We start from the raw sequence: 282,541 nt of genomic DNA, 5'->3' as shown, positions 1-282,541 counted from the left end.
AATGACAGCAAGACATAGAGAATATACTCTGGTTAGCACTGGGGAAGGCTTTCAGTTCACTCCCAGCTCTATTTATTCATTTAGGCTAAATGGAGTTATTAAAGGTCATGACTTCATTTCCAAAGTACCAAGTGAAAATACTTCCCAGTGTGACAAATAGAGGACGCCACTTGCAATAAAATTAAGTACTGTCTATCAGCTCCTTTGATTTTAAAAGACACTTCCTCAAAGTTTTACTTTTATGAACTCAGTGCAGGTGGGGCCTGGAGAAGTGAATTATTGTGCTTAGTGCCCACAGGAGAGGAGTGGATGCTAGTAATGAATTCGGGGACTTTGGGTTTTCAGCAAAGGGCAACAAGATTTCCTCAGCCCTGAGTGACAGGGAAAACCTGGAGCACAGAGCCCCTGTGCAGAGGGCTTTCACAGGGAGGTGTGATTCATTCCTGCTCTGAGATTTCCCTCTGAGACATCCCTGAGGGAAACCCCCTGTGCCCTTCACCTCCCTCAGGAGGCTCTGCCCTGGCTGCCCTTCCTGTGGTGTCCCTGCCAGGGCTGGGCATGGGGCACTGCAGTGCAGGGCACACTCACAGGGATGGTAAAGTGTGATCCAGGCTGTGCAGGGCACACTCACAGTGATGGTAAAGTGTGATCCAGGCTGTGCAGGGCACACTCACAGTGATGGTAAAGTGTGATCCAGGCTGTGCAGGGCACACTCACAGGGATGGTAAAGTGTGATCCAGGCTGTGCAGGGCACACTCACACAGTGCTGGTAAAGTGTGATCCAGGCTGTTCAGGGCACACTCACAGGGATGGTAAAGTGTGATCCAGGCTGTTCAGGGCACACTCACAGGGATGGTAAAGTGTGATCCAGGCTGTGCAGGGCACACTCACAGGGATGGTAAAGTCTGATCCAGGCTGTGCAGGGCACACTCACAGGGATGGTAAAGTGTGATCCAGGCTGTTCAGGGCACACTCACAGGGATGGGAAAGTGTGATCCAGGCTGTGCAGGGCACACTCACAGGGATGGTAAAGTCTGATCCAGGCTGTTCAGGGCACACTCACAGGGATGGTAAAGTCTGATCCAAGCTGTTTTCCCCCAGCAGGAGCCCGGGAAGCCATCTGCAGCCCTGACTGCTGCCAGAGCAGGGGTCACCTCTGCTGGCCTGAACTGAGCTCCCAGCACCTGAATGAATCCCTAAATACAGCCAGAGTGGTGCTGCTGCTCTGGGGAAGATCCCAGCACCCAAATGAATCCCTAAATCCAGCCAGAGTGGTGCTGCTGCCCTGGGGAAGATCCCAGCCTCCCTTCCACAGCTCAGGAGGGTCCTGCCTGGTGCCAGGACTCCCAAAAAGAGATGGAGCAAGAACAGGGGGTTGGTGTGCTGACCTTTCCAGGAGAGATCTGGCCCAGGTGCGGACGATCCGCAGGAGGAAATAAACCCCTGTGCCCAGGAGGAGATGGAACAGCTGCAGAAGGATCCTGGCAGGACTGAGCTCATGGATTTTACAGGATCCCTGAGGGATGACAGATGATGTGCTTCCAGCTGTAATCAGACATTCAGGTAGGATTGATCTTAGTCCTGTTTTTAGTGCTGAAAAGTGCATGATAAGAACAGAAAAAGCTCCTGGGTCACAGCTGGGTGAGGGTCACTCCTTGCAGGCACCTTGGAGGGCTGGGTGAGCAGCCCAGGCTGGCAGAAACAGCATTCCAAGGTGGCCACGTGCTGCACTGCCCACAGGCTCCCAAGGGCATCCCTGGGATGAATATCCCTGCCAGCCTGACCCAGCACAGCCCCAGGATCCCCCCTCTGCTGCTGTGAAAGTTCCAAACGTTCTCTAAGAGTTGTGCTGGGGTTGTGTGAGAAAACTTTGGATCCCCCAAAGGGAATGTGGGAGAATTCTGGCTTAACTCCAGTTCCTGCCCTGCTCAGGCAGGGTGCAGGTGGGGCAGGTGGGACTGCAGGGTCCCCACCCCCAGGCAGGGCAGGCTCCTCCTGGGGGCACAGGGCTCACCCCCTGCTCTCGGAGCTGCACAGCAAAAGTTCCTGTGAAAAACTGCTCTGAGAACATCCAGGCGTGTGGGCAGAGCCAGATGTTGTGTGTGCTGCATCAGATTGGGATAAAAGGGTGCTTCAGACAGAAAATAGGTCTGAGATGAGCAGAATGCCAGGATAACACAAAGGCCCCTTTGTGAGCCTTTATCCAGCAGTCTGGAGCTCTGTGCACCTTCATTGTGTGTGAGCAGTGTGCCTAGTTCTCCAAACAGTGCAATACAGAAATCAAGCTGTAATCAACCAGATCATCTTCCTGTAGCTGCTGTTCCCCATGGGGCATCCTCAGTTACTGAAGCAAGGAATTAATTTGGGAAGGAGGCCGAGGTCTTGGGCCGTGCCTGGGCACCACGGGCGCCTCGATGGCAAACAAAGCCTCTTTCCTGCAGGGTGCAGTGCAAGGATGCTGCAAACGGCACGGGAGGGTGGAGATGGGACTGAGCCAGAGCTGCTGGCCAGGGGAGGTGGCTCAGGGCAGCACATCTGGTGGCTGGCCTGGCACATCTGCCCTCTTGGCTTGCTGTGTGTGGCTGGGCAGGGGCAGGAGGCTGTCCCTGCTCTGCGTCTCTGGGGGCTGTGCAGACAGAGATTGCAGATCTCCTCTCTCCCTGCTGCTCTGGCTGCTGGGCAGCAACGGCCTGCTGAGCCCCAGCTCACCCTGGCAATTTAGAATGGAAATTGCAGCTTCCAGCTGGGGCCTGGAGAACAGCAGGATAATGAGAGGCACTGTGGAGGAGGTGGGGCTGTGTCCCGGCTCCCTGCAGGGCTGCCCCAAACCATCCCTGAGCCTGGGCCAGCCTGGGCAGTGCCTGGTTCATGATGTCTCTGCTCTCTTTGGAGGGGACGGGGCCACTCCTGGTCCCAGGGATGCTGCTTGTGCAGGAGCAGGGAGAGAGGCTGTGCCTGGTGCTCTGCAGGTCCCTCTCAGGGCCAAGCCCAGCCCTGGGGCTGTGGGCAGGGGCAGACACCCACGGGGGACCCATCCTGCTACAACAAACCCATGCAAAGATAATTTCCTGGATTTTTCTCCAGACAGTGGGATGCTACAAATGCTTTGTATTTCCTGTGTACCCAAATCACAACAATATTTTCATTGGGCAAAGCTGGTGAAAACCAAAAGCCTTGCAAGGGTGTCCTGCTAACAATGTCCTACCCACTGCTGGCAAAACCAAGCTCCCTCTCTTAGGAGTGATGAGTTTAAATCCAGTAATATCTAGATGTTTACCTGGAAATAAGGATGAAAGTGAAAAGGGAGGAGTAATGAATGTGTGGGGTTTTTTAATAATTTCTCTGGCACAATAGGCAGTAACATGTAAGGGAAAATGAGCTGAAAAGAAAATCCAGGGTAATTAATTTTTACACCAGAAAAAGTAGGGGCTGCTATTTCTAGGGAAAAGCATAAAAGTTCAGGCTGAGCTTGGCATTTTGAGATTTTTTGTTCTATGTGAGACTTTGAGGAGTAATTATTGCAAAGGCAGTGGTGGCATTAATCCACCCACTGCTCCGAGGTCAAAATGCTTCATCAGATTAAGGGATTGCAGGACTTCCAGAAGATTGGTCAGGGTCATGTCAAAGTTTTAGTGATTGGATTTTATTTCAGGGATGGCTAGAACGACCCAACAGGTGCTTGTGCTGCTGCCCAGGGCAGCACTGGGCCGGGGCCGTGGGGCTGCACAAATCCCACCCTGGGGTCCCCCGGAGCCAGGGTGGTGCTCAGGAGCCAGGGGGCAGCCGGGGATGACGGGGGCTGGCAGGGAGGGGGCACAGCCGGGACCCCTGGGGACCCCTGCTCCGTCCAAGGGCAAGGGGGGTGGCACACACCCGAGGGGTGAGAGGGGAGAGCCCCGCAGGGAACTGGCTTCTCCTCATTCGGGGATTACGCTCTAATTCCTGCTTTCACATTCGGCCACGTAGTCCCTAATTAAAGTCAATAAGTGCATGAAAGACGTGTTGAAAAGCGTCTGTGCGGCTGCCAAGGGGATGTGCGAGATTACGGGCAGCAGGAGCGCTGTGCTGGGAGTTCCCCGGCCGGCTGTGATCTCAGCGAGCTCCCCTGTGACCAGACTGGTTCGTGCACTTCGGGAAGGAAACCACGGGAACATCCCGAGAGGGGCCGGGAGGCTGGAAACCCCAGCGGGGCCAGGAGCTGCGCTGGGCTGTGCTGCGTGCCCCGGGAGCCCGGCCCGGGGGCTGCGAGCTGCAGCGCAGGGCAGGCAGAGCTGCAGAACAATGCAGCAGGGCAGGCAGGCAGAGGTGCAGCAGAGGTGCAGTGTGGCGCAGCGAGGTGCAGAACAATGCAGCAGAGGTGCAGTGAGGTGCAGAGCCCTGCAGGCAGAAGTGCAGTGAGGTGCAGTGAGGTGCAGAACAATGCAGCAGAGGTGCAGTGAGGTGCAGTGAGGTGCAGAACAATGCAGCAGAGGTGCAGTGTGGCGCAGCGAGGTGCAGAACAATGCAGCAGAGGTGCAGTGAGGTGCAGAGCCCTGCAGGCAGAAGTGCAGTGAGGTGCAGTGAGGTGCAGAACAATGCAGCAGAGGTGCAGTGAGGTGCAGAGCCCTGCAGGCAGAGGTGCAGTGAGGCGCAGTGCAGTGCCAGCGCGGGTGCTGGCTGTGCCCAGCTGTGCCCAGCTGTGCCCAGCTGTGCAGGACAGGTGTGCCCCACTGGGGCTGCAGGAGCGCTGCCTGCCCTGCAGGACTGTGCCAGGCCCAGGGCAGGGCTGGTGGCTCCTCCAGGAGCTGCAGCGCCCGTGTCCAGCCTGACCCTCCTCAGGGTCTGCATCCCCCAAATCAGCAGCTGGGAACTGCCCTGCTCAGAAACTGCCCTGCAGAACACGGATGCTGTAGAATATTGACTTTGCAAGTCCAGGGATCTAAATAATTGATTTGAATGCTGTTTGCACATCTTTTTTTCTTTTTTTCTTTTCAACATGAAAATGAAAAGCTGCCGACCTCCTGGGTAATTGGCTCCACAAATTTTTGCTGGACAAGTCGATGACCCAGAGATTTGTTTCGCTGCTGGTGTGTGAGTCGACAGGAGTCAGAGTGGTTTTAAATCCTTGGCAGACGTGTAAAGTTGCCAGAACTAAAGGTTTTCCTCATGTTTTCCTTGCCATTTCACCTTCTTTTTCACTTTAGTTTGATTTTCTTGATATCTATATCCATATACAAATATCTATAAGGGAGTCAGGGGGGACTCAGCTAATAACATGGAGTGAAAGAAATTTGGGGTTCTCCGAGTTCTACTATTCCCCATATGCCCCTGTTGAAAGTAAGCTGAGAATGACAGACATCTGGAGTCTAAACTAGAAGAAAAATGAGCAAGGGAAAGGTAAATAAGAGAGAAGGGTTTGGAAAGGGGGATGAGCTGGAAGTTGGGTGAGGTGCGGGGATCAGGAGTGTGAAGGGGCCGGGGAGGTGGACACGGATCAGGGGCTAACACCTGATTTACAGGTAATTTACGGGGTTTGGACAGAGCCCAGAGAGGAAGGAAAGGGCCCTTGGGACTGAAACGGCAAGGCAACAGGAAGGAGTGGATGTCTGAGGCTGAAAGCTCCGTGCCTGATCTGCAGAGAAATGAGCCCTGACCCGTGTCAGTGAATCACTGCCCGCGCCCAAGGGAGCCGAGCCTAGAGCCGGGCAGGAGGGACTCTGAGCTGAGCCTAGAGCCGGGCAGGAGGGACAATGAGCTGAGCCTAGAGCCGGGCAGGAGGGACTCTGAGCTGAGCCTAGAGCCAGGCAGGAAGGACAATGAGCTGAGCCTAGAGCCCGGCAGGAAGGACAATGAGCTGAGCCTAGAGCCCGGCAGGAAGGACACTGAGCTGAGCCTAGAGCCGGGCAGGAGGGACACTGAGCTGAGCCTAGAGCCGGCCAGGAAGGACAATGAGCTGAGCCTAGAGCCCGGCAGGAGGGACACTGAGCTGAGCCCAGTCGTGGCTCCGTAAGGAGGGACTGAGCCGAGCCCAGTCCCAGCTCTGTAAGGGGACCTCTGGGCCGAGCCCAGTCCCAGATCTGTAAGGAGGGATTCTGAGCCGAGCCCAGTCCCGGCTCTGTAAGGGGGGACTCTGAGCCGAGCCCAGTCCCAGCTCTGTAAGGGGACCTCTGGGCCGAGCCCAGTCCCAGCTCTGTAAGGAGGGATGCTGGGCCGAGCCCAGTCCCGGCTCTGTAAGGAGGGACTCTGGGCCCAGCCCAGTCCCGGCTCTGTAAGGAGGGATGCTGGGCCGAGCCCAGTCCCGGCTCTGTAAGGACGGACTCTGGGCCCAGCCCAGTCCCAGCTCTGTAAGGAGGGATGCTGGGCCGAGCCCAGTCCCAGCTCTGTAAGGGGATCTCTGAGCCGAGCCCAGTCGCGGCTCTGTAAGGAGGGACTCTGAGCCGAGCCCAGTTGCGCCCCGCAGGCGCAGAGGGGCCGTGGCCCCGAGAGAGGCACCGGAGCTGTGTCTGCAGGGCCAGAGCTCCCAGACCTTTCTCCCCGGTGGTTTCTGTTGAGCTCCTCGGCTGCCGGGCTGGGGAGCAGTTCAGGCTTGGCAGATCCCAGGAGCTGTCATCTCATTTTCAAGTGCTTCAGCGCTTTGTAATCTTGGCAAAAGGAAGGTGCTGAAGGGGGTCTGTTCTTGAGTTTCCAATTCCTGCCTTTCCAGTGTCAATTAAACAAGAAAATCTCCTGCAAGCCTCTTCTTGTTGGATTCTTCAGTCCTATTTCGAGATCAAATAGGCTTTAAAACAGGTCTGGATAAGCTCACAGACTTAATCTGCTCGGAAGGAACAGATTGGGCAAGAGGCCGACGTGACAGTGCCTCCTGCAGATCACAGGTGCCTCTGCCTGGAAGGGCCTCCTGCTCCTCCTGGACACCCCAGGGCTGGCCTGGCACAGCCCTGCTCCTCCTGGACATCCTGGGACTGGCCTGGGACAGCCCTGCTCCTCCTGGACATCCTGGGACTGGCCTGGGACAGCCCTGCTCCTCCTGGACATCCTGGGACTGGCCTGGGACAGCCCTGCTCCTCCTGGACATCCTGGGGCTGGCCCGGCACAGCCCTGCTCCTCCTGCTCCTCCTGGACATCCCGGGGCTGGCCAGGACAGCCCTGCTCTGGCTGGAGCCCTGCCCAGCTCCTGCCCCCTGAAGGCAGCTCTTTCATGAAACACTTTGGTTTTCTCCGCTAATACTTGAGAGGGATCAACGTTATTGAGGCTAATTAGAATTCAGAGAGAACTGATTGTTCACCAGAGAGGGGGAAAATGTTCCGTGGAGCCCTGGGTTTGGTGGAACTATTTCACATAATTAAGCAATTCCACATCTTGGCATTTTATTGCTCTTGTTATCGTTGCACTTTGTTAATAAGTTTTTAATTGCAAATCATCTCTGTGACACAAATTACGCTGTGTTTACTGATCAGCAGAAATGCCGTGAAAAGCAGCCTGGGGCCAAGCCTTGCAGGGGCTTCTGCCAGGCCTCTCTCTTACATGCTTTGGCACCAGAGTCTCCCCAGGTCACCTAAAAGAAATCGATTTCCAGTTCAGGTGTCGTGAGCAGCTCAGCCCCTCGGCTGAGGCCCTGGAGCAGGGAAGGAAAGGCTCCCGAGGCCAGGAGGAGTTTGTTTGTGCGCTGTAGGGGTTTATCTGTGTCCTCCAGATGTTCTGTTTATATCCTGCCCTGCTGTGTGTGTCTCAGCCTGGGGAAAGGTGGCTCTTCGTGCCATTATTTAGGAGTTAAAGTCACAATTGCCTGTGCAGAATTCATGTCATCCTGAGCAACTGCCATGTATCCTAAAATCGATATTATTTGTTTGTCTTCAATGGAGTGTCCAGGCTGAACTGCTGAAAAGCATCTGCTTTGTGCTGACAAGGAAAGGACTCCAAAAGCTGAAGTGGGAAAGATCCTTCCTTGCTCTGAAAATCCCCAGCTATCCCCCTCCAGGACAAAGGGACAAGCCTGGATTCATTGCTGAACTGATTTCTTCTATAATATGTGAAGGAAACATGTGAATATCTATTAAATCTCAGGTGGGAAGTTTCGATTCAAGAGAATAAAACCCGTTTGGGACTTAAGCTAGCAATTATTTTCATTTTTAAAAAAGGGGGATAAAACTTTCAGAAAACCACAATGAGGCTTGTGTTTGTTTTAGAGAGGGATTTAGCTTTTGAGATTTAAGAAAAAAAACGCAGATATCTATTTGGAAGTGGTTTATTTTCAGAGTTTATATGGATTTAGCCTATCAATCAGCACCTGCACTGAAAAAGAATTCCAACGTCTGATGTCAAATGAAGTATTTAATTCAAATTAAGGTAAAATCCCTTACCCAGCAGTGGTGAGAATTGCAGAGTCAGGAGGGCAGAGGAGCCCCTGTGTGTGACTGCCCAGCTGGGGGGTCCCTGGGGTGTCCCTGCCCTGTGCAGCCGGAGCAGCACAGCCCCAGGTGCCCGGGTTAATTGGCAGCAGCTCGTTAGCTGGGAGCAGCCAGCCCCGCTCCAGCAGCCCGGGCTGGGATCTCTCTGATCCCGGGGCTGACAGTGCGAGCCGGGAGACCTGGATCTCTGTCCCGAGCTGTTGACTTTTCCGTGAGATCTGGAGCAAACATTTATCCCTCCTGGTTAAGTGACTGCAGCTGTAAAATGTTAAACATCGCTCCAGGAGCCACGGACAGGAGTTGAGGGCTCTTCTCCAGGTTCAGCTTCCTCTCCTGCTGGTGCCTTGGATAATGGGGCACCCTCTGACACCTCCCCTTCAGCTTGTACCTCGCCATTTCCCAAAGCTGTGTGCGTGCAAACTGAGCACAGATTGTTCCAAAATATAATTGTAATCTATTGAGCAGCAAGGGCAACAAAATGAACACAGATACAGTCCCACCTCACTTGAAAATAAATAATGTCTCTGGGTCCCCAGGCTGGAATTATTCCTCATGGGTAATTCCTTTGAAATCCAGGTTTTGAAATCCCAACCACAGCCTGGGAGAAGAGCTCCATGGCAGGTACAGACAGCCAGCTTAACATTCCTAGAAGGCAAAATAACTGAAAAGTACAGCTGCAGGCTTTGAGGTCCGTTTAACTGGGGGTGTTAATCGGACCAGCCATGAGAACAGGGGCTGCAGTGTGGGGTGTTGGAGGAGGGAGAGCTCCCCAGGCCATCCCCACTGCCCACGAGGGACCCTGGGCAGTGTGAGGGACACACCAGGCACTGCTGCTCAGAAATTGGGCTTGCAGGAGAGGCAGCTGTCCATGACCCATCTGAGAGCACAGCCTTGGCCTCTGTGCTTGGGGAGAGCAGAGCAAAGCAAAGGGAATAAAACAGTGAAAACCCTCAGAGAGCCAACACTGGGGAACGTGGCTGCTCATAGAAATCTTGTATTCATGCAGAATTCATGAATGGAGAGGAGAGGAGAGGAGAGGAGAGGAGAGGAGAGGAGAGGAGAGGAGAGGAGAGGAGAGGAGAGGAGAGGAGAGGAGAGGAGAGGAGAGGAGAGGAGAGGAGAGGAGAGGAGAGGAGAGGAGAGGAGAGGAGAGGAGAGGAGAGGAGAGGAGAGGAGAGGAGAGGAGAGGAGAGGAGAGGAGAGGAGAGGAGAGGAGAGGAGAGGAGAGGAGAGGAGAGGAGAGGAGAGGAGAGGAGAGGAGAGGAGAGGAGAGGAGAGGAGAGGAGAGGAGAGGAGAGGAGAGGAGAGGAGAGGAGAGGAGAGGAGAGGAGAGGAGAGGAGAGGATCAGTGTCTTTCCCTGGGGCTGTGTTGTAGCCCTGGAGCACAAATGACTCCTGCAAACGTATCTCCTTGCACTGGTAGCTCAACTGAAAACCAGTGTAGCAGAAAAAGCTTCTGCAAGGCTCCTCTCCTTGGGGAAGGCCAAAGTCTGCATTTCCCAGCATGAATGGCAGCGTTATTTGCCTGTGTTAACAGAGACAGCAATTATTGTTGGCACGGGGCTTGTTGTAGTTCCTGCAGGATTTTCCTCGCTGCCCTTGATGGATTGTCAGCTGGGAGCAGCGAACAGAACAGACACTTGAGCACAAAGCTTGGCAGCAGAGGTGCAAGGAGTGGAGCTCCTGGAGCAGATTTTGGGGCTGCTCAGTGCTCAGAGAGCTTTCTGTCCGTAGTTCTGTGCAGGGACCCCCTGGCCCCGGGGCTGGACGAGCTCCCCGAGGGCTGGAGGTGTCCCAGCTCCCCACAGGCAGCGAGTTTCTCCTGGAGTCAGGGGAAAGTTCCCACTTTGGCTGCAGATGCTGTATTTTCTCTGGATCGATTGGCTTGCCAAGGCATGGAAATTTCAGAATGTTTCACCACGATGCAAAGGAAAACGTTTTCTGCCTGCTCGGGCACAAGGATACAGGTACAGGCTGTTTCTTCAAGGAATGTTCTGGACTGAAATATTGAGGGAGTACAGGCTCCCAGAGACTTCCAGTGCTCAGGCTCTTGATTTTTTTGAATCTGCAGAATTTTTCTGCCCAGTCCAACTGCGAATGGAGCAGCACAAACAGATGGTTCTGTGTGTGAATCGGGGCTGTTGCAATGCAAAATCTTGCTCCATGCAGAGAGGAGAAGAGCTAACTTCAAATGGAAGTTAATAGCAAGGAAATGTGGAAAGAATTTATTAGTTGGTATTTAATGATGCATTAGTATTTATTTAAAATTTTGCGCAGGGATTGTAACCATAAACTGGAGCTTTAAATAACTGTGCTGTAACGAGAAGTGGAAGAAAAGCAGCAGCAGAGAGATTAAAAAATTAATGCCGTGCAAAAGGAAATGAGTTCACCTGAGAAAGTCTCTTCAATAAAATATTTTCTGTTATTTTTCATGCACTGGCACCTTATCTCCATCCAGGGCATGCAGTCATTCTGATAATGAAGGCTGCTGCCGTTTATCCGTGAGAACCACGGGAGCCGCGCTCCTGTTCCTGCTCTTCCTGAGAGAGCAGAGTGGGGAGAAAGCCCAGGGCCTGTTCCAGCTCGGAGTGCACTCTCAGCTTGGTTTCCTCCTTGATTTCCCTGCTCATTTCACTCCGCTTGTTTAAGCATTAAACACCTTGGGATGCCCTCGGGTTCTCTCCCCCCAGTCCCTCTTTCCCTGAGGTTGAGAGGACCCCCCTGCAGGGCCACCCACTCAGGAATATCCCTGATCTCCAGTGCAGGGGCACCAGGAGCTGCTCACCAGAGGCTGGGAACACTCTGCTCAAACCCAGCCTTAGCATGAAATGCAAAATCTTCATTAATTTTCAAAGGAGTGAAACAATTTTTTCCAACTTCTCTCATAAAAAGATGAGGCTCCAGCTTCAAAGGCAGTTCCTGGAGCTGGATGGTGCCGTGCAGGATTCAGTGAGAATGAGATGCAGATGCACCTCGTGCTCCCCACAGGCTGCTGCTCTGAGAGCTTGCCAGGGGAGGTGACAAACCCCGGCCAGAGCCCTGCTGGCACTGTCCCTTGTCCCCCCAGCACTGTGCCTGTCCCACGGGGTGGATGCTCCTCTGCGCCCCTCTGCACCCAAGGCAAGGGTGAGGAACCCTGCAGGGGATGGAGGGAGGGCTTTGGGTGCTTTAAATGGAGCTGCACCACGTGGGGCTGCACAGAGCAGCGCATTAGCTCATCCCTCCTTCTGCAAAATTGATGCTGTGCCCATTTATCACCTCCTACATTCACACTCAGCTCATTCCATTTGCCTTTTCTTATTCTTCAGATGTGCATTTTGCACCATTCAAGAGACACAGCGCTGGGGAAGATGAATAAACATTTCAGTAAATCCCAAGGGTTCAGCTGACAGCCCTGAGCCCAGGGGATGAGAGAGGAGCAGGAGAAGGGGGCTCAGACCCTCTGGCTGTGGGAATTGACATCTCTGGAGTTGGACTTGCTCCGTTTTCCTCCTGCCTGAGAGTGCAGGGATTTCTCTGCAGAAACCAATGGAGCTTGGTGAAAGTAAAAATGGAAACAGCCTGTCTGAGTTATAAATGGCACTTGCTGCCAGGAGGATAGAAATCATGAGGAATGAAGCTCCTGCCGTGGGGAGCCAGGAGAGAGGAGCCTGTGAAGTGAGAATGGGGAGCAGCACGGCTCTGCCACGGCACAGACCTGACCTGTGGGATGTTTACTGAACAATAATGCATTTCTGATCGTTTCCTAAACCCCAGCAGGGTTTTATGGAGAAGCCCCTTTCCAGCCCTGGCACATCTGCAGTGCAGAGCTGCTCCAAGGGGCCCTGGTGCCAGCCCTGGTGCCAGCCCTGGTGCCAGCCCGGGGAGTGGCTGTGCCCCAGCAGGGCACAGGGTCCCTGAGCCCTGAAATCCACCTGGGCAGGGGCTGGGGAGGTCACCCAGACCTGCAGGCAGCTGAGAAACCTCTCCAGCCTTGAGTGGAGCTGGGATGGAAGAACTTCCCTGGAAAGTGAAGGGTGTGCCATGGGGCAGGCTGGAAAGCCCAGAGAGAGAGGGGACAATGGACACAGGGCAGGGGCAGGGCAGGGGACACTCCAGGGGTGCCTTGGGCAGCTGAGCCTGGCCCGGGGGGATTCCTGGCGCTGCAGATCAGGGCAGAGGCTGGGTGCCCTCTCACAGGACTGGCACCGTGGTGTGCAGGGCTGTAGGACAGGTCCCAGGGCTCCAGGGCAGCAGGACCTGGCTGCTCCTCTCCCTCCTCTTCCTCCTCCTCCTGCCACTGCCTGGGGTCTGCAGGGGGAATAATCAGCTCTCTGGAAGATCTAAGGGCTGCCCTAACTGCTTTCAGAGAAGGGAGCAGCGCCTTTCCAGGAGGTGGGAATGGCTCCTTGTGCCTGCTCCAAGAGGAAATCTGCACGAGCTGGCACTGAGGGGGTTTTAGGGAAGAAATGCATTTGGAAAAGACAAGTTCTGACTTTGATAGGGCTTCAAGGTAACAAAAAAATACCTGTTTACTTTTTTTTCAAAGGAAAGCCTGTTTAATTTGTGCTTCAATTATCTCCCCTCCTGTGAGCATGCACAATTAGGATCCTACAGTCCATATCCTACCACACTGCTTAATTATGGATGGAAGGTGTTAAGCTAATTAAAGAATGATTGGAGTTACCTGCCAGATCTGCCTCAGCAGCTGAACGTGTCCTGCTCCTTCAGCATGGCCTGGGCAGGGCAGGGCAGGGCAGGGCAGGGCAGGGCAGGTGGCCCTGGTGGCCCTGGGGACCCTGGTCACTGTGGTGGCCTTGGGGACCCTGGGGACCCTGGTGACCCTGGTGACCCTGGTGGCCCTGGTGGCCCTGGTGGCCCTGGTGGCCGGGGTTGTGCAGGCGCTGGCCCTACAGAGCCCCCTGTCCCAGGCCCCCATGCCCTGTGCCCCGAGCCCTGTGCCCTGGCTGCTCTGGCACTCAGACAGGGCAGGGCTGTCCCTGCCTGTGCTCAGGAGTGGCATTTCACCTGCCAGGTGGCACCCAGGCTGGTCAGAGCCCGGCCCTGCTCCCCACGTGTCCCACCCCAGCCCTCTGCCCCTGGGGGTGTCCCCACACCCTGGCACACTCAGGCAATGCCACCTTCACCCAGACCTGCCTCTTTTGACCCCAAAAGCAGCTGCTCAGAGGGGGATCCTGCTCCAGGGTCACCACAAACGTCAGCGAGGGCTCTGAGGGTGAAATAACTGGGGTGGCAGCTCTGTTTTGTTCTGTTCCCCCTCCTAATGAGTTGTTATTTTTAATTTTGCCATCAGTGTCTCTCAAACTAGAGTGAGTATCAGGAAAAGAGTGGGTTTTGTTTTGTCTGAGTGAAACAACGCCAGTCCCGTTCCCGTTCCTCACCTGGAGGCAGGTGAGCTCCTGCTCTGACAGGTCCCAGTGCTCCTCCAAGGGCTTGTGGTTTTGCTGCTCCCCTGGATAATTTCCCTGGGTGCCTCCCAGCTCTGCTTCCACAGCATTCCCAGCCTGGAAACCTCTCCCTGCTGCCCTGGGACTGTGCCTGCCCTCCCAGGCAGGGAAAACCCCAGCGCTGGGGCCAAGCCACAAACAGGGGCATCAGTGGGGAAATGAGTGTGTGAAAGGCACCTCCACGCTGCTGAAGCCACAATGCAGTGAACAGGACTCAACAAAATGCATTTCCTGAAAGGATTCCCGGTAATTTTGACTTTTGCAGTGAGTGCTCAGAGCTGGAGGGCCGTAATGGGCACAGCCCACCCTGCCAGAGGTGACTGTGTTGAAGGTTTGCCTGTTTTATTGCTGGATCCTTGCGTTGGAAAGGAACTTTCTGAAGGTGTTTTTGATGCTTTGGGAAGAGGGGAAGGGAATTTGGTGTTCCTGTGGAGCAGGCAGGGAGGAGGCTGTAACTCACTTCCAAAAACTCTTTAACTGCAAGATTTCCACCCTTCAGGCTCTTGAGCACGTGTCTGGTGTTCATTAGTCCCAAATAAATGAAAAAGTGGAATTCCTGGGGCTGTTGGAAAGCTGCAGCCTCCGGGGGTCTGGACCCCCCTGGGATGCTCTGGGTCCCAGGCCAGGGGTGCCATACTGAACCCCAATGCCCAGCAAACAGAGAGCTGTGACCGCTGCAGGAAGGAGCATTCTGCTGTAATGTACCTAAGAAAAGGTTTGAGGGAGGGGAATGAGGTGGTCTTCAAGGCCCCCTCCAACCCAAACCCTTTGGGGTTCCCTGGGGAGCCCCTGGGGAGGGGGTGCAGGGATGGTCCTGTCCCCAGCGAGGTCCCAGCTGGGGCTGGAGCCTTGCTGGGCTGCACTGGTGGGACTGGAGTGAAGGAGGCTTGGAGTCCTGCTCCTGTGAGACGTGAGGGAGCCTCTGCTGCAGGAGCAGCTCTTAGCAACAGCCTCTGCAGGAGGGTTTATTTGAAGTTCTAGAGGTGGTTATGTGTACCCACACGAGGGGCAGTGATGCTGGTATATTTGTATCCATGTGGGATGGCTCCTGCTTTAAAAAATGCTGACATTTCCATGGCTCCAGAACGCTCCGTGGGAATGGAAACTCCATTTCCAGGGCTGATGGAATTAGTACCAGGCTGTGACCAGGCATTTGCCTGCTACAAAAGCACGTTTTGCCCAGCCTGCAATGAAAGCCCTTCCAAATGGCCCAGATATGGTTATCAGGCATGAAAACAGAGCAAGAAGTTGCTAAGATAAAATCGACCTCAGGGGGCCCACAAAGCTGTTCTGTTTGGGGAAAAAAACCACCATTTAATCATCCCGTGGCAGTAAAAGTGGCATTTTTCAGTAACAGCTCTGAGCTGTGGTCTCCCTCCTCTGAAGGGAGGCAGAGCCTGCCCAGTGTGAGCCTGCCTGCAGAACCCCACACAGTGGTTGTTCAGAGCTCTGGTTAATGCAGAGCTGTTAATTGTCTGACCATTAAATTACTTGGCTTCTACTTAGTCCCCACTGGGGACTAATTTTAAATTCAATTAGCACAGAATTTAAGGGATATAGTTGAGGGATTCCAGAAAGCTGTGGAGATATGAAATCGTGTTTGATAAGATGCAGCCGGGAAAGGGAAGCTTTTAATCTCCATTTCAAGCTTTTAAACCAGGAGAAACTCCAAAAGAGAAATTAAATTCTCTTTGAATACACGTGCACAAGTGAGATTCCTTTATGTTAACGTGCTGTAATTTCTACTTATTTTGTTCTTTCTGTCCAACTATTGATCAGCCAGAATGTGAACAACCAAGAAAGCCTTTGGGAGCTGCAGTCACAGGGGAGTGTTTGTGAGCTCACACGTTGTTGGATCCTTTAGGTACTGGCTGAGACTTCAAAGTGTCAAACACCATGCCATTCTTTTCACTCCATCAAAATCAAGAGGGATGAGAAATCCCACTTGGTGCTTGGATGTCTGTGGGGCTGTGGGATCTGTGTACTCCATGGGGCTGTGGGATCTGTGCTGCCCATGGGGCTGTGGGATCTGTGTTCTCCATGGGGCTGTGGGATCAGTGCACTCCATGGGGCTGTGGGTGCCCCATGCTCCCCATGGGGCTGTGGGATCTGTGCACTCCATGGGGCTGTGGGATCTGTGCTCCCCATGGGGCTGTGGGATCAGTGCTCCCCATGGGGCTGTGGGATCAGTGCTCCCCATGGGGCTGTGGGTGCCCTGTGCTCCCCATGGGGCTGTGGGATCTGTGCTCCCCATGGGGCTGTGGGTGCCCTGTGCTCCCCATGGGGCTGTGGGATCTGTGCTCCCCATGGGGCTGTGGGTGCCCTGTGCTCCCCATGGGGCTGTGGGATCTGTGCTCTCCATGGGGCTGTGGGATCTGTGCTCCCCATGGGGCTGTGGGATCTGTGCTCTCCATGGGGCTGTGGGATCTGTGCTCCCCATGGGGCTGTGGGATCTGTGCTCCCCATGGGGCTGTGGGATCTGTGCTCCCCAAGGGGCTGTGGGATCTGTGCTGCCCATGGGGCTGTGGGTGCCCCGTGCTCCCCATGGGGCTGTGGGATCTGTGCTCCCCATGGGGCTGTGGGTGCCCTGTGCTCCCCATGGGGCTGTGGGTGCCCTGTGCTCCCCATGGGGCTGTGGGATCTGTGCTCCCCATGGGGCTGTGGGATCTGTGCTCCCCAAGGGGCTGTGGGTGCCCTGTGCTCCCCAAGGGGCTGTGGGTGCCCTGTGCTCCCCATGGGGCTGTGGGTGCCCTGTGCTCCCCATGGGGCTGTGGGATCTGTGCTCCCCAAGGGGCTGTGGGATCTGTGCTCCCCAAGGGGCTGTGGGTTCCCCGTGCTCCCCATGGGGCAGTAGGGCAGCAGGGACCCCACCCCACCCAGCCCATGGACTCGGTCCCTGCCCTGCTGCTCCTGCAGGACCCAAAAATTCACATTTTAGGGTAAATGTTGGCACTGCTGGGAATGGTGTGGTGGGAGCCCGTGGCTTTGTGGGATGCAGCCTGTGCCCGGTGCAGCTCCCAGCCCTGGGCAAACAGCAGGGACAGGTCCCTGCCCTGCCCTGCCCTGTGCCAGGGCCAGCTCCTCAGGGATGGGGCTGATTCTCATGCCTTTATTCTCCTTAACTCCTCTCCATTCCATTTTACTTGTGCTGTCCACTTTCTTTTCTATTTTGATGTCTGCGTATATTTTTGGGAATAGAGCCCTATATAAAAATAGTTTCAATAAATAAAATAGTTTTTAATAGTACATTTTAAAAAAATCAAAAAGCAAGCCGCAGAATAATTACAATTCAATTTAAAACTTTTTAAAGGATGGCAAGTTTATTTTTCTTCACTTTTCTGGCACAAATCCATTCGGAAACAGAGCCTGACAACCCATCTTAATTTTGGATAATTACATTTTTGCGATTTCTAATTTGCTAATCTATAGTAATTCTCCTGTGATTTTTAAAAGGCAGAAGGGGGAGTATGGAAAGCTGATTTCTGATCAGAGTTCTCCCTGCTATAATTAACTCCATCTAAAAAACCATAATTGATGCCTATATAGCTCCCCAATAGCATCTCTTGGATGGGAACACGCTGCATTGTAAACTGTGCCTGCTGCTCTGCAGAGATTGATTTGCAGCCACTACCAATCTGTTGCTAAGCACTGGGTGACGGCACACGCCGAAGTCCTCAAGGACAATACAGAACAGCCAGAATGTTTTTCTCAGTATCAAACCATTTTCCCCCCGTCTCCTGAAATATTGCATCAGTTGCTCCTTAATCAAAGCATAAAAAATGTTGCCAAGGCGATGCCAGAGCCGGGCCGGGAGCGGCACATTCGGGGATTTGGGGCTCTCGGCCGAGCAGGGCAGGGGGTGCTGGCTCTGGAGCCTGGGCTCAGCTCAGGGACGTGGGCATGGGCTGGGCCTGGGGGCTGCACTGCTTCGGCTGAGGGGCAGAGCAAGGGCAGGAGAGCCAGGCTGGCTCCTTGGGATGCCAGGCAGGTTCCTTGGGAAGCCAGGCAGGCTCCTTGGGAAGGAACAGGCAGGCTCCTTGGGAAGGAACAGGCAGGCTCCTTGGGAAGGAACAGGCAGGCTCCTTGGGAAGGAACAGGCAGGCTCCTTGGGAAGCCAGGCAGGCTCCTTGGGAAGGAACAGGCAGGCTCCTTGGGAAGGAACAGGCAGGCTCCTTGGGAAGGAACAGGCAGGCTCCTTGGGAAGGAACTGGCAGGCTCCTTGGGAAGGAACAGGCAGGCTCCTTGGGATGCCAGGCAGGCTCCTTGGGAAGGAACAGGCAGGCTCCTTGGGAAGGAACAGGCAGGTTCCTTGGGAAGCCAGGCAGGCTCCTTGGGAAGGAACAGGCAGGTTCCTTGGGAAGGAACAGGCAGGCTCCTTGGGAAGGAACAGGCAGGTTCCTTGGGAAGGAACTGGCAGGCTCCTTGGGAAGGAACAGGCAGGCTCCTTGGGAAGCCAGGCAGGCTCCTTGGGAAGGAACAGGCAGGTTCCTTGGGAAGCCAGGCAGGCTCCTTGGGAAGGAACAGGCAGGTTCCTTGGGAAGGAACAGGCAGGCTCCTTGGGAAGGAACAGGCAGGTTCCTTGGGAAGGAACAGGCAGGCTCCTTGGGAAGGAACAGGCAGATTCCTTGGGAAGGAACAGGCAGGCTCCTTGGGAAGGAACAGGCAGATTCCTTGGGAAGGAACAGGCAGGCTCCTTGGGAAGCCAGGCAGGCTCCTTGGGAAGGAACAGGCAGGCTCCTTGGGAAGCCAGGCAGGCTCCTTGGGAAGGAACTGGCAGGCTCCTTGGGAAGCCAGGCAGGCTCCTTGGGAAGGAACAGGCAGGCTCCTTGGGAAGGAACTGGCAGGCTCCTTGGGAAGCCAGGCAGGCTCCTTGGGAAGGAACTGGCAGGCTCCTTGGGAAGGAACAGGCAGGCTCCTTGGGAAGGAACAGGCAGGCTCCTTGGGAAGGAACAGGCAGATTCCTTGGGAAGCCAGGCAGGCTCCTTGGGAAGGAACAGGCAGGCTCCTTGGGAAGCCAGGCAGGTTCCTTTGGCAGGAGTGTCTGTGCTCAGCAGCAATATCCATTCCAAACATCCCAGAAACAGAGAATTCTTCCCCAATCCTGCTGTTCCTTTGGGACCACGGGAGAGAGACAGTGGGAATGTGCATCTGCAGCAGAGATGTGATTCTTGCACACCAAAAAACCCAAATAAAGCCCCAAACCAAATCACTGTGCCCATCCATCTGTGCATTTTCTTTATGTACAGATGCCAATTGAAAACCCATCCTTAAAAAGAGATCCTAAACCATCAGGTCAGGAAAGGCTCCGAGTGCTGAACTCTCTGCTTGCCTGTTCTACTTTGTTATGAGATTGTAATAAAAAGGCAGAGAAGAATGCCAGCTGAGCTGGCACAGCTGACATTTTGATAACCTCGTCAATAAAAGTTATTTTATTTTAAGCAGCTGCAGAACTTTGCCTTATTGTTTAGCTGTCTGTTCATTCTATTCCTGTCTTGTTGATAACAGTAAAAGGATGATGAGTAACGGTGGCAATCAATAGAAAGGCATGTTTCTTCCTCTATGACCATGAACCCAACTCTTCAAATTGCATCTTCAGATTCCAGGGTCTCTATTTCATCATAAACAGATACACAGGGGGGAAAAAACATCTGAGTTTCTAGATGGTTTTATGGATGTTTGTTCCCAGGTTTTCACTCTTCTGCACCAACTTGAATTCTTTCAAAAGCAAAGCACAATATTTGTTCCAAGTGGCAGACAAGCTTTTAAGCTGCATGGCAAACACCTGATGGACAGGTGAGCACTGAGTGACCTTCCAGCAGTGCTGCACCCCCAGCCAGGCCCGGGAGAGTTGAGGGTGAATCTGTGGTGAAATCTATTATGGCTGCAAAGGTCAAAACGAAGCTAAATGCTGCTCTCATCAACACTGCATTGAAGTCTGGGTGTTGAGGGTGTGAAACTGCAGCTGGGAGCACAGAAATGGGGGTTCCTGAGCCACCAGCAGATCCCAGCTTGGAGCAGCTCTTCCCTGGTTATGCATGGTTAGTTGTATTTCATGGAATACACATGGAATGTAACACACCAGAACAACATTTCAATTGTTGGCTTAAAGTATTACCTTCTGCCATCTGAAAACAATTTTAGTACAGTTTAAAGCCCCAGCAGCAGCATCAGGGCTAGATAAATACAGCCCTGGGGCTGCTCTGGGGGCAGCTCTCAGCTCCTGGGGTGGCAGAGGGGCTCCAGCACCACCATGGGCTCTCCTTTAACCCAGCTCTTCCCTTCAGGGGACCAAACTTCCCCGTGGGCCACTGACAAGGAGGGATTCTGAGAAGAGATGATCACAGTGCACAGGAACATAATCTTTCAGCTCATCCTTGGGGCAATTTTTTGTCCCTGTTTGTGTGTAATTAGAAACTGAAAACACAGGCAGAAGGCTTGTTGTACATAAATTGACGTGCTCGGCTTCAGGAGCACATCGGAGTAGAACAAAAGGCACTGAAAAGGCCAGACACCATTCACCTTGTGGATGTGGAATAAGAGCAGAATGTACTCGAGGGGAGGGAGAACCAACCAAACCAATGGGAAAGAAACCAACTGTTCCAACCTACACTGCTGGGCCCTTTGGAATTTAACAATCTGGAAAGTGTCTTCTAGAATTAACCTGTGGAACTTGATCTCTGTTGCTCTAATTTTTCCAATTTACTCTATTTTCCTCCTCCTGTAATACCAGGATAATATTTTTTCCCTATTTTGATTTCCTTGAGTTAATTCTGAGTATTTTTCCGTGGTTATTTAATATTTGCTATTCAGACTGTGACAGGTCTGCCTGTAGTTGAAAAAACTCATGTTGTGTTGCCAAAAGCAGCAAGAGAAGCCAGGCTGCTTGTGTTAATATTTGCATTTGAAAGTGCAAAACTGAATTTTCTCTAGCACCAGACACTTCTCTTCTGGTAAAAGTGCTGGAGAAAAACATTTGCTGGGTAGAGAGAAAGATGCAAAAAATACTTATGGAAAATAGCACTTATTGAATGATATTTTCAAAATACAGAGTCCTTGGAAATGTCAGCAATCTGTGGAGCAGCAGAAGTAGTTATGTTGTGATTCTATGCCCCAGAACAGTTTCCTATTTGCCTTTAATGGCACATTCAGCTCTCAGGAGGGAAATCCCAGCTCCATCGTGGCTCTGGGGTTTGTTGGGTTTGGGTTTCTGTTTCCAGCCTTGCTGAGGGACGGTGAGATTGGATGTTCTGGCTGCCTGTCTTTGGTGTGATTGTGGCAGAGGGGCCCCTCAGCACAGAGCCCTGCCAGTCCCTCTCCTGTGCCACCAGCCCTGGCTGTCCCTGCAGGGGACACGGCACACGTGGGCTTGTTCTGGCTTTCCCCAAGAACAACACAGGTTTCACTCTGCATTTAAATGTTCCCCTGGCTGTGTCTGTGCCCCCTGGCTGTGCCTGTGTCACTCTGGCTGTGTCTGTGTCACTCTGGCTGTGTCTGTGCCACCCTGGCTGTGCCAGTGTCACTCTGGCTGTGTCTGTGCCACCCTGGCTGTGTCTGTGCCACCTTGGCTGTGCCAGTGTCACCCTGGCTGTGTCTGTGCCACCCTGGCTGTGCCAGTGTCACCCTGGCTGTGACTGTGCCACCCTGGCTGTGCCAGTGTCACTCTGGCTGTGTCTGTGCCACCCTGGCTGTGTCTGTGCCACCTTGGCTGTGCCAGTGTCACTCTGGCTGTGTCTGTGCCACCCTGGCTGTGCCAGTGTCACTCTGGCTGTGTGTGTGCCACAGTAGCTGTGTCTGTGCCACCCTGGCTGTGTCTATGTCACCCTGGCTGTGCCAGTGCCTTCCTGGCTGTGTCTGTGCCACCCTGGCTGTGTCTGTGCCACCCTGGCTGTGCCAGTGTCACCCTGGCTGTGACTGTGCCACCCTGGCTGTGCCAGTGTCACCCTGGCTGTGTCTGTGCCACCCTGGCTGTGTCTGTGCCACTCTGGCTGTGCCAGTGTCACCCTGGCTGTGTCTGTGCCACCCTGGCTGTGTCTGTGCCACTCTGGCTGTGCCAGTGCCACCCTGGCTGTGCCAGTGCCACCCTGGCTGTCCCTGTGTCACCGCAGGGTTCCCTTGCCCACCTCCAGCCCCTCAGTGGCCTCTCCACCCCATCTCACCGCTGGCAAAGGGGCTCTGCTGGCCTGCTCAGGGCCCAGACGTCCCCCTGAGGCTGGCCAGTGTGTCCCCTGCTGCTTGGGCCGCTCCTCCTGCTCTGGGGGATCCCTGCACAGCGAGGGACCTGCCACAAAGAGGAGCCCAGGGAGCTGGGCAGTGTCTGATGGAGAGCTCCAGATGCTCCCCAGCCTGCCTCCAAATCCATCACAATTGGCCCCGAGTGTTTCTCATTGGGACTGGTAACATAATAATTGTTGCATGATTTGCTGAAATCCATGTTCTTTTTTAAAAATGTCATTTATTTGACAAATGCTTCTTTGCACGCTGTCACAATAACGAGAAGGAGAGACTTGCAGGGTGAAACTCTGCTCTGAGCAGCATTGATTTAGTGATTAGTGTCATGTTCGTCTTGGATTTTGTAATTCAGACTCATTAACCTGAAAATATTCTTGCAATTTTCTTCTCCTAGACTGGTTTGAAAGTACAAAAGCAGCCTCTATTCATTTCCAAGGAATCCAAGAGCAACTGTCTCTTGCAAAGCACTGAACAAGGAGGGGGCAGGCTGAGAGTCACAAAATGGTATTAAAAGCATTACTTTTATCGCTTGTTTCGAAGCTTGATCAAAATAGTATTTATCTGCTTTGCCTCAGCAGTTTGAGCAGTGAGCCTGACTCGTGTGTTTTTGGGAGCCCAGCCCTGCAGCCCCCTGCCCTCGGGGCTGTCCCAGTCCCCCTGGCTGGGAGGAACCTGCTCTGTGCTGCACAGGGCTCTGGGGCAGAAATTCCAGCTCCCTTTGCTCTCCCATCCCAAGCCCCTCTTTCGGGGCCAGGTTACAGGCCTGTCTGTCCAAAGAGCGCCCCGGAACATTCCAGAATGTGGGATGGAGCCCTTCCGGGTGTCACTTGTAGGCAAAGCAGCAGTTTGGCTGCCTGGACGCCCTCAGCTCAGTCCTGGCATCAGTGGTGCCGCTCCCTGGGTCTGCACTGAGCAGCTGCGAACACTTTTCCTGATGGAACAGTTTCCTACCAATGAAATCTGTATTTGAGTATGCAGATCCCTCTTAATATAATCAGAGTCTTTCTTCAAGAGAGCAGATCTGATGAAACATCCCATTTCAGCGAGGGCAGTTTAGGCCAGACATCAGGAAAACCTTGCTAATGATTAAAATGGTGAGGCACGGCCTGGGCTGCCAGCAGAGCTTAAGGAAACTCCATCATGGGAAGTCTTTAAGAATAATTTTGGCAGTTATTATCAGGAATGATTTAACTATAATTGATCTTGACTTGGAGCAAGAGAATGGACTGCATGACTTCTCCTTTCTTGTTTTGCATGATTTCCAAGAAATTCTCAAAAAATAGAGTTGCATTTAGATGGTTCAGTATTTCCAAATGTTCCTTCCCCTCTTTCTAAGGGAATTTTTTACTACATTTCAACTGAGCGTGCAAATAGTTGGACACAATTTGTAATTTTGCACATGTCAAGGTCTGAACCTCTTGGGGATGAAGCTGCACCTCTCTAAACATTTAAATATTTAAACACTTTTCCTTCTCCTGTGGCTTGGTGGGTTTGTTGTGCTGCAGAGTGGCCCAGAGTTGGTGTTTCCCCAGAGAAGCCCGGGGTGGAAGGAAGAGCTGCAGCCACAGTGCAGAGCCAGGCTGAGCCAGACCCTCCAGCTCCACAAATAAGAATGAGAACAGAGAGGGCTTTAAGCAAATACTGCTTGGGTGAAGTTAAGGGAAGAGCTGAGCATTCAGAAAATGACTCAGTGAGCAGCGAGGAGGGGGCTCTCCTCGAGCTCTTGTCTCAGGGCTGTTCATTAACTCCTGGGGTGGAGTGACTAACAGCACAACGGGTGCACAGTGCTGGGAGTGTGCCTGACCTTAAAAACCTCCATGAAACCTATCATTTGCTCATTTTCTAATTTAACAAAGCAGTTATATTAGTCACTCTTTGCATCTGCTTCTCCAGGCTCCATGGAGATAGATAGATAGATAGATAGATAGATAGATAGATAGATAGATATAGATATAGACATAGATGATATAGATATAGATATAAATGTAGATGTAGATGTAGATGTAGATGTAGATGTAGATGTAGATGTAGATGTAGATGTAGATGTAGATGTAGATGAAGATATAGATATAAATGTAGATGTAGATGTAGATGTAGATGAAGATATAGATATAGATATAGATATAGATATAGATGTAGACGTAGATATAGATATAGATATAGGTATAGATGATATAGATATAGATATATAGATATAGATATAGATATAGGTGTAGATATAGATGTAGATATAGATGTAGATATAAATATAGATATAGATGTAGATATAGATGTAGATATAGATATAGATATAGATATAGATATAGATATAGATATAGATGATATAGGCATAGATTAGATACAGATGTAGATATAGATGTCACACTTCCTATGTTCGGAATGGGCGTTTCAGCCCTGGGGATGAAGGTGCCTCCACAGAAGGTGTTGCAGGCTGCTGGGCTGCTCCCCTGTGTCTGACTGCAGGATGGCAGAGCAGACCCAGCAGTCTGGAGCAGCTCCCCACGCCCAAAGCCCACAGGCACAGGCACTGGAGGGGTGGCAGCGACCCAAAACCCTCAGATCACAGCGGCGTGCGGTCTCTCAAACACTCTGTGACGCCTTTCAGACACTGCACTTCATTCAAGCTGCAATATTGCAGTGACAGAAATCTGCAGCCCTGACAGCAGATACCCAGCTCATATTCCCTGACAGAGGTGGGCCAAAGCTGGAGTTACTTTCCAAATCCCCGTGACTTTGCAAGTTGGAATTAGAATATTTAGGCAAACCACACAAGTGATTTTGGCTTCGAGACGTGCAAAACTTGCCTGGTGAGCTTTAGCCAAATAAAACCACTCTGGGTTTTATTTCCCGGCAGCTTTTCCAGGCGAGGATGCTTTTCAGAAAATGAAACCCACTGACCCAGGCCAGGCTGAGCAGAGAGGGAAGAGTGTGTGAGGGTTATAAGCAGTAACACTGCAAGGGTTCTGCTGCTCCCCTCTGAGGTCCCACTGAGTCCAGCAGAACCCAGCCCTGGGCACTCGTCAGCCTGCAGCCAGGAGCACCTGAGAGCTCATTCCCACCTCAGGCTGCCTCAGTCCTGACAGGCTGTGAAACACCTGCACGAGGTAAAATGTTCTGTACAAAACCATTTTGTCCTTTTTTAGTGAAGGGCTGTGACCAGTTATTGCCACCCCTGGGCTGCCCCAGGGAGCAGGACCAGGCTGGTCCTTACAAGTCAGAGGTGCAAAGATGTTCATTGTCCATGGAGCTCTGTGGTTATCCAGGCAGAGCCAGGTTGGACACTGGGCTGGGAGCCCCTGGGGCAGGGGAAGGTGTCCCTGCCATGGCAGGGAGGGGAACAAGGAGCATTTTAGGGTCCCTTCCCACCCAAACCACTCTGGGATTCTGGGATTTGCTGTATTCACTTCACAACCCAGGTTAGGCATGGGGAAACAGCTGATGAGGAGGCAGCTCTGCCCATGTCTGATTGGGGGGTTTAATTCAGTATTTCTGGCCGAATCAACCTGGTTTTGGCACTCAAGTGCCCCAGCCCCTCCTCCCCCAGTTTCAGAGCCTCGGAGAGTCCATCTTTGGGGAAAGCCAAAGAGTTGGCATCTCCTACTGTTTCTAATTTATTATTTGCACACAGGTGCCCCTTCCCCAGCTGCTCTGGGAGTGTCTGTGTCCTGGCTGGAGGAGCTGAGCTCTGGAGGCACAGGGCATTGCCTGGTCCCTCCTCTGCAGGCCTGTGCTCTCTGTGAGCAGGGCTGGGCTGGTTCTGCACGTGGGAGCCCTGCAGGAGGGGTCTGTGGCAGGGTCCCTCAGGGCTCCTGCCTTGGCAGAGGAGCTGGGGTCACTCTGGAGAGCTCTGCTCCCAGGCACTGCATTTGCAGAACGAGGCTTCTCCACTCCTTCTCCTTGCAGCTGCACACAACTCAAACATGTCAGAAAAGCTTTACGTCCCTTTCCTTCTTTTTAGACTGAACCCAGACAGGAAAGGGGGACTGGACATTTCAGCTCCCTTTCCCACTGTCAGGTGGAAGGAGCAGGGGTGACCCAAGGCCAGGTCAGTGCCCTGCCTCTCCTGAGATGGGCTCTGGCATCCCAGCAGAGCTCAGGCACTCAGACAGGGGCAGAGAAACGGTGGAAGCAGCTGGGGGGGAATTGAAACCTCTTCTGACTCACACTGTTGATGGATTTGTCGGCCCTGGTGTCCCAGCACTGTGTTTCCCTCCTGGAATCCATCATGCTCCGTGTGTGTGACCTCAGCTCCCAGCTGTGGCAGTGACTGTGCTCCCTGGACCCGTGGCTTTGGGTGAGGAATGGGCCACAGGAACAGAGAAAGCATGAAAGGGCAGGTTTCTGTGCCCATTCACTGGTCAGTGCAGAGGGAAAGGAGTGACACCCCGCAGAATCATGGACTGAGCTCGGCTGGGAGGGACCTCCTGAGGGCCCTGGTCCATCCTGCTCAGCAGGATCAGCTCCTGCAGGGTTTTCCCAAAGTCCTGCCCTGCAGGGTCTGTCCAGCAGCTCTTGGGACCCTGAGCTGCAGGGGACAGAAGGGAGGCTGTGGAGAAGTGCTGAGCTATTCCTCCCCCCTCCTGGGCTCAGAACTGCCCAGGCAGGCAGCATCCTGCAGGAATGCTCTCTTATATGGCTGAGCTTGGCTGAAAACTTCACGAGCCTGAGCGGAGTTTGGGTTTGTGATCATATCCAAAGTGGGAGATGTTTTGCCAGGGGGTTGCTATGAAAATTGCTCCCAGCTCCATTGACTGCCTGGGCTGCCTCTGCAGCATCAATTCTATCCCTGGCTGACACCTTGGATTTTGGAATTGTCTCCATTTTCCAGAGAAAAGTATGTACATCAGCTATTTTTGGATGGCGTATATTTAATCTCCTGCAAGAAATGGAGCAAGTCTCTTGTTCCTTATTTCCAGGGCCATTACATTTCTCTTGGTGACAGCTCCAAGGAGCAGAAATCCTTATCTTGTCTAATGTCTTCGTTTGGGTGATCCAAAGGCGCTAAAGCAAAGATTCCCTTCTGTGCCGCTGTGGGGTAAATCCTGTGCAGCACCACCAGGTAAGGCAGCTCCTCCCTCAGCCTGGAGAAAGGGAGTGCTCAAAAGGAGCCGGGCTCTGGATGGTTCTTGTGTCTGCCTGGGAGCCAATTTCAAATGCTCCGGGCTGTTCATCATCTCCTCTGGCCATTCTTTTCCTTTGTGCCTAGAGAGGATAAGCTGTGGTCTTTGCACCATGTAAAGTGTGTTTGGACTCTTTGCTGGAGTGAAAAATGAGCTGTTATCTGTGCCAGTACTGAGGAGAGAGGGAGAAATCTGGGACAGTCACAGGGCTGCCAACGGAAACAGGCTGTGGAAGATGTGACTGCTTTAATAGCAAACACAGAGAGAGGCACTCGCCGAGAGCTGCTCCTGGGGAACAGTGCCCAAAAGCTCCAGAGGGGCTGGGGGGTTCTGGCCCTGGGGGGTTCTCTGGGCTGTCCCAGCCTTGTTCTGTTCCTGTGTGACAGGGGAGCTGGGCTGAGGAAATCATGGAAGGGTCAGTGCTGCCCAGGGCAGGAGGGATCCCACAGCCCCCAAAGCTTTGCTCTGCCCGTGCTGCCCCTCCTGCTGGCCTGGCACAGGGAGAGGGGAATCCTCACACGTGGACACGTGGAAAGGGCACCCAGCAATGGGACAGTGCTGCCTGGGAGTTTTGACATTGATTCTTTTTTTCTTCTCACTGGCACCAGCAGCCAAAGGATGGAAAAGCATGCCAAGGAACGTGGCATCCCTAAGGAATGCCATCACCTGTCCAGAGCTGTGTTCTGATGGGGAGTCACAGGAGGAGACACCAGCACTGGAATGAGGAGGGGTTGGATAAACATCTAAATTGCTAAATCCAGCCCAGCTGGCAGAGGGGAAATTGCTGACAAAATAGATTTCTCTTTCTGACAGGACGGGTGATCCTGCAAGGAACGTGGAGCTGGATTCAATGATCCTTATGGGTCCCTTTCAACTCCAGAAATCCATTACTTTACTTTCTGCCTGGTCTCCAGTTGACTCTAAGTGCACCTGATTGGATAAAAGCTCCCAAAATCCAGCAAGCTGCCTTTTCCCTGGCGTTTTGCAGCCCAGGTGGGACAGCTCCCTGAGCCCAGGCCGGCCCATGTTCTGTCTGTGTGAGCAGCAGCCGCTGGGGAAACACGAGCAGAGCGTTCTCTGTGCTTGCCCACAACACAGAGCTGGGGGATGAAACCCTAGAGGAACAATTGGTGACCTCAGAGTCCCAGCAAACACAGCAGGGCTCTTCCAGCCAGCAAACCCTCACCCTGAGCACTCACCTGCCTCTGCCTTTGGGCTGTGCCACCCCCTGCTCCTCCCGCAGCCTCCCGAGCCCAGCTGTCCCTCTCCTGTCTCAGCCCTCCCTCCAAGGCTGCCCCCTTCCCTCCCTGCCCAGGGCTCTTGGCTCCTTCGGGCTCCTGCTTTGGATCCATTTGCCCCCTGGCAAAGCACTGCCAAACATTTCTGATGCCCGAGGCTCCAACGGCTTTGCCCTTGGGGACGAAGCAGATTCCAGACCTGGGGAGAGCCAGGATTTTCCAGCTGGTGCATTCAGAACCCACCAGAGCGGGTGCTGCCCTCCCCTGTCCCACGTGCAGGTGACAAATCCGTGTCTGCAGGAGCTGCAGGAGCTGCAGGAGCTGCAGGAGCTGCAGGAGCTGCAGGAGCTGCCCTCGGCTCAGACTGGCTCTGCAGTGTCCCATGGCACATCTCCCTGTGCCAGTGTCCCATGGCACATCTCCCTGTGCCAGTGTCCCAGGGCACAGCTCCCTGTGCCAGTGTCCCATGGCACATCTCCCTGTGCCAGTGTCCCATGGCACATCTCCCTGTGCCAGTGTCCCATGGCACAGCTCCCTGTGCCAGTGTCCCAGGGCACAGCTCCCTGTGCCAGTGTCCCAGGGCACAGCTCCCTGTGCCAGTGTCCTATGGCACATCTCCCAGTGCCAGTGTCCCATGGCACAGCTCCCTGTGCCAGGGTCCCATGGCACATCTCCCTGTGCCAGTGTCCCATGGCACAGCTCCTGTGCCAGTGTCCCAGGTCACAGCTCCCTGTGCCAGTGTCCCATGGCACAGCTCCTGTGCCAGTGTCCCATGGCACAGCTCCCTGTGCCAGTGTCCCAGGGCACATCTCCCTGTGCCAGTGTCCCATGGCACAGCTCCTGTGCCCAGCCCAGCTCCTGGCTGCCACTCCAGCTCTGCTCGCTGGCACCTCCCGTGTGCTCTGAGGGCAGAAGTTCAGGGCTTTGACCAGGACAGCTTTGCCCACTGTGCTGCTGGGGTTATTCACCTCTCACCTTCCAGCCTGCCAGTGCTGGGCCAGGAGCCTTGCCAGGCCCTAGGACAGGGTGGGATTTATGCCCAAATGTCAGCCCTGGTTTGCAGTGGCTGGACTCTCTTCTCTAGGATTTCTGTCACTGAAACGTAATGCAAGGCACAAAAAAATTTATTTGGTGCCAAGAGATGATTCCGAAATTTCAGAGGAGCAAAAGTTAATGGTCTGAACTTGTAGTTTCCTCTCATCTAAAAAGCTACAGCTCATATGAACAATTTATATCAAAAGGAGAAAAGCATCACACACGAACTCTTATAAAAGACCCAGAACACCCAGAACTCGGACCTGAGTAAATTTTTGCTGATTTTACTCACATAACTTCTCCTGCAGCAGTACCAAAGTGGTGGTGTTGAGGCTGGAGCAGATCCTGCTCAGAGAATCAATCAGATCACAGCCACTTTAATTGTTGCCTTGTTGAAGGGCCATGGAAGAGTTTCACGGCCAGTCTGATCTTCAAGTGAAGAATTCTGGCCCAGTAATGAATGTTAAGTAGGAGAAAAGGCTGGCTCTGGAACAGGGATCATCTCCACAGGAAGGGAGGTCTGACCCTGCTTGGCTCGTGCCTCAGACAGTGAATTCTGGGGATGCAGAGGAGCCCAGCCCAGCACGGGGGAAATCCCTGTATGGCCAGGGGCTGCAGGGAGCTGGGGGAATTAATCCCTGCATGGCCAGGGGCTGCAGGGAGCTGGGGACTGAAATCCCTGCATGGCCAGGGGCTGCAGGGAGCTGGGGGAATTAATCCCTGTATGGCCAGGGGCTGCAGGGAGCTGGGGACTGAAATCCCTGCATGGCCAGGGCTGCAGGGAGCTGGGGGAATTAATCCCTGCATGGCCAGGGCTGCAGGGAGCTGGGGACTGAAATCCCTGCATGGCCAGGGGCTGCAGGGAGCTGGGGGAATTAATCCCTGCATGGCCAGGGCTGCAGGGCAGTGGGAGCAGCAGCTGCCTGCATTGCCCTGCTGGGCTGGCAGGGATGGGGCTGCTCCTCCTGGTGCACAGAGGGGTTTGTCCAGGGCAGCACCTGGAACGTGTGGCCACGGTTCCATCCTCTGGAACTGCTGCAATTCACACACAAAGGTCAAATTAACAGCACCAACACCTCCCAGCCTCTGCTTTTACTTAATTAAAAAGAATCAGATACTAATTAGCATTCTTAATTGGGCTTGTCAATCCCGAATGAGCCCAATGGAAACCAATAAAATCTCAGTTCTGGCCTTCATTACCAGAATGAGAAGCTGTTTATTTTTCTTACAAAATAAAGCAGCTACTCATAATTTCCATCTGCCTTTGCTGGAAGGAAGAGCTGTCTGTGAATCTCCCTGATGGTTTTGGGAGCTTTCAGGTGTTTTTTTCCTCAAGAGTCTGAACTGGCACATTTGGGTGGTTTTGGGGTTTGCTTTCCCATCCTATTTTATTAGCAAATACATTTTTCATATCTTTGCTGAAAAATTACTTCACAAGTTACCTCCTTGTCATTTTTGACATTGGATAACATTTATTTTTCAGGAAAAGCTGTTCTGCTTGTCCAGACAATGTTCAGGGTTCTTAAACAGATGTTTTATTCCCAAATAAACGCTTCTACCTGTTCTTGTGTGGCATAGCAGAAGCTGTGCTATTACAGGACAGAGGTTCCCTTGTGTAACTATAATCTTTAGTTATGACAAATGCCTTTTGTGACAGCAAAGCCAAACCCCGAGCCAGCTCTCTGTGTCCTAAGCACCACTGGCCACTCGTGCTCAGGTGTGTCCTGGGGCAGCTGGAAAACACCTCCCCTGGGTTCCCTGAGGAGACAAAGCTCTGGCTCAGCCATTTGTCTCTGGGTGTTGCAGTCCTACAGGGCAAGAAGCCACAGCTGGGGATGGATCTGGGGTGCTGTGCAGCTGGATCTGGGGTGATGTGCAGCTGGATCTGGGGTGATGTGCAGCTGGATCTAAGGTGCTGTGCAGCTGGATCTGGGGTGCTGTGCAGCTGGATCTGGGGTGATGTGCAGCTGGATCTGGGGTGATGTGCAGCTGGATCTGGGGTGATGTGCAGCTGGATCTGGGATGATGTGCAGCTCCTTGGCTTGGTCTGGTTCGCAAGGGCCATACAAGTGCTCCCAAAGGAGAGCTGTGCTCTGTGCATGGGGCATTGCTGTCTGTGAGCAGCCCACGGGTCCCCTCCCCTCCCTGCCAGCAGCCCCCCGTCCCCCTGAGCCCCAGGCCAGGGGCAGCAGGACAGAGATGCCCCTCTCTGTGCCAGGGCAGGGCTGTAGCCTTGGGAAGAACCCAGAGATGTCCAGAGGAGGAAAAGGAGTGCACCCTGAGCACCCTGTCAGTGGGCATCGACTGCCAGAGCTCAGGGACACAGCCAAGGTGCACAGCTGGCCTAGCAGGAGCAGGGGGTTTGAAAATATGGAAGAAGAAATTGACTTTTATTTTCATTGGAATCCTCTAAGTGTCTTTGACAACCGTGACCATAATGCTGTTTATACAAGCAGAGGTACCAACAGATGAAGGATGGAAACATTGCCACAGTGTAAACACAGGGCTGGGCTGGGCTGAGATCCTCTCCAGCATCCATGGGATGCTGCCATCCTCCTGACATATGGTAATGCTTTCTCCCAATCATCTCTGGCAGAAGGAGTCGTGGGCCAACCACTCATACGTTCAAATTCCATAAAATATATAGAGTTCATAAAGTTATTAGAACAGAAATGGCTTTGGAGCTCTCGTTTCATTGTACAGTGTGCAGCTTCAGCAGAAGAAATCTGTAAACAGCTATTTTAGCTGACTACAAAACTCTCTTTAATATTTACTCTGACAATCTTAGTGGTGGACCTCAGCCAATGTGTTTATGCAGCTCCATGCCTGAAAGTTCCTGCTCCAGCTTTACAGCTGAATGTTTTCCTGTGTGATGGACAAGGATTCCAAACTGCTGCCCTCCCCAGCCCTCAAATCCAAGACAGTTTTTGTGGCAAGCTGTAATTTCAGCGTAGAGGCAGATTCCATGTGGATTTCATGTCCGTGTTTGTATATGAAGAGCAGAGCTTGGAGGTTCCCTCTGTAAAAGTGACAGAAGAACAGAGTCAGGTCCTCCAGGGTTCAGTTAAAGAGTAATAAATAACATTGATGTGCATCCTCGAAATAATTATGTTTGCTAAAACAAACTGAAACCCCATGCCAGAATCTCTATGGCAGTTAAAATTCAACATTAAAATTGCTTTTTACAGTTGTTGCCTGGACACCCAGCACTGGATCAAGCCTGGGTAAAAGTCAAATGAAAGCAGCTTTGTTTGGTCTGAGCGCTTGTTCCTGTCTCCCAAACCCAAGGATGCTTCAGGAGAGAGACACAAACAATCCCCAGTAACTGGCTCGTCGATGCAGAGCTAATCAATGCAATTAGCTGAACTTGGCTGAGCGATTGGCCTCAGCTTTGAGCAGAGCCCTGTCACAGGCTGTGTCTGCAGCCCTCTGCCATCAGCAAAGTCCTAACACCCACAGCTCTTGCCCATCCTTTGATGCCTGTATTAAATTACCTCCTCTTCCATCTGCACGAGCCAGGCTGCCATGAAATGATGTGAGAAGTGTGCAAAGAAGTAGGTTTTTAAAGGTAATTTAAAGAGAGTACCCTGTGAAAGGCCTAAGGAAATGCTACAGAGCACTGGGGAGCAGTGGTGTGATAATGGAATAGAGGCAAACTCATGGAAATTGCTGTTCATCGAGCATTTGTTCTGAATATAACCCAGCACTCTGCCCATCTGCAGGAGGTGCAAAGCAGAGCTCAGAATGGCTGGGGCACCTGCACTGCTCTGGTTGCTTTAGTGACTGATGGTGAATTTATACTGAGGCTGGAATTTCAAAAGGGCTCTCTTCCATTTGCTTGTTTATATTTAGTGTATGTCTAAATGGAGAAGCAATCAAATGGTGAGATTAACACAAATTTTGGTGAACTTTTACTGATTGCCACTGTATGACCTTCTAATTATTCTGTGCCTCCAGCTTAGGCACCCTGAAAAATCCGTGATTGTATGAATGGGGATCCTCCTCCTTTCAGAACATCATTCCCTGAGCTCCTCCCCAGCTCCCTCCCAGTTCTGAGCCCTTGGGGCTCAGTGCTAATAAAGGTGACAAGAGTGCCAGCAAGGGCACTGCATGAGCAACGATGGCCTGGGGACGAGGACCCTCAGGGAAGTCACACATGCCCCTGTGCAGAGCCTGTAGAAATCAGGAGGGAATAAAAACCCCCAATTATATCACGAATTCTCAGCCCTGCAACTCAAATGTCAGCAGCTGCACTTTGACTGTAAACACCAAAGTGCCCTAGGTGGAGGCTTTGCCTCCATGCTGTTGTAGGGCAGCTGTAATTTTGGGCATTTGGACTCGACAAATGAAGGGCTCAGGTGAGCCCAGGTGGTCCTGGTACCTGGGCTGGCCCAGGGGGTGGCACAGAGCTGAGGGCTTGGGGAAGGTGTCAGGAAAATGGGGCGCCAGGGGGTTTGTCCCTGGCATGGCTGAATACAGTTCATGTTCAGTGAATATCTTCACGTGTTTTATCCCAGCCTCTGTAACCAAACCTCAACACGACCTTGCCCAAGAACATGTATTTTGGTTTGGTTCCTAATTTTAACTTCTAGATAAAACTGAAGAGGTTTGGCTTTTACCATCGCTCCTCATTCCGAGCTGGCATCTGACCTCAGGGAATGAGAACAGCCTGGCTGCTCTCCAGGAGCTCACTGATCTGGGCCAAGCTGAAACATCTGATTATTATTATGTGGCCTTATTGACACACTGCTTAGAGAGCCCCTGAACTGAATTGGAAGAGACAGTTTTAATATCCTCTGCAGGAGAATTTTCCAGGAACAGAGGTGTGTGTTGGGTCCAGGGAGGGCTCTGCACATCCCCCTGCAGGAGGCACCCAGGTGGGCAGCCCTTGCTGAGGGCAGGGCTCCATCACCCTGGCCTTAACCCTGGGGCAGATGTGGGCTCCTGCCAGGGCTGGCACGGGCACAGCAGCTCCCCTGCCCAGCAGCTCCCCTGCCCAGCAGCCCAGGTCCTGCTCCCTCACCGGTCTGTGTCCCCCTCTGGCCCTGGCACGAGGCTGGGGGCACCAGCAGCCTGTCCTGTGTGCCATGTGAAACACAGCTCGTGGTTCCAGACATCTGAGCTGGAAATGGATTAACTTATGGGATTCTGGCTTTCATAAGTCTGAGGGTTTCTGATGTTTTGGGACTGTTGTCATCTTGATTTATTTTCTGGGCTTGAAAGGCTTGAACTTGGATATCCATCTTTAGGTCTGTGCCTGTCTGCTCAGCACTTCCCTGAGTTGCTCTGGTATTTCATCTTCCTAGAAGATTACTCTGCTGGAGTAAATGTAAGGATGGCAAAACCCTCTGGAGGCAGTTTGGGCTGGTTTATTTAGAAAGAAAAATGTGGTAGATTTTCAAAAACGCTGCCGTGGGAAAGAAGGGAAGAGCGTCTGCTTTGGCAATCTCTGCTCAGGTGATCTGAGGGACGTGATCAATACCCTGTTCCCATGCTGTCCTGCTCCCACTGGCACCTGCCCTGCTGACACCTGGGTGTGGGAAATCAGGCCCTGGAAGTGAGCTGGTTTGCACAGCAGGAGAGATGCCTGCAGAGATCCCATTTCCACAGGATTTGATCTGGAAACGGGGCAGGGAGGGGGCACGAGGGGGGCACGGCCCCGCTGGGGCAGGGTCTGCACCTGGGCACGGCCCTCAGCCAGCCCCAGCTCAGCCCTCCCAGCCCTGCTCCGGGCAGACAGAAGGTTCTGGAAGCTCTGGCCATGGCAGACAGAAGGTTCTGGAAGCTCTGGCCATGAGGGCTGACCCAGCAGGGCTGGCCTGTGGCTGCCGTCACTCGCAGGGCAAGTTTTAAATCCAGACTTTGGGACCTGGTTTGAATTTTTTGCAACTGTCAGATTTGTTTTAATCCCCGTCTTCTTTGACCAATGAAGACTGTAGAGAAAAATTTATTTCCTTGTCTTTTTTTCCGCCATCTGTTTGATGCTGCTCCAGTACCAAGTGATTCAGACAGCCCAGGCTGGGGAAGGGAAGGTGCCAGATCTCCTTCTTGTCTTTGCAAAAGCATTTCGGGGTCAGTTCTTCAGCTTTGCAAAAATGCAGCGCAGGAACACTGCCGGGCTTGCTGTGCCAGGAGAGCTTTGTGGCAGTCACTTCAGAGAGCTGAGGGAACTTTTTTCTGAGATAAATCACCACCACGGCTTTGACAGCAAATATCCATCTTCAGCCCAGAGCACTTAATGGCCATGAGCTAATCTTCATCATAAATACCAGTTCCAATTTTGCTTCAAACAGGTGGAATGTCAAATGGTGAGTGTTGGCCAGCTGAAATTAGTTTGATCTTGATCAGAACTACAGTGGGAGCTCTGGCTCTGAGGGCAAACACAAAGATTAAGTGTCACCCTGCAGAAAAATGATGGATTTGCTGCAGGGGAAGAAAGAAACCGAACTCCTCATTTCCAAGACCCCTCGTTGGAATTATTCCAAGTAGACTTTGCCTGCTCTGCGCTCAAAGGTTCTGAGCATATGAAGCAGAGATGTGAATTTTAGACAGATGAGAGAGGGATTTGCAGCTCCAGGGAGGCAGACTGGTGCCCAGCTCCTCACCCAGCCCCTGGTGCTGCCCCTGGCTCTCTGGGCACGGGCACTGCCGGGGGGTCAGTGCCACCAAGGGCCACCCCTGCTCCCCCCCAGCAGGGACACAGCGCTCCTGCCTGCCCCCCAGGCAGCCCCTGGGCTGCTGCCTCAGTGTCCCAGCTGTGCCAGCAGCACGAGGAGGTTGGGGCAGCTCTGCACGGGTCCAGCTCTGGGGCGGAGGGAGCAGAGGTGCCCGTGGTGCCCACGGGGGACAGTGGGAGTGCCCAGAGCTGTGCTGGGCACAGGCAGCTCTGCCACGGGGACACAAATTCCCAGTGCCCAGCCCCGTGCTGCCCTGCCTGTCACGAGTGTGCCCTGCAAGTGTGGAGCTGCTGCAGCTCCTCCAGCCCAGCCCAGCTTGATGCCGTTGCATTTTTTATAACCTTTCCCCAGTTCCCTGTGAACTCCCCCGAAATTAACTGGCTCTGTGCTTCCTGGCCTTTCACCAGCTATCAGAATGGCTATCTTTGATTGCTAAAAAACACTTCTGAGCTTCCCGAACACCATCATGCACAAGAAGCACAAAGGAAGGCGCAGGCTGTGCTAGGGGGACTTCACAGGCTGATGTCTTTGTACCAGTGAGCGGCTGTGAATCGAGCTGCAATTGAGCAGTGACTAACACTGAGTGCAGAGATTTCTTCTCTTATTTAGATCTCGTGCATCACTTTTATAATCGTGCTGAATAATATCACCAGTACTGTATTGTGCCTTCTCCAAGGATTTCAGTTTGTTTATTGAAATTGCTGCACCAGTCTGCAGGGGCTCTTAGGAAGGCAGGATGCTTTGGGAGATCCAGCATTCGGATCAGGATTGAACAATTAAAGGGAGAGCTGGCAGGAGAGAGGGACAGAGGGACAGTGGGACAGAGAGACAGCGGGACAGAGAGACAGCGGTACAGAGGGACATAGGGACAGCGGGACAGAGGGATAGAGGAACAGCGAGACAGAAGGACATAGGGACAGAGGGACAGAGGGATGCTGCCCGAACAGGCAGCTGCGCCCCTCCCCTGCCTGCTGTGCCCAGGGGTGCACCCCCAGCACCCGGGCAAGCCCCCGGGCCCCTGGGAAGGGAAGGGGAGCAGGGGGACAGAGCCATTCCCAGGCACGGCCGCCGGGTCCCGCTCCCATCCCCGAACAGGGTGGGAGAGGAGGGCAGCGGGCACCAGAGACCTCCCTGAGCAGAGCGAGGGGCTCTGCTTCCCGCAGATGTGTTGTTTATAAATACGTGCTGTACTTAGGAAAGTGCCGTTCAATTTCCCAATAACGCTGGATTTATTTTTCCCAGTTGTCTCCCGTCTCCAAGCCGGAGCTGCGCAGCCGATTGGCTGCCTGCGCTGGTTTCTCAGGAAACTGGCAATTAAGGAGCAGGAAAAACGTCTGTGAGTCACAGATACTTATAAACAAGGCGAGGGGATTGATTGGGCTGCTCGGGAGCCATCGGGCAGTGCCGGCTCCCGTCCCCAGCGCTGGCAGTGCCACGGCGGGCTCCGGGCACCGCTGGCACCGCGGGCACCGCTGGCACCGCTGGCTGCGAGCAGCGGCCGCTCGCCGGTGCCGCTCGCCGGTGCCGCTCCCCGGTGCCGCTCGGGGTTCTCCGGCGGTGCTTTGGTCCATCCGCGCTCCTGGTGTGTCCGCTCCGGCTGTGCCCGGCAGCGGAGCCCTGTGTGCCCTGTGCGTGCCCTGCACGGAGCTGGCACCGGCTGGCTGCTGCTGCTCGCACGGCAGCGAGGGGACACGGGGACATTCAGGTCCCTTGGCCATGGAGCTGCAGGCAGGGCTGGGCTCTGGGGCTGCCCTGGCACACCTGCTGCGGGAGCACTGGGGACGGGAGCTGACCCGAGGAACCTCGTGTCTCTCCTCTCTCCGGGCCTGGGACCCCTCCCGCCTCAGCGCTCGGAACTTCATTTTTTGGGGCTGGCCTGAGCTCGCTCTGTGCTCCTGCAGCCTCTTTGTCCCAGCTCTGGAGGTTCTGCCCGTGGGGTGCCCCCAGCTCCCAGCACCCTCCCCACAGCCCTGGCAGAGCATCCCTTGCTCCAGCCGTGCCTTCTGCTCCCTCCACCCCTGCTCCTGCTCCAGGAGGTGCCAGGAGGGCATGAGCAAAGCCAGGGGCCTCGCAGAGTCACCCAAACCAGCGAACCCAAAAGGAGAGAGAAAACACAGATGTGGGGCCTGTGCGGAGCCCGCCAGGGGCAGGGGCCATCGTGGGCAGCCCCACCTCCAGGCTGGCATTGTCACCTGGCAGGGCTGGTGTTGGCACCCTCTGGGCAGGACGTTTGGCACCGTTGGCGGTGGCCACCGGAGCCATCGGGGGGGCCACCAGCCCCTCGTGGTGCTGTGCTGGGCCAGGGGCGCCCTGCATGCGGTGAGGCACTGCCGAGGGTGAGACAGGAAACAGCAAGGCCTCCTCAGCAGCTCTTTTCTATTTATTCCGTATCCATTGGAAAAGCGATTGTGTCCTGAAATAATTCCTCCGCTGTCATACGGGGAGTTGATGATAGAACCAGAAATAGCTTCCCCCACGGTAATGCCTCGTGCTGTGCTGCTCTGGGCGCTGCTGCCGACACAGCCCTGCTCTCTTTTCTCCTCTCTTACCCCCCAGTTCGACAGAAATATTCAGGAATTTGGGGAAATTTCTCCTTTTCCTTCGGAACCCGTCTCTCAGAGCCGCACAGAACTGAACTCCTGTCAGCACTCCCGTTATCGGTTTTGTACGTTCTGACGTACATTAGTCTGGAATATAAAAATCTTCCTTCATATTAAAGCTAATCTAGAGTTTTGATTTAATAAATTGGATCATGCTCAAGGAAATCAGAGTGAAATATCAGCTTGTTAAGTTTCATATCACCAGCTCTCTGATAGGTATAATACGGCAATTTCTGGTGAATAAATTATCAAAAAGTTTTATGTGCTGTGTCTAATCTCAATTTCCATCAGATAGAAATTACCACCTACCTCCCAAAGGATTTTTTATTATTATTCTTCTGTACAACAGCAAAATTAATTATGCTGTTTGGGGTGGGAGTTTATGAAAAAGACACAGAGGGTGGTTCTTAGGGAATTATCTTATTAATGTTACTTCAGCCATCCAAATAAACATGAGGGATTCACTTGAGAGGGAGGCAGAGTCATCAACTGCTTTGATTCAGTGGATCAACTCTGTCCCACTTCAAAGTCTCATCTTCATTATTTGGCACCAGCACTCAGCTTTATCAGTTTTTTAAATGCCCTCCTCTGCTCAGCACTTTGGAGATATTTTCCTGAGCGGGTTGTTTTTTCCACTGGCCCTGGTTGAGCTGCATCATTATTCCACATCTTAACGGCGCTCTAATCTTCCTCCTAATTACACGTAATGAGTATTTTGGAGTTGACAGAAGTACATCAAGACATAATAATAAAGAAAATTACTAAATTGAGTCTTCCAATTACATTCTATTAGCTCAGATGGTTGGCATCCAGTAGAAATAAAAATAGGCATTATTAAAATCCTTCCATTTTCCCTTGGTATTTTATCCTGGCCCCACATGGTGCTTCCACTGTCACATCAACAACAGGTTCTGTGTCCAAGCCAGAGCCTTGCAGAGCCGGAGCAGAGCAGGGTCCTGGCTGTGCTGGAGGGCCCAGAACACACCTGGCTGCCCTGGGAGCAGCTCTGTCCCTCACCTGGGAAGCCCTGGACCCACTAAATGCCCCAAAATGTGTGAGGGTGCTAAAAATGGTGACCCTCAGCGCTGGAGGAGAGGGCACTCTTTGGATAAGCTCCACTCTTTTCCTGTTGCTTATTGAAGGAAGCAAATTTTGTTCATTCTCAGGCTGAAGGGTGGAGGCTTTGCTCTTGTTTTCTCACCACATCTTGTATTATTTATGGCCTCTTTCCACAGTGCTGATCTTAGTATAAATAGAGGGAAGGTCTTAATTAGCACAGCTCTTCCATCCATGGAGTCCTTCCAAGTTTTCTCACCTGGTGATGCAGCCATGGGTCAGTGCAGGGTGAGCACTGCAGCATCTGCCCCTGGGACCTGGACAAACCCTGCAGCATCTTCATCCCATAACCTTGATCTGATGCTGAGCCCAAGCCACAACATCTGCACCCAAACTCTCTCAGGGTCAGTGGTTTGTGTTGGAGCTCCTGTGGCTTTGGGATCTAAATGCAAGCCCTAGGGTTTGTGCCACCCCAGGGTTACCTTGTCCTCACCTTTGTCACAGCCTTTTGCTTCTCTTCATGTGCATCCCACTACAGAGGGGTTGAAATTTTGGGAAAGCCCTTCCCAAGAGAGAGAGAACAGCTAGAGAAGAAGATTTAAACATTTGATCATGTCCACAAGTGTCTTTGCGTCTTCAGGACAGTCTCAGGGCCTCTAGTCCCTTCCTAGCCAGGGGAAAGTCCTGCCAGGCTGCTTTCCCTGCTCCCCCCTCAGCGTGGCCTCAGCTCCGGTTTGGAACGGATTTGTTAAAGTCAGAATTAAACACGAGTCAGGCTGCAGCTCTCTGTGTGTTATGGTCCAGAAAACCACGCAGACATGAGGAGCTCTGACCCCCTCAGCTGCCTCCACTGCTCCCACCAGGAGCTGGCAGATGAGCAGCTGAGCCCACGTTGTTTTCCAGCTGTTGGCTCGCTCTCCCCCACAAAGAGCCCAAGACTGTGCTCCCCTCCCTCCGGAGTGCCAGCCCTGACACTCACACTCATCCCGCAGCCCTCGCCTGCCTCCGAGTCATTTCCACGCACGGGCTGGAGGAACATGCTGGAATGGAGGGGCTCCCTGGTGCAGTGCCATTTGGAGCAGGAGTGTGATCAGACTGAGGGATTGCCCATTAAGTGCTCGAGTGGTGGAAATGAAACCTGTGAACAGCTCGGCTGTTCCTCCGCTGAACGGCCCCGCTGCGGCTCAGCCCAGCTGATCTTTCCTAAAGACAATTACAGCATGCAAATATTTATAAATCACCCTTTTCTTTTTTGCCCCTTGATATGTTAAACACAACCTCTGTGTTTCAAGTAAGGCCTGAACAAACTCTGCCCCTTATCCATCGCTCCTGAGCAGGGACACAGGTGCTGCTGGGGCCTCAGGTGTGTCCTGGGCTGCCTGGGGCAGCCAGGATCACATTCCCCCATCCCCACATCCCCACATCCCCACATCCCACATCCCCACATCCCCACATCCCCACATCCCCACATCCCCATCCTGCTCAGCCTATGGGATGGGGGCTGCAATGCCCCCTCTGTCTTTCAGAGGAGCAGGATGACATCCTCCTAAAATTTTCTATGATGCACTGGGAAAATGGAACTGATAAAAAGAAAAAATGTCCCTTCAGAGCTGCAGGTGTTGAAATGCAATGGAATCAGAGGCATTTGCCACTTCCCAGTGCCACCAGTGCCACCCCCCCCCCCCCTGCCCACCCAGCACTGACCCTGTCCCCCAGCCCCTTTTTGCTGTGGTTTCAGCCACCTCTCAGCCTGGACTGTGACCTTAGGGGATGGGGTGGCTTTGCCTCTCCCTGCAGGGCAGGGCAGAAGCTGTGAAATGTCACCATTTGTGGTGATTGCCAGGAGTCGGGTGTGAGAGCCAGACCTGCAGCGGCAGTGTGTGACCCTGCTGCTGGTGCTGCAGAAAGCCATGGCCCATGCTGAGAGCCCCAGAGCCATCCCTGGCCTTGGGCAATGACCGTCCCCTCCCTCCTCCTCCCCAGCCCAGCTCCCTGCCTCGGGGCCCGCAGCCGGGCCAGGGCTGGGGCTCAGCCTCGAGCTGGCCACATCAGACACGCTGTGATTTATACATCCTGTCCCAAGTAATGGCTCCAGCAGAAGAAAAGCACCGATTGCAATTGCTGCTGTCACTTGTGCTTCCTGTTTATGAGGCAGGATTGGGTTACACAGATGTCAGCGGTGGCACCGCGAGCGCCGCATCTGCCCTGGCTCAGGTACGGAGCAAATGAGGGAACATGAGCTCTCAAATCACATTTTGGTGCCAATATCTTCCTTAGCAATAAGGCAAAGAAGAAAAACAATTTCAGGAAAAGGCAGTATATAAGGCACGGTGGCTCCTGAAGCAGAACAATTATTGCTGCCATAAAGGAACCTGTGATGCATCATCTGCTCCTTAACAACCCCTGCGAGAGAGGAGGGTGAGAGGGGGACTCGGGGGGCGAATCTCTAACCCCAGCCTTTAATAAAGAGCTGGAAAGAAGTCAGGAAATTATACACTTGTAGGGTTGATCTCAATGGTAAATGCGAGTCTACAGAAATTAATAAAGGATGAGGTCACCCAACAGCTGGAGGAGTTCGTGTTGGATTGAGAAAAATACTCCAGATGGCTTTTCTAATTTATTTTTTAAAGGAATAAGGCCTTACCTGACAAAGCTGTAAGAAGGTTCTCAGCAGCTGACAGAGGAAACAAGGTGAGATGGGCAGTGACAGCGCCTGGATGCAAAGATGCCCCAGTACTCCTGTGGGCGAGGGCAGAGGGCAGAGGGGCATCCCCACGGAGGGGGCACGGCCCGGAGCCACAGTGCCCTCCAAGCACTGCCACGGAGCTTTAACCAGCCAGGGGCCACCTACACAGGGGCCAGCCCCCCTGCTCTGGTGACCACGAGACAAAGCCCCTCAGCCATCCTTTTGGGGAGAAAACCCTCATTGCTGTCCCCAGCCCTGCCCCCTGGCAGCCAGCCCAGGCCGTGGTGGGCACCCCCAGCCCTCTGCAGAGCTGGCCAGTCCTTTGCTGGACTCTCAGAGGTGTGTGCAAGGCCAGGGGACCCGAGGGGCTGCCCAGCCGTGGTGAGGAGCTCCTGGCTGGCTCTCAGCGGGTGCTGGGCTCTCACAGCCCATCCTCCTCACTGACCCAGCACGGGCTGCCCTTTGAGGCTGGAGCCAGCTGGGCTGGGCTGGGCTGGGCTGCTTCCACCAGGGCTGGGAGCAGCAGCAGCCCCGAGCTCAGAGCACCAAGAGAAACCAGTGCAGAAAGCAGTGCTGGGGCTGAGCTCAGAGCTCTGCCTGCCTCTGGGGAGCACGGGGACCCCGAGTGGGTGCGGGCTGCTCCGAGGCTCCCGGGCAGCCCTGAGCTGCTGTTGGGGGCACGTTAGAGGGGCACGGGGCTGGGCTGGGGCTTGGGAGAGACAGGAGGCTGCCTGGGACCTGCCTGGAACCCTCAAAGTCACTGCTGAATTCGGAGAACCGAGAGGAGAGAAAATGCTGAAATGGAAGCGCCTGACCACATGGTTTTATTCCCTGTGATATCTCCTGGGATGTTCAACAGGGAAAGAGGACTCTCAGCATGCAGGAACCGGATCTGTCCCATGGGAGAGGCCCCTCTGAGTGCAGAGCTCAGCCCTGGGGACGTGGGTCTGAGCAGGGACGGTGCCTGCAGCCGGGGAATGGTTTGGCAGCAAGGTGCACCTCTGTTCTCCAGCCTGACACTGACCACACTTGGCCTGGGGATGGCCAGCCCGGGAGATTTTATCAGGAATTTCATGGCAGTGTTTCCTTAGCTGACAAGACTTTCCTCAGCTCTGCTGCCAAGACTCATGCAATACGCGGATTTATTTTGGTTTTACTACAACGTACCATTTTAACCTATTACTTCAGCCCTTAAATTGCAGTAAAACCCCTGCGAGTGGGAAATGCACAGAAAAGAACCTGTGGGAAGTTTGCCCAGCTGGGTGGTCTGTCTGTCACTCCTGCAGCTCCCACATTTTCCACAGAGACCTTCTGGTGAACTTTTAGCACTGAGCTAATCCTGAGCTGGTGTGAGCAAGCTCTGTGCATGAGAAGAAGGTTTTACAAGCCAGGGATTCTCGCACAGCAGTCTGCTGACCTTTCTCTGCTGAAGGGCCATCTGACTGTTCAGGAGACAAAAAGTGGGTCACCCTCAGCCTCCTTCTTGCTCAGCTATTGAAGGAGATGTGATAAGTAAATAAACATTTCGGCATTGAGTGAACAAGATGTCTCTGTGCTGAGGAATCATAGCAGCCCTGTGGTAACTGCAGGGGCTGTAATTAGTCAGCAGGAACCGCTGGAAACCAGCACCTGACCCTCTGTGTGCAGGCCCTGACACGCTTCTGCCCACCCAGCTCTGCTGCTTTTGGAAAAAATATGTTGTTTTTCAGCTGGTTTCTAATGCCTTCTCAACTTCTGCATCACTGTGATGTGTGGGGAATGGCCTTTCTCCTCTGTTTGTCTGACTGGGGCGAGCTCTGAGCCACCAGCCCCACGCACTGACAGATTTCCTGGGCCCTCTGCACCAGCTAATCTGTTTACTAATTCATTCTCCAACACATTTGCTAATATATTTACTAATTTATTAACTAGATATTAGTAAATATTCAGACTGATTAGCTGGAAACTCCTTCTGCTGGGCTCTTTAGAGCTGCACGTGGGTGACAGCCAGAGCTGGGAACCACCAGCCCAGGCGCCACCCAGGCCTGGGACACTTTGGTGTCCTTGTCACCCTTCCTGGACAAGACTGCAGACTGTGTCCATGTTATGTTTTGTAATCAAAACCTTAATTTTGCTCTTTCTTTTGGTCTTTGGCTCCTAATGCCTGGTAATGGATACATGGGCTGGAAAAAGGAGAAAACCTCAGCATTTGACCAGTCCCAGAGATTTCAAATCAGGGCAACTCCGGCACTTATAGAAAGAAACTGATTTAAGATTTTTATCATTTTCATTTCCACTAAAAAGCTGACACGCAGGTGCATGTCTAAGTCTACCCATTGTCACCTTTCATGTCTTGGCTCTTTTTTATTTCCCTTTTATTTTTACCCCTGCTTTTATTCTTTCTCTCTTTTTTCCAACAGTGACAACTCAAACCACCTTTTTTTGAAACGCATTGCCAGGTCAGTAAATCACAATACACACTTTTAAAAGTTAGGCTGCAATGTGCACGGCCATAAACAGCCAATAAATAAATTTATTGGCATCTAAAGGTGTCCTCTCCCAACAGACTTTCTTACAGTCATTTCCTAATTTTCCTGCTGACTGACTTACCAAAGTCGTTCTTTCCGTCCTTAGGAGGAAAAGAAGAAATACTAAAGAATCATTTCTTTCCAGTGGCATCATCTATTTCTGCTAAATCAGTAGCAGGTCACGTTGGCTCAGGAAGAGCTCTCCTCATCCTTCCAGCCAAAATGAACCTTGGCTATGAAAAGCAGCATGGTTACCGTGTGATTTGGGAATGCTGTTAAAAATAAACAGGGATCAGGGCAAGGTGGAGCCAGAGATGTGGCTCATCCCCCTTCGTGTGCCTGCAAATGCCTTTTTATCTACCATTCTGGAGAAGATGGAACAAGGCAGGAATTATTACAGTAATGTCCCTGTCACTCTGAATAAAACATGAACAAAATTAGTTACTTTTGCCTCAGATTGAAGCAATTATTTCATGTCTCCTTGCACGAGGCCATGTGTGAGCGATTGCCAGGCGCTGCAGACGAGGCTGTAAAGGATGGAGAAATAACAGCTGGGACTAATTGGAATCGTGGAGGCTTGATTCACTCCATTTATTTATTTATTTGTGAGTGTGCAGGGACGGGAGGGAAGTTTCCCTCGGCGTGCAGAATATTTAAAGGGAAAAGAGCCGTGGCAGGTCTGCCGGTGAGCTTGGCTGGTTTAATTAACCTTTCCACACAAGCTCCAGCTTATCACCTCGTTAACACTCGCTCTGTGCCCTGTCTGTCCTGCCCACCCCTACAGCCGGCTGGCACTGCCAGCTTGTCCCCACACCTGCTGGGATGGGCACACGGGGCAGCTTCCAGCTGGCACCCACGGGGCTGTTTGCAGGGAAAACCTGTTCCTGGGCAAAGGGAACCTCCTGCACTCCTCATCCTTCCGTGTCTGATTATTCATGGGCACGAGGAGGCGGCTCTGAGAACGTTCAGGTAGCTCAGGCTGAAAATTCCGGGTGCCTTGGTGCAGCCCCATGCCCAGCCAGGCTTTGGGAGGTTTGGGGGATCCCATTCCTGGGGGAGCTCAGGAGAGAGGGCAAATGGCTGAGGGGCTTGTGGAAAATGTCTCAAACCCAGCAGGTTCCTCCAGCCTGTTTGGGTTCTGACCCAGTGATGATTTCAGCCCAGACTGTGCTGTTTGTCTGCAGCCCCCAGCCCCGGGAGCCACGAGGGCCACTCTGGGCCCATCACGGGGGGGACCTGGGGGCTCTGGGTGTCTGTCTGGGGGCTCTGGGGGCTCTGGGGTGTCTGTCTGGGGGCTCTGGGGTGTCTGTCTGGGGGCTCTGGGGGCTCTGGGGGCTCTGGGGTGTCTGTCTGGGGTCTTGGGGGGCTCTGGGAATCACTCCCCATAGTCTGAAAACAGCAAAATGGTACCTAGGAGCACTGGGGGAGTGCAGAGATGGAACGTTTGCAGGATGTTTCAGAAGTGCTGTAGCCTCCTGGCTATAGATAGGCACAGAACCCACCGAGGCCGTTGGGAGCAGAGCACAGCTCGTTTTGGGACATTGTGGGTTAATCTAGTGGTTTTTCTGCCCTACTTTTTTTTTTTTTTCTTAAGATGTGGCAGGAGGCTGAAAATGTGTAACTCAAATGTGTAACTGGAAAGAAACCTGTGAGTTGCAGTGAATAAATGCAGAGCAGGGAGTATAAAATATATGTGTTTTTTAATATTTATTCATAGATTAAAAAGCCAATATGGTGGCTGAGATGAATGCTAAAAACTTTAATTAAAACCAAAACAACAATGCTTTATTCCAGTTACCGTGGCAGCAGAGAAAATGTAGGTAAACATCCTTCTTTCTGAAAAATGATCCTGTTCCTAGCAAACCCCAGCACCTCCCTTCCCAACAGGAATGTATCATCCTGCTGAACTGAACCATGAAATGACACCGTGCAAAGCCCTCGGAAGTCAACGGGAGGCTTTCTGCTGATCTTGCTGGATGCTAGATCAGGAGGTGGAAAATTATCTCATTTCATTAATTAGTTGGGAGAAAATGAATCATCTTCTGGTGCATGAAATGTTGAATGCTGATTTCCCCTCTCCTGGGCTGTCTGTGCCAGGGTTTGGGGAGCTGTGGCTGCCTAGGGCCAAGCTCAGCTCAGCCTTTTCCAGGGGGCTGAGGGTGGGACCCAGCCTGGGCCTGCAGAGAGCAGAACTTTAACCCTGGCGTGTTCCACGAGCCCATGGAACCAGGGCACGCTGAATCCTTCTTACAAAAACTACATTTCACCAAACTGCAACACCATGAGCATTAATAAGGCAGTTCAAGATGGGGATAAGCATTGTCTGCTCACTTGGGTTCCATTCCTGGGGGGCTTCTCCCACTGCCCAGGTCCATCTCCCACCACAGAGCAGGGATAAGAGGCCCTAGTGAGGGGAGGGAGGGATGGAGGGATGGATGGATGGATGGATGGATGGATGGATGGATGGATGGATGGGTGGATGGATGGATGATGGATGGATGGATGGATGGATGGATGGATGGATGGATGGATGGATGGATGGAGGGATGGAAAGATGGATGGATGGATGGATGGATGGATGGATGGATGGATGGATGGATGGATGGATGGATGGATGATGGATGGATGGATGGATGGATGGATGGGTGGATGGATGGATGGATGATGGATGGATGGATGGATGATGGATGAATGGATGGATGGATGGATGGATGGATGCAGGGATGGATGGATGGATGGATGGATGGATGGATGGATGGATGGATGGATGGATGGATGCAGGGATGCAGGGATACAGGGATGGATGGAGCTCCCTGCAGAGCTGACACCCAGCCCAGCAAGTGCCCCTGGCTGCCCTTCTCCCAGTTGTCCCCACTTTGGACACGTGCAGGGATGCACAGGATGCACACAGCTTCTTTGGGCAGCTGGTGCCAGTATCCAAAACAAGAACTCCACTAAAACTTTTACCAGCCTGTCCAGTGTCTTCAGGCCTGGCATGGGCACGGTGAGCCCTCCCCACCCCGAGGGTGCAGAGAGTAACTCACACCTGGGTTGAAAGATGCTTTATGAGCTGTGGGAGAGACCTGAGCTCCTGCATGTCAGAATTAGAAACCATTACTGCAGAGTTTGACAAAAATCAACTCAACCTTGACTGTTCATAAACATGGCCTGACATTTCCCTTGCTGCCTGTACACACTGGGCAGGCTTTTAAAGAGTCCAACCCTATATAAAGGCTCACTGTTATGAAAAATAATTTACATTGGTTCCTTTCCCAAATACATCAATTACAACCTCAATAAGAGCACATGGTGTTTGCATTTCCACTTCCCACCACGTGTTCCTGTGAGAGTGCACTGGAATAGCTGGAGCACTTTATTCCATCAACAGACCTCGATAATCCAAGGTGCACAGGGCCCTCCTTATGGAAAAATCAGTTTCAAAATCAGTTTTCCTTCCCAAGAGGAGACAATACAAATAAAATAGTTTATAAAATGCTAATGTCACCCAGGATGCTGGCAACTAGAATGGAATAACAGAGCCACAGAATGGTAAGGGACCTTAAAGTTCATCCAGTGCCACCCCTGCCATGGCAGGGACACCTCCCACTGTCCCAGGCTGCTCCCAGCTCCAGTGTCCAGCCTGGCCTTGGACACTGCCAGGGATCCAGGGGCATCCACAGCTGCTCTGGGTGATATGATATGATCTGACATGACATGACATATAACATAACATAACATAACATAACATAACATAACATAACATAACATAACATAACAATGTAATAATTTAACTTTAGATTGCATTAAAAATCAGTAGGTGAAATACCTATTTGCTCATTTTACCTTCAAGTCATGAAGAAATGAGCACTTAATTTACTTTCTTCATTTACTTGTCAGCTCTATTCATTATAGATGCACATTTTCTAAGTTAAGTATCCAGATTTCATGTCTATATTATAATCAGGACTGGGAAAATGTAATGGGCACAGGTATCATTTAGCCCTCCTATTCAAATGACTCCTATTTTCAGCCAGTGTTTCAGGAGGGGCATTTCCAGGAGGATCCAAGTTGCTGCATTTTCCTGCATCCCCTGTAATGATGCTAAAAGACATTTGGCCTTCTGTCTTCTATGGGCAACAGAAACTTGGCTGGCTAAAGCAAAAAACCCTTTTGGGCTCAGGTTTGTGTCCTGCTCTGTGAAATGGGAGGAGCTGGGGCTGCTGGAGCTGTGACCTCAAGGAGTAACCCCCAAATAGTCATGGTGGAGGTGACAGTGTGGAGGTGGAGGTGACAGAGTCATGATGGAGGTGACAGTGTGGAGGTGGAGGTGGCACTGTGGAGGTGGCACAGATGAGTGAGGTGATGTTCAGGTGGGTGAGATGGTGTTCAGGTGGGTCAGATGATGCTCACATGGGTGAGAAGATGCTCAGGTGGGTGAGGTGCCGTTCAGGTGAGTGTTTGGGTGGAACAGGTTTGCTGCTGTTGCTCCATGGGCTGCCTGAGGAGTTGCTCGTGCAGCCAAGCACGGTGCTGGTGGTGTTTGAGGGGAGGTGGGAGCACTCCCAATGCAGCCTGGCTGAGGGGTGACTGTGGTTTAAGCTGTGTGTGGCACAAGCACCAGCTCTGCTGCCCCTCCCTGCCCAGCAGCACCTTTGCTTTATATCAAAGTCTTGCACGCAGCTCAATTACCACAAATGGTCCTGATAGGAATAAGGAATATCAAAGGAAAAACAGGATAATAGCCCTGAAATTATGTAAATAACTGATTGAGGAGTGTGGTAAAGATGAACTTTTTCCATTTGGGTATATTGAGTATTTTATTGTGTGTGTTGCTGCAGAATCGCAGCCTCTCCTGGGGCTTTTCTAATGCTGTGGTTTGTATGTGCTACACTCTAGCCTAACCAGCTGTCTGCATGCCAGGGACATTTTTTTTCCCATTATAAATGACAAGATTTTGATTTCACACCACAGTTATATCAAAATTCCAGGCTCCCAAGAGCCTCTAAATGCGATGACAATCGCAATATTAGTTCAGGCTGTTAATCCCAGGGCTCCTGTATTTCAGCATCTCCCCAATCTCATCAGAGTTATATTCTTTCAAGAATATATTGTTGTGTTTATCTTCATATGTATCCCATAAATAATGCTGATGAGCATCCAAGCCTTAGCCAGAAGTTTCCAGGGAAGTGTGAGGAGCTGTATGTGGTACATTGGCACCCTGCATCCATCCAGGACAGGCTGTTTCACAGGCCTCCCCTGCTCTGCTTCTCCATGTGGATTACTGTTCTTTTACTTTTACACAGAGGAATTGCTTGGTGTTCTTTGCAGTCTCCAGAGGGAGCCTGAGGGGAAAATCCTCCCTGTGCTGCAGCCCCTCAGGTGGGAATGGTTTGGCTACCTCCCTGAGAATTCCTGGGCAAAGCAAAAGCATCCTGGTGCTATAAAACATGGGAGTTCCTTTGGTGCTGTGCTTGTTGTGGTTTGGGGCTTCTTCCAAAAAGTGCTTTCTGTGAATACTTTGTATAATTTTGAGTCTGCTCAAGGTGCTGGCTGAGGCTGAGCCTGGAGAGGCTGAGTGCAAGGCTTTCCTGCCTGGTTGCTGTATTTCTTTCTCACAGGAATAGCTGTGATTTTATCATTAACCAGATAAGGTGGTGTTGCCTGAAGCTTTATGAATAATCTCACCTACCTTGCAGTGCCTTCTTGTCTGGTATTTAATTAGCCTGATTTTTTTATGCTTCAGGCAGAGTACAGATCTGGCTGTAACTTCAGGAATACTGTGTGTAACCCCAGGAATAACACTGCTGAGTCTGTTATGAGATGGTGCTGTGCCACAGTTCCTCTGTGCTTCTGGGAATTTCACCTCGACCTCATGAATTAGGCAATAGGTTGAGGGAAGGTAGAGTAGATATTGCAGCATGTTGGCAAATCTGAACCAACACACACAGTTGTCAGTTCATGCTGTCTTCATTTTCTGGCTTCAAATAACTTACTTGTCACTTAGCAGAAAAGAGGGAATGTTCCCAGGAGGAGCAAGGTGGGCAGGAGCTGCACAGCTCTCTCACAGCCTCATGTCCTGCTGCCCCCCTGCAGCAGCCCAGGGAAGCACAAAGCCACTCACCTGGACAGACCCTGCCTCAGGGCTTCATTGTGTCTGTCAAGAGCAGCAGTGCTTCCTAAAGGGTCTGCTCTTCCTGCTGGTATGGCCTTGCAGAGCTGGAAACAACTTTATAAACACACACACACACACACACACACACACATATATATATATGTTTAAAGAAGACTAAAAAACTTCTCCCACACTCCTGCCTAAGTCTGTCAGAAACTCAAAATATTAACCATGCCCAGGGCAAGTGGAGCCTCCAGGGCTTCCTCAGCTGGATGTGGCAGGCAGCCTGGGTTCCCTCTCCTGGGCAGGAATTTCACTGTATTTACAGCTCTGCACTGGGAAACAGGCTCTGGATGCACCATTCTGCGCCCATGCATAGGAAGTGGCTCCCATTCCGTGTCTTTGCACAGAATAAAAGCTGCAGACTCCTGCTCAGGCTGGAGTCTCCAGCACAGAACTACATCTCTTTAGTTTAGAAAAAGGGATTGATGCCTCCACCAGACCGGTGATGCAGTAAAGCCTTTTGTCTGCAGAAAACCCTACAGAAATACTTGCAAAGCTCTTCAGAAATTCTGCAAGTGGCCCAGAGCTTGCTTTGTCAAAGAATTTAAACATGTAGTCCTGACATGTAAATATTTCCAGAAATATTTCCTGAATAAATAAGATTCCTTCCAAGATGACCTCAGCCCTTGGCAGCAGCGAGAGCTGTACTGTACATCTTCCAGAAGGATTCATCTGCTGTGCTGCGCCGTGGAGCCCCGGAGCTGCTGCCAGGAGCTTGGCATCTCTGCTGGGATGGGGCACGGGAGTCTGGAGTGTGTCACCCCTGCCGAGCCCTCGGCTCCAAAGTCTCCTTTTCTCTCCTAATCCCATCCTCCTCCCAGGTCTGCAGCACCTCTGATCCCCACCATGTATAGTCAAATGTGGGGAGGCAGAACTGAGCATCCCTGGGCTTTATGGACCATAAATCATTTGGGTTTTATAGCTTCCATAACTCATCTTGCATTCCAGATAAGCAGAGCTGGCAGTTGGTTTCCCTCCAGTTTCTGGGGCAGGTTACTGGGGGCCCTGCAGAGCTGTTCCCACTGATCTGACCTTCCAAACCCCATGTGGGCTTTTCTCCGTGTTATTTTTGGAGCTTTCCCTCAGGGTGAGCACCTGTCCCTGCAGCCTGTGCCAGCTCCCACCTGGTGTGCTCACAGATCCCTGAGGGACAGGGAGAGGGTTCCCCTCCAAACCCGGTGGGGATGTGGGGACACAGCAGACAATAAACAAATAACTAAATGTTCATCACAGGCCCCTCTTAGTGCTTAGAGCTATTTCCCACTTCTGTGTCTGGGAATTTCCCCTGCCCCTTCCTTCTGCCGGCCCATCTCCTCCCCAGTGCTGGGATTTCCTCACGCCCTGGCGTGTGGCTCCACCTCACCTCTCTCCTTGTCTCCATATCTGTGACCTGCAGCCAATTTCTTGCTGAGCTGAGCAAAGCACAAACTATTCCTGCCAATTCAATCTTTATCCAATGATCTTCAGTTACTTTTCAGTTGCCCAGAGAGCTGCAAACTCTCAGTTCCCCCTCCTGTGGGAAGGCTGGTGAAGGAGCTCTGAGGGGAGCAGTTCTGCCTCATAAAACACTGGTTTTTCTCTCTGCTTGTCTAAAGTTATAAAAGTGATAAAAAACTCCGCTCATTTCTTCAAGTTCGAGGAGACCATAAAGAGTTTCCCAAAGGGCATCTCTACAGAAAGGGGGATTTTAAAATCAGTTTCATTTCTTGGCCAATTTGTTGCTCAGCCCTCACTGTGTTATCAAAATACTGAATTTGCAGAAGTGAGCAGGGCTGGCTGGAACACAAGAATGTCATTTTTTGGAAAGCTCTTAGACTGAAATTTGTTTGCAATGCACGTTGAACACAACCAAATGCTTTTTTGGGGGGGAAAAGGAAAATATGGAAGCTGTGCCTCCTGGATGGGCACAGGCATCCCAAACAGCAGCGGTTTGTGCTGCTCTGCCCTGGCCTTCGAGCTGCTGAGTGAGAGCCGCTGGCTCCTCGGCCCAGCCCGCGGCCAGGGTGGCTCTGTGGTGTCCCAGGGACTGGGTGACTTCACATCTGGGGACACAAAGCCCCTGGGCAGGAGCTGGGGGAGCCCTGCAGGGCGGTGGCACTGTCCAGGCTGGGCTGGGACCCCGGGGACGTTGGGAGGGGACCCTGCCCTGCCCTGAGCCCCTGCTCACCCTCAGCGACTCCACACATGGACCTAATCATGTCTGAGTCCATCCATACGTGAGTAGTTCCTGAGATATTGCTGCTGATCCCTGAAATTCTGCCTGGTGCTCCTGCTGAGCACGAGCAGGGCTGGCCCCTCCAAGGACATGGGCTCTGACGTTTGTTTTCCACCTATGGCTCCGTGGCTTTTTCCCCTCTTGGCTAATTATTGCAGTTCTTTTTAAATGATGCATTTGGTATTGAACTATGGATTTTAAAAAGTTTTTATGCTTGTCTTAGCTGGAAATATGTTCTGGCCTGACTTGTAATTCCCTCTGCAGCCTTGTTGGAGTCAGGTAATATACCTCAAATATGAAGTCAATAAAATTGTACTGTAAGTCACTGCAGATTTAAAGATTCTTTTTTTTTCCTTTTAATGAACAAGAATCCCAGGCAGACAGAAATAATTTCAAAAAATTCCAAGCTCTAATTAAAAAAAATCATTAAAGAATATCTTGGGATTTAAATATATGCCAAGGGCTTTGCCTGCACAGGGCTGTGATGGGCAGGGGGCTGAGCACAGGGGCTCTGGCCCCTCGTCCTGCTGGGGTGGGAGTGGAAGGGAGGGCAGTGCTGAAACTGCTCTGGGCAGAGGTAACTGGGTGCAGTGGAGTTTCCTGCCAGCAGGAAAGCAGAGGAGGAACATCCATCCCTGTGCCTGGGAGCTGGAGCACAGCCTCCCTGTGCCTGTCATGGCTGGAGCCACGTTCTGAGCTCCCCGTGGCCTTTGGGACGCTGGGCAGGCATCACCAAACCTGCAGCCAAATGAGAAAAGTGCTGGGAACAGCACCACAAGTGCGGCCCAGAGCAGCTCCCACCTCAGTGTGCAGCTGGGTTTCCTGTGATGGTGAAAGCTTCCCACTGAGCACCCAAATGTTCTGTTCTCCAGCTGCCAGTAAAGGGTTGCAGCAAACCTGTGAGCCCTGTGAGCCCTGGGTGACTCCTGTGAGCTCTGGGTGACCCCTGTGAGCCCTGGGTGCCCCGGGGTGGGAGAGGCCCAGGGAGCACTGAGAGCTCACCCTGAAATCCAAGGGATATCTTCATTTCCTTCCCCAAACACAGCATGGTCCTCAGAGGCTCGGGGAGCAGGGGGACAGGGGGCTCCATCCCAAAGGGAATCTGGGGTGTCCCCTTGGGCACACAGTGAGGACTCCAGCTCAGCCAGCAAAGGGCAGCTGCCACTCCTGCCGGGGCTCAGGTGACCCTGCTTCAGTGACATCTCTGGAACTCACCTGCTCTCAGGTGTTGCCTCCATCCTTGGCTTGCCCCAGTTCCTCCTGCTGGTCGTGGCTGCAGGCACAGAGAGCACATTCCCCATCCCGTGGGAGCAGCTCCTCTGGGAGCACCTCAGCGTTGGCCTCGCAGGGTTTAGGGGATGGGAGCAAACCCAGCTCGGGGTGTCCGTGTGTCAGCCAACGCCTTTGTGCTGGGGAGGAAACCAGGGGTGTTTCAGGGCTCTGACCCCTCCAGGGGCTTTCCCCCTGGGAATGTTCTGCAGGTAACACCACAGGAGGGTCGCTTGCAGCCACCTCCAAGTGTGGTTATTCATACAGCCAAAAAACAGAGATCCAGACTAGTGTGTATAGATTTGTCTTGTTTGCGGTTTTATTCCAATGGCCTTTTTTGGCCGCTTCTCCCAGCTCAGGGACACCTGAAAACAGCATTCCTCTGGGGATGCACCTTCCTGAAAAACCATGGTGGAACACTTTAGAAATAACATTTGTGTTTAATGATTAATTCCACCTAATTCAGAGTTCCACTGACCTCAAGCACAGGTAAAGCCTTCCTAAGGAATGGAAGACATTGGCTGTGGTTGGAAGCATCTCTTGTGCTATGTTTAACCTGGAAGTATTTAATTTTGGAGATAATTTGAAATCATATATTTTGCTTTAGAGATAACTTGGAAAGAATAATTCCAGTAAAAGGATCTGTGGTTACAGCACCAGGCTTGTTTCTTCAGAGCTGATGATACTGATGGAGTCAAAGCTTATGCACTCTCATAAAGCAAATGAGTGATTCACAGGCTCCATCTCTGCACAGCGACTCTATTTATACGATCCCAGAAATTATATAAATACTGTGTTAATCATACATCTGCATTCGCTTTGATGGCAAGGCAATTATTTCTCCCCAGCACAGTCCCGTTCAGCGACTTCCTAATGCTCCAGAGATTATTTATTTCAGAAAAAAATGCCAAATACACTTTAAATGGTCAACACCGTATTGCCCATGCCGTCCCTGTCACACCCCAGGCAGGAACAGGTGTGTCCCTGCCAAGGGCTGGCACCTCCACGTTCTGCCAGCTTCAGGGACAGCAGGGTGCCAGCACTGGGCTCACACTGAGGGCTGCACCTGGGCAGGACAAAGGGCAGCCATGGCCACACCTGGAGTTCATTCTCCTCTGTTCTGCTTCCCCTGTCACCTGAAAGCCCAAACACCGATTTAATGCCCCGTTTTCCTTCCAGGCAAGGTTCTCACTGCAGTCTGGGCTGGCAAAGCCCCGCACCCTGAGCAGCTGGGCACTGAAGCCCTGGCAGGGACACCGCTGCTGTCATGGCCCAGCTGCTGTCACAGCCATTGTCACTGCCACTCCTGCAGCTGCTCCTGAGCCCTGTCCCAGCACGGCTCCTCCTCTCCCTGCCCAGCAGCGCTGTGTGCAGCCAGAGCACCCCGGGGTGCTCCTGCCTCCCCTGTGCCGCAGGTGCTGCCAGCGCTGAGCTGCCTGCACGGCTCCATCACCCCCACACACGGGCCCTTTTCCCCTAAAGATGAAAAGAGCAGCTTCTTTAGAAGTTTCTTATTAAATGCATAATCTTGTTGAGCAAAACCATCTTGCTTTTAACTCGTTTTAAGGTCCTTTCATCGCATATTTGTTCATGCTTGATCTACAAAGTGCTTTAACTTTTGCAGAATTCCGTGGGTGTCGAGGGTTATTTTCTCAGGATTTTGTCTTGGGGAGATTGGAATGGGAATTATTGCAAAGACAAAGCAAAGGTCCCAGTGCCAGGCAGGTTCTTCAGGCGTTTGTGGCCTCAGACTTTGCTGTGTTACCTCCTCGCAGTGGGTCAGGGCAATCCCCAAAATCCAGGGTACAGATGGGACCCCACCCATGCTGGACTCTGGGCAGAGAGAAGGACTGAGAGTTTCAGGCTGTGTTTTATTGTAAACTGAAATGTAGGACCTGGAAAATTGTGGCTCCCAAGCAGTGAGGATTGCTCCCACCTCCCCAGGGCCCCTTCAGGGAGCACTCCTTCCCCAGCTGAGGGCAAACCCCATTCCCCTGCTGTCCCTGGGCTGGCACATTCCTGAGCTAATTGCACAGCAATTAAACAGTGCCCTGTCCATGAGATGTTGCAGTTGCAGTTCTGCCTCTTCTCATTCACTGTGCAGGGCTCTTGCCCATTGCCAGGATTCATCCCAACTCCATTTCTTGGAAAAGATCTCTGCAGGAGTGGGAGCCATGCACCAAGGCAGGCTCAGGCTCCCCATCACGGGTGATTTACTGACAGCACCCTGCTTTGGCAAACAAGAATTTCAGTCACTGTAGCTCCTTAAAGGAAAAACAGAGCTGACACCTAGATCAAATATCTCGACTCTATCAAATATTAAGGTTGTTCAGGTACTAGTTTAAATTACTTAATCTTTATTTCTTCTTTAAATTTTTTCCCAGCAGTAATTAATATCTCCCTAAACCCTTGGAATTCATACAATTTCATATCTATTTTAGCCAGGCAAAAGCCTTTAAAAATATTCTCCTGCTATGTTAGGGAAGAAAAAAAAAAGAAAAAGAAAAAAAGAAGAAAAGCAATCTACCAAAGGAAGGCTGTCGTTAGATTACTTCTACAGCCAGAGACCATCTTGCTCTTAAAATATATCAAATACCCCTCAAATGCCCCTCTCAGTGAGCTGTGTACATTCTGTCCCCAAAGATCTCAGAGCAGCAGTGACCTCAGAGGGTCTCTGGAAGAGAAGCCCTTTATGTCTGAATGGGTGTCCTGACATGTGATGAAGAGATTGCCATGGCAAATCTGCATTTCTTGCTGTAATCAGAGAAAATAAGTGAATAAACCACATAAGTCTGAGTCATAGTTACTGCTGCTTAAGGCTGTAGTAAGCCCTCGCTCCTGTTGCGTGGCCAGAGCTTTTCTAATTTAAAAAAATAATAATAATAGATTGTTAAATTCAAATAAGGCCATTTAAATCCAGTTGTGCTCCCTTTGCCTTGCAGGTTTAGAAATGCTCAATTATAGCACAAAGGAGCCCAACCCCAAGACGCTGCTCCTGCAGCTCCCAGCACACACAGAGCAGCAGCCACGATGGGCCCCTGGTGCTGAATCCCCTTCCCAGGGGGGGCAATCCCCTTTGTGCTGAGCCCCCTTTTTCCAGGGGGAGCAATCCCCTTTGTGCTGAACCTCCTTTCCCAATCCCCTTTGTGCTGAACCTCTTTTCCAGGGGGAGCAATCCCCTTTGTGCTGAACCTCTTTTCCCAATCCCCTTTGTGCTGAGCCCCCTTTTTCCAGGGGGAGCAATCCCCTTTTGGCCCTTTGTGCTGAGCCCCCTTTCCCAATCCCCCTTGTGCTGAGCCCCCTTTCCAGGAGGAGCAATCCCCTCTCAGGATGAGAACAGCCAGGGAGCACTTTGCCTTTGGCTCTGGTGTGTGATGGTACCCACAGCAATCTCCTGCTGGTGTCCCTGGGGGTGTCCTACCTGCACGGTACAGCTTGCTTGCAGCAATTTGTCCCCTCTGGGATGAGCCCCCCGCAGAGCTGCTGAAAACTGGTTAACCCTTGGAACCCTGGGGCACCTCATGGTTTTATCTAAAATGTTGGAGTTTTATTCCATTCTAATGGTCCAGTCCCAGGAAATATTAAATCCAATACCCAGCTCAGGATCTTCCACGATTCTGTGGTTCCAAGTGCTGCACAGCAGGGAAGGCACCGCTGTTCCCCCCTGCCCTCAGAGCTGCCCCCAGTTCTGGCTGTCCCTCCCATCCTGGGGCTGCTGGGTGTCCCTGATTTCCCTGTGCACCGGGATCCTGCAGGATCCAGCTGCAGATTTCAGCTTCACCCTTCCCCCGGATGGTTGCAGTGGAAGTGCAGAGCTCTGCTCTCCACTGGGGAGGGACTGAGGGATGGGGACGTGGGCAGGGAGCGGGCGAGCTCTGCCAGGCCAGAGGAGCAGTCTGACCATCCAGGAGCTGGGAAGGTCTCAGAGGGTACAAACATTCCCCAGCTAACAGGCAAAAGTCAACCCAGCAGAATGACTGGAAGGCTCTGGGTAGTGGCAGATTGTTTCTGGAAGCGGAGAAGTGGCAGTGTAATGGGAACGGCAGGTTTTCCTGGAATTCTGGATGTTGTACAAAAACAGCTCCTTTCAGACCCAGCAGACAGAAGCAGAATAAAATAGGGGTTTTGAGTGGAAAACTGCCAATTATTCCAGATTGTTGTGATAGTTTAGTGATTCACACAAGACTTTGGTAGACTGCTAGAGAGAACTCCTTCTCCAAATGCTCTTCAGGCTACAGAGCCTGTTTGGGAATAATGCACATTTGGAAGGAACTCTTCCATGCAGTTTTTGTGCTTCCTGAGGGCTTTCATTGCATCAGCAGGGTGGGCAGGGGATGGTGACCAGCTCTGTGGGTAACCCCAGGGGACAGGACCAAGGTGAGTTTGTGGACAGCCCAGGTGTGCTACCAAGGCAGGGTGGGAAGAATTTTACCTGCAGCTCTGTGGATAAATGAAGGTAGTAGCAAGAAAAGAAGCACGATATTGACTCATTTTTACCTTACCTAAACTTTCACTAAAATATGTGAGTGATAGAATGTGCATGTGGCATCAATTCTGTTATAAATGCCAAAAAAATTCTATACAGTTTATAAAAACCACAACAGACCTTTAAAACAAATGATTTTGGTGTTTTTTCTTTACAATTTTGCAGTGTTGGCAGTTTAAGGAATCTGAAAATTGAATCCATCCATCTGGCATTGGGAAAACAAACAACATATTTGTCTCTGTTCTCTCTTCACTCCAGAGCTTAAAGATGTGAAACACAACCATGTAAATGTGACACGGGAGGGGAAGGGAGGGCTGAAATCCCTTACCCCTCAGGCTGTTAGCTTGAACAGGTTCTAAAGACAAGATTTGACTCATTTACCAAAATTCCTCCTTGCAACTGAGACATTTCAGAAGTTATAGAAGATCTGAGAAGTGCAGAGAGTGTAAAATCCCAGGAGCTGATCCGACAGTGCCGGGCTCAGAGCTGTCCTCTCAAAGCAGGGCTGTGCTCCCTGGCACGGAGCCACAGGGGACACATGCACCCACCCTGGCTCCCTTTGGCTCCATGGAGGCTTTTCCAAGCAGGGCAAACAGCAGCAGTGCTGCTCCCAGGCAATTATGTGGGACCAGGAACTGCTGGCTGAGGTGTCCTGGGTGCTCCACAGCGATGCTCTCACCTGCAGCATTCAGCACTCTCCTCCACCACACTCCTCAGCCATCTCAGGGGCTGATGGAGAGGTTCTACCATCACTCTTTCTCCGTCTGGACATGGGAGAGATGACAGGAGTAGAGTGATGGTGTCTCACCAGTGAGTCCAACTGGTCCCTCCATGAGTTGTGCTTATCAGGAAAATGCAACAAGCCACAGATTCTCTTCTTCCCTGTGCAGAATGAAACAGTTCCAGAAATTCAGCTCCCCATGAAGTGACAGTTCCCAGATTGCCTCAGGGCTTTGTGCACTTGGCTGTCCCTGCTTCCAGAGGTGATTTCTTTAATTTTTCTGTTCTGGGCTCTAACAGTTTAAGTCCATCAGGAAAGCTTTGGCTGTGGAGAGTAGGTCCTGGGGCTTTGTTTGCCCTGAGCCTGTGAGCTGGAAATCTCATGGACTGGGCTGAAGATGTCGCATCCTCTCAGGGTGAAGGATAGCCCCGATACTGTTTCCCTCTGGGAAGGTGTTCTGGCCTTCCACAGAAGGAATCACATCCTTCAGAGCCTGATTACATTCCGAGGACAGCAGGCGGAAACTGAGGCTGTCAATTTTCCTTCCTGAGTTCAGGTCAGTCGGGAATGGATCACTGGGCACTTGCTAAATAAGAGAAACTGCAAAGAGTTAATCTTTATCAGAAAAGCATAAGCACACTTAAGCACACATAATGGCCACATTATTTCCATTAAATTCCCTCCTCCCATCTATAACCTTGGTCACATAATCAGGAATGAAAAGCATTATCTATTTCATTCACATCTGTTAGTAATTTTTTTGAAACCTCCTTTTAATCTGATTAGAACATCTCCTCTAAACCAAACAAATTCTAAACTCAAGGCTAAAATATCAGGTTAGCTTAGTAATCCACGTAATATTTTCATTTTCTCTTCCTAATTGAATTTGTACATTGATCCACGTTACTGTTCTCCCGGCCATTGTTATCAGCTGTTTCCAAAGGCCAGAGGTGTGTGATGCTCTGGGAACACACTGACAGCACACTGCTTTTCCAGTCCCTGCATCCCTGTCCCTGCCCAGGCCATGCCCTGTGCCTGCCCCGCTCTGCCACCCCTCAGCTCTCGGGAGGATTCTTCTCTGTACCCCCTGGGAACCTTGTCTGAGGTGAGCTCTTGGGGTGAGCCTGGCTCAGGGTGTGGAGGGACACCCCATCCCTGACTGAGCCTCTGAAGGGACACCCCATCCCTGGCTGAGCCTCTGAAGGGACACCCCATCCCTGGCTGAGCCTGTGAAGGGACACCCCATCCCTGGCTGAGCCTTTGAAGGGACACCCCATCCCTGGCTGAGCCTGTGAAGGGACACCCCATCTTTGGCAGTGCCCAAAGCCAGGATGGACAAGGTTTGGGCCACCCTGGGACAGTGGCAGGTGCCCGTGGCAGGAGTGGGACAGGATGGGCTTTAAGGTCCCTCCAACACACCATGCTGGGTTCTCTGGTTCTAACTTTGGGAATGCCCTGCCTGGCAGTGCCAGTGCCGGTAGAAAGAGAAGGCAGTCCGGGGCATTGCCTTCCCCTCCTCCTGGGCGTCCCCAGCTCTGCAGGGCCTCAGGCTCAGCAGGCAGCAGGACACTGGGAAGGAGTGGGCAGGGGGACCGTCCATCCCCTCTGCAGGGCTGCGGTTTCCTGTTTTCTCGGTCGGCTGTTCAGAGAGGTCTCTCTCAATAAAAACAGCCAGCGGTCCCTCTGGGGCCGCTCCCGGCCAGCCTCGCGCCCCGGCAGGGCAGGGCCGGGCCGGGCCGGGGGCCGCGGGGCCCGGGCTGCCGTACCAGGGCCCGAGGGCACGGCCAGGATCCACCTGAGTTTCACTTTCGTTCTGCCGAGGAGAGCGGACGCTGCCCGGCGGTTTCGCTTTGTAGAAATATCCCTCAGTGAAGCGGCTGGCAGGGCCGGTGGGAGCTGCTGCAGCCCTCGGGGCGGCGGGCAGAGCCCCGCGGCTCCCAGGCCGGCAGGGCGCCGCAGTTTGCTCTCATCTCATCATTTCTTGCCTCTCTCAGCCCTTCGGGGGCTGCAGGCATAGCAGAGTTTTGGCAAGGAGACCACGCTGTAAAGCTTTTATTTGCGTTTTGCAGTTGTTTCAGGTCCTGTTCCTTGTTAAGCAGTAATGGGAGAAGTCAAACACTGACCTTTCGTGTAAGCGCAAAAGAGCCTTTTGGGGCACTGTAACAACCTCTGAGGACTCCTGTAGTTCTTCACAAGTCTATAAAGTTACTGTTCGTTATCTGCTTTTTTCTTCCTCTCTGATGATGACCGAGTTATTTTAAATTAGTATTTATTGGTTTATTAGTAAATATTTCTCAGTCCCATCCATTCATTGGGGAGTATCCTCTGACACTGCTCATTTAAGGTGCCGGTGTCCTTGCCCATGGCAGGGGGTTGGATCAAAATCCTCATTACTGGCCCTCGCAGCCCAAACCAGTCTGGGATTCCCTCATTTTCCAGACATTCCCTTTGGCTTTCCCAGAAAGAAATGCACGCTGTGGGCACTCAGAATGCCCTGAGGAGGCTGTGCCCGTGGGTGCAGGGCCATGGCAGGGATGCTGGCACACCACAAACCCCGTGTGATGGCAGACCCTCTCCTGCAGACAAACGATGCTGCAAGGCTCGATACTGGACTGCTCACAGCACCCAGGGAGCTTCAGCTCCTGAGAGACGTGAGAAACTTTTGTAATAATTCCCAGCGAGTGCTGAGCCTCGAGTTCTCTTCATCTCTGCTAAACCCTATAAATCATCACACCTGCAGGACTTCTGCCATCACGCAGCCCCTTCGGCTGTGACAGCAGGGGTGTGGTTGGCTCTTACCTGCAAATTAATGAGGAGTTCCACACCATACCTGAAAAACCAGAGAAGACTTGTTTCACAGGAGAAACTTTTTTTTAAGAAGTTTTGCATTGATACAGGAGAGTCCAAACCTGCAGCTTTATTAGTGCCTCTAAGCCAATTAACCTCGCTCGTGTTCTCCTGGGGAGAAGTTTGCAGACTGAGGACTTTAAATCCTGCCAGAGAGTCTGCTTGGGCAAAAGCCCTGGCTCCTCCTCGCTGCTGCAGCTGAGGGTTTCTGTCTGCAGGGTGAGTCAGGCTCTTGCTCCTCTCAGCAGGAATCTCTGATTTCCTTGTGCTGACACCCACAGCAGAGCTGGGCCTTCGGCTCCCTTTGCTGGGTTTTAATAAAAGGTCAGGCTCCTTCTCTGCTTTCTCGCCCCTTCAAGACAGCTTTTATGTCAGACAAATTGAGCTGCCCAGAGAAACAGAGAGGATCCTTTAAAGGGTCAAAAAGTGGTTGAAATGTGGAAGCAAAAGGTAGGAAGAAATAGATCATTTCACAGCTAAGTGGAGTCCCACAGAGATCTCTGCCTTTCCAAATACTCATAAATGACTTGGAAAAGGAGAGGAGGTGGCAGGAGGTGGCAGGAAGTGACAAAGATGTCTGCTGAAAATAAATTATTATTCAAACCCAAAATCTAACTGTAAAGAGCTGCAGAGGTAGCTGACCAGTGTCTGACCTGAGAGTGAACAGGTGATCAAATGCCAGGCTGAATTTATAATGCACTAAAAATTATAAGGCACACAAGGAAAAGCAAGAAAAACAAATGAGTGTATGCCATGACATGCTGTAAATTAGATATTGCCACTGGATATATGGAGTTCCTCTGAGACAAACTCCCCTCTGGCTTTCAGAAAAATCAGCTGGAATGTTCAGAATGATGAGGGAAGGAAGAGAAAAGAGCTTTGTGTGACCATGTCTTGTGTGACCATGTCTTGTGCAGTGTGTGTGCTTCTGGCTGCCCCTCTCAGCAAGTATATCCTAGAATTAAAGGTGTACAAAAGATCATGTAATAGGATTAGGGCAAAACAGCAGCTTTGGAGAGCACACACTCCTGCTGGATTCTGTGGTGCTGGAGCCAGGGCTGAGGCTCCTGTCGCTGTGCATCTGCCCCTGGGGAGCTCTGTGACACGAGGTGTGACGAGGGACACATCCCCTCTGCTCCCACATCCTGCAGAGAGCTGAGCCCAGCCCCAGCGAGGGCTGCAGGGGAGAACAGGAGCTCCAGGGGGCTGGCCCCAGGCTATTTCTGAACAAAAAGTGGGAGAGGCCCTGCTCCTTGAAATATTTTAAGTGAGGCTGTTTCTGACAGAGCTGCTGCTTATTTACGCTGTCGTGCTTCAGAGCCACTCACAAGTCTGGGTTTCAATGCTGCTGGCAACACAGAAACTCTCAGGTGGCAAAATAACCACCTGTTCTGGAGAGCTTTGTGTTTCCAGAATGTTTAGGCTGTCTCTAAACTCATCTTTAAATAAGATAAGACAATATGATTTTCTTTTTATTTGTTTTCTCTTTTCAGCTCCAATTTCTGTGATGTCAATCTGATGACAAGCACAATCCCACAGAGGAAATACCTTAGTAAGTATTTTGGTTTTTTATAAGATCTCCCAACTAAATCACAGAAAATGCCTGCTTAAAACAGCAGTGCTTTGAAAGTTATATCCATGTAAATATTGGAACAACAAAACACAGGGAGTAAAGAGGATGGAGCTCAAAGGATAAGGACACTTAAGCACTTTTTCCATAAGAAATTAAAAGATCAAGATGTTGCATTCAATTAATTTCTACCATATTCCCTTCTTGTCTCCAGAAAAAGCATTTTAATTTTTTATGTCCCAGCTCCTTACCTAGCTCCCTTTGAATTCTCCCATTTTGGGTTTGTGATATCTGGGAAAAGGTCTAAAAATCTTTTATTCATATGGCACTCATATTGCAAGTCCAAGAATCCTTCCCCTTGGCCCCTGGGATTGCCTCAGGCTCTGATTTAGGAGCCATCCAGGGTACTAAACATGGCAGAGTTTGGAATTATGGGTTCAGTTTGAAGAGGTACTATATCTCTTGCTGTAAAGGCAGGTGTTTTGAAAGGCAAGTGGCGTTCCATAAAACACGCTTTAAGTGGTAACGTTTTTGTTTTGTTCATACCTTTACTTACATATTTCACTCCTGAGTCCAAGCTGAAAACTCTGCCAGTGTCACAGCTGAATTTGTTTCATTAGTGAACCCAGCTGCACGTAACTCTGCTTTATTGCTGACAAGCCCTGGATTTATGGAACGTGCTTTGAAATCACCGGCATGGGGAAGTAGGACTTGCTTTAAAACAAAAGAGATGTCAGCCTGCTGTGTGGTGCACTTCTGCAATGGATCTGCCATGGTGGAGTCACGTGGGAATGCAGTTCCAGAGTCCCTGGGAATAACAGCTGTGCCCACGCTGGTTCCAGCACTGCCTTGGCACTGCTGTTAAGCTGCCCCTTTGCAGCAGCAGCAGCAGCACTACAACATTCCAAAACAAACAAACAAAGGAGCTCCCAACACTGTTGTTCATTGTTTCTGCTTGCCTGGCTCCCTGCAGGTGGCAATTCATGGAACTGCTGAGCTGGGTCAGGCCCTCATTGATTCACCTGTCCAGGTAACTTCTCCCTGTCCCCGAGGACGGCTGAGCCAAGGTGACCCCAGGAGATGCCATCGGGTCTCCGTGACACAGGGAGCCCCTGCAACCCCTCTGCCCATGGAGGGGCTGCCTTGGCAATGCCACAGAGCCCGGGCTCCACTCAAATCTGTGTGCCACTGGCTACTGGATTTCAGCAGGCATTGTGCTGCAGGAAAAAATACGGCTGCAATCAAAGGTGGTTCTCTTCTTGCAGGCATCCTGTAATTAGCTCAAGTTTTCTTTTTTTCATAGAGAAGTCTTGATGCATAAACCAAAGGTTTCCTTTTCCTTGCATGTTGTTGCCAGATGTTTCTGCAAAGAATCAGAACAACAAAGTTGTTTGTGTGTACTTGCATATGACTCCAGCCCAAGCCTGTCACAAAGTGCTCCTCCTCCTCCTCATCAATTAACCCAATTAATTCCTCTCCCATTCTCCCCTCCATTTCTGACCGCTGCATTTCACTGTCTGTCTGTCGCAGCCCTTTGGACTTTCAGCCCTTTGTCACAGATCCCACAGGAATGGGTTGAGCTTCAAGGTCCTTTCCAAGGCCATTCCATGATGCTTTAGGGGAAGGAACAAAGGGATTCAGGATGAAGCAGATCAATACATGAAAAGAGGAAAGAGCTGTGAAGGAGAATGTCACAGAGGGAGAACTACAGAGTGGTTCATGTAGAAGTGAAGGACCTGGTGGGAAATCAAAGCACAAAATAGGCCACAGCAGACCAAGGGCTACCTTGGGAAATACAGGAAAAAACATGGTAAAAATAGGAAAAATACCAGGAGTCATTAATGCGAGGAGGAGTTAGGAAGGCATGGCCCAGCCCCTCTGTGCCTTACTCTGTGTCTGACCACAACTAATGGCAAAAGCACACTTGGAGTGAGCTCAGAGCCAGGAGCCTCCCCTGACAAGGACGTGGAGGATGCTGTGATGTCCTGCTGGTAAAGCAGCAGCTCCTGAGCTGTGGGAGCCACAGCTGGGGAACATCCTTATCCCATTCTGGCTTCCCTGCAGAGCTATTGACAGGCTGCAGGCACTGGCTGAGCGACTTTGATGTATGTTCAAGAATTAAACAGAATTACTCTCAAGCTGATAGGAAACAAAACGCAGCTCCTTACAAGGCAACCAAGATCTTAAAAGATTTCAGCTTGGGAAGAGCCTTAGACACTGGGCATGTCATTGCCCTTTTGGGAGAGAGCAGATTGCAGAGGGAGGAGCAGTATGAAACTATAAAACTCTGCTTTACATGAGCTGTCTGAGGCACAGCTACAGAGCTGGCATTTCATAGGAAAAGGCAACACAACCCTTCCTTTTGGAAGTACTTCTAAGTGGCTTAAGGATTTTAGGAGTTGTTATGAGTGGAGTCCATACAGCCTTCATTCCGTAAGTGCAAACTGTGATCTATCCCCGTGTGACTCCACACTGAGATGCTTCCTGTGGCCCACGTTCTGCACACTCCCTTCTGTCAGATGTGACAGGATCTGCTTATCTCCAGCAGAGATTGCCCCCATTGTCCATGCTGACCCCAGGCAGATTTATGTCAGCATCTGGCAGCCATAGGAGTTCCCTTCAGATGTTCTTTCTGACCTTTGGAACGCTCCACACAAAGCTCCAAGTGGCTCCTGCTTCCATGAATTGCCTGATCTCCTCAATGAAAGCCATAATTATGTTTTAATGATTTAATAATATTCTCCACTTCTGTATTTTAAAGTCTATATTTAGTGTTTTTTAAGGTCAAGGCTCATTATCTCTGCAGTATTATTACATTGTGGCGTAGGAATGTGCAGCCATTTATAGAGTTTTGAAATCTGTAGTATGACAATTGGCACCACCGTCCCTGCGGCTCCCCAAAATTCCTGGAGCTCTGGGCTCCCACCAGACCTGCACTTACTTGAAAAAAAAAAAACCACGAGTTTTTTAAAGTCTAACTTACTCCATCCATTCGTATAAACTAGCAAAGATGAGTTGTATTTAACTCTGACCATCATCACATAACACATTGGAAGTTGCTCTGTATTGGATACACGTTAATGTGGTAAACCAGCCAGAGCACACAGCTTATCAGCTTTTACATTACATTATTTTTACAGTGTAGGAGTGTCCTAGGGAACACTTGTGTCCGAAGGAGAGCGAGGGGAGGCGGTTTGTTGGGTGGTTGAGCCCCAGAGGGCTGTGTGAGAAAGGTTTGTGCAGCTCCAGGGGAGCCTCGGACACAGGAGCATCCCCCGTCACTGCCCCGCGGGACGCTCCGGGCTGCCCCCGCCCGGGGAGCACCTGGAGAAGGGCGAGTCTGTAACATTCTTTTCCCAGTTTTATAGAGGCAGAAAACATCTGACATTTTTTATCTGCTCCATTCAATAGAAACCTTTTAAAGGGACTTGATCTCAGGGACAGAATCCGGCGCAGACCCGGCGCGGCTGCCGCGCCGGGCGGAGCGCGGCCGGAGCTGCGGGGACACAGCGGGAGTGTCACCAAAAGGGCTGGCACTGAGCGCTGCTGCAGCCAGCACCGAAGAGAAACATCTCGGGAGAGGGGGACGCTGTGGCCCGGGCAGAGCGCCCCTGCACACAGCCCCTGCCCCAGTTCCCGCAGCGAGAATTGAGCTGGACGTGCCCGCTGCCGCCAGTGCCGCGCTGAGCTCCGGGCTGCGTGAATTCACAGAATCACAGCACGGCTCGGGCTGGAAAGGACTTAATAGTCACCTCATTCCACCCTCTGCCATGGCAGGGACACCTTTCCCTGTCCCAGGCTGCTCCAGCCCCAGCGTCCAGCCTGGCCTTGGGCACTGCCAGGGATCCAGGGGCAGCCTCAGCTGCTCTGGGCACCTGTGCCAGGGCCTGCCCACCCTGCCAGGCTACAGTGAAATTCTGTGTAATAACTAAAATCGGGTTCTTTTGGATCAAAGGTGACATTAAGATAAAGAATTATTCATTAGAGAAGGAGTGTTCTCCCCATTACTGTACAAACCCAGCTGTAATTAAGCATCTGAACGGGTGTTTATAAACAGATGTTCTCATCTAAATGTCTTAGAAATAAACAGCTTCGTTATTCCACTTTCCCCAGACTACAGAAGGAGCTACAGCTCTCCTCCAGGCTGATGTTCTCCCACATGTACCCTAATATTTGAGTTCCCCAAATTGCAGGGGTAAGAGGTGTCCCTAAATGCAGGACAGTTTCTGCAGCAGAACATTCACAGAGCAATAGTGTAAATTTCCCAGGTGTAGTCCCAGCAGCACTTCGGGATTTCATGCTTTAAGAGAGATCATTGCCTTTATTGAACAGCCAGGACCTCTGCAACAGCTCTGCACTGGTGACAGAGGTTTTACCATCTCTGTGAACACTCTGACTTCTGCTATTCCAGTTCCCTTGCATGGGAAGAAGCGTTTCCTGAGAGCTGTAAATCCATTGCATCATTCAAAATGCACCGCAAGACAATTTTGAGGGCTTCTTTAAACACATCTTTCAAAAATGGGGAAGAGCTACAATTTTTAGAACCATTTTTCATAACTTGTGGGGGAAAAAATAATGTTAATGTAACATTTTGTGCATGTGCTTTGCATTTTAACAGTAAAACAACAGCTTCCAAAACTCAATGTAGCCTGAAAAAAACTTATAATTAAAAAAAAAAAAAAACAAACAGGAGGGCATATAATTGTGCTGTAAAATCTCAATCTTGTCTAAGCCTCTGCCAAGGCAGGATCACCTGGAGGTGACACAGGAACGTGTCCAGGTGGGTTTGGGATGCCTTTAGGGAGGGAAAGTCCAGCCCGTCCCTGGGCAGCCCTTCCAGTGCCTGCCACCCTCCATGGGAGGAAGCTCTTCTTCACGCTGAGGTGGAACTCGTTGTGTTTGAGTTTATTGCTCCCGTCACTGGCACCACTGAGCAGGGTCTGGCACCATCCTCTGCCAGCCCTTGGAGATGTTTGTATGGATTAAGGGGATCCTCTCAGTTTTCTCTGGACCAGCCCAGCCCAGCTCCCACAGTCCCTCCTCGACCAGAAAGATGCTCCAGACCCCTCAACATTTTCATGACCCTCTCCAGTAGCTCCTTGTCTCGCCCATAGAGCAGAGCCCAGAGCACGCCAGGGCCAAGCGGGAGCATCTGCCCCTGTCCTGCTCTGCCCTGTCCACTCTGCCCGTCCTGCCCTGTCTATTCTGCCCTGTCCATTCTGCCCCGCCCTGCCCACTCTGCCCGTCCTGCCCTGTCCATTCTGCCCTGTCCTGCCCCGCGCTGCCCGCTCCGCTGTGCCCGCTCGGGCCCGGGCCCGGCTGCACTTTCCCGTCTCGGCCAACAGGTCGCACCGTTCGCCCTCGGCTGGGGCTGCCCCGGAGTCGGGGGGCGGCGGCGGGGCCGGAGCCGGGCTGGGCACGGCGCAGCAGAGCCGAGGCGAGGCGCGGCGCGGAGCAGCTTCGGCCGCGGCCGCCCCTCGCCGAGCCGGCCGTCTCCACTCCCTCTCCACGTCGGGGAGGCGGAGGGAGGGAGAGAGGGAGGGGAAGGGGAGGAGGCGGCCGCCGCCGTCCTCCATTTTGTGGCGGGGGCAGAACCGCCGAGCGCGGCGCTGCCCGGCGGAGGGACGGGGCGGGGAGCGCGGGGGGCGAGGTCCGCGGAGGCAATTAGCGCTAATTAACGGAGGGGGCGCCGCGGTGGCGGGCGGGGACGCGTCAGGGTCTGGGGCCCGTGGAAGGAGCAGCGGCAGCGGCCGGAGCAGTACCGGCGGGGGGAGCGGTGCTGCCGCCGCCGCGGCCCCGAGGGGCGGCTGTTGACCCCCCCAGCCGGCTGCCGCCCCCGCCGCGGGGCGCCATGGCCGTGGGCGGCTGAAGGAGCCCCAGCGCCCTCCCCCGGACGAGGTAAGGGCGGCGGGGGTCCCGCGGGGGCTGCGCTTCCCCCCGGGAACTTGTCGGGGGGGGTGCGGCGGTCCCCGCAGGAATGCCCGGGGCGGCGGGGAACCGAGCCGAGCCGCCCCCGGAGGAGGCCGGGGCGGGAGCGGCGGCGGGGCCGCCCCGGCGGGGCGCGGGGACCCCTGGGCCGGGCCCCCGGTGTTCGTGTCCCGGGGGAGCGGGGGGCGCGGGCGGGGAGCGCGGCCGAGCCCCGCGCGGGGCTGCTTCTGCTGAAGTGGGTGTGCCAGGAGACGGCTCAACAGGTCCCGACACATTTCTCTGAAAACTGTACTTTGCGAAGGCGATTTTATTGCAATCCGGCGGTTTTAAGTATTTGCAGCGTTTTCCGCCCTTGGGCAGACTCTCGCAGCTGATTTTTGACACGTTTCCTACGTTGGATGATTCGCTGCCTTGTTTTTTTTGGGCGTTGGGGGAATTGTCAAATGAAATAAGTACCTTTTCCCTCCCCTTCATGTAAAAAAGGAAGAAGGCAGCGCTGGAGGTATTCTTGTGTTTTCTGTATTTTTTCCGGTCGCTGTCGCGTGTCCACCTTAAGCAGCGCAGCGCTTCGGGGTGCTCCGCGCTCCGGGCTGCGGCTCCTGGGGCTCCGCTGCCCCGGGCGGCGCGGACGGGACCCCGCAGCCCCGCTGCCGAGAGCTCCTGGCGCTCCGCCGCTCCCGCCCGGGACGAGCTCGCCCGGGCCACCTTAAGGTTTTACACGTGGGACCTTTTTGCCGCTCGCAGCCTTAACTTTGCTCACAGAAATAGCGGCGGGGCCGGGGCTGCGGGGCTGTGGCGGTGTCCCCGTGCCCGGCGGGAGGGACAGGCTGGCAGTGCCCCCCGGACTGCGGCAGTGCGGGCTGGGCTGCCGGGGGAAGGCCGGACACCGTGTCGGAAGTTTGCCGAAGAATTTACAGTATTTCTCCAAATATTTATGCTCTCCGCTGGAAAAAAAGAAAAAAAAAAAAAACCCATGTAGCAAATACAAACATCTGAAACTTACGAGGTTTGTTTTCAGTATGGGGTGTGTTTGGAGAGTAGCCGTGAGCGGGTAGAGTGCTGGAAGCTAATAAAAATCCTGCTTTATTTTTAGCTAGATTTTATTTATAAATTTGAGATGTATTTAAAGAATTATGCGGGGTTTACTGCGAGATGGGTGGGTTGAATTTTAAGACTGAGCCCGTACAAAGGTGGCAAACGCTGTCTTTTGTGGTGGGGAGGTCGAGTCCTGGGGAATGCCAAACCTCGGAGGTGCCGCCTCTGGGAGCTCCAGACCTCCTCTGCAAGGGAAGGGCTGACTTGGAAAGGTGGCAAACGTCCTTTTCCCCTGCTCAAGGTGTAGTTAAATTCCAGAGAAATTTACCTTGCAAAATTTGTAAACTGGGTCCTTTAACTGTTCTTACATTTCCTTCGTGCAGGGATAGGTGACAGAGCTGGAGAGTGTGTGCACAGATGTCACGTGCTGTAGCTTGATTCCGAGTTGCGTGCTGGCAGACTTACCCCTTCCTCCAGGTTTAGCAAAGCTTTAAAATACATAGTTCCTCCTCACTAGACAGAAACCAAAACCTAAAACCCCCTGAAAACAAGTGCAGTGTGTCTGAGAGACGTGGCACGTGTCAGCCCAGAGCGTGGTGTGCCGTGCCTTCGCTCTCAGAGCAGCTGAGCCAGGTTTGCCAGGCGAAGGATTTAGACTTTTCATTTTAAAGCTTTTATTAACGTGTCCTTGCTGTGCTGACTTTGACTGCTTCTCATCTTTTTATAGTTAATGGTAAAGTAATGGATTCCAAAGAATTGCTTAACCCGTTGGATCAAGATGAAACCAGGAAAAATGCACTCATCAGTACCAAAGGAGGGATCGTGATGGACTTCCATCCACCCTTCAGGGGTGGAGCTACTGTCCAAGCCCCTGTGTCTGCATCTCCTCTCCCTGCATCTTCTCAGTCAGATTCCAGTCAGCAACCTGCTTTGGCTGACTTTCCAAAAGGATTAGGAAACAATGTGCCTCAGCCAGACCTTTCCAAGGCAGTGTCGCTCTCGATGGGACTGTACATGGGTGAAACAGACACAAAAGTGATGGGAAACGACCTTGGATTTTCGCACCAGGGCCAAATCGCCATCTCTTCTGGAGACACGGACTTCAGGCTCCTGGAGGAAAGTATTGCGAGCTTGAACAAGTCCTCAAGCCTGGCCGAGGACGCCAAGGGAACCGCGTCTTCTGAGGTGTCGCTGGAGCCGGATTTCCCAGGCATGGCCGGGCACAGCGTCCCCGCGGAGTCGGGAGCTGCGGTCCAAGGCCAGGTGGGCTCGAATGGTGGCAACTTGAAGTTGTTCTCTGAAGACCAAAGCACCCTGGATATCCTCCAGGATTTGGAATTGCCACCGGTGTCACCGGGCAAGGAGCCCAACGGGAGCCCGTGGCGGCTGGACCCGTTGCTCGATGACGGCGGCTTGCTCTCCCCCATATCCGCGGACGACGCCTTCGTCCTGGAAGGAAGTCTTGGCGAAGACTGCAAGCCTCCTCTTTTATCCGACACTAAACCTAAAATTAATGACCGTGGTGACCTTTTACCCAGTTCCAAAATGCCAATGCCTCAAGTGAAAACAGAAAAGGAAGACTTCATTGAACTGTGTACTCCTGGCATCAAGCAGGAAAACATGGGCCCGCTTTACTGCCAGGCCAACTTCTCCGGGTCGAACCTGCTGGGTACGAAAGTCTCGGCCATCTCCATCCACGGTGTCAGCACCTCTGGGGGACAGATGTACCACTATGATTTAAATACTGCGTCGCTCTCTCAGCAGCAGGATCAGAAACCAATTTTTAATATCATTCCATCTCTTCCTGCCGGGTCAGAAAATTGGAATAGGTGCCAGGGATCGGGGGACGAGGCATTGGCTCCGCTGGGAACGCTCAACCTCTCTGGCAGACCTGCTTTCTCTAATGGCTATTCAAGGTAATTAGTTTGTGTTGCTGTTTATTAAAACGCTACAAGTGTGTTTAGCACAGCTCCATGCATGCTGGTTTGTTGCTTGGGCTTTTTTTCCTTTTTTTTTTTCTTTTCCATTTGATATGTGTAGATGATCAGGCATCACTGGGGAGTGTTTATCCCACAGTAAAACATCAGCTTTAAGCAACTACTCAATTATTGGTATTACAGGGAAGAAAACTGGAGGGGAGCTGTCATGGTCTAAAAAGTAAGTAAATAAACATAAAGCTTCCAAGATACAGCGTAGAGGGAAAATCGAGTATGTGGTAGCAGGATCCATACACAGGCAGTATGGGAGGAAGTATTTAAATGTATACAAAAGCTCCTTCGTTCCCAGGGGTTAAAGGATCAATCACTGTGGGCTTTTTTTCCTTCCTAGCATTACTTAAATGTTATGCACAAAAATAACTTGGTTGCTGGGTGAATTTCTAGAATTACATTTAAGCCTAACTCAAGTTTTCGCTGTGCTCGGTATCGCATTTACCTTACATGGACAAGAAGATTCCGAGTGGGAAATACTCAGCAGCTTGTTCAATAACTGCCTTGAAAGAGATAAGACTATTTGCAGTCAGAGTTAAACATACCTGGAATTTAACTCCAAGTAGAACGGCAGAAGGGGGTGTGGGGAGCTGGTTCCTACCTGTGGCCAGTGCCTTCGTGGTTGCTTCCTGGAGTAATGCAGAGGTGCAGCTGTTGCAGGGAAGTGCTGCTGGAGGAGCAGCTCTGGGACAGTTTTGGGACAGCTCTGGGATAGGTGTGCTCGGCTGTGCTGCTGGAAATGGTTCTGGTTCCAGGGGAACACCCAGCTCTGTGCCTCCCTGAGCTGCTCTGTGGTCAACAACTCCTTGCACGAGCAGCGTGTGGCCTCCACAGAAGAGGGGGATTTGTGGAGTCTGTTAGAAAATGGCCCTGCAAGTGCCTATACAGAAACCTGGCATTTATAGGCTTTTAATGAAGGATCTGGTTTAACATTCTGGGTTTTACTGCTCTGCTGACAATTGGATCCCCAGGGTGTTCCCACCAGTCCCGCGGCTCTCCCTGCACGATATTTGCTCCATTTTCCCATGGCTGGAATGAAGTGTGTGAGGATTCCTTCTTTGTTTCAGGAAGACAACTTTTAGCTTGCTTTCGTTCTCACTTTCTTTCGTAGATTTTGATTTCTGTTGTAAACGTTTTTGTTTTTTTTCCTTTGAAGTGTTTAAAGCAACTTTTAATGTAAGAGATCCAGAAAAAAAAATCAAAAGCTGTGGCTAGACTCCACCTTGATGCGTGAATATTGAGCGCGTCTCACCATTTATTTCAACAGACTAGAAATGCTTTGTGCTAACCTTTTGCATAATTTGTCCAATTCCGTGTTGTGTTCAGTTTGTTTCGTGGGCGTTTTTTTGAGTTTGTTTCCTCTGTTCTCACTGTATCTTTAATGATAATCATAAACTTTGTGTCAAAGCAAGAAATGTCTCTGCATTGGGGAGGAGGCTTTCAGGGACAGTTTAAATAAGCAGATTCCCCCGGAGTAATGGAAATGTCACATTTGAGGGTAATTCCGAGGAGGTGCTGCCCCGGCTGTGCTGTGCAGAGCTGTGTAGGCAGAGCCCCATGCACTCGGGGTGGGTGGCATGTCCTGTGCGTGATCCTGGAGGGATGGGCAGCTGCTCTGGGCTGTGATCGTGGCAGAGCTGTCCTGGAGGGAGAGGGTGAGCAGGGGGAGATGCTTTGGGCTGTGTGGAGCAGTTTGGGGCAGGGCTGGCAGTGCTTGGGACAGCACAGGGACTGTCCCGGAGCATCCCAGCGCCAGCTGCCTCCTCCTCTGCCCAGGGTTATCCATGCTGGGGCTTCAGCATTGACATTCTTGCTTCCTGCAAGGTCATCTTACATTTTATTGCTTCCTTTTTGCCGTAAGATAATGCAATTTTTTTTTCTTTCTGGAATGTGTAAAGAATTTCGAGGTGGCTCCTAGCTGAGCTTTGCATAAAAATGCATTATTCATGAGTTTGTGGAAGCTGTTCTTACTTCCCAAGGATTTTTATACACTTCAACTACACAGTCCAGTTCTAAAAACAGCATTGTTTGGGTTTTCTTAATTATTTTTGTTCTATAACATTCAGGCAAGTCTATCTTCCTTTTACAGTGTTTGAGGTATTAATGAACCCTGGGTTTGAAGCAGGAAATTTTTTTCTTCTTGAACCTCGCCAGAAATATTTGGTCTAAACTGGGTTAGTTTAAGGTGATGTATTGTGGATTTGTTTGTTTTTCTTGCAGAAGACTTAACAAAATTGGCATTTGTTTTAGAAACAAAGGAAGGACTCGCTTGCCAGGTTCCCGTGGTCTGTTTTTTTTTTAGGTACTAAATGTGAGAGGTGGAGCTGGGATTTTGAGAAGCTTCAGTTTCCAGGGGGAAATACTTTTTGGTGTTTGTAGAATTATTTGTCTACTAATAACATATTAATTGTGGACTGAACATAGGGGAAGAAAAGCTGCAGTTCAGCCCTGGTGTTCAGGTTGTATTTAATCTGCCTGTTCAATGGGAAACCTGGAATGTCCCTTTCTATCCAGGCTGGAATTGATGTCATGCCATTTCTGAGTGGTTTTGCTCCTCCAGGTAGCCCAGCATGCTGGCTTTAATGAGACAAGTGATGATCAGGCCCAAGAAAAACCAATCAATTGCAGTGAACTGCAGGAGGGATCCGGAAGTTAACGAGCAGAATGCAAACTTCAGGAATTTGATTAATGGGAATGGATTGGCAATAACCAATAAGCTGCTGTCGGTGGAACAGCTAGCTGGGGCTTGTGCTGAGCTGCTGGAGCTCTGAGCTGCAGCTCCTCTGACTCCAGCTCTGAGCAGCGGGGAGGCTCTGGCCGGCAGGACGGCTTTGCCTGGGGTGGCTCGGGGTCTCCCCTCTGAGCGAGTGCAGTCCGTGAAGAAGGTGGACAGAATAAAAGGGAGGAAGAAGGAGACTAGCAGACATTTTACCTTAGATTGTCCTTAATGGCAGTGAGACAGCAGCTGGAAGAGGAGCGAACCGTGCTGCAGTGCTTCGCTGAAGAGCTGGAGGGTTTGCTGGCGTCGGTCTGCGAGGGGATGTTGCTGTGATTTATTACACAAACCCAGGGAAAACCGTTCCATTTCAAGGAAATGGTTTTAGCAACACACACTCGTGGGGCTCTTGCATGGTATATACATTAAATCCTTCGCTCAGCTCCTATTGCTCTGACTTCCTGGAGATGTGGCTTGTTGTGGGGGGAGTGAAGGATGCTGAGAACCAGCCCAGCAATGCGGGGTTTGCTCCCACAGCCAGAATTCACAGAAACTGGGCCCCACTGGCAGTGTTATGGCTTCTCTTATTACAGTTGAAATCATTCCTAGTACTTAAGCTTGTGGGGGATAAGGATCATTAAGGAAGTTTAAGAAAGGGCAAGAGCTGAGAGAAGCCATTAAAGAGGAGGAGAGTCTGGAAGGAGGAAAAGTTTTGCTGGTCGGTCCCTGTCCAAAGCCTTGCTTCCAAAAGTTACCCTTCTGCCCTTCTACCCCGACTCTTTAACTGGGATTCTTCTTGGGCTCAGGTGCTGTGAGAAGGAAGGGGAAGGAAGGGCTTGTTTGCCAGCAGTGGTAAAGGTCAGTTGTCCGTTTGTCTTGCCGCTTTGTTTCCCTCGGCTGCTGGCCAAGGCCGGTGGCTTGGCAGGGCTGGCTGCAGAGCTCTCAGTGCTGCCTGACTCAGCAGAGGATAATGTATGGGACATCCGCAATCGGGGCTTTTTTAATCATTCTGCTTTGATAGAAAACCCAGGCGTGGTATTTGGAGTGCTCAGGGTTCCAGCAGGCTGTGTTGTGATTTGTCAGCTTAATGTAATACTGTACTTGGGGGTTTGACTCTGGAAGTACATGGCAGAAAATCCAGTTGTTTTGGCAGAAAGGGGTGAATCAGGAATGTCCTGCAGAATGTGCTCTAAGGTGCTGTGAAAAGGTAACCAGAAAAATGCGAGGTCATGTAAGATGTAATCCATTTTTCCCAGTTTTGGCTGATCCTTCATTGTGTTCATAGCCAAGGAGGTGGCTCTTAAGTCCGGTCCAAATGGTTAACTCCTGCAAATTTATTTCTCCTGACAATGATCTCTCTTTTAAACTTAATTCTGGCTTATAAAGCAACCTTATTTTTGTTGTCCATACAATTTTTTTTACATTTATCTCCATGGTAAACTCCTTGTACTCTGCTGCTGCCAGTGAAGGCAAAGCTTTGGTCGAATGAGTCCTACTCACGAATCTTCCCAGAAATGTGAAATACAGGTATTATCCAACTCCTACATTGTATATTTACCATGCTAAGGATTACTTTTACAGTGAGAGCAATTTATCTTGGGGAAGCAAATTTCCCTTCTTCCCTTATTGCTGCTCGTTCTGGAAATGAACAAGTAGTGCATATTCTGTGTGTGTATGTAACTGCAAACTGGAATGATTTCTGCCCTGTGAAAGGTTCCCAAGTCCTCTTTGGACTGGCATTCATTTTTGGGGTTGAAGCCAGCCCGAGCTGCTGTCCTACCCCAAGGTGCTGCTGTAGTGTCATGTGTGCATTCTGCTAACAGTCCCCATGGCATCAGTCTGGGGGAAAACAACATCCCAATAAAATCCTGTTGTCAGTCCAAGTTCCAGGCAATAGGAAAGGCTTTGTAGAGCCGTTGTTGCCATTACCTTGGGTTTGTGCTGTTAAAATAACTGTGAGCATCACCTCTGGTGTAGAGAAAGGAACCTGGAAGTGCCTTTGTGAAGTGATCAGCTTGCAGCTCAGGAGCACAGAACACGTGTGTGCAGCAGGGTGGTTTCTGGGCAGAACACTTGGATGTGCCGAGTGCTGTGCACCAGACCCAGGGAGTTTGGGTTAAGCTCTCTTTGGTTTCCCAGCCTTTGTCTCCCAGAGTCTCAAGCATACACAGATTTTAATCTTATTTACTGAAGAATTAATGTGTGGCACTGTTGCGTGTACAGATGATTGTTCTCGTCCCGGGGATTTTCCGGCTGATTCAGTGCAGTGTGAGATCCATTGATAACCATTTGTAACAGCCCCTGGAGTGTGAGATCCATTGATGCCCTTCTCTAGCACTGCCTTTGCTGCAATAGCCCAGGCCCTCGCAGAGCAGGAGTTAATGCTGTTCTCAGTGCTGGGTTCTGGAAATACTGGTCAGATGCTGTCAGTGGATGGCCTCGTCCCCCTGGGACAGGAGTGAACCAGTACAGCTGGAATAGATGACACACGCAAAAAAAGAATAATTTCATCTCATTGTCTTGGCTGTGACTCCAGAGCAGCTCTTTTGAGCTATCTGTGGGAAAAAAACAAAACACAAAATCCACGGTTTCTTTGCCCCTTTGTGAGGGTGTGACCAGTTGTGGCTGTGGCATTGCTGTCACCTGCAGAGCAATGTCAGCAGAGGGTCACCTGCACAGAGCGAGCTCCATCCTTGGGCTGGAGCACTTGGTACCACAGACTGGGGGCAGCTGGAAGGCTCTGGCCGTGCAGCTCTTGCTGCCTGTGGGCAGGAGAAGCAGCAGGTGTGGGTTGTCCCCATGTGTAACCAGTCCAGCACCTGGGTCCTTCCTGGGGTAGCTGTGGGTAACTGTGTCCCCAGAAGTGCAGGGTTGGGCTGGGGGGACAATTCAGCACAGTCACTGTGTCTCTCCTGGGGGTTTTCCTCCTTACCTCACCTTCACTCCAAGGAAGGTGTTGTGCCTGTGCCTCCCATGTCCTGGCCTGACTCAGCTGCCCCAAACCTCTGCCGTGATGTTTCCTGCTGGGATTCCATCCCCGGATGAGGCAGTGTCTCCCTGTGCTCAAGCCACGCCTGTATTGCTTGAAATAGAACTACAAAACACCTGAGAGGATTTTGCTCCCTCTCCCATGGCCTGGCCTGCTGGCTGTGTCACCTCCGTGTCCCAGAGGTGTCTGGCAGGAGCAGGAGGAGCAGCTGCAGCTCCTGTGGCTCAGGGAGCCTGGAGCTGGGCTCTGGAATGCAGGGGATGGAGATGAGGTCAGGTTTTCTCCCTGCTGTAGACTCCAGGACACGGTGTTACTTACCCAGGATATCATGTAGAGTTCCATAATCTTGGTGCCTTAAATCAATAATCACCACAATTGTCTGGGTTTCTGGAGGAAATTGTGCTCTTCAGAAGTCATCCTGACATGGTGTGTGGAGAATGTTTGTGTACCAGCCCACTGCTTTTCAATCCAGCCGGTGCCAGTGGGTCACCATTAAACCTCCAGGTTCCAGCTCTACCTGTGGAGCTCCCAGTCCATGCTAAATCTTCCTAGAAAATGACAATCCTGATGTATTTTGGAAACTAATATCCCACAGACTGCTGATACTTTCCTGTGGGGATGCAATATCATACACAAGTTCCCCTTTTTGATCAAATATCTCGGGTTTTTGTGACGTTGCAAATGCAAAAGTACTGTTGGAGAAGGAATTCTAAAATAATGGTTATGTCTTTCTTGAATTCAGTTCACTGCTACTGTAATTTACTAAAGAAAACGAGTTTCATATTGGATTTTACAGTAATACATTCTTCATACTATTTGTAATATGTTTGTACAGTTACTGTGTGTCAGAAAGCAGCTGGAGATCATCAAATTTCTGCACCACGGTCACACAAGATTTAATATGAAACTTGTGAGCAGCAGGGCGCCATTTACTCGTCTTGCTTTATTCAGACACTTCTTATTTCTCATTACTTTTATTTGTGTAGCTGAGTTTTAAGCTAGCAAGTATTGCTCAGGATGGGACTTTTTATAAGGAAATGAGGGCACAAATGAGTAGTTTGCCTCAAAATACTACTTGAGAAACTCAGAAATGTGCTGTAGAGTCAAGGAGGAGTAAATCATGAAGTATCATTGAAGTGTGTCATCTATTCTAGAAGCAAATAATGGAAGTGATTTCATAGCTCCCTGGCTTGGTTTTCTTTTTTCCAAGAAACCTGGAAAAGGTCCTGTCATTGTCCTTACCTAGAAGATCCCTTGTGGTGCACTTCTGGGTGCAGCAGGGATTTGAGTCTTTTCTTACTAGAAACTTTGCAGGCAGGGGTGATTTGGGGGGGTTTTGGTGTGTGTGGCTGTCCCTGAATGTTTGAATCCCTGTTCCTGCTGGCAGTTCTCACGGAGAAGAGGGGCTGGAAGGTGGGTGACCTCTTTGCTGACAAGTGGGCAGCGGCTTGGCTGCCTCTCACTGGTGAGAGGGGTGTGAAAACAGGATCTCTGGGGTTAGACGTTCTGTGAGATTATTACAACGTGAGGTTCTGGTCTTAGATGAGAACCCTCCAGGCATTGCCCAGCTCCTTTCCAGCTGTGTGAATTGGGTGTGACGGGGAGGGTTTCCATGGATCTTTTCCTTCCCAGCTGGCTTTGGGAAGGACAGGGCTGCTTGTGGCGTGTGTGCACCTGGTCTTGCTTTAGGCTTCAGCCTTCCCCTGCCCTCACAGCCTGCTTTGAGAGCACCACTTGGGCTTTGGGGGTTCTCAGGGACTTTTATTGCCAAGCCCCAGCAGGTCCACTCTGCCCTGAGCCAGGAGTCTGGAATCCGTGACAGAAACCAGCAGCTGATGCGGTTTATTTTTGCTGTCAGGGCTCGGAGAAGCTGCTCCGAGGTGTGGTGGTGTGCAGGGATGTAGTACAGGGTCTGGGAGGGCTCAGGGTGCCCGGGGAGCTGTGCCAGGGCCAGGCTGCCGGAGCGCCTCCGACACCGCGGTGCCACCGGGCTGGGCTGGGCACGGCCGGGACGGAGGGGGCTGGGGAGCCCTGGGGGGGCTGGGGAGCCTTGGGGCATCTGGGCTGGATGGGCAGGGGTATCTGGGCTGGATGGGCAGGGGCATCTGGGCTGGGGAGCCTTGGGGCATCTGGGCTGGATGGGCAGGGGCATCTGGGCTGGGGAGCCTTGGGGCATCTGGGCTGGCTGGGCAGGGGGATCTGGGCTGGCTGGGCTGGGCTCAGGGCTCTGTGCTGAGCTCCTCCCTCATGCCCACAGCCTCAGAGCAGAGCTCAGCTGCTGCCTGGCTGTGCAGGAGGGGCCCTGTTCCGATGGATGCGCTGCCAGGAAAGGGCTGGGGGATCTCCCCCATCACTCAAAAATGGGGGGGTGGGGGGTGAGTACAACTGTGATGTATTAAACTTGACATTTTATTTGGGATTTCAGCAGCTTTTCAGTTGGTCAGATGCTGTAAATTCAGAATGATGTATTTTAAACCAGCACACCTATCTACCGGCACGCTGTCCATTGCTGTGTACCCATATATTTTTTCCTCTTGCTTATTTTTTTCCCTCCCTTAAGAGTTTCTGTTACCTTTCTGAAGCAATAACTTCCTAAAGCCATTAGCAAGGTTTTGAATAAATCCATGCTGAAAACGTGTGCGTTCTGAATGCACGTGTGTGGATTTGTTGTGCAAGAATGCAGTTCAGCTTTGTTAACTTCATAAACAAAAACCAAAACTAAATAAAGAAAAGAGCTGGCAGATTTGATAGTTTCATGTAGATTTCAGTTTGCCTGTCGATTTCAGTTTCCTACTACCCCCCTGTTGTTTTCTCTCTTGCATTTTTTTTCTGTGGGTTACTTTTGCTACCAGGGCCTTTGATGGTTTATTTTGCCTGTTGAATTTCTGTTAATCTTGTGTTCTGTATGAATTGCTCTCAAATCAATTGTGCTGTCCCCATATGAGGGCGATGTAGGTATAATTAGACTTTTTTTTATAAAGGACTCTGCATGTTGGTTCTCTTAAAACATGGAGTAGATTAAGTAGATTAGACATTAGCCAATATAAGAAAAACAGTCATATCTGAAAACAGACTTTTAAAACAGCTTCAACAATTAGAAATTGTAAACTTCGTATGCAGAATAGTTCTTGGATGCTGAAGATGTGTGGAATTTAATTTCACTTCACACCTTACTTTTAGTAAGATAATACACATTTATCACATGTTCATTGAAATAATAGCATACTGGGGATGGACTGCCTGTTGGTAAGGATTGGCAGTGACCCCAGTGACAGCACTGGAGTCACCTTTGGGGTTTCCCAGACCTGGCTTTTATTAAAAAGTCATTTCCAAGCAGAATAATTTTGGTTGTAAAAGCCCATCTGGGCCATTGAGTCCAAGCTGTGCCCAGTCCTCCCTTGTCACCAGCCCAGAGCACTGAGTGCCATGTCCAGGTTGTTTTCTGTGCCTTGCTGGGGTTTCCAGACATGAATTAAAATTGGTTTGTAGGGAATGATTTTACATCTTTGCCTTTCGATTAAAAATTATGTAATCCCACTTGGGGGAAAAGTAAGACTTGGGATGCTTTTGGGGTTATTTGCTTTGACCAAACAATCTTGATAAGCTTCAGGTTTAAAAGAAGACAGAAGGTTAAGTTAATGCTCTGTTTGAAGCAGCACAAAGCATCGCCATGGTCCTGGATCACAGATAGGCTCTCCCAGCTGGAATAGCGCTGCTGCTTTAATCCATACTTCAGCAAAGGCTTTTCCTCTGACCGACTTTGGCCCAGCCCAGGCTTTTGAGAGGTGCCTTGGCCACCCTGGCTGTGGGGGAAGCTCTCTGCTGTGGGCTCCGAGTCCTGCTCTGCTGTGAGTTCCCTTGGTTTCATTTTCATGTCGCTGTACCAATTCTGCCCTTCCTGGTGTTTCTGCTAAGCCCTGCACATCTGCCATTTTCTGAACTGAAAAGGAAGCTTCTCTGACACCTTCTTTTTTAACAAAACCCATCTAACAAGTTCTGTGCTGACTTGGTTTCCGTAGCTGGAGAAGACAAGTCTGTTCTCATGCAGTGCCAGGCGATTTGCAAGTTCTGTGCATGATTTGATGAAAAATCTAGTGCTGAAACTCCCTCATCTGAAATGTAAGTGTTGTAAGAACCTGAGTGCTTGGAATTCTGTATTATGAGTAGCAGAGCATTCCTTTTCCAGCTCTTATTGAAGGGAGCAGTTAATATTAGGATGCCTGCACGACAACATCCTGAGTCATCGAGATACTTGACAGCTACTTTCCAACCAGAGCAACTGGTTTGACAAATGAGCTTGGACTTATTTTATCACTTTAAAGATAAATCTTTAAAGACTCATTTAACACGTTAAAGGTTGGGACATCTGATATTTTATTAAATAACAATCTAGAGGTTTCTGAGTCCACTTATTTTAGTGGCTGAGCTTGTTCTGTGTGGCAGATCAAAGCCCGGCTGAGGCTCAGGCATACCAGTGGGGAGGAGGAAGTGACTGGGTTTCTATTCCTGGCTGACCCCAGCCTCGGAACCGAGGAAGAGCTTTAAAGGAAATGCAGCATTCAGCTCTCTGAATCTTTCCAAGTATTCATAAGTGCTACCAGCACTGGCTTCCTGCGTGCGGCGTTTCAAGGCGTGGACATCTTAAAACTGTCCTAATTTCAAAATGAAACAGGGGTAACAAGGGAAGCCCTAAAATGAATGGAAATAGCAAAAGCTGCCATTCCAGATTTTATCAAAAACATCCAAACCATCCTATTTTTACCTGGCAGGCAGCTCTGCAAGCCCAGGCAGGGTGGGAGGTGGTGGAAGGAGGTGGGTGGGAAGGGATGGCCGAAGCCCAGTGGGGCTGCTGGCACAGGGTCAGCCTGGGCAGGGAGAGCTCGTGGGATCAGTGCAGTGCCAGCCATCCCCTGGACTGGGTGCTTTGCCCAGCAGGCCTGGAGGAGCTGCCAGCCCTCAGAGATGTTGTCTGCAGTGAACCAGCGCCTGCAGTTGCCCCGGAGCTCGAGCACTGTGTGTCGGAGCCCAGCTCTGGCCCTTGGCACAGGGGGAGGCTGTAAACCTGTAAGGTCACTGAGCACGTGGGGGCTCTTGCGAAAGAGCTGTCCTTGCTCCTGGAAGGAAAACATCGTTTCTGATCCTGGGATATTCACATCAGTGTCCTGGGCTCCTCTCAGGGTGCCGATGGGCTGGATGTCCAGTCCACCTGAATCAACTGGAATTGCTTTTTCTCTTCTTGAAGACTTTGACACGGTTCCTTGCCAGAGGCCGTTTCAAAAGAAAGAACCAACCCAACAACCCCCCCAGGCTCTCGTGGAACTGGAAGAGCAGTTCTTTATGGGCTGGAGAGCTGGGCAGGATTTGGGGTGCCTGGTGAGGCTGCTGGTTCCCTGTGGGTCAGCGCTGGGCTGGGGAGGGAGCGTGCACAGAGGGGCCTGGGCTGGCTGATCCCGAGCTGGTCTGGGTGCTGGGTGCCAGGCTGGACAGCTCTGTGAGCAAAGCTGAGCAGAGGGAGCTGCAGCTGGAAATGCAGGGCTGGGAGCCTCGGGAATATTATCTGTGCATTGCTTGGATAGCACAGGATGGAGCTGGGAGCTGGCAGTAGGGAAGGTTTGGGTTGTCACTGATCCTCTGGGGACACCCTTAGCTCAGCCTGCAGGTGGATGAGGGTGTTTGTCACCAGGGAGCATGGAGGAGCAGCTGTGGCTGTGCTCCCATCGCAGCCCTGCCCCTTCCCTCCTGCCTGGCTCCCAGAGCACTTCTCTGGATGGGTTTGGCTCCAGTGCTATAGAAATTGTCCACAGATGCCACCAGATAAGCAGCCAGAATGGAGGGAGGACAGTGGCAAATCCAGGGTGGTTGTGGTGATGTCTTCCTGCACAACGCTTTTTCCTTTCCTCGTTTCTGGTACTGGGATATTCACATGTTTGTGTATTCTCCCCAGCCCATGTGTTAAATTCCATACTTCATTTTGTCTTTAAAACTTCAAATAAATCAAGGTGATTATAGGAAACAGCCTCTGCCAGATGCTGCCTGGGAAAATTCTTAAGGGCTTGAAAGCCATCCTTCACTTCTTCCGTGCTGTAGTCATCATTCCAGAGACATCTAGGGAATTAAAATCTTCTATTATAAAGGTGGGTTACTCTGTCACACATATTACCGTCAGTAGTTTCCCTGGCTGTCCCTGTCGTCCCCACACGCTTTGGGTTGCTGTACCAGCTCTGAGGAATGTTCTTTTCACTCCTGTGCTGCTGCCACGGATGTGCCACCAAAAGCAGCCGGACCCCAGTTTGGCAAAAATCAATTTTTTCACTAGTTTAACTGCAGGGAGATTGTAGTGAATAGGATGAATATCAATTTAATAGAATTAATACAAATTTGTAACTGAAATGTAAACTTTTGAAGTATTTTCTACAAACACAGCAAGAAATAACTTTAATTGTTCAAGGAAAACGAGAACTTGACCATGTTCTAGCCATTCCAGTAGTTTATTTTTCTTTATTTTCTGACTGCCAAGGATAGAACCCTCTCTAATCCTTCTTTCCCAGGGAAGGTGATTATGTGTGGTTGCTGTGTTAACAATGTGCTGTGGTACGTCAGACTCCTCCTTTGAGGGTGCATTAAATCCGGGGGGTTTCCAAGGTGAGAAGTGGGGCTGCTGGGAGGAGCTGCCTCGGCTTTGGCTGTGTCGGGAGCAGGCTGAGCCTGGGGTCTGCAGGGCAGGGCTGGGGGATGCCGGGGCGCAGATCCCTCCTCAGACGCTCCGTGTGTGCAGTACATTGTGTTTCTGCTGTACATTTCCCAGGGTGATGATGAATCTCAACAGTTTTCCCAGAATTGTAGTTTCAGTGAATAAAGCTGTTCTCGATGCTGGAGTGGGGAATGGCGTTGGGAATCCTTTGCGTTTTTCTGCCCTGAGGGGGGTTCTAATTATTTCCAGTAGAAAGTCATCGTGCAGATACTGCAGAGCATTAATTGCTTGGACTGAGCCTCGCACAACATGTGAAAATTAACAGTAATACAAACAAGCTGGCAGTGAGACGCTGCCCTGGGAGGCGTTGTGTTAAAACGACAATCACTGGCTTCTCCAGCCTGTGTTTTGAAGACCTTTCTGAGCCCATGAGTGAGACCAGGCTGGGAGCAGCTAATGGCTCCATCCTCCATGGCTGCTGCTCTGCTCCCGGGCACGTTGCTTTGCTCTTGTTTCTGGAGCTCAGTCAGGCTTTCAGATCACCGCCAAAGCAGTATTGTTTTGGTTTAAGTCAGTCTTTGGGCAGTGGTGTCCCTGCTGTAGGATGCCACAGTTTGTGCCCCGAAGTGGAAGAGCAGAGCTGTGTCACTGCACACTGGAGCAGTTTCTCAAGGAAGAGCTGTTGCGCTGTTCTCGCTGCCCTGGACTGCCTGAGATGCTCCTTCTCACAGCCTGTCTCTTGGCCTGAGCACTTGCATTTCTTTGGACTCTTTGGACCTGTTCTAACCAAACCTGTTGGCTTGTTGCTGTTATTTTCCGTTCACGGCAGATCTGCAGAGCGTTATTCCTTTCCTCTTCCTGCAGGTGTCTGAGCTGCCACCTGCCTTTATTAATGCCTTTGCAGCATCACGCTCATCAAGCTGCTGCTGTCTGGGGAGAGGCTGTGTCTGTTACCATCCTTCATCTCAAAAAGTGGAGTCAAATATTTGATGATAATTTTGTAGCACTCCAGCACTAACACATTCACCTTTTAGTTTGGACCCCTGAGTTGGTGAAGTCTCAACTTTCTTTTTTTTATTGTTGCCGGCACAGTGAAAACAGGATCATAGAATGGCTCGGGTTGGAAAGGACCTTAAAGCCCATCCAGTGCCACCCCTGCCATGGCAGGGACACCTTCCACTGCTCCAGGCTGCTCCCAGCCCCAGTGTCCAGCCTGGCCTTGGGCTCTTCCAGGGGCAGTCACAGCTGCTCTGGGCACCTTGTGCCAGGGCCTCACCCAAAATCCCATCTAACCCTTCCCTCTGTCAGTTTAAAGCCTTTTCCCAGGCCTGTGTAAAAAAGGAAAGCGCCTTTTGTCTCATTCTAAGTAACCTTTTGCCAGTCCAAATTTCAATTTCAGGCCACCTAGTCTGGGTTTTGCAATTGCCTTTGATAAATAAGCAGTGTCTGGGTTTGCATTTGCCAGGACAGGCATGTTGGAATTCACTTGGTGAAGCCTTTTGCCCAATGAAAACTGTTTCTTTACCCTAGTGATGCCTTTTTCTGCTAAATCACCAGCTGTGATTATATCTCTTACCATATGCAAATTTTAAGTTTTCTGTTATGAAACTTGTATTTACTTAGATATCTACTTAGGTATCTACTTAGATTAGAAGGCACATGCAGAAGGTCTATATTTGATGTTTTATATTTTTAGAGAAGTAGCGTTCCGGTTTTGTCTCGGGGTAGACATGCAAATGTCAGACAAACACTCTGAGTCACAGGTCTGAAGGCTGTTGGTCAGTCCCAGCCTGTGGGACGAGATTAGAGCGTCTGGCTGTGAGAGATGGTCGAGGACCGAGTCTTTTCCTTAACAAACCACGGGTTTTGTAACTGTCCACGTAAAGTCAGGGGAGAGCTCAGCCACCATCCCCTGCCGGCTCCTTATCAGCCCTGCTGCAGCCTGTGCCTCTGGAATCACGGAGCAGGATTAGCTGGGGCTGACGTGCAGCTGCAGATGCAGCCCAGCAGCACCTGGCTCAGGCACCCTCTCCCTGTGTGGGATCAGGCACCTTCTCCCCAACTGGGATCAGACACCTCTCCCTGTCCCCGCACATGCACTGAGCCCTTCAGGCTGGCCAGCAGCAGGATCTGTGTGCTGGCCAGGCTCCTGGAGCCCGGGCTGGGGCTGTGCAGTGAGCTGATGTTCAGCTCAGCCTGCCAGGGTGGGTGCTGGTGGCAGAGCCCCTGCTGTCCAGGCAGCTCCCAGGGCTGCTGCTCAGGGTGGGATTGGCAGCAGCCGCTCCCGCGGTGCTCGGGGTCAGCAAGGGGCTCAGCCCAAAGCTTCCTGCTCTCTATGACTGCAAGGGAGGAGAACATGCTTGGAAAAGCCACTGCTCTCTGTTTGTGAGGGTCAGAGGCACTTGCCAAAGCCATGCCAAGGCTCCAGCTCCCCTGGCATGTGGCTGGTGAGGCTGGGACCTGGCCACCAGGACTGTGACTCCCAAATGAGGGTGCTGTGGCAGTGTTTTGTGTACACTTCAGGACTTGGCTTGTGGAATGTTTGCCAGCGCCCATCAGCAGGGTTTTTCACTTGAATCACAAGATGAAGCTTTCTCTTAAATAGCTGAGAGCTCTTGGAAGGAAGCGGACATCTGTGTGGTGTGTCTGCTTCAGGTGTGCATGTGCTCTGAACACAGCAGCATTATTTCTCTATAGTAATAGAATTCCTGCTTGTATCTAAATGCTCTTGCTGGTTTGATACATAGGAGTGTTAATTTGACACTGGATTCTTTATCACTGTATATATTCAGAAGTGAGTGTAGTAGCCATCAGCAGTGAATATTTTTATTGTTGTCTGCTTTGTTCTTCCTTCTTCTCTGAGCAGAAAACTTGGTTCTCTTTTGGATTCATGGATGCACTCTGGAGTTATCAGTGGTTAGACAACAAGTAAACACGTACTGTACATGGGCTGCTGGCCAGCTGGCCCTGGCAGCCGGCAGCTCGGGACTTGCTTTCAGCCCCAGAAGAATGCCTGTTTGCTTGGTCATTTCCTTTCCTTTCAAATACAAAAAATAAAACTTTTTTCCTCCAATTAAATTTCTTTCCTGGCCTAAATATTGAAATTAGGGAGAAAGCTCCTCAGATATTGGGGCTCGGGCAGTTTGCGGGGAAACTTTTGAGTTTGTACAGAAACACTGACTGGGATGGGAAGTGACCAGGCTTGAAATTCATCTCTTTTTTCCCCTTTCTTTGTGAGGCAGTTCAACACTGACTTTCTCTCCCTGGCTCAGGCCTGCATTTTCTGTGGCAGCTGTGCTTGCCCCCAGGGAGGTGTTGGGGCACACAGAGCCCTCGAGGGACAGTGCCCTGACCACGGGCTGTGTCCTTGAGGCTGAGATTTTCCTCTGCTTGGAAAATCCCCTTCCACAAGGGTGTTTTCTGCATGTTTTGAACTCCAGGATGGAGAAGGCAACTCATAACGCACCCTGGGACATACCTGGCCCCAGTACCCTGCTGTTTTGCACCACTGTGACCAGTTTTCATCTGATATTTGAGTGATCACATTTCTGTCATGTGGAGTTAAAAATGTCTATGCTGTAAGCTGGAAAATAATTAGACTGAATGCATGCCTGTAATTGATCTTTTTGCTGGTTATTATACTAAAGACCTGCCAGGAAATTCGCCTCCTTTCCCGCATCACTTTCCTTCTCCCCTCAAAGTGTGCTCAGAGACTCCAAAACAAAATCCCTCTGCTGGGAAAGCCTGGGCATGTGAATCGAGGCTCCTGGTTGTGGCTCCTTCTTTGACCCAGAGAGGGTTTTTTCAAGGGCACCAACACAATGTGTGCATTATTCCCTCCAGCTCATGGGTTCTTCAGCCTGGGATAATGTCTGGGCAGGTTTGGAAGGGGCTGCCCAGGGAGGGTTGGAGTGCCCATCCCTGGAGGTGCCCCAGGAAGGGCTGGAGGTGGCACTCAGTGCTCTGAGCTGGGGCCAGGGTGGGCGTTGGAGGTCTTCTCCAGTTTAAATGATTCTGTGATTTTGATGGCATCCTTTCAGCAGTTACATGACATGTACCAAGGAGTTATCATTGGGTATTGGAGTAAATCTGCTTTTGCAGGGAGCTTCACAGTAATTGTTTCTTACACAGCACTCTTAGGGATCATCTCTCTCCTTGGCTCCAGTTTGAGGTGAAAAAGAACTCAGAGGGTGCCTTGGCAATGGGATTGAAACAGCAGCACAGGTGATCTTGAGGTTAATTTACTTATTCCACAGAACCCTCTTCCCAACTTAATTTTATCTCTTCTTCTGATCTGGTGTCTCTGTCCATGTAATGCTGTTTTGCAATAGCAGTTGCATTTCTGGCAACTCCTGGGCTGGTTTTGCCTCCTTGGGGTGACAGAGCTGCCCCCACACAGCCACAGCTGCCCCTGCTGGTGGTGCAGTGCTCAGGGGGAGTCTGGGCTGGAATATATGGATGTGTCCTCTGAGCTTCTGGAGAGGCTGGAGAAAGTCTAAGGAGAGACCCAGCATTCTGTGTCTTGGGAAATCAGAATAGCAGAGACTTTCAGTAGAGTGAAGGCTGATGATAGGAGCTGCCTTCTTTTCCAGCTGCCTCCAATAAATGTCAAGTAAAATGCTTATTTAACACACCAAGGCTGTGAGGGAGTTTGCCCTTAAAAAATGTGTAAAAACTTTCTTTTCATATTGTAATTCAGGACTGAATTTAAAGGCTGGTTTTGAAATCAATAATACTTAGTGGAAACTGGTTTTGAGTATTTTGAATAGTTTTCTTCATTATTAATTTCCATTTGAGCACTTTGAAGCTATCAAGTCCATTTCCCGTCTCCATGATCACATTGAGATTACTTGGTGGTTTCTCTGATCTTCTCGAGGCCTTGCTTTCTGTAAATGACAGTCCCTGTGGTATTTATAAAACTGTTTTTTACTTGGTGGTGTTATTAGAAAATGCCGAGCAGAAAAAGCGAATCTGGGAGGAATGAATTTGGTTATTTCTGACTTTGCAGCACTCTTGGGTGGCTCTTGCTGGGGGAAGGAGGAGGCTGGTTCTGAGCAGGAGAGCAGTAACCGTGGGTTTATTCTGAGTCTTGGGAGCACATGGCTGGCTGCAGTTAAGGCTGTAAGGAGCCCTCTGCCAGGCTGCCATGTGCAGTCCGTGCAGGGCTTCAGGCATCTGAACACGCTACATTCCCATAATACACTGAATTTCTGGAAAAAACCTGCTTGTACCTGTAGGGCTGTGAACACAGCCACAGATACTCCCCTTGGGGCTGGTCCTGATCCTCCTGCCCCCTGGGAGCAGTGGGCTGCATATGGAGCTGGGATTTGGCACCTGCTGTTACCATTGAGCTGTGGAATTTGGTCCTTGCTTCATCAAAGCCCCTAAAATATCTCAAGTTTTTCTTACAAAGCTTAAAAACAGTACCAGGTCGTGGTTTGAGGCTCGCCTTGATAATGAGATTTAGTTGGTAATTTCCTTTAAAATATAAAAAGTAAAACTTTTTTCCTCCAATTAAATTGCTTTCCTGCCCTAAATATTAAAATTAGGGAAAGAGTTCCTCAGATATTGGGGCTTGGGAATTTGGAAGGAAGCTTTTGAGGTCTTTGAGAAAAGGTTGTGCAGATGGCAGAATCCCAGAATCACTGAGGTGAGGGAGGACTCCCAACACCAGCGAGTCCCGGCTGTGCCCCATCCCCACCTTGTCCCCAGCCCAGAGCCCCGAGTGCCACCTCCAGCCCTTCCTGGGACACCCCAGGGATGGGCACTCCCAACCTGCCCATACCTTATCCCAGGCTGAAGAATCCCTGAGCTGGGAGCAATAATGGTTTCTTTTTCTTTTCTTTGTGCAGCAGTTTAAGCCCATTTTCTCTCCCTGGTTGAAATCAGAAGTGCTGCTTTGTTCTTTAGCTCTTCTGCACATACATTTCTCAGCCCAGAACTGATTTTCTGAGAAAAGACAGATTCTCTTAATTGTCAGCCCTTAAATGAAGCTGAAGGAGAAGTGCCAGATGCTGCAGGATTTGTGATGAAAGTTGCAAGAATAATCAGCCCAGGGAAACACTCATCATTGTCTCCCTGGAAAGGCCGACCTGCTTATCTCTAGTGAGGTGAGGAGCCGCATCCTTTTGCCTGGATCTGGTATTTCCTTGTGCATTGTTGCAGGGCAAAATGGGGTTACCCTGACTTTTCCAAGCTTTTTGAAGCACCACAGCTTCCAAAGTACTGAGAAGTAGAGCAGTGATGGAAGGTGGTGGGTCTGCTCTTGTCGTGGTGTCATTTACTGTATTTCTCTCATGGTGCTTCCTGGGTTTTTCTTCAGGACCAGCTGTAGGTTCCACATACAGAATAGGGTAAGAGGAAGATCTGTGTCACAGGTAGGAAGAGCTGTAGATAATGATGGCGTGTTCAGCATCATGAATAAGAAAATACAAAACTTAAAGCATTCCTTCCTGTCACTTTGATGAGAGTTTATATTCAGGCGTTGGTTAATCTCATCTAAATTCAGACGTGCTGAGGACTCAAATTTAAGAACATAATTATCCAGAGTTCAGTTTTCTCCATAAGGCAGTGGGGAGGAGAAACAGGCTTGGATTGTTCTTGGCTGTTCAGTTTTTCTCTGTATTGCCAGGTGAGTGTTCATTATAGCCATACTTCTAAAATTAGTACCTCTTTTGGTTCCTGAAGTGAGATGAAATTAATTTGGGGGGAAAAACTGACCCTAGATTTTTTTTAAATATTTTGTTCTTAGGATGTGTTGTAGTTCTTTTATTTTTCATTTTCTGTGGTGGTGGTTTATTTGTTGATAATCTTAATTATACTTTACAGATTGAACATTGAGACACTGAAATGTTATGACTGTATCCATCCTGCATGATCCAGATGTTGTCTTAACTTTTAACCTGGTTTGGCTCTCAGCCACATCCTTTATTACCTTGCCATGAGTAGATTGGATAGTGGAAACTTCCCTATGCAGGGTGGAAAGGAAAACCCCATGTGTGGTGGGGTGACTCCATAAAAGCCAGGAGCTCCTGTTCTCCTGGAATCAGTGGGATGGCTCCATAAAAACCAGGGGCTCCTGTTCCCCTGGAATCAGTGGGATGGCTCCATAAAAGCCAGGAGTTCCTGTTCTCCTGGAATCAGTGGGATGGCTCCATGGCACCAGGAGCTCCTGTTCTCCTGGAATCAGTGGGATGGCTCCATAAAAGCCAGGGGCTCCTGTTCTCCTGGAATCAGTGGGATGGCTCCATAAAAACCAGGGGCTCCTGTTCTCCTGGAATCGGTGGGATGGCTCCATAAAAGCCAGGAGTTCCTGTTCTCCTGGAATCAGTGGGATGGCTCCATAAAAACCAGGAGCTCCTGTTCTCCTGGAATCAGTGGGATGGCTCCATGGCACCAGGAGTTCCTGTTCTCCTGGAATCAGTGGGATGGCTCCATAAAAACCAGGAGCTCCTGTTCTCCTGGAATCAGTGGGATGGCTCCATGGCACCAGGAGTTCCTGTTCTCCTGGAATCAGTGGGATGGCTCCATGGCACCAGGAGCTCCTTCTCTCCAGGAAGGGCCAGCTCAGCTGATCCATCTGACACCCCGCGGGTCCTGCGGGCTGCCCTGCACCTGCAGCCACCAACCTGTGCCTGTGAGTCCCTGTCCAAGGAAGGCTTTATCTGCAGGTCCAGGCAGAGCCCTCTCCTCATAAAGAGTTAAGTGTGCAGTCAGAGCTGGGTTTGCTCCTGTTGCAGACGTGTTTGCCAGCGTGACCTTTGTTTAATGTTTCTCAGACAGAACATGTAAGTGACATGAGAGCGGTCAGACACTGTCGGAGGGATTTTAGCCTGGAAATGCAGCGAGGCTTTGGTCATACATGTATTTATTGCACCTAGCAAATACTCCTGGGGTAGCTGCACCTTCTGGGGGCTGTTGGGAGCCTGCCTGTGCTGGGGAGCCAGGCTGGTCCCAGCCTCTGCTCTCGGCACCCCGGCTGTGCTGACGTGTCCGGAGCCTCACGTGCTGCTTCGCCCTGAGCCACTGTTAAAAACAAGGGAAGATTAACCACTCTGCTGGTTCCTAAAGGTGGTTTGTTTTGGGGTTAATTCCTCTGAAACCCCATGAATCTCAGAGAAGCTTAGGTAGAAAAGCTGTTTTTCTGAGGGAGCCTCATCCCAGCATTGGAGTTGGCTGAGCCGCTGGATCAGTGTCTCTGAAGGATGCAGTAACAGTTGAAGTTATTGTATGGTTAAAGCAATACAGAAATGCTTGTTGAAACCAGGATGTTGTGTTTTAGATAAAAGCACCTCCATGTGCTTTTCATTTGAAAACTTAAGGCTTTGTGAATGTCAGCATCCCCTGTTATTTGGAGTTAAAAGCTTTATTGGTGTGTGTGATTGCGCCTGTATGGGGTCTGCACCCTGGGAGTTTCAATGCTGCTTTGGTTTGTTTCTCTGGTACTTGCTGCTGAAAAGCTGATTATAAAGCTGAGACTGAGGTAAATGAAGTTGTACCCCAGTGAGGTCTTCTCAGTAATGTTTGATTGAAATGGATCTTTTTTTTCTCCTTTGCTTTATGTTAATGTTTTTTAAAGGTGGGACTGTTGAATTGACTGATCATCTGGTGGGTTTAAGGAGATGATGGCTGATGAACTTTCGTTTTTTCCTACCCTCTTCTGCATCTAGCTTTGTCAGATTTTGTCTCTGACACACTCTTTTCAGGTGCCCATAGTTTTGAAACCTTTACTGGCTGTGGCTCAAAAAGCATTTTTTGATATTTTTATATTGCTCAATTTCATCAATAATATGGGAAACTGATTGCCATACCTGTTCTCTCACCTCCTGTGTAATTATGCTTATGTAAGGATATAAGGACTTAGGGACTAATACACAGTCTTAAAACTGAATTAAGCACCTGTTTTCTTCTAGAGTGAGCTCACCTCCCAAACCCAGCATGCAGTGAATTCTGCCTTTCCCACATTTCAGTAGGAAATTACACCCAGTAATTTTTCAGTGAGGAATACTACGGCTGTCCAACTGGAACCGTCTTCAGATGTCTTCAAAACCTGTTGCAGCTGTGAATGCAATATATACTCCATTGAGTAAATCTTGAGTAATGACCGCAGTTAAAATGTTTGGTCTGAGCTATTGTGACATGTTCTAATTCAGGAAAAGAAAAGAGTTTCCCAGCAGGAAAGTTTTTAATACTTTTCAGGAGGAATGTTGGGGTTGCTGCTGTTGGAGAGCTGCAGTAAGCTCAGCCCCAAGGACGCAGGAGGTGCTCTCCGAGCAGAGGGATGGTGGGGAGGACTCGGGATCTGTCTGTCCCTGTCGTGGCGACTGTGTGAGAGAGGTAAACAGCCCATTAATGAAGTTTACAGATGGAGTTTAATTGGGAGGGGTTGCCAGCGCTGCTCAGGAAGAGAAAATACACAAAGAGGCAGAGACGAACAATGTGGCCAGGAAGCAGCGCGAGGTTCAGCGAGGAAGGAATAGAGCTTCCTTCAGCTGGCAGGGAGGGGAGAGGAGCAGGAAAGTGCATAAAAAATACCAGAAGCCCTGGAGAGGGAGAGAAGGCAAGAGCTAAAAGTACCATGGGGGGTAAAAAGCGCACCACAAAGGAGCCCAAAGCCCCAAGGTGAGAATTGCCTGCAAGGGCGGGGTGTGGGCAACAGGAGGGATGTGGTGAAACATCTTTATAGTCTTGTGTGACATGGTTGCCAAGTGGAAATAAAAGCAGGTAATAACCTACTGTGTGTGCATGTTATAGCAGAAATTGTATCTGTAATTGCTTAACAGTGTTGACAAAAGTAATTACAGCACTCTTCTGGATTATTCAATAAAGTTGACTTAAAATGCCTTGGAAATGACATACAATATACACGTCATACAGGTCTGGGGTGCTACTCTTTGCTTGGCCTTTTGAGAATATTACACAAGTTTCTGTGGCTGATTTCGTGTCAATAAACAGACTTAGGACGTGCTTTTCTTCCTGTTCATGCAGGGAAGAGTGGTTTCGTATTTGTTCTTTGCATCCCCTGTGTCAGGGGCCAGTTAAAGTGAAGTGAAATTGTGTTCTGAAGGGTGGTAAAAGTGTTTGTAAGAGTTTGGGAAATGGTTCTTAAACAGATTCACTCCGTTTTAAGCTCTGTTATGTCGACACACAGATCTGGATATGAAAGATAAAATGCACCAAGAACTAAAAGTGAAACAGGAAAGAAAAGCTTTTGTAGGGTTTGGGGGGAGACCTCGGCCTCTCCCTCAGGGCCCTGAGCCATCACCGTGCTCGTCCGTCAGCAGCTCTCTGATTTTCAAGTCACCAGTAATTTTGAATTTGCTCCTTGTCTTTCTTGCAAGAATTCCTGTTCCCTCTGTAAGATGGTAAAAAGGAATCTCTGCCCTTCCGAGTGACGTTGGTGCTCATGACTAAACGGGAGCGCAATCCACACGAGCTGGCGCTGCACCTCGGCTCGGGCCCGTGGCACTGACAGCAGCTGCAGGCGTCATCCTTGTGACTAAGATCTCAAAATCATCACCAGTACTTTTGTCTTCCAGCAAAGTACCCAGGATATGATGTTTTTATTGGGTTTTGTTTGTTTTTCATGCTCTTGGAAGCTGTCACAAAAGCTGATTCCGTCCTGGCGGGTTTATCGTAGCACAGCCCGGTCTCCCTTCCCACTGCTCGTCTCATTAAAGCCAGCTCAAGCTCCTCCTCGGCTGTTGCTTTAGCTGATGATGAAAATAAGTGGATATAACAATGAATTTCCCTCTCAGGGGATCAGAACATACTGAATACATACCTGAAATCAGAGTGGAAACGCAGTGAGTTTAGTAAACAGTTTGAAAACAACAGGCACTAACCTTCCGTACAGATTCCTGTTGGTGAATACAGATTATCTGTGGAACGAGTTCATTTCATGTCGCATCCATGTAGAAACAAACCACTGCAGTTGATGGGCACCTCTTCTGCCAAACAGAAGGGTGTCTTCAGTACTGAAGCAGTAACTTCTGGGGGTTAAATCTTTTCATTGTCAGTTGTAGGCTGAGCACTGGCTGAAGCAAATGACTCGTGTGCCCATTGTCCATCTACAATTTCAGGAATATTCTACTGTTAAAAATACAGTTCTCAATCACCAGCTGATTTATTTTGGGGGAAAAGTTTGCTTTCCTGCCTACAGATATTGGGAATATAACAGACACGTTTTAAACCACGAGGTGGATTTTGATTTTTCAGTAGTTTCTGCTAATAGCAAATGTCATTTGAGAGTATTTTTCTTGCTTACATGCCTTGTTTAAACTCTGTTTTGGCCGCTTTCTTTTTGGTCCACTGGTGTTTTTTGAGCTTCTGGACTCCTGTTCAAAGTTTAAAGAACAATAACCAGTCAAATGTAAAATAATGTCAATTGAACCAACCGATGACTCAACAGTCAACCAAGTCATCCTGGCCCTGCACCAAATGGAGCGAGGCCAAAACCTGGAGTTGGCACGGTCCCCATCCCTCCTCATGGATCTGCACTGAGGCAGAGCCCAGGGTGCAGCACTGGTTAATATTCCATAATGAATGCTGCACGTGTGAGTGTGTGCCTCCCATGGAGGGAGCCCGTGCAGGGGAGGACCTGGAGTCTGCAGGGCTCCCTCCAGAGGGACAGGGAAACAGGAAAACAGGGAAATGGGGTTTGTGCTCCAAAGAATTCAGCAGCCTCACTTGCTTCAGTAGCACTTCCCCTCTGAACAGAGCTTCCTGGAAGGGCTGGAGAAGGAATGAAGGGAAAAAACCATTCCTTTCTGCTTCTCTTGCCCTCTCTTCATTTTTCTCTTTTCCTCTTCTCTTCTTCCTGCTCAGAGTTAAGGTGTTATTTCTGCTCTGTTATTTGTGTTTGAGTTACATTACTTCTAGTTTCTTTTTTTGTATTTCTCCTGATTTTTGTTGTTGTAAAGCAGGAATTAGCTCTGCAGTGCAGCTAAAAGCATGAGCTGGTGAATAAGTCTGTGTGTCCACCTTGATACAACTCCAGGTCCAGACCACTGTTCCACTGGCAGCAGGAGAGTCTTAATGTTATTGTGTTTTTTCAGAAGAGAAGAAATGGACTTCCTAATTACAGGTCTAAACTTATCTATGTCTTGATGGTTATTTGACTGTGGAAAGACTATACTGCAGCTTTGAGGCTTTTCAGCCTGGAGGAGAGAAGGCTCCAAGGGACCTTGAAACCCCTTCCAGTGCCTAAAGGGGCTCCAAGAGAGCTGGAGAGGGGCTTTGGACAAGGGGGAATGGCTTCCCTGCCAGGGAGCAGGGCTGGATGGGATCCTGAGGGTGGGCAGGCCCTGGCACAGGTGCCCAGAGCAGCTGGGGCTGCCCTGGATCCCTGGAAATGCCCAAGGCCAGGCTGGACAGAGCTTGGAGCAGCCTGGGAGGGTGGGAGGTGTCCCTGCCGTGGCAGGGGATCTTTAAGATCCTTTCCAATCCAGACCATTCTGGGATTCTATGATTCTGCTGCAGTTTACTTTAATCTTTTGCTGCCTTTCTTTCTGTATCATTACTATTTTTCCATGTATGTTAGAATCAGCTTTCCAGATGTGTCTCTCCTTTCCTAGCAGCATCGTTTTGGCAGCCTGCACAGTCCTGTGATTGACACGAGCGCTGGACACCGCTCATGCTGAGGTCATTAATGGAACAAGTCCTGTTAAATATTTTAAGTTCAGTTCCTCTGGTACAACATTAATGTGTGCTGGAATAAGGGGTCAGATCCGATCTATGCTGAGTGTGGAGGAAGAGCCAAAATGCTGCGGCTGCTCTGAGCTCATGAATCTCTTGTGATCACCACAGAATGTCTCAGTGCAGTTCTGCTGTTGAATTCCAAGTGCTGGCCCATGGAACTGGTGTGTTAAAGGGTCAGTGTTAAGACAGTACATTTTTGGGCAGTTAGTTTGGCTCTTGGTTAGTTTGCAGGGTTCAGAAAACTAAAAACCTGCTTTCAAGAAAGGTAAAGCAGCTCTGAGGCTGCTGAGATCTGAAATAGAACCAGAAGCTGGAAGATACTTTTAATGTTATTGAGTCCCGGCTGTGCCCCATCCCCACCTTGTCCCCAGCCCAGAGCCCCGAGTGCCACCTCCAGCCCTTCCTGGGACACTCCAGGGATGGGGATCCAACCCTCCCTGGGCAGTTCCAGTGCCTGAGCTCCCTTTCCATGGGGAAATTCCTGCTGTGCCCACCCTGAGCCTGCCCTGGCCCAGCCTGGGGCCGTTCCCTCTGCTCCTGTCCCTGTTCCCTGGAGCACAGCCTGACCCCCCGGCTGTCCCCTCCTGGCAGGAGCTGTGCAGAGCCACAAGGGCCCCCTGAGCCTCCTTTGCTCCAGGCTGAGACATCTCTTGGGATGCGCTGAAAATTTAAAAAATACCTAATTCTACTCAGACTTTTGCACTCTGTTGTAAAGTGCAATATTTTGCAGCTGTCCTGGTCCTGGCTCGCCTCAGTCTGTGAGCACAGAACGTGTCCCTGTACCTGCAGGTTTGAGATGATCCACAGGCTGTAAATACAGGTAGATCAAATGGCTATTTTGTCATCCAGCAAAGCTTAAAGAATTGGTATGGCCCAGGATAATGTGATTCCATATTTTTATGCAAAGTTTGTATTTGAGTATAGAGGTACTGGCTTCTGTCTGGGTCTCTTTTTTTGCTGCCTCTTTATTTAGGGAAGGAAGGGTGAACAATGAAATTTAAAAAGCAGCACGAAGCTTTGGAAAAGTATGCCTAAATTGATTCATATAGAAATGAGTTCTACCCTTGAAGGTAAGACTTTCTGGCCGCTTTACTGGAGCACTGTAATAAATATAAAAGTTTAGAACATATAATTTAATTATCATATTCTGGCCATAAATGCTTTAGGTCTGTAGTACATTTGAAATCCCAAGAGCTCTGGCTGAGGTTGCAGCTGCAACATCAATTACCATTTATCCATTCCAAGAAAGCTTTGCCTGTGCCCTTGAAGCCTTCACGTTCTGGAGAGGCTCCAGCGGGAGCGCGGCCGCCGCTCGGCGCTGCCGGGGATGCCGAGAGGGGAGCGGGCGCCATTTCACAGCGGGGCCAGGGCCGGTGCCCGGGGGGCTGCCAGCCCCTCCTCGGGGCTCCCGGGGATCTGGGGGGCCCTGGCAGGCTGGGTGGGTGCGGGCCGGAGGCGCCACTGGGAGCCCTGGCCGTGGGTCATGTTGGCAAGCTGCAGTTCGTGCCCTGCTTCCCTGCTGCTTGGCTGGCTGTGCAAACCCACAGATCCAGCCTCAGTGGTATGAAGGGATGGTAAAGGTGTGTTCTGCGGGTGGGGGACGATCCTGAGGCTTTGCTGCTTGAGGGGTCTCTCGTATTTTGAATTTTTCTGTTGGAACCGTGGCATCCCCCGGCAGCGTTTGCTGTGGCAGGGTGGGTCAGCAGGAGGGACAGCTGTGTCCCCTCTGAGCGCGCGCCCGGAGCTGCTCTGCCGTGAGGTCCTGGCCCTGGCAGCGAGGGAGTTCGGCCGTGGCCTCAGGAGTGCCGCATCCCTCACGGTGCCGTTATCTTGGCCGTGTCGCAGACGTGCTGCACAAAACGAGAGCGTTAGTTCAGAATCTGATTTCCTGGCTTATCAGGGGCTTTTTAATACAGCGTTTATCTGGGTGTGCGATAAAGGAAACCGTGGTAATCGTCCTGGTTCTCAGAGCAGCTGGAAACCAGAAATGCTGGGGGCTTTTGTTTACAGCCTTTGGTCAAATACTCCAGAGCAGATTTTTCATTTCTTACAGCATCATTGAGGACATGCTTGTCGTCAAGACCTGCACTCCTACCAAAACCATCCAGGCCTCCATTTTAAACAGAAAATAGGAAAGAGTGCTGAAGAATGGGTGGGTCTGTAGGGAAGTTACATGGAGGGAAGATTTGTGGCTTTCTGAGCAGTCAGCACCCCTGGACCCCTTGGCTTGGGGTCTGTCCCCATGGCAGTTTGTGCCTCTGCAGTGGCTCTGTGCCCCCTCTGTGTCACGCGGCCAGCCAGGGCTGGCTCTGTGTCTGCAGAGCTCGGGCAGCCTGGGAGGAAAACCTGGGCTCTTACCAATTTTCAGTCTCTTCAGAATGAAGTGAAAACATTTCAGGAGACAGAAGAAGCCAATGGTTCAGGTTCTCAGCAAAATGCCTTTCTGGAATTATTTCCAATTGGCAAACACACTTCTATTTTAATAGTCATGACAAGTCTAGTGTCAACAGCCTTGGATTGAAATTTCTTCCTGCTTGAACTCAAAACTACTTCCCTGCCTAAGAGGATATAAAAATAATTATTAGTTTCTCTAGTTAATGAAGAAATAAATAAGCAATTCAAAAAATGTAATCAGGCAGTGTCCACAGCCTGGTGTTTACATTGTTCTCATTGCTGGAAGATAAGGAGGAGGCCCAGATGGCAATGACATTGAAAATGGTTTCTTTACTCTTAGTTTGGTGATACCACTTACACCAATAAGTAACTTGCTTTTAGGAATCCATTCCCAGGGGTTGGTTCAGTTGAGCTGCAGGGCCAGGATGTGTGGTGGGCCATGCTTTGGTGTCTGGGGGTGTGAGGAGCGACCTCCTGTTTGGACAGAGTGTGATCCAGGCTGACCATCCCTTTCACTGGTGAAAAGGGGTGCAGGCTGTAGGGGAAATGGTCAGTAACTTCGGTTCCTGAAAGTGTTCCCCTTGCCATTGTCTCACTAGAGTTGTTTTCCATAGGATCAGAGAATCATGCAGTGGTTTGGGTTGGAAGGGACCTTGAGGGTCATCCTGTCCCACGCTGCCATGGCAGGGACACCTCCCAGTGTCCCAGGTGATCCCAGCCCCAGTGTCCAGCCTGGTCTGGGACACTGCCAGGGATCCACTCTGGGCGCCTGTGCCAGGGCCTCACACCCGCACAGGGAGAATCTTCCCAATGTCTAAGCTAAACCTACTCTTGAAAATTCAATACTTCTGTGATTTTCATTTAATAATGCAAAGTAACAGGAGGGCGGTGTATTTTTAAAAGCTATCACAGTGTTAGAGGGTTCAGCACGTGGGGCTGTGCCCCTGCTGTGTTGGGGTTTCTGTTCTTCACCCTAAAGAGGAACAGAGCCCAGCAGGTGCCCTCCTCAGCAGCGCCTGCCCTGGAGGAGGGGAGTGGGGAATCCCTCCTCCCTGCCTCTGCTCCCTGTCCTGGCTGCTGGCAGGGCCAGAGCCCGCTGCCCCCTGTCCGTGTGTCCCTGTCCGTGTGTCCCTGTCCATGTCCGTGTCTGTGTGTCCCTGTCTGTGTGTCTGTGTGTGTCCATGTCCATGTGTCCCTGTGTCTGTGTCCCCCTGTCCGTGTGTCCCTGTCTGTGTGTCCCTGTCCATGTCCGTGTGTCCCTATCCGTGTGTCTGTGTGTGTCCATGTCCATGTGTTGCTGTGTGTCCCTGTGTCCGTGTCCCCCTGTCCGTGTGTCCCTGTCCATGTCCGTGTGTCCCTATCCATGTGTCTGTGTGTGTCCATGTCCGTGTGTCGCTGTGTGTCCGTGTGTCCGTGTCCCCCTGTCCGTGTGTCCCTATCCGTGTGTCTGTGTGTGTCCATGTCCATGTGTCGCTGTGTGTCTCTGTGTCCCCCTGTCCGTGTGTCCCTGTCTGTGTGTCTGTGTGTGTCCATGTCCATGTGTCGCTGTGTGTGTCTGTGTCTGTGTCCCCCTGTCCGTGTGTCCGTGTCCCCCTGTCCGTGTGTCCGTATGTCCCACTGCCCAGGCTGTGGCAGTCCATCCTGCAGCAGGAGCCCGGGTCAGGAGCCCTCCCCAGCCGTTGCCACGCCCGCCTGCTGCAGGTGCCCCTTGAGCCGGGGTTGAAGTCCCTGGTGAATGATTAACCCTGCAATGGCTTTAATTAAGCACCTTGATTTCTGCACAGCTCGTTACCGCGGCGCCATCTTCGTTGAGCCTTTCCATGTTCCCACATCATTAAAATTGCCCATTTCACCCCCCTCATTAAGGTTTCCCATTTTGCCCCTGTATGTTCTATTGAGTGGAAATGATAAACACATCTATACAAATAAATAAAATCAGATTATATATGAATAATTTCTGAAAAATACATCGGAGTGTACTAAGTTTAGTACCCCATACCAATACCTTGCCTCCCAAAATGAAATTCAATCCAAGTTTTTACAGATTTGGAACCCCTGAAAATTGGGAGGTTTTTTCCTCTCTCGTCTATGCCGCTTCATTTTTTTCTTTCATCTAGATAGGACGCATAGTTTATTAGGGTTTGTTGAGTTGAAAGCAATTTCTGTAAATACTGAAAGGTATTCCCTCATTATATTATCTCAGAGTGTAATTTCCCTGCCTTACCTCTTCCTTGGGAAGTGGTCATTTGCCTTTTCCTGTGTATGACAGCATAGGTGAGAGATTTGTGCTGGATGTGGCTCCTCAGGAGCCCTGCAGTCCCTCCTGGTGCTGCTCCACCAGCGGGGCTGTCTGGCAGCTCTCCACACGGTCAGTAAATATTGCCCTTATCTGATACAGCCAGGCTGGGAAGATATGCCTGCAGCCCGGATTAGATTGCTGGCTACTGCTGTATTAATCAATGTAATCATTTATTTTTAGTTTTAGAAGTCATATCATCTGTTTTCTTTCTCATATTACATTTTCTGTGGGGCTGGTACAGAAAATGAGCCCTGTTTAAAAATTAAAGGTGACTGAAAAGTTTCAGTGGAATATGTTTGGCACTGTCATGGTTTCCCTGACAGCTGATGAATGTTTCCTTAAAAATGCTTTTGTCAGAAGTTTGAGAGGTATAAAGAGTTTTATTTTTGTATCTAAATTAGCTGTCTTCAAAACTATACATAGAAAGATGTTTCCATCTTTTTAATAATTTTAATGAAGCAAAGTTCTCAAGTTCTATATTCCTTATTTAAACTCACAGCTCCTAGCCTTCAGTGTTTAATATGAGATTTTTATTATTAGAAAAGGAGCTATTGGGCCTAAAATTTAGAGAAAATAAGGCATCTTAAAGCAGCCAGACAGTGACTGCTGCTTGTTGAATGGTATTCTTGGTTCTGAGGTAAGTGTTGGGGTTTTTATTTGGGGTTTTTTGCATATGGTAGTCTAAAAGTAGAGAAACAAATTTCTTTTTCCAAACGTATCAGTAAGCTGGGGAGAGAAGAAAAAAAAATGAAAGAAGAAAGTAATATGTGCATCACATGAAAGGAAGCAAAGCTTTGAGGTCAAAATGACTTGTCTGATGATCAGACAGGAAAGCTGTGAGAGAGCAAAGAACCAAGGGTGGCTCTCAGGCCTGAGGTTCTCCTCTTATCTCTGGACTCCTTCTGGGATCCCCTGGAGCAGCAGAGCTGGCCAGAGCCAGCAGAGCAGGAATAGATGTGGATCCTCAGCTTCCTTCCCAGGAGGTGTGAGCTCCTGCAGCCCCCACCGCCAGCTGCAGCGGGGACGGGGCAGTGCCCCTGCATCCCTGCAGAGCTGTTCTGGAGCTCTGTGCCCTTGAGGAAGGCAGGCCTGGGGGCAGGGACAGGGACAGGGACAGGGTGAGCCTGCCATTAAAGATGCACAGTCAGTGGGGCTGGCTTGGATTGCGTTCTGCTGTGCCTCGGGTGCCGCGGGGTGCGTTGTGCAACCAGAGGGGTTCATCAAAGCTCTTTAAAAGAGGAGTAGTTAATGGGAAGAGCCAGGAAAGCCGTGCCATGGCTGGTGGGCAGGGATGCAGTCCATCAGTGAGCCCTGCCCCAGCTGACAGACACGTAGTGGGGGCTGGCAGCCCGTGGCAGAGCACGGAGGAGATGTGTTGAACATTCCAGAGATGCTTCTGAACGCAGAGCAGCGATGTGACAGATTTGAGTTCTTTTCCAAGTTCTGGAAAGAAGCATTCTTCCCTTTGGGAAAAGAGGGGCCTTTTTCTTCCCTTTTTCCTCCAGTTTGACTCATTCTCCTCCATTCCTGCTGCCAGCCTTTCCTGCTGAGGGCTTTGCACCACCCTTGTTCTGGTCTTACTCTGCCCTCCTCTTCCCACTGCTCTTGCAGCACGTCGAAGCTGTTGCTGTCTGGTGTTTTCTCTTCTGCTCAGCCCTCTCTGCTCTGAGACACAGCTCAGCTTCTCCCTAGCTCAGACACCGGTTTTAGGGGGTCTGCACATCCCTTAGGTCTTTGCCTGCCTGTGCTGTCTCTTTTTTTTCTCCCTAACGCAAGTAATTTTCACTTCTCCCTGCCTTCTGGTTCCATTTTTGTTGAAGTGAGAACTTCATTGACACATTTATTGTGGTTTGACTTTGATCCCTCCATGTTTGAGTGGGAGGATCCTGCTCCTTGTCTTTTGATTGCCTCGATCCCTGTAGGAAAGGACAAGCACAATGGCAGAGTCCTTTGGATCACTGGATGGGCTGTTTCCCAGGTGCTCCCTGGGCATGGGACATATGGACCTGTGCTAAAGCAGAGCTCCCAGGTGTTGGAATATCTTAATTTGGGGTGGAATTTTAAGGCTTGCGTGAGCGTGTTGGAGCTGTGGGTTTTTTTAAATGTGTGACCAAATCTGGTCAGACTTCCTTGAGGAGGGGAAAAGGAATTTTCCATGCAAAAGCCATCCCACATACAAATGCTAAACCCACATCAGGGAACGTGGATGGTCTGGAGAGTTTCCAAGGCGAGGCACCAAAACCTTAAATAAAAGTGTCATTTTTCTAGCTTCATCTGGAGAGTGGCTGGAACCCTGGTGAACAGGATTTTCTGTGAAAATCAGTTTCAAGTGAAGCAGGCAGCACAGAAATCATGTTTTAGGCGTTTCAGACTTACTTGGGAATCACAGAATGGCTGGGGCTGGAAGGGACCTCTGGAGGTCATCCAGTGCAACCTGCTGCCAAGGCAGGGTCACCCGGAGCAGGGGACACAGGAACGTGTCCAGGTGGGTTTGGGATGTGTCCAGAGAGGGACACTCCATGACCTCCTGGGCAGCTGTTCCAGTGCCTGCCACCCTCCGTGGGAGGAAGTTCTTCCTCCTGTGGAGGTGGATGAACTCAACCTCTGGGCCTCTGCAGGGCTGTGGGGCAGGGGTCTGTAGGATCAGGGCTGGTCTGTGAGATCATGGTTGGTCTGTAGGGGTGCCGTGCAGCTCTCTTCAGACCAGAGAAGATAAGCCACCATAAGAGCAGCCCCTGAGCTCTAGCCCAGCACTGCTGGGTCAGCCCTGAGGATTAGGAGCAGCTCCAAGGTGATTAGGATGGATTGTTTGTTGTTCTAAGAGGGATTTGGGTTTTTTCCTTAACAAACCAATCCTTCGTTTGTAGCTGGGCTGCGTGTTTACATCCAGATCCTGAAATGAGGGATATTCCTCACTCTTCTCCCGAACTGCTGGGGTGAAATGATCACTTGTTACTGTGAATATTTGTTGCTATATGGCCCAGTTTGCACAGCTTCTTGCATAACAGCATCCCAGTGGAGCAGCCGGTGGTGGTGCTGGGAAGGGAGCCCTTGTGCAGACTGCAGGGAATGTGGCAGTAATGGAAACAATATGGAGTAAGAGCATGTTTAAAGAGTCAATTTTAAAGGCTGGGATAATTGTGCAAGAAACTTGGCTTCAGAAACGTGTAAGGGAAGGAATCTTGATGCAGCCAAATAGGCCGTGAAAAATCCATACAGCTTTTCTGGGGTTTTACAGAAGTCCTTGTTTAACTGTTTCTGGTGCTCTCTGTGTGCAGAACTGCCCCACCAAGCTGCTCCTGGCAGATACCAGCCCTGTGCTCGCCTCTATCCCAACTAAAGGTATTTCTCTGCTTTGTTTCAGCCCTGGAATGAGATCAGATGTAAGCTCTTCTCCATCCACAACCTCAGCAACTACGGGACCACCTCCCAAGCTCTGCCTGGTGTGCTCCGACGAGGCCTCGGGCTGCCACTACGGTGTCCTGACGTGTGGCAGCTGCAAAGTCTTCTTCAAAAGGGCAGTGGAAGGTAGGACCTGCTGGGATGAGCTAGCTGCTTATAAATATGAGATCCCCACACACATCGTCCGTTTTCAAACCCAGCATCCATGGTATTGCCAGAATCCTACTGAACAACCCATCCCTTAGATCACTGATCTTGTCATGGTAAATCACATTGATAATGGTGCATTATCCAAAGCATGGATTCCATTCACATTGATAAAATGCTCCCTTTCACTCAGTGTAAAAGAATTTATTGTTGTTTTGGCTTTTGTCTCTTTCGTTTTCTTTCACTGTTGTTTTTGTTTGTTTGTCCCATTTTTATACAAATATTTGTCTGTGTGCAATAGGCTTGTAAAGTTTGTGATTTTTCAATTTAAGGTTAGTTGTTTTATGTAGAAAACTTACGTGGAACTCAGTAAATGTGTTGTGTGTGAGGGTATTGTAGCTCTCCTGCAAACAATATAGGTTGAATTGCATCCATGTCCCTGGGTGTTACTTGCAGGGACACTGAGTACCAGGGACGTGTGTGGGATTGGATCACTGAGATTTCTGTCCAGTTGTGATTAGAGAAAACCATTCTGGAAAACAGAGATGATGGAAAACTAATGTGAATAAGGGCTGTGTGGTTTTTGGTGCCTCAGTAGCCATTTGTGAGGGACGAGGTTGTACCTCAAGATCTGACTGTGCTTCAGTATCACATGCAGAAAAACTGGAGCATATTCCCAGTGTCTCTGGGAAGATGGTGATTCCTCATGTCTGAAGAACATCATTCCTAGTTCTGGCCCCCAGGGTTTCCTGTCTTGTGCCTTCCTCGTGCAGCCCTCTCTGAACCAGGCTCTTTCTGCTGACATTTGTGCAAGCTGGGGTCCCTGCAGGGGGGGAAGGCTCTTTGACAAAGACAAGCCACCATTCAGTCCTCACAGCAGCACTTTCCCCCAGTTCCTGGCTCAGCAGGTGCCGTGGGGAGCTCCATGGAGGGGCAGAGCCCCTCAGGGGGATCAGCAAAGTCAAGTTCATGTGGTGCTTTCTGCTGGTCACAGAGGGGTGTTGGCTCTGTGGCAGCTGAGGTATAACAAGGCAGTATGAGCTCAGGTGCAGAGCAGCCTGAGCTCATACTGATAATCATCTGTACCTTTGATTAAAACATGGTCACCAGAGATCCTTCAGAAGACAATTTATAGGGCAGCTGGGCAGGTGCCATAGCCATGGGTTTGCCTGTTCTCAAGCTTAAATAAATCACAAAAGTATTGATACAGGGAGGAATCACCCCAGTGATTCCTTTTGGGTTTGACACACCATAAATCAACTGTCTTGATATTAAAAATGTAAACAGGCTTGTGGCAATAGTTCCTTGAGGCTCACCTCTGCTTCCACTTTGACTGTGTCACAAATTATCTCACTTCTCAGAGAATCCCAGAACCATTAAGGTTGGAAAAGACCTCCAGGTTGATCAAGTTGAGCCTTTGATGGATCACCCCTGTGTCAGCTGGGCCACAGCTCCAAGGACTGACCCTAAACCCTTCCATTCCATGACATGGGTGTTTGCAGGACTGCTTCCAGCATCCGTTAGTCCTAGTCCTCACTTTAAGGAACAAATAATTTGGTTTTGTCTTTTATAGGCATTTTTCTTATTAGGAACACATGTAAAAAGAATTTGTTTCTGCAATATCCTTTTTATTAGTGGCTGCCAGGCACCTGTTAGTGCTCAGATCAAGCTGACTCTGCACACTCATTACCCGGCCTTTAGCCAAAGCCCTTTTTTCCACCTTTGCCTCCAGGCCTGTGTACTGTGGCAGAAATAGTCACAGAAACTGGAAGTGTCAGTGTCTAGGAAGTCAATATAAAGTGCATTTTTTCAGCAAAGAGTAGAACCAGAGAAGAGGAACGGTGAAGGTGGGGCAGCAGCTGTCGATTTATGTGCAGGCAGACAGGCCTTTCTTCAGGAGCCCAGGCTGGCCAGAGATAGCTTTTTCTAGTTGTGTTTTCATGGTGTTTCGGAGCCCAGAGCCCTCGAGGCTGAGTTTCTCCATCCCCAACCCCACTCAGCACCCAGTGTACCAACCTGGATCCTCCCCAGCTCCTCACACCTCCCTCCCTGCAGGCTCCCCAGCACCTCTCCCTCCTGCTCTGCTCCAGATCAGCCTTCTTTGTCAGCAGTTTCCATTCCATCTTCCAAAGTCCTTTGTTTGCAATTCCCAGCCTTTTTTAGGCTGCTGTGCTGAAATGGGCGCAGAGCTGTTGGTGCCAGGGGGGCGGTGGGCAGGATGGGGATGGGATGGGGATGGGGATGGGGATGGGGATGGGGATGGGGATGGGGATGGGGATGGGATGGGGATGGGATTGGCCAGCCTCCAAAAAATGCCCCTGTGTGCCCCAGATTCCCCTGGAAACTCCTGCCTTGGCTCACTCCTGGTTTTTAGCAGAGTATTTGTGGAGTGCCTGGGTTTGAGCAGCAGAGAGAAGTGGAGCATGTTCCTTTGGCTGCTGGCACAGCCCTGGGCAGCAGGAGGGCGTGGAGCACCAGCTTCCCTTCATTCTCCCCCAAAATGGTCCTGGCACAAGAGGCTTTGATATAATGTAGTACAAATAGTGCAGCTTGGTCCTGGAAAAGGCAAGAATAGGTGAGCAGTAAATCCAAGAAACCAAGCATTCGTGGAGAGGAAGCTTTGTTAGGGATAGAATGGAGCAGCTCAGGAGCAGCCTCACCTGAGTGCCTGTGTTGGTGTGTGAGGCTGTGGTCTCATCAGACAGGAGGGACAGGGAGCTGTTGTCTCTGCTGCACTGCAGGGCTGGCACACGCATCAGTTCATGTTCTGTGTGTGTTTCTGTGTGTTAGGATGCTAATGGCAACCAGAATGGTGAGTGGAGGATCTGTTGTCTGAATTAATTAAACACAAAGCTGGCACAAGGGTCAGGAAGGCTCCTCTTCCCTGAGTGGAAGAGGTGGGGCAGTCATTCAGAAAAACATTCCCTGGAATATCAACTTGAGACGCTTCACAGGAGAAGTTTGGCCAAAGCCATAGGAATGAACTGTGCATGCCCATAATTTTCACAGCTGACTTGTAAGAAATTCCTTCTCCAAGCTGTTTTCCTGTGAGAAAACTCTTGGACTCTGTGGTTAATAATTCAGTATTTGGAAAATCTGTTTGTTTCTCACAATTCTCACAATATTGTACTGTCAGTACTTTGCAATACAGAGTAAAAGCCCAGGCTGCAGCTTTCTACCCTCTGGAAAAACATGCTCCTTGACCCCTGTCTGGGAGAAGGATCTATTCTTTGGTAATACCTTTCCCTAAATAAGTTACATTCAGACATTCATTCACATAACTCATATAATTAAGAATAGATACTTCTGTTGCCCTGCCCTAAGCAGCTAAGAAATACAGTTATTTTCATTTATCTACTTCAATTTGTCATGTTTTCAGGGCCAGTTTTGCTCTGAATCTGTGAATCCATAAAAATGTCAGAGAGTTTGGTTTGTCCAGGTCAGGCTGTAAGTTCCAGGAAGGTTTCATGGCTGTCCAGCTAATGAAGCTGTGTCTATGCTCTGTAGAAATGTTTACAAGTGTTTTCTCAGAATGTGTTTGTGCAGATTATTTATGTCTCTTGTCAAACTATTTAGAGAAATGGGAAACCTGCTGGAGAAGGCGGCTTTGGTAAATGCAGGGGGAAATAGTTTTAAAAATAGAAGTTGCCTGGTGTTAACAAATAGAAAATAATGTTTTTACCTAAATGTATTGGCTTTGAGATCTAAACACGAGAACTGGCTTTGGATATGTGAAGTCAGGCGGGTACCGGTGTTTTTGCAAGGCAGGCGGTGCAGCAGGGGAAGGTTTCTGTGCTCCTTACTGTCACAGGGCAGGCTGAGCGGGTCTGTGCACGGGGAGCTGATGTCTGTCTGTGTTTGTGCCAGGGCAGCACAACTACCTGTGTGCCGGCAGGAACGACTGCATCATCGACAAGATCCGCAGGAAGAACTGCCCCGCGTGCCGCTACCGCAAGTGTCTGCAGGCGGGCATGAACCTGGAAGGTAAGCCTGTCTGCTGGGCTGGCCAGGGCAACTGCTGGGCTGGCCAGGGCAACTGCTGGGCTGGCCAGGGCAACTGCTGGGCTGGCCAGGGCAGCTGCTGGGCTGGCCAGGGCAACTGCTGGGCTGGCCAGGGCAACTGCTGGGCTGGCCAGGGCAGCTGCTGGGCTGGCCAGGGCAACTGCTGGGCTGGCCAGGGCAGCTGCTGGGGCAGCTGGTGGGGAAATGCTGGGGAGCTGCTGGGGAAATGCTGGGGCAGCTACTGGGGAACTGCTGGGGCAGCTGGTGGGGAACTGCTGGGGAACTGCTGGGGAACTGCTGGGCAACTGCTGGGGCAACTGCTGGGGCAGCTGCCCGGGAAATTGCTGGGGCAGCTGCTGGGGGCAATTTCAGTCCGTGCTGCATTCTCTGGGCATTGTAACGAGGCACAGCAGGGCTTGTGCTGAACCTTCTCCTGTCTGTGCTCACTTGCTGGCTCTGTGTGTCCAGCTCAAGTGAGGCACGTACACAAACGGGGGTTGTTCTTCATTCCTCTCAGCACGTCCGTCTCATGGCTTTTTCCTGGAATGTGGGACGGCAGAACTCTTGGAGAACACCTGGAGGGAGGTGTAACACCTGTGGGAGGGTGTGCTGAGTGACCTGACACAGACCATGGAAGACAGGGGTGGGAGTGGGGATTACATCTTCCAGCTGAGGAAAATTGAAGTACTTTTGTTCATGCTCTGGATACTTCTTAAATATCTGACAAAATTTCTCTAGAAAGTGTTGGTTAAATTTGACATACCACCACATCATTGTTCTCTGCTGAGTCCTGAATGACTCCTGAGAATCTGAAGGCCACATCAACCAGAGATTTAGCAGCACTTGTAAAATGGCATAAAACACTTTTATTAGTGTCAGCTTCGTTTTATGTTTGCTATTTTTCCCTGAGCAGCAGAGATTAACGCAGCACTTACTGGTGCAGTTATCCTGGTGGTACGTGTATAATCAAAATTGTCAGATAAAATAAAAATGTCAAAGATGTATTTGTCAGCTCCAAGGATGAACAGAATTTCATTTCAGTCAGTGCTAACATCCTTGGTGAGGTGTAAGTGATAAGTTAAAGAGATCAATGAGGCACAGGCTGGTGTCTGTGGTAGAACATCCTTCCTCTTGTGCTCCCAGCTCCCTCAGGAGGACACAGCACCATTTCTGCTGGGCTGCAGGGGCTGGACCTGCCCTTCCAGCACATCCCCTCCTCAGGGATGCTGCTGCTGCCTTTAATGAGCTCCTGTCATGATCTGTGTGCAGGAGGGGAGGCTGCAGCCACAGCTACAGTAGTGGGTTCTGAAATAAATCCCTAAAGGCCGTGGATGGTCAGTGAGTGTCTCCCAGGAGCTGGATTTGGGTTTTGGACACTCCCAGCGGGCTCATCCTTCAGAGGTCGGGGCAGGACAGGCCTTTTGCCTACTCCTGGTGTTTGTGGGAGAGGTCATTGCCCTGCCAGTGGCTGGGAGCAAGGACACCCAACAGCAGAGCCTAAAGGCAGCTTAAATATTGCCAAACCCCACAGGTTTGGTTTTGAGGTGGGAAAGAATGTGTTTTGGTTAAGGTTGATTTTTATTTTTTCTCTTCATAGTTGTTTTCAAAATACATTTTTGTTACTCATGTATTTATCTATGTGGAAAAGTGCTCTCATAGTAAGGAGCAGTTCTCTAACAGGTTTAGTACTCCCATTGTGAGCTTTTCCTTCCTGCATCACTGCAGCCTGGCCCAGGTGACCCCCCCAGGTGGCTCAGGTGACCCCCCCAGGTGGCCCCAGGTGAGCCCAGGGCTGGGCAGCCTGGCCCATGTGCAGCACAGAAGGTGCAGGGTGGTGACACTGGGCTCTTGTCACTTCTCCACGGGCAGGTTGGAGCCCTTCCAGTGGGGTTTGTCCGAATTCTGACACTGAGAATCCTAGGGAGGTTTTGGAGGGTGGATTTTGTTATATAAGTTGTTGGAGAAGGTGGGGAGAGGGAAGCTTTTATGGCTGAGAGGGAAAGGGAATCTAGAAACTCAGGACCACAAAATGGAAGAACCCAGAGTAGTGTGAAAGGGTGAAAAATGCCCTGAAAATAAGGATTTTTGGGACAGATCTGAACAGATGGAGAAGTGGTCATGCAGAAAAGCAAACTGGGAGGCAGCAAAAGGTGCAGAACAGACTAAAATCCAGTTTATTTTGTCTATTTTAGGGTCACAGTTTAGGAATGACTGTTGTTCAGAGAATTAAATTTGCATGTTTTTTAGACAGTAATTTCTTTTTGAAAAGTCCCCAGCTGCATCCTCAGTGCATAAACCATGGCTGTAGCAAACCAGTGAGTGGTCAGAGGAGACCCCAGTGTCCAGCCCATAGTCCTGGGGCCCTTGCACTCTCCTGTCTTCCTGCTGGACTTTTTCCTGGAGCCTGCCCTGTTTTGGGTTTCTCTCAGTTTCTGGTACCTACAGTGGATCTCACTGTTAGGTATTGGGTAGAAAATCAATTTATTTTTGAATTAATTAGTTCATTCATTCATTCATTCATTCTATCGTGCAATATTTTAATTGACCTGTTCTGTCCTGAGTTCAAAGTGGCTCTTTCTAGTCACTTGATAATTTTCTGTTGGCCTTCTTTACCATAAAAACATTAAGGTTGGAAAAGACCTCAGGTCCATCAGTCATCCTTTTGGCCCTGCATATCATCCTTTTCTGGAACTTTCTTTTTTCTATTGCATGTTTTTTGGGGCGTAGGAGACTGGAAAAACATCAAACTGTCAAGCTGCAGGTACCAGAGATTTGCAGAGCACAAAGATGATATTTTGTACTCCAGCCTTTATTTCCTTGAGTTCTCATTTCCGCTCCCACCGTTAATTGGTGTTCCTTGGCACCCTCTCTCTTTGTGATGTGCTGGAAGAAAAGATTTATTGTTAAGTTTTATGCCTGTAAAAAAAATGGTCTCATAATTTTTTTGGCTTTTCATGCTGCATTTTACAGTTAAACTTGGCAATTAATTAGTTTTTTCTGCAGTCTTCACTTGGAATTTATTTCAATTTTTTGAGGAATTTTTATTTTTTTCCCAATCCTTTGCCCTGCTCTGCCTGCAGTGGGCTGGTTCTGGCTGGTGCTTGAGGAGGGCAGTGCCTGGTGGCCGTGGGGGTGGTGGCAGGTCCCTCACCCACCTGGCTCAGGTGCAGGGGCCATCTGCCCCCAGGCAGGGAGGAGGAAGCCTCTGCAGCCTGGTGGATGCCAGACTGCAGGAGGCTGGGGCTTGGGGGGTTTTGTTTGTTTTGAACAGAAAATCTTGGATGCTTTTCTCTCCATGCTGAGTTTATCTGTGGGGGTTATCTCCTGTAGGGTGCCCTGAGGAGCTGGCTTTAAATTAGTGGTCGTTTTATTATTTGAAAATTAATTGCAAAGAAATACATTATCTCAACCTTTTTTCTTTTTTTTTTTTTTTTTTTTTTTTGGTGAGGTACAGCTTTATATCTAAGTCAGGACTGGTAACAGCCTGATAAAAATTCTTACATAACAGTTTGTCTTATCAGATCTGTTTATTTTGATTATAATTTAATCAGGCTTTCTGGGCTGGAAATACTCCATCCAGGTGTCTGCAGGAAGCTGAAGGCATGTGCTTCTAAATTTAAGTCAAAGCAGTTCATTTGCTCTTCAGAACACGGATAATGGGGCAAAAAATGCCAGAATATGAAAGGATTTTGATGCAGCCATTTCAAAATTGAGACGAGAATAACAAGAAGCTCTTTGCTCCAAGGAAACAACTCTTGCTATTCCCTCATGGCAGGCTTGGCACATGTGGCCAGTCTACAAAACCTTGGGAAATTGCCGTTTGTCCAAGGTCTGTAGAGGATTCCTGGTCTTTGGCAGTTGGTTTCTGGAGGCTCTGCTGCAGCAGAGGGAGGAGGGGTCCAGGAGGGGCTCTGGGTGCTGCCACTCAGCCTTGGTGCATTTTGGCTGCTCAGGGATTCTGAACAGCTCAGGAGGGACTTGGAATGCACGACCACATTCCGTGATGCTTTTAGGGGCTACAGGTTTATCTGGGAAGCTCCAGAGCAGAAATCAGTTAATGAGCTGAGGCACCCAGGGAGGGAGCTGGGCTCGCCCGCTCCGTCCAACAGCGAGCTCCTTCCGTGTGGCCGCCTGCGTCCAGGAGAGCCAGAGCCAAGCAGGAGACTCCATTAGGGACAAGATGCTAATAAAATTGTTGCTCCAACTTTTTGTAGTTTATAGTTAACATCTCTGTGTGATGTTTTATTTATTTGGCGAATGAGTTTTATGGTTTAATTGCGCAGCAGTGATTTATATGCAAGAGAGCTGGCAGGAGAAAAAGCTCCTCCTGCCCAGCATTTTAGAAAAAAAACATTTTCCCTGGCTCGAGAGATCCAGTAACTTCTTACCCATTAAATATTTTTTTTTCCTTTCTTTTGCCTAGTTTCTGTGTTTGCTATTTAAAGGAACTTTTAAAGTGTGCAGTCCTGCAGATATTTCCAGTGGTGGGATTGAGCCTTTTATTCCTTTTATTTTAGGGTCAGCCTTGCATTTTAGGGTCAGTCTCATAAGGTACCTGCAGACATAACTAGACATTTTGAAGCATTGGAATAATGTGACTTTTACTAAAATGTCAGGTATTACTTTCACTGGAAGTTTGCTTGGGACGAGTGTGAAATTCCTGACTTGGCGAAGCGATGCCGCGCGGGTTCCGCTGCCCTGCTGCCGGCCGTGGGGGGAGGAGAGCAGCGTTTCCTCTGCTGTGTTTATCTCTGTGTGGCCATTCCCAGCCCTCACCTGTGGCTTCCCCACCCTTTGCAGCCCGCAAGACCAAGAAGAAGATCAAGGGGCTGCAGCAGGGCGGCGCGGCGGGCGCGCGCGAGGCTCCGGAGGCGTCTGGCAGCAAGAGCATCGTGCCCGCCTCGCTGCCGCAGCTGACACCCACCCTGGTGTCCCTGCTCGAGGTCATCGAGCCCGAGGTGCTCTACTCAGGCTACGACAGCTCCCTGCCCGACTCCAGCTGGAGGATCCTCTCCACCCTCAACATGCTGGGCGGCCGCCAGGTGGTCGCTGCGGTCAAGTGGGCAAAGGCGATCCCAGGTGAGGCACAGGCACAGGGGGTGCTGCCTGCAGGCTTCCTGCTGCACCTAAATCTGCCCTTCTGCCTTCAAAGCTGTGCACGTGACTGTTGGTACTATCAGGGCTTCTTCGTGGCTCAGGTAGTTCTGAGCAGAAAAGCAGAAAAAATTGCAGGTGCAAACATTTATTTGCCACAAGCTAGGTCATTTTACTTGAACACTTTGACCATTCAATATTGAAATTCTTATTTAAATGGGTATTTGTTGTAAAAGTATTACAGAGAACTGTTTGTATTAGCTCTGTCTCCACCTCAGATTCACAGAATGCCAAAATGGTTTGGGTTGGAAGAACCTAAAAGCCCACCCAGAGCCACCCCTGCCATGGCAGGGACACCTCCCACTGTCCCAGGCTGCTCCCAGCCCCAGTGTCCAGCCTGGCCTTGGGCACTGCCAGGGATCCAGGGGCAGCCACAGTTTCTCTGGACAGTAAAAAATTATTTCTTGAATACTTTTAGCAATGAGGTTCTCTTGACTTCTGCAGCCCAGCATCGCTGTGCTGGCTCAGTGGCTCTGTGTTCATGGGTGGGTCTTCCCCATCTCCCCCTCACTGTCCAGCTCCAGGGTGGGAGTCAAGGTGTTGTTTTCTCTCCAGCTCTGCTCAAACTGACTCTTACCTGGGCAAAAGAGGGAGGTTTGCTGCTGTTCTGGCTCCCACCTAAAGACACAGTGAGACTCAGAAGAAGTGATGTCAGATCTCAGCCTTGGATGTGACATGTGGCCTCTGTCAGAAAGGCCAGGGCCAAGGGGAGCTGAAGATGTTTGTTCCTACAGAACAATGCCCAGTGTTTATCTCCCTCTCACCCCTGTCAGTGCTGTTCACTACCTGTTCTCAAAATCCGTGGCAAAAACACCTCCATGACGCATAGGTTGCCCAAAAATAACATCACAGAACAGGTCTGCCAAAAAAAAAAGTCTGATAATGAGATTTATGAGTCATAACTGTGTCTCTTTGAGCAGGGGAAATAAATTAACAGTGGGAAAGAAAGGCTGGAAAACTCAAATACATCTGTGTCCAGCAGAGATGTGACTGGAGAGTTGTGTGGGGTCTGGTTGACAAGGTGGGGCAGGTTGGACCAGGTGGATTCAGTGATCTTGGGGGACTTTTTCAACCTCAGTGATTCTGGCATTCTGTGTCAGGGCTGTTTGCACTGGGCACTTGTGCTGAATTAGCTCAGTCTGCTCGAGGAGAGGCTCACATGCACACACTTCCTTCTGGGACAGGTTTTTGGGAGACCATCTGGTATTCCCAGATCCAGATTTAGATTCCATTTTATAAAACACTTCTCTGTTCATCATTTCTGCTGAGCAGAGGTGTTTGTAATTAGCCAAACCCTTCAGGTTAGAGCTTATGCTCTCAATGAAAATGCCAATCTTCTCTTTAATAGCTACATTAATAGCAACTATTCTTATCATTTTTATCTCCTTTCTTTTGTTTGCTGAGGTGGTTCCTCATGAGTGTTTAATTTGTATATCCTGCTCCTGTTGTAGCCCATCAGCCATGCTGACAGCACGCCAGCATTCCTTGCCAAACCCTTTAGCTGGGATTTCAAAATAACCTTTTCCTGGGGAGGGTTTGAGCGCACATTTCAAGGTTTGACCCAGAAAGACTGGAATCACTTTGAAACCCTTTCTTTGTAATTTAGAGGCAGAAGCTGGTCATTGCTGGTGGCTCCAAAGCCAGGGGCTGTGTTTAGACCCACCAAGTTAGTTACACGTTCATCCACTGGCTCTGTCTGTTGGCACGGCTTCAGGAAGCAGCTCTTCAGATGTTATGAGCTCTTTAGATGTCAGATGCTTAATAAAAATAGATAAAATCAACTTGCATTCAGGCTCTAATAATGGCTCCGTATGGCACGATGGTTTCTTGGTAAGTGTAGGCTGGATCTGATATGAGCTGGTGCTGCAAATCCAAAGCTGGTGGCATTTTCAGACTCTTTGAGGAACCAGTTGCCAGGTTTTACTCATTTCCTCCCTGTTCAGTTGGCTCTGTTCATGCTACATGTGAGATTAGAAGCAGTTCATGCTGGTAACTAGTGCAGGACTTATTTTGTAGGTTCAGTGTGCAATTGATGTTGAATGAGAACAACATTTGATATTAAATCATTTATTGTCTAGCAGGCTGCTCTTGTGAAAAGGAGCTAGGCCTGTTATTTTTGGAAGGCAGCCCAGTGAATTACAGTGTATGTGAACTATAATTGCTGCCTTTTATGATGTATCTGACTGGCCATCAGCTCCAGATAACCACACACACATCTACTGTGACTTTTTTAATATTACATCTCTTTTACTCCCTGTAGTACCTGCGCACTGATAACACAGCAGTTGGGCTGCTCACAACCCCGCTCCTTTTCCAAGCCATGCAACTTTTTTGTCCTTTGTTGCTTTTTTGCAGCTGACACCCTGATCCCCCCTCCATTTGTATTTCTCCAGGTTTCCGAAATTTGCACCTGGATGACCAAATGACCCTCCTGCAGTACTCCTGGATGTTCCTGATGGCTTTTGCTTTAGGCTGGAGATCCTACAAGCAGTCCAATGGCAACCTGCTGTGCTTTGCTCCAGACCTGATCATTAACGAGTGAGTAGGAGCTGCAGGGCTGGGCTGTGCCCGGGCTGCCTGGGGCTGCTCAGCGCTCCCAGACATCCCCAGCTCCCTTCCTTCCCCACCTGCTTCTCTCCAGCAGCTTGCTTAGCATTTCCCACTAAGTCAAACGGAAGGTAATTGAGATATTAAGTGTATTTATATCCAGAAGTTTTTGTGGGAGGTGTTTGTGCTTTAACATCCCATATTGTGACTGTTCCTGCACCATTCACTAGAATCATTCATTTTATCAGAGCCAACACAGTCACAGCTAAAAATATGCCTGGGATGGAGAGAAAAGTTTGGCAAATTGCATAATGTTCTGTCTGTTTAGTGTATCAAAGTGGCAATATGGCCCTAGGAGTTTGCCAGAGGGAAACATTTCTGTCTGATCTGATGAAATTAGGGCTGAAAAGACAAGGTTAAAGATGGAACAACCTGCCTGGTTCATATTTTCTTGTTGAACTTTGTTGTTGGCTTTCAAGCAAAGCTGAATTTGGTGGACTGTTTTGAACATCTATTTTCTTGCACCACACATCATTTTCCTTGTATTTTTCCAGGTTTGGGTTGTGCAGTAATTCTGTGCTGTAGAAGAGGGGAAGAGGGAATTTGAGATTGTTGAGGTGGTTGGATCTTATTTGTGTGTCTCTTTTCTGGTTTTGATATGGGGGCAATACTTTAAGCCTGCTTTGGCACAGTTTAATATTTTTGGTCCTGTTTCACTTCAAAATCAGATCTCCCAAATATTTTCTGTATTTAAAGAAAAATAATAATTGTTACATTTTAAATGGGATCAGTGATTTATAGTTCTTGTTTATTTATTCCCTTGCGCTTTTTTATTGTAAATATTTATCCAGGCTTTTATAAACTGTAATCATTGCCTCATAATAATAATTTTTTTTTAAAGGCTGAGAAGGAGATGGCAGGTGAGGGGCCATCTGTGTCCTTGTGTTTATTAAAGTGCTAAGAATGTGTCCCTGGAGTAGAATAGTCTCTATATGGTGGAATTGAAATAATTGATGTTGTCACCAAGTGCAATAACATCTAATTTGCTGTAAGTCAGAGGCCTCCTGCTGTTTTATCAGTGGGTCAGAACCACAAAGCTTCACTGCTAGGTGTTGGAACTCTTGAAAACCCCCAGAAATGACAGGGTAATGCTGTTACAGCAAAGAGTCATTCCCAAATTCCTTCCAGCTACAGTTTGGTGAATCGTAGATCAGAGTGACATTTGTTTTCAATAAAACACTGAGCTGACTGAGAGCACTGCAGCTCCTTCCAGTGAGCTACAGGTTCTCCATAAAACTCTTTGGTCGTAACTTTTTATGTCCTATCCCTCAATAAAACAGAGCCACCTCGGGGTAGAACCTGACAGACACCAAGGGAGACGTGAGAGCCCTGCAGGAGGGACCTTGTGGGCAGGCAGACAAAAATAAATCCCTGGGGTTTGGGTTTGTGCCCACGTGGGGAGGTGAGCTGGGGCTGCAGCTGCTGCCGCTGGGGCAGCTACTCCTGCCCAGTTCCCTTGAGCTGTCACAGGGGGGTTAGAAACCATTTATTCTGTTCCTGAGCTTTCAGGATTTACCCTCAGGTTCAGTGCAGTTCAGTGTCTTCAGCTTCACAAAGGGAAACTCCAACTCTCCAGGACTTGGTGGTTCAGTTGGACATAACTGCAGTTACTGATTGATTTCTTGATGGGATTAATAGACTTTCTTTAGCCTCATGTATCTGCTCAAGCATCTGCGCAGCATCAGTCCTTCATGCATTTATGCTTGTGCCAGCCCTGTCCAGTGTGTTCCTGTGTATTTACAGCTACTTACATGGAATAGCAGCATCCAGTAGCTCAGAGTCTGTGGCAGGAAAGAGGATTAAATTCTCTTCTTATGTTTTATACTGGCATATTAGTCATTTGCTCAGTCTTCTAAAAATTTAATATTTATTGAATATTCTACTTTTATGTCTGTACTCCTATAATTTATTTATTTTTTATGGAGGTATGTCTATACTAGCTGGCAATTTTATATATGTTATACGTGTTTTTATACACATACACATGAAACTTGATTCAAGCTGTTGAAAAGTTTGGCAGCTGAATAAATCTTAGGCTTTAGGCCATTATTTAGTACTTGGAAAGGGTTTAAACCTGTGATTTTGCAGTATTGTATAACTGTTTCCCCAGTTTGTGATTGAAAACATGCCTGCTGGACCTGGCACTGCTTCTGTCTCAGCTTTCGTCCTCTGGGTATGTCGCAGGGTGCCCAAAATTACAGTGAGCACAGTGACAGTGCACAGTGGTGTTCTTCGAGTAGCAGATGCCATTTAATTGCTGTCCAGCTGGAGACAGAAGTTCCTGGAAGTCCTGGGCCCCAGGATTTTGTCTCTGGTCCCATGCTCGTCACTGTGGCTCCTTGCTGGGAGGAGTGAGGTCACGCGTTTGTCCTCCTGCTCTCATGTGCCATGCAGGGTGGCTGTGCTGCTGGCTGGGAGTAGCCAAACAACGAGTGAGGGCAGTTTTGTAAGCAGTGCTTTGTCAGTTCCCTTTTTCCCCGAAGTTTTTCCCCAGAATTCTTTTGTAACTCCTTCTGTGGAGTCGCTGCCATCTGGTTTTCAGAACAGCAGCATCTTGTTTGCTGGGGTTTGGTGCTGTGCAGCTCTGCTGAGCTGGGAAACTCAGAGCAGTGCAAAATCCCTGCCGTGCTTCCCTCGCCCGTGTGCCCATCCCTGTGCCCATCCCCATGCCCATCCCCATGTCCATCCCCCTGTGTCCATCCCCCTGTGTCCATCCCCCTGTGTCCATCCCTGTGTCCATCCCCCCATGCCCATCCCTGTGCCCATCCCCATGCCCATCCCCATGCCCATCCCCATGTCCATCCCCCCGTGTCCATCCCCCCGTGTCCATCCCCCCGTGTCCATCCCCCCGTGTCCATCCCCCTGTCCATCCCAGGGCTGGGCACAGGGGTGGGCACTGAGGGGACAAGGAGGGGGTCACCTGGAGCAGCCTGCTCAGTGGGGGTGCCCTGGGGAGGCAGGTGTGTGCTGTCCTCCCGAGCACTGTGTCTGCTCCGTGAGCCGAGTGTAGCACCCCTGAAGGGATCCATGCTGTGTGTGGGGGTGAGTGGGTCCGTGGGGCTGGTGAGTGCCCTGTGCAGGGAGGGCCCTGGGCCCTGCCCTTGTCCTGCCTGTGTCCCCAGGACAGCTCCCTGTGCCAGCTGAGATCATCTGATGTGCCCTGGCCAGGATGGGGCTGGCTGGGAGCTGTTCCCAGAGCTGTGCCAGCGCTGGGACCTGGGGCAGGCTGGTGAATCACCTCCTTGTGCTCTGTCACTGGGCACGGGGCAGAGCCTGGCTGGGCACAGGGGCCGTGGCTGCTCCGTGCCTTCCTCTGCATCCTCAGCCTCCTGCATGGGGCTGCATTCCCAGCGGGCAGAAACAAACAACAGGCTGACCCCTTTCATAATGGTGATTTTAACCTTCTGCCCAGAAGTGCACAGTTTTACATGAGGAAAACTGCTGAGCCCTGGCAGAGAATGGGTTTAAATTACTCAATTTGAAATGTGTGAGATGCCCTTTGGTACAGCCCAGAGGGGCCAGGACAGCGTTTGCCACCTGGCCAAGCGGTGGCTTTGTGCCAAGTGCCCTGAGAAATGTCCCACAGCCCAGCAGGGCCCTGCCTCTGTGTCACGCAGCATCCCCTTGTGTGCTCTCGGTGCTCCTTGGTGGTGGGACCCAAGGGGAGGCCGGGGTGTCTGGGCTGCTCTCAGTGCCCACAGCTGCAGCTGCAGGCGTGGGGCAGTGCCACGCCTGGCAGTTCCCTGGGGAGGGAATTGTCCAACAGCTGCGTTTGGAAATGGGGTTTTACCCTGGCGCTTGGTCTGCTTTAGTGCAGTTTCAGCACTTTGTGTTTCTGTCTTTCCAAAGCCATCAGGATTCCCCCTGGTTTTTGCACCTTGAGAATGGGCTGTTCCCTGTTTCCACTCAGGGTTTCCCGGGATGATTGTATAATCCTCCTGAAGGTCTGAGGGAGAGAGAATGGAAAAGGGATCAACTTTGGAGGAATTGTTGTTTCTTAACCGAATCTTACTCGTAACTCCCACAGGGATCCCATTTTGTCTCTGTGCAGATTATAATGCTGTATAGGTGATACCAAGGAAAGGTGACACGTTATTGACAAAAAATGAGGTGCTGGCATCACTGCAGAGAGATTGTGTACTCATTGCATGGAGTTATTTTGCTTTTCTTTTTCTCTACAAAAGCAAACCTATGGAAAATCATAAATCTGTCTTACACTCTTCAGAATTAGTCTGTTCTTCATTTCCCACTCAAAACTAATTCTGCAATATTCACAGTAACCAGCTGTAAGAGCATAGATAAGCAAGATTGCTATGTCAGATGAGATATTAGATAAAAGCAGTTCCTGTCTTGATGCAAGGCTTCATTGAAATAGGGAAAAAAAAATATACCAAAACATAATGTTTGTTATTCTGATTCCAAGATTTGCCTTTGCTTGTCAACATGACTTTCCATTTATGGTTAGAAACAAGTTTATTACAGTACAGAGATAATGAAGTTTAATTGCAGTGCTGGTCATTGCTTCAGGAACACAGATGGGCACAAATATAAAGTCACTTTGAAAACGGAGGAGTTACAGGAAGATACTCCTAAATATATAAATATGCATTAATTAGGTGCACTTCTCAAAGGCACTGAAAGAATTAGAGAAATCCCAGCTCTAGTGTGACACTTCATCATGTTTCCCTGGGGACACGAGAGACTCTGGGACCACCAGGCTTGGGGAGCTCGGGCTGAGCTTGGTTTCTGTGTCACGTTGGTGCTGGGGCTGCTGAGAGCAGAGCTTGCTGCTGAGTCCTTGGTGCAGACAGGCTCCCTTTGTAAAGGCCCTGGCCTCAGGGTGTCACAGGGCTCCTCCTGCCCTCGGGGCCAGCCTTGCCGTGTGCCACCAAGGCGGTCACCTCAGGGGCACACTGGGAGTGGGGCCCCCCTTGCTGTGCCATGGCTCACGTACAGCTCCTCATCTGCAGCGTGGAAAAACAGACCCAGGGCGTGCAGGTAGCCAGACATTGCCCTAATTCCTGTGCTTTTGTTCCTCAGGCAGAGGATGAATCTCCCATGTATGTATGAACAATGCAAACACATGCTCATGGTGGCCCGAGAGCTGTCCCGCCTCCAAGTCTCCTACGAGGAGTATCTCTGCATGAAGACCTTGCTTCTCCTCTCTACAAGTAGGTGAACAGCTCAAGACCAAGCTCTTTGCTTCTGTAGAAGTATGTGGTGGATTTGCAGTAGGTATTGTGAGATAGATTTATACAATATGCTACATGCTGGTGTTCTCTTTAGGTAGGAGATGCTGGAGTCAAACAAGTCACAGCTTAGTAAATTCTGTCTACTGCATGAAAGCTCAAAGTGCAGTGTCAGAAATAGTCCTTTTAAAATACACAGAAACAAACTAGCCTAATAGAAGTGATTATGTGTAAATACCTTTCACAGTGTTGTTTTTCCCCTCTGTTGATATCAGTGGTAGCCAGTGACTTCGTTCTCCCCTGCCTCATGGGGCTGGAGCTCCCTGAGGGTCTGAGCTCAGCCCAGGCTCGGCTGCAATCCAGGGACTCACAGAGCAGAGAGAGAAAGAGTGTGTGAGTGTGTGTGAGCATGCTGGGGTGGGTGTGAGCTGGGCACCTCGTTCCAGCACAGCCTCTGTGTCCTGGGAAATCCCATCCTCTGTCCCATCCCACGCTCACAGGATCCCCAGGGAGCTGCTCAGGCAGACGTGTTCCTGCTCCTGCCTGGCGCGAGGGCTTTGCTTCAGAGCAGTGACAGAGGTGCCAAAGGGTTTGAAAGGCAGCAGCAGCACAAGTGGAGATTTGTCAACAGACTTTGGTACTTGTGTATCATCCTCATCAGGTGCCTTGGCTTGGAAGGGACCTGAAATGGGATGAAAAGTAAATATTGTAAAGTTTATTACACTGAAGTTGTAAACATTCCTTGTCTTTAATTTTTCCAGTGAATAATAGCATTGATTCTCATACAGAAAGGAGAATTAGTTCACCTTGGGCTTTTTCTGGATAGGAGCAGGAGGACTGGGAACCCCAGCACTGCTCCCATGTCAGGGCAGGGGTGATGGGTGTGGGCAGCATGGGGCTGCCATGGCCAGTTCCCCCAGTGCTCCACCAGCCTGGCAGTGCCCAGCACTGCCTCGCTGCCAAGCCCAGAACTGGGACAAGGGCTCTTTTCAGAGGAAGCTTTCAGCCTCTCACGGCCGTGGGCTTCGTAGGAACTTAAAACTTCCCTGAAACTGCAGATTTCAAACAGTTCCTGTTTGGTTCTGAAATCTCTCCCAAAAATTCCTCAAGTGTTTCGGGTGTGGTGTAGGCCAGCTTTCCTCACAGGAGCTGGAAATTTCCATGGAGAAATTTCCATGGCAGAAGTGGTGAGGAGGCAGCACTGGCAGGACTCAGCCCCTCCAGCAGCGGGGCTGGGCAGGGGCTGGCACTGCCCAAAGAGGCCTCTCCACTCCATTTCCAGTGGGAGACAATTTATCTTCATTTTGCCAAGTACATGCATTGTGTGAGTGGTACATCAGGGAGCTTCTGCAATTGCATAGCTGAGATTTCTATAGCTCTTTAATCCACGACTTGACAATTTGAATTTGTTTATTGTGTTTCTGTGTTAAGTTTTCCACGAGAAGAGGAGGAGTAAAACAGGAATCCCACACAGGTCTAGTCTTGTAGCTCACGCACAGACGTAGCTCAGAGACCTTCTCCATGTGAAGTATTGAAACAGTTGACAGGTTTTATCTCCTGTGTAGGCAAGACAGACAGGAGACTTCATTCCAGAATCTCTCAGATGCTGACAGTGCAGGGAATGTTGGATTTCCTAAGGAAGGGAATGTGTTCTGTGGCCTCTGTCCTCCTGTTGTGCTTTCTGTCACCTTTGTCTCAGCTCTTTCTCTTCTCTGTCTTCAACTCGTTGACTTCCCCAAGGTGATCAGAGGCCTCAAGGGAAGCACCTTAAGGACCTCTGGAGTCCCCTCTGGTGTGCTCCATTAGTCCAGGTTGGTCCCACAGGAGGAGATAGGCACAGGGACTTCACCTGGGTTTGAATCCCCAGGCCCTGGCTTTCTGTCCCCAGCTCCTGCCCTGCCCAGCCCTGTCCCAAGCAAGCTGTGTCCATGCCCAGTTTCCCATGGCTGGTGCAGTCTGTTTGTTGTCCAGTCTGTCACTGCCTTGCCTCGTTACTTGATGTCATGGTTTGACCCGGAAGAGAGTTTTTTTTTGGAAAGTTATGGTCAAACCAATCAGTGGCCAGATGTGAAATTGGCATTTGGTGTGGCCACTGAGGATTTGGGTACGCCTCCGAGAACACACTCAGTGGGTTAAAAAGCAGAGGATTTAGAGAAGACCTTCCTCTTTGGAGTCCGGCCGGTGAGTTGCTCTGACCTCTCCCCTGCCCAGCGGCGTCTGGGCGGGGGAGGGGAGGCCATGCGGCCTGGGAAGGGAGGCCGGAGCCCCGGCAAGGTGCAGGGGTGGAGGAGGCCTGGGATGGTTTGGGCAGCCCCCCCTGGGAGAGAGAATGACAGAGACTGTGCAGGCTGGAAATTTGTTATCTGGTGCCGGGAGCACAGCCAGGAGGAGAAAGTGGGGGGGGGGCAAGGTGCCCAGCCGTCAGCAGACCAGGCCGAGCTTGTAACCTTTTTGAACCTTTGGAAGCTTTAAAAACACTGATCCTCCCCAGCTGAGGAGTGAGAGGAGAAAGAGGATGGGAAAGAAGAAGAAGTTTGACTAGGTGAAGAAATGCTTGTAGATGAGAGTGCCCTAGGTGGAGGAGATGAGTGGAGTGGCTTTGGCTGGACTTTTCTCTTACACAGCCACGGGCGAAACCAAGTTCTTCTGATAATACAGAGACTGCTCCTTGGGGGAGGCGGTTGGCTAGAAGCCAGGAGTGACAAGGCCGCGAGGAGAAGCGGAGAGAACAGAGACTGAGGGGGAGGGTGTGGTGGAGCCCTCTGCCTCCAGCGAAGGATCTCTGTTCCTGAGAGCCCCAGGCCCCAGGGGAAATAATATGGGGGGGACAGGTGTCCCAAATGGTGAGAGGCGGCCACTTCTTGGAACTAGGCAAAGCATTCTTAAAAGGACCTAAGGAGCAGTTTGGATCCATGGACAGTGGTGAGAGCGCTGGACATGGAAGGAAGAATGGTCACCGCTACAGATTTTCTTCGGGCGGCTGCAGTGTGTGACGTGGAAGCACTGGGGACTTTGCAGTGTTTTCCTGGGGAGGCCCATGGTGTGAGAGGAAGACTCCTCTCTCCTGATGAACTGGGGAGAGTGTGTGTGAAGGAGGGTATTGGAATTGAGAATTGATGTGTTAGAGGGGATTTGTTTGTTGGAGAGGTGGGGGGAGGAGAAGTGTTTTTGAAGATGTTCTATTGTGGATTGTTGTGTGTAGTTTTTTCCTTTTCCCTTTTGTGTCTATGTAGATTAATAAAATGTTGTGTTTTTTTTTCCTCCATTCCCAAGTTGGAGCCTGTTTTGTTCTGTTCCTGGGTCACATCTCACGGTAACCATTTTGGAAAATCCACCTTTCATGGGGGCGCTGGCACTGTGCCAGGGTCAACCCATGACATTATTGGTTCCCTGACCGGGAATCGAACCCGGAGAAGATGGAAACTGTGAGATGGATCAAAAGGAATAAGAGCAAAGCATGTAAATAGATTGATTATAAAATGTAGGGATGGAGGTTTGGTGTATGTCACTGTTGTAAGCAGAAATGTCTTGGATGTAGTTTTGTTAATATGTTGGAGTGAAATGTGTGTTCTCGGAGGCGAGAGGTGGATTGTCATGGTTTGACCCGGAAGAGAGTTTTTTTTTGGAAAGTTATGGTCAAACCAATCAGTGGCCAGATGTGAAATTGGCATTTGGTGTGGCCACTGAGGATTTGGGTACGCCTCCGAGAACACACTCAGTGGGTTAAAAAGCAGAGGATTTAGAGAAGACCTTCCTCTTTGGAGTCCGGCCGGTGAGTTGCTCTGACCTCTCCCCTGCCCAGCGGCGTCTGGGCGGGGGAGGGGAGGCCATGCGGCCTGGGAAGGGAGGCCGGAGCCCCGGCAAGGTGCAGGGGTGGAGGAGGCCTGGGATGGTTTGGGCAGCCCCCCCTGGGAGAGAGAATGACAGAGACTGTGCAGGCTGGAAATTTGTTATCTGGTGCCGGGAGCACAGCCAGGAGGAGAAAGTGGGGGGGGGGCAAGGTGCCCAGCCGTCAGCAGACCAGGCCGAGCTTGTAACCTTTTTGAACCTTTGGAAGCTTTAAAAACACTGATCCTCCCCAGCTGAGGAGTGAGAGGAGAAAGAGGATGGGAAAGAAGAAGAAGTTTGACTAGGTGAAGAAATGCTTGTAGATGAGAGTGCCCTAGGTGGAGGAGATGAGTGGAGTGGCTTTGGCTGGACTTTTCTCTTACACAGCCACGGGCGAAACCAAGTTCTTCTGATAATACAGAGACTGCTCCTTGGGGGAGGCGGTTGGCTAGAAGCCAGGAGTGACAAGGCCGCGAGGAGAAGCGGAGAGAACAGAGACTGAGGGGGAGGGTGTGGTGGAGCCCTCTGCCTCCAGCGAAGGATCTCTGTTCCTGAGAGCCCCAGGCCCCAGGGGAAATAATATGGGGGGGACAGGTGTCCCAAATGGTGAGAGGCGGCCACTTCTTGGAACTAGGCAAAGCATTCTTAAAAGGACCTAAGGAGCAGTTTGGATCCATGGACAGTGGTGAGAGCGCTGGACATGGAAGGAAGAATGGTCACCGCTACAGATTTTCTTCGGGCGGCTGCAGTGTGTGACGTGGAAGCACTGGGGACTTTGCAGTGTTTTCCTGGGGAGGCCCATGGTGTGAGAGGAAGACTCCTCTCTCCTGATGAACTGGGGAGAGTGTGTGTGAAGGAGGGTATTGGAATTGAGAATTGATGTGTTAGAGGGGATTTGTTTGTTGGAGAGGTGGGGGGAGGAGAAGTGTTTTTGAAGATGTTCTATTGTGGATTGTTGTGTGTAGTTTTTTCCTTTTCCCTTTTGTGTCTATGTAGATTAATAAAATGTTGTGTTTTTTTTTCCTCCATTCCCAAGTTGGAGCCTGTTTTGTTCTGTTCCTGGGTCACATCTCACGGTAACCATTTTGGAAAATCCACCTTTCATGGGGGCGCTGGCACTGTGCCAGGGTCAACCCATGACACTTGATCCATGTCAGGAGGCTCAGAACCAGATGATCTTTCAAGATCCTTTCCAAGCCAAGCCATCCTGTGATCCTGCCCTTGCTCTTCCCTGGGCACGCAGAATTTTTAAGGAACCTTCCTAATGTCACATTTCCCCAGGGCTGGAGAATACAGGAGCTCAGCCCTGGTGCTTCTCCATCAAGGTGCTTCCAGGGCTGGGTGTTGTTGCCTCCATGTTCCAGTTCCCCTTCTGCTGTTTTTCGGTGGAATACCTTTGGAGGTTATTTTGTATTTTGCAGCAGGCCTGTGCTTTGTGTTCAGCTGGTCACTGTCCCATCCTGCTCTTTCCTTGTCTCTCTGCTGTCATTTCAGTCTGTCCAAGTTCTTTTCCTTTTCCTTATTTTCACAGAATCGCTGAATAGTTTGGGTTGGAAGGGACCTTAAAACTCATCTTATTCCATCCTGGCCTTAAACATTTCCAGGGATCCAGGGACAGCCACAGCTTCTCTGAGCACCCTGTGCCAGGGCCTCCCCACCCTCACAGGGAAGAATTCCCTATTTTACCCTAAATTTCCCCTCTTGCTCCTTGTCCCGTCACTCCAGCTCCTGATGAAGATCCCCTCTCCGTGTAACTAATGTAAGAGAACTTAAACCATGTCCCAGGTCAGTTTGGCAGTGCTTAAAGGTGGGTGTCCATGTTGCAGTTCCCAAGGAGGGCCTGAAGAGCCAGTCCCTGTTTGAGGAGATCCGCATGACGTACATCAAGGAGCTGGGCAAGGCCATCGTCAAGAGGGAAGGGAACTCCAGCCAGAACTGGCAGCGATTTTATCAACTGACTAAACTGCTGGACTCTATGCATGATGTAAGTCCTGACAGGAATGCTGCAGGCATTCCAGAGAAATACGTTTGGGGCGGGGAGAGCCAGCTCCTCCAGCTCTTTTTATTTAAAAGGACAAATATGGGGGAGGAGGGGGAGGAGGAGGAGGTCATGCTCCTCTGCTGTCTCACGAAAGGCAAATTGAGAGCCTTGAACATTGAGGTCCTCTCAGGCTGCCTCTGCTGTGCAATCCCTAGCAATTAATTGTATAATTAATCTCATTTTCAGTCTCTGCAGTTTTTAAAAATTGTGTTGCTTTAAAAAGGAGGAGCTCAGGAACTGTAACTGACTTTGCAGTAGAAGCAGAAATGTGGCATTTAAAAGCAGTCTTATCTCAGATCCCAAGAAGTAAAGAGTTTATGGAATAGTTTGAAATTCTGTTAAAACAATGCCTCAGCAGTATGTGTGGTGTTAGCAGTGATCTAATTTTGTAGGAATTTCCAATTCAGACCGTCTCCTTTGGCAGTTTAATTCTAATTACACATGTAGCACAAAGCAGTGTTTAAGACAAGGGTAACTTTGAGACCTCAAAATTGCTGTTTTTTTCTTGTAACTGTACCAAGCACCTGGAAAGATCTCATTTATCTTATCCATGTGTGTGTTATTTATCTGCTGGAATGGGAATTGGTACCGAATCTCCTCGGCGTTTGTAAAGCCTTGCACAGTCTGGTTGGTTGGTTTGTATCAGAGTGCCATGGACAGTAATTAATGAGCTAAATGAGGATTCCTGTGCACATCTTGCCTGAGCCCCATCCTGTGGGCAGGAGCTGGGGAGGAGGGTGGTGGATGTTCTCTGAGCGTCTTCATCTGCAAGTAATTCTTTGTCTTGTCACTCGTAGGTGGTTGAAAATCTTCTGAGCTTTTGCTTCCAGACATTTTTGGATAAATCCATGAGTATTGAGTTCCCAGAAATGTTGGCAGAAATCATCAGCAATCAGATACCAAAATATTCCAATGGAAATATCAAGAAGCTCTTGTTTCATCAGAAGTGACTGCCTTAACACAAAGGGTTGCCTTAAGAAACCGTCACACGATAGCTTTGTTTTGTAAAGAGAAAACCTACAGAACTTGTTCCTTTTGTCCTCGCAGGTGTTTCTTTTGTAATTATGCACTACATGTGGTTTACAGAGGGCCAAGAGTTAGGCTGGAGAAGCAGCGGATTTCTCGCGTTGGGGAAAGGACTGGGGAGAAAGGAAAGGAAAAGAAATCGTGGTTTTGGCAGAAATTTTCTCTCTCCCCTCGTGCACCATCCCTGGATGCATCAAACCACCAGTGACAAGCTCTGAGGCTGTTACGAACATTCTGCTAATTAATTAATTAATTGCTGCAGTTGGCTGGAGACAATTTTTTAGGCTTTTTTTTTTTTTATTTTAGTAAAGTGTTTTGGATTTTTTTTTTTAAAGTTAAGGTAGTATTTTGGTTTATGCATGTAACCTGAAGAAAGTTTACAAGTGTATATCAGAAAAGGGAAGTTGTGCCTTTTATAGCTATTACTGTCTGGTTTTAGCAATTTCCTTTAACTTTATATACCGTGAACTCGGCTTGTTCATTTTTTCTTACATAATTTTTTTGTAATACTTCAAGATGCCTATTGTACAGCTGGTTTTTTAAGGTGGGGCAGCTCGTAGCTTTCCTAAATGACCTCTAGACAGTAAATACTCTAGTAGATTCATGTGAAACTGGGTTGGGCTTTTCTAACCTAATGCTTTCAACCGGCAAAGTGGCCATCAAAATTGGGTTTTTTCTAAGGGCCCGGGTGGGTGGGAGAAGACTCTCAAATCTCATTTCAGTAGATCCAGATGAAACAAATCCTTTTGGTACATTGCAAAAGTGTTGGATATGCAGATTCATAGAAAATTAACCCAGTCCTAACTGGATGTAAGTGAGCAGGTTATTTTGTATATTGAAAAAAAAAAAGAAGCCTGATTTTTGCATATGATGCAACAGCCATAACGCAAAGAGTCACGGGCTGCATTGATGCCAAGAAGATCAGTCCTGACTGCCCATCAGGAAATTTTCAGGAAAATATGCATAGCTTCAGAAAAGTTTACTTCTGTGTGGAGAAACTCCGTTTTCTATACACTTAAAGCTGCCATCACACAAGTATTTCTGGAGCCCCCAGAGACAGGGGAGGACGTGCGAGTGCACCCAGCGGCTGGGGTTGTTCTCCTGTAGGATTCCAGGATCCTCCTCTCCGGGGACTTGTCCACGCAGCTGGGATGGATCTCCCAGCTCCGAACTCACCTGGTTAGAGACCCAATTCCACATCTCCACCCTTCACTGACTGCTCCATCCTCTTTCCTGGAGAGCAGGAGAGCTCCGCTACTGAGTTTGTGGTCTTAGAATTGTCCGTCAAACTTTCTGTCTTTGTAAGGCTGCAGCCCTTCACACTGAATTCCTGGCGTGCCATAAATTCCCATAGGCCTTGTGGATTTCTCCTTGTTGCCATTGATGAGGATATTTTCGACATTTAGAAGCTGTAGTAGCCTTTTCTACGTGCACCTTAACAATTTTCTGTATCTCAAAACTGAAATATTTACTATGCCACTCTAAAATTTGATTTTTACTCGAAGTGGCCAGATTGTTTGTGTAATAGAAATGAGAAAGATCGTCTGAGAAAATACAAAAGCTAATATATTTTTATATTTAGTTATAGTTTCAAATATGTATAATCGGTATATTCGCTGATCCAAGAAAAAAAGGGAAGGGCTACTGCAGCTTTAAAAGCAATTTATTAAATGATTGTAAAATAGCTTGTATAGTGTATAATAAGGATGATTTTTAGATGACAGATTGCTTTATCATGATACATGTAATTATATTTTTTGTAGGGGTCACAGATATGCTGAGTGGAAACCGTCGCGCGTGGTTTGGCCGGAGGCAGCACCGGGGCTGTCGGTGTTGGTATCCAAAGAAGTGCTCTGTTCAGAGGGGAAACCTGTGCTCCTGGGTGTTTGTAGGGTTGGGTTGTGTTCATGGAATCACTGTGTACAATTCCCGTTGGTTTGGGGGGGATACTCCTATCTGTATGGTCGGGAGCCGCTCCCGAGGCACGGCTGAACCAGACCCCGCTGCAAAAACTGTCACAGCTCTGACAGCAAAAACAGCTTAGAAATTGGGCAATAATCCACATCCAGGTGCCAGCAATATGTAAATACAGAGCGTGGGGTGTTCACAGCACATTTCTACATTGAGCAGACCTTGGTTTCCAACTGAAATAGGAAACTCAATTCTCATCCTTTCTTAAAGCTCTTTTTGAATGTTATACCTATTAAAAAAGATCCTATATTCAGTACTTTGGAGTAAAATAGCATCTTTAATAAAAGAAAATAATCATTCTCTTCTTTGATCTGTAAGGAATATCTACATTTTGTAATAGGTAAAGGTCAGGATTTTAATTACAACTTCCAGCCCAAGTCATTGGGAATCGTCCAGCGACCGTTTGCGATACAGATAGGAGTTTGTACTGGTGGGGCTGGGGGGTCGTGGGGAGGGGAAACCTGCTCTTTCTTTGGAGAATGTTTTATAAACTTGCATCCCCAGAGCCCTCGGTCAGAGCCTGGGGACAGCGTGTGCGGGTCGGGGTGCAGGGACCCCAAATTGTCATTTTTGCCAGCAAAAGCAACTGCAGTGAACTCCAACAGGTGGTGGAGTCGGGGGTTGGAACCGGATGAGCTTTAAGATCCCTTCCAACCCAAATTCTGGGGTTCTGTAATCCCCCTGTGAGAGAACCGGTCACATAGGAGGAGAGGCTCTCTGCCCCTTGTGTCTGTTTGCCTGTATATTCATTTTTAGTCTCTGGATTTAAGGAGAAACAGAGGAAACTGTGATGTTCGAGGAAGAATTGTCCTGTACATGCTGTTCAGTTTAAACTTCACCAGTGAGAGTCCGTAGTGCTGTAGCCAGCAGTGAGAAGTCCGTGTCCTGTTATCCGTGGTCCGTGTAGCAGTGGGGAGTCCCTGCACTCTGGATAAAGCAGGGAGAACTCGGCCTTGGCCCTTCAGTGCCTTATCACAAAGTGCACGGATCCGCCCGCACGGCGGGGGCAGCTCAGGACTCGCAATGGCCTTAGGGGGACACCGGGACGGGGACAGGGACAGGGACGCGGGGGGGGCGGGGGGGCTGGGGACCGGTGCCAATCGATGCCGAAAAATGACCTCGCCATTTCCACAGGAAAAGGTAGGGAAGGAGGAAGTGCCTGGATGAACACGGGCTGTGGGAAACACCCTGCGGCCAAACTCCAGAGAGGGAGGACTTCAGGGACATGACTTAGAGTGAGGTTTTATAAAGATTGTATTCTTATATCCCTGCAAGTGTTCGAGGCCTGCGTGGATGGGGCTTGGAGCAGCCTGGTCTGGTGGAAGGGGTCCCTGCCCTTGGCAGGGGGAATAGATGAGTTTTAGGTCCCTTCCGAGCCAGTCCAGGCTGGGATTCAGGGTCACGGACCAGGCACGCCCTGCCCCATCCCAGTCTGCAGCCGGGGCTTGCTGAGCCATCGATGTCTCATAGGAACCAAATTTTCCGTGAAGGTCGAGGGCCTCTCCAGCCAGAGGCCTCGTGTCCGAGGGAAGGCTGGGAGTGTGTGGGAACGCCCCACCTCCAACCCCCTGCCCGCAGCAGAGGCAGCGATGGGTCATTACTCTATTTTGTATATTAAACAAAAAGATATATACTGGGGACAAATCCTATATCATACCAGTGTATGGCATTATTAAAAAAATCATTATTTTTATCACAGCAATTTTAAACAGCATTAAAAAAAAAATTAAACCAGTGACTCCTGTTTAAAAATAAAAGTTGTAGTTTTTTATTCATGCTGAATAATTCTGTAGTAACAAGTCTGTAGTTTTCACCTACTCAGTGAAATGTTGGACTGTAAAAGCTTGTGTGGAATTGTTGAACATTTATTTTTTCATTTAAATTTGCTGTTCTGGTAATACAAAGCCACACATCTGTACAGAAGTTGCAGTAAATGTGAGCCATTTACAGCAATGCCGAATAATGGACAGAAACCATATAATAAAATTCTGCTTTTTTTCATTAAATGGCTCCATAATGCTTTTGTGGAGTTTTTGTTGTCGTCTTGGAGAGGGTTGGGTCTGACGTGGCAGGAGAGGAGCTCTGTGAGTTTATGGTCTCTTCCAACCTCAATCCCTCTTTAATTCTGTGATTTTAAATGTATTTTGTCACTGCAATGGTTCCCAACTGTCTGATACTCATCAGAATGTGATAAAGCTCCCTCCCAAGGCAGGTGCCAGCTGCCAAACATTAGTGATAGAGGGAAATAAAATGCACTGAAAAGCCTCTGGGCTCCCCAGGTGTGGGTAGGGACAGAGGCCCTGGGCAGGGGATGGGTGGTGGGGGCTGAGCTCCCCGGGGATCCTGTGCAGAGACAGAACTGAACCCAGCAAAAAGGGAAGAGGACTTGGTAAATCCGCAGGGCTGAAAGGAGCCTCTCTGGCTGGGAAGATGCTGCTCGGTTCAGAAGGTCTCAGCCCTGGAGCAGAAGATGCTGCCATGGAGCTCCTTCCCTGCCCTGTTGGAGTTTCCGACGTTTCCAGCCCCTCCAACCGCCGCGGTTTTCCCCCAGCACAGCTCAGCCTTTCCCCCGAGCCACAGAGCGAGGCCTGCTGTAATAAAATCTCATTTAACTGCAGCAGAAAAGGCCGAGTTCCCAGCAGGGAACGATTTCTTTGAATTGTTTGCAATTAAAACAAAGCTTACATAAATTTCCCTTCGGTAATTCCCAAGCTGGATAGCTGCGGATGGGGGTCAGAGGCAAGGCAAGGATGGGATTTATGATAACCACATTTATTCGGGCCACAGTTATGGAAAGATGCTTTAAGGAGAGCCATCAGACACTCAGATAAAGAGCTGCTCAGTGCCTCACGGGCTCCAGCCTCGTGGTAAGTGCATCAAGGCCTCAGTGTGGTCACATTCCACCCGACATTGCCTTTGTCCCATTCCATTTACAAAAGCATTGATAGCAGAAGCCTCTGTGGCCAGGATCCGATTCCCTGTGGGATTTCTGCCCCTTCCCTCTGCACCCTCCTGTGCTCCATGGACCTGGGGGGGGGGGTGGGACAGGGCTGCTGCCCTCCCTCACCTGCCGCCTTGTTCTGCTGTTGTTTGCTCTCTTGGGCTCTAGCCTCAGCTTCCAAGAAATTCGGGTGAAGCCCAGCATGTGATTGCAATTCATGATTTCTGCTGTGTTCACATTATCCCAGTAAAATGATGGCATTTCAGACTGGTTAGGAGAAGATGCCATTAAATGCCATTTTTACAACTCTGACATTTCAGATTTGAGCTTTTGAGTTTCTGTTTGCCCCAGGATGGTCCCCAGGGGGCTGGTTTGTCCCTGGCTGTGTCCCCTCTGCAGCGTGAGCTCGTGTCGAGCTCTGGGCACACAGAGCTGTTCCATGTCAGGCACAAATTCTGGGGTTTTACAGAATAAAAGACTCCTTGCTGTATGGTACTGCTTATGCCAAAGGGGCTCCCGGATGCTCTCGGTGCTCTTGCCAAGCTCCTGCCGGGGTCCAGCAAGTTTGGTGCATTTCCTTACCAGGGTTACTGATAACCTGAAAATATGCTATATATTATATATAGTACATGTACATTTCAAATTTAAAAAGTATAAATATTGAACTTGTCAAAGTCTGGCTGGAGGGGCAGCATGGAGAGGAACCATCAGAAGGGAGTGTACTGATGTCCAGTGCCTGAGCCTGTGGGTCAGCTGATAAAATCCAATCTGGAGAAGGAGGTGGCAGTAAATAGCCTTATCCAATCCATCACAGGCCTGGCACAGCTCCAGAGCATAATGAAGGATATTCTCTGAGGTCACAATGGGGAACCTTAGGTTAAAAAAAATAACAAGTGGAATAAATAATAATAATAATAATAATAATAATAATAATAATAATAATAATAATAATAATAATAATAATAATAATAGGAATACTTCTAATTATGGAATCTGTTGATTTGCGATCAAACCACATTAAAAGGTTGGGGCAAAACTGCTGAGGCAGCATCAGATGTGGGCACTATTTGTGCTCCTGATGCAGGAGATGGGGTGACACTTCCTGCTGAGGAAGGTGACCTGGTGTGCACAGGGGGGATGTGTCCCCAAGGAGCAGAGCATGGAGGGGAAATAATCTCCTGGGACTGGACACGGGGAGCTGCATCCCTGAGGAGCTGAGAGGGGACAGGCAGTGACACAGGTCAGGGGGCTGTTCCTGCCATCCTGGGCTCCTGCCCTGGCCCCAGCACACGCCTATCTGGGCTCCTGCAACAACAAATCCAGAATTAAAACCCAGCATTTTTAATTCCTCATTTCTCTCCTACCCTTTTCCTTTTTACCCTTTTTGGCTCGCAGGCAGAGTTCCTCCAGCTGGCTGCAGCCAAGCTGCACGTGTTTCTACCCCAAACAAACACAGCGCTGGCCTGCCAGGCTCAAACACAGCAATTACTAAAAATAATTTTTAAAAATCCGCCCAGCCCAACCCAAGCCTTGGCGAGTCCAAGGGAACCCGAGGGATGTGGCTGCCACAGCCTCCCCTCCTGCAGCCCCTGCCCGGGGCAAGGACAGGTCGGGGGTCCCTGCTGGGGTCCCGGGGGGCTCCTGCTGCCCCTCGGCCACTGCTCACTGCTGGGTTTGCTGAGCAGAATGGGGCTGAAACAGCTCAAAGCTGTCGAGCTAAATATATCCCCGTTGCTGGGGAAATAAATAATAAACAGCAATGTGATGGGGATGTCATTGGTTCTGCTGGGGCTGCAGCGCTCTGGGTACCACACAGGGCAACAAAACTCAACAAAAACTGGGCAAAACCAACAACAACAGTGGCTGAAAAAATAGCCCAGCCAAACCCAAACTTGGCCAAAAACAACCAGCAGTAAAAGAGAGGCAAAAGCAGCACGTGCATCTCCCAGACTCACAAATATTAATTATAACGTCAGCAGCAAAATTAATAAGCTTTAAAAAGGAACGAAGCATCTCCAGGATCTCTGGGAGTGGGAAAAGGAGGGCAGCTGGGTACGGGGCAGATGGGGCTGCCCCATCCTTGTCCTCATTCAGGGGGCCAGCAGAGGTGGCACTGTCCCAGCCCGGTACCACTGAGGTGTCACTGCAGTGCCACGGGCAGGGCTGTGGCTGGCTGAGGTACCCAGCCAGAACGAGCTTGTTTGCTCCAGAGCTGGGGCAGCCTTGGGAAAAGCTCCCTGCTGGCTGCCAGGACAGCAGGGACACGGTGCCATCGGCTGGAAATGAGCACTTAGCTCTGTGTGACCAGGGAGAAGAGCTTGGGACAAGGGCCTGGAGGGACGGGACCCAGGGAATGGCTCCCACTGCCAGAGGGCAGGGATGGATGGGATCTTGGGAATTGGGAATTGTTCCCTGGCAGCTGGGGCTGCCCCTGGATCCCTGGCAGTGCCCAAGGCCAGGCTGGACAGGGCTTGGAGCAGCCTGGGACAGTGGGAGGTGTCTCTGCCATGGCAGGGGTGGCACTGGATGGGATTTAAGCCCTTTCCAGCCCCCTGTGCCAGGGAGATGCTCACCCCAGTGGTACCTTCACTGTCAGCCCCGTTCCAGCCCTTCTGGGGCTCATCCCCAGAGCACTCCCATCCCCTGTCCCTCCTACTCTGCTCTTCACCCACAGCTGGCTGTGAGCAAAAGCTCTGAGCAATCTGCAGATATTTAATAATTTGATTGCTAGGCTAAGCTGGGTCCTGGGGCAGGGCAGGCCTGGGGGAGCCGCTGATGGGGGCTGTGGGGGGCTCCCAGAGGGATGGCAGGGACACAGCAGGAACACAGCAATCCCCCTGCAGAGATGGGATTGCTCCAGCTCCCCCACTCCCAGCTCCAGACCCTGCTCTGCCATCCCCACCTAATCCAAGCCAGGCTGGTCTCCGGGGCACCCGGCTCCTGCAGACTTTTTCCCTTCCTGCATGCGTCAGTGAGTTTAGAGCCCAGGTGTGATTTTCTAGACCCTTTTGTCTGAGGTTTGGAAGCAAAATAAGCTTCATTAGCAGAAGGGAGGATTTACAATAATAGGTAGGTGCTACCTTGTGAGCTGTCAGCCTCGTGCTAAATTACCTGCAAACAATCAGCTCCTCACCCAGAGAACAGAGCTTTAGATGGCTATTCCTCTAAAAACCTCTGCTTTTAATCATTATTTCCCAAAAGCTAAAAATCTGAATTAGCCCAAATGTACAAACTGTAATTGCTTTGAGGTTTCTGGTTCGTTAGGAGTATTAAACCACCTCACACTCACTAACATGTCTCTCCAGCCTCAGGCTCTGTGCAGATCTGCCCAGATCCATCCCTGTGCTCTGCTGGTGCCCATGAACCAGGGCTGTGGCCTCTTCTCCAGGCAACAAGGAATGGGACAGGAGGAGATGGCCTCAAGCACCCCAGCCAACCCCAGTCCAACTGCAAACCAAACCCAACCCAATCCAACCACAACCCAACACCAAACCCAACCCAACTAATCCAACAACCCAACACCAAACCCAACCAAACCAATCCAACAACCAAACCCACTCCCAGCCCAAACCCACATCCAGCCACAACCCGACACCAAACCCAGCCCAACACCAAACCCAGCCCAAACCCAAATCCAGCCACAACCCGACACCAAACCCAGCCCAGCCCAATTAATCCAACTGCCACCAAACCCAGCCCAAACTCACGGCGTGTTTGTGAAACATCAGCCATTGACTGAAACACAGCAGGGCTGCACCAAGAGACTCTTCTGATGTCAGCTCCAACAGCCATCATTGCACCTTCTCTTTTTTTTTTGTGACTGACCAGGGGCCACAGGAGAGGCTCTGCCCACTGGCAGTGTCACCACCCAGCTTTTGTTTCGTTTTGACTGATTTCTTTAATATTAACCATCAAATGCTGTGTCAGGCTGGTTTAAAAAATATTTCCTACCTTTAATTTCTCTTGGAATAAACCAATGTTTACTACAGTATTAAAGCTGGCCCAAAATGGGAACATTTAGTAAGTGTTCCAGACAAGATTTTCTTTTTGGAAAATTTTAATTTAAAAAAAAAATTCCACTGGCTCTCCTGTAAGAGCAATAACTTCTGCCTCAGTTTGATTTTCTTTCCTCCAGGAGACATCTTGTGAATACATGTGTGTGGGACTTTTGTTCCCAGAAGCTCTCTAGGTAGCACATCCAAGAGCTCCCAAGTGCCTCTGAAAAGGAATTTATTCTGGTCTCAGAGTAACTGGAGTATCCAGGAGCCGGAGGGGGACCCTGCATGGAAAGGTTTTGTGGGGACACGGCGGGAGCAGCGTGGTGCTGGTGCTCACACAGCATTGCTAAGCAGGTCCCCAAACACCCTGTCCCCAAATAATGCCTTTTGGAGGGCTCTTGGCAAGTTTGCAATCCCCATCCATCCCCAGCACTCGCTCTGCTCCAGCAGCATCCCGGCAAGGCAGGACAGAGCTCGGCACAGGACAGTCACAAACACAAACAAATAGTGCTGACAGATGAAGTATGAAGGGTTTTTTAAAATCCTTCCCATCAGCCCTCCCCATCCCTCTCCCAGCCCCAGGGAGGGGCTCTCACACCACCCCAGGCAGCCCCGAGGTCCCAGCACCAGCCCCAGCCACGGAGCGATGCTGGGGCTGGATAAAGCCTGGCCTCAGCCTAAGCCAAGGCTGGATCCAGCCCAGCCCCTTCTGATGCCAGGGCTGGATAAAGCCTGGCCTCATCCTTGGCCTCAGGAAAGCCAAGAAATAGCACAAAAGTTGGCTATAAAATCCAAGGATGGAGAGGAACCAGCAACGTGCTAGGGAAACACCGGATTTTATGCCCACAAACCCCTGGCCCTCTTCATCAACACCTCAGGGCAAAGACCACGAGGCAGTTTGGGAACTCACCCCTGCCCAAACCATACCAGCCACCTGAGAGTGCTCCCCGAAGGGTCAGAGTGCTATGGAGAGGGGGTGATCCCATGGGAATGAGCTGTGCTGCCCACCCTGGAAAGCAGGAAAAAAATTACTGCTGTTTTCCTCTTTTTTTCCCCAAGACAAAAGCCCAGGAAGTTTAATTACTGTGGACAAAAACGTGAAGAAGGCTGAAATTTCAGCTGCCTTCTCTCTAAGTGACACCATGGAGTAAAGGAAGCAGCAGCTCCAGGCTGGGGGTCGGGGGCTTTAGAGCCTCTTGGCGACCAGTCTCAAATGTCCTTTGCTTCTCCCCTTACAGCTCTTCTAAAAATATCAAATATAGATCTTTTCCTCATAATATTTTAAGATACTCTATTTATACATTAATCCTTTCAAAAATAAAAAGTGACACATAGAGCAATTCAGTCACTCAGAGTCTTTAAAACTGTTACAAAAAGCCACGACATCCATCCCCAGCACCACGGCCTGGGGGTTGAGACTTTCTTTTTATAAAATATGATTCCAGCTCTCAAAATCCCGGCTCTGCAGCCAAACAGGGCTCCTTCTCCCACCCTCCCCCTTCAGAATGACCTGGAACGATGGGGGTTTGGCCCTGCCCGGCCCTCGTGGCGCGTCCATGGAGGCAGGAGCTGGGCTGGGGCAGCCAAAGGGCTCCTCCTGGCTCTGCACAGCCCCATCCTGGCCACACCAACAGCAAGGATGGAAATAATTCACCTGGCACAACCGGCACTGCACAGACTTGGCACGGACGAGGCTGCAAGCAAGGGGAGGCCTGGGAAACAACGCTGGAGAGAGGCAGAGGCAGCTCCAGCAGGGCCTGGGCGCTGGTGGGAGCACGGAGGTGTCTGTACAGTGGGATTTGGGAAGGGCAGGTACCAAACAGCCAAACAGGAGTGGGGCTTGTCTGGGGCTGCAGCAGGAGGGCAGCAGGGGCTGCTCACCTCACACAGACTGAGGGCTACCCCACAGAATCAAAATCCTGGAAATAAAAAAGAGGAGTTTGAGAGGTTGGTCCAAAGCATCCTCTCTGCACCGAGCAGGTACCTGCTGAGCCCTGCCAGCCCTGGGCCCTGCACCCGGGGCTCGCTCTCGCCCGCAAGAGCCGGCACTGTGGTGGCACAAGGAGGGGACACCGGCCAGGGCCACCACGGGCGCTCAGCCCCCAGCCCTTCCCCTGCCCCAGAACCCCCTGGCAGCACCAAGAGCTGTGCCTGGGGCACCAGGGAAGCACGGGGAGCGCAGGACTCCTCCTCGGTGGGACCCTGCTGGGTGGGGGCCCTGGGCTCCCTGGCAATGTCCCCCTGCAGGGACCCCCCCTTCGGGGCAGCTCCGGCCATCCCCAGTCTTCAGCTCGGCCCCTTGGAGCACTTGGCTGTCCCTGGGCTGGTTTTCCATCGCTGGGATCTGCATTGAAGCACCCCCCTCGGGGCTGGGGGAGTCTCTCCATCTGCCCAGGAGCGCTGCCTGCGGCCCAGCAGGACGAGAGGCGGCGTCTGATGCACACAGAGATCCAGCAGCGGGCACAGGGGCGTCCTCCCCCGGTCACACGGTGGCACAGGGCACAGGAGCCTGCAGGACTCGCCATGGATACCATGGAATGCTCAGCAGTGGCTCTGTGCACCCCACAGTTATAGGAACTCCACGTAGTTCTCGGGGATCAGTCCTGTCTTGCCGTTGAGGGTCCCTTCCAGCCAGCCGGGCTCCTGGGACGGGTGGACTGCAGAGACAGGGAAGGGCAGCTCAGACCTTGCATCTGTGCTCATTTTTAAGAAAGGGAACTAGCAGACTTAAAGATGATCTTCAAGGTCCCTTCCAACCCAAACCATTCCATGATTCTGTGAAGACACCAAGGGAGGTGAAGCGCTCTGTCCCCGCCTGCTCCCCGTGGGACTCCCTGGCCTTTCCTTCAGCAAGTGAGCTGCATGCTCCAAATACTGCCCAGGGCTGCTGGGCTGAGGGAAGTATTTAGGATAAAAAAAGGGGCTCAAAACTTCCCCTGGATTTGAGCTAAGATCTCGTGGAAGTTGAAGAGAACATGGTTAGCTCCATCACATGGTAACTCTGCACATCCCGCCTTGGCCTGGGCCCAGGCTGGGAGGGAAATTGCATTAGGGAACAATCCCAGTGGGAAAGCAAACCCTGCAACCTGATTGTGTGCAACCAGAAACCTGATCAGTCCTCAAAAGCCTTTCTTTATTCAATCAACCCCCAAAAATTTGCTGATTTTGCAGGAGGCAGGCCAGGGTTACGCCCGCAGGCAGAGGAACACCCCCTCCCACAGTCATGGTGGGAAGCCCGTGCTCCAGAGCTCCTGGAGCTCCCTGGGCTGCTGCGACTGCAGGCCTGGCCTCACTCCCTCACTCGTGTCTGGGTCAGTGAACTGGAGCTCTCCAAGTGCCACCGTGCCCTGTGGGCAGCAGCAGCCCCCAGCCCCGGCTGGGCTGGGATCAAGCTGCTGCTCAGCCACGTGCAGCCTCACAGCAGCTCAAAGTCAAACTGGAACCTGGCTCCAAGTACTGCCAAGGCCCCTTTGCCTTTGCTGGGGTTGGAAAAGGCCCTTCATCACAGCGAGAGTCCCACCAAGCCAGGCTGGTTCTACCTCACGTCCCCCAGCCAACGTGAGCCCTGGCTGTGCTGCTGAGTGACTGGAACACGCTGTGTTCTTTTTCCCTTGAATAATCCATTGATTTTTATCAGCAAACATAATGTATTTAATTCAAACTTGTTCCCCTCCTAGCTGCTCTGATTCCCACGGGCCCTCAGAGGGGAGACCATGTTTATTTATAAGATGACTATGGAGCTGCTTCGGAGAAGGATTGTCTTTAATTCACATGTATTCATTCTCCTCCCCTTTCTGCTGCGTTCGCCTCTATATCCCTGGGCAAAAACAGTGCATGTGGTAGCAGCTTCCCAAATGACAATGCTTAACATTTAAAAGCCAAGAATGACTTGGAAAGGAGTAAAAAAATCTTTTCGTTACACTGGGATTATAACTAAGCCAGAGCTGCTCAGCTCCATGGGGCACAAACTCTTGGTGCAGGAAACACCAAATCTGAGTTCATTAGCATGGTCTGAGTGAGCAAAGCCCACCTGCTCCAGTGCTCCTATCCTGAGGGAAAAACCACACGTGGCTTTCCCATCTCCTGCACAAAACATTGCAGCAGCTACCCCGAGTATTTCTGGTGCTGATGTCTGGAATCTCATCTCCCCTGCACAGAACAGCTCTGGGAATGGCAAACACCGGGGCAGGCACAGCTCACCAGGGTCTGGCTTGAGCTTAGAGGAGGGGTTGGGAGCCACGGCAGGGTTTGGAGCCCAGGGGGTGTGCGGGGCTGTGGCATGGGCTGGGAGCAGGGCTGGCCGTGCCTGGAGGAGCCCAGGGGGTGTGCGGGGCCATGGCACAGGCTGGGAGCAGGGCTGGCTGTGGGCAGGCTGGGAGCAGGGCCGGCCGTGCCGGAGGGCCCAGGGGGTGTGCAGGGCCCATGGGACAGGCTGGGAGCAGGGCCGGCCGTGCCGGAGGGCCCAGCACTCACCGTTGTCGAACACGGTGCCGGCCGTGAAGGAGAGCTCGGAGTCGTGCTCGGCTTTGCAGGCGTAGAGCGCGCGGGCCTTGCGCAGAGGGGAGCTGCAAGACAGGCACCGGTGGGCACGGGGCCACCCACAGCCCTCACAGCGCTGTGCCCTCTGCTGGGGCTGCTGCCCTGCTGGGCTACCCTGCCCCAGAGGGAGGGAGGGAGGGAGACACCAGCAGAGGCTGAAGGCTCTCGGGGATGAGCCCCATTTCACCACAATGCAAATCCCAGTCTGAGCCCAGCTGGACCGGAGCCCACACTGGTGCCCAAACAGCACCAGCCCAACCCAGGGGTCCTCTCATCTCCTCTAGGCTGGAGCTGCAATGTTCTGTATCTGAGGGGCCATCACTGACCAGAGGTTGGCACAGAGCAAAGGTGGCAGCAGGTGCTGGCACTGACCCACTGCCCCTGGCCCCGCTCTGCCAAACCCATCCAAGTGCAGCTGCAACCACAAGGAAAATTTCACAAGGAAGAATTAGCACTTGGTTAGGTTATTTCAAAGCTGAAAGACAAGCAGGTCCATGAAGGATTTGCTGCACTTCTTTAGAGCCTGTACCTAAAGGTAAAAAAGATTTAACAGCCATTAGATTTTGCTGGTAGTGTCAGCATGCCCACGCTGCAGGGGAGGGAATCGGAGCAGGGAGAGCCAGGAATGGAGCAACTGCTGGCAGAGAGAGGAAAATGAGGGACCTCAGGGCTCCTCAGGCACAGCACCGGCACACAGAGCTGTCCCTGCACCTGGAATCCCCACCCATCCTTCCCAGCTTTGGGCTGGAGCAGGGCTGGTGGAAAGCTGGGACACTGCCAGGCTGCAGTGACAATGACAGTGACAGTGCCAGCCCAGCCAGGCCCGGGCCATTCGAGCAGCCAGACACATCCAGCACTCCTGCTCAGCTGTGACATGGCCAAGGGAAGCGATGAAGTGCCCCAGGAGCTGCTGGGGTGGGGAACAAGGCGTCACCATTCTCAGATCAGTGGTTTTACCAATTTTTATCTTTACAAGAACTTGAAGTTCCTGAGCTCCTCGGATGAGCCCAGGGAAGCAGCGAGGCAAAAGCAGCTCCCCTTCACACCAAAGTCCAAACTCAGGAACTGGGAATGGTTTTGGCTCTGCTGCAAAGAGAGCCCCGAAATTGAGATCTCTCTTCTTCAAATTCCAGCTGCCTGACACGAGCAGCTCCCAAACACTTAAAAACCAGGATGGGCAAACAATCCTCCCACTCCAGAGGGTCCTTCACTGCCAAGGAGGCACCACTCACACGGAGTGCTTGAGACCATCAGGTGGAAAACAAAAGGGATTTCCAGGCTCACGGTGCACTCAGGGCACAATGGCATGGCTGGTGCCAAGGGCACAGGACCCCGGGCAGCACCTGCTCTGGTGCCACCCCAGGGCACAGGGGGACCCCACGGGGCTGGCACACAGCTCAGCCTGACCCACTGCTCTGGGACTTGCTGGGAATCCTGCCCTGGTTCCTCTGCAGCTTCCAGGAAGGGTTTGCCCCAGTGATGCCCAAGGACCTTTATCCTGGGAGCAGCCTGTGCTACCCTGTCGCCGTCACCCTCTTAGGATCCCAGGCATGGCCATGGCCAGAAAACCAGGGGTGGCAGAGCTTTCCAAAGGCACTTTACTCCTCACAGCACACTTCTTACCTGTTGCAGAGCAGAGCAAAGCCAGCGCAGCACTGAGCTGAGCTGGGCCCAGCAGTGACAGCGAGCACAGCTCCCGCTCCCCTCACCCGGGGCTGTGGGCTCCAGCCTGGCTCGGAGTGCTCCAAGGGGCTCTCCTGGGGCAGGAGGGTTTGAAAGCTCCCCTCTTGCTGAGTGCAGACAGCTGCTTGGGAGGGCTCGAGCAGGATGCCAGGGAAAGGGAAGTGAAGTGGGGGAAACCGGGGAAATTCAACAGAAACAGCAAAAGCAACAAAAAGCCAAGCGAATTGTGCAACAGACCTGATGGGGGATGAGTCGCTGGACGTAGAGGAGGTGGGCATAGGACTTGATGGCGCAGAGAACATGGGCCAGGACGGTGAGAGGGGTGACGTTGGGCTTGGATTCTGAGGGCTGCAAGACATAACCAGAGACCTTATCAACGTGCAAGCACAGCAACAAACAGCAACCGAGAGACACACAGACGGCAGCCGACGATAGCGAGTGCCTTGGGAGCATTCGGAGCGTGAGACACAGCTACAGAAGGGAGTGCCAAGACCTTGGGGAGTGTTTCAAGGCTGGGCCTGCATTTGTCTGGACAACAAGAGCTGGATCTTCCAGTCAAGCCCCACTCCATTGCCCCGTCCATGGCACCTGGCACCCTGTGTGCCAAGGGTCTGTGCTGCAGCTAAGCCACTTACCTGCCTGTGCTTCCTGCAGAGCTCCCAGAAAGAACTGCTGGTATTTCTGGACGGTAATGATGCCTGTAAGCAGCCTCCACCCCCTCTGTCACTTGTGGTGCTCATACATTCAGTGTATAAAAATGTCATTGATTTTGTTTTCCACGTTTTACATCCCTTTTTCCCCTCGTGCTGATTCCTGAAGCTACAGCTGTCAACTGGAGCTGAATCGAGTTACTGAACTGGTAATTGCACACAGAAGTTTTTGGGTCCTTCCAAACTGTTCAATTCAGGTCATTCTCAAGTTCACCAAAAAGCAATTATTGTACTAAAATACCAGGTTGATTAATTTACTGCTTCTCTGCTTAGCACTCATTGGTATTCCCTATCCAATTCAGATTAGAAACTCCATCCCTGATAAAACACCAGAAATCTCTCTCCACACTGCAAGTGCCTCTGTAAAAACAAGAAGTTTTGTAAAAGCGTCATGACTAATGTTTTCTCCTTGAGAGAGGGACAGTACCTCTGATCACACAGGTCTGTGATGATGTGGGGACAGGGCACAAACCCCAGAATTCTGTCCTTATCCCTCAGCTGGGGCCTCCTGGGGTAGAGGGAAGGGATTCAGGGAATGGTGGCTCCAGAACACGTGGAGAACCTCAGCCCTGCCGGAGTTCAGAGCAACATTTAACCTTCCCCAGTGTCCTTTGGCTGCCACCACAGGGGGATATTTATGACATGGATGCTTTCCCCTTGGAAACTGGACCATCTCTGCTTAAGGCCAAACTCTTGGCTGGACTCCTTGCAGAAGCTGTGTCACTGGATTCAACAGACACTGATTAGTTCCCTCTGAAATTATAGGCAACACCTTTATTATGTCAGAAGATTACATAGAGAAATGGATACAACAGTGAGTGCAGCATGACTTCACCAGAGGCTGGAAAACAGGGAATGCTGTCAGGCAGGCTATCAACGAGATCCTCCAAATGTTCTGCTAATAATCATCACTATTTAAAAACAATCCTTTAGCATTTCTGTCATTAAAACTGTCCATCTTTTGAAAAATGAGTTTTCCTTGGTCTTTACCAAACCTGACAGCCATTGGTACTTACCAGATACTCCATCTATCCTCACCTCCTAATGGGAGGTGCCACCAAGGTCACCAAGTCATCCCAAACTGCCAAAATTACCCCTTTAAGCACCACTTCTTTCAAAGAGATGGCCTAGCAACTCCCTTCTCAAATAGGAGCCTGGCCAAGGTGGGACTTGGAGGGGCCATGAGCTGGTGACCAAAATGTGGCTAAGCTTGTCCTGCTGAGAGTGGCCACCAACACCCACCAGCCCTCCCAGCACTGTGGCTGTGGGCAGCTGGCTCGAGGTGCAAGAGGCCATGGCACTGGTGTGCCAGCATGGAATGGCCACCGTGTCTGCCACCAGCCCTGGTCCTCTCCACTGCACAAAGGAAGGAAAATCCAGTGACAGAGGGCTCCAGGACTGGAAATTGCTACTGTACTTTTTGAGATGAAATCATGGCAAAAGAATGCAGCTCTCATTTCTCCTCAAGGCGCTGTCATCGCTCCACAACTGTGCCCGCTCCGCCCATGACAGTGGGGAATTCAACCAGCAGGATCTCAGAGTTATCAGGGAAAAAAACCTGAAAGAACCAACACTTGGGCTGGCCTCTGCCTAAGAAATTATCACTAATTTGGAGCAGGATTTTGGTGTCTTTGGATCCTTGGTGTCACAGAAAACACTCTGTGCCCAGCAAACCCACGGAGAGAGCAGGTCGCAATTCCAGCATGTGCATTGGGGTGTGCAGAGCACCCTGTGCCCATCAGGTGCTCACAGAGGAGATGAACATGGTCCTAAGCTGCTCTGCAAGTCCTTCCAGAACATTTCCTCAAGAAGAACACATGGATAGCTCAGGATTCACCGGAGCAGCTGCCCACGACCGACAGACCCTGGGGTATGATGGGTATGAAGGGTTCACCTCCCTCCCATGAAATACAGGTATTTATTTCCAAGCTACTGCTTGAGTTTCACCTTCCTGAGCTTATGATACTGCCAGACCCAAGTCCTGCCTTGCTGGAGGTGTCAGTGCACAGGAGGGAATGGGCTATCCCAAGGTCTCTGGCGTTTTGGAAAACAGTTTTCTTGTAGGATCCAATTTCCTTTGTTTCTCACAAAAAGAGCAGAGATGGTGAGAGGCTGGGGGGAAGTTCTGGCAGCTGCCTGCAGGCAGCAAATGTCAGCTGGACGTTTTTTTTCCTTCTTCTTACTCAGGAGGGCTTTGCGAGGGGCTCTTCCTGTTGGGTGCACAGTGGAAACAAAACAGAGAAAATTGCTAAGAACCAAAACCATCAGAAGCAGGAAACAAAGAAATGGCTCAAATTAGAGTCTTCCACGGTGAGAATGGACCTTTCCCTAGCAGAAGCAGCTGGGGGAACTCCACAAGTCCGTAGCCCAAGGCATCCTGAGGTTCTTGCCCTTCCTGCTGGTCCGACTGCCCCTCGGAAGCAGTGGCTGTGATCCCACAGGGAGGGAGTTCTGCTGGGCACGGGCAGGGCAAGGAGGGCACTGTGCCACAGCACCTGCAGGGGCACCTGCACCTTCCACTCCGTGTGTCCCTCTGGCAATCCCACTCTTCCAGCAAGCACAGTACTTGGAAATGAATTTAGGAGCTAAATCCTCCTCCCTGCTTCCCGTGCCGGCTGTACACACTGCCTTTCCCATGCAGATGTTTAGTTTGCTGCCCAAACATTGAAAAAAAGCAGTAAGTCTTGTTTCAAGACTCTGATGGAGTTGCTGGAGCTAAAAAAAAATTTTTTGTGCTCTTTTCTCCTAACCTGCCTCTTTCATTCCTCTTCCTCCGCCCAGGCTGCCTCTGGTGCTCCTCAGCCGGCTCAGGCCCCCAGGCATGTGCAGCTCTCACAGCCTCTCTCAGCAGGTCTCCAGACAACTTCTGCTGCTTTGATCTCCTGGCCGAGAGGACATCAGTTCCACTTCAAACATGTTTACAACCTGTTTATTTTTGTGGAACTCGGGGCTATTTCTGCCACAGAACATCTCAGAGCTATGGACGGGCAGAGTCCACTGATGCATTCCAGCCCTTTCATGAAATCACCTCAAGAATAAACAACAATATTCCCCTTCTGACATGATCAGTACCTGACTGCAGAAAAATACATCAAGGACCACCCAGCCCTCTGCTCCCTGATCTATTCCTATAGAACAAAGCTGCGGAACATAAGGTTCTTCTCAAAGGTAACAAGAAAAAAGAAAATTACAGCTTTATGTAATGCCAGAGCACTTCAGCTCTGCTGAAACAAGGACAAGACTGCAGCTCACCAGCAGCCATGGCTCTGTTGCCTAAATGAAATGGGAGGCAGCCTGGGTTTGGGAAGCTCATGGAGCTCAAGCAGTGCAGCAGGTCCCAGCAAAGACTGGAGTGATGGCTGGGCTCTAGGAAGCAGCTCCTGGGCACTCCTGGCAGAACCACCCCAGACCTGACCACCAGCTCACAGGGCTCCAGTCCGGCAGGGCTCTTCCTATACTTGGTACTTTAAAGCAAGAAAAATGATGTTGAACTCTCTGCAGCGTTACTCTCTCAGGAGCAAAGTCGCTGCATGCTTGTTTGGGTGGGAAAAATTTAAAGAAATTTAAAGAAATAAGCAGCTGGAATGGCCTGTGGTTAGCATCACTTGACCAAACTCGTCCAAAAATTCTCAAATTCTTCAGTACAGACCTTCCCCACATCTCCATTTACCAGTTTCCCATCTCCATCAGCACAGATTTCAGGATCTTCTTTCCAACAACACAGACATGTCCCTCTGTAACGCTGATGACACCCAGCACATGGGTTTGTCTTGTCACTTTGCTGCTTGGCTGATTTCCCATGTGTGGGAATACTTCCCTGCTTTAGTCATTTCAGAAACCATCCGAAAGCTTTTCCACTTGAATAAGAGAGAGCCCAGGATGAGTTCTGGCTCTGGGGAGGAGAGCTGGAGCTGCTGTCCCCCATTCCCATCTCCAGGCACAGACGGATGGTGCTCGATGGTGCAGAGGGAGGAGGTGACAGGTACAGAATTCTGGTGTGGAGCTCAGAGCCTGCTGCTAGTGCTGCAGAGAGTGAGGGAGCAAGCAGAGAGTCAGCAGTGGAAGAGTTCTCAGCATGAGCAAGCGCTGCAGGCACTGCAGGAAGGAAGCTGCAGCACCAGCCTGGTGCCAGCACAGGGGTCCTCCCGCCAGGTGAGATCCAGGTGATGGGACATGGTGACATCTTAACAGGGAACAGCATTTCAGTAACAGCTGCACAACTTGTTGGAGCCAGAGAATTACCAGTACCACCAGCAAGCCACAGACCCAGCAGTGGCTGCTCTCACACAGTCCCAGCACTGGGACAGGCAGGGGGAGATGGGGCAGGGCAGGGAATGGAGGCAGCCACGGCTCCACACAAACCTGCCTGGACAGGACCTGGAGTTACAGAACGGCCTGGGGCTGGAAGGGACCTTAAAACCCATCCAGTGCCACCCCAACCTTCCACTGTGCCAGGCTGCTCCAAGCCCTGTCCAGCCTGGCCTTGGACACTGCCAGGGACCGAGGGGCAGCCACAGCCTCTCTGGGCACCCTGTGCCAGGGCCTGCCCACCCTCACAGGGAAGGATTGCTTCCCAATATCTCACTCCACCTTTTGCTCAGCAGCTGCATTTTTTGCTCCATCAATAACCCCCTCCCTCTTCCTCTCTGCCCAAAAGGCTCTCAGCAGACTCAAAATCAGGCTGGAAGGTTTTATGTTGAACCAAGTGCTTTCAAACTGTGTTAAAGCTCTTAATTATTAATAGAAAAGTTGTAATGTGGCAGCAGGGAGCCAAAGCGGCAGTTTAGGAGGGAAGTGTTGGTAAATCAGGAGCCAGTGTCTTAGTCATGGCTTCTCCATCGTGCCACAGCTTCTAACATGAGATAATGCTGCAAGGCTGGGCGCATTAGTCACCAACAAATTCTGTTTGCAATTAAGCAGAACTCAACAGCCCTCCAGAAATCTCACTCCTCTCTGGCATTCAATGCACTGCAATCTTACATCCCCCTGAAAAGAAAACTCTCCCATCTGCCACCCCAACAACCATATGGGATCCTTGGAAAATGAAGGAAATTAAAGTCCCTGTGGGATCACAGCTCCCAGCTCAGCTGTGGGGGGTTTGGGAGGATCAAATATTTGAGCTAAACACATCCTGTGCCCCAGGCGGCCCCACGGCGCTGCCGAGCTGGCTCTGCCAGCCCCCAGCAGCTCAACCCGAGCTGTGTGGCTGAGGGTGACCTCCTTTTGGGAGCTCAGAGCTGCAGGGAAGCGAGGGATACAGAGGGACGCTGTCCTTGCTGCCAGCCTCCACCACCTGCCCCGGGGGAGGGCAGCCCTGCCCCCTGCCCGAGGCTTGTGCTGCCCCGGAGCCCTGGAGCCTGGCTTTGGGTGCACAGTGAGGGTATTTGGTCCTTATTTCCCCACGCTGAGCCCTCCTCTGGCCGGCAGAGCTGCTCTGCCACAGGAGCCAGGAGGGACCCCAGATGGCCCAGCAGGCGATGGGGGATCCCCTGCTCTGCCCCACCTGCTCCAGGAGGGAAAACACTGCTCTGCCACCCCCCAAGGAGGGTACAGACTTTGGGATGGCAGCAGCCACTCCCCCCAGGAGCTGGCACTGTCAGCTCTCCAAAGGGAGAGAGGTTCCTTTCACTTTTTAAGCAGTTTCTGGAAACGACCAGAACAGTTATTCCTCACTGTAAAAAATTCATTCCTGGCTAAGGAATATTCCCAACATAACTTGATAGGAGGCCACTTCCAGGCTCAGATCCTAACAGAAAACAATGACAGTTCCTTTGAGCCTCATTAGCACCACGGGCTCAAACTCTCATTTTTTAGTGCGTGAATCTCCTCCCAGCACAAGGAGCCAACACTGCCCACGGAGAGCACACGCAGTGGGAAAAACAATGGGGATCACTTGGGCCTGAGAAGGTGGCTGAAGAATAATGGATGAGTAAAGACAATGCATAATAATTTTCTGCATTTTCTTGGTTTCCCTGATTTTGTTTTGTCCATTTGGCCTCGTGCTGCTTTGCTCTGCAGCATTCTGCACACACCAGTTACAAAAGCTGATCAGAGCATTTCACTGCAAACCCCACAGACCACAACACTGAAACAATCCAACTCAATCATATTTATCAAAAGAAACACCATGTTAGTTCTGTTCTTTCTTTTTCCATCTTTTCTTTCACTTAAAACCACCAAACTTTGTAATAACATTTTTGCCTCAGCAGCTCTGACCAGCAAAACTCCCCTCCTCCAGTCGCACAGCTGGGAGGTGTGAGCACCACAACCCTCCCAGTTTACTGGCCCAGCCTCAATTTCTCTGTCTGCCATCAAGCTGGACATGTAGCCTTGGAGAACCCTTCCCAGTAATCAAATACAGCAAAGATTAATGCATTCAATTGACTTTTTTCTGGTTAGCTATTTTTCCACTCCTTTTTCTGTGTGCTTTCCCAAATCTCCCTGTGCTGCACCCACTGCTGCGCTGTCCACCCAGCCCCTCCAACCCAAGGTCCCCAGCAGTTCCCTTCCCAGTGCCCAGCCAGGACACCCTCCCTGAGGATCCCTCACTCCCAGCCCGGGGCACGGTGCCAGCCTGGGGACAGGCAGGGGACTGTGACAGCTCTGGGGCTGCTGACAATGTCCCAGCTTAGCACTGCCCTGTCACCAGTGTCTGCACAGCAGCCACGGGATTGGGTTACCCCCAGGTGAAGGGAAAGCAGAGGCCTTACAGCTCCAGCTAATTTAGGAGATTAGTCAGGCACAAGGATCTCCTTTCAGAGGAGACATGATGTCTCTGTGAGCAGCAGCCCTGCTCTGCTCAGTCCCTTTGGGGCAATTGTCAGCCTTCTGCTGGGAAATGGGAAATGGGATGGTGTGGGAGGGGTGGCCCCTGGGGTGGTCCCCATCTGAACCCTGCTCACGTCCCCTGAGCCACCCCAGCTCCTTCCAGCACTGGCATCTGGAGCTGCTGGGCCACGGGGGAGCTCTGGGATGCTTTCAGCACTCCCAGTGCTGTGTGGTGGGGCTGGAGCCCAGCACTGCCTCAAAAACACTCCCAGAGCTGTCAAAAGACTTCCAAGGGAGAGTCTGGGCCACGTCCCCGGTTCTGAGTTTGACCTCCCTGCATAAAGAGGAACCAAAGAATGCACTTGGCCGTTTCTCTACTATATTTCACCTGAGGTGACATTTATAGGCAGCAGGAAGAACTAATGTACCATCATTCTGCTTTCAGCAGGCTCAATGAAAGGTTTGGCTGGGCTCACACTTGAGATCCTGCCCAAAGAAAACTCAGACACTGAGCAGAGGGACTGGGAGCGGAGGTGGATGGGGGGCTGAGCAGGCTGGGACCCCAAAATCAAAGGGGAGAAGGCAGGCAAGGGAGGAGAAAGAGAAAAAAGAGAGGCCTGGCCAGCAGGATGATGATCCTGAGCTGCAGACAGCAGCTCAGCACACAGAGTGCCTGTGACTGGCCCCAGGAAGGATTTGGTGGAGCATCTTTGATTCCTGCATCCATCCCCCCACAGTGACTGGGATGGATTTCAAACCCTGCTCCATTTGAAAGTAAAATTTCCATTAGCCAATATTTGTCTGAGGCAGTTTCTTTGAAGAAGATGCTGCTATGCAGCGATCTCCACACTAATTACAGGAATTAGGAAAGCAAGTGCAAGATCTTTTTTTTCCAAGGCTTTCCAGAAAGCTGCCTCTTAAGCATCATGTGCTGCTGAAGTTTAAGGTGCATTTTTAGAACTCTTGCAAGGAAATCTAAATTAATTCAGCTTGCGAGAAGCACCCTTAGATGTTCCCAGAGCATCACCCAAATAGAACAGTGCTCTTCAAAGGCAGAAACATCTGAGGAGTCTCCTGAGGGGCAGCACTGGGAAAAGCTGTGGATGGTGGGAGTCAGGCTACAGGACCTGCGGGCTGGCCTGGAGTGCAGAGCCTCTGAAGAGGCCGTTCATCTGTCCATCTGTCTGTCCATCTGCAGCCACTCACACACCCCTGTGTCACCAGAGCCCAGAGGAGCCCACAGCCAGAGCAAGGCAGGGATTCAGAGCCCCCCCAAGTCATTCCTGCTCCCGTTAGCAGAGGGCTCTCAGGCTGACAAATCACCTTTGTCTGAGGGGATGAGATGGAGGAAATGTTTTGATCTATGACCACTGGGTCACATGGGGCTGCCCACAGGGCTGGAGACTCGTTTTATGAGAATATTTGGCTACGCTTTCAAATTCAATTTGTGGAAAATTTTTAGACCAAGAGCTGACCCAAAAGTGAAGAAGCTCAAGCTTTGCACACTTGCTGTGCCAAACTCCAGGGCCCACACAGCAGGAAAACACATCCCACCTTTCCCCCTGCCAGCCCAGAGCAGCACACAGAGATGCTGGGGCAGGCAGGATCCCACTGCTGGGGGCTTCTCTTACCCAAACAGCCTGAAACATCCCACCTCAAAGGGAAATCCACCACCTCCCCCTGCCCTCCCCAAACCCAACCCTGCTCCTGCAGCCCACAGGCATTGCTCCTTTCCACACACCTTAAAATACCCCCTGGGAGGATACAGATGCTCAGAAAGTAAATCCTGGATTTTTTAAGCACAACAAGGGAAGGAATTCATGGAATCATTAAGGTTGGAAAAGACCTCCAAGATCATAAAGTTCAACCTTCTAAACAGAATCTGTACATATACATGAATTTATAGAGATACAGATATAAATTTAAAGATTATATGGCAATCAGCAACTAAGCCTCAAGTATATTTATCTGTGGAGTCTACTGAGTTTGCTGCTTGTGTTTTCCATGAGCCAGGTTTAAGGATATTTGCCAGAGCCCTGAATCACTCTGGTTTATGGAGCTTTCTCACCACAGGCATGATCTAGGACTCCCAAGCTAAAACTGCTCTAAAAGAAACAAACACACAGACACCCTCACAACAGTCTGCACCAAAAAAAATAAATAAGTCACAAGATAGTTTGAATGTTATGTCATCTGGAATCAGCCAAGCAGCAGACTGGGAATTTTAGGAGCTTTTCTCAAGTAAGAAGACTGGGAGATAGGCGGGTTCTGTTCTAGCCTGGCAGCAATCTCTGCTCCTCCTGAGCACAAACCTACCCCCGTCTGAGGCACGGAAGATGCAAACCCTGAGCAGCCACACAAGGAGGTATTGAGGGGAGGGGAGGTGAAATAATCGAGTACCCTGACCCTGCCTAGAAGGCGACACTTCAAGCAGCAACAGCCTGGGTTGGGGACCCAGGGTTGGGGCCACCAGGGCACCTCTTGCACCAGCTCCAGCCATCCCACCCTGCTGGAACCACAGAGACTGGGTGTAAAACCCCCTGTCCTAGCCTGGGACCACAGCTGGGAACTGGTCTGCTCCTCTTAAAGAGCCACTTAGATAAGGCTGTTCTGGAGCTGCTCTGATTACAAGATTTTACCTAATCCCCCAAAAATGCCATTTATTGTTTGGCAGCCCAAAGATCCGCCCCTCGGGGCTGGCCTCGGCGATCCAAACCCACATCAGGCAGAAGAGCAGAGTCGTGGGGTCTGGGCTGAGCTTTCAGTGGCTGCAGGGAGCAGATGGAGGCAGACACTTCCCCCAGCCCCAGGGTCCAGCTGGGGCTCCCTGCAGTCACCCAGGGGTGCCCAGCACACACGGGGTGCTCGATCCCCCAAGGAAGGGCAGCAGGGGACACGGCCGCAGAGGAGGGTCCCCAGGGAGCCCCAGCCCTGCTCTGCTGGCCCCAACACGCCTCTCCCAGCTCTTGGCTTGCTCCAGGGCCGCGGTGGCTCCCGGCCAGGCGGCCACAATGCAGTGGAAGGAAGAAGAAACAGCTTTGTTTTGCCCAAAGCCTCGCAATTAATCAAGTTCCTATTTCCTCGCAGTTCCACGCTCCCCACCCCAGGCAGCTCCCAGCCGTGGCAGAGCCCCTGTGCTGAGCACAGGGTTTGCTTTGCAATTTCATGTGAACAGAGAACCAGAAAATGAAATTAACGTGAAATAGAAATGTCTTTGCTACAGTGAGAACCACTCAGGGCCCTGCAGGTCCAGTGCAAGACCAGAGCCTCTGGAGCAGGCTGGCAGCCCCATCCCTGCCAGCACCATCCCCTGGGACTCCCCTGGGCACCAGCTCTCCACCCAGGAGGAATACACGGAATCCCAGAGTCATTTAGGCTGGAAATTACCTCCAAGAGCATCAAGTTCAACCTGTGCCAAATCCCCACCTTGTGCCCAGCCCAGAGCTCTGAGTGCCACCTCCGACCCTTCCTTGGGCACCCCTAGGGATGGGCACTCCAACCCTCCCTGGGCAGTTCCAAAGTCTGACCACCCTTTCCATGGAGAAATTCCTCCTGATTTGGACCCCTCTGAGCACAAGTCACTGTTTTTATACTGACACACAGCAAAACAAAACACCAGTGCATTTTCCTGGCCTTTTTCCAAATTAAAGTGGGGCTGAATATCAGAGTGGTAGGAGAGCAGGTGAGAATCCAGGCTCCTCAGGGATAGGAGCAGCTGATTTATGAGTAAATTTCTTAAACAGAAGTCTCAGAGATGCCATTTCAGAGGGACGTTCGCAAAGCGGCTGCCGGGAAGGCAGGATGAGGGTGGGACCCGCTCCTGCGCCTCTGCACCTCTAATTGCCATTATTCTTCAGGAATATAAACAACAGGAGCCACCCAGCAGAGAGCCATGAAAGCTCAGCAGAACGAGGGCCTGGGAGCACAGGGACAGGAACTGCAGGTCAGGCAGGTGAAGGACTCATTTCTGGCTCAGCACAGCCCCTCTGGTGAGGACAGATGGGCAGGCACAGCACAGCACAGCCTGGTCTCTCCTGCAGCTCTGCCCAGCTCCCCAGGAGAGGGACCAGCAGCAGGTAAAGGTCTGTTTGCTTCACCTCACGTGCTTTTGCTTTCATGTGTCCCACCTGATAACTGTCCAAGTTACCTGCATTTTTAAGAGACCATTTCTCCAAAGAAACCCTACCCTCTCCTGTTTGATCCATTGCCCCATCCCTGGAAGTGTCCAAGGCCAGGCTGAACAGGGCTTGGAGCAACTTGGGACAGTGGAATGTGCCCCTGCCCATGGGGTGGAGGAGCTTGAAGGTCATTCCAGGCCAAAGCAGTGTGTGTTCCATGATTCTGGGATGCTGCACTTGGATTTGGGATGGTGAAGGCCTTCAGAGCATAGGAGCAGAGCAATGGGAGGAAGGTGCAGCATCACCCCAGTCCCATGGCTCTGGTGTACTGTCCCCTGTCCCCCTGCCCCACAGCTCCCTCCCAGCCACTTGGAGAAGTCCCTGATGGAGACAGTAATAGTTGAAATTTCTCTCATTTTCAGGCATGGAAAGAGAAATGTTCAATTTTAACTGGGATGCCTAATGAAGATTTATTTATGTGGGAATAACCACTCTTCCTTGGAGTAACTGGGTTATTTTTTCATGACCACTAGACCTTAGATCTGCTCCTCATTTCTTTCCATACCCACAGAGGGCAAGAAATAGCCATACTTGGTCAGTGAGAAAATGAAATTAAATGCAAATAGACATGTACTGACTAAATCTGAGTTTCCCAAGGTTATTATTTCTCTAAATGCCAAGTCCCTGGGGTGAAGGAGGGGCAGCATCAGCCTGGGCCAGGGCTGGCAGTCTGGGGGCTCAGCCTGGCCCATGGCCCCATCTCCTCCAGTGCCCTGGCCCTGAGGGTGGGCACCAGCACTGGTGGCAGGCCTGGAGGCACTAATGAACGTGGAAAGGGTGTTAAACTGGTTCTATCTCCTTGGCTGGAACCACCCAGTGCCCCCCCTGACACAGGCAGGGACACCTTCCACTGTCCCTGGTCACTCCAAGCCCTGTCCATCCCTGACACTCTCAGGGATGAGGCAGCCCCAGGTGCTCTGGGCACCCTGTGCCAGGCCCTGCCCACCCTCCCAGAGAACAATTCCTCCCCAGTACCCCATCTAACCCTCTCCCATCAGTATGAAGCCATTCCCTTGTCCTTCCCCTGGCTCAGCTGAAGGATGCATCTCTGCTAGAAGCACAGTGCTTTCTGCTTCATGCTTGGCTGTATCCTAAGGAAGATGCTTTCTGCAGGGGCAGGATAAAGACACCCAACAGGACACACAAACCAACAGGACACAGAAACCTGCTGGGACACAGAAACCCAGCACTGCTTTGGGCACTATCCCTGCCCAGGGCTTAGTGGCCCTGGTGCCCAGGCAGCCACAGCCACAGTGACAGCTCCTGGCACAGGGCAGCAGTCCCACTGACTCACCCAGTACAACTCCTGCCCAGAGCAGTTTTTCCATAAAAATAAACCCAGCCCTAATAAATAAATGCATTCCCATCGTAAAAGCCCGATTGGTGGCTGGGAAGGAAGAGCCTGAGCCCGGCAGCAAAACAATTTCCCTCTGGATTGGAGACTGTGGACTGTGCTTCAGGGAAAGCACACCAGAAGGAGCCCATTTCCCTGGGGAGGGGGAGGTGGAGGGACCCCAGCCCCAGCACAGCCACTGCAGCAGCAGCTGGGAAGGAGCGACACTTGCTCACCAGGGGGATTTAGGAACTCGCCCAGCTCCTGGCAGAGCAGACCTGGGGGATACACGAGCATTTAGCAGGGAGCCAAGGGCTTTTGTAAACAGAAGCTCAAACAAACATCTCTCATTTCACAGATGGTGCTCACAATTTACAGCTGGCACGTTTAAAGGCCACCTTGGACACATTGGTGCTCACGGCCGCAAATGGGACACAAGAAATGCCCCAGGCCTGCACGCCTCAACATTTGCACTCCAAGGAGCCTCCCTCTGAAATCCACAGGAGTTATTTCCACAGGAATGTCAGTGGGATATTCTGAAGCAAAATACCATCAGAATGACCCAACTCCTTTCCCTGCAGCTTCCCAGTCTGGGTGAGCACAGGCTCCCGATGGGCTCGTGGGGGCTGCCAGGACAGCCCCTCCTGAAAAGCTCCTCAGCACAGCAGCCCTGGTCCACAGCTAAAAATTACAGACAATTGTGAAGAACACAAGACAAACCCCAAAGTCCTGAAGCAGCACTCAGGGGTAGGTGTCACAAGACCAGCAGAGAATCTGGCAGCGTTTGAAGCAGCACAAACCCCGAGGCACCTCCGGACCCTCCCACGGCCACAGACCCCAGATGTGGGCAGGTAGTTCCAGGGCAGCCCCAGAAGCCCAGCGCAGCAGCAGCAGCTGCCCCAGCCCGGGGCAGCGTGCGTGGCTGCCCGAGGCTGCCTGCAAAGCCCACATTTCTCAGCTGCCTGGCCAAACAGAAGTGTCTTTATGGAGACAGGATTTGGGCAGCCCCGCGGAGCAGGGCCGGAGCCGCCGGACACTGGCACCATTCAGACACCCTGCCCTGGCCCAGCCTGCAAACACAGGGCAGGGCTGGGCACAGACCCACTGCTGGCAGCCCTCCTCACCCTCCTCATCCTCACCGCTGCAAACCCAGCCCCACTGAGGGCAGAACCCCACAGAGCTCTCAAAAACATGGGCACAGCCCCTGCTCCTGGGCAAGCAGGGGCAGTGACAGCCACACACATTTAGAATAAAATCAAGTTAGCTGCTTCATTGAAAGACTGGATTAAAGACATTTGATTTAAATATTTGGGTCACAGAGAATATTTGCCCTGTGATAGCCCCCTTAGGATCTATATTTCAAACTTCAGCTCAACACAGCCCAAAACCCTGTATGCTCCCGCATGTGCAGAAATTATCTCATAATCACTGGGCTTGTGGAAAAGCACCAAATGCCACCAGCACTGTCAGAGCCACGAGCTGCCAGTGCTGTCCTGCTCAGCCCTGTTTCAGCTCACAGAACTAAAGGCTCTGTAACTGGCACAAGCACCTGGTTCAGTGCCAGCCCACTCACCTAATCCCTGGGGAACAGCACGGTGCCTCCGCTCCCCAGAGCCTCACACAGCTTAACTGAGTTATTCTGCTGAATTCCTCTGCAACTTCCGTTAAGAAAGAAATCATTAGGAAGAGGCAACTCTTGGAATCTGAAAAACTGTATATTTGGCAAGCAATCCTTGTAAGGTCTCAGCAAGACCCAGGCTCACAAACCTCATTCTCTGATAAGACACACCATTTTTTTCCCCCTTGAAGGATAAACTAAAGCCATCCTGTTGGGGAATGGGATGTCACTGACTCCAGAGCTTCAACCAGGCACGAGAGAGAGAAGCATCTTTACTCTGTATGTATCATATAAAAAGCACAGCCTTGATTTGGAGGTATCCTACCTTTGGGTGGTCTGTCCTGCCCCCAGGGCTCTCCTGCTGTGGGATGATCCCCATGGAGCAGGCACAGCACAGGGTTGGGCATCCCAACCCTGCCCACCGAGGAGAGGCTGCTGTGGGGCTGCTGCAGCTCAGGGTTTAGTGGCAGGAGGAGGATGATGGAAGCAGAGCAGATGGTGAAGCTGGATGAAGCCTGTGTCTGTTCCACACTTACCTTCCTGCCTGGGAGAGCCCAGCAGGGCCTGGAGCCATCCCGAATGCCAGAGTGAGAGCTGCACCTCAAACCCCAAACCCAACCCAGCCAAGGCAACAGCTCACCATGGCCACAGCACCTGTCCCAGCACCCACTGGCACCCCGCTACCCTGGGCATGGCCCAGTGGGGACTGGCAGTGTCAGGGGCCATGGGGGGGTGACAAGGACAGCGCTCCTGCACTGGGAGGGGTGACAAGGACGGTGTCCCTGCACTGGGAGGGGTGGCAAGGATGGTGTCCCTGCACTGGGAGGGGAGGCAAGGACTGTGTCCCTGCACTGGGAGGGGAGCAGTGCTCCCGCCGCCCATCCCAGGGATGCACAGGGCGTGCCCGGAGCTCCAGGGGAACAGGCTTCATCTCCTGGAGATCTGAGCAGATCCTCACGTGGTGGGGAGGGGAGCTTCTGTGGGAAAATGCTGCGGGGCTGGCTGGGGCTGGCAGGAAGGAAATTCCCCCAGCGGAGCCGCCATCGCGAGGGCTCTGCCGCGGCAACTTCAGGGATTCATAAATAACCCCGCCCTCCCCAGGGAGGCACTGCTAAGGTCACTATTTTTTCCCTTGAACTTTCCAGATGAAGGAAGCAATAGCAGAAGCAACAGCATAGATTTGGCCGGAGATCAACTGTACTGACAACAGTCACAGGATTGAACTCAGAAGAAAAGTCCTTTGTGTGTGTTGGAGTTATCACCAGATGGGCCGGGCAGCACTGGGGAGTTCTGCTCAAAAATATTCCACATGGGCAAAGCCATCAAAGCTGGAACCCATGGCAGATGTAACCCACAGTAACTAATTCCACTGTTTAGACCGAGTTAAAAACGGAGGCAAATGTTTGGTGCCCATTAAAAATTAAAATGTTAAATTGTATTCTTCGGCAGACTGCTGAGGTTGAGAATAAGAAACAACTCTGATTAAGAATTAAGGATGGAAAGTCTATAAAACACTAATTACCATTGTACTTACAGGGAATTCGGCCTGTTGGGCTTAATTACTTCTAGTTCAAGATCACTCGAGTTCAGGCTGGGCTGGGGAGCGCTGTTGGAGTTGAGGAAGCTGTTTACATTTGAAGATACAACAGATTCCAGGCTGGAGTTGATGATGCTGTTCCTATTCTCCTCTAAAAAACACCAAAACCCAAGAATCATCAGCTGCCACTGCAGACAAAGTGAAGAGCAAACGGCTGCGAAGGCAGCGAGCATTCCCAGGAAACCCTGTGCCAGTGCAAACAGGGACATGTCCCCAGAGCTCAGTTAGTTACAGACACATTATACATTAAACCACAAGAAATACCAGGTACTCTTTGGCTCCTTTGGGTTTGAGATGCAGTGAGCACTGACAACACTGTGCATCTCAAAGAGCCACCGCAGCCCAGGCCCCCTCCTCAGCTCTGCCAGGCCACCCAAAATCCCATTAACTCATTTCCAGGAGCTGCCTTTGCCATTGGAACAGTAATTGCAGTTGTGAGAAGCAATTAGCAATGCTGATGGCACGAGAGCAGCCCTGGGCAGAGAGTGGCTGCTTCTGGGATGCTGCTTTCCTGAAAGACAGGCATCAGCTGGAAAACACAGAGTCCTACTGCAAGGCTACCTCTTTCCAAAATTATTTTTCCGTGCACATGGTCACACTACCACCCAAAAGCATGCAGTGATAGGGAATCCTTGCTCTCAATCTCTTTAAATTCCACCTCTTTTTGGGTGAGGAGACTGTGCAATACTAACTTGTATCCTGTGCACATATAAAGGGGGGTAAAAGAGTGCAAGAGGAACTCCTGGGTTTTGTGAAAGGTTAATCCTGAGCACACAGCAGAAAGGAAAGCCTGTAAAACAGCCTGGCAGGAGGGTTGTCTTGGGGTGTTGGTGCAGCTCTGCCACCACTCCAAAGGGAAATGCCATATCAGCTATGGAGCTGCTGCATTTCCCAGCTACCTGAACAGAATCAGCACCTGCAGGGCAGCAGGACAGGGCCTGGTTTAGCTCAGGTTGAGCTTATCTTCCAGAGGTGAGCCAAGGATGTGTGATGCTGATACATGACAACGTGCTCCTGAAACTGGATTTCATTAATCTTCATCTGTAATGAGCCACCATGGGAACAAGCAGCACAGACATTTCTCTGTCCCCAGCTCTGCAAAAGTTCAACCCTCAGGGCACCAGCACCCTGGGATGAAAAAGATGATCCATGCAGAAGACAAAGAGGGAAAAGTGAAGAAAAGCAGACTCCACAAATATAGACAGGCAGATGTGATAGCCAGCAGATGAAGAAATAAAGAAATTAAGCTGTGTAAGGACCTAAAAACTCTAAATCCCTCTGTTTTTGCATCTGCCAGAGCAAGTTTTAGGCAGCCCATGAGAGGCCACCTGTACACAGCTGGCCAAGTCCAGGGACTGTCTGTGCTGAGCCCAGCCAGCCCCAAGGCCCTGAGGAGCTGACCTGAGCCCCTGGAGCGTGGACTGACACCAGCTCATTATTTGCAAACATCTTCTGCCCAAGGCTGAAGGCTGGGAATAAGCTCCATAAGCTTGGCAGCTCAGCGTGGATTGTCCCTCTAATCTCCACAGCAGCCACAAGCCAAGAGTGGAGTCCCTGTCAGCCACAGAGCTGGAAGTGCCTCAGCTCAGGGGGAACGGAGATGAACGGCAGAATCTGAAACTCCTGCTTCATTTTATTTCCTCCTTTTTAAAAGGCTGAAACTGTACTTTGCTTCATGTTTTTGAAAGCTCACATGAAGGATTCTTTGCTGGAAGATTGATTTGGTCTTACAGCTGCAGGAGCAGAGCTGCCTATCAGCTCAAGAGCATTTCCAGTCTGCAGAGAAAAGAGCTTTTCACCCCTTACCCAAACTTCCTGTCTCTAGTGGGAAGTCAGGCAGGCAGAGCCACTGGAGCCTCACCAGAGGCTTTGTCTCCAGGAACCCTGATAACTGATCCAGGGCACTTTGGTGACACTGACCCCAGGGACCAGAGAGGGGATGACAAAAGAACTGATAAGGAACAAAGGGTGTTTGCGGTGTTGGTGACACTTGTGTCACAAGAGCTACTCCCTGGGTCAGATGTGGATAAAAACGTAAATGTTTAACAACAAAATAATCACTATAATCATAGATTAATCATGATTATCTAATCTGCTCCCTGTGTGCTGAACATGATAGTTTTTGACTTAGACACAGCTTGGTATCATGAATGCTAGAGAAAATAGAAAGACATTGGACTTCAATGAGCAGGTTTCAAGTGATGGAAAATCCACTGTCCCACCTCACGTCTTTTTATGTCAAACTGCTCCCAGTCTTAAAAAATGTGCACCCTGCTCCCATTTAGAACATTTCTAGCTTCAGTTTCAATTTTCAATTTCAGCTCAACTAGGCTTGAGCTGCTGCCTGAGGCCTTGTGCTTCACCCTGACTTCAGAGCCTTGGTCTGTCTCCAGACCAGTAAAAAAGGAAAGAAAGAAGAAAAGAAGAAGAAAGGAAATCTCACATATTTCTCATGATGTGCAGCAGGGAAGGCAAATAAAACAGTAGTGGCTTCCCAAAGACACAGGAGGTTATAGACTGTCAGAAGGAACCCCAAGAAAATGTTGCTTCACATGGGAATAAATAAATGCAGAAATAAAGAAATGAGCTCAGTTCCTCTCCCAGGCACGGGGAGGATGGCACACGGAGCCCGGAGAGCCTGGAGGCTGACAGGCCACTGCTTAGTTAGCAGCAGATAAATTACTGGGGCTGAAAGTTTTCAAAAGCAGCGTTTGATATCTGAGGCTTCACCGAGAGTCGTCCCACACCATTTCCAGAGCACGCTCGGGGCCACCACTGCTTCCTCAAACCCACGCGGATCTTTCCGACACCTCCGAAAGGAGAGTGCCTGGTAGTTAACAGTAACTTAATCAGACAAACCCACGTGTTTGGAGAGTCAGCAAAGTCCACAGCAACCACTCTGTGCACCCTGGGGAGCTGGCTATCCCCAGCCCTCCCTTGCTCCACTTGTGCTTGTCCTGCTCACCAGGAGACTCTCCTGCTTTTTTACCAAACTGGGAGAGCTCCCTGCGTGCAGCTGGCTGGCTCCAGGAGCGCATGGGCAGGAAGAACCAGAGAGCTGGGAATTGGGTTTACTCTGTAACATGAAACAACAGCCTGAGCAGACACATTTCTGCCGCCCCATGAGCAGGGCTGGGGCCTTGGCTCTTTCACCCAAATATCTGGAGCATCAATTAGTGACAGAAATGGAAAGATGAGCTCCAACATTTTTAAACTGCCATGGCACATAATCCTCAGGAAAATGCCGAACCTCCTGGCCGAGTTTTCCTGTCTGTAAAAGGCAAAGTGCCCGAGGGCATCCCGAAAGGGCCGCCCTGTGGTGGCTGCCCTTGCCACAGGTGTGGCACCACGTCCTGGCAGCTGATGGCAGCGATGACGGGCCCAGGAACATGAGAAGGGGACACGCAGGGGCCCGTCAGGTGGGGAGGGGACAGCAACACTTTATCCCATGCTAAGGCAGCCTCATGTCAAGCCCCGGTTAAGGGCCTGGATGCCAGGAGAGATTCCACTCCCCACCAACACGACAGCAGAGGAAAGCAAAGCCTGACCCTGTTAGGGAATCAGCCCTTCCACTGACAGCAGGAAAACTGCACGGGAATGGCAAGGGAATGGCAGGGGAATGGCTGGCAGGGGAACGGCAGGGGAATGGCAGGGGAGTGGCAGGGGAATGGCAGGGGAATGGCAGGGGAATGGCAGGGGAATGGCAGTCTGAGGCATGGTTAGGGCACAGCTGGAGGGCAGGAGGGCACTCACGCTTCTCGTTGGGCTGGGCCGTGTGGAACAGCGTCAGCGGGCGCTCGCTGCACGAGGGAGGCTTCGACTCCGTGCTCTTCTTGCGCGATAACAGCAGCTGCGAGTTCGGAGCCGGAGCCTCTGGCACCGTGTTAAATATCTGTTAAAAATAATAAACAAGTTGTTCTTTGGCATCACCCCGTGGAACAGGACAGCTGCCCACCTGCCTGGGCTGCACTGCTCCCCAGCACAGCCTCTGAGGAATACACACACTCAACAGGGCAACGTTCTGGGGACAGATTCCTAAATTCCATGTTTCCACTCTGCCCGCACTCCCCTTTTTTTCACCCAAGATGCACACTGCAAGCTGTGAAGAACCCTGAGACCCTGGCACTCTGCTGACTTTTTGGGGGTGCAGGTGATGCTGAGCAGCCCAGACAGACCAGCAGTGTCCCCCCTGTGCCCCTCACTGTGTGACCCCGGCGCCCACGCTCCCACGGCTGCAGACCAGCTTGGGAAAGTCTTTGCAACTTCCAGCTACAGCTGTCAGAAAACTGAGTAATCACATTTTTCTCAAGGGGATGAAATTTTAAAACTGCATGAACCCAAAGGGCAGCAGCCTTGCTGGTTGCTGATATTTGGTTATGTACTACTCCTTTTCTAGACCCCGCAGGCTCAGAGAAGGGCAGTGACCCCTCCAGACCAGCTCTCTCAAAGTCTCTATCCATTGCTGAGAGTCCATTAAACCCATTCCTCAGTGTCCTTCCTGCTCTCCTGCCCCTGCCAGACAGACAACTGGCACAGCCAGGCTTTCCCAACAGGAAAAGCACACCTTGGCACAGCTGTCTGCTCAAGACAGAACTGGATGTGGACTTGGAGCCATGATGCCAACCCAGCCAGGGCAAGCTGCTTTCTACTGCTGCCTTCACTGCCCAAATCCATTACCCCTTTCCAATCAAAACCAGACTAACAAAAGATCATAATCAGGGACCTGGCTGCATTTAGAAGAAAATGGTATTTTTTAGCACACGCAGCCAGGGAGGGATGGCCAGGACCTTGGCCCCACTGAGCCACCACTGCTCCACTGGCAGACCCCAACATCCATGGCCAACAAACACAAATGCATCAGGATTCAGATCAACACTGTGGACAAGGCCAGTACTTGGATAAACATGGAGTTAGTCAGCAAAGCAGGAGCCAGCCGAGGTGTGCATCTCACTGGCTTGCTTCAGCACTCATCTCTCTTGGCACCGAGGACAAATTCCCGTTAAACAGTGGGAAGGGGAGAGAAAGGGAATTTCTGTGATGGATTCACAGCCATGCTGACACACGGGGATGACCATAAACAAGGCTGGCTACCAGCAGCACTGGTTACACAGCCACAGCCCAAGAACCAGGTGCCAGCTGCCCCCTCCCCAGCACAGCCCCACCGTGGTTCCACTGGCCATGGAGAGGGGGCTGCCATGGGCACAGAGAGACCAATTCCTTTCCATAAACCCCTGACATGAAAGAAGCAAGGGAAGCCATTACCTTCTCGTGGTTCTCTATTAAAATTTCAATCACAATGTTCTGGAATTTGATGTCCATAATGGCAGCCACGGTTTCCTCTTGAGGTCGAAGCAGCGTCGGCCCAAACACCACACCCAGATTAGCAACAGTCATCAGGTTCTGCTTGTGATTATCCGCAACTCTGGGAAAAAAGGAGAAAGAAAATGAAGTAGGTGATGGAACTAATCCACAGGGAACCCCCTCCCTGCCTTCCCTGCCTCGTGGCTGGCACAAGGCTCACAACGCTGTTTACATTTTTCACGCTCCTGGTGAGCTCCTTGAAGGCTCAGCCATGTGGAAAAGTACAAATTTAACTGTTGTGTTCCTGGGGACCTTTCAGCCCCCATGAATTGACTAATCCCATAAAACCTCAACCCCGCGCCAGCCATTGAGCCTCATGCTGCAAACCACTCCCAGGAAAACATCTTGAATCATTAATGCTTAAAACCCTTCTGAAAACAAATTGTTGGACCTCTGACACATGCTGCTCTCCAACTCAACGAGTGACCTCATATGTTCCAAAGGCCAATTCCTTCCCAGCCATTCCAGCACCAGAGGTCAGTCCCCTCTGGCCCAGTAAGGCTGCTGGGAGGCCAAGATGGGGCTTTGCCCCCAGATGCCCATGTGTTCCCTTCTCCATGGCACAAGATGGGGACCCAGGGACACCCAAGCCCTCCTCCTCACCACCTCCGTCTCTTTTAGCTCACAGGAGGGCACAGAGCAGCTCAGCAAAGTGAAGCAGCTCACGCTGAGGATGGGGCACCCTGCTCATGGTGTTTGAGGGGTTACCCTGGAGCAGCTCCAGCTGGCACCTGGTCTTAGAGGGGCAAAGCCCCAGCAGCCCTAACAGGACCTGTCCTGTGCTCTGCCTCACCCCAAGGGGACACAGGCACGCTGGGCTGCAGGTGCTCAGCTCTCCAGGAAGGACAGAGCTCACTGGGCACCCTGGGCACTGCTGGGTCACACGGGGACACCTGTGTGCCCATGACCTGCAGTGCAGCCCTGCAGCTCCAAGAGTCTTTCTTGTGGTTTGCTCTTGACCTCTTCAACCAGGAAATGTGGTGGCTTCAGGCTGTGTGCTCACAGTTGTAGCCTGAGGGAGTTTTAGTGTCTTTTCCTTCTCTTTCTCTCCTGTTTCCCTGGACAAATGCAGCAGGCCAGCACACAGTGAGGCTCACACTCACTTGCTGGACTGACCCTAAAATTTATTGCTGTGAGTTTCTACCATTGATCTTGGGGTCAAGACATTTGTGTGCAAGCTCAGCACATTTCAGCACACTGCAAGCCTGGGCTGGCTAAAAAGAAAAGATGCTTTCCATTCTTTTCTATCCAAATCTCACCTGAACCAGCAAGAACTCATCCCTACACACAGCTCCTCAGGCAGCAGACAGGGGCACATCACAAGGGGGGCTCAGGGACTCAGGGCTGCTGGCTTAGCTCCCCTCAGCAGCAACACCAGCCCTACTCACTGCCTGGACAAGAAGCCTCACCCTGGGGCACATTTCACCCCTGGGAAACAGGCAGAGCTGTCCCCCCACTGCGTGTGCACCTGGCAGCCACGCTCAGAGTGGGGAGGGCCTGGCCAAAGCCTCGGGAGCTGCAGGACCTCCCCTCACCCATAACTGCCCCACTGCCAGGAAGCTCTGAATACTTCATCACAGCCTGTGGGAATCCTCAGTGTCAGCTGGGAGAGGTGGGCTGGCCCAGAGATGGGGCCAGAGGGGGGACAGTGCCACGGAGGGGACAGTGTCACCAGAGAGAGGACAGCCTCACCAGGGGACAGCCTCACCAGAGGTGAAGTGCTGCTCACACCCAGCCAGTCTGTCCATCCCACCCCTGGTCAGGCACAGAGCCTCTCCCCATCCTCATCCTCATCCTCATCCTCACCACAGCCAAGAGCTCGCCCAGCTGCTCACGACCATGCCAGCACCGCTGAGCTGGGAGGGGAAACAAACTCTCCTGAGGGAGTCACAACCTCATGGAGCAGCAAGAAAGGCAGAACAGGTTCAATAACAAACAATACATACTAAATAATACTTAAATACTAAATAATACAAATAATACAAATAATAGAAATAACAAATAATACTAAATAATACAAACCCACCCCCCACTCCCACCCACATCACTCACAAACCCCAGTGACAGTTTTGCATTGCAAAATTGCATTTCAGACACACATTCACATGCTCCTAATTGGATATGGAAAAACGCAGCTGCAGTCCAAATGGCTTTCAGAAGCATTAATAAAATAATAATTTTAATGATCTTCTGTGGTTAGTAAAACAATGTTCATTTATAAAAAAACAACTGAATTGATCTAAGTCGCACAAAATTAGGTGCCTCCATTTCTCATTACCGTTACCATGTCCTACATCACTCTAATAAATTGCACTGTCATCAGCTCATTACAGGGAGGCAGCTGAGCGTGGTCCTGGCAATTATTTCAGACTGGGCTATTAATGGCTTCCCAGGCAGGACATGGTCCCACAGCACCAGCCACGGGCCCTCCCACTCACCCACGGGGCGCTGGCCCTCGCCTCCACCGCCACACCCTGCTCAGTGTGCTCTGCTTTGCCTCTGAAGCGTGGGAGCTGTCCTGCAGCTCTGCAATCTGGATCCTTTCTGGAATAAACCTCAGGGCCACATGAACTCCTGCTCTGCACCCCGGGTACTTTTCCAGCAACAGCCATCCCTGTACCAGGTCACCACAGACGTGCTCCAAAACATGATTCACCTTTCACATCCTTCAAATTCCCCATCCATTACCCACAGGATAATTCACTCTAAATTATACCTCTTCATCATCCTTTGTACTAGGAAATAACGCTGCAGTTTCTAAAGATGGCTGTTCTCAGCCCAAAGTGGGCTTAATGCTGGGGCTGTTCAGCAGGGACTGTCAGTGCCATTCCTGAGCTGCTCTTTAGAAGTTTTCTAAGCAGTCACTGTATTTTCCTTTTAACCTGCTGTTTCCTTCCAGCCCTTGATGCACTCTGAGAGAACTGCACTACCATTCATTTCATTTCTATGGGTCCTTTTTCTGCTCCCCACTTTACAGGAGCCGCTTCCAGCACAGGAGAAAGCAACAACTGATGGAGGAATGTGCAGAACCTCTTCACTCCTGCTCACAGTGCCTTTGGGACCCTGGGCTGGTCCTTCTCCTGGCATGACAGTTCCCTGGGGATCAGGGGAGATCAGCCTGGGGGTGTGGGACAGGCAGAGCCTTGGCCAGGGGAAGGTCCTGACCCACTTGGTGCTGACCCAGCAGCGTGCTGGGCACTGGCAGCACGCAGCCGGTGTCCCTGGGAGCCAGCCCTGCCATGCCCTGGGGACAGCCCAGCCCAGGGAGCACCGGCCCCCAGGCCATTCCCAGGGCGTCCCTGGACACCACTCACTTCTCACTCCCTTCCAGCACAACAAAGGAGAACAGCAGCCGAGTAAATCCATGTTGGGTGTTAAATTGGATTATGCCCGGGTTGCCTGGATACTGTATAATCACTGCCATGACCAAACACAATTTAATACGGGGTAATTGGTAGCCAAGGTTCAGTGCAGGGGAAGCAGGGAACAGTAAATATTCCAGTGTGGTCAGAGCTCCTGTGGGTGCCACAGGGGCTCCTGGCTCTGCTCCCACAGAACTCCTGCCTCTCATGTCTGGAATTACTTCCTACATGTATTTTATAGATGTATTTATATGTATGTATAAACTACCGTGTGTTTATTTTATATATAAACACATATTTTATATTTAGAATGCTTGTATCTGAATCTCAGCCAAAAGTGCCATTATTAGGTCAAATATCTTCCCTGATTCAGAACAAAACCCCTGAGCAAACAACCATCTGAAGGGAACAAAAGAAAGTCTGGAGTGTTTCTATTTCCATGCCTGGGACAAACATTTGCAATCAAAGTGCTTGTTGTGGCTGGCCTAGCAATTCCTCGTAGGACAGAAAATAATGCAGCTCATTCCTCTTGCTACAGGTGAAAATCCATCCCCTGTCTGCCACTACCACTAGAGCTTCTGTTTAACGTGAAAAGCCAGTCACACAGAAGCCAGCAATCCCCAAAGTTACTGAGGCTGCTCTGGGTAGTCTGATAGAAACTGAACACCTTTGACTCTGGACGTACAGGGGAGGTAAAAAGCAGAGGGAGTAGAGGCAGCACAGTGGGTGGAGAGGTACCTGTGGCACCAGAGCCACCAGCCTTGTTCCCATAAGAGTGTCTGCAAAGAATCATGGAATCATTTAGGTGGGAAATACCTCCAAGATCATGGAGCCCACCTGCTCCCCCAGCACTGCCAAGGCCACCACTAAGCAATATCCTCAGGTGCCACATCTACAGTCTTAAATCCCTCCAGCAATGGTGGCTGCACCACTTCCCTGGGCAGGGCTGGGCAACCTTTCAATGAAGGAATTTTCCCTCATATCCAACCTGAACCTCCCCTTCTGCAACTTAAGGGCATTTCCTCTTGTCCTGTCACTCGTAACCCAGGAAAAGAGGCTGACTCCCACTCACTTGCCTCCAACCTCCTGTCAGGAGCTGTGCAGAGCCACAAGGTCCCCCCTGAGCCTCCTTTTGTCCAGGCTGTGCCCCTTCCCAGCTCCCTCAGCTGCTCCTCATCAGCCTTGTGCTCCAGGCCCTTCCACAGCTCCCCTCTGTCTCTGGGGCAGCACAGCCCCTGCCTGGGGAGGCTCAGCAGGGCTGGGCTTTGTCCAGCACACACAGCTGGGAGCCCTGCCCTGGCAGCCCCCACTCCCAGCCCGTTAACCTGGACCTCACCAGGAACGGACAGACAGACAGACACAGCAGCCTGAGCACACACAGCTGGGGGCATTTGTAGGATACAATCTGTTGAGTTCTGGGAAATGCTCCTGGGTACAATTAACTCATCCCTGCACATTACTGGGTTTAATTGGGCTGTGGCTGATGGGCACAGGGGGGCTGGGTGGGCACCACTCAGCCTCCCCCTTCTCCAAGGGGCTGCTGGAGCCTGTCCCCAGAGATGGCAGCCCTGCAGCTCCCGGGGGTCACTCACTTCTCACTCAAAGCCTCGGTGGGTTTCCCAGCCTCAGGAATGTGTCTGATGGCTGGGAGTGCAGCAGGTGTTTATTGCAGGAATGTTGTGACTGGCACCCAGCACAGTGCTGGTGAAACCAGTGATGCAATTCCAGCTGCAGCAGCACCCACTGGTGTCCCAGGCAGCTAAATCAATCACACATTCCTAAATCGTTCCTAAAAGGCACATGTGCGTGGGAGGAGGTGACAGGGACACTGGTCTGCAGCGGCCGCTGCAGACAGCCATGGAGAAGCAGGGAGCACAACCAGCTCTGCTTCATCTTGTGTTCAAAAGCCATGTGGATGTGGCCCCTGGGCACATGGGCTAGTGGTGGCCTTGGCAGTGCTGGCAATGGCTGGAGATGATGATCTCATTGGGTTTTTCCAAATTTAAAGATAGCGTGATTCCCAAGCCAGAGCACACAGGCACAGAAATGCCACACTCCCGCCCTGCACCACCATCCCTTCATCCTGCCTGCTTATCCAGGACATGCCTGCCTTCCTCAGGCTGCTCTGGATGCAGGGAGCTCTGCAAGGGCCAGAGGAGCCCAGAGCAGCAGGAGCAAACTGGGCTCACTCAGGCACACAGTGGGAACTGGGACCATGGGGAACGTGGACAGACCCTGCTGTCTGCAGCCAGGCTTGAGCCGTGGGCTCACAGCTCTGCAGCCTCCCCAGCCCCACTGCTCCAGAGAGCAGAGCCGAGCCTGAGCCATGCACGTGGAGGCCAGCGGATCCAGAAGGAGGACAGATCACCAGGGAATGACAAAACCTCCCAGTGAAGACAAGGGGAAACTTGCTGAATGCAAAACCCTTGCTGCTCTCGGGTTCCCTGCTCAGCTGGGACCAAAGCTGTGCCTGCGCTCATTCCGGGCGCTCTGACTTGCTCCAACAAGACTCGCTTTTTCTCCTGGGTGGATCTGGCCACAGCTGGATGCTTGGGTTCACTCCCAGGGAAAAAAAAAAGGGCTCATGTTGCACTGAGAAGACACTGAGGCCAAATGTGAGGTTCAGTATCAGTGAGCCAGATCAGCGTGAATACCAAACGTGCTGCGACTTGCAGGGAAACACGCAGGGAGCTCAACGCTGCTGTGGCTCAGGCATCCCAGACTGAGCCAGAGGGGTTTCCAAAGCCATCCTCTGTGGCTTTGGCCAAGCTGAGCTTGAGGGGGGATCTCAGAGCGACCCCAGCCCTGCTCACCAACCCTCAGCTGAGTGGCATCAGGCTGGCAATTCCCCGTGCCCGGCATGGCAGCACTGCACATTTCCACTGACACCCTGGTGAAAACCACAGGCATGGCCAGAGCTGATGTTAAATGTCACCATGGCTTCCACCTGCACAAACACAGCCAGCAAAGGGGCCTCAGGCTCAAACACCCCTGGGGATGGGGCTGGAATAGGACTGCCATGGCTGCAAACCGTGCCACTGTACCCCAGTGCCAGCCCCAGCAAAGCCCTGCTGCACAGGCAGCTTTTCCTCCAAAGCCAGCCCTCCCTGGTGCTGTCACACTGCAATAACAACCCCCCCTGGCCAGCAGGGCAAGGAGAGCCCGACACAGCAGGTCTGGGTTAACAAGGAACCCTTTGAAAGATCTGCCGGCACGGCAAGTGCCACGCCGGAGTTACAACCTGCTGCGTGGAAAAGAGCCAAAGTAAACGGGCTCCCAGAGAGCCTCCCGGCAGCAGCAGCACTGGGGTGAGCAAGTGCAGCTCCCACATCCCCACAGGGAACCATTCCAGGCCAGAGCCAGGTCACAGGGCCACGTGCAGGAGGTGCTGGTGCACACCTGCACCTTGCCACGAGTGCAGCGGCCAAAGGAAGGGCAGCAGAGGGGGGCTGACCCTTTTTTCCCCTTACAGGTATTTTGGAGCTCATTCACATCACAAATGCAAGGTTGGAGCTCATCCCTCCAAAATACTGAATTCCTAGAAAACAGTGTTGGAAGAAAGGAAATACAGGAATAAGGAGCTTTCAGAATGAAGGATGTGAACAGCGGGAAAAATGCTTCTCTTGCCTTCGCCAGTGGGACAAGGTGTTGCCCAGTGACTGGAAAAACCCCTCACTCCCCCAGTTCTGAGCCCCCTGCCACACACATGGGCTGGAACGAGATGGCCTTTAAATGTGCCTCCCAACCCCAACCTTTCTGTGATTCTGCAGGCCAGGGATCACTCAAGCATCCTGGCAAAAGCTGCAGCTCAAATATATCTTGGCCATGGTGATTTCCAGTCTCCTTTCTTCTGCTGAAAGACTGTCTGACTAAAATCTCTATCTGAGTTTGGTTCATGCTGGGTCTGTTCATACAGAGCAATCAAAGGATGTGCTCATGAAGCATCTCCATCCCACTCTGTCTGCGGGGACGGTGCAGACACCACCAGGGAGGCTCCAATCAGTTATTGGAAATCTTTTGCTCACTCTCAATTCAATCTCTTTCCATATCCAGTTTCAGTTTCACTGTGATAAACAATTAAAAAATGATGTGCTATCAACAACCTCTACCCAACAACACCAAGTTCAGACACAAGCCCACAACAATTCACACTTGAGAAATGCAAAATGCCTGGTGCTGCTCCTGGAGATCCAGGAGGAGCTCAGCAGAGATGTTCAACCACAGAAACTCCCCAGCAAACCCAGCAGGTGCTTAGTTATGAGCTGCTGAATCATCATGCCAGGTTGGTGATGCCAGCTTCAGTCCAAGACCCCATTATCCTATCTCCAGTCTCGAGTCTTGTGCAGGATGTGGGTGCAAAAGAACCTAACAAGGGACTGCAGGCTCTGGGGCACATTCCCCTCCAGCTAAGAACTGGACAGCCTGCATGAAATATAAGGAGCTTTTAGAGAAGCATGGAAGGAAAAGCTACCAGCACCCACACAGCTGCTCCAGGGACCATCCAGACAGAGGGGGTTAAAAGTTCATTTGCAGAAGCAGAACAAAACCTTTAGCTAATTTACACATTACAGGAAGCCAAGCCCAAAAAACCCAGCGTACTCCTACAGGGCTTTTTGTGGTGGTTTGTAATTCTGCAGAATCTTATATTAAAAACAAAAGCAGAGGAGTGAGAGGAGGCAGAGCTGGCAAGGGCAGGCACGGAGTCCTGCAGGGCTGTCTCGCCTCTGCGGAAGCATCACTGGCTCCTCCACCAAAACACCTGAGGGAGAGGAGAGCAAAGGGGAAACCAAAGGTGCTGCTGTTCCCCACAAGGCTCTGGTACCTCCAGCTCCAGAGCTCAAATCAAAGAATCATGGAACAACAGAATGGGTTGGGTTGGAAGGGACCTCAAAGCCCAACTCATTCCAACCAGGGAAAAAGGAAAAGGGGTAAGAGAGCACAGCACGAACCTGACCCAGGACAGGCAAGCTCCAGGCAGGATTCTCCCTGGCCTGCAAGGCAGCAAGTGCCTACAGGGAGTCTCTTTCCACCTCACCTCCCCTTTACCACACAGATCCTATGGGTCACTTGAACTCCAGGGCTTTGCCTGGATCCAGCACTGCCATGACCCAAAAGGATCAGAAACAGGCACTGGGCATAACAATGGCATTCCCAAAGGCAGCAAGGAGGACTTGCCTGGCACAGCCACACCAGCTCAGACAGCTCCCCGTCTGCTTCTGGCAGCCAAATCAGGCGAGCAGCACATGAGAGAGGGGCATCTCAGAGGCCCTAGTGGCTAGTGGAAATTTCCAGAATGTCCTGGACAAGAATGACTTAGTGGAAGCAATACATAAATCAAGCAAATGAATAGTTACCAGACAGCAGCATAAACAGCTGCCACGGGGATGAAATCAGACCTGCCGTGCCAAGAGGCGTCAGCCTCCTTGCCGGCTGCACCTTCGGGGGAAAGCGGCAAAAGGAGGCAAGGAAAAGCACATTCCTGGGGGAGCCGCCACCCCTGGGCCTGCACAGGTGCCCTGCAGGGTCCTGGAGCTGCCTGGCACAGAGGCAGCGTGGTGAGCACTGCGGCAGCTCCTGCAGGCTCCGCGGGGCAGCGCGGCCCCGGCGCGGCGCGGAGCTGCCCCGGCCAAGCACAACGAGCCCTGCTGTATTTCTAGCAGAAGACCTGGAGGAATTTGTTCTTCTCCTCCTTTGCCAGCAGTCCCTGGTTGAGCAGCGAGCCCTTCAGGACACGCCAGGCTCCGTGTCCAGCCCCTGCCCCGGCGAGGGTTTTGCCGGATCCTCATGAGCAGCTGCCCTGCAGAGCCCATGGAAACCATGGCCCTGATAAACAGCAAACAATTTGTGCAGGAGATAACAATCGCTGTCATCTCGGTAAAAACACGTAAACTAGAAAACACCACCACAGCAAAACCAAAGGGAACCAGCCGGCGTTGGCCAGGCCACAGCTGGGAGTGATTAGAGATAATTAATTCTGCTAAACACACGTACACTCAGCTCGGCTGCAGCCTCCTCCGTGGGCCTGACCTTGGCACAAGTGCAGTGGGTGCACGGATCAGGGGTTGTGTGGGGCACTGGCAGCGGTGCCAACCCACAGAAGGGTCTGGAAGCCCCACAGGAGGGGTATGAGCCTGGCACCATCTGTGCTGGAGAAGCCAGACTTGCTGCCAGAAGAACAAAGCAAAGCTCAGGTGTCAAATTGTGGCCATGCATGAAAAATAATTCCCTAAATGCTTGAAATATAATCAGAGTGAAATCCCCCTGCTCTGCACCTCCACAGCATTGACTCCTGGGTGAGAAAGTACATTACAAAAGAAGAAGGAGACAGGGATGATATTGCAGCTCCACTAACAAAAACGGCAATTTTCTGCAACCAGCTCCACTCCAGCAGCACCCCTGGCACAGCAACCACCAGCCCAGCAGCACCACAGGCACCTCGTTTCATTTTGACTTATTTGGCATTAAAACAAATTGGTTTAATCACAGGACCCCAGACTGGCTCAGGCTGGAAAGCTTAAAGGAGCAGGGATAGGGACAGCTCCTGCTCTCTGGGCCAGGAACAACTGCCTGGACATGCAGGCATGAGGCAGAAGGCAGCACAAATGGGCTTGTAAGGGGCAGAAATTGAAATAATTGTCTATCAAAAGGCTCCTCACCCTCTACCCTGTCTGTGCCTGTTCTTGAGATTTGTCCTCTCCCTCCTCTGTGGCCCCCAGCTGCCATGGGACCCACCACATGGGGAGGGCACTGCTAAACCACCTCCAAGGCACTTATCCTCTCTGGTACTGGGCTTAATAATTGCTATTTTTGAACATTTCAGCTTTCTTACCAGTTTTACTACTGCTAATAAAAACTGCAGCTTCATCACATGAGGAGCCCCACATCCCTCATGAGTGCAGCAGAGCACGTACACCCCAAAAACACAAAAGTCAGAAACCACCCAAGACAGGCTCTTTCTTTACTTGACCGACTCAGTTCTAGTTCTGGTTTTACTGTCAGAAATCTCCACAGCAAGACTGTGAGAAATATTTTTTTAGCTCATCTGATAAACATGCAAATCTTGATTATTCATACGTTACTTAAAATAAAAAACCCAGACAGAAACAGATGAGACAAACCCCTCCAAGCACTGCAGCCCAGCCTGGCAGGGGCAGCCAGAGGCTCTTGGCTTTGCCCCTGCTGGCTGTGGGTGCCCTGCTCTCAGCAGCAGCAGATCCAGCTGGTCCCACCCTTCTGCAGCATCCCCTGGGGCAGCCAGGCCTGTCCCTTGGCCAGCACGGCCCCTCCCTCCAAACATCTGCTGCAGATGTGAAGCTTTCTCTCCATTCTTGTCTTTAATCTGGCTCAGTGGCACTGCAGCCTCAAGCAGCTCTCCTGGAGAGTAATGGACACAAACCCCGGCCCTGTCTGCCCCATGGGCACTCCTGGGTCAGGGCACTGCTCCTGGGTCAGGGCACTGCCCCTAGATCAGGGCACTGCTCCTGCAGGACCAGCCTCAGAGGGATGCTGTGAGCCCACACCTGGGGCTGGCTGTGCCTCTGCCTCCAGAGCCCAGGATCCCCCAGGAATGGCACCAGGGCTGGAGAGCTCAGCAGGCTCTCGCTCCTCAGCTTCCTGCTCTTTGAGATAATTTTTTTCCTATTAAATAACACTATGAGCTGTTTCTCTTCCTAAAATAGCACACACCACCACACACACTGTGTGTTTTGTTTGAATTCCTTCCCCACTAAAGCAGCACAAGCCCCGCTGTAAACCTGACTCCACATCTCTACTCCATCACCAGGTTTTTCCTTTAGATGGAAAACACTGAAGCAAATACAGATTCCCTGAGCAAAAAAAAAAAAAAAAAAAATCACAGAATCCAAGAACAGTTTGGGTGGGAAGGGACCTTAAAGCTCACCCAGTTCCACTCCTCGCCATGGACAGGGACACCTCCCACTATCCCAGGGTGCTCCAAGCCCCATCCACCCTAGCCTTGGACACTTCCAGGGATCCAGGGGCAGCCACAGCTTCTCTGGGCAATCCCATCTGGCTGATGGGTGCACCTGGAACCACAGGGCTTTGGGTTCAGGCTGCAAATGCAGAAGGTTTGAAACCAACACCTAAACCAGCCATTTGGTTTCTAACAGCCTTGCCAGGGGCCCCATGGAGCAGACACAAGCCCAGGAGGCAAGAAAGCATCTGGAGTTGTGTTTAAGCCTATTTCAAGTATCATCTGTTATTTTTTCTTTTAAACAGATAACTTGGATTCTTGCAGATCTCCTCCTGAGCAGTTATCCTGATTAAGTCATTCCCCAGGTCTCCCAGTCCTGCCTCAGCCCTGCTGCTCCTGCAGCACTGGTGCAAACAGCAAGGGCAGGTCCAACCCTGCAGCCTTGAGGCTGCCACAAACACCTGATGATGCTTTCACTTCTAAAACACTAATCAAAGGTTTCCATGGGAACCTGCAGGAGCAGGAAGAAGATGGGAAATTACAGGTCAGCTCTACCACCGAAAGAATAAAAATTATCCCATTCCTTCGCCCTCGCAAAGTTTCAAGGTAACACAAAAATATTGATTCATCAAGGTGCAGAAAGGCAGAAAATACGCCCCAGAGCAGTCATTTGTTGCGCAAAGAAATCACTTTTAGTCCGTCAATGGCAGGTTTGCTCTGAAACCACGTGAGGAGCTTCACCTCCGCTCTGCCTCCTGGACAGCCTGGGGAGCCAGACCCAGTCCGGGCCATCAAAAGCAACACAAGGTTCCCAGGAGTGAATGGGTTCCTGGTGCTGCCATGGGGCTGGGGCTGGCTGGGCAGCTCCTGTCCCTCATCCCTCCCTCCCTCATCCCTCCCTCCCTCCCACCCCACTCGGTCTCTCAGCCCTCGGTTCACTCACACGCGGGTTTCCCGTTGCCAACCAGAAATGACTCAACACCACACACACACAAGGAAACTTTTCCACCACTATTAACTTTCAGAGGAAATGGAAAAAGGAGAGAAAAACACATCAGTCATAAACATACTTTGCCAAATGGTTCATGAGCAAGTGCAGCATCTGCCTGTTTTTCTCCGGGAGCCGATGAACGAGGCTGTGGATCTCCGACACCCTGGACTCCTGATTCTCTAGTTCTGCATGGGGAACAGAAGATAATTTATCTCCACATTAGGGGGTTGTTATGGGAAGAGACCTAACACTGTCCCTGACAGACATCCCGGGGAGCTGCTCCATCCCACAGCCAGCCACTGCAGATACCGCAGTGAGCTGAGAGCAGACACCACGTGAACAGCATGGTGAGCAGGGCAGGGCTGCCTGCAACCAAAGCGATTCCAGGGATGGGAATTTGGGCACATTCCCATGTTCAGTGTGCCCAGTGCAGGCCAGGCTGGAGCATCTGCTGCTCCACAGGCTGCTTGGGTCCATGGTGCTCCGTGGGAGCTGCTGGAGGAGGCCAGCACTGCCACGGCCACGGGACACGGGGCCCTCCTGACATCCCCACCCCCATATCCACAGGCTGCACGACTGCCAACAGAAAATCCCCTGCTCCCAGCAAAGTCCCTTCCCCTGGGCAGTGAAGGAGACACAGCCCAGCCGTGTGGAGCAGCAGGGAGCCCCTCAAAGCCCCCCAACCCCGTGGTGCAATCCAACTGCAGCCGATAGTCCAGCCACGGGAGCTGCCAGCGCCGCTCCCGGCACCGCCCGCGCTCCCTCCTCCTCTGTCACCCCCCAGCACCAGCCTGCCCCCAACCCAGCCCTGCTCTGCGGGCAGGACCAGCCCAGGAGCGTGCTGGGGAGGCGGCAGGGCAGGGGGCATGGCAGCCACTGGCAGAGAGGCTCCTCTGTGGGAGCCATAAACACCAACAGACTCACTCGCTGCTTTGATGAAGCTCCTTTGAAACTGGTACATCATCAGGGGCCCCGGGAGCATTCTGGAAGATAAAAAGGAAACAGGAACAAAACACATCTGAGGAACACAATCCACACTGAGAAAGCTTTGCCCCTACAATAAACTCAGCTCCATTTTGAAAAGGGCAGAATTAAGCAACACCAACTCTAATTAATTCCCCCATCAGAAGGAGTATGATCTATTCAAGGACCTTTGATTTATTCACCACTAAATTAATCTTTAATTTTAGCATTCCTTCAGTAACACAGCTTCAGTGCTTTGCTGAGCCCATGATTTCCAAGTAAGTTTGAAAATAAATTGAAAAGATAAACAAGCCTGGCTGTAAAACTTTCCCAATCGCCATTCCCATTGTCCCCTCCCACTGCTGCATCCCTTCAGAGGGACACACTGGTGCTGCCCACATTCCTCTTTGCTTAGCCAACAGTTCAGACTCTGGAGCAAAGGTTGCCAATCATGCAAGATTCTGTGATTTTCTGGGCTGAGATCCACCAGGCTAATTACACTTATCACCCTAATTGGATTTAGGCTCTCTCTTGTGCTCCCTCAAACACAACCCAGCGCACAACAGTCGCTGAGAGCAAGGAGCTGCGGTCACAACAGGTAGGAGCACGTTGTGGATAATGAGATGCTGCTGGCTGCCAACACCCAGTCCTGTTGGGAAGATCCCCAGGATGATACTGGCTCGCCTGACACACAGAAATCAGAACTACAATAAAGCTCAGCACCAGGTCTGGAAAAGCTCCTCAGCCCCTGCCCTTACACAGCACTGCCCTCCCCTTCTGCCACGTGCTCAGAAGGTGGAAGTCCACTGGGAAAAGCTCAGGGAAAAGCTTAAATCAAGGCAGGGGATGCAAGAATGAGCTTTTAAAATCATGTCTGTATAATATGTGCATCTGTCAGAGCTGAGTGGGTTCCCCAGATCCTACTCAAACATACTGGAAAGCCAGGGAAAAGCCAGAATAAATTCCCTAAGAGCAGTTTCTGCTCTGTTTCTATAAAAGTGCTGTTGTTAAGGGTCTGCAATAACAGGCAGTAAAATCCCAGACCAGCACCAAACCCCTCCTGAAGCCAGGTGAGGCTTTTCTCCTTACCTCAGGTATGTTTTCAGTGCACTAGTAATGGTCTTGATCTCCCACTCCGCACAGATCTCTGTGTCTGTCTCTGTGGCTGTCTTGGGATCTATGGAAAAAGACAAAAAAACAGTAACTGAAGGAAACTGAAGACAATTCCAGCTTGTGCCAGCTCAGCAGTGCGGGGAGACCATCACACCCCATTTTATTTGCTATTCCCAGCTCAGGACACAGGGGTGTGGGCCTCATCCCCCAGGACAGGCCAGACTCAGTGGCACAGGACAAGAGGAGGAAAAGGGACTCCTCCATCCTGAGCAAGGACAGGGCAGTGTGGCTTGGAGCATGCCAGGACACCGGGCACAGCAGCCCGAGGTGCTCAGGGACAGCAGTGACAGCCAGGCACAGACACAGGGACCAGGGACCCTCCTCCCCACAATGGGCAGCATTGCCATCCTGCAGCCAGCTCCCCACCCAGAAACTGGCTGGCAATTACAGCCACCTGCAGGGTCACCTGCAGGGTCACCTGCACAGCCACCACCAGGCCAGTGGCGGTGGGCTCAGGCACACCACTGAGACCCAGATGGTGACAGCTCTGAGCTGGGGTCAGGAGCACCAAACTGAGGCCAGGAGCACCAAGCCAGGGCCAGGAGCACCAAGCCAGGGCCAGGAGCACCAAGCCAGGGCCATGGCAAGCCCAGCATGGAGGTGCCCTGTGCTGGTCTCTCCTGCCTGGATGCTGCTCCACCAGTGGTCCTTGCTAACGCCATCCTGGAGACCCAGCCAGCATCCTGCTGCCAGCAGCAGCCCCGGGAAGGGCCTGTGGGGTCCCTGGTGTGGGTCCCCCCAGTGCCACCCACCCAAGGCCCAGGGTGACACAGCCACAGCCGCTGACACCATCTGCTCCCACGGGCTCAGCTCAGGGGCCTTTTGCCTCTTCACAGACACAAATAATGCAATTTGGAGTTTTAAAGCCCCGTGTAAGCATTGGGCAATTTTTAACCTACTTAAAAGAATGCTGTGAATAGAGTTCAGATTTCCCTCGGGATAAAGGGTTTATTTTAATTTAAAAAAACATCGAGAGGTGCTTGGAAAAGTAAATACATAAGAAATGCATATTCATACAATCATGTGTGTCTCAGCAATCACACAAATGACCTCCATCCTCCTGACTCAATGCCCAGGATACTTCCTACAGCATTGCCTTTACAAGGAGAGAATTTTAAGATAAGAAATCAAGGTAAGTTTGGCATAGTAGAAAAAAAAAAAAAAAAAGAAAAAAACTCCCCAGAAGCTCCATCATTTTTTTAACAAGAAACTTTTCACCCAAAGCAGAACAAACAGCTCCAGAGTGTGTGTCTTTGCAAAGGCTCAGCCAGCAGTTTCTAGGCAGGATCATGGAACACAAGGTGAAATTCCACAGTCGGTCCCATGAAAGGGCTCAGAGCAGTTAATCAGCTCCCCTTGACCTTCACATTTATGAGTCTGCAAGAAGCTGCAGCAGCTGCAGCATCTGTCCCCCAGGCAGGGGTGACATGCCAGCCCTGCCTCCCACAAGGACACACTTCCACAGGAACTGGGGCCACGTGGAATCAGGGGCTGGAAAAGCACCCACAGCCACAGCCAGCATTAACCCTGCAGCTGCTTTTTGCTGCCAACCCCTGATCTGACGTCTCGCACAAATTTCTCCAGGGTGAGGGGAACAGCCCAGGGAAGCACCTCATCACCCCAGTGTGATTGTCAGGGAGAGACTTCCAAACAGCCTCAGGGATGACACATCCCACAGTGAGGGGCTGCAAGGAGCCCCACTCCCAGCCCTCACGGCCCACGTGGCCAAGGAGCAAGAGCAGATGCTGTAACTCACCTTCTGCAGAGTTCAGACCTGCTGGGGCCCCACAGTGCCACAATAAACCCTCTCATGGGAGCTCCCGCTGATGAAAGTTTGGTTTTATGTTGGGTTTTGTCCTCATTTTGATGGCACACGGTACCAGTGAATGCTGGGGAGATGATGTGCCCCCCACCAGCCCTGGGAGCATCCCCCCACCCCATCACCCCAGTCCAGACCCCGACAAGATCCCAAACCCAACCCTGGGGCTGGGGCTGCCCTGCCCCAGCAGTGCCCTCCTGCAGGACACCCTGCCCAAGCCCTTCCCAGCAGTGCCCCTGACAGCAGCTCAGGGAAACTCGATCTTTTTGCCATTTCAGCTGTATGTGAAGCAGTAAGGCTGCCCACATTCATTTCTAAATATAAGGGAAACCTGACAGTGGGAGCACAGCTTGGCTCCTCCATTCACGAGGAGCCCGAGGGCAGGGAGAACAGATGGGGTTTGACAAGGGACACGTTTCCTGTGACACTGACTCCACACACAGCCCAAACACCGGGGGTGATGGAGATTTAATCCCCCACAATTTGGAGGAATTACGGAGTCGTGGGTTTCAAAGCGCCCCAAGCATGGACACCGGGGGGGATTCCCAAAAGGGGTCCCACTGCAGCCCTGGCTCACCCCCAGCAGGGCTTCCAGCACCACCAACCAAGGAGGACAGACCAGGACAAAGGAAAAGCACCAGCCATTTATCACCTCCTTATGAGACACAGGGGTGACAGCTGAGTGGCTTCAGTGGCTGAGGAGATAATGGATGCTGGATGCTGTCCAAAACTGAATCCCTCCCAGCTCTGCAGAGCTCACCACCCAGGCCAGCTCTGCCATCTGTCACAGCCTGGGGACTGACACCAGCACTGACACCAGCACTGACACCTCTGTGACAGGAGAAGGGGGTCTGTGGCCCTGCCACCTGTGGGATGTGGTGATGAGCATCACCCGAGGGCCTGCCTGTGGACCTGCCAGGACCTGCCCCGGGGCACCAAGCCAGCCTGTTTCTATCAGCAGTGCTCCTGGACTGGTGCTGTCCCCAAGGCCACCCTGTGTGCCACAGGACAGTGCTGGCTCCCCACAGCCCTGGGCCTGCAGGGCACCTTCACAACCCCAGCCTGTGCCAAACTCCTCTAATAACAGCACCAGTCACCTGTCTCGTGACTGCAGTGAACTTTCCAAATGCCACAAGAGCAAAGAGGTTCCCTGCACCCGGATTTGGAGCTGTGCCCTTCCACTCCAGTCACCTGGATTATCTATATTCCACAGGTTAACACTGACAGTGTAACAGCCACCATGGGCTTTGCTCACTGAACACCTTAATGGTGGCAAAAGAAGGGGGAATTGGAAAAGGAGAAGGAAAAGATGTTGAAACACAACAGATGAAAACCTGCAAGAAAAAAATATGCAGAGAAAGGAGCACTGGAGTTTTGTGAGGACAAGGAAAAGGAAATAATGTAGCAAAGGAAAGACAGTAAGTGAAAGGAAGGAAGATGACCAGAAATGCCACGCATTTTCCCCAAGGAGTAACAAACACATTCCATAGGGCACTAACAAATTAGCAAGCATTTGTTTCCCTATTCCTACAGCTATTTCATCCGTGGCTTTGCCAAGTCTGAGCAGCATCACACAGGACTGGCCAAGGAAGCTGCCCTGCTCCAGCCCAGCTCTGTTCTCTCTTCCACTGTTGTGTCTCAGGCATGTCTGGACAGATGGACAGACTGGTCCAGGGCTGCAGCTGTGGGATGGAAATGCTGCCCATGAGGTCAGGGCTGAAATGGTTCTGTCCCCACAGCCAGAGCAAACTTCTGCTGTGCCAGGAGCCAGCAGCTTGGAGCATCCAGAACTGCAGGGTCCAATGCCTCAGTCACGAGGGAAACACATGCTGGAAAACTCTGGGCAAGATTGAGATAAACAGGGACAAGAAAGTCCGTGGGGAAAGCAAGAACAGCCACAGGCAGCATGCAACATCCAGAGAAAATCATTTCAAAGGGTGCTGGGAACAAGGGGGCAGGTAGGAGATGAAAAGCCAAAGCTTTCAGCTATTTCTTTGAAGATTTTGGTTTGCATTTGGGAAGGCTGCCAGAACTCAGAGCATGTGTGAGCAGGACACCAGTGACTGCAGCAGGACCTGGTGGAGCCAGTCCTACACGAGTCCTACCTTCAGAGCTGCCCACGGTGCCCAGGACCTCCCGGCCTCGAGCAGCACATGGTCCTAAGGGCACAGTCACCACCATCAGGGACCCTGACAGGAGCCTCTGCTCCTGCTTGGCAAGGCTTCAGAGCAGCACAGTCCACTCGCCTTTTCCAAAATTCCAGCCACTCACCCATCAATATGCTCAGCAGCTTCTGCACCCTGGAGTTCACCCCCACGATCCGGTAGAGCCCCTGCTCATTGATCCCTGGGAAAACAAGGGACTTGTTAGCACAAGGGCACAAGAGCTGCTGAGATTACTTTCACTTCTTTGGCTTCTCAAATAGCAAAGCCAATGACACCTTCTCACCTATCAAATACAAAGCCATACAAGATGGTGAAATTCGGGGCTGATATCAAGGTTTTCACGTATGCTTTCATTAGAAGTGGTACCCCCAGTCAGCTCAGGAACAAAGACTAAGAACACTTTTCCTCCTTCCCACAGCCATGGCAGCCCCATGCAGGATCTGCACTTAACCAGGACAATCTGGGAACATTTTACTGTGTCAAGTTCTTCAGGTTGAGGTCTGAGCCTTTTGCACCTGACCTCCCCCTGCAGGGCTGGGACAACCCCCCCTGTGTGCAAGGAGCCTCACAAGAGGTTTTGGGGACAGACTCCCACATGAGAGGACGTGCTTGGCAGCATTCCTGCAGGAAGGATGCTGAAGTGGACACCCCCCTTCAGTCCTGTCCCAGGGTGTCATTTGCTAACTCTGCCCCATGCCTGTGAGTCCCTGCTGGCCCAGCCGTGGGGCAAACGCTTCTCTCATGGGCCCCAGCACGTCAGGGGCTCATCTGATGTGGGTCGCAGGGCCCATGAATCATTCTGTCCATGAAAAGGGCAGGAAAGCAACTGTTCCACTGCCAGCAGCTGCCCCAGAGCAAGCCCAGCCCGAGGCTGCCCTACCTCTTGTTTCCACAGCGTGGATGCACTTCTTGATGATGCTGAAGCCGATGCTGTCCAGCTGAGCAGCTGCAGGGGAAGGGCAGAGAGCAGGGTGAACAGCTGGCAAGGCAGGCCCTCACAGGGAGCACCAGGCTCCTCCTGAATCCCTGCCACCCCAGCAATGCACCACTGCCCAGAGCAGGAGGAGATAAATGAGGGCAGAAAAACACAAGTACAGCAGTTTGTACCAGCTGTAACCCGGGCAAACACAGACACTGATCAGCATTCCAGCCTCCACATCCCTCTGAACCAAGCCCTGGGCTCTGCCAGGCATCTACCACTGCAGATGAACATAATTAATTTAGGATCAAGGTGAGATAACCCAAATTTGTCTGGAAAGTTGACAACGGGCTGCTTGGAAAGAAATGAAATTGGACATTTGGACAGGACAAATCCCTGAAAATGGCACATGAGTTGTCTTGCTTCTGCCCAAGAATGAGAGCTAAAACACAAGAGTGAATGGGATGTACAACTCAATTCACCTGTGCCAACACAGGTTTTCACTTCTAAGTTCAAAGAATTACTAATACAGGGACCCCAACCACTGCCTGGAAAACACTGCCCACAGCCAGCTATTTGTTATGGAAAATGAGTTCCTCCCTAGGGAAAGGTTTGGAAAACCTTCCACGGGGCAGGAGCCCCTCAGGGAAGGGTGGGCAAAGGCTGCAGACCCCAGGAATGCAGTGATGGGAGAGACACAGCTCGTGCAGGGCGGGCAGGGAGCGGAGCCCAGGCTGGCAGTGCCCTCTGCAAGGCACGTGCAGCTTCCCTCCCTTGCACTCCCCTGCTCTCCTGCCCCGGGGCAGCTGCCAGCTCCCAGCCCCTTCCCAAGCCCTTGCTGTGAGTCCTCTGCCGGGCTGGGCTTTGTCTGATGAGTGGCACAAGGACCCACAGCAGTGCAAAGGAAAACAGCTCCATTCTGTTTTTCTGGGCAAGCGGGCTGCAGTGCTGAGCCAACACAAGCACACGAGCTGCAGGATGCCTGTGCCACAGGACGTGAGGACAATGCAGAAGCTGCAGGGCCCTTTGCTGGGCACCCCCGGGGCTCCCGGCATGGATGCAGCACAAACCCAACGTGCCACCATCAGCAGGGCACAGCTGCCATTCCCAGGCCCCTGACAAACACAGGGGAACCTGAGAAGCTCAAAACCATGCTGTGGAAACTCTCCTGCTGCAGCAAACCCAGCCCAGCAGGTCTGATCAGCCTTGGCTTGGCACGGTGTGACCCTGCCCCATGGGCATCCCTGTGGGTGCTGACAGTTTGGAGCACTGCCCCAGGATCTCTGCCACCCACCTGAGGTGCCAACCCATGCCCCAGACCAGCAGTTTTCCCTTAGCCCCTTGCCTGTTGGGGCCCCCAAGGCCAGGCTGGACAGGGCTGGGAGCAGCCTGGGATAGTGGACGAGGTCCCTGCCCACAGCAGGGGTGGAACTGGATCAGCTTTAAGGTCCTTTCCAGCCCAACCCATTCCATGATTCCAGAACCCTGCAGGGCCCAGCGCCCCAGGGCCAGGCAGGGCTGGGATCCCACCTCCCTGCAGCAGGAGCAGGAGCAGGAGGAGACCCAGCAGCGCCTCTGGATGAAGTGACCTGGCATAATCCCCCTGAGCAGATGAACAAGCTCCTCCACTCCCTGTCAAGCTCTGGATCAGGAAAGGTCGGGGATTTATTTGCAGTAGTTATATCCAGAAATAATATCTGATTAAATTTCCAAAGTGCCTTTATTCATCCTTAAACTAAACTTCTAATGAGCATTGTAAAAGCTTGATTTGCCCTCTCTCAGAGCATCTGCTCTTTATCTCAGCCATTTACCAAATGATTCAGTTCAGCAATGGTCCAGATCAAAGGCAGATTTGGATCTGCTGCTGTGCAGATCACAGATCCATGGAATCATCTGGGTTTGAAAAGCCCTCCAAGGTCATCAAGTCCAACCCTTCCTCCAGCACTGCCAAGGCCACCACTAACCTCTGTCCCCAAGATCCACATGGCTGTGAAACCCCTCCAGGAACGGGGACCCCCCCTGCCCTGGGCAGATGTGCCAAGGCTGGACAGCCCCTCCAGAGAAGAAATTCTCCCTGCCTGCCAATCTGAACTGTCCCTGCCTGGCTGAGGCCAAGTGGAAGAGCCTCCCTCGTGGCTCTCCCCGCTCAGGGCAGGTTTGAGGCTCAGCTCCACGCCACCACACGTGTGCAGGCACTTCCTCCAGCAGCAGGAGCTGCCCTGCCCAGGCTGGGACCCATCCAGGAGCATTTCCCATCAGCACAGGTGACACACACACCTGGACAGCAGCTGCTGCCCACACACCCCCACGCTCATCTGACTTTCACATTCCAAGGGTCACTCAATTGCTCTCATCCCATTCTATTTTTGCCTGGCAGATTATTTCCATTAAATCCATTAATTCCCTCCCTTTACACTATGTGACACATCAGTGTAAAGGGAAGGGGGCAGGGGGCAGGGGGCTGAATCAGCTCTGTCAGCCTGGCTCCAGCTGTGTGGCAGGGCAGGGCAAGGTCAAAGCAGCTCCTCTGCTCCCCACCACACTGGGCCATGCAACCACCTCTGGCTTGAATTCTTTCAAAGACATTTTGGAAATAAGAACCACAGAGGAGGGGGGGAATCATGAAGCAGAGACCAGAAGAATGAGCTTTCAAGTCTTACCAGAAATGAGTTTTCAGGGCTCTAACTACCAGTGAGCTGCCAAGATTGGGAAAGGAAGATTGAGGGTCAGATTAGGTTAGAGAATAGAAGTTTTTTACAATGAGGGTGTAAGGCCCTGGCACAGGGTGCCCAGAGGAGCTGGGGCTGCCCCTGGATCCCTGGAATTGTCCAAGGCCAGGCTGGACAGGGCTGGGAGCAGCCTGGGAGGGTGGAAGGTGTCCCTGCCCATGGCAGGGCGGGGAAGAGAGGAGCTGTAAAGCCCTTCCAACCCAAAATATTCTGTGATTCCATGACTGTGATTGCTGGGAAGGGCCAGAGCACCCAGACAAGGACACAGCAGACAGGGCAGCCAAAGGAATTCAGGAGTGGACGTGGAAGATGGAGAATGAAATGGTGGGAAGGAAGGGAAAGGAGGAATTTTGTGCTGTTCCAAGCAATAAGCACAAATGGCCTGGAGGATTTGTTTCCATGGAGCAGGGCAAGTCCTTCTGGTGAGCAAACTAGAGCATCTAAATTCCCCTGGCTCTCATGGGTCAGTGACAGCACCCAGCCCCTCTGCCCCTCCTCCCCCTCCACAGCACACCAAGATAAATCACCCACAGGCCCACGGCCATCTGGCCACACAGCAGCACAGAAAACCCAGAAGCTCTGCAAAACTACAGCGTCCTGAAAGTGCCAGCAGAGCACTGGGAGGCACCCCCAGGCTGCCAGAAGTGCAGGCAGGAAGCAGAGGTGTGGAGGGTGAACTGCATTCAGACTCACTCCATCCCCCACTCGCTGCAGGTCCCTACAGCAGGATCCTGGATCGGGGCTGCTGGCAGCCAGCCCGCTGCTGAATCCACTGCAGAGTGCCTGGGCAGGCAGGCAGAGCCTGGAACAGGGACTGAGTGGGGCTGAAGCAGTCACTGCCCAGAGCAGCCCCAGCCCAAGCAGAGGGTGCAGAGGCACCTTCAGCCAGGGTCCCAGCCTGCTCCCAGCACCAGGGAGGACACACAAGGACACACAAGGACACACAAGGACACACAAGGAGGACCGTTCTCATTTTTAAGAGAGACCACCCAAAAGGTCTCCTGAGCCAAACCAGCAGGTCCAGAGCTGGCAGAGCTGTGTGCAGGGACACTGACAGCTCATGGCTGGGCAGCACAGAGCTGAGTCACCCTGGGCTCTGCACCCCACCAACTCCTTTTGCCCCCTGGGAAAAAGGGACCAGAGGAGCTGTTCTGGCAGGGCTCCTTCCCCAGGGCCACGCTGCCCTTCCCAGCTCAGCACAGCACTGGGCTCTGCTGGATCACCTGGGAGGCACAGAGCAGGTGATACAGGCAGGAAAAGATGGATGTGCAGCTGATGCCAGAGAGGATCAAAGGGAAGGAGCAACCACAGAGGGGGAAGAGATTGCTTTGTGCAAGGGCTGAAATGGGTGTGAGGAACATTAGCTGCAAATTATACCAATTACTGAGAGAGAAATGCTCGGGCTGCAGATGAAAATGTCGCGTCTGAGGCAGCACCAAAATGAACCAAGCACTGAACAGCAACCCAGGCCTGGCCCTGCCTGGCTGCTGGCTCTGAGGGAAGGAGGGAAGGGACTGGGGCTGCAGTATTGCAATTATGGCAAATCCAACCTACTGGGAAATGGCTCAATTAAGGGTTTTAAAACACAGGACATAAGAGGCAGGACCAGGTGCAACTGCTCCTCTAGGAAGAAAAACAAGTGCTTTCCTGACCCAGGGCTTTGATTGCCTGAACTACAATAAAAAGATTTTTATTTTTAAGGGCTCATGTTGACAATCTTGACAAGGCAGGACCTCCTTACTCCTATATTTCTGCTCCAATTCCCCCTTGGAAAGACACACTCACCCTGCACATTCTGGCTAAGAGAGAAGAGCTGCTTGGTCCCAGGTGTCACCTGATCCCTCTGCTGAACTTCAGGAGAGGTCCCGGGGTCACCAGACCCCAGCAGTGCCACTGGGGCAGGGACACGGTGTGGGGCAGGAGGGGACACACCCTGAGGGATGCAGGGACTGCCTGGCACTGCTCTCCTGGCCCCAGGTCCCACCAGCAGGTTTCTGCCCCTGGTGTGGCTGGGTGCCACACTCAGCTCTCCCTGGGGCCACCCCAGGGTCCCCCCACTGAGCCCCGTCACCCCCCAGCCCCGGGCTGTGCTGTGTCACCAGCCCAGCCCAGTGTCACCAGCATCTCCTGCTGCCCCCCCACGGCTCAGCCACCTCTCAGGGGTCAGGCTTGAGAAGAAATACTCACTGCCTTCGCTCTGGTTGTCCTTGTTGGAGTTGTACACCTGGAAAACACAAGCAGAAAGCCTTATGAAGACCCTGGCTCCCAGCTGGGACTGCTGGCACCGCTGGTGCCACCACAGTGTGTCTGCTGCCAGCACCTCCCCCAGCAGCCAGGTCCCCAAACACCACCATGACCTTCTGCACACAAATGCTGGGCTGGCCCAGCTCTGGAGTTATTTAAAATACTGACCAGGACAGCTCTTAAAATGAAAGAATGCAAATGGGTTGGACCAGGTAAAAACAGAAATTAGAGGTTTCTAAACAAAATGGAGGCAGGGTTGGACTACATGACCTTTAAAGGTCCCTTCCAACCCAAACTGTTCCATGATTCTATGGCTCCTCTCCTGAAAGACACATACAGAGGATGCAAACTTAGAGCAAAGCAGGCAATTCCCTTATGGGCACTCCAGGAACCTCTGGTAGGTGCAGCTGGGTCAGGGAGCAGGCACCACCCTCCTCAGGTACAGCCTGGGCAAAGGAGTCAGGCAAAGAGCAGGAGAGGGGAAGACATGTCATTAATTTAGAGAGCACCAGAAGTGCAGCAGGAGGAGGCACTGAGTGCTCCCAGCACAGCCACCAGCAGGACTCCATGCCAAGCCTCTCCAGCCTTCCAACATCCACGCTCCTCCTCCCACCCCCATCTCCACAGCACCACAGCTCGGCTGCTGGAGAGCAAAGGGACATCTCAATGGACACAATAAAAAGGGAAAACACTGGCAGAAGGTTTTAATCACGATGTGAGGGCACTTTAAAAGCCCGGGATAATGCCAACAGCAGCTGTAAGAAGATCAGCCCTCAGACAGGTTGTATTTCTCCAGCTCAACAAAGTAAAATGGTTTAGAATAATCCTTCAGTGTTGGAGTGCCACCAGGAGCACTCCCACACAGCCCAGAGCTGCAGCAGCATCCCGGCCGTGGCTGAGCGGGCACAGGAGCAGGACACACGGCTGGGAGGCTGTGGGGAGCAGGGCTGGGAGCCCCTGGCAAGGGGAGCTGCCTGCATCACATGCTGCCTCCCAGAATAGCCAGCAGGCAGGGCAAGCCTCCAAAGGCCATGTTGATAGCAACACCCAGCAGCAACGGGGGGAGGCTGAGGACAGGGCTCTGCTCCAGCCTCCCCAGCCCCTGGCACTAGCAAGGAGCCCAGGGTGCTCCCTGCTTCCCCCAGGGTCCCTGCTGGGGGATCTCCCCCAGGAGCTGCAGCTGCAGGACCAGGCTGGGGAGCTGCCTGGGATGCTCTCAGGGGATCAGAGCCAGGCTCGGGCACCGCTGGCACAGCAGAGCTCACCGTGCTCTCACCCGGGCTGCCCCAGCAGCCAGCACCACCAAAAGCACCCAGCAAGGCTGTGTGCCACAGGGCATGCCACCAGCAGGGCACAGGAACAGATCCCCTCCCTGGAGGTGACCCAAACACAGGCCATGTCTGAGCTGGGCACCAGGACACCTTGGAACAGCTCCACCACCCAGGGCGTGCTCAGGGAAGCACAGATCCAATGGAGCAGCTCAAAACTGGGCTTTGGGCAGGGACTGAGCCCTCCAAGGAGCACCTTCCCTCTCCCCCTCCCAGGACACCTGGCTGTGTAACACCAGACCAAGCAGAGATGACTGTGTGCAGAGAAAATCCATCAGCCACATCTGGCGAGCGGGGGATGATTCAGCAGCAAAAGCAGCTGCAGTCAGCAAGGCAGTTCTCCTCTAGGAGCAGTGTTTATAGCAAGAAAATTAAATAAGTGGAAAGAGGGAAGGAAAGCACCCGCAGGCTCCCCCGGCAGCAGAGCCCCACCACAGCCACCCTTCCGTAGGGGAGTTCTCCCTCCAACCTCAGAGCCTCTCCTGAGGGCTCCCAGCAGGGACTGGGGGCTCAGCCTGGCACCCAAAGGCTTGGGGACAAACTTGGGCTCACACACAGATTTGGTGCCCTGGCTCACCCCCACACACAGGTAACACCAAACACAGCCAAGGATCGGGCTTGGAGTGCCCTGGGATAGGGGGAGGTGTCCCTGCCCTGCCATGAGAGGATCAGAGGAGCATTAGGGTCCTCCCAACCCAAACCATTCCAACTCCTAGTGCACAGCAGCTCCAGGGACATCCCCTGCCTGCACACTTGCTCTTCCAGTCTGGATCCGTGAAACAGCAGAGGCTGTTATCACCAGAGACTGCTCTTACAACAAGGGAAAAGGGCAGGCAAGGAAACACAATATGCTTTTGCCATTAATTGAAAGTGTGCACACAGCAAGAGGGAAGTTTCACACAAAGGTCAACAGCAACCATCAAACACAGAGACACTGCCACCCTACACCCATCTTATCAAGGACAAACCTTTTATCCCTGGTCTCTGTTAATCCACTAACACAACTCTACACCAGCAGGGTTTTAGCCAAGCCCCAGGTCTGCAATATCCCTTCCTTTTCCAGAAATACTTTTCCTATACTGCCTCAAATCTTTTAGAGGGAGATTTTTCTGGAGAAGAGAAAGTTTCCAAGTCTGAGGAAAGGGCTGCTGTATCAGAGGTCCAAGAGTGAGGCTCCTCCAGTGGCCCAAGGGTCACCCCTGCTCTGCTGGAGCCCTTGGGCTCGTGCCTTGGCAAAGGTTCTCCTGCCCAGCCTGGCCTCAGGGATGTTGATATTCCACTCCTTCCAAAACAGCTCTGATAACAGGCAGGGCTTAAAGCAGAAGATGCATCTGAAGATTAAACCTCATACATGTGAGTCAGTTCATGGACCAAGCTCCCCCTGGAAAGGGTGCAGAATTTTACAGAGGTTCTTGCTGTTCCCACAGCACACACACAGCACAGAGCCCAGGCTGCAGCACCTCTGTCCCAGGAGAGATGGGCTGGCAAAGCTGGAAAAGCTCTTCTGAAGCCTCTTCCACACCACTGCCAAGTGCTGGATTTGATTCCCCCGCCCTCAGCCCCTGTCTCAGATGCATTTGCAGCATTGCCATGCCCAGGCTGCTGTGGCTGCCCCACACACCCAGCCCTGGGCCAGGGAGCACCAAGGGACAGCACAGTGCCACTGCCAGGGTGACAGCACCCAACACACAGCTCGTGGGAGCCCTGCCCAGGACAGGGCAGGCAGCAGCTCTGCAGACACAGGCATGGCCCAGCACGGCCAGACAATAAAACACCACTAAATGAGCGTATTTTTATAGCCACACGCTGTTTGTCCTGTTGTTAACACGCTCTGGAGGAAACAGCCCTAAACCCGGAGAGTTTCTGGTGAAATACAAAGCTTCTTTCACTTTCCAGTATTAGTCACTGACAAAGGGTGGGAAAACAGAGGGAAGAAACATTGCTGGGAGGTGAAGGGCCTGTGGCCCATGGACACGTGTGGGAACAGGCTGGGTTATAAAACTCCCAGAATTGGGACCAGTGACTAAGGTGGAGACAAATCCCTGCCCTGCAGCACTGCCATGCTTCAACATCTCGCTCTCACTAATTATTCCCTTTTGATTGTACTTCCAAAGCCAAAATATCCTCCCAGGCAGTTTCAGAAGTGATGTGTATAGAAAAAACATATATTAAGATAGTACAAAACTTACAGACCTTGATGTCTTGTATTTAGTTTTCTAGACTCCTACTGTAGATGGTAAAATATCCTGAACAAAACCAGATTGTATAATTTTTTTAGCAGAAGCTACTGCTGCTTCATTCCTGCAGGATAATTTCCGTCTGGAAGCTTAAAGAAGGCCTTTGCAAGCTATTACTGAAAAATTCCAAGATGCATCTGTAAGTAATCCAAAAAGATAAATTTTATGAGAGCAGTGACAGCTCATGACTACTTTGACACTTGCACTATGCTCAATTACGAACTTGATATTTAAGATAATTCATCAAAGGACCAGTTATTTCCTTTGCTGAGACATTTCACCAAATGCACGCTTTGTTTTGCAGAGGAAATGGTTTTATAGGGATGATTAAGAGCTCAGAGATGTTCGAGGGTGTGGTAGAGGAACACAGGGCCCAGGAGGCAGCTCCCTGCTCCCCTGGAGCCCAGGGATGAGCCCAGCCATGAGCTGGGGGTCACTCACTCACAGCCAGTGTTGGCTCCTGGATCCTTGTCCCCAGCTTCTCAAGGACCAAAGCCTGGGCAGGAGCAGCAATGCAGGTGCTGCACCTGCTCCTGCCCCCTCCAAATTCAGCCCTGCCACAACCACACACCCCAGCACTGGAGCTGTGCATCATGCAAACGTCAGCTGCGGATTCTCCTCATCAGAAATCCTTTGAAAGACACCATCTGGAGCCTCAAACACTCCTACAGCCACTGACAGCCACCATCTGGAGCCTGAACCACCTCCACAACCACGATGGCCATCGCTGAGAGCCTGAAACACTCCTTCAGCCACCAAGAGCCACCATCCAGAGCCTGAAACACCTCTACAGCCACCAAGAGCCACCATCCAGAGCCTGAAACACTCCTCAGACACCATCCAGAACCTGAAACACCCCTCAGGCACCATCCAGAACCTGAAACACCTCTACAGCCACCAAGAGCCACCATCCAGAGCCTGAAACAGTCCTACAGCCACTCTTCATCATCTGATGCACTTCCTGCTTGTGCACAGATAAATCAAGAAGAATTCAACGCATCAGTTTTCCAACCTGACCCTAAACAAACTTTGCACGCATGATGTGCAAAGAGCAAATGGGTATGTGAGTGGTTGGGGATGACACTGGGCTGTGGGAAAAGAAAAGGAAAAGGAAGTAGCTGGGGGTTGGAAGGGGAACTACAAAAAGATGATGTTGAGTAATTTCATTTTTATTTCCTCATTTCAGAGGTCACACTGTTGCCCATGGTGCTCATTAACCTCCACAAGACATGGGCTATGATTTCCTAAGCCACTTGCTTCATTTTGAGTTTCATTCACTCTCCTTTAAAGTCCAAAATGGCCCAACCCAAGCTGCATCCCTTGGAAGCTGCACAGTGTTCAGCACAGCTCCCAGAATCCTTCACATTCCAAACTGGTGTGAGATTCAGCCCCATGGCTAAAATCTAGAGGAAAGGATTGCCCAGCTGCTCAGAGGAAAGAGGGATTTCAGGGGAGCCCTGGAGAGCAGGAGGCCAGCAGCCCTGTTCTGCAGAGAGGGGAGTCTCCACTGAAGGAGGATTCCAGCTCCATGTCCTGGCTGGAAGATTGCCCCTCACACTCCCTTCCCTGGTGCTGGGACCTTCCCTTCAAGCCAGAGTTTCCATGTGGACTCTCAGAATGGGCCAGTCCTGCCAGAGTTCCCTGGTCTCCCTGGGGGAGAGGGGTGTTTGCAAGGTCCAGAGCAATGGGAGGAAATGCTGCAGTGTTATGCAATTTCCTTGTGATTCATATTCAGAAATCCTCAAAACAGCCAGGAATGAGTCTTTCGACTTTCAGCTCAAGAGATGCACAAGCCCATGGGGTATAAATAGATATGACATTCCCTCAGAACTGGTAGCCCAAGTGGCTTCCCAGCCACGCTGGGACAGTCCGGGGAGCCATGGGCAGGAGGAGCACAGACATTCCACATGAGTGTTTTGCAACCCTTTTATAAGGGCAAATGGGCTGGAGAGCAGTGTTCCAGCTGGAGTCTGGCCACCCTGCCTGACTCAGCTGCTGCTGGGTGCCTGCAGCACCCCAAGCACCCCCGAGAGCCCTGCCTGAGCAGGGAAAGTGGGGAGCCCACACGTCCCTCTCCACACCTCAGCTCCCTGACACAGAAGGAACAAACCTTTCCTCTCGATGCCTTCCTCACCAGGGATGCTCCTGATCGTGACCCCACAGTGCCCAGCCCGTCCTGCAGGGCCCTCCACGGGCACAGGGATGGCCAGAGCAGGGCTGGAGCTCTGGAACCCAGAGATCCCCCAGAGATGGCACAGGCCTGGGGCAGGGGGGCACCCTCTACCCTGTCCCTCAGAGGAAGAATGGAGAGAAGGAAGAAGAGAAGAGGGAGGTGGACCCTCCAGACCTGCCTCTGAGCCCAGCACTGCAGAGCTGCTTCACTGGGACACAGCCCTGGAGCAGCATCCCAGCAAAGCTCATGTACAAAAAGCCTATTTCCTTGTTAAAAGCAGGACACCTGGCAACCTTGATGAAATCAGCCCTTGTTTCTGGCTCTGCCTTATCAACCCTGTTCTATTTCTGTCTGAGAGCCAGGTTTTTGTACTCCAAGCAGCATTTTCAGAGCTAGACTACACTGTGTTGTGGTTAGAAATAACCTGCCCTGCTCTGAGAGCCAGAAGGATATAGATAGGAGTATGATCTCTCCCAGCCCACATCCCTGCAAAACTCTCTGCTGCAGGAGGGGAGGGAAAATTATGCCTTACTTTCCCAAGTGGAGAACTTGGCAGGGCAGCAGAAACCCACTGTGAAATGCTTGGTTTATGTCATGCAGACGAAGCTGTTCATTTGGAAGAGGGTGGCCAGGGACCCTGGCAGCTCCTTCCTTCCTTCCTTCCTTCCTTTCCTCCCAACCTACTGTTCATCGCAGCCGGAGTCATCTCCCACCTCGTGTCCCCCTTTCTCTCTCCTGCTCCTTCCTTCCAACATAAATTCCAGCTTCAAACTTACACCCTGGGCCTGATCAAAAGACAGAAAAGAAAAATCAATCACAAACGAAGCATCTGGGGGGCCTGAATCCCCTACATGGGTCTCGCTCTTGTGTCTCTCGGAGCTAGCTAAAGGATGGTTCTAATTAAAAGCAAGCCCACATTTTATTACAAGTGCAGGCATTCCCAAGGGCCTCTGGAGCCGAGGCCAGCCGGGCTCCCCGCCAGCCAGCTGGGCTGCTTAGCTCAGCGCAGTTATATAACCCTGTTTGTCACCCAAGGAAACAATCACCTGGGTCACAACTGGGGGAAAAATCACCTGCCTCAAACTGCCAGCTTCCCACGGCTCACCCAGGGCAGGGAAGGCAGCAGCAGCCACTCTGGGGGCTGGTGGGAGCAGAGCGTGGCCGATGCGCGGCAGCCCCGGAATAACACAGCTAAAGGTCAACTGCTCCAACAAAATACATTTTTGGAATAACTAAAGCGCCTAAAGTTTCCCAGAGCAGCGTTTTTAAGCGGGCCCAGCGAAGCAGACATGTTGGCATCACTCAAATAACTGATTAAAAGTGAAAACTTCTCCTGCTCTAAGCTTCCCCCAAGTTTTCTGGGATGCTTGAGCAACAGCTTGCACATCCTCCTCCGGCAGCTCTGCCTGGAGCCCGGCCAGCCCCAGGCAGCACACACGCCCTTCCTCCTCCCAACGTCTGCTGACGAACTCGGGCTCTCAACACATCAAAACCAGCCTAATTTTAAATGACAGTGTCATCTTTATTTTTAAAATAACTGTAACACAGCCGTGCCTGGTGCTCCTCCTCTGTGAAAGAGGCTTGACACTGCCCGGGTGCTCCCAACAAGGGTGGTGGCTTCGCGCCAGGACTGGCTCAGTCACCGCTGCCTGGAGCTTTAAGGACTGGGACATCCCTGAGGTGAGACCCCTTTCGATCCCCCATTTGCACCTGGGGACACTGTGGGGCAGCACAGACCCTGAGCTCTGGGGAAAGCAGCAGAAAGGGGACACGGTCCCGTCCCTCCTGTCCCAGAGACATTTCTGTAAGCCCAGGGTGGCTGCAGAGGTGCCTTGGCAACCCTGGGATGTGGCACAAGGTTCTTTCCTGGCTTTGTGGGCCAGCCTAATGGGGCTTTGAAGGCTCCTGGTGTCCCTCTCCAAAACTGCAGCAGCACATTTATCCCTCTCCAGACAGGATCTGATATTCACAACACTCACAATCTCCCTGGGAAACCCTCAGCCCTGCCTGTACCCACCCCAGGGGCTCCCCATCACCACTTCCACCATCCAACAAACACTGGTTGAGAGACAGCAGGGGACACATCCACCCTGCTGTGGCCTGAGCCTGCAGCCTCCCTGCTCCTGACCCCACTCCTGCTCCTGATCCCACTCCTGGCTCCTGCCCCCACTCCCGCTCCTGACCCCAGTCCTGGCTCCTGACCCCAGTCCTGCTCCTGACCCCACTCCTGGCTCCTGACCCCACTCCTGGCTCCTGACCCCACTCCTGGCTCCTGACCCCACTCCTGGCTCCTGACCCCACTCCTGGCTCCTGACCCCACTCCTGCTCCTAATCCTGCAGAGTCCAGCTCCACACAAGGATCTGCCAGGAATGACAAACCGAGGGTGAACACAGAAATAAAATTATCAAAACAACAGAGTCCAAATACCTTCTTCTGGGGCTGCAGCTGGGAGAAGAAAATCCCCTAGGTGAGGGATGGTGGTGGGGCTGCAGCAGGACAGTAAATCACTGCTTAAAACCAAATGTAAGACCCAATAAAGGAGGAAATCATGGAAGAGGCTGGCTTTGCAAGTCATTGTAGCATGAACCATTTACTTTAATTTTTAATTTAAAGTAGGAAACAATACTCTAATAGTCTATTTAAATTGGCAGGGAAATTTGTTCTCCCAACATGGAGCTATTCCCTGAATTTCTACATGTTTGTTGAATTGCCTGATCAAATAACTCGAAGCAGAGGCGATAAAGAGAGGAAAGGAAAGCGAGTGTGCTCTCTTTGGTCTGTCACTCCAGCTGAGGCTCTGTGCCTCCCTGCTGAGGCTGCCAGCATGGCTGAAGGGTGCACAGCACGTTCCCACCAAACCACGACACGAAATCACTGGATGCAAGCACCCTGCTCCCTGCCCCGAGGCTGCTTCACCTCTCTGGGCCCAGGCTCACAGACAAGTCGCTGCAAGCAGCTGCTCCATCCTGTTCCACATCTGTGCTGCAATCCAGGTTCGATTATCCCCATGGCCCAGGCACCCCACAGACCCAACCCAGCCCTCAGCACCACGCTCAGCCCCAGCCTGGACCAAACCCTGAACACACCTGCAGCAGAGCCGGCGGCTGCCCCATGCAGGAGAGTGTGTTGTGCCATGTCCTGTGGGCCAGGAGCCACAGGCACATCCCCAGCCCTGACCCCTGTGAGCTCCTCTTGAGGTTATCAGCAGGGACAGGAGGAGATATGTGGCTGTGGCTGGGTCCCCACCAGAGGCAACGTCTCCCAAAGGGAGAGCAAAACCCGACTGGTGTCCTGGGACCAGCCAGCCCAGCATCCAGGCAAAGCCAAAGCTCCACAGCCAATTTCTGCAGCACAGGCCCCAAGGAAGAGCGAGGAATGCATTACAGACACAGTGAGGTATTCACACCAGAGACAGGAGCTCTGCTCTGCTCCTGGACACCCCGACAGCACAGCTGGAACACGAGGTCACAAACTTGCCAGAACTGGGTGGGACAGCACTTTTAGGTGTGTAAAAGCAATCCAGAGGGCTCTTTTCTCTTTTAAAAATTATCTATAATGCTTCTCTAAGTATTTTTCTCTGAAACAGCTTCTTAAGCAGAGGACAAACCCCAGCAGCCACAGGGACTCCAGCTGGGCGAGCCGTCAGCCACTGAAGCAGCAGTTGCTGGAACCGCGAATAAAAGCCTGGAGTCAAGGCTTAAGACCTCACTGGCTTAAGTGCTTTACAAGCAAAATAAAAGCTAACAAACTCCATGCAAAGTTACTGCTATTAGAGGCTTAAAGGGTTACCAAACAGGAGAGGGAGAAGGAGGGAGCAGTGACAAGAGCACGTGATGCGAGAACTAACACGGAACATGACATGGACCGTGCTTCTCTGAGGATCCTCTGCTACCACCTTGTCCCCAAAAAGAACAAAGAATTTTTTGGGGCAATAATCTTGAGCTGTGAGATGCAAAAAAGCCAAGCAGGGGCTCCCCTGGGCCAGTTTGGGCCCCAGTGGGACTCACCATCACCACAGCTCCCTGCACTGGGGGGTGGCACGATGCCCCCAGAGCATGGAGAGACTGAGCTGCAGTTCAGGGAAAGTTCACTGGGTTGTCTGGGCTGGGGAACAGAGGGGAGGCAAAGAGAAGCAGCAAACAATAGAAACTTAGACATAGGAGTGGGCAGAGCGGGGAAAAAATGTTCTGTTCACTACAGGGAGAGACAGGGAGATGGAGAAGCAGCAACAGGAATGACTCAGGTCATAGAGAACAACAAAAGAAATCTGCTATAAGCAAACAAACCCAGGCAGGATGAAGGCCATGAAAACCTGCAAGACGGAGTACACAAAAAAACATATTTTCCAGAAAGCTGACAAAAACACGTCTGTGGGATTGAGAGCATAATCAAAGCTCAGCATGAAAAGGGCTGTGAGGAAAGGCACAGCAGAGGCAGGCAGGGAGCAGCCCCTGGGGAGAGCAGAGCAGAGAACACACTGCACTCGCCCACGGGCTCCCCGCGCACACAGCTCAGGCCACAGACACCGTCTGTGCCCAGAGAGGCTCTGGGTGAGGCTTCTTCCACCATCTCTGATGACTGGGATGGAATGAACTCACAGGATAAAGCAGGTCTGCAGCTCCAGTGAGTGCCAGGGCAGTACCAGGGGTTGGGAAGGTGAGCAGTGGGTGTCTGTCCTTCCCCCTGCAGCCACGCTGGGACTGAAGTCCTTCAAGTGAATTTATTTTTTGAATGAGCCAAAATAACAGGAATGCCGAGGTTGAAAGCACTGGAGTGAGTTCAAAGGACAGCGTTTCCACTGGGAAATAAATCTCTCACCATTTTGTATAATTAGACAAGGAAAATGAAAAACTATTTCAGAAAGAATTCCCAGAAGCAATATCCAAGGAGGAGGTGAGAGGTGTGCTGGGCAGGAATGTGGGGCTGGGCTCTGCTGTCACTGCCACAGGAACACGGGTGCATCTCCAGCAGCAGGGCAGGAGGAGCTCCAGGACCACTGGCAGATGTGCCAGGACCACTGACAGATGTGCCAGGACCACTGGCAGATGTGCCGGGACCACTGACAGATGTGCCAGGACCACTGACAGATGTGCCAGGACCACTGACAGATGTGCCAGGACCACTGACAGATGTGCCACCAGGAGCAGTGGGACAGGAGCAGGGCATGGGCAGCTCCAGAGGCACATCCCCAGTGGCCATGGCACCCGGCCCATGTGGAGGAGCCAGCAGACCCTGAGGGGACACACCGCAGGAGGGGGAGGCACAGGACAGAGGAGGGACACAGGAGGGACACAGGAGGGACACAGGAGGGACACAGGAGGTTTGGGGCTGTGAGTGGGGACACAGCCTGGGGATGCGAGCGCTGTCCCCACTCCGAGCAGCCCCTGCGCGGGCCGGGGTGCCATCGCTGCCCGGGGCAGGAGGGGCCCGGGGTGCGGTGCCAGCCGGGCACAGGTGCCGTGCGTGGCCGGTCTCAGCCGCCATCTAGTGGGGAGCAGCCACGGCTCCGGGCTGGCCCCGGCTCCGGCACCGCTGGGGGAAGAGCCCTCCCAGCCCAGAGACTCCCGGCTGTGCCCCATCCCCACCTTGTCCCCAGCCCAGAGCCCCGAGTGCCACCTCCAGCCCTTCCTGGGACACTCCAGGGATGGGGATCCAACCCTCCCTGGGCAGTTCCAGTGCCTGAGCTCCCTTTCCATGGGGAAATTCCTGCTGTGCCCACCTGAGCCTGCCCTGGCCCAGCCTGGGGCCGTTCCCTCTGCTCCTGTCCCTGTTCCCTGGAGCACAGCCCGACCCCCCGGCTGTCCCCTCCTGGCAGGAGCTGTGCAGAGCCACAAGGGCCCCCTGAGCCTCCTCCTCCTCCTCCTCCTCCTCCACACTTATTCATCACAACCTTACCTAAATGCTTACCTTGTTCTTTGCCACAAGACGCAGCCTAATTGTGCCTCTCCTAAACCCACAGCCCAGCACAGCCAGCATCAGCCAACACAGCTTTTACTCCTGACTCAGGTTCCAAGGAAGTTTCAGAATCACTCTGGCCTCCACCACATACATTTGCAAACTGCATCAGCAGAGGAGAAAATCCATGAGAAGCTGATCTTGAGTATCTTAACAAACCCAACCACCACTGCTCTGTCATGGAGCTAGCAGTTTCTCCTGTTCCCAGCCTCTGCAACATGGAAGAAAACCCAAAGTCAACACGGGGGCTTTATCCAAATGAATAACAAGCGGTAAGAGTGAACGGCGTGATGAGGGCTGTCTGGAGCTGCTCTGACTGTGAGACACAGCGTAAATCTTCTCAAGTTGTGACAAATGTCTTGGCTAATGCAGCCACATTCTATGTTTAAATCTCACTAAGATGTAATTTGACATTTGGGTTTACTTTTTTCATTATAATTAAGAAACAAACTCCAGTCCGCGCTAATCTCTCCGCAGCCCGAATTTGCTCATGGAATTACCATCCCCACCGTGCCAATCCTTCCCCACACTCTACACTCAAATCAAAGGAAAACCAGACATTCTTTCCAGTAGGGTTCTTTGGTTACAGAAATACAGTCAAAGCACAGGATGGATATTTCTAGGAGTCCAAAGGTTAAATCCTCATCTCTTGCTCAAGGAAATCCCTGTGGAATAGGTAACACAAAGATAACGCGCTGCACCCTGGTGTTGTAAGATAAGAACCCAAACAGAACAGCCCACAGCTGCATTTTTGATGGATGGAGGAGGATAACTGAGGACAAAGAGCTGCCTCATGTGCCAACACACTCCACCTTCAGCAGCAAAGCGTCTCTTGGATCCCTTTCCATGCAGGCGGCATTCCCATCGCTCCCACTCCACACCTGGAAGGGCAGTGTAAGCCATTAGCAATTAAGTGCCACAAGGTATGGCATTAATGCACAGCCACAGCCCCTGACGTGCTGGGTGAGCCAGCTGCCCTCAGCTCAGCTGATGGGCACGATAGGGGAGAGCAGCAGCAGGCGGGCGGCACCACCACCCGCGTGCCTTGGAAGGAGTTCTCATGACCAGATTCCGGAACAGGATAATCCAGGCGGTCCTGTCCTGGTTGCTCCACAGAGCCTTTGGCACGCACAGCTCTTTGCAAGCGCCCAAGATGTGTGTCTGCACCTCTGGCTCTGCTCCTGTGCTGCACCCTGGTACCATCGGCAGTGCACACACAGCTGGGTGACCGCTTTCCTGCAGCTCCCACGGCAGCTGACTGGCTTTGCCATCCCTGCCACAGCAGCTCCCAGCAGAGGTGGGCAGTGGGAGGCAGGTGAGCAGGCTGGAGGAGCACAAGACTCCATTCAGATGAGGAGCAACAGTGCCCATTTTGTTTCTGAAGAAATGGTGCCACCGGAATCAAGGCAGGGGTTTCTTTAGGAGGGATCGAGACAGCTGGCACCTGCAGCTGGAGGGGTTTCTGCCACTATAGCTGCTCCAGGGGTCAAGAGCCAAGGGTGGAGGAGCAGGCTGGTTCTCCCAAACAAGGGCCCCTTTTCAACAGGTGACAGAAAAAGGGAGCAGAGGCTCACAGAACCAGAGAATCATGGAATGGTTTAAATTGGAAGGGCCCTTCAATCTCATCCAGTCCTACCCTCTGCCCTGTCCAACGTGGATCTGGACCAGGGATGGGGCAACCACAGCTTCTCTGGGTGGGTGTAAATTGAAACAAGAGAGGTTCAGCCTTGGGGTCAGGAGGCCAGGGAAGCAGCTGGGCTGGAGCCCAGGCAGGCTGTGCCCTCTCCTCCCTTGGATGCTCTCAGCTCCCGACCAGTAACACCCCGAGCAACCTGCTCTGAGCAGGAGGTTGGACCAGAAACCTCCTGAGCTCCCGTCCTACCTGAATTACCTGATGGATCTACAGCTCCAGGCTGGGACCTGGCTGCAATCCACCACGCAATCCTTTCCCTGAAATGCAGGGCAGCACCTCCCACACGCAGCCTCCCCATCTCCCAGCTGCTGCACGTTCCAAAAGCAACCATTTGACCAAGTCCAGCACTCAGAACAGCCTCGTGTGTCCACGCCTCACCTGGCTCCAATGAACATTTCTCCTGACAAACAAGAACCTTTCCATGGATCTAGGGGGGGTCTGCTCAAACCAGGACCAGTCTGTGGGAGCAGGCTGTGCTGGGATGGGACACCCTGCTCCCTGCATGGGCTCTGCTCTGACTGACAGAGCCTGGCTCGAGCCCAGCGCAGACACCCACTCCAAAGCCACAGGGGCTGTCACAGAACAGCCCAGGTTGCTCTGGCTCTCCACATGGCTTCTCTTCATATCCCAAAACACTGTTGGCCATGAGCAGGCACACAGGCCACAGACTGTCCTGGCTGCTGGGCAGTGTTCTAAGTGCCACGGGAGAGTCACCCCACGAAGCTGGGATGGGCCACATCGTGACCCCAGCACCCCCTGAGGGACCCGCTCAGAACCAGCCAACGCTCTCCAAGCTGGCAGTGAGGTTTGCAAATGCATTCCAAAATAAAAACGAACAACAATGAGTTTTCTGCAAACCTCCAGAATCCCTTCCAGAGGTGAGGAAGCCTTTGGCACGGCAGGAGCAAACAGGGGGAACGGGGGCCACACTCCTCCGCTCACACGAAACGTACAATCCTCCAGCAGACCCAGAAACGGCTGCCAAGGAGCCGCGGGACTCCAAAAGCCCTGGAAATCTACAACGTATTTTCTTCCACTGCTCTTTTTGCCATGTTTTCCTTTCAGCACGGCAGAGCAGCATGTTTGTGCTGGCCAAGCCTACCCTCCTCCTCTCCACCGCACCTCCAAGCAATCCAAGCACGGGAGATACAGTATTACCTCAAATATTTAACCAAGGGATTAAAGGATTCTCTTGGCAGGAGGCAGAGGCTGCCCCACGGTTACAGCTCCCCGGCTGGCTGGCAGGCGCTGCGCTGGGTGACAGCGGCTCTGCAGGGAGCGCTTGCTCCGGGGGCTCACCGGGATTTCCTCTGCCCTGTGCCCCAAACCCCAGCTCACCGGCTCCCGGCCGTCCATCGCCTCCATCCAGAGCCGCCGGTCCTCCTCCGAGAGCGCCTGCATGGTGATGACCCCGGGCCTGCGAGAGAAAGGGGACGCCGTCAGCGGGACGCGCAGCGAAGGTGGCAGAGATGAATTTTTCATGAGAGGAAGAGGGAAGGAGGACAAGCTCCTTCCTAGGCAAGCCCCAGCACAAGGAGGACAAAAGCCATGGACACTTCTGCAGGTCCTGACCGGGATCAGCAAGGAGCAGGGGACGTTTCCAACAATCAACAGACCTTTCCAGCGGTTTTGTGCAAGAGCTGGGTGCCAAATTCCTCCCCTGGCCCTCGGCCAGCCAGCTCACCTGCACTGGGTAAAGCACGTCCATGCAACGGCAGGAGAAGGCAAGGAAGGCAAGCAAGGAAGGTAACCAAGCAAGCAAGAGCCTCACACATCCCAGGCCGTGTCTCACCAGCACCCCAAGCACCAGGCTCACGGAGGAGACCTTCTGCTGTGCAAAGCATTTCCTCCCCAAAGTGTCCATGCCCTCATGGCTGTGACAGTCCCCTGGCCCTGTCTGTACCCTGCTGTAAGACACAGCAGTGGCAGTGACACGATGCTGGCCCATGTCCCCCTCCAGTAGCCACACAGAGGGAGCAGTGCAGGAGTCCCAGGGTGCCCAGGGTGCTGCTCCTGCCCCCAGCACTGTCACACACACCACAGCCCTGAGCTGCCCTGTCAATCCAGCCTCCAACAAACAGCCCTGGGACTGCTCATTTACTGCAATGAGAAGGGGAAGGACAGGCCTGGGTGCTGCACACACAGCACAGGAGAGGGGACAGCAGTGGCCCTGCCCTTGCCCGAGGGCCAACGCCCCCTCCACGCTCCTCAGTGGACTCTGTGTCCACTCCTGGACCACCCTTTCCATGCAAGGAGCCAAACCTCCGTTAGCCGCTCTGTGAGCAGCAGGGTGAGGATGGATTTGACAAGAGAGAGTGTTTGCACAGCCCCAGGTGTGGGGCTGTGGGGACAGGAGGTGGGAGCTGTGACCCCACGCCAGGGGCTGCCATCCCTCTGTGCCCTGCTTGGCTGTGAGCTCCCAGGATTTCCATCTCCACATCCCGGCCCATCCTGCAGCCTGGATCCCAACACGCACAGCTGGCTAAGCCTGCTCCTCCCCAGCCTTGTGCCTTTGGGCTGGTCTGCATCCCCCCAGCGCTGCTCAGGCAGACAGACAGACAGACCTGTCCGTGTGTCTGTCTGGCGCTGCCGCTCCCTCCCCGGCTGTTCCAGGCACGGCAGCCGAGCATCCCCGGCGCAGCACGGAGAGCAGATTCCCTGGCAACGGGGACACACACACACGGGGGCTGCTGTGCTCTCTGCCCGAGGGGTTCCCAACGCTGAGCTGTGACAGCACAGAGCCTCTGCTGCTGCTCTCCCAGCCCAGCAGAGCAGGGGCTCTGGAAGGGCACAGGAGCCAGGGGTGCTGCTCCAGCGCTGCAGGGCACAGGGAGGGAGGGAGAGAAGGGGGATTAACCCTCGGGAGCTGCCAACCACCCGCAGAGTGTTCACTGAGCACGTAGGCTCTGTTCCCTACTCGACCCCCAAACCCTGATAAGGCCTGGGGAGAGGGGTGATTTCTAACTTGAACTTCCCAAGGGTGATTCAGCCGGAAAACGTGAGCTGCACCAACACTCTGCAGATGCCCTTTGGTCTTGATAAGAGCCTGTAAGAAAATTAAACTTTAACAGGGGCTCTCAAGAGGTGGGCTTGGCCCCTTTGTTGCTGCTCTGTGGCACGCACAGGCCCGGAACCGAGGATTAACCCTTCTCCTAACCCCACTCCCCATCCAACCAGCCCGGCTTTCAGCAGGCACACGGCAGCTCAGCACTGTCCCACCAGTGGAAGCTGTGCCCAGGTCCAAAAACCAGACATAATGTGCTTGATCTCTGCTAATCCCATTGGTGAGTCAGTCAATACTCACCAGCTTAGTGGTTTGGAAGTTTACTCACTTAGGAGGGAAGAGGAAACCACTTAACCATCGCCTCATCTGAGAGGGAAAATGCTCCACATCCAACAGCAAATATGTTCAAAACACTGCACAAAGCTCCTTGTTGTGCAGGTACAAAGTGACTCAAGAGCAGTCTTTGGTACCTGGGGAGCTGCAGTGGCCACTTTAGCCAGGGCTTAGGTCTGACTTTAAGCCAAGCTGCTGCTGAAGGCACAGACACCTCAGTCAGAAAGCCCTGGAAGGGCTCTAGCTCAGCTAGGGACACACAGGAAAGGAAATACTGGGATTTCTGTCTCTTCAGCCAGAGAAATAGAACAGAGAAATTGAAACCCTCCATTCATGGTATGTTGGGCACTGGACTCCCAGCAGAGCACGGTCCCAGAGTGGCAGTGCTGGTATCTGGAGTGCCAGCTTCCCTCAGCACAGGGCAAAGAGGTGATAACAGCAAAATGTTTGTTCTGCCTCTGAGCAGATAACAACTCCTCGAGCTTCACTTCAAAGTCAAACTTCTTTAACAGCATGAGGGGAGGGGCTGTGAAACTGAATCAAACCCAATTTCCATTGCAAATAGCCCTGCATTTCCTCCCCCAGTGTTTATTTGCCAGGGCACCCATTGCATCACTTTCCTGAGCAGAACCATCTTCCTGGCTGCGATAAATTTAAAATGCACCCACACATTATGCCTCATTCATTATGGATGTGGCCGATGCCCACGGGGTTCCATGTGCTCCCAGCCAGGTCGGGTGGCTGGCACTGGATCAGCCTCCTGCCAGCACTGCCAGCAGCTGGAAACACTGCTGGAAACAGCTCCATCCCTGCTGGAAACACTGCTGGAAACACACAGCTCCATCCTCACCAGCAGCAGGAAACACTGCTGGAAACACACAGCTCCATCCTCACCAGCAGCAGGAAACACTGCTGGAAACACACAGCTCCATCCTCACCAGCCCTGCTGGAAACACTGCCTGACACAGCTCCATCCTCACCAGCAGCAGGAAACACTGCCTGACACAGCTCCATCCTCACCGAGCCTCCTCAGGACCAACCCCTCCCACAGCCATGACAAAACCCCTGCTCTGCCCTCCCTTCCCAAAAGAGCAGCAACATGGATCTGTCCTTGTCCCCTCACCCAACAAATGACCCCAAATACTGGGGGTCACTCATGCAGATAATTTTTTATAAAGATAACACACAGTAAATACAGATTTTGCTGCGGGGCAGCTCCCACCTCCTCCCAAGACAGGGTGTACCTGGACCCACGTGGAGCCAGCCCACCCCAGCTGTGCCACCAGGACAGCAGGACCCCCTCCTGGAAGCTGAGCTCTTGTGGCAAACAGACCAAGGACCAGCTAAATCACTCCCAGGGGCTGCATCCCACATCTCCACCTGCATTCCACATTTCCCACCAAATCCCTTTGCCTTTTTCTGGGACACAAGGAGGGGAAGAGACATTTTGGGATCAGAAGAAATCCATTTCTAAATGGGGTGAGTGTAGGAGGGTGAGACTAGAGCAGAACATGGCAAACACTTAATAAGAAAGAATATTTTCAATATGCTACAATCTAAAAATGGAAGATTTTTCCATATGAGACCACACAGGAAATTTGAATTTTCTCAATATCTCAGCTTTTGTGACAAATGGCCCAGCCTTAAGGAGCTGTGACTAAGCACACTGAGAAAATGAGAAACTGCAATAGCTTTTCCTTCTTCCAGGAAAACAAACAAATAAGGAAAGCAATAGAAACAGATAAGAACTTCCAACTGCTGTAGCAGCTTATCACAGCGAGACAATCTAAACTGCTGATGAAAACACACAAGAGTGCATTAATAATAACAGGGGCTGAGCTGGGCTGAGTGCACAGAGATGTTACCAGAGCAGAGCAGAGCAGCCCTGACAGGACCCCACAGCCATGGGCCTGGCACCAGCAGCCAGGTGTGACGCCAAAATGCTGGGGAGCAAAGCCGGAATTAAGGGGGAGACTGACCCTGACCTCAGAAAGTTGGGGTGCCTACACAGAGCTCGGAGCACCCCCAGTGCAGCCACCAGCAGCACCAGCAGCACCAGTACAGCCACCTGCAGCACCAGTGCAGCCACCAGCACATCCTGCAGGGGTTGGGGCCACCATGGCTCCCGTGGGCACCAGGGGAAGGAGCCCCATCCCTCCCATCCCGCACCCCCTGCGACAGCCCCCAGGCTTTGTTTGGAAGGTGGCTGGAAAGGTGACAGGGGCAGAGGAACGGGGACAGGCTGCACTCCCTGAGGTGCTGCGGGCACAGGGACAGCACAGCAGGGCTGGGCTCACCTGGCACAGGAGCAGGGGACAGCTCCTGCCACTGTCAGAGCCCTGCATCCTCAGGTGCATTCCCAGAGCAAGGCCAACAGCCCTCCTGGGGATCACCATCTGCTCAGGGCAGCGCTTGGCAGGTGCCTGGCAGCCCTCCCAGCCCCAGGCCAATCCTTTCAGGAAGAATTTCTGCATGGAAAGGGAGCTCAGGCACTGGAACTGCCCAGGGAGGGTTGGATCCCCATCCCTGGAGGTGTCCAGGAAAGGGCTGGAGGTGGCACTGAGTGCTCCGGGCTGGGGACAAGGTGGGGATCAGGCACAGCTGGGACTCAGTGGTGTTGGGGGTCTTTTCCCACCTCAGAGGCTCTGGGATTCTGGCTCTAGAGTTCCACTGTGCACCAGGTGTGGTGCCAGTCACCCTGGGGGCACCCACAGGGCAATGGTGGTACCTGCAGAGTTCACTGCTCTCCTGACACACCAAACCCTGCATTTGAAAAGCTCCTGCTCCCCTAAAAGCCAGCTGGCACTTTGAAGCAGTTTGCTTCTGGCCCAGAGCAATGACCTACATTATCCTAAATGACAAAGCCTTTGTCATCAGTCAAATGAGACACTCCTCCTCCCCAGGAGTTTTGTAAGACCCTGGCTGACATCCCTGTTCACCTTGTTTACAAACCTGATTTAATGTGCAGAGACTACAAACAAGTTTAGTTAATGAAAAAAGAGCATTAGCAGTAAAACACGGTATCCATCACGCTGGGGGTGTATTTCAGGCAGACCCTAGAACACCATTCTGGGGTTAATTTTGCTGTAACAACACAGTACAATACTTCTAACTTGCCACATTGAACATGAGAGCTATTTGTAAATGCCAAGGCCAGGTTGGATGGGGGTTGGAGCAACCTGGCCTAGTGGAAGGTGTCCCTGCCCACGGCAGGGGGTGGAATGAGATGAGTTTCAAGGTCCAACAGAAACTATTCTGGGATGCTGAGACAAGGAAGCAATGCTGTAATAACAGCTCAGGCTCCAGATTTTCAGCTTGGTTGTGCTGAATCATCTTTACAGGAGAAAAACACACTTTTTTTCCCACCTAGGCAGGAACAGCTCTTGGCTGGTGCTATTTAGGGTGTCCCTGCTGAGCTCCAGCCCTGCAGCCCGTGTTGTCTGAGCTCCCAAAATGCAAGGCTGACAAGAGTTTCTGTGCGCTGTCTGAAGCACGGCCGAGGCTGCCACCTCCAGGCGGTCTGAGAGCCGCGGGACAGCCCAAGCCCTGGGGCTGGCACGGTGGAGGTGATCTGCAGCTCACCCTGCACTGACAGCAGCCCAAGCCCTGGGGCTGGCACGGTGATCTGCAGCTCACCCTGCACTGACAGCAGGACCTGGTGGTGCCCAGATCTGCCCCAGGAACGGGGAGACAGGCTGGGCACAGCACAGCCTCTTCACGCCGTGGCAAAACTTGTTGTTTCCTCTTCCTCCTAAGCTTATCCAGTATTTTTGACATCTAATGACAAATTCTGATACCAGTGCAGAGCTGCCTGTATATTGGGAAAAAACAGCCTTTCTCTTCAGGTGTGTCCTGCTCTCCTGCTCTCTCAGGCAAGTCCCTGCAGCAGGAATGTGCACATGAAAGGAGAAATTCCTCAGGTTTCCCCTTGCTGTGCTACTCCACTGCCGTGATTTACATGGAGCATGCAGATTTCTGGAGCAGCTCCTGATCCCATGCCTGGCAGGCTCCAAACATCAAGGGAACCTTCAGCAGCCTCTGAACACGCTGAAGAAAATTACTGTGGCTCCATTCTCCTTCTCCCACTTTTTAGTTTGATTTTCACATTATAAAAAACTATCCTCAGGGCACAGCAAAAAAACAAAAAATTCCTGTGTCAGCAGAAACACTGCAACTTTCTGGAGAAAAGCACTGCTCCAGAGAGTGGGAGGCAGCCCCAGGTTATCTCCTCCCTTAGCCAGCACAGGCAGAGCTCCATCACCCCAACCCTGCCACGGGCTGGCACTGAAACACTGCCCAAGCACAGCCTGGGTCATTCCAGGGGTTATTCCAGCATGATTCAACACCCAGATTTTAATGAACTCGGGTTTTTCGGAGACCTCCAGGGAATTCCTGCAGATGGGAGGACAGCTGGACAGGCACACAACTGGGAGAACACACTGAGTGCCTTTGGAGCAGGCTTTTGTGAGCTCCTGCAGCGAGGGAGACCCGAGGCAGTGACTAATTCCTCTTGGAATAGCAACCCCAGCCTGGCTTTCCTGTTGGTATGTGTAAGCCATGCATGATGCTGGCTGATATGGTAACAGCTCTCACTCCTGGGTGCCAGAGACTGAATCCACACGTACCTCTGGTCCAGCTGCTGTGTGATAAGTCAGAGCAGAAGTGTTTTCCTCCTTCAGGAAAAAGGAATGAAAGTGCCTAGGGGCACGAGCCAGAGTCCATTATCACCATCCACGATGAACCAGCAACAGCCAGCCCGGCAGAAAAGCTGACAGCACTCCAGCACACACCCAGCGCTGGAAGAGGCAGCACCTCCCTCCCAGAACAGCCACAGAGCACCTTCTCCAGGCTGGCAACCGCTCACCTTGTGTGGCCAGAGGCTGCAGAAATGCTAAAACACCCTTAAAGTCAGAGAGACTTGCAAACCAAAGCACTGCCTCAGTACACGGAGAGCACCTGGCTGGAGAAGGTGGGACCCCATGGACTAATGCTGAGGGTGTGACTGACAGACAGAACACGGGAACTGCACAGGAACTGTCCCACAGCCAGGAGCAGGGGCACAGGAGCAGGAGCACAGCCCTTCCCTCCAGTGGTCAGCACAGCCCCAGCAGCTTCCTGGCAGCACTCACCGATCCACAGCCTCCACATCAAAGCAGAACCTCTTCTCAATGGTGTCTGTTTTCCGCCGTGTGCAGGATTTCAGGGTGACAGCTTCATCTTCCCCCTGAGAAGAGACAAAATCACAGCTGAGGCTGAGAACAACCAACAGCCACAGGCCTGTCCCCAGCTGTCAATGAGCAGGTTCAAACCTGGGGGGATCTGGCAACATCACTCTGCTAAAAATATCTGTTTATATCTCTGACAGGAGGACTTGTCTTTTTACCCTTACTTAGTCCAAAACCTTTCATGAGGAGCCTTCCCTTCAGGATGCCCACGATTCAATCTGTGCATAAAGCACTACAGAACAAATTCTTCATGTGGGCAGGTACTGCTGGACCACAACTTTTGGGCAAAATCAGCTTTATTTTCCATTGCTGAACAACACTCCTGCTGGCAGTTTGCACTCCACGCTGCGTTTTTGGCAGCACTGTGCACACGAGGACTCTCAACAGGAGCAAACACGTCTTAAAATGTTTATTATATAACAAAGCAATGACAAAACCATTCTCCCACCCCGAGAATGCCTCTCTGCATCCAAGCTGTACTGGATTTCCAGAGCGCTGAGCAGAGGCCCAGCAGGATCTGTGAGCACTGCTGTCCTCTGCTGGAGGGAATCCTGCCTCAGCCCCTGCCAGCACAGACACTTCCCTCCTGCAACTGTGAAATTCCACTGATGACTTAAGAGAAAATGAATTCTGAAGGAGTTCCTGGAGACAGACACTTTTCTGGGCTCTCTGTGCTGTTCCTGATGACACCTTGGCTGACCACCCTGTTCCCTGACATCACCATTTTTCCAGGAAACATATTTAGAATCACTTAGATTGGAAAAGACCTCAAAGATCACAGAGTCCGAAAGTTGCCCAGAACAGCCAAGCCCACCACTAATCCATGTCCTCACGTGCCACAACCACACATCCATTAAAGCCCCCCAGGGAGGGTGACTCCCTGGTTCCCATCCACAAACTCCTCCCCAGTGCCGCCACCGCTCAGCCCCTGACACCCAGGACACTCCCTGGCCCTCGGTGCTGCCCGTCCCTCCACGATGGCAGCAGTTTTCCTGCTGCACTGGGCTCCCAGCCCCTCCTGCTCCTTGCCCATGTTGCAGGCACTGCTGCAGATGCTCTTCTGCTGGGATCTGAACGTGCCCCAACACCAGCCCTCACCTGGCTGTTCTCATGTGCTTCCATGGCTTCTGAGTCACCAAGAACTCTCCTGGCCCAGACAGGGACCCAGCACAGAGCCAGGGAGGCAGAAGAGCTCCTGCAGGGCTTGTCCCTGGGGTGTGGCAGTGGCCTGGCCCTGGTGCCCCCCAGCCTGGCCCACTGCCAGCACAAGGCTGCTCCCCCCCTGCCCTGCATTCAGGGAATGTCCCTGCTCCAGAGCCACCGACACCCAGCCCTGGCCACAGCCCAAGGTCACGAGGGGCTGGTGCCACCTGCGACCCAGGAGTGAGGGGTCTCCTCATGCAGCACCTCAGCCCCTGCTCCAGCCAGACCCCAGAGCTCCCAGCAGGGCAGCCCCAAGCCCCTGGGCTGCTCCATGCCCAGATGTCCGTGGTGGGGACCACTGACGGACCTGGAGCCCAGCCAGGGCTGCCCAGCACAGGCAGCATTTCCTGGCAGGGTGGTGCAAGCCACAAGTGAGGCACAGCCCTGGAGAGGGGCTCCAGCCTGGCCCTGGAGAGGGGCTCAGGCTCAGCCTGCAGCTCCCACAGCCCTGGGTGCTGGGAGAGCCCTGAAATGAGAAGGGACCAGACAAAACACAGTAAGGCCACTGATGATTACAGGGCTGGGATATGTTAATGCTGAGCTATAATGAAGATGCTCCAAGGCAAGAGGAAATTAATTTTAGAAGCTTCCCTGCCCACAGCTGGCTCCCCGTGCCAGCAGGAAGCTGTGTGGGAGCCTGTCCAGCTGCCCCAGGCACTCCCCAGCAAGGGGATTGTGTTTGCAAACTGTCCCAGCTGGGAACACTGCGGAGGGGTCTATTGTTCCTGCTGTACAGAGCAAAGCCAGCCCTGGATACAGCCCTGGGACATGTGCTGGCTCCCCACACCCCACATCCACTGCTCCCCCTGCTCTTCACACCCCCTCAGGGCCAAGGGGAGCTCCAGGCTCTGCTGTGGCTCTGTCCAAAACAAAAACATCTTCATTGGCCAAGCCACAGGACCATCAGAGACTCACTGAATGCTTTGGGTAGAAAGGGCACTTGGAGCTCATCCTGTTCCTCTCTCTGCCATGGGCAAGGACACTTCCACTCCACCAGGCTGCTCTAAGCCCCGTCCAACCCGGCCTTGGACAAGTCACAGGCATTGGAGAAGGAGCCAAATAATGAACAGGTTCCCTTGTCCATGCCTTGGAGCAGGAATGAGGGACTGGGGAGCAGGAGCACCCATGGAGCTGCAGTGTGGTGGGTGCCTGTGGCTGGCAAAGATCTGTGGGCTCTGGGGGGGTTCCTGTCTTTTCTTTCTCAGACCAGGAGCCAAGTTCATTCCCCGTGTGGCAGCCACTCAGCCTGGAATGAACGTGACCCACTTCACTGCCTCTGTGTCACCTTGCCAAAAAGGTGACACAGTTTGAGCCCGGGAGAGCCTGCAGCCAGCAGTGGCATATGCTCCCTGGCAGGACACAGTCCTGCTCCGAGGCAGCACTCACCCCTTTCCCTCCTGCTCAAAGCCCTCATTCTCCTCTTTCCCTCCTGCTCAAAGCCCTCATTCTCCTCTTTCCCTCCTGCTCCCAGCCCTCACTCACCCCTTTCCCTCCTGCTCCCAGCACTCACCCCTTTCCCTCCTGCTCCCAGCACTCACCCCTTTTCCTCCTGACTTCTGGTCAAAGGGCACCATGGTGATGCGCTTGGATTCCCTCTGGTAGGTGCAGTAATGCTTCACCCAGGAAGTCCCAAAGTGACCTGCAGAGCAAACACAGGGGCCTGTTCATGCCCAGAGCAGTTCCAGTGCCCCCCCATGAGACCCTGCTATGTTTAACCATCATTTCACACGCCAGGCTCCTGTGAGGCACTGGCAGGGATTCTGCCTGGCTGCCACATTCCCACTCCCTGGGCCAATCCCTGCTCCCTGGGACTCTGTAGCTGCTGGATCAGCCTCTGTGCCCCTGTCCTGGCCAGCCCCCTCCCCAGGCTGCCACCCCCGGGCTCCCAGCCCGACACCTACGCTTCTCCTGCACGTAGAGATACCCCTCCATCGTGTAGGGGCTGATGTTTTTGTGCTCGTGGGGATTCTCCTTCATCTTCTTCATCAAAGCTTCAACCTCTGACCTTGTTCCTTCAAAGCGGTTTCTTGTCTGCAAATTAAAACAGGAATGTCTTCTCCAGCGCAGGGACCTGTGCCTGGCTCTGCAGCACGTGGGGTGGGGCTGGGGCCCTACAGGCCTGGGGGAAATGGGCTGGGGAGCCCAGGGGCAGCCACAGGGCAGGTTTGTTTCCTGAGCCTGGATTTAAGCTAAAGCAAAAATACTACAACAACTGGTAAGGCCTGCCAGAACTTTAAGGGGGCTTGCAAAAAGAGGGAGAGTGATTTTTGATATGGATCAATAGTGATAGGACAAGGGAAATGGATTTAAACTCAAAGAGGAGAGATTTAAATTGGATATTAGGAAAAAATTCTTCCCTGTGAGGGTGGGCAGGCCCTGGCACAGGTGCCCAGAGACAGCTGTGGCTGCCCCCGGATCCCTGGCAGTGCCCAAGGCCAGACTGGACATTGGGGCTGGGAGCAGCTGGGACAGTGGGAGGTGTCCCTGCCATGGCAGGGCTGGGATGAGATGAGATGAGCTTTAAGGTCCCTTCCAACCCAAACCAGTCTGGGATTCTGTGATTAAAATGCACCAGAAGCGGAGGTGGCTCTGGAGACACTGACAGCGATGGGCACAGGGACGCCCCGGGCACAGGGACACCCCGGGCACACTCACATTCTGGATGCTGATTGTCAGCTCTGTCTTGAAGTCACTGAAGTCCTTTGCAAGCTCGTAGCCATGGTGGTAGAATGTGAACAGCCCCTGCAGAAAGGCCAGCAGCTGCATGGGGAAAAAGCAAATGGAGATGGTCAGTGGAGACCCAGAGCTGCACCCAGAGCCACCAGTGCCGAGGGGAGGGGGCCCTGCAGCCCCCCGGGGTGGAGGGGCTCCCTGGTGGGTCTCTGTGAGGGGCTGTGGGGTGAGCCTGGACCCCCTGGCCCTGCCCTGCCCTCCCCATGACCCCGTTTCACCACAGCACCCCAGTTTTGTGCAAGCTGAGCCGCACTGAGAGCTCACTTACAGGTTCCACAAACTCAAACATCTTCCTCTCCTGCACCTCCTGCACCTTGAAGACATATTCCAGGGAGACCTCGTAGAAGTGCTGCCGAACCAGGTCCACCTGGCTATCTGCCTGCAGGGGGGTGGAGAGGAAACAGAGCTCAGGAATGACCAGAGCACACTGATGGCTCTGATGGGAACACCCCCAAGCACAGCAAACCCAGCTCCAGCCCCCAGGCCCAGCTGGACAGATGGCACAGCAATAAACATAAACCTGATGCACATGAGCAAGCTCTTCCTTCAGCTGAGGAAAATGGGTGTGGTGACTCATGCTCTCACCTCCCCAACAGCTGGGTAAAAAACAGGCAGTAGAGGCGAGAAAAATGGAAATCTGTGACCTAGACAAGAAAAGGCAACTGTCCCTCTTCTGGAAAGCACTCCCCCTCGCCAGGGACACCACATCCACATTTCACAACTCCACACTGAATCCTCTTTCGAAGGTAACCCCTCCCTCGGGGGGTCTGAGCCACGCAAACCACGGACACTTCCCAGCGGCACGGGGGAACAGGAGCCAGCCCCTGAACTGGGAGCTGCTTCCAGCGGGCTCCTCCTGCCTTCCCGGCAGCAGCCCGAGCCAGGGCCGGGCGGGACATGCCACCAGATGGCACCAGATGGCACCAGATGGCACCAGCAGGCAGCGCTGCTCCAGCGCACCTGCACGGCGTCCGGCATCCCGCACCGATCCCGCACATACCCCCAGCTGAATCCCGTGCTGAATCCCGTGCTGAATCCCGTGCTGAATCCCGCACACATGCCCAAGAGAATACCGAACTGAATCCCAAACAGAATCCCACACTGCATCCTGAACTGAATCCTAAACTGAATCCCATATAGCATCCCAAAAATATCCCACACTGCACCCCGAACACATCCCAAACAGAATCCCACCTGTACCCCATGTGGCACCTCCAGGCAGCCCCCAGGGCCATGCTCTGTCCAGGGCACAGGATCTCACCTCTGACAGCCACGAGTGGACCCTTCCCTCCCCAGCCAGAATTCCTTCCACGCCCTGCCCCATATCAGTATCTCAAACACAAACCAAACCAGGGCTCCGAGGGCCATTTAAAAGCCACCATTCCCAGGGACACACGGGTGTTATTTACAAACCCCAAGGACAAGGCTGGCTTGCAGGCACATCTGCCCAGATCCTCAGCCCTGATTTGCTGGAAGATGATCACCTGTGCCCCAGGTATTCCTGCTCTGCTGGCCATGTACCACCCGGGTACAGGAGCCCACCAATGCCCCCAGGAAGGGATCAGCAGCACACCAGCACCATGCCCAAGGGCAAGGACACACATCCTGCAAGACCAACCCAGCTCTGGGTCAGCACAAGGAATTCCAGACTTCAAAGAAGGGAGTGAAAAATCAGCATACTCATCCAGTAGGAGGACTTGTCACCACAGCTAACCATGTCCTGAATCACTGATGGTTCCTAAGAGTTTAAGGCACTAAGCCTGATCCCTCCTCCCCTGGAGCACAGAGCAGAGCAGCCACTTGCGGAGAAGGAGACCAGACATCCCTGATTTGTGCTGGCACATGGGAAGCCTGCAGCAGAACCAGTTCCTTTCTGTTACACTCTTTAATTATAAACCCTCTCTCCTTTTTGACTGCTATCCATTTTGGGATCTCTCTGATTTACTCACCAAGAAGGCTCCATATCCTTTCATTACAGGAAAAGGGGAAAACCCAGCACCCACAGCCAGAATGAAGGGAACAGATGAGTTTACAGCCAGGAGAACCATTGTTATAAGCTGTGAGAGGCATTCAAAAAGCTCTTCAGTCACAGCCAGACGTGGAAACTCAGAGGCTGCTCTCACCTCCTGAAGCTGGGATTCTTTCTTCTTGGAAGACAAATTCAAGTGCTTTTCTAGGACACCACAGTATTTCTCAGTCTCCTTGTCGTATTTCTTTTTGGCATCCTACAAAACAGGACAAGAAGTGTGACACTGAACACAATGGTCCCAGAGCAGCTGTGACAGCATCCCTATGGCACTGGGCAGGATGGCAGTGCCAGGTGGGAGCTACCATGAGACAGGACCTGGGGCAGCAGCTGGAAGCAGGTGAGGCTGCTTTTATCTGCCGGCATCAGCAGCTACAGGAAAGCAGCTTATGCTGCCAAACCCCAAGGCTTGAGGGAACCCCTCCTCTGTTCCTGGGGCCCAGTGCTTGGTAAAACATCCAGATCCAGGTCCAAAAGCAACAGAGGGAGGAAAGTGCTTTCTAAGCAGAACATGGTCACAATTCCACACCCCACCCTGCCATCCCACTGTGTGATGTGGGACAATACACAGCACCTCGGCTGTTTGTGGCAGCAGCATTAAGGACACCAACTTCCCTTTCCTTGGCAGCCCTGTCTCAGCCTGGCCAGCCCAACACCAGGACCCAACCCATGCCAGCAGGTGTGCTCTGCAGGACCCCTCTCTGGGTTTGTAAGCAGGTGTGTTCTGCAGGACCCCTCTCTGGGTTTGTAAGCAGGTGTGTTCTGCAGGACCCCTCTCTGGGTTTGTAAGCAGGTGTGCTCTGCAGGACCCCTCTCTGGGTTTGTAAGCAGGTGTGCTCTGCAGGACCCCTCTCTGGGTTTGTAAGCAGGTGTGTTCTGCAGGACCCCTCTCTGGGTTTGTAAGCAGGTGTGCTCTGCAGGACCCCTCTCTGGGTTTGTAAGCAGGTGTGCTCTGCAGGACCCCTCTCTGGGTTTGTAAGCAGGTGTGTTCTGCAGGACCCCTCTCTGGGTTTGCAGGTAAGCAGGTGTGTTCTGCAGGACCCCTCTCTGGGTTTGTAAGCAGGTGTGTTCTGCAGGACTCCCCTCTGGGTTTGTAAGCAGGTGTGTTCTGCAGGACCCCTCTCTGGGTTTGTAAGAGGTATGTTCTGCAGGACCCCTCTCTGGGTTTGCAGGTAAGCAGGTGTGCTCTGCAGGACTCCCCTCTGGGTTTGTAAGCAGGTGTGTTCTGCAGGACTCCTCTCTGGGTTTTGTTTCCAGCTGCACGGGGCCGGGCTGGGCACTGCTGCCATGCAAACGCAGCCCTGGGTGCTGGCATGAGCTGCTTGCAGGCAGCAGCAGGTTGTTATAACAACAGGGGAGCCACAGACAGTGGTTTTCATTTCAGAACAAAGGCAGGAAAGAAAGAGGGGGGGCCAGGCTGTCTCACGGCCGCCCTCAGCCACACCGGCGCTTCCCCGTCCTGCCAGAAGCGTCCGAGTTCCCCTGCAGCCCTCAGCAATGCCTTGGGGTGGGGAGTGCAGGCTGGGGGACTCAGGAGAATGTGAGCCCCTCCAAGAAAATCCTAATTCTTCCTTGGAGTAAGGAAAAAAGTTCACTTTAGCTGGCATGCAGTTTTTTGCCCTTGGCACGTTGTTTGGCTGTGGGTGAACTCGGAACACCGAGGCACCTCCCGGGAGCTGGCTGGCCCCGTGTCCATCCCAGAGCAGCACACTGCCCCCTCCCATGCCCGAGCCCATCCTGCAGCGTGCCCTGTCCTGGCCAGCTCTGGGGGGGCAGTAGCTGGGTTACCTTGGCAGCCCCAATCTGCTCCTTGCGGAACTTCTCCAGCGGCGTGATCAGCACCTCGCTGGCGTTCTCGATCTGGGGGCAAAGACAGGCACAGCTCACCTGTGCTGCTCCACAGCCTCCTCCATGGGAACCCTCCCACAGCCCCCAGACACCCCCAGGCTTCACCCCTCCGTCTCTGCACACCGGTGACCCTCCAGCACCAGTGCAGGCCACTCTCCAACAGCAAGACTCCATTCCTGATGCTTTCCAAGTGTTTCCCTGCCAAGCCACCCGCTCCTTCCTCCACCCTCCCCTGCAGCTCCACGCCAGGCGAGGGAAGGAGCACTGGGGCAGGCAGTCACTGTCACCACGGTGTCCCAAGCGCCACCACCCCCTGCTCCCAGGACAGCTGGGGCCATACCATGCGCATCCGCTCGTCTTCCAGGTTCCGCAGCACCGTGGCAAACTCCTGCAGGGACTTGGCTGGAAGGGACACAGTCAGCATTTAACATTCAGTTCTTAAAGAAAGGAACTGCACAGAGGGGTTTTGTCTGTCTGTGTTTTGGGTGGGGAGATTGGGGTTTTTATTATCCTTGCTCTCTCCCTAGAAAGGTTCCTGCCGCCCACAGCTGGCAGCAGAGCATCCCCAGGACCAGGCTTCCTCCTCCAGACAGCAACATCCTCAGCTCAAACCTGCCCTGCCCGACAGACAGTCACCAGCCAGCCCCACAGCACAGCACTGGCCTCCAGCCATGCCCAGCACACGAGGGGCAGCTCCCCAGCATGGGCACAGCCCCAGGGAGACCGGGATGAGGAGCTATTTCTGCTGAGAGACTGGGCACCAATAAACAAGCAAAGTTAAATCAGGCTAAAGCTTCTTTGCTCTCCTGGCTCCAGATGATGTGCACAATAAGCTCTAAAAGTTCAGCTGGGCAGAAGCAGGAGGAGAGAGGGAAGAGGCTGAAGCCATCACCCTCTGCCAGGAGAAGCTCTGTGGCAGAGCCAGGCTGGGTTCAGAGAGCCCTGCCAGGCTCGGCACTGCTGATTCCCCCAAGCACAGGATCCTGTGTGACACTGCTGCTCCTCTGCTTCAGAGCACAGCCCCTTGCAGTGTATCCTGCCACAAGCACCTCCAGATGCTCCTCTCCAGTGCAAAACATCCAGCTACCTGAGGTGGTTTCAGACACGGGCAATCTTCTCCCTTTCCTATCTGGCAGGGACAGATTCAGGCCAAGAAGCAGCAGGTGATTCCTGGGGGAGGCTGTGCTGCTGAACCAGGAGGAAAAAGCAGTTTCCAGAGAGCACCCAGACAAACTCCCTGGGTGTCCTGGAGTGTTTCCATTGGTGCCCTGCTCGGGGTGGGCTCCAGGAGCAGCAGGACTCACCTATGCAGATCTCATCGTCGGTCTCGGCGTCACCGATGCAGCGGAATTTGAACTCGTTGAGGGAATCCGCGAACTTGCGCTTGGCGGCCGACAGGTCTGGGGGAGCAGGGAACACAGGGACATCACCACGGGAAAGTGCCCCAACAGCAGGACACAGACACGTGATCCCAGCCAGGAATACCCACAGAGGGACCCCTGCCACCAGGGAAGCCCCAGAGCGCTGCCCCTTCTGCACCCACCCCAGGAACAGAGCTCTGTGGGGTCCCTGTCAGCACCCCCAGAACACCCCACAGGAGATGGAACTTCAAAATAGCCAAAGGACCATTCCAGAGCTCTGACCTAGAGGCGTGGGGCAGCAGCAAATGGTGACACACGGTGACACTGCCCCTCTGCCATGCTCCTGGCCCGCTGAGGGAAGGCAGTGGCACAGAGCTTTGCTGCTTCCCGAGCTGCAGATTCTCTCTGAGACCTGCATCCTATTAAGTTCTTACTCACAGTGACCTGAGCGGATCCAGGATTGGCTTTTCAGGCCAGCCCTGCTAACCTGGCACACACAGACAGTCCTGGGCACTGCGAGGCCACCAAAGGCACCGTGTGGCTGCAGCCCTGCCGGTGCGAGGAACCCACAGTGCTCACTCCCCGTGCATTTCTTCACTCAAAGCCCAAAATTCCAGGGGTTTTCCCTTTCCCAGCACCGGTGGAAAATGTGTGTGCAAAGGCCGTTTCCTCATCTCAGGCACCACCAGCCAAGAGATAACCACAGCAGAGTCCAAGTGTTTTGCTTTCCCCATGGGATAAGGGAGCTGGCAACTTTCTCCAAGCATTGAAGCTGTTTTCCCAGTATTGCTGCTGACAGCCCTGGGGTTAATCCTGCCCAGTTCAGCCCTGGCTGCCTCCACACAACTGCTTCCTAAGGCAGCAGGAAATCACCCAGCCAAGGCAGGCAGGGAGAGGGAAATCCCTGGGAGCTTCCCCAGTGGAAAAGTACAGAGGGGGCTTCTTGGAGGAGAAGGTTCACACATAACAGGATTTGCACTTTGCTCCCTGGAGGATGGAACGAGCCTGGCTTTTACACCCTTCCTGTGCCTGGAGCTGCCAGGAGCCTCCACTGGCACCCACAGAAACAGGACACATTTTTTGGGGAAACTTCCCCAGTGCTCCAGGGTAGGATTGAGAAGAGGAACTCAGGAGGGTGGGAGGGTTTGTTCCAGCTCAGCACAGGGCTGAGCAAAGGGCACTGGGACAGCCCTGAGCAGCTCCCCCTGCTCCTTTCCACGTGCCCATGCTGGTGCCAGAGCTTGTTGGGGCAGTCCCAGGGTCTGCTGGGGACTCTCACCCAGTCCCCCCTGTCTGCCCTGGAATAACCAGGAAGATGATGTTAATGATCTAAGGAACCATTTCCTCCCCCCCAGCCCCTGCTGGCCCCCAGCCCCTCAAGCCCTTGGCCACATTCCATGTGCCACGTCCCCACCTGAACCAGGCCTGACGTGACACCCCTCGTGCCCACCACTGGCTGGGCAGGACCCCAGAGCTGGAGGCTGCAGCAGCACAGGGATGATCACCTGGGGGGAACTGAGCTCCCCAGCCCAGGGCAGGGTCATCCTCTCCAGGGCCACCTTCTCCAGGGCCACCCTGTCCTCCACCTGAGAGTGAGGAGCAGGTCAGGGCTCTGGGACCAGGCATGAGCCACAGCAAAGCCAAGATGCCTCTGGAGCCAGCAGCACTGACAGCAATGGCCCACAGTGCTTATAAATAGGCAGGGGAGAGGCAGGGGGAGAGGGAGATAACTCCTGGAGTGACAGTGATAAAGGATAAAATTAGCAGCAGGATCAGCCAGAAACGGAGAGAGGGGCACCCATGCCCACCCTGTGGGGCCCCATCATCCTCCCCAGGCCACTGTCAGGCCACCCATGCCCAGCACCCCCTCTTCCTGGAACCCCTCAGCTACATTTTGGGACAACAGCCCTGCAGGGGAAGCAGGAAGGCACAGGGAGAACAGGGCAGCCCCTTGACAAGCCTCAGCTCCTGCGGGTTCTTCTTCCCCAGGGCTGTGAACAAGCAAACCCAAAATCCTGCAAATGCTCAACAGAATCTGCTGCTTCCTCTCAGGCACGAGCAAAACCACCCAGATCCTGCACGTGAGTCACACCAGGGCTGCACCAGGGGCTGGCAAGTTTTCCTTCCAAGTCCTCTGCTGGCTTGTTCAGTCAACCACAGCATCAGAGAAAGCCACCACAAAAAGCCTGATAAATCCTTCTGCCTGAGCAACACAACCAGCTCAGGTTGTGGGTCTCATCATCATCATCATCACTCCCATGGCTCCCCTTTCCCACCTGGCCCGGTGAGGATGGGACAATCCCTTTGGGAAAGTCCCCTTGACAGAAAACTGGCACACACAAATTCACCTGCACAGCTCCAGCAACCAAGGATCTGAAAAAAAATGCCCTTTAAAAAGTGATGCATCCTCCCCACCCACTGCATCCTGGACACCCACCCCAGGAACAGCAGGAACAGGGACAGCTCCCTGCAGGTCAGAGGGCAGCAGCCTTTCCTGGAAGCAGCCTCAGATAACTCCTCTGGCTGTCCCTGCTCCCTCCGAGCCAGCCCAGGGGTCACCCCACTGTCCCCTCCTCCCTCTGCAGCCAGGGCTGAATTCCATCCCAGTCACACACCTCCAGCTCCAGGGCTCCCCCAAAACCTGCCTGCAGGGACCTTCCCCAGCCCCAGGAACCCGGCAAGGATCAGCAGCAGGGGAGCACCTCGTGCTCCCCGTGTCCCCCCTCCTCCTCCTCAGCTGCTGGAGCTCAGTCTTTCTGGGAAGTGGTTGCTGTTACTACAAGGAGACTCAAGTGGTTGCTTCTTACATAAAAAGCCTCTTCCAAAGGAATTTGGAGCTGCTGAAACAGGCCATTTGTAGAAGGGTTGTGTCATGATTTCCCACCCCTCCTCCACGAGTGCAGCACCCCGGGCACTATGGGGTGACCCCACACAGCCAGGTCTGCAGCCAGCACCCCCAAAACAACAGGCAGGACACTGAGGGGAACCACAACACATCCAACTGAGATGTCAGGAAGACAAATGTCCCCCCCTGCCTGGTCCTGCTGCCTGGTCCATGTTGGGAAGATCAGGTCAGGCAGGGCAAAGCGAACCTGCTGGCTCAGAGCGGGGGGCTCTCCCCAGAGCTGACTCTGCAGCCAGTCTGCTGCATGAGCTGCAAAGAGCAAAATCTCTGGCTCAGCTGGACCCAGGACAGGGACAGAAGCAGCAGGATGGGTGGTTCAGGTTGAAGATGAGCCTGCTGCTGAGTCTGGCCATGCCATGAAGGGTTAATGCTGCTACAGAGGGGGAGCAGAGGATGCCGCTGCTCGGGGCTCTGGGCTCTGCCAGAGGCTGTGCTCACACGGAGCAGGATTTCTACACTTCCTGCAAAGAAAACTGCTTAATAGCCTATATTTACTGTTCAAGTGGACAACAGGAACTGAGACTCCTGCCCCTTCCTTCCCCCACAGCAAAGAGCAGCAGGAACAGCAGCTTGGGCTGTCTGTCCCCTGCAAGCCCCCGGAGAGGGACAGGAGGACAATGCCAGCGCCCAGCAGCAGCCCCTCTGCCCCAAGCAGGGCAGACCTGGGGGCTCAGCACCCCCAGCCCTCATTTGGCTGCAGGGAACAGGACACAGCACCTCCCCAGCTCCCCAGGCACGCAGGGGCCAGCCGGGATGGGTAATCCAGGGAACAGCCACTCTAATCAGCCCCGGATTACAGCCTGCCTCTCTGAGGGTGCTCAGAAAGCAGCAATATGGTGTCTGTGCCCACAGCCAGCCAGGGATGCAGCCCAGCACCCCTTCTGGGCTCAGGGATACCCAGGGAGGGGCTGTGGGCAAGGTCAGAGCTGGGCCTGGCCACGGATGCTTGGAGCACTCTGCACGGGACACTCACCCAGCCTGGCCCCGCAGTTCGTGCAGGAATCCAGCAACAAGAACCTCGTGCCTGAGAGGAGCGTTTGCAGCTGCCAGTTTGCAGTTTCACCCAGCCAGCCCCAGCCCCAGCCCCAGCAGCACTGGGGTCAGCACCAGCGTCAGGGCAGCATCAGGAAACGCTTCATTTGCTGCAGAAGGTTTAAATCCCCTCTCTGCGCTTCCCAGCAAGGTCAGCAAAGCCCTGCTCCCGTGAGACACGGGCCTGGCCCAGTCCCAGAGTCACCTCCATGCAGAATTAACACTGATCTGTTCATTAAACAACTTCTCCACCAGGTGGTTGGAGTTAATCAGTGATGTAGGATGGGACGGCAGCTGCTGGCAGGTTCCCCTCTCTGAATCATCATGAGCAAATACATAAAACCAGATGGGCAGAGCCCACCCCACCTCCAGCACAGCTTCTGCCATCATGTTCTGCACAACAGCCTGTGGAGAGGCTGCCACTGCTTGGCACATGCCACAGATGGAGGTTAGAGGGTGCCAAGGACAGCAAGGTGACTCCAAGGACCAGGGCCATGGGCACAGTCCCTGCAGCCACCCCAGACAGGACCCCCAAGGCACAGAGAGCATCACTGAGTGGCCCCACAGCCCCCCAGACCCCATTTTGGTGCCTTTTCCACACACACAGCCTCCAGCTGAGCACAGTCTCAGCAGCACACCCAGGGAGCCAAACCCCAGCACTTCATTTGCACCGACTTTACAAGCACACGTCCCCTACACAGCACGCTGCAAGCAGAAAACCCAGAACTGCTCGCTGTGCTAAGACACAAAATAACCTGAAGCTCTGTCCAAGATGCCCCAGGAGGGCAGGTCCAGGAGATGCCCCAGCTGTGGCTCAGCCCTGCCCTGCAGCCAGGGCAGTGCTGGGCACTGCTGCCAGCCCAGGCATCCCCGTCTGCCTGGAGCCCAGGCTCAGCTGGCCCCGTATGGCAGCGCTGGGCACGGGGACACAGAGCCCTCTGTGTGCTGAATGGCACCACTGACAGGCTCAAACAGCACATCAGACATCAGCAACACGCTCAAGACATGGAGCATTTCCACGGCATTCTCACAGATCAAGGTTCTGCACTTCGTGAAAAACAAAGTTAGCCTTGGAAGGGCTGCCTGGCTGCACAGCTAAAATTATCCCTGCTGCCCACCAGCCCAGCACCCTGGCCACGTCATCGTGCCACCCCCAAATCAATAATGCTCAGACTCATCTTGGCAGCTTTGCCAGGCCAGGACGCTTCTGCAGAGCTTCCCAAGGTTCCTGATGGAAGGCGCTGGAGATCCAAGGGAAATGAAGCCAGAAGGACCAGCAGGTCCCAAGCTGCCAGTCCAGTGTGACATCCTGCAGCAGGGCCAGGGCTGCAGCAGCACCAAGGCAAGAAACCACTTCCTTCAACTCCCACTGCTGCAGCCACCCTCCTGCCTTCCCCCAGTTTGAGGGGGTTGGAACCCTTGCCCCTCTGCCCCACTTCTCAGCCATGAATCAGCCCTGGACTTCTCAGGCCCTGGAGCCCTGAGCCCAGCGCTGAGCCTGCTTTGCCCCACAGGCAAAGGTCTCAGCCTCTCTCCATCCTTCCTGCTCAGCTTTTCTTAGCACTCACCCAGCAAGTCATATTGCAACAAAGCCACTCTCGTGAGTCAGATCCTTGTCTCACAGCGGCTGAGACACTGCAGAAACCCAGCTCCTGCAAACAGCTCTGCCTTTCCCACTCAGAGTGTCACCAGGGCTGTGACACTGGCAGGAGAGAAGCTGGTCCAGGCAGCAGGGATGGGTTAATGATGCAGCTGATGAAGTATCCCCGACACAGTTAATGAAGGGCCCCCTCACCAAGGGTCCCACCTGGAGGGACTTCAGCACCGGGCATGTGAACCACCAAGCAACAACCTCTCCATCCCACCAGGAAAGGAAGACTTGGGCTGCGTGTGCAGCCACAGGTGCCAGGCAGCAGAGCCTGCCCTGCCTGCAGCCAGGACACGCAGGGAGCAAACCCCAGGAACGATGTAAACGACCCTGGGAAAGGCTTCCCATTCCTGGAGAGCCTGAGGAGACAGATGTCTGCAGCTGCAGGGAGGAACAGCCCAGCGAGTCCTCACTCCCAGCAAGGGCCAGCAGGGCTCAGAGAAACACGGCCCTGCCAGAGCCCTCCAGGCAGCCCTGGCAACCACTCCACACCCCCAGGATGGCCCTGGAAGATAAGGGGCCCGAAGCCAGGTACCACCACCCTGGCAGGCAGCTTCCAGGCTGACCACCACCGTGCAGAGAACCGGCACATGGGATCAGCAGAACGCCAGCACTGAGCAGAGCCCTGCCCAGGGGGCTTCCTGGTGCTCTGCACGAACACAGCAACATCCCCGTCCTCCCACAGCCCCCTGCAGCTCCTGGAGGGACACAGCCCACCTGCCCCCCAGCACAGGGCAGCATCCCCCGGGTGCCATCCCCAGGCTCTGAGCTGGACACGGAGCATTTCGTGCACTCAGAAGCCAAACAAAATGAAATGGGATTTCTCCACTTCCCCACCCAGCTCCCATGTCTGGCACTTTTCCCTGTGCTTATTTTTGTTCACATCCTGGTGTTGTTTTATGGCAGAACCCCCCAGCCTGTCCTAACCTGCAGCCCAGAGTTTGCCAGGCAGGGAGCCAGGCATCAGAGCAACAGGAGCTCAGGTGGGAGCAGGCACGGTCTCCGAATAAAATCAAGTGTAAATATTCACCACTCCAACACAGAGGAGGGATGCATCCAAACAGCAAACACAGGCAACAGCTTAAGTGCCTGGAAAACATCAGGGACATGGTAATGAAATGGAAAATTCCCGCCCCAGCTGGCATTTCCACGGGCAGCCGGCTGCACCAGCACACAATGTGAGGAAGCAGCAGTGAAAATCCCTGTGTCCCAGTCAGGCCAGGGATTTGGGCACAGTGCTGGCTCAGAGAGAGAGATGTCAGACCTGCTGAGCACAGCTGTCCCACTGCACTGAGTGCCTGACCTTCAAACCCCAATCCCTGACCGCTATTCCCAAAACCAGCATTTTGAATATCACATTTCCCCTCCACCTGCACACTGCCCCACTGCCACTGCCCCAGGCAGGTGATGTAAATGCCTCCAGCCTTACACTTGTAAGTAAAGGTTTTACTGTTTTACTCACAGCTCCCCATGGCCCCCAGTTCCCTCACTGGGGAGTGCAGGTCAGTCCCTAACAGCATAACACTGCTCCAGTAATTGCAGCTTCTCCTCCAAGTGCCAGGAGAGGTTCAGGTTGGGATCAGGAGAAATTTCTTCCTGGAAAGAGTGGTCTGTCATGGGAAGGGGCTGCCCAGGGAGGTGGTGGAGCCCCCATGCCTGGAGGTGCCCAAGGAAGGACTGGATGTGGCACCCAGTGCTCTGGGCTGGTTGACAAGATGGTGATGGGTCACAGATTGGACTGGATAATCTTGGAGGCCATTTCCATCCTCAATCACTGTGTATTTCTGTGATTCCTCTCCAAACCCTGGCATGACCCACAGGAAGGCTGCAGATGACTTTACCCTTGTTACCACAATATTTAATCGACTGGAGCCTGGAATCACATTTCATTAGGACAGAACGCCCTGCCCGAGACAGCTAATCGATTTAGAGGACACTAATCCACAAGAAATTTGCTCCTGACCCAGGCAATGCCCATTAGTGGAGCAGAAGGGGTCTGGCGGGGGGGGGTGTGTGGCAGAGCCCCTGCCAGAGCTCGCCAGGCAGAGCCGATTGCCTCAGGCACTGGCCCTGCTTCTGGATTAGTTAGTTATTAAATCTAATTAGCTAATAGGTGGGACTAGGGAGCCCCCTTGATTTCCCAAGGGGTAGGCACCAAAGCACTGGGGTGCCCAGGGGATGATGGGCCCAGAGACCCCCGTGGCCCAGGTGGGGAGGGGACCAATGTCCTGTCCCTGCGGGCAGGAGGGACAGGAGGCCCTCCTGGCACTTCCCAGCCAGGCCATGGCACGGGGCACTGCCTCCCCTGTCCCCATCCCAGAGGCAGCAGCTCTCACCCACAGCCAGGGCAGGGTCAGCTCCCAGCCCCTCAGAAGCTGCTCTGCACAACCTGCTTCCTCCTCCTCCTCCTCCCAAGGAGGCTGCGGAAATCCTTTTGTCGCCGGTGCTCCTCCACCTCAGCTGTAAGAACAGGAAAAATCCCACTGTGCTTGCAGGAACATCAGTGGCAAGTGAGTCAATTTTCCTGTTTCGACAGGAAAAGAGAAATATAAATCAAAATCTCTAGTGGAGCTTAGGGAGGCACGCAGGGTGAGGACAGGGATGCACAGCCCAGGGTGTAGCACAGAACCATGGAATAACTTAGGTGGGAAAAGCTCTCAAAGATTCTCACATCCTGCTGTTCCCCCTGCATTGCCAAAGCCAACAATCAACATTGTTGTCATCTGTAAAACCCCTCCAGGATGGTGACTCCACCACTGCCCTGGGCAGCCTGTGCCAGTATGTGACCACCCTTTCCAGGAAGAAATCACTGCCTTTAACTAACCTGGGCTTTCCCCTAGAATTCCTGGGAGAGACGCCCAACGCTCTGCTCTGCAATGGTTGGGTTTTTTTGTAAAACATTGCTTAGCAACCAGCACTCAGCAAGGGCATCGCTCTGGACAGACGCTGCTTCAGCGAGAAAAAGAATGAAAATCCAGCAAGGGACAGCGTAGCAGGCAGTGATAGGAAAAGGCACACCCCAGCTCTTTTTACAGGTCACTCGGCCCAGAGAATCCTTCACCCCCCCTCACTGTGGACCATGGAATGCCAGACTGGTTTGGGTTGGGAGGGACCTCAAAGCTCATCTCATTCCACCCCTGCCATGGGCAGGGACAGCTTCCACTGTGCCAGGCTGCTCCCAGCCCTGCCTGAGGGTGCAGGGAGGGCAGAGCAGGCAGGGAGGGCAGAGCAGGCAGGGAGGGCTGAGCAGGCAGCCCCAGCCCTGGCTGTCCCCTCTCTCTGTGCCAGGGCCAGATGGTCCGGAGGCTGCTGTGCTGGAAACCCGCCTGGCACCACAGCACAGACACCCAATCCCCCTCGGTCCCCAGGGCACAGAGCATCCCAGCACACTCCCTGCACCCCGGTGTGCCAGCACCCCCCCAGCTCCCGCTGGGTGCCGAGGCAGAGGAGCCAACTCCCAGCTCCTCCAAGCCACGCTGGAGACCATCCTTGCCATTGATATCCTTGCCATTAACAGCCAGGGTGATGCCCTAAAGATCCACCCTGGGCAGGAGCCCACAGGCCCAGGGCCACCAGCGCTCACAGAGCAGGTGGAAGCACCTCTGGCATGGGGAGTGTGCCAGGAAGGCAGGGAAAGCATCCCTGTCTCAGGAAAACATCCCTGTCCCAGGCAGGCAGGGAAAACACGGCTGTCCCCGGGCGGTGACAGCCGCTGGCGTGCCCGGGGGAGGAGGAGGGGATGATTCACGGCAGAGTGAACAAGCTGTGCAGGTTCCGTACGAGCTCCCCCTCGCTCTGCCTCCCCTCCCACCCACCGCGGTCACGCTACAGCTACTCATCACGGCGAGGAAAAGCGAGGATGAAGTAACCTGAGCCAGCCATGGACGCCTGGCACAGCCCGTGCCCCCCGTCCCCTGCTGTCCCCCAGCCTGTCCCACTGCTGGATGCTGCAGAGGGGCCCAGAACGGCCCAGACCAGAACCACAGGGTTGGCTTGGCCACACTGGCACTGCTGCTGCCCCCCCAGACACAGCGGGGGGACTGAAGCCCCTCTGCCACGGGCAGGAATGCCAACCCCTGAGCAGCCCTGCCCTGGTTTGTGGCTCCTGGGATTTTAGGGCACAAACAAAGGGGGTGGTGGTCCCCCTCTGGAGCCAGGGAGGGGTCTGGCAGACAGCAAGGGCAGGACCTCCTTGCACCATGCCATCCCTGGTACTGAATCAGCCAGAGAAGCACCACGTGTGCCAGCCTGCAGAGAGCACAGGGACAGCACAGGGACAGCACAGGGACAGCGGGCACCGTGTGCCACCCTCCAGAGAGCACAGGGACAGCACAGGGACAGTGGGCACCGTGTGCCACCCTCCAGAGAGCACAGGGACAGCACAGGGACAGCGGGCACCGTGTGCCAGCCTGCAGAGAGCACAGGGACAGCACAGGGACAGCGGGCACCGCCGCCTTCCAGCCTCCGCAGCAACCATGGGAACGGCATTTCCTCACTCGTATTCCCAACGTCACTGAGAGCTGCTACAGCACAGCAAAGGGAAAAAGGGAAACCTGACGAGCCCACCGCTCCCAGCCCACGTCCAGGGCACACAGGTGATGCCACACACACCACAGGTGATGCCACACACGCCTCAGGTGATGCCACACACGCCTCGGTCTGGCAGCACTGCAGAAACAAATGGAGACGGATGATTCAAGCTGTGCCAGCACATCTGCAGCCCGGGGAAAACAGCCTCCTGACCCAAATCAGGCAAATCTGCTCCATGCTGGAAGCATGAGCAGGACACAGCATGTGGGTGACTCCCAGTGCTGGGGGCACACAGGGACATCCAACCTGGCCCTTCACAAGCCCTGCCCAGACCCCCCTGCCCAGAGTCCCTCCCTGCACACAGGTGTGCACTCTCAGTCTCCTCCAGCTCTGGCAGTGCCAGCCCCTGCCTCTCAGAGCTGCCCTTTATCCCAGGACACCTCCTAACATCCCAAAAGGCTGGGTTTAGCCTGGCATGGCACACGAGCTCAGCACAGGCCCTGCAGCTCCTCCAGGCTCTGTCCCCATCCCAGCTATCAGGACACATGCCCAGAGGTGCTCTGTGGCATACTCCCAATTACAGAGATCTCCCAGCCCTGTTAAGGAGCCTTCTGTCAGCACAGTGTAAAAGATGGAATCATGAACAGGCTCTCCTGCACACCCCAGCCCTGGTGCTCACAGGGCTCCCTGTCAGTGCTGCTGACAGCCAGAGCCAGCTCCAGCCCCACAGCACCCACCCAGTGCCTCCTGCAGGACCCCACGAGCCCATCCTGCCCTCCCTGGCTCCCACCATCAGTCCCCAAACCTGCCAGCACTGTGGGGTCCTGGCTGGGGTGGGATCCCCTGGCAGATGGGGGAATGTTCCCTGGGGATACAGGGAGCACTCCTGGGTGTGAGGATCCTCCTGCGTGGATCACAGCCACGGCAGTGCACAGGGGAACCACTGCAGCATCCAGCAGGGAGAGCTCCCTCTGACACTCGGCAGAGCCAGGTGGGACAAGTGTGCAGCCCCCTGGAGCCAGCCCTGCAGGGTGGGACAAGTGTGCAGCCCCCTGGAGCCAGCCCTGCCGGGTGGGACGAGTGTGCAGCCCCCTGGAGCCAGCCCTGCCGGGTGGGACAAGTGTGCAGCCCCCTGGAGCCAGCCCTGCCAGTCCCACCAGGGCTCACAATGCAGACCCACCATCACAAAGAGCACCTCCCAACAGGAATATGTTCCTGCTGCTAACTTCCACTGAGAAAGAAGAGGAGGATCAGCTTGTGTTAAAACTGAAGCACACTACTATCACCTGTCCTATCCCTCATTTGAATAAAATCCCAGACAAGTTATTAGGATGTGGCTGCACAAGCCACACAGGTCATGCAAAGGAGGAGAAGTCCTTGGTGCCTCTGGCTCTGCTGGTGCAGGACTGGCTGAGCCACAACCATATCCCTCCTCCACAGCTCCAAGTATTCCCTACACCATCAGTTTCCTACAGGAATGAAGAGGGGAAAATGCACCCTGACACAGGAGAGCCTTGTTACACATTACACCTCGGCTGGGCGAACAATGCAGGAAAAAATCAAAGTCAATCATTTTACCAGCCAAACCCAAAGCCACGTGCTTTCCCTGTGGTTTGCAAGGCAGAGGGAGAGCCCAGGGGGGCCTGGGGGAGCAGGCAGGGACCCTCCCCTGCCCCTCCAAGCATGGAACGAGCTCCTTGGGAAAGGCATGGATGCTCCAGGAAACCTCCCTGTGGCAAGGCAGCAGCTCCCGGCGCTGGGCAGACACGGGGAGGCTGGGCAGGCACAGGAGGCTGCCAGGCTCAGCCCTGGGCAGGCACAGGTGACTCACCTGGGCGGCCCCCACCACCACAGCCAGCACCATCTCTCACAGCACAACCCGAGCAGGACGAGCGCCAGCGGTCACAGCAACCCAGCCAGGTGCTGACTGCTGGTTCTGCACCCTCCAGGAAGCACAAGGCTCCTTCTCCTCCAAACTGGAGCCTGCAGAGCTCTCCTGGGCAGGAGCACGGCTCTGAGCACTCAGGTTTGCACCTGCACAACCAGGGGCTGCTCCTGGAAAGGCCAGACCTAAACCTCTGCAGCAAGGTGGTGAGTAGGTTTGGGCTGTGACTGTTTTCTTCAGGGACCAGAACAGCAAAAGGATGAAAATAACGTAAGATGGGCTTTGGATTCCTTCTCCCCAGCACCAAACAGCTGGGGCACGAGGGCCTGTCACCCAGATGGCAGCAGGTTACAAAGCAGCCCCAGACTGGGATCATGCTCAGCACACCCAAGGGCTTTGTCCCTGCAGAGGCACACGAGGGCCCTTCGGTGCACAGCAGCCTTTGTTCCACCTGCCCTCTGCCCACCCAGCCTGGGCTCCCCCAGACCCACTCCCAGGGGGACCGGGTGAGCTGAACCAGGGGCCATGGGGAGCAGAATGCAAAAACAATGACCAAGGGGCAAAGTGGGCAATCCCCATCCGTTCCCTTATCACTTGCCTAAGCATTGTTTGTGTCAAAAGGGATTGAGTAAACACTGGGCAAAACTTTCACTTTCGCTTCTGTTGCAGATCCAGCGCCAGCTCCATCCAGGACAGGCACTGCCACCCCACAGCCACGGGCACAGACACCTCATAAAGGCTCAGTTTCACCAAGATGCTGCAGGGAGGTGGAACAGAACCCGTGAGCAAGCACATCCCTGAGTCTGGAACACCAAGAGCACCCAGGAACCACCCCAGCAGCCCACGGCAGGTTTAGAGCTGCACAGCAGCCTCGGAGCAGGATGTGTCCCAGGAAATACCCCAGAGCTGCAGCAAAAGCCCTGCTGGCATTGCCACGGTGGCAGCACAGGTGGCAGCACAGGACGGTGCAGGCACACAGGGGTCAGCCCAGGGGACAGCTCATTAAAATCACACCCTGCAGGCACCGGCAGAAGGGACACCACACCTCTCTGACAGCAAACCTCGGCTGGGAGCAGGAGCAGCCCACAGCCAGCGTGGGACACGCTGGTGGGGACAGAGCTGGCATGGGACCTGCGGGACAAAAAAACAGCAAAAGGAAAAGTGACCCAGAACACCAAAGCAGCCCAGCTGTGCCTTTCCGTGGGAGCCCAGGGCACGGCACAGCCCCACTGGGACCCAGCCCGTGTGCCCTCGTGGGGAGGGGGCTCACAGAGCCACCCCAGCCCAGCCCCACCACACAAATTGCAGTTTGTGCCGTGGGAGCATGGCAGCAGCCAGGGCGTGGACGGCTTTGGTGGCTTCAAATTAGTGCCTGGGAGTTGGAAGAAGGAAAACAAACCAGCAGAAACGTGGCAGGGCACCAGGATGCACCCAGGGCCTGAAGGGGACAACAGCCCCATGGCCACCAGGACATGGCACCTGGCAGCACAGGGAGAAGGGCACAGGGAGGAGGAGGAGGAGAAGGAGGAGGAGGAGGAGGAGGAGGAGGAGGAGGAGGAGGAGGAGGAGGAGGAGGAGGAGAGTGCCAGGCTCAGCCCTGTGCTACAGCACGGGGGAGGCAGTGGCTGGCAGCCCCTGCACCCCCACATCCTCTATCCCTAGGTGTGCTGCCTGCTTCCCAAAGCAAGCTTGGGCATCTCCTCATCACCCTCTGGGTGCCCGGGCTCAGCTCCCCCTCCATGCCAGCACAGGGACGAGCCACTGGCTGCCTGCCTGGCCCTCACACAGGGACATGCAAAGGGATAAAATCCTTCAGCATCCCTGCTCCTGACGGTCACCACAGCTCCTGTGCTGGAGAACGAGTTTCACGGCATCCAGGCTTCGAGTTCATTATTTATGTCACACTTGAAGTCTCTGCATCTGCAAAACTTTCTGAATAATTTATGGATGGTGGATCAGGGAGGAAGAGGGACACGTTTTGCTGAAAACCAGGTCACTGAATACCAGCCAAGCAGCAAAGGGAGACAATGGAAACAGGCACTGAAACTCGCTGGGGGAAAAAGATCCAACAGCATTTATGTACACGCAGACACACACACTCCAGAGATGCCCTTGGCATCTGAGAATATTTAGCAGGACCAGCCCTTCAGCAAATGAGGATCATTTTCAACCTTCTGAATTTATTCTTTCTTCTCAGGGAAGGAGAAAGTGCTGTGAATCATTCCTATTTCCCTCTGTACCTACACAGAGGGCAAAAGCAGGGCAGAGCAGCCCTTTCACCAAACCCTGGCAGAGACTTTGTTCTGCGTCCTTGCTCCAGTCTCACCATCCCTGCATGCCCGTGCATTGCTCCTGCCCAGCTCTGCAGAGGGCTCTTCCTCCCTCCTCATCTTCCTCCCCTCCCCTGCCCAGCCCCAGCAGCCCCTCAGCAGCACCACAGTTACACGTTGTCCCCACGCCTGCCTTTAGACAAAGAGGATGTGAAACGTTCAGCAGAGAAGGCAAGAGGAAGGAAAGCCAGAGAGGATATTGCCAAGACCTCATGTAACTCTGGCTGCAGGCAGCCACTGCCCAAGGGCCCAGACACCCCCAGAACCCCTCACTCACAGGCAGCACATCCTGAGCCAGGGGTCTGCTGCCCCCAGGCCTGCCCAGCTCCACAGCCACGAGTCACAACAGCAGCATGGAGACAATGACAGTCAGATAAGGCCACCATGCCCAGCCATGGGGAGACAAACCAAAACCTCTTGGAAACACCACTGAAAAATAAAAGATGGCTCAGAAAAGCAAATCCCTGGTCAGAGTCAGGAATGGCCCCAGATCTGCACTGGCTCACAGGGGTGACATCCCAGCCCCTGCAGCAGTGACACAGATACAACAACCAGCAACAGGCAGCACAGCAGCTCCTCACCCCTGGAGCATCTCCATCCCTGCTGCTGGACACTGGAATGGTCTGTAAGGGCCAACACAACACATCAGACCTTGGACCTGTCACACTGAGAGTGACACACGTGGGAAGAGCCAGCCCAGATCCCACCCAGCACCAGGGATCAGTGGGAGCCATCACAGCCCCACAGCAGGAGAAGGATGCACAGAGGGCCGAGCATCCCAGCCAGGGAGGGGACACCCCTTCCCAGCCTCCCTGCCCCACATGGCCCAAACCCTCCCCCAGAGCACCCGGGGCCACCGCGGTGCCACACGTGCAGGGGAGGTGACCCCAGGGCAGGCAGGGCAGGCGCCTGGGCACTGATTTACCCTGCAGCAGAATCAGCATTATTCCTGTCCCTGCAGCCTGGGCACCGCTGGAACTCCCCCTGGCCCTGTGCAGGAATTAAGGGCTAATCCAGGAACACATTCAATAGGAGCTACAAAACAATTCAACCATAAAAACATCCTTATCTCCAGAGGCCAGCGAGCATTCTTCCTGCCCGTGCTGGGGTGTGCAGCACAGCCACGGCCACGGCCAGGGGACAGGAGCCCACTGGCAGCCACCAGCCCACAGGGGCTCACAGCACGCCCCAAAATACTGCACACAGCATGCCCAGGGCCAGAGCACAGCCAGCACCTGCTGCAAGCTAACTGACTAAGCCTAGAGACACCTCAGGACTCACCAGCTCACTCCCAAAATGTATTTCTGTGAAGAACAGCGCTGTAGGATTTGTTCTGGGGTAAAATGAATGCGACAGGCAGGGCCAGGCACTGCTGCCCTCAGCAAAAGCTCCGCAGCAGAACACAGCTCAGACCTGCAGAACCATAAATGCACCCACAGCTGTCGGGTTTGAGATTCTTTTAACCCCAAATGCCAAGAATTGGTACAATGGGAGTCCCTGTAAGCCAGATGTTACCAGCTGCTACTTCAGCACAGAGGAACTACACCCATGGGGCTCGGTGTGAGACCAGAAGGGGAGGGAGCAGGAATCAGCCCTTCTGGGAATGGACAGGGTGCTGGGAATGCTTCACCTGCCCGTGCCCCCTGGGGTGACCTCGCTGTCCCACAGCCCCACAATGACCCTGCCCAGGCTGGCTCACGGCAGGTGATGCTGCCGGGGCTCCATGGCACCTGTGTTTGTGACGTGCCCCTGTCACCCCATGGCACAGACTGGTGACCACGTGTGCTGCCAGCGTGCGGGGTACAGGCACCCCCCTGGATAGAGAAATGCCCTGTGATTTGGGCCAAAGAAACTCAAAACCAGAGAAAACCGCAATGACCCCATGAGGAAACAGCAGAAACACAGCTTGGGGAGCAGCCCACCCAGCACAGCACCCGAGGGCACGGCCCACCCAACGCTGGCAGCCACGCAGAGGTGTCCCCAGCCCCGGCCGTGGGGACAGGAGGAGCCCAGCCCGGGCACCAGGGAGGACCGGGACGCTGCCAGCCACAGGTGAGGGTGTCCCCAGCCCCGGAGCTACAGCTGCATCGCTGCATCCCACTCCCACCCGCACCGCTCCTCCCCGGTTTGCAGCTTTGCAGCCGCCTCCACTTCCCCTGGAGACACAGGACACGTCTGGAGGGCTCCTCTGGTCACAGTCAGGAACGGCCCTGGAGGGGTCAGCCCGGGCAGAGTCACCGGGGGCTCCGGGCATCCCCACCCTGAGCGGACACGGGACAGAGGCCAACCGGGGCGGCCGGGAAACCAGGCACCAACCCATCGCCCCAAAATCCACCTCCAAAGGATGCGACCGCCGAGGGCCGCGGACCGGGACCTGGTGGGCCAGGAGCAGAACCACACACGTGCCAATGGACCATGGCCACGCACATCCCGACGGAGCCGGACCGGAGCCCCGCAGGACCCGATGGATCCACCCTGATGGAGCACACACGCCTGGATGGGCCGGGGCAGGGCCCGTGCGTGTGCTGATGGTCCAGAACCAGGACCACCCGTGTGTGTGCCCATGGACCAGGGCCGGGCACATCCTGGAGCACCGCGCGCGTCCTGCTGGACCAGGAGCAGGAGCAGGAGCAGGAGCAGGAGCAGGAGCAGGAGCAGGCACGGCCCCGCGGCCCGGCCCGCAGGGGGGGCTCGGGCGGGCGCGGGTGGTCCCGGATGGAGCAGCCCCCGTGGCGGGGGCAGCGCGGGGCGGGCGGGGCTCGGCGGGCGGGCAGCGTCGGGGGCGGGCGGGGGTCGCGGGGTCCCGCAGGGCCGCCCCCAGCCCCGCACTTACTCTTGAGGGCGGCGACGAGCGACTTCCCGTCCTTGATGAGCTCCTTGATGAACTTGTTGGTCCTCTCCAGCTCGGCCTCGTGGAAGCGCAGCCGCTCCCGGAACTGCGGACTGTCCAGGCAGCACTCGCTGAACTCCAGAGCCGGCAGCCCCATGCTGCCCGGCACGGCGGGGGCAAGCACGCAAAAATCCGGAGAAAACGCAGAACGGAAGGGCTTTCCGGGCGAGGCGCGCAGCCGCCGGTGCGGGCGGGCGGCGGGAGCGCGGTGCCGGGCCAGGCCGAGCCGAGCCGAGCCGGGAGCGGGGCCGGGCGAGCGGCGGGAGCGGCGCCGTGCCGGGGGCGGAGCCGCTGCGGCCGCGCTGGGGCCCCGCCCGGGCCGGGCCCGCCCGCGCCACGCCCCCCGCGCTGCCGGCCAATGGGCGCGCCCCGCCGCCGCTTCTCCCCGCCCCCTCCGCCCTCTGGACCAATCATCTGCCGGGGCGGGGCCGTTCCCTCCCCGCCGCTCCCGCACCTGGGCCGGCGCCGCCGCTGCGGAGCCGCCTCTGCCCGGGGCGGGCCCGGCCCTGCCCCGCTCCGGCCCTGCCCCGCTCCCCGCGACCCTGCCCGGCCCCGCCGCGGGGAAACCTGCGCCCGGCCTGCGGGAGCGCCGCTCAGGCCCGCTCCGCCCCGCGCCCGGCCGGGTGGCGGCTCGCGCGTTTCTGCTCCCATCATCGCACATCTGTGCGGGAGATTATCGCCCGGGCTTAGTGATCTGAGAGAATGAACCCGTAATCTCCTGGAAGGGCTGGATGTGGAGCGGCCGCGGGAGGAGCTGCGGGGCCTTGTCCCTGCACCGCGTCCCCAAAAGCATCGCCCCACGGACGATGCTGTCACCACTTCCCTCCGTAGAGGACGGATGCCGTCACTTCTCCCCCCAGACGATGGCATCGCCGCACGCACGGCCCCGGTGGCTTCTCCCACCGTCCGCTTCCTCCAGGAGCACGCCAGGAATGCGGCCCGGGCCCGCAGCCGGCTCGCCGCCTCCTTCCCCGGCCGGGGCTCCCCGGAGCGGGCACGCAGCAGCTGCTCCTCCCCGCGGGGCCGGGGGCAGCTGACCCCGGGACAGCGGGACACAGCGCCAGCGCCACCGCCAGCCCCGCGGGCCGGGCAAACCCCGAAACAAACCCGGCACCGGCACCCGGGCGGGAGCGGAGCGCCCCGAGGCCCGGCCGAGCCGCAGGGGTGCCGGCGGTGACCTGTCCCCCCGGGCTGTGACAAACAGCCTCGCCTGCGGACAGTCCCCGAGGGGCTGCGAGTCCCCGGCTGCTCCGCTCGGCCGCCCCGGGGAAGGCGAGCCCCGCCGGCACCGAGCATTCCTGTCAGCTCAGCCGTGAACGGCACCGGGGCCCGGGCCAGCGCTCCCGGAGCACGTCGGGCACAAAGCTCGGGCTGGCAGCGCGGGCTCCGGCCTCGCCTGGCGTTAAAAAGTTCATCCACCTGTGTTTTGCAGCGGGTGAGTGCGGGCACGGGAGCCTGACACCAGCTCAACCTTTTGTCTCTGTTTTTTTAGTCTTCTAAAGCACAATTCTCTCCATCCTCACAACGCAGGCTGAGTCACCGCCTTCAAATATGGCTTGTGAGCCACATTTTTTTGGATGAGGCCTCCTAATTACAAAAAAGGATGTAATACTAATTACATGCTTATCTTGTAGGCAGGATATAAAGTTTAATGAGCTGTCATTTACGCCATATGCACACAGCCCCATAAAAGCATGAGATGTTATTATTTGGATTATGCTCCCTAATTCTACCCTGCACAAAGCCACAGGAGCACTATTTTGGTTTTATCCTTCTCCATCACCATTGTTCATATTTAAAAGTGCTCCAGCACTTACTGCTAATAGAGAAGAACCTGTAACTAGATTTATAGGACACTGCCTTAGAGGATGCAAATATCTGGGGCTTGAAATTGATTTTTTTTCAGCACTTTTCCAGAACCACAGAAAATGATGATGCCTAGACTGTCATTTTCTGATGAGGACAGAATCAAGGCCATACAAAGCTCTGCCACACATGAAGCACCACACATAGCACTGGAACCAAGGCCTCAGGCAGGCAGTGAGGAATCTTCTCCCCTTTTTCTGGCTGCATTCATCAGGAGACATTCGATGTGTTTGAGCTCCAAATGTGGGAGCAGAGCAGGGCAGCAGGACTGGGGAGAAACAGCCATGGACATCTTCCAGCCCAATTTCCCTCCGATTGTGCATCCCAACTGCAAAAGAATATCATAGAATATCCTGACAAACAGCAATCATCGAGCCCAGCTCATGGCCCTGCCCAGACACCCCAAGAATCCCACCACATTCCTGAGAACATTTATCACGGAAGGGAAAAATAAGCAAACAAACACCCCAGACTTCCACATCCTCCTGCCTGTGGATGACAACAGCTTGCATCCCTCTGTAATCCCTGCCATATTTGCCTGCTGTGATTTATTGTTTCAAGCAGCTGGGTTGTCTCACCCCACGAGAGCCAGGTCAGCTGCACACTGTGTAGGGGTCCAGCAGCACAGGACAGAACCCTGGCCACTGAGAGCTCGTCCCACTGGCCACAGCCAGCCCTCCTGCCAGCCTCTGCAGGGCTGTGCTCACACATCCTTCCCACAGAGGAAAGCTGTGGCTGCCCTAATCCCACACTCCCACCCCTGAGCTGTCCTTGACCACACATTAGCACATTCTCCCTCACTCACCAACCCACATCCCACAGCTCACTCACTCAGGGAACATCTGCAGAAAATGACTCCAGCATTAAAATTAAAAAAAAAAAAAAAGCAGTTTCTACCTAGGTTAGGTGACTCTGGATCAAATAACTGCTGGTGCAGGGGTGGGGGCTGTGGAAGGAAGGGGAGACTGCCAAAGGGCAGGGTTTGATGGGATATTGGGAAGCAATCCTTCCCTGGGAGGGTGGGCAGTCCTGGCACAGGGTGCCCAGAGCAGCTGGGGCTGCCCCTGGATCCCTGGCAGTGCCCAAGGCCAGGCAGGACAGGGCTGGGAGCAGCTGGGACAGTGGGAGGTGTCCCTGCCATGGCAGAGGTGGCACTGGATGGGCTTTGAGGCCCTTTTCAGCCCAAACCCGTTTGGAGCTCTCTGCCTGCAGTGGCATCAGCTCAGCTCAGCCCCAGCTGCTCTCCCCGGCGTTATCTCTGGGTGGGTCCCACAACCAGCTGGATCCAACCGGTTTGTTTGAAAAACAGCAATTCTTTCCAGAGTGAGCTTTCAGCTGGATCAGCTCCCTCATGTGAGCACAGCATCCTCCACCTCCGCATCCCGGTCCGTCCTCACGGCGGCTGCACCGTCCCCGGGTGCCGTGACAGAGCCACGGCTAACACGGCAGAAGGAGCCCCTTCTCCTCCGGGAAAGCTTTCTGCCAGTTAGGTTCAGCAGTCAGGGAAAGCTGGAGTGACAGCAGGAGCGGGAGGCGAGGAGCCAGCCCCGTCCCCGCGCGGCAGCTCCAGCTCCGAGCCCCGCGGCATCTCCCGGCTCCGTCCGGGCAGCTCGGAGTGACAGAGCCCCGCGGAGGGGCTGCCCCGAGCTCAGCCCCCGCACACGGACCTCGGGCCTCGCCGGCGAGCTAAACCCTCATCCCCGACTGCCCTCGGGGGATCTTGGAGCCTCCCTCCAACAGCTGCCCCCGTCCCAGCAGCGCTCCCACCCTGCAAAAACCAGAACCTGCGTTAGAGGGGCAGGGAGGGTGGAAAACCACCCACTCGGGCACTAATGCATTTCATGAAACCCCAGGAGGCAGCAGCAGGCATCCCGACTGCCAGAATGCAGGAGCTACACCAGAGGTTTCCTGGAATTGCCCTCAGGCAGCAATGTTCAAGGTCTGCTTATTATGTGGCTGTATATCGCACTCACATCTTCCTTGCTCCCAGGACTCTTTTTATGGGGCTAGACACAGATGAGGCATTGTAGATGGCAAAACTAAAACAGCCCTGCTCCAGATAATACATCAGACCACCCTGAGGAATGCCCTTGAATTCCCCATTGTAAAGCAGAGGGTGTGTGTTGACCTGTTGTACTGACAGCTCCCCCAGAGGTCTGATCCTTGACCTTGGACCTTTCGTTGGCCGTGAATCCAGCTCTAGGGCAGGCACCAAGGGTTTCCCCTTCTCCTGTGCTGTGCTGAAATGTGCTCTGGGTATGTTCTTGTGTGAAACTTCTCCATGTGACTGCAGCAAACAGCCTCAGTGACACCTCCAGCGTGACAGTGCCCCCTCCACCGAGCGCTCACGAGCTTCCCGTGGAACATGATTTCAGATGCATCTATTTCAGAGTGGAACAGTACTTTTCCTTACTGCGTTGCACCTCTCACAGTCACACATGAATTTCCACCCACTCGATTCCTTTTTTTCCCTTCTGCAGCTCACTTCTCTCCTTGCAGTCACTCCTCCTGGCCCTCAGGCAGATTTGCAGGGGTGGGTGAGACAGACAGGAGACGGGAACAGCAGTGACACAGCTAAGCCTCTGCAGGGGGACAGCTCCCCCCAAAATGAAAAGCAAACCAGGCTGGGGGCTCTGCTCCCACCCCTCTCCAGCTCCCAGCTCACACTCGTTAACCTCCCATGATTTTTTGCAGTACTCATCACTGCCACTCGCGCTGCCAAGTCTGCCCAGACACCAGAAGTTTGGAACTGGTTTTGGATCTGGTTTCCCGTTGAATGGAAATATCAATGCCACCTCCTGTTAGTCAGCCTGTGGTGCCGCAGCAATCTCCACATCCAGCTCCTTCCAGGTCCCTGAGCCCGTGTTCACGCCCTGGGCCATGAGTTCCTCTCCCTGCACGGAGCTCATTGCTGTAGCTGAGCCTCTCCTGTTTCAGGTAATTGGCTTCACCTCCTGCTCGTGCTCTGCCGCGCTCACACCCACCTGGACGTGGCCAGGTCCTCACTGTGCCACCTCTGCCAAGCTGGCACGTGCCTCTCAGACAGTGGAGCACCAGGGAGAGCAGGAATCTCCAGGACAAGCCCCCCGGCCGTGCACCGAGGGGAGCTGTCTCCAGAAGAGGCACATTCCCTTTCACTGGCCTGGCAGGTGTCAGAGCAGATCGAGCAGGACCCGGCTCCCCTGCAGGAGGCACAGGGACCCTGCTCAGGCTGGAGAGAGGCTGCTGGTGCCTTCAGCCAGTGGGGAAGGCTTGTTTCCTTTGATTCCTTGTTAGAAATAGAAGAAAACTCTTCAGCTGAGACCCTGGGCAGCCGTGTGTACCCCTGGCCCTCGACCTGCCCTGCTCCGGTCACACTGCACAGGGGGCACTTCGCCAACTCTGTCAATTTTTTGGTACAATTCCCCAGAGTGCTGCTCGTCTTCCTCAATTTCAGGGGCAGCTTACTTACATTTTTACTATTTCATTAAGATTTAAACTCTGCTCCAACAGCTGCAAACCTCCCTCCTCCTGTCCAAATGTGTGACCCCAGCCCTGCCTGCTGACAGAGCCCCAAGCCAGGATCCTCCTCAGAGCACAGGGGTACTCACAAACCCCTCTGGCTTTTCCCAGCCTGATGTCAAGTTTGACTTTTGTTTCCAGGATGATCCTCAGGGTGCTGGAGCCTTGCTGCTTTGTGTCCCCCTAATTCAGTGCTGGTATTGGTGACCAATGATCAAAGGCACCCTGAGAGCCTCATGCTGAAGCAGCTTTTAGAATTGCCCTGCTGGGTGTGTGCTCACCCTGTTCTGGCCAGGAATGGGACACAGAATAACTTCCAAATCAGAATCATTATTTTAAAGAGCAATGCCTCAGTGGGGGATTGCAGAGGCTCAGTTTCCCAGCAGCACAAATCCCCGTTTGACTGGAGCCACAATGACCCTTCTCTGTGTCCCCTGGGAGCAGCATTGCCACTGTCAATGCTACCAGGGCTGTGCACACATGTGGGGCAGAACAAAGCTCTGCATTATCCCCACTGTGGACTCTCACAGCCTGGGTCACACAGCAGGAAGGCAGTGGCTGCAAGGTCACAGCTCCTGGAGATGTGATGGAGATGAGGGTGGGACATTACTGGGTCAGGGAGCTGGCATGTCTGGATGCATTTAGCACATTTAACATGATGCAGGAAGAATGCACGAAGGAACATCATAAAACAGTGTGGGTTGGAAGGGACCTTCCAAATCATCCAGTCCCAACCATGGCAGGGACAACTTCCACAGGACCAGGCGGCTCCAAGCCCTGTCCAACCTGGCCTTGAGCACTTCCAGGGATGGGACAGCCACGACTCCACTGTTTTCACATGTGTATTTGTATATTTACTCACCTGCCAGGCAAAGACAGGGTCAGTGCTGCTGAAGATCACTGTCCCCTTGCTTATGGTCCAGGTTACAGCTCATCCTGAGAGGAGGGTGGGCTTCCAGCATCATCTTTCCCTTCATCCCTGATCTTCCACTGCTCACAAGCTTCACTAGGTCCTTTTCCATCCAGGCATCACTGGCACAAGGATTCTGCAGAGCAGGGTGGGGGATATTTAACAAGGGAGGCGAAGGGAGTCCACTCCCTGTAGCTGCCACAGAAGTGGCAAAGGAAACACCAGCACAGGCCCTCAGGGAAGTCCTTACTGACAGAAAAATAGAAGTGCTACAGAAGGACAAAGAGTTTCAAGCTCAGGATTTTTTGGGTGAATTCCATAGCGGGGGGAGGTGGACACAAAACACACAGAAATACAGAAAACCCACACCACCTCACTGTGATGGAAGTGATTTTGAAGAAAGAGCTGGTCATAGGTGTTCTCTAAATTCTCTGGGAGGAAAAGAAAAGGCCGGACAGGTGCATTTTGGGCAGTGACTAGGCACCGAGCAGCTGGCCAAGCTACGGTTAAACACACAAAGTCAGAAACAAGCTCTCAATTAAATGGAAAAGTGAAATTAGTCACGCCCCTGGGAGTCACTGCAGTGCAGGAAGCTGAAATGGAAAAGTAAGGGAACCAAAGGCTATGAAATTGTCAGTGATATCCATGGAAGAAGTATTTAAATAACAGGGTTAATTATAAAGATGACAAAGTTTCATTGTCAGGAGAGGCTGAACAGTTTGCCTATTCTTATTCTCTTTTTTGGGAGAAACACGAAATCCCCTCAAAGGCCCAACCAAGCAGCTGCCACTCATTTCCTTTCCATACATAAGAGATCAGCCTCTCTCCATCTTCTGCAGGGGAGCTTTGGGCTGGTGCTGCTCCATGGGTAAACACTCCCACAGGTGTGACACGGGCTGTGGGGAGGAGAGGGACCCCAGGGAGCTGGGGGTGTGAGTGCCCCATCCTGTCCCAAAAGCTCACCTGTATCCCTTGGAGATGGAACAGCAGCAGGCAGCACCCAGAGGTGCACCAAGCCCAGACCCCAGGCAGGAGAGCTTTGGCCACCCCCATATTGGACACCCACATGTCCCACCCCAGCGCCCTCGGCCTCACAGGAGCTGGAGACGGGTTCCAGCGGCTCCAGGGAGGATTCCAGAGGCCCCAGTGCTCCCAGGCTGGGTGACCAGCACGGCTGCCCCAGGCAGGAGCTCTGCAAAGCTGGAGTGGCCAGAGCAGCAGCATTTACAGCCCACTGCAGGCTGGATCCCAGCAGCACTGACACCCTGCAGCACCTGTGCAGGGGAGCCCTTCCAGAGAGCACCTGGGAGCCCAGAGACACAAGAGGCATTCAGGAACACCTCACTGCACCCCTGCCATGGCAGGGACACCTCCCACTGCCCCAGGCTGCTCCAGCCCCCGTGTCCAGCCTGGCCTTGGGCACTGCCAGGGATCCAGGGGCAGCCCCAGCTGCTCTGGGCACCCTGTGCCAGGGGCTCAGCACCTGCACCATAAAAAGCTTCAAGGACAAGCCGTGCCTAAGGATTCCTGTGGCTAAGGAGGCAGGATCCATGCCAGGCAGATGGGGGCTGCTCCTCACAGGCCCCTCCGGAGGGGTGTGAAGCCATATGAAACCTCCAACCACTTAACTGGGGTTATATTATCACAAGACAATTCCAAGGAGAGGAATGTTTTCCCAAAATTTGTATAACCACTGGAAAAATGTCACAAACCACTGTGAAATTGAGCTGAAGCTGTGTTTCCAGGAATTAGAACCAGAAGTTCCCAAACCAAACTCTAGTTTCCTTTCTGGAGGGGCTCCAGAGATGTCTGCTGTGCATTAGCCCTGGTGCAGCACGTTCAGGGATGGAAGCTCTGCCTCTCCCTGTGTAAATAGCAATTTCCTCCTGGTGCTGCTCAGCGCTCCCAGTCCTCAGTGCTCCCTCTTTTCTGCCTCTGCTCCTGGAATCTGGATGGAGATTTTCCTCTCCCCGGCGCTCAGAGACCAGCCCTACACATGAGACACTTTACAGCAACTCCCTACTGTTAGCTTCAACGCAAATCGTTTTAATTCTCATAATTAGGCAAGGCCACTGCCTTTCCTGCATAAAAATATCTTCAAACAGCTTCTCGAAATTCCTGTGGAAATCCCCACTAACTATCCCAGCCCGGAAGCCCAGACAAAGGGTTTGTTCCTGGGGCTGGGGCTCAAGGAGCCAGTCCCGGTTCCCCCTGCCTGACCCTGCACCCCCCGATGTCCCCGCATCCCCCCCGATGTCCCTGCACCCCCGGTGTCCCTGCACCCCCGTGCTGTCCCCATCCTCCGTGCCCGAGAGCCTCAGCCTGTCCTGGGCTCTGCACATGCCTTGTCCCCTGCTCGGAACCGTCAGAGGACACGGAGCGGTGGCGCAGCCAGAGGGTGACCGGAGGGTCCCCAGGGTCCCCGGGCTCGCTGGGGAAATCCCCGGAGGGCTGAGCCAGCCGGCCTGGAGGGGCAGGAAGGGCAGGAACGAAGCCGCTGCAGCCCGGCTGACTTACAAGAAAAGGGAAGAAAAACGAGAAAACAAATTTACATTTTAAAGTTAATGATTATAGGAAGAAAGAAAAGAAAGAAAAACAAGAGCCGGGAGCTGTGCCAGCCTGAAGGCAGCCCGCAGGATGGGCAGCGCGGCTCTAGAGGTGAATTCAAGGCGGTTTTGTCCCGTCCAGGGGCTCCTTCCAGCCCGGAGCACCCGAGGCTGGAGCCCGGCAGAGCCTCGGAGCAGCAGGACGGCGCCGGGCACGGGCGATGCTCCCTCCCGCCCAGGACCGGCTTTGCCCGCAGCCCCGGGGGGCTCTGGGCTCCTGCAGCCCCCGAGGAGCGGCGCGGGGTGGGACACAGCCCGGGACACAGGCGCTGTGGGGCTGGCTGTGCAGGGCGGGAGGATGGCAGCGCTCCGGGCTGGGACATCCCTCGGCGGCCCGGAGCCCCCGAGCGGGGCGGTGGGGATGGGCATCGCCGCTCCAGCCCCGCAGCACGGGAGGCACGGCAGGTCCTGATCCTTCCCCCGGCCCTCGCCCCGCGTCAGAACCGCAGCGCAGCCCCGGGCCAGGTCCTGCCCGTCCCCTACGGTGACCTCGCCGGGCCGGCGACGAGGGGACAGAAGCCGCACCTGAGGCGGCAGCTGCGGGAGCAGCGGAACAAAATTACCTTCGTCGTCTCCATTGTTTTGCAGGGACAGATTTCATCCGCTCCAGGGTGCGGTGAGAGGTGTCCTGGCGGGCTGGGGCAGCCCCGGGCGGGCACAGAGCCAGCCCTCGCACCCACCTCGCTGGGCAGAGCCAGCCGGGCACGGCTCCGCCTCGGCTTTCACAGCGCTGCTGCCAGAGGACGTGCCCTTGAAAGGTGAGATAAGATACCGACGATGGGGAGCAATTCCGTCTGCTGTTAAAAACACCCGGGGCCTGCAGAGCTCCTCATCCCACACCTGCTGCGAGGGCACTGCCCCCAGACCAGGCACTGCCCCCAGACCAGGCACTCGCCTGGGCCAGGCATTTCCAGGGGGTCCCGAGGTTCTCCCGGCAGCAGAGCAGCCCCGGGGGATCCCACAGGCACCTCTGCCCCCTCTGCCTGTGCCCAGCTGAGTCCCAGCTTGCCAGGGCCAGCATGGAAATGCCCATTGCCTCACAGCAGCCTCCTCTCCGATCCTGCCTCTCAGACAGCAGTGGTTCCTTTGCCTACAAAGCTGTCCCCAAACACCAGTCACAATTTCCAGTTAACAGGTCTGGCCCTGTTCATTCCCCTCCTGTTCTTGGCCCTTTGCTGTCCCCATCCCATGGCAGATGCAGGAGGGCTGAGGGCTGAGCTGATCTCATGCCTGTTTATATTCATGTGGCTTCGGAGATTTGGTTTGGAACCATAAAAATATGTTATTTACTGTACAATTAAATATTTGTTTCCTGGTGGGTTGGACTTAGGTGAACTGCAGTTTCTACAATACCCTTTAAACACGGCTTACGCTCTTCCTCATTGCCTGCCTTTTTGTACCCTTAATTCCCTCACTCCTTGTGCCTTTATCAGCTGCAGAGAGGTTTGCAGGGACTTCACATAGTAAAAAATTAAACAAAAAAAGTGAAAATAACAACCCCAAAACACAAATGCAGACTATTTCTTCAGTACTCAGGAGTACTTCCCCTGCACATACACCAGCCCAGCCTGGGCACCCAATTACCGTGTGGATAATGGTGGTGACAGTGCTGTGACACACTGGAGCAGGCTGTCACAGCCTGTGCCTGCAGATTATCTGTCTCACCAGCCCTTCCCAGAGCGCTGTGTTTGGCTCTGATGGCTGCTGTGTCCAGCAGGAGCCTGGCAGGGCAGGGCAGGGCAGGGCAGGGCAGGGCAGGGCAGGGCAGGGCTGGGTTTCCCCTGGCACTCCCGTGTCCCCAGCAGGGTGGCACGCTGCTCCCTGGCAATGGGACCAGCTCAGTGCTTCTGTCAGGCTGCCCACCTTGGATCCATGGTGTGGCTGGTGGGAATGCCCTGTGCAGGGCCAGGAGCTCCCTTCCAGCTCAGGCTCTTTCACGATGCTCTGATTAGGTGACTCCTAATTGTTCTGGTTTTCTGACCTACATCTCTTACACCTGGTGCAGAAGCCCAGAGGATTTCCCTCCCTCCCTGGAAGCAGGAGAGTTTCCATCCATCCATCCATCCATCCATCCATCCATCCATCCATCCCTCCATCCCTCCATCCCTCCCTCCCTCCCTCCATCCATCCATCCATCCATCCATCCATCCATCCATCCATCCATCCATCCATCCATCCATCCATCCCTCCATCCATCCATCCCTCCATCCATCCATCCCTCCATCCATCCCCAGCGGGCTCTGGCAGCCGGGGCCAGGGCACACCCCGGCGGGCCGGCCCCGCACAGCCCCGCACTCAGGCCAGGACAGGCCAGGCTGCAATTCCCCGGGTTAATTGCCAGGATGCCAGTGCAGGGGAGAGACAGAGATTCCTTTGTGCCGGCTCCAAATGCCTCTGTTCCAGGGGAATGGCTCACAACCGACCTTGCTTTGTGTGCCCAGCCCTGGCTTGACAGTGTTTGCACAAGTAGCTGGGCTGACAAAGACCAAATGAGGAATTCTTGGAGATTTTGGGCAGTGAGGTATCTCCTGGAGCAGCCCTCAGACACAGCAGCCCCAGTTCTGTTTTCCCCATGGGTTCAGATCAGAAAATCCAGAGCTGCAATGAGCGGAGCTGACATTCCTGAGTGAGCCCCCACGCCGGGGTCCTGGGCTGCCCTCCCTGCCCTCCCTCACTCAGTGAGGGAGCAAAACCTTGGGAGGCAAAGAAACATCCACCAGGGGCACACAGGGAGAGCTGGGATCCTCCAGGTCCAGCCTTGGTCCAGCCGGTCCCACCGGCAGTGGGAGCAAACACAAATCGATGAATATAAATACAAATATAAATACAGATATAAATACAAATACAAACAGTGTGAGTTGTCCCTGCCCATGGCAGTGGCTGGAACAAGTTAGGCTTTAAGGTTTCTTCCAATCCAAACCATTCCATGAGTCTGTGATGAGGGGATAGCAAACTTGCTCGTGGGATCTCAGCAGCTCTCGGGACAAGGCTGTGGCAGTGGATTGCTGCTGGTCATGGTGGAGCAGGAGCTGCAGGGAGGAGACATCTCTGGGAAGCAGGGGAGGAGGACAAATGGATTCTGTCAAGCTAACTTGATCTATTTTTAGATAAAACTGTAATTAAGTCAGTACTTGATAACAGCAGGACTTTTAAGGTAATGGGGCTTCTGTTACATATCTAAATGCAATATGGCACATATTAAATGAATCAGGAGATGTCTGTTTTCCCTGGAATGTAATTACAGAAGAGGCCTCCTGGTCAGGGTATCCAGGAGAGCCCTCTGGGAGGCAGCTCTTGACTCTGAGCTAATGCCCAGCGAGTAAACAACCCTGGGGTCAGTGTCTCAGGTCATTTGTTAAAATACAAAGGCTGGGAGCCATTCCTCAGGAGGGGCTGCTCCCTCCTGGGAAACAGGGACTGGGAAACTCCAAAGGGATCCTGGCCAAGGAGCCAGGACTGAGAGTCACGTTCAAGACCACGACAAAGACAAGCAGAATCACTGTCCTGTGTCTGCCTGGGACAGTGGCAGGTTCTGGCAGGGATCAGGGAGGGCAAGAGGATCTTAATGAGGCCCTGGCTCCTGCCTGGCCCCCAGGGACAGAGCCCCGACCCCACCTGTGCACACACAGGAACCAAACCCACACCTGGGGCAGCTGCAGCAGATCTGGGAGCCCCCAGAGGCACCCTGGGCCACCAGATGTTCACTCGGTGTGACACCAGCTGTGCACAGGGACGGCTGTACCCACTGCCACTGGGCCAGAGTGGCCAGCTCTGCTGCCACCCAGATGTGCTCCAGCTGTGGATGCTACACCCTCACCTGCACGGACCTCAGATGCGCCATGGCTGCCAGATGTGCCACAGCCAGACCAGCTGTGCCCCGGCTCCAGCTGTGCCCCCTGGCAGGGCCATCACCCCCCCCCCTTTGCCCTGTGCCCGAGCTGTGCCCGTCCCGATCCCAGTCCAGCTGTGCCCGCCCCATCCAGCTGTGCCCAGCTGCGCTGCTGCGGTTCCGCGGTGCCCTCTGGCGGCCCCGGGGCCTCCCTGCGCCTCCCTCTGCCGCGGGGTTTTCCCAGCTCATTTTATTCCTTTTCCCTCATTAAAACACCTGCTACCTTTGTAAAGCGGCTTTCCCCCCTTCCCTCTTCAAAGACTGTTGAAGGGAAAAGTGGCTTCGTTGGAGTTTCTGGTCACCAAAATCCACCTTGTTAGGATAAACACCCTAATTTGGAGAGACTGCAGGAGGAAAGCTTTGGCCCTGGTGAGGGTGCCCCAAAAAGAAAGCCCTTAGTAGGTGTCAGAGATCAATTCCTTATTTCACATAGAACTGCTTAATAGGAAGCAGGAAAAAGAAAACAATTAAATAAGTCTTTAATACAAATAATAGAATTGAATGGTTTCACATATTTAATCTACATTTAATATATTTGCCACATACTTAATATATAGAATATTTTTTTAAAAAATAAATACTCAGAAATAGGCTGGAAAAATAAGTGACATTTAATTTTTGGACCTGAATTTTTCACGTCTGTAGCACAGCTCTGGAATGACCCATTTCTCTGTAACCCAAATCACACCCACCTCTGACTGAAGTCTCACGTGGTGGGTCTGTCCTTCACCTGTCCCCTGCTGCCACGTGTCACCTGCCCCTGGTGTTGTGCAGTCAGTGCCGAGCCAGCTTCTCCCAAGTCTGGATTTCCCTGAGACTCATCACAGGGACCTTTAACGAGTTTTAGTCATGCAAAAACTCAATTTAGGCACCCACTCCTCCCACCACCCGCCGTGGAAGGGCACGGTGTGCCCGCAGTGACACGTGCACGTGGGGACAGCCAGATCCATGGATGTCACATCCCTGAGATCCGTGCTCTGCCCCACATCTGCACCCTCCGAGCCAGGCTGCCCCTCCCCAGTGCCCCACTGGGCCCTGTGACTTTCATTCACAGGGTCGAAAGACACAAATAGGATAAAAATGGTTATCCTGACAGCCCTGGGCGCCAGGATGTCCCCAGGGATGTCCTCAGAGGGGACCCCGGGGCAGGCAGGGGCAGGATGCCCACAGGATCCGGACTGCTGCACGTGGAGCGGAGGGGCCCGCAGAGCCCCCCTTGTCCCTTCCTGTGCCTGTCCTGCGCTGTCCCCTCCTGTCCCTCTCCTCCCGGCACCGGTGGCACCGCGGGCTGATGGCCGCGGTTCTCTCCCAGGCTGCTGCACGCTCCGAGCATATTTTTAATGTATTTATCTCCCGCCAGCTTCCTGCCAGGCTGGGCTGGGGGAAACGGGCACCAAGAGGCAAACGCTGCTGGGACACTGCGGGTCCGCAGCCGGGCCGGGGCCGGTGCCAGCCCGGGGATGTCGCGGGGCGGGGTGGCCGCGGGCCGGAGGGGGGACCGGGCCGGTGTGCTCGGCACAGCCGGGCTCCATCAGCCCTCCGAGCGCTGCCCAGGGCGGGAGGGCACAGAAAGGGCTCTGCAGCGGGCAGGGCTGGGGGCAGAGCTGGTGGCAGGGTTTGTCCCCGCGCCGCGGGCGGGCGGGCAGAGGTCCTGGGAGGGCCTCCGGGAAGGGGGAGGCTGGATTCAATCCTTGTCTTTCACCTGGGCTGGAGTCCAGCCCCAAAATAGCCGTCCAAAACCAAGATCACATGAGAGGAAAAAAATAGCAAGGCGAAGGATTATCCATCCATACTTCCTCGTCCTGCGCGGGTGCGGAGCCGGCGGCAGCGCCAGCCCCGGGGCCGCTGCGGCCGGGACCCGGCGCCTGTGCCCTGCCCGGCCCGGGGCAGCCGCGAGTGCTGCGGGCCCGGCTGTGCCCCCGGCAGGCGCTGCCCGGCTGCGGGAGGTGGAGCGAGGGGCAGGGTGACCCCGGCACTCCCTGCCCACCCCGGGCAGGTCCGCGGCGCTGCCTCCCGGGGCCCAGCCCTGCGCACCTCGAGCCTCCTCAGGTGAGTGCCTTCTGCAGCATCCTGCACTTCCCGCCCTGGCACAGCGTCACAGATTCCCGGGGGCTTTGCGATGCTTTCCCACAGGCTCTGCGGCGCGTTCCTGGTTCCTGAGCTCCGGGCCAAGCTCAGCAGCTCGCCCACGTGTGTGGTGCTGAGGAGCAGCTGGGTTTCCTCTCCTCTGCCCAGGCCCTGTCAGGAGCAGGACGGGGCTCTGCACCTCGGTGCTGTTCCAGCTCGTTCTGGGCTGAGCCGCGCCCGCCGAGTGCTCCCAGGATCATCGCTTCAGGAGGGGTGGAACCAAAGCAGGACTGGAGCATCTGGAGGGTCTCACTCTAAACGTGCGGGAAGTTTTGTTTAAGTCATCTCTGCTGTGGGACCGTGGTTTGGGGGATGAGGAGGCACCAGCACAGCACGGCTGGGGCTCAGCTGCCCTCACAGGCCCTGCCTGTGCGTGGGGCCAGGCAGGGGAGCACCTGCAGCTTCCTCGGGGCTCCGTGGGTAATTACTCACTGTGCTTCCCAACAGCCCCGGGAGCTGGTACTGATGGCACTCGGAGCCCAGGGGGCTGGTGGGCGTGAGGTGAGCGGGTTCCTTACCACAGGCAGGGACAGGAGAGGAACTGCAGCAGCAGCACCCATCAAATCCATCCCGAGAGCCTGAGAAATAGCACAGACACCTGCTGCAGGTGCTGCTGGCACTGCCCAGGCAGGACTGGACTGGAGAGGGCAGGGGAGAGGCAGAGCTGCTGCCAAGGCAGCCCCCATCCCTGAACAGGCCCCATTCCTGCAGTGTTCCCCACTTCCACTCTGTCTCCCAGCCCTGCAGTGCCCTCAGCCCCGCAGTGTTCCCCATCTCCATTCTGTCCCCACCCCTGCAGTATCCTCATCCCTGAAGTGTCTCCATCCCTCTGGCTCTCGGGGCAGGGCCCGGGGCCACTGCAGCACGGTCAGTGCCTGGGTTTTGGCCGAGCCTCCTCTCCCTCGTGCCCGGCGCAGATCCCGCTGCCCAAGTCCGTGTTTGCTCTGTGTCTGCGTCGCTCTGGCTCTTGGCTCCATCCCGGGGCCATCAGCCCTCGGGACAGGCAGAAAGGACACAAATTTGGCAGGACACCATCTGCAAAGCACCGCACCAGGGCTGCTGAGTGCAAGAGGGCAAGGGCAGCCGGGCAAGTAGGGAGAGCTGGACTGCAGGGAGGGGGCAGCCCCCGGCAGCTCCGAAACAAGGGGGTGTTCCCTTGAGGGAGAAAATGAACCAGCGTTTCCTAATGTTCCCCACGTCCTCACAATCCCCATGCCTTTAGTCTAGGAGAGCCTGAGGCAAAGCCAGGCCTGCTCCTCTGTTAGATTCAGGAATGTTTGGTTATACCTATTTTTTATTTTCTGAAAAAGCAAGATGAAATCTTGGGCGGGATTATTAAAAATAAAGGGTGAGGAAAAAGTATACTGCTATGTCCGAAAAGCTCGGGATCCACCTGCGCTGTGGGGAGCGCTCGGAGCTGTCCCCAGCAGGCGCTGGTAACCACGGTCAGCTCGGGAATGTTTTATCCAAACGTCTGGGCTGCGGGCATTTCCAGCCCGGAATGCCTGTCCAAACACGCTGGCTCCACGTGAGCCGCGACTAAAAGCCTATTCTGAGCGAGCTTTAGATAACGCAGCCTAAACATCACCACATCAAAGGGCTCGTGGAGCCCGGCCAAGCGCTGAAATCATCGCTCGGGCTCCGCCAGTGCTTCATTAGCGCTTCATTAGAGCTTCATTAGCGCTGCGGCAGCGACCTCGCACCGCCGCACCCCAACCTGCACCCACCCCGTGAGCCCCGAGCCCACCCTGGCACCCCCCGAGCCCCGAGCCCACCCTGGCACCCCCCGAGCCCCGAGCCCACCCGTGGCCCCAGCAAGGGCAGAGCCCCGGCACAGCCCCCCCGGCAGAGCCAGCGCGGCCACCGGGCTCCAGCGCCGTCCCCGGGGACGCGGAGCTGCATTTTATCCGGCTGACAGCGCTCCCGAACACTTCGGCTTTTAAGGCCAAGCTCCGCCGGTGCCAGCGGAACGCAGCCGTGCCCGGCATAGCCCCGTGGCTGCCCCGGCCCCTTCTCGGCAGCTGCCCCCGGGGACGGCAGGGACCCCCAAGGGGATGGCAGGGACCACTCTAGGGATGGCAGTGACCCCCAAGGGGATGGCAGGGACCACTCTAGGGATGGCAGGGACCCCCAAGTGGAGGGCAGGGACCCCCCCGGGGAGGGCCAGGACCCCGTCCCGGGTGCCCGGGGCGCTCGGGGCTGACTGGGGTGAGGGAGGTCAGCGCCTTCCCGGAGGGCACTGAGACACCCAGAGCCGCAGGAATGTCCTGGGCGGCAGGGAAGGGAAACGCGAGGGACAGGAAGGCCGATCTGCTCCGGCTCCGGGGGAGGGGGGTTTGCCCGCTGCTGCTGCCCGGGGCTCTGCCGCAGCCGCCGCCCACTGCGCTGCCCGGGCAGTGCGGCAGGTGCCCGGCCCCGCTGGCGGCTGGATGTGATCAGCCTCCCCCTTCCCCCCCCGCATCCTCCCGCCGCTCCCCCGCCCCGAGGCAGCTCCTCCTCATCCTCACCATCCCCGCTCGCTCCCTTCCATCCCGGTTCTCCCCGCGCACTCGGGAGCCGCCGCCGGGAGCGCCGCGCAGCCGCCGGTAGGTGCGGGGCGGGGGGCGGCGGGACCGCACCGGGCCGGGGGCTGAGCCCCCCTGACGGCCCCACGGAGCCCCGCGGGATGCTCACACACACCCCAGGGCACGGATTGCCGCCGGAGGCTCTGGGAGCCCCCGGGATGCCCTGGGGATGCTCTGCCAGCCCCACACATCTCCGCGGCGGGCTCAGGGCAGAGGGAGGCTCCGACGTGCAGGGTCGGGCTGGGATGTGGTGAGGCAGCAGGTCCCTTCCCCAGGGACAGCTTTAGGGTGGCAGCGTGATGCTCCCCCCAGCTGGGACAAACTCCCCCCAAACCCTGAAGTTGCCCCCAAATCCTGGGAGGGAGAAGTGGCTCAGTGATGGGAGCATCATTCCAAATGACAATCTCCAAATTATTGCAAATTCACCTGGAGCTCTGGGTAGAAGCAGAACCCCAGATCAGAATTTGAATAGAAATATACTAAAACCCAAATATTTAAAATGGCAAAATGCAATATTTGGACCATTAAAAAAAAAAAAACCAAACCAAACAAACTAAAAAAAACCCAATCAGACAGAACAACAAACAGGAAGGAAAATTGTTGCAGTGACACAGCACTATAAATGGTTCATTTTTGACACAAAATAAATAAATCACAGAACCATAGAATGGTTTGGGGAAGCCACAGCTTCTCTGGGCAGTAAAGTATGATTAGGGATGCCCCATCCCTGGAGGGGCCCAAGGCCAGGTTGGACAGGAGATTAAGCAACCTGGGATGGTGGAAGGCATCCCTGCCATGGCAGGGGATGGAACTTCCAACCCAAACCATCCTGTGATGATTCTATGATTTATGGCTGAAGTAACACCACAGGGATTATCCTGATGGGCCTGACAGCCAAAACTCCTCATCACAGCATGCTCTGAGCTGTGAGCTGCTCTCAGCCAAACCAAAGATGCCAAACACAAATTTCTGCAGGCTCAAATCTCCCCGGCTGGGGGTGCAGGTGTCAGGCTGAGACTCTGCGTGGCCCCAGGGCCAAATGTCCCCAGTGCCCCCTTCCCTTGCCAGCACCTGCAGCCTCCTGGCTCCTTTGGGCCATTTAGCAAAGGTGAAACCCCTGACAGGGCAGCAACAGCTCCCTGTCCCTGTCCCCACCGTGCTGGGGCCCTGGGCGCTGTGGGGCTTTGGCTCATCTGGTTGGGAGTCAGGGCAAGGAGCCAGAGCCAGCTGCATCAGGAGCTGCCTCAGCTGGGAGGAAGATCAAGGTCTCAGCAGTGGGAGGAAGGCCAAAGTCATTTCGGGAGCTCGGGAGGAAGAGTTGATCCCCTGAGCTGGGGCGGAGCCGGAGGAAAGTTTATCCAAAGGGCTTGCAGAGCTGTGGGTCTGGCTGGAGCCCTTGGCAGAGCCCAGCTCTGTCCAGCCCAAACCCCAAGTGTGTGTTCCTGTGAGCCCAGGCAGGGGGAAGCTGGGCTGGCCCGGTGTGCAGGGAGAACAATTGGACATTGTGCTCCCTTATCACGGCGGAGCCCTGTCCTGCCTGAGGAACCCATTAAACTTTAGACCCCTCTTTGGGCAGCCCTTCCCGTACGTCTCATGTGCCTCTTCAGCCTCCCACCCCTTCTCACCCTCCACTTTTTTTGTCTCTACTTTTCTTTTGGCCTCCCACTTTATTTTGGCCTCCTGCCCTTTTCAGCCTCTGCATTTCTTTCCCCCTCCCACACTTTCTTGGCCCTCTACCCTTATGCAGCCTCTGTTTTTTCTGTCCTTGTTTTTATTTCTGATCAACCTTTTTTTTCTCTTGCACTCCTTAGCCTTTACTTTTTTCCCTCCCCAACCTTGTGACTTCAATTCCTTGTGGCTCCTCCTTCTCACCTTTAGCCTCCATTTCTCTTTCAGCCTTCCTTGCTTATTCCATCTCCATTTTTATTTTTTGCCCCTTCTTTATTGCCCTCAAAACACATTAGCATTTGCACTGGATCTTACAAACCCTTTTAGTAAATATTCCCTGAAAATAAATGTATATTCTAGGGAGGTAAAGGCTGCCCTGACCTGCCTCGGGTACCAGCATTTCTCCCTCCTGGGCACAGCAGGCACTGACTCATGGCTGGGGCATTTTTAGGAATTCTGTGCACATTGTCTGTCAGTGCAGATCTATTGGGGATTATCGTGGGGGTTGGGTCTGGCTGGGTCTGTCTTTCAAAGAGAAACCTCACATTAGAAATCTTTTGCAGAAGGATTTGTTGAATACCAGTTCAGGGAGAGACAATGGCTCTGTCATGGTCTCTGCTGGATGCAGGAATCCTCCCTCTCCCCCGTGTTTGAAAGGTGCCTGGCTCAGTCTTCAGTTCCTGTTTCTTCCCTTGTTTCCAACACTGGAACCTGTTGGTTTAAAGCTGTTGGAGCACCAAAGCAGAGGCCAGGGCCGTGCAGAGCAGCTGCAGCAGCAATCAGCGACTTGCAGGGTTTATATTCCCAAAACCTGTCAGTGTTTAACAGGGGAGGTGGGACTGCCCACCAAGGGAAGGGCACTTGTGCCTCGTGCCTGGATTCCAGGCAGCTCTGGCCTCCAGCCCTGAGGAGGCAGAGACAGTCTGCACCTGGCATCTGCAGTGACAAAACTGTCTGCCACAGCTCCTGCTTTTCCCTCTAAAACCTTGAATAACAAAAGTGCTTCATTTCCATCTGGTGGAGGTGGCAGAGAAAGGCTGAGACAGACTCTCGCCGTGCCAAGGTCAATATTTAGGGATTCCCTTCAAGAACAGCTAATACACAGCCAGTGCTAAATAAAGTTCTAGTAACCTCAGCACAGCATCATTAACATGCACCCATGGTCCAGCTTAAAGCTTGACCTCTGTTTAATTAGACAACAAACCCCATTCTGCTGGGTCTGAACTCAGGAGTGAGCTCAGGAGAACCCCTCAGAGCGAGCTCAGAAGGGCCCTTTTCCCTTCTGTTTGTGCTTTCCTACCCCCAGACTCTCTCCCTTGCCCAGGGAAAGCACCAGGCTGAAAGGGCTGCTGGGGAGAGGACCGAGCTGGGATCCCACAGGCAGATTCCCAAGCCCACAGCACCAAAGCCTGGCAGCTGTCCCTGAGGGCAGAAAAGTTTCACAGGCTGTGGGAGCCGGGCTGGCTGCTGTGCCCAGGTACCACTGACTCACGGCACGGCATCTAAAACCCTTCTGTCCCCTTCAGACTCCTTTTGGGAGTGGTGTTGTCTGCCCTGAGCCATCCTCCCAAGGACTTGCCCACTGCCCACAGCAGTCTGGACACACAGTTCATCCATGACTCACGGCCCACTGGTGCTCACAAAGTCTGTTCTTGCTCCTGGCTCTTAATTTAGACCTGGGTGTCAGCCTTGAGCTCAGATCTTTCCTTCCCACAGCGCCAGGGCTGGTAAATCTGCCTGTCCCACCTGCAGACCAGCCTTGCCACTCTCACCTGTGCAGGGACCCTGTTTGTGCCGAATCACAGAACCCAAGAGCTGTGTAGTTTAGAAAACCCCTCTCAAATCGAGTCCAGCCATTCCCCCAGCACTGCCAAGGCCACCAGTAACCCATGTCCCCAAGTGCCACATCCACACGTCTGTTACAGCCCTCCAAGGTGGAGCCAGCCTGGCAGTGGCCCCTGTGTGGGGCACAGTTGCCCACCCTGATGGTCCCAGGGGGCATTCCCAGCCCAGGGGCTCAGGCAGGCAGCTCCCCCAGCTGCACACTGGGATTTCCTGCCCTGTGCTCAGGAACAGGAGCCTGAGGAGAGGTTTTCCTCCTGCTGTCCCATCCTTGCTCCGGGGCAGACAGGAGGGGGAGATCTTCACCATGACAAACCCTGCTCTGTGCATCCCGAGGTGAACTCCAGATCATCCCAGGCACTCTCTGCACACTGCAAACCCCCTGGAAAGGTGCTGATCAGGGAGCTCAGTGCCAGACAACCCGTCTGCTGCCCACCCCTGTCCCTGGCACACTCTGCCCAGGACAGTCCCCGTGGGCACAGGGAGATCCTGCATCCCTGTGCCAGCCAAACAGGACATGCTGCACCCTGTCCCCTCCATGCACTGCCAAACCCCCAGGCCTGGCACAGGGCCACTCCAGTATCCATGACTGGCAGACCCCAAGGCTGCCCTGCTTTCCCCCACCCCAGTTATGTTTTCCTCAGAGAGGTTCCTTGCTTCTCCCAGAGAGATCCATCCTTATTTCTCCAGCAGCTGCACCCACAGGACATGTGGGTGTTGTACACAAAACCACCCCAATGTGTATTTCTTCCACTGGCATTTCCACCTCCCTTTATACTTGATTCTCTATTGAAGGTCAAATCTGGGACAGAAAACACAAGTGTTTAACACCAAGTAAAACACCCTCCCTTCCCCTTCCTCAGTATTCCCATTGCTGCAGGGTGTTCACAAAAGCTTCCACTTGATGGGCAGTTACTGGCTGCCAGACTCCAAATGGGGATTGTGGAGCTCACACCTCCCTGCTGGGGATGTGATCCTCCCCAAACCACGGGGGATGCTCACTGACTCCTGGATCCCAGTGCAGGGCTGAACGTGCAGCTCACGAGTAAGGAAGGTAAAATCCCACTGGGGTCCTGTTTGTGGCACTGCCAGCCGGGCAGGGGGCACAGCAGCTGCTGATCCACACACTCTGCCTGGTAGTCCCAACATTTTTGGTTTAGTGTGGGGTTTTTTTACACTTAGATAACCCAGGGCATCTTTCTGTCTTTATTATCACAAGCATCACAGCAGAGCAGCTGTGGCTGCCCCTGGATCCTGGCAGTGTCCAAGGCTGGGCTGGACACTGGGGCTGGGAGCAGCCTGGGACAGTGGGAGGTGTCCCTGCCATGGCAGGGGTGAGACTGGATGAGTTTTAAGGTCCCTTCCAACCCAGACCATCCTGTGATTCCATGATCCTTGGCTGCATCCCCGTGGGCCAGCCTGGCCCCAGAGCAGCTGTGGAAACACGGGCACAGCAAAGGCTGCGGTGTCTCTGAACTCCCACTCGGGAGCTGCAAATAGCCAGCGTGGGTGAAACCTCAGGGGCAGAGCTGCAGCAGGTTGTTAAAATTGCAGCCTTCTGTCCTGCACTGCACCCTTTGTGGTGCTTTGTTGTTTACAGAGATGAGAAGGGGCAGAGGAGCACCCAAAACACATCCCCTTCCCTCGGAGGGCTCTGTAATGGAAAGCCAAGGCAGGGCTCTGTTTTCCTTGGAGCACTGTGGCTGCACTGCCTGCTCCTGCTGCTGTCACACAACCTGTGGTCACATTTGTCACAGCAAGGGCCAAACAGGTGCTGCCCAGCTCTGCAGGGACACAGGTGTGCCCCTGTCTGGGACAGCAGGAGCAGACCTAGGGCTGTGCCTTCCACAGGCTCTGGCAGGTCCCAGGGGGTGACTCAGGCTCCTTCCTGGGCCAGAGCTGAGGGTGACACACAGAGAGCTCAGTGTCCATGGCCTCCAGAGCCACCCACTGCCACAAGTGGGAATTCCTCCATCTGTGCCTGAAGAACACAGGCATCAGTGACCTGTCCGTCCCTTCAGACCACAGAGGTGGAGATGCACAGTTGCTCTCCTTAGTTTACTCCAGTGACTACTCAGCCACACTAATTCCAGTTTTTTTGCTGACCCACTCATCTCCATTTAACAAGATTCAGCCCTGAGCTTGCCTTGCTCTGATCTTATATCTGAAACACTCCTTGCCCACTCCTACATGCTGCAGCTTTTCACTGGAAGGCATTTTCTCCAGTCCCAAAGTCATGCAGATAAGAAAATTATTATTTATTGGAGGATTTTCCTGGTAATAGCCATTATTAACTCGAGCTTTTATCACACTGTTATTGAGCAACAGCTTAAGCTCCTTACTCAGGCAGCTTGGAGGAAAGAAACTCAGGGGTACTAGAGACTGAATTTAAAATGAGACATTGGGCAACAGAATTAAGAACAGGATTCTTCCAGCCAGGCTTACTTAGATGTTAAAAAGAGCAGCTGTATAGCCCTTACACAAACACTGCAGGATGAACACCATGAACTGCCTGCACATTTTCGCAGTAAATCACTGCTGAGCCTATGGTGAGCCCAGAAACCCAAGTGATTTTCCTTGGAACAGCCCAGAGCGAGGCTGAGCTGGAGGAAGTTGGATTTCTGAGCGATGATATGTCTACTGATGGTTAACCATCAGGATGGATGTGGGCTTTCACTTGGCCTGGAGACGAAACCCTCGATTCCAGCATCCTCTGCTTCTCTGGGGAAGGACAGGGTACAAAGGCTGAACCCAAACTCAAATCCCAGTTTTGAAGCTGGAGCCAACCCTGGCTGGGCTTGGCCACCCTTCAGAGGGCCAGCTGCAGGAAGTGCAGCCTGACACCGTGTGAGCATTCCTGCTCTTCACTCCCAGTTCCAGCCCTGAGCATCGGCAGCAGCCTGGGAGGAGCTGGGCCCCTCTGAGCGCCGAGGGTGGCAGAGGGCGGCCAGGACAGAGGGACAGGCACGTACCTGAACAGGGCTCAGCAGAGGGGTGGCACTGCAGGGCTCACAGGGGCCATGGTGCAACAGGAGAGCCAGGCCACCGCTGGGATTAACGGCACAGAGGGAACTTCTGGGGCTGGAGTTTGTCATTCGGCACCGTCCGTCCGTCTGTCCGTGGGTGTGGGGGCAGCCACACCTGCAGCGCCAGCCCAGACAGCCACAGCCAGGCTCTGTGGTCTGGCTCTGTGTCCTGCACGGACAGCGGGGGTGGCAGGCGGGGCACGGGGACAGCGGAGAGGTCACTGCAGTGTCACAGCAGGAACCGGCTGGGACCCGCTGCAGGGCCCCCCCTCTGGGGCTGCTGAGAGGAGCCAAGGGCACACGGAGTGCCCCCTGCCCCCGGGGCATTCCCGCAGCATCACAGAGCACTCCAGCCAATACCTGATCAGCTGCATCCACTCCCTCCCTGCCTTTCCCGGGAAGCCAAGCACAGGCAGACCAGGTGCCCACAGCCCTGCCCATAGCCCAGGTGGCAAACCCAAAACAAGGGTCCTGTGCGTGGTGCATCACCCCTGAGTCCTCGGCAGCACAGAGCCACCCTCCTCCTGGGGTGACTGGGGTGAGACTGGTGTCAGCGCAGCTCCCAGCCAGCCCCACGTGCTGGGAGGCAGCAAAGCACAGGAGCAGGGACTGTGCTTGGCACTGGCCTTGGCACAAGCCTGAGAGAGGGAAAGGGCACCTGGAAAGGGCAGACAGGACCTGCTGCGTCCAGGAGGGAAGGGGAAGCCCGGGGTGCTTGTGTTTCCTCTGCTGCAAAGCCCAGACGTGTCCCCTGGGAGCGGCACATCCTCGGCTGCAGGGGCTGAGCCTCGGTGATTCTCTGTCCAGGTGTTCTTCCCATCCAGCAGGTCCCGCACACCCGGCTTGCTCTGGGAGGGGGGCTCCAATCCAGGACAGGTACGGTGGGATCCGTGGGGTCTGTGTGTGCAGCCAGGGCTGCTCCTGCTCCTGTCCCTGCTCCGGGCCCAGACAGGACACAGGGACAAGGCTCTCCTGGCAAAGCTCCTGCTCTGGGGCTGCATTCGCTCCTGGGGCTGGAGCTGCAATTAAGTTAATCACCGGATGGCAGAGGGCCGTGGGTGGGAGGTAATTAGGAAGGGGAGGATGCCTTGGTTTTCCAGCCGGGGGGGAGGCTGCACTGGCTGTCCCAGCAGCTCAGAGCGCTGAAAAAGCCACACCTGGCTCCGGGGCAGGGATGGGGCTTCCCCTTGGGCATCCCGGAGGGCACAGGGCTGGGCTGGGTTAACCCTGTCCCTCCCGTGGTGCTGCTGTGTTGGCCATCAACCATGAGTGACACCCACTCAGGAAACTGCTAAAGTTTCAGCTTTACAGCCCCTCTGTTCTACCTGCCACAAATCCAGTGTGACTGAGTGGGATGGCTGTTTTCTAGTGGAGAGCAGGAGATGATGACAGCAGGCATTAGTTAAATTGATTTTTATGCTTTTGGTTGCACTTCACACAGCGTATTCCACTTGCAAAGGGTAAAACCTGGCTGATAAATACTTCATTAGGCAGTTAATCACATCACTAGAGATAAAATCACCTGGTCATAAACAAGCCTAGAAAAGAGCCAATGCATTCCACTGATACAGAGTGTTTTATTACATATTTATCATATGCTTTGCCTAATCATTTATTAAATCCTTCTAAGAGGAGGTACAGTCCAATGAATCCAAGCTGTGCCTTGCACTGCCAGCCCTCGGGAGGAGAGGCAGCCCTCGCAGGCTGCCCATGTTGATAACCCCAGACCCACCAAGCTGCTCCTGCAGCAGCCAGAGCATGAGGAAACCTCTGCCTGGCGTCTAATCCGCTCCTGGATGAGGAAATCCATCCCATGAAATGGTTCTCTAAAACTTACAATGAATAAAATCCCTGTTTATCTGAGAGATGTTTGCTCCACATGCCCAAGTCAATCTCAGATTGCCCCAAAACCCACAGGAACCCCTGGGAAAGGCAATTCAGAGCCTGAATTCCCTAAAAATATTCTACCTGTTCTGAGTGCTTTCCATTCCCACATGGAGTGTCTGAGCTGCCTGGGAAGTGACTGTTCTGCTCAGGTGGCTGCAGTCACAGTGGGAATGGGAAGGGAGCCCATCAGGAGGTGATGCTGTCTGATCCCAGCTGAGTCACACGTCCTGGAACAAACAGCATTTCTGCTTTAATGGAGAAAATAACACTTTCCAAAGTGAAACCAACTGGAGTGTTTCCACTGAACTCACCAGAGCCAGGTTCACGAGACACTGATCTCATTACCCAGAGCTGGACAAAACCTCAGGAGACTCGGGGGTTTAGCAGCTTCTCATCTCTCTGGAGCTCTCTGTGTGATCTCTAGCTGATCACCTAAATGACAATTGTGATTAGCTGCACTTTTCATCACAGTGGCCATGCAGAACATTTCTTTCCAACCTTACATAAAAGACTGTGTCCTAAACCAAAGACAATTTTGATGTATTTGGATCAATCCAATCTGGTGTTAACCCAGTAGGTGAGATACTTCTGTTTTCCTCCATGTAGTAGCCAGGTATTTCATACCCAAGACAAAAAGGCTCACCTTAGCTGGCTGCCTCTGGGTTGAGTCTTTGCTGGCCACTAAATCTGTGCCACAGGAGCCATTAAAAAAAAAAATACACAAAAATTCCTGGCAATTCTGACATGCAAAAAACTTTTGGACCATTGGGAATGCCCCACATTTCCATCAACACCACCTCTGTCATGCAAACAAGTGCTGTGTGGTGAAGTCTGCACAGCTCTAAGGCAGAGAGCAAAGGTCCCCCTCCCTCCCTCCCTCCCTCCCTGGCTCCCAGCATGTGCTGTTATTTCAGAGCTCACACGCCTGACATTGGCAGCACAACCAGCCCTCCATGCTCACAGTCAGATGCTCGCAGAGTTTGGGATTTCACATCAAAGCCACTGGTTTGGCCAGTGATAAAGTTTGGAACAAACCCCAAACTTCTCAGAATTTCGCAGCTATTCCAGCCCTGCACTGGGCTCCTCTCCCTCAGAGCTGTAGGGAGCAGCACAGCGCAGCCACCACGGCTCAGCAGGACCTGGATCAAATCAACATTCGGGTGTAACTCCCTTCTTAAGGCTTTTTTACCTTCAGAACTTAGTTCTGGTCCTTCGGGGTGCTGACATCTCCACCCAGGAGGAAGAGCTGGGTGCCCTCAGCTCCCCAGGGTGCGGATGGAGCTGGGGCTGTCCTGGGGCAGGTGGTCTGGCTGCAGCCCCCAGGGACCCCTCCTCCTGGGGGCTTTCTCTCAGGCAAGGCTGTGCACAGAGCTGGAGGAGAGAGGAGCCACAAGCACAGCTGCTTGTGGACAAACAGGTCACAATCCAGTCCTGGTGTCACCAGGGGGGTCAGAGCTCACAGCAGCCGTGCCCCTTACAGCCATCTCCTCTTGGAATATTTTCCTTTCTCCATGGGGCACCAAGTAACCACTGGAGTGTGGTGTCTCCCAGCTTTGCATATTTGAGAGAGCTTTCTGTTCTGCTTTCAGCTATTTAATAGCATTGTTGGGCTCCCACCCAAAGAAATAAGGCCCTTTATGTTGTCTTTGGTTCAGGTTCTCTTTCTCACTCGAGCTTTTTAATTCCCATAAAAACCTAACATGTTCCTGCCAAAAGTATAATGCTAGGGCCATGAGTGGTGGTGTTTGTAGAGGAACAGCTCCATGGCCATAAAGTCTGAGAACAGCAATAGTATTTAGCACAGGGAGACAAGGGGAGTGGAAAAGTGTTCATTGAGCTTTGCTGGGGCACTCGGGGCAGCTGGCAAGCACTGGAGTCCTCCTAAAAATAGCAGAAATAACCTTAGAAGAAATTAGTGATGATGAAGAAGCTGTTTCCAGTTGAGCTGCTCTGGTCAAGCTGTCAGGAGATGCCCTCAGACCTTGAGGTGACTGTGGGTAGAATCCAGGCTGCTCCTCACTCCTGGCTGCAGAGGTTGCTGAGATCCTGCTCAGAGCCCTTGGATCTGGGGTGTTTGCTTCTCAGTACCACCCATCATCAACCCAGGAGACTTCTGGGTGCCTTTTACCCTCAGATAAAGGTTCAAGAAAAGCTTTGGCTCTAGGAAATGACCCAGTGCTGCTGGTGTTGATTAAAGCTCAGTGGAGGAGCAGAGCCCTGTGTGCCACCCTGGGTGACCTGGGGCTTTTCCTTCAGAGAGAGCCTGGCAGTTGGCAAAGAAACGGGACTACTGCACTGTGGGGTCTGGAGAGAAAAAGAAATGTAGGGATCAGACACTCTACAAAATAACTTCACCTGACAATGGTGTTAAACGAAGGTTTTGAGTCTGTATTTGGCATCACCTGCTCATCCTGGGAAACAGCAGGAGCCACAGAGCTTCTGAGGCTGCATCTCCAAGCTGATGGCAATGGGTGGGGGCTGGGGGTTGTCACTCCAGAAAGCACTTCCCAAATCCCAGTCTGTGTCAAATGGGGCATCTGAGAGCCTGGGCTGGAGTCTGTGCTCGAAGCAGGGTTGGTGCAGTGGCTGGGGGTGCTCTCACCAGCAGCCACACTCTTCATCTCCAGGGATCCATCTTTTAGCAATCCAGCTTCCAGAGGTTTTTATTCTCTGCAGGCATCTGGGATCCATTTCCAGGAGTAATTTCCCCTTCTTGCAGCTGCTTTTGCAGATTATTTTAAATACTAAAGAGTTTAGAGCTGAGTGTTTGGAGATTCTCCGTGTATGTACATGTGTGTGAGCATGTGTGCTGCAGAGCTGCCACCCTCAGCATCTCCCAGGGCACTCCAAGCACCACAGCAAACCCACACAGTGTGGTACTGGCTCCATCCCAACGTACCAGTAGCACAACTCAGTCCTAAAGAGACATTTTTACAATCTATAAACACATATAAACACTGACTATAAAATATTTTCCATAATATAGCTGTGGGAATACATGACATTTAAAGCAACTTCCTGTATCTAGATTTATTCTGTGCCATGTCTTTTTCTGTTCATAAATTCACTTCTCTCCAAGCACTACAGAACTCTGTATATGAAAGACAGAATGAATCTGTGGGAGATTTTAAATGTAGTTTCTAGGCTAAAAACATGACTGTACCTGAAATATCCGTGGGACTCTGGCCCCCACCTGCAGCATCTCCTCATGTCTGTGATGGCACTTCTGTGACAGCACTTCTCACTTCTCAGCCTCCAACATCCACAGCATCTTTCTTTGACTGGTCTGGTGATGCCTTCAGGTTTTGGCACAGCATCTCCTTAAACGTGGATGGTGACCACAGCCTCCAGAAAATGAGGTTTCAGTACGATTTTTCATGAGATCAGCTTGCTGCCAGCCCCAGTGTCCACTCTGCCTCGGGCACTGCCAGGGATCTAGGGGCAGCCAGGGCCGAGGGCCCTGTGCCAGGGCATCGCCACCCTCACAGGGAAGGATTTCTTCCCAAATTCCCATCTGACCCTGCCCTTTGGCAGCGGAATTCCCCCTTATCTTGTCCTCCCAATCCTTGACCAAAGCCCCTCTCCAGCTCTCTTGGAGCCCCTTTGGGTGCTGAGATGCTGCTGTTTGACCCATGGCATATCCTGGACTCAAAATTCCCATTTCCAAATGCTGCTGATCAGTGTCTGGGTAAATCTCCTCAGCTCAGGCAGTGAAAGCTCCTGCCCATCTCCCACCACATCTAACGTGTGTCCTGACCTTTTCCATGCGTGTCCTGGGCAGGTGAGCTGCAGAGTGCCAAGAGATGAGCAATATTTACTACCTGACACGCAGTGGGTGTTGCAATTCCTGGTCATAATTGTGTTTGAGAGTTATAATAGCGCAGAGAGTTTTTTACCTGGGCTCCCTTCCCGCCTCCTGTGGGTTCCAATCAGACACCGGGTGTTTTTCAAACTGGTTTTCTGAGTGTGTAATTTTAGCACGTACGTCAATAGAAAGGAGAACAAAAACAGAACTCACCGTGATAAAATTAAAAGGACAGCGTCCCTCCTGCCCAGCCCCACCCAGCGAGGAGACAGCCCCCCGCGCCTCCCACGCCGGGGGAGCATCCCCTTGGCCGTGAATCACCCGCGGGACCCCCGGGCTCCCTCCCCCGTCCCTGCCTGCCTTTAAAGCCGGGCAGCAGCAGCGTGTGTCACCCCTGCTGTCACCTCCCTTGCAGCCCTGCGCCATGGCCGAGGGGGAGATCACCACCTTCAGCGCCCTGACCGAGAAGTTCAACCTGCCCCCGGGCAACTACAAGAAGCCCAAGCTGCTGTACTGCAGCAACGGGGGGCACTTCCTGCGCATCCTGCCCGACGGCACCGTGGATGGCACCAGGGACCGCAGCGACGAGCACAGTGAGCACACCGGGGGCTCGGGGGGTCCTTGGGCTCAGATTTCACCAGCTGGGGAGGGGCAGCTGGGGAAAACGGGATCTGGACGAGTTTGGTGTGACAGCACACCTGCCGGGGGCAAACACACCTCCAGGGGACAAACACACCTCCAGGGGACAAACACACATCCCAGGGGACAAACACACCCCCAGGGGACAAACACACATCCCAGGGGACAAACACACATCCCAGGGGACAAACACACCCACAGCTGGGACCCAGAGCAGGGGAGGTGTGAGATGTGTGCTGTCCAAGTGCAGATGTGAAGGACAGCAATAGACATCTCCAGTATGGAACCTGGCACTGGCTTCACCTCACGGCAGGCAGGCAGACACGGGGACACAGCAAAAACTCTTTGGAGGATTTTTTAACCTGCTGGACACACAGCAAAGCTCCTGCAGGGCTCTGTGGGCAGCGGGGCTGGGCTCTGCCCCTGCTCTTGGCAGCAGCCTCTGGGTTCATATCCTGAACATTTACTGGAATGGGACCAGGCCCTGCCAGGCTCCTATCTCACTAGAAGGAAGGGCTGGGAGGAGCCAAGCCAGCCTTACAAAGTGCTAAGAAAAGCGCTTTTATTTTCTTTAAACCACAAGCGCACATGTGGCTTCTCCCCCAAACTTAACCTTTCCTCTTGCTATTGTTGTGTTACTCACAGGCAGTTTAGAGCTGAGTTTTAATTACAAACACTGTCTCCCCAGCACGAGGCAGTGCTGGGGGATGGATGAAGATGAGCTCCCTGAGGCTGGATAAACACAGCATGCAGCTCCAGCCTTCAGGCAGAAATAAACCCAGCAACTAACCCTCAAACCCCTGGAAAGGCTGGATGATGACCCAAAGGATCTGCAAGAGACAGGACTGGGCTCACAGACTCACCAGGAGAGGTGGTATATGCTCAGGCAGTGTCTCTGCAGCATTTTCCAGAGGTTTTGCTGGAGTCAGAAGGAGAGGTCAGGCTCAAGATGGCATCTCCTGGGACATGGGGAGCCACCAAGACCACGAGCTCGCTCCTGTGCCTGGCCCGGGCTGTTGTCTCACAGCACGGATGCTGTCACACAGCCCAATCCTTTTCCCTCTGGAAAAGCAGATCCATCACCTTGGAGTGGTCCCAGGGCTGCACTGTGCCCTGGGCAGGCAGTGCAGGCAGCCCTGCCTCCCAGCACGCTCACACCTCCCTGGCTGCTGGCCCGGGGCCACATGTGTGCAAACCCCTGCCAGAAAGGAACCTCCTGTAAATGGTCTCATAAACTGGGATGCAGGAATACACTAATATTTACAGAGGAAACTCCTGGAAGGGCTGAGTGCCAGCAGAGCAGCCTTGGGGAGAGGCGCCCTGCTCTGAGCACCCACGCTCCTGCCCCTGCACCTGGAACACGATGGGGCCGCTCAGCATCATTCCCTGGCGTGCAAGAGGAGCAGCCCAGACCATGGGACACTGTGGGACACTGTCACCCAGCTGGGACAGGCACCTGCCAGCCCCAGGGAGGGACAGGGCACAGAACATCCAGGGCTCACTGGGAGGCCAGAGGGGACAGCAGCGTTCCAGCTGCACGGGTGCTCTGCAAACTGCCCACGTGCATTTAGTTCCAGACAAATGCCAAGAATTCTTATTATTCTCTCAAATGGCCTCAGAATCAGGCAGGACCTCCAAGAAGAGCAGAAGGAGACACTCTCTCTAAGCCTTTTTTGTCCAGCCCCACATGAGGATCCATTTCCCACATCCTTTATGTGGGCATTCCAAGCTCGCACCAAGGAATGGAAAGAAATCTTACCTGGACACTTCTCCAGGATGAAGCCCATGCTCATCTGTACAAAAAGTCTCCTTTTCCCTCTTTCATCCCATTACTTCATGGATGGAAATCTCTGTACAGGCCTGGAAGAGAACCTGAAAGAATTTAGTGCACAAGCTCCTTCCTCTGGACCCACCATTCTCACTCCCTCTATGGTCAAAAACCTCAACACCCCACTGGCAGCAGGAGGGAGCAGGAGGGTTTCTCATTCCCCTCTCTCAGGGACAATTTTTAGAACAGAATCATCATTTTCATCCCATTTGCCTCTTTTCTCCCTGGACTGCTCCTTGGCCAGGTCCCAGGTCTGCAGCACCTCAGGGAATGCAGGTGGGCTGGGGTTTTCCCAGTGCACATTCCCAGCCTAAACCAGGCATGCACAGGGGCCAAGCATTCCTGCAAACCTGCACCCACACTGCTTCCTAATTAACTATCATTTACTGAGCAGGAAATGGCAAAAATGAAGAATGTGGAGCATTACAGCAAAGATTTCACTGCAACGGGTGTTCCACCAGGCCAAGAGGTAACATTGCCTTTTACCTCAGCTAAATAAGGATAAATAAATTAAATATAAACAGGAAGGAAGGAGCTGGAGCCGAGACATCCGTTCATACTTCATTCCAAGCAACCTAAATATTGCTGTTATCAATCTTAGGGAAAGAAGCTGCCTACGAGATGGGAAGGATCACAGGGAAGAGCTGGAATTTGCAAGTCACTGTGACTGCAGCCACAGCCTTTTCTATTTCCCCGTTCTCCATCCCCAACACTCTGGACAAATCCAGCTGCAGCAGACGGCTGGGTGGGATGCTTTGGATCAGGGGGTTGCAGTGCAGGCATCTGCAGTCTGCCCATCCCTGGCCTAGCTCTCAAAATACTTCTTTGTATGTCACTCCTTAAGTGTCTTGTCAAACCACATGAGAAATTTGTAAATTAGAGCCAGAATTAAAACCCCAATCTCCTGTGTCCCATTCCGGCATCGTAACCAGAAGGCTGCCCTTCCTTTGATGTAAAATAAGGGAAAAATTGGTCTTTGGTTCCTAAAGGATGGCTGTGGGATTTCTTTGAAGAAGAGGGTACAAGGAGACACTTTTATTACACACTGTAGTGTTTCCTATAAACTCTTTATAAGCCAGACTTCAACAAAATACCCCACTAAACTTCCTGGCAGCTCTTTTTCCCCCCCTTTTCCGATTTTCCTTTCACTGTTGTTTTGCTTTTGCTGCAGTCCAGCTCCAGCTGAGTGCAGAGAGCGTGGGGGTGGTGCACATCAGGAGCACCCAGTCGGGGCAGTACCTGGCCATGGACACCAACGGGCTGCTCTACGGCTCGGTAGGTGGGGGATCCCCTGGGAGCAGCATGGACAGGGCTGCAGGCATCTCACAGCTGAGTAATGCAAACCACAGGCAGTAACTGGGCTCTGTTTGTGATTCTGGCAGCTGCACGGCCTCTCTGCATCTGGCTTTATTTTGGGGGGACATAAATAAATTAGCAAATAATGCCGTTTACTGCCCTGCCTCTGACAAATATTGTATTTTCTATCTGACAGTTGATAAATATTGTGTTCCATACCTGGAGCAGCAGCTGCTCCACAGTGTAGGTGTCCCTGCCCATGGCAAAGGGCTGGAGCTCAATGGTTTTTAAGGTCCCTTCCAACCCAGACTGTTCTGGTTCTGAGCTCTGAGCCTGCAGCTGCCACCACACAGCTCAGGGCCAGAGCAGGAGCCAGGGCCAGGAGCAGCCTATGGAGCACGGGGCTGATTAGTCAGTGCCAATTAAAATTCCCGGGTCAGACACCTTGCTACAGGAGTGGCCCAGGGGAGTAAATCAAGGCCACCTACCCCACAGTTTAAATAAGATGTGGATGTGGAAATCTCAGAGGCGGGTCTGAATGGCATCTTAGAGGGGAGAGCTGGGCTGGCATTGTCACGTCAGGAGCAACCCCGGCTCACTGTCCCTCCCCGGGCTCTCTTGCAGCAGTTACTGGGTGAGGAGTGTCTGTTCCTGGAAAGGCTCGAGGAGAACCATTACAACACCTATGTCTCCAAAATGCACGCGGACAAGAACTGGTTTGTGGGGCTGAAGAAGAACGGGAACAGCAAGCTGGGCCCGCGGACTCACTACGGCCAGAAGGCGATCCTCTTCCTGCCCCTGCCCGTCTCGGCCGACTGAGGCGCAGCCTGGAGCTCAGGGACGACCCCAAACCCCGAAACCCACCTGCTGCTGCCTCCTGGAGCTCAGCAGAGCTCCCAGCTTTAGGTCAAGGCTTTGCCAAATCTGCCAAAGCAGAGCCCCTTTGCTCTGCACCAAGCTTTGCAGAGATGAGGGGACGAGTCCTAACACCCTCCTGAGGTCCATGGGGGTCCATCTCCCCCTGCCCTCAGCTGTGTGCCTGTGTGTGCCATGACCCTTAGCCATGTGTGCCCATGTGTGCCATGACCCTCAGCTGTGTGTGCCATGACCCTCAGCCATGTGTGCCCATGTGTGCCATGACCCTCAGCTGTGTGTGCCATGACCCTCAGCCGTGTGTGCCATGACCCTTAGCCATGTGTGCCCATGTGTGCCATGACCCTCAGCCATGTGTCCCCATGTGTGCCATGACCCTCAGCCATGTGTCCCCATGTGTGCCATGACCACGCTGCAGCTCCCAGGCGCTGCCCTGGGCAGGCACCCAGAGATGTGCCCCAGGGTCACGCTGGTTCCCAGAGAAGTTCACACTTTGCGTCCCCAGGCATCCTAAGGCAAAGCCTCCCTGGCTGCTGTGTGTTAATGTACTTGTCCATCCAGGTGTGTAGCTTCTGACATGCCCTCGAGCAGTTCCAGATTGCACCATCAGTCCCGTTATCCAGGGCCAGCTGGGCATGCTAAGCTGAGCTAGGCAAAGCTCCAGCCTCAGACCTTATCTCCCTCACCACATCAATAGTGTGTATTTCATGCTAGTACCTGCCATATGTTATTTGTATTTATTTATTAAGTAAATATGTCTCTTCTACAAGCTGTTCCTGAGTCATTCCAGGCACCTTGAGGCTGTCCCAGTGAGGATGGGGCAGTGGCAGTGACTGGTGTGAGGGTGTGATGTACAACAGCAAGGGGCCGCACGAGGTGGCAGAGCATCACGCCCATTCCCAGAGGATTCCTCCCACTGCCTCCGTGTCTGGCCAAATGGGGCTCTAAAAACAGCACTGAGGCCCCTTGGTGGCTCTCAAATACCCTGAGAAGCTGAGTTTCTCCACAGCTGGCACAATGCAAATCTCCCAAGCAGCTCAAGAGCCACTCCTGCCAGGTCAGAATATCATCGGAGCAGCACGCTGCCATGCTCCGCCCAGAGCATCCACAACTCCCCTGGAAAACCTGTGCCAGGGCCTCACCACCCTCACAGGGAAGAATTTCTCTTTAATATCAAATCTAAATCTACCACCCTTCATCTTAAAGCATTTCCTCCTTGTCTGTCCTGCCATCAAGGACAGGGAGAAGACACAAACAAACCTGATCAGCCATCCCACACGGAGGAAGGAATAAAAGGCTGCCTTGCATATTTCTGCAGCAGCAATTAGCCGCTAATTGCTGTGCTTTACAATTGCTCTGCTAATTACTGCACTCCTGAACTTCTGCACTTGCTGCACAAACCTTCTCCCCAGCACTGATAGCATCTCTGTAATCCCAGGGCTGCCAGGCAAACAGGAGCTGGCACGGCAGTGGTGGAGCCATGGCTGGGAAGGAGCATGTGCCAGGTCCTTGCACCCTCCCTACGGCCCTTCAGAGCTGCTTCCCTCCCACCTGTGGGATGCACAAGGAAATAGAGGGGAAAGGAGGATTCTGCTAATCCTGCGGGTCCCAGCTGCTCCCCCTGGCCAAGAGAGGCACCCAGCCACTGCCTGGCTCGGCTGCTCTGGTGGGCACAGCGTGATATTGCCATGGCAAACACAAAGCTGGGCAAGACAGGGAGATGAGGACAGCCAACAACACCCACACTTCTTAAACACAGCAGTCACCTTCCCTGTGAGAGGCTGAGCTGTCACTCAAGTCAAAAAAGTGAATTAATGCATGAGCAGGAGATGCAGGTTTCTAATTAAACTGGAAAGTTGGACCGTGTAATGCTGGATTTAGCTGCGCTGTCTTGCAACACCTCATTAACCCGGGGCACTCTCTCGTTAGGCTGCTGCTGCTCCGAAACCGCCCCTGCAGGTACGGCTTGACACCCAGCTGGGGGAAAATGTCAACACCTGGTCTGAAAAATAATCCCCGGGGAAGCCACAGTAATTGCTTCAGACAGATGGACAAGCCAGCATTGCCCAGAGAAACCACGCTCACCTCGGGGTGTTTGTCCTTAGCGTGAGAGGCAAAAAAGGAGAATTATAAGATTTAATAAAATCATTACACGTGAATATCTTTCCCGGTAAGTGCTGCGAGCCCGAGTGTGCTGTGAGAGTGTTGCTGGACAGGGTCGGGCTGCATGGCGCAAACAGAAAATAAATAAACTCAGCCCGCCGGCTGAGCGCACGGGAACCGCGCGTCCCCTCCGGGATGCCCGGGAGGCACCGAGGAATAAAGACAATAAATAAACAGCCCCGAGGCTGCCACGGGAGCTGCCGGGACGCCCGGGAGGTGGCGGTGCCGAGGCGCCGGAGCTCGGGCAGCCGGGAGCGGGGAGCGGGCATCCCCGGCGCTGCCGCTGCCAGCGGGCGGACGCGGCCGCGCCAACATCTGGCTCAGCATCTGGAGCGCGAAGGGAGCGAGAGGAGCCGCAGCCCCGGACCGCGGAGCTGCCGCTGCCGCGCCCACCCCGGGAGCCCCGCGTGGGCCGGGGCTGCGGGACCCCGCGGGGACGAGAGAGGGGCAGCGGGGTCACGGTCACTCATCCCACAGCGCGGCCTCTCCTTCCTCTTCCTCTCACCCCGTGGCTGCTTCGCCCATGAGACAGAGCTCGGCCCCGGCCCCGAGAGCCAAACCAACCCGAAGAGGGAGCCGGAATGGTCTGTCATTAAAGTCTGGGAACTGTTGGGAATCCGAGCAAAAGGAAAGCTTGGGTTTCTGCTGCTTTCCTGTGGTTGGCACGTTGGGAAGGCTGCCGGAGGACACACGCAGGATGGGAGCTCTGGGACGCTGTGCTGGGCAGCATCGTCCCCTCGGAGGCTCCAGCAAGGACCCAGGGAGCCCCACAGCCCCGGCCCGGCCCCTGGTGATCCCATCCCTGCAGCTCTCCCTGGCACTGGGGTGTCCCCCCCTCCACACACCCTCCCCCAGCACCCTCCACTGCACCCCAGAGCAGTGGCCCAAGCTTATGCCAAACCATTTTGGGATGTCCTGACTGAGAGAGGCTCTTGGGACAGAACATCTATTCCCCTTTGTGCCCTGACTCCGCTTTTAGAGCCAGTATCTGAACAATTCCCGAGCCTAGCAGGGAGCCGGGGTAAACCTCTGTCCAGAGCAGCAGAACAGTGTAAATCTGTTCCTTAAAGAGGAGCGATTTCCATGAGGAAGGTCCCGTTGGGAAGAACGGAGGGATTTGCTGAGCAGAGCCTGCCAAACCCCTGCCTCACAGCATCACCACGGTTCTTGCAGGTTGGGCTCTCCATCAGCACGTGCAGCAATTTGTTCTGGCTAGTGAGGGCGGCTTGTGGCAAGTGCTAATCCCAGCTCGGGGGTCGAGCCCCTCAGGAGAGGGGAGAGGCCCCTCCTGGCAGCCCTGGCTCCTCCCCAGACGCTGAGCATCCAAAAGCAGCAGCTTTGTGTAATCCCCACACAAAGAGGTGGTCACTGCTAATGGGTTTACCTGCTTAATTCTCCCTGGCCCTTCCTGCCTCTCAGGGTTTTCCCTTCCCACTGGCTCGGTGCTGCAGGAAACTCTGCTTCCTACATTAAGCAGATTGTCTGCAGCAGGACAGGCAAATGCATTTATCCTGCAGAATTCCCCAGCTGTGACTCGGCGGCGTTTCCAGGATATGAATCCTCTGTCCCTCACATCCTTCCCTGCCCTGCTCCGGAGCCGAGCCACGACACGTTTATCAATCTATCACCCGAGGCACAGGGCATCTTCAGCCCCCTGGCTCCCAAAGCACTTCCCTGGGACCCTCTGCTGACAGCCCCAGCTGCCCAGAGGAGCCCTGATGCTCGTGGTGACCACCAAACCATCTCCCACCCGCTGCCAGGGCTCATCCCTGCCCAGCACAGCCCCACATCAGAGGGCCCTGGTGGTGGGTACACTTGGGACAAGCTCAAACACTCCCCACTGCCCCAAATTTACTGCTTTCTGCAGAAATTACCCCAACATGGGTTTCCTCTTCTTGCAGGAGGGAAGGTGGGAAGGACCTTCACACCCACACGTGCCACAAGAGCCAACCCCTGCAACGTGCCTCAATTAAAAATGGTTTCTAAGCTCAGACTAGGAAATGTTGGCCCAGTCTGGAGAGGATGGGCTCTATCACAGCACTGCTGTGCAGGACGCTGGGCAGGAAAATAATTTCCAGGCACAGCCATAGAAGTTACAGCTTGATAACTCAGGCTGCAAGGTTTGTGCTCCTTGGAGAGCACGGCCTCAAGCTCAGGTCCAACCCAGCTCTCCAAGGACAGCCCCAGCTCTCCAAAGCAAACCCAGGCACAGCTCAAAGCCATCAGAATCCAACTGCTGCTCACTCGAGCCATCACATCCCCCCTGTCACTGAGCATGGAAATTCAATATGTGGGAAGAACTTGCAACAAAAAAATGAAATTCTGTTTATTTTCTTAGCAGGAGTTTGGCCTAAACCCTTCACTTTTGGAAAGAGAGTCAGTGACTCTGTCACTTCTTTTTTTACCCTCCTTTAATTACTTTCTAACCTAAATGAGAACCAAGAGGAAGGCTTGGGGCACTATCACATCATTGTTGGCCAGATGTACCCTGGCCAAAAATGTGATTCCAAAATGAGACAGAGCGCAATGAATTATAACTAAAGCACTGTTGTACCAATTTTCCTCAGAATCTGGACAAGTTCTTCCCCCAACACAAAATAATATTTTTTTTCTAGCCAAGCAACCTGTGTAAGAAAGAGCTTGGTAAGGGCATGCCTGAGGATGTCAGCTGTCACTGCAGATGCTTTGTCCAAAGGAAAAGGCACAGGGACACTGTGCATCAGCTTGAGCTCCACCAGCACTGTGAGGAAACCCCCAGCCCCGCTGCTGTGCTGGGGAACAGCTCCTTCACTGGGCAGTGTAGCTTTCTGTGTGCACCACAGAGTTTACATTGTGTTAAGCCCATCCAGACACGGAACCATTTCCTCCTCCCCAGCACTGCCATGCTGCTAAGCCCCAGTGATTAACACTGCTCCACCAAGGAGCAGAGAGGTCCCCACGGCTCCTAAACGCCCTCTGCTCCCCCAGCCTGCTCTGGGCTGGGTTTCTGGAACAGATCTTCCTCCCTCCTAACGCTTGGGATGCATTAATTCATTCTGTGCCCATGGGATGGGTGTCAGCACGCACAGAGCAGCTCCATGGTCTGTCCTGCTCCCCCAGCCAGGAGTGGCTCCATTCTGTTCCTCCAAACCCTTCAAACCCACCTCTTCTCCTTCCTCACTGAAATGCAGGCTTATATATTTTTTTTTTCAGTAAAATCCAATTTCTGTTGTCCCTCACAGCTCTCTCAGGGTGCTGCCACATTCCCAGGTCCTGCTGTCCTGCACTGCCACAGCTCCAGCCCTGCTGCTGCCCGCCCATCTCCCAGCTCCCCAGCCTCTGTACCCAGCCAGAAATGACACCCCACAGAAGAGTTAAACCCGCCTGGAGAGTGGCTCCTGCCCCACTTTGCTGCCTGAACACCGTCCAAAAGCAATTCCACAGCACAATAACCACGCTCAGGAGCGCTGAGGTTCCGCAGGGACAGACAGACAGCAGCAGCATCCCCCCCGTTGTCTCCAGGATTTTTCCCTAAGGTCATTTCCATTCCTTTTGGGGTTTTCTTGACAGTCTGGGCTGTCCCCCCTGGCAGGCTGTGCTGCCTGGCCCTGTCCCCACACAGTCCTTGTCCCCTCAGGGCACAGGGACCCCAAGGAAGCCAACACAAACTGCCACCGGGACGCCACGCGTCACACTGACAAATCTCCTAATAAGTGTTGAAAATAAGAATAAAAGAAGAAATAAAAGGAGCCAGAGGAAGGAATCTGCTCGGGGAACAGCTCCATGTGGGCTTGGCACCGGGGCGCTCACCACATCAGCGCCGAGGGGACGATGGGTCCTGGCCAGAGGAGCTGCTGGCCCCGGCCCCGCAGGGATTCGGCCACTTCAAACGCTGGGGCTGCAGGAATTCTCTGCTGAAAAGGGGCCACACAGCCAGGGATTCCTGAAAAAAGAAAATAGCTGGGTGCTTCCCTCGCTTCCCTGCCCTGGCCAGGCTGGGGAGGGTCCCCAGCAGCAGGAGCTGGGGGCTGTGGGCAGCACCACCTCAGGTCTCTGTGCTTTATTTATCCCATGTGTTTATTTTCTATACAGTTTGTCCTGAAATATGGCAGTTTGGGCTTTCGAGGCTTTCCTATCCACTGGGGTAAACCCCACATGTGGGATGACAAAGAGATGGAATCAGCCAGGGCTGATTCTGTGCTCTGGCTCCTGCCAGCTCCACAGAGGCTCTGTGGGCTTTGGGGGTTTTTGTTTCTTGGCCCTTTTTTTGCTTTTTTTCCCCTCTTTTTTTTTCAACTGAACTTGTGCTTTTAACGCTTCCTAGCTTAATATTTTCAAAAGTTAGAAATAGGAAAAAACAAAAAGCTCCACTGATAACAACATTTCCAGGTTGTCATGAAAATAAGAGAATCTCTCAGGATGCTGTGGGTGATTGCTGGGATGTGCCAATGGAACAACAACCACAGGTCCTGTTCTGGGGGTGTTACAGTGCTCCCCCACCTCACCAGGACCTTAATTCTGGGCATTTTGGGACAGAGCTGCTCTGTGATGATGACAGCAGGATGCTCAGCCCCAGCTGGAGCAGTGCCATGACCATCCCCCAGCCCAAGGATCAAGAATGAGAATTAAAAGAAAGAAAGAAAAAAAAAAACCTCTTTGAAATCAGTTTTAAGTAAACAAAAAATTGATCTCACAAGCTTCAGTAACCACAAGCATAAATTTGGGGTTGGCTGGGCTCTGTTTTGCTTGGGTTCTTCTGCATCACATATGAAGCCTATTTTAGGATGATTTGCTGGAGCGGTTCAGCACATCACCAGGGCCAGCATGCACAGTCACCCAGGAGCCACTGCTGTCCCCATGGCTACGGGGACAGGGAGAGGCAGAGCTGGTCTGGAGGGCAAACAAAATCCCTCACCCTTGGGCTCCTGCTGCCAGGGCAAGCTCTGGCACGAGTTCTCCCTCCCAGCTTCTCCTGCTGCTGGCCACGTTCTCAGCTCCACTGAGCCTGGCTGCCTGGCTTTGTGCACAGCCTGGAAGGAGGCCTGGGTGCCTGTCCTTGCCCCAGGACAGCAGCTGTGGCAGCTGTCACCTCCCCAAGTGCAGGGACAGTGGCACTGCACGGAGGAACATCTCAGCACAGCCTTCCAGGGAGATAAGGGCTGGGGGCAGCTGCCCTTGGCCAGAGGCTGGAGCTGCTGTGCTCCCAGGCAGAGGGAAGGCAGGGAACTGCTGACAGCCTGGCCCTGGACACTCCTCTGCTTCCCAAAGCCCTCCATGCACCCCAACAGCAGCTCCTGCCTGCCCCGAGTTCCCCCAGCACGCCCAGGCTCAGGACACACTGCCATGGTCTAAAGTGACCCCTTCCCTACCTGCTGGCAAAGCAGGAGCAGGGAGGCAGAGCCATTCCCTCATCCTCACAGCAGAGGGGAGGCCAGGCTTGGCTGGGAGGGGGACCCCAGGCAGTGGGGTGAGGGGAGCAGGACCCCCAGGTAATGGGGTGAGGGGAGCAGGACCCCCAGGTAATGGGGTGTGGGGAGCAGGACCCCCAGGTAATGGGGTGAGGGGAGCAGGTGAGTCCCCCCCAGGTAATGGGGACAAGCTCGGAGCTCTGGGGCGGATGGAGCCCGGTGCAGGAGCACAGGTCCAGCACAGAACAGCGCAGACTGCTGTGAAATCAAAGCAGGAATTGCCAGGGCTCACACATCAGTGCTGAGGCTGGAGGCCACACACAGCTGGGGCTTTACCCACCCTGAGAAAACCAGCACATCAAACTCACACCTATAAAACACCCGCAGCTCATCCCCAAGTGTTTTGCATTTAAAGAATGGCTGCTGTTATCTTCCAGAACTCCCTGATTGAAATCCATGTCTAACGGCATGCCTGCAGGTTGGCTGTGTTTATCCACTCACTGTGAGAGAGCCGCTCAGTTTTCCAGAATCCCAACACAGAAACTCCCCACTGGGATGAACAGGACGTGCTTTTAGTGGTTTAGCAACTGTGCATCCTGTGTGTCCTTCGTGACAGCCACGAGCCCCACCACGGCTCCCTCACGCTGCCTCGAGCACATCTGCACTTCTGGAGTAATTCAATATAAATATATATTTATATCAGGTCCAGCAGTTGGACTCAATGATCCCTGTGGGTCCCTTCCAACACAGGATATTCCGTGATTCTGTGATATATTTGTCATACATTCAGGAAGGGTGGCTTTTCAAAGTCTTGCAGGGCTTGGAACCAGCAATGATTATAATCAGGAAAAGAGCAGAGTGAGACATCTCCCAGCTTTTTATGGAATAAAAGTCCCATTTCTATCTTTATAGGGATAGATCTGGTATT

General features: G+C 53.0%; 3 protein-coding genes and 1 long non-coding RNA gene across 8 annotated transcripts; 2 read left to right on the top strand and 2 right to left on the bottom strand.

Moving 5' to 3' along the window:
* The first annotated feature begins 69,926 nt into the window (after nt 1-69,926).
* Nucleotides 69,927-131,053, top strand: NR3C1 (nuclear receptor subfamily 3 group C member 1). The gene is made up of 9 exons (XM_084215607.1): nt 69,927-70,164; nt 71,957-73,145; nt 106,370-106,533; nt 110,422-110,538; nt 115,357-115,635; nt 118,104-118,248; nt 123,358-123,488; nt 129,161-129,318; nt 130,173-131,053. The coding sequence occupies exons 2-9, from the start codon at nt 71,971-71,973 to the stop codon at nt 130,323-130,325; spliced, it is 2,322 nt and encodes a 773-aa protein (XP_084071733.1). The 5' UTR covers nt 69,927-70,164; nt 71,957-71,970; the 3' UTR covers nt 130,326-131,053.
* Nucleotides 131,054-139,462: 8,409 nt separating this feature from the next.
* ARHGAP26 (Rho GTPase activating protein 26) lies at nt 139,463-240,004 on the bottom strand. 3 transcript variants are annotated; one of them, XM_084215872.1, is made up of 23 exons: nt 239,680-240,004; nt 222,460-222,555; nt 221,496-221,557; nt 221,096-221,167; nt 219,405-219,506; nt 217,550-217,660; nt 217,204-217,308; nt 216,450-216,579; nt 216,087-216,187; nt 213,250-213,344; nt 206,122-206,200; nt 191,340-191,376; nt 186,385-186,450; nt 185,611-185,685; nt 181,437-181,524; nt 180,309-180,367; nt 179,464-179,569; nt 167,000-167,159; nt 165,491-165,629; nt 161,675-161,828; nt 145,771-145,881; nt 143,785-143,876; nt 139,463-141,968 (listed from the first exon to the last, which is right to left on the bottom strand). In XM_084215872.1, exons 1-23 carry the CDS (start codon nt 239,831-239,833, stop codon nt 141,880-141,882), a joined length of 2,283 nt encoding a protein of 760 aa, XP_084071998.1. In that variant the 5' UTR covers nt 239,834-240,004; the 3' UTR covers nt 139,463-141,879. The 3 variants fall into 3 exon arrangements, with proteins under 3 accessions (XP_084071998.1, XP_084071999.1, XP_084072000.1); XM_084215873.1 differs by lacking the exon at nt 145,771-145,881; XM_084215874.1 differs by lacking the exons at nt 139,463-141,968; nt 143,785-143,876; nt 145,771-145,881 and adding an exon at nt 147,013-148,453.
* Nucleotides 240,005-241,376: 1,372 nt separating this feature from the next.
* LOC311159626 lies at nt 241,377-249,299 on the bottom strand. The gene is made up of 3 exons (XR_014616523.1): nt 249,183-249,299; nt 245,966-246,149; nt 241,377-241,930 (listed from the first exon to the last, which is right to left on the bottom strand). It is a non-coding gene; the product is annotated as an uncharacterized lncRNA (long non-coding RNA).
* A 4,986-nt stretch (nt 249,300-254,285) lies between these two features.
* On the top strand, nt 254,286-274,832 carry FGF1 (fibroblast growth factor 1). Of its 3 annotated transcripts, none has more exons than XR_014616514.1 (5): nt 254,286-254,557; nt 269,843-270,020; nt 273,066-273,169; nt 273,815-274,231; nt 274,360-274,832. XR_014616514.1 is itself a non-coding variant. In XM_084215507.1 (4 exons), the coding sequence occupies exons 2-4, from the start codon at nt 269,852-269,854 to the stop codon at nt 274,007-274,009; spliced, it is 468 nt and encodes a 155-aa protein (XP_084071633.1). In that variant the 5' UTR covers nt 254,286-254,557; nt 269,843-269,851; the 3' UTR covers nt 274,010-274,832. The 3 variants fall into 3 exon arrangements, 1 of the variants encoding a protein (XP_084071633.1); XR_014616515.1 differs by having other exon boundaries at nt 274,284-274,832; XM_084215507.1 differs by having other exon boundaries at nt 273,815-274,832.
* The last annotated feature ends 7,709 nt before the right edge of the window (nt 274,833-282,541 follow it).

Source organism: Fringilla coelebs (genome assembly GCF_963513975.1).
Source record: "Fringilla coelebs genome assembly, chromosome: 15".
Taxonomy (NCBI): Eukaryota; Metazoa; Chordata; class Aves; order Passeriformes; family Fringillidae; genus Fringilla; species Fringilla coelebs.
Note: the sequence above shows the minus strand (reverse complement) of the source record. Positions and strands in the feature narration are given on the sequence as shown.

What these genes read in the sequence shown, in the direction of transcription:
- NR3C1 (XM_084215607.1), top strand. Translation starts at nt 71,971, where the DNA reads ATGGATTCCAAAGAATTGCTTAACCCGTTGGATCAAGATGAAACCAGG. An exon ending in GGCGGGCATGAACCTGGAAG is followed by an intron (nt 110,539 to 115,356) that starts GTAAGCCTGTCT and finishes CACCCTTTGCAG; the next exon opens with CCCGCAAGACCAAGAAGAAG. An exon ending in CCAGACCTGATCATTAACGA is followed by an intron (nt 118,249 to 123,357) that starts GTGAGTAGGAGC and finishes TTTGTTCCTCAG; the next exon opens with GCAGAGGATGAATCTCCCAT.
- ARHGAP26 (XM_084215872.1), bottom strand. Translation starts at nt 239,833, where the DNA reads ATGGGGCTGCCGGCTCTGGAGTTCAGCGAGTGCTGCCTGGACAGTCCG. An exon ending in GGCCCAGCCCAACGAGAAGC is followed by an intron (nt 161,829 to 165,490) that starts GTGAGTGCCCTC and finishes GGTGTTTTTTAG; the next exon opens with AGGAGAATAGGAACAGCATC. An exon ending in CCCAACAGGCCGAATTCCCT is followed by an intron (nt 145,882 to 161,674) that starts GTAAGTACAATG and finishes TATGTCTTGCAG; the next exon opens with CCCTCAGAATCCAAGCCCAA.
- FGF1 (XM_084215507.1), top strand. Translation starts at nt 269,852, where the DNA reads ATGGCCGAGGGGGAGATCACCACCTTCAGCGCCCTGACCGAGAAGTTC. An exon ending in GGACCGCAGCGACGAGCACA is followed by an intron (nt 270,021 to 273,065) that starts GTGAGCACACCG and finishes CTTTTGCTGCAG; the next exon opens with TCCAGCTCCAGCTGAGTGCA. An exon ending in ACGGGCTGCTCTACGGCTCG is followed by an intron (nt 273,170 to 273,814) that starts GTAGGTGGGGGA and finishes GCTCTCTTGCAG; the next exon opens with CAGTTACTGGGTGAGGAGTG.